The sequence below is a fragment of the Perca flavescens genome, chromosome 5, assembly GCF_004354835.1.
Source record: "Perca flavescens isolate YP-PL-M2 chromosome 5, PFLA_1.0, whole genome shotgun sequence".
NCBI lineage: Eukaryota > Metazoa > Chordata > Actinopteri > Perciformes > Percidae > Perca > Perca flavescens.
Genome location: NC_041335.1, coordinates 24136062 through 24388186, shown reverse-complemented (window position 1 = coordinate 24388186; position 252125 = coordinate 24136062). Strand labels below are relative to the sequence as shown.

Sequence of the window (252125 nt, the reverse complement as noted above, 5' to 3'; positions counted from 1 at the left end):
ATTGCTTTAAGTACATTGTGCTGACAATACTTACTTTTACAGAAGGACATTGAATACAGGACTTACTTGGTGTATTTTTACATTATTGTACTGGTATATTTAAAGTAGAGGATTGGAGTACTTCTTCCACCACTGCAGGTAGTTTCAAAAGAAAAATGAATACATGTACAGTGGTGGGATGCAACTAAGTATAGTTACTCAAGTTACTGTACTTAAGTACAAATTTGAGTACTTGAGTCCTTTCTTTTCATGTTGCTTTCTACCTCTACTACATTTCAGAAGGAATATTGTAATTTGTACTTTACTACAATTAAAAACTGACAGCTTTAGTTACTAGTTACTCTACAGTTAAACTACCCAACAGAATACACAGCTTTTAATTATCAATTATTATATTATTTAATTGATAGAAAATGAATTGCTAATAGGGGATGTTTTTCTGCATTAAGTACTCTTGCTTTGAGTACATTTTCCTTACATACTTTTACTAAACTAACATTTTCAATGCAGGACTCTTACTTGTATTTTTACAGTGTGGTATTAGTATTTTTAAAGTACTGTAAGTAAAGGATCTGAATACCACCTCCACCACTGCTATATTAACACCTAACCAGCTTCAAAGCACTGGATATTAGTCTGTAGTACAGTGCTGCTCTCTAGTGACAACGTTTGAAAAGACCAGAAAGGTAATTAAAAAATATCCAACAGATGGCGCCTGTAGACTGTTTATTAAATCTGGCAGCCTTTTTATTATGAAGATAACACAGAAATGCCACATATACACCTCTCTCTCTCTCTCTCTCTCTCTCTCTCTCTCTCTCTCTCTCTCTCTCTCTCTCACACACACACACACACACACACACACTTCCTATCTGTGCTGTTTCCTAATGCATTGTTGTCTATTAACACATTTAAATGACTTTTGGTATCATCTCACTTGGTCATTTATCTATCACAGGAAATAGACTGTTCCTCCTACTTTCATTTGAATGTCTTTCTCATCTCGTTTGCTGCATTCAGCTCCTTCTCTGTCAGTCAGTCAGGTTCCTTAATGAAAACAGACTCCAACCATTACTCACACTCTGCGTCCACATTGAACTAGTGTCAGGATCAAGCATATTACATTAGGCTGTGGCAGTAACTCCCTTTGGTGTGTGCAAATGTGTTTGTGTGTGTATGTGCCTGTACTGTATGTACAAAAAGAAAAGGTAAGGCATTTGCACAGAGATCACACACAACAATATTTGCTATTCACAGCTGAAGATTGTGTCACTCAATTTCAACAAGAAATCCCATTAAGAGAAAATTGCTAATAATATTTTTAGCACACACACACACACACACACACACACATGCAGCAGTTGTCATCATTACAAATGCAGTCAGGAAAATGACTTTGACCACCTGGGAGAGCTCCATGTAATTGCTTGCAGGTTACACACACTATCACACTGTACCACTGAGGGCACTCACTGATATCATGTATTCCAATGAGTCCAGTGGAAGAGTCACAACAATATGAACAGATAGGAAATTAAATGAAAACATATTCTACTATGTATATTTTTTCATACGTCTTTTTCCAATCTTGGTTTTTATTGTGAAATACTGAGTCATTTTACCTCTTCAGGCCTCCAAATCCCCAAAAAATTCTATTTGGTTGATATGTTTGCAACTCATAGTCAAATGCAACCTGTGACAAGTGCAAGTAGACTTTGATCAGACTTTACTTCAAAAGCCAAAAAAGGTTTGGAACAGCTTCCTTTGTCCCCAACGGTAACCTTTAACATCACAACTACATGCCTAACCCCAAACAGTATCTTCACATAAGCTCAACTTTATTCAAATTTTTAATAAAGTCATACCCACTTTGCTGGCCAAAATGTACCTTGTTTCCAAACTCGCAATTTAAAAAAAAAAAGCAAACTGGTCCTCACAAAGGTAGGTGTATGAGCATGCACGCACAAAAAACAGGAGGCAGAAGCAAGCCAGTAAGTCAAAAAAATTTTTTTAAAGTATCCAAAGGGCAGATACTATGCTATAATTGATTTGGACCTGAAACATAATGTGCAAAGACTCCCACCACAACACTGCTGACCTGCAGTTATTTGGCACTCATTTGGGAAACAGTCTTAAAGACAATTTTTCTTCACTTCTTCTTAGTTGTGTTACATCTTCTTGTACCAAGAGTCTTCAGGAGGTGTTTTGAATGGGAAAAGTTTGCTCAAAGAGTGGATGCCTTTTAACAGACTAGTTACAGTGTGGATTTCAAGCAAGAATTACTGATCAACTGTGCGTGATCCATGAAGGAAGAATTTCCTCCAGATTTGTTTACTGTGTGTGTGTGTGTGTGTGTGTGTGTGTGTGTGTGTGTGTGTGTGTGTGTCTTTGTGTGCGTGTATATGTCTGTATACCACATGCTCTTACACAACAACAATTCAGAAGCGATGTTCTGTGCACTGAACGCTGTGTGCTGCTCACTATAACCTTGGTATCAGTGACACACCTCTCTCCCCCAGAATGCATTTTCAGTGTGTTACTAAGCACAGTTCACCCATGAAAACAGAGACGCTTGATTGGAGTGCACTCTCCCGCTAAAAGCTTTATTCTCTTTCCCTTTATATTTAGAATGTGTAGCGTGGAGCGGAAAATGTACGAACCATTATTGGCTGCTGCTTCAGGTCACACAATCAGAGAGCAGGGCTCCCGAATGTAATTCCATTGGTGGCTAGCTGGGTTTCTCTCTCATTAGAGCAGCAATGCGTGGGGGACGCACTACAAAAACAAGTAAACAGGACCTCCTACCCACACACCATTCATAAGATTGTGTGTGTCCATGTGTAGGCTGGTGAATGTGTGTGTGTGTATGTATTGTTTGTTTGTGTGAGTGTATATCACAGAGGCCACAAACACCACGGGATAAACTCTGTTACTGTTTAATTTATGGCTCAGTAAAACAGCAGCATGACGTAGGTTTCACTCGATAATTGAACAATTGAGCACTTGATCTCAGGTAGGCAACAGATCATGAGGTGTGCTGTGGAATGGATGCCTGTGCTTCTTGGGGGAGGAATTGTTGCAGGGTGCAGAGGAATTTAAATGGAAGTCAAGTGACGTAAATGCATGAAAAGAAGAGCTGTACAGCCCTGCCCTGCAGCTCGTACAATGAGCAGAGGTGGAAGGTATACAGTGCATTTACCCAGTCGGTTTTGAGGGAGAGGTATGACTTTATAATTTTACTGGACCATATTTCAAAAGGAAATGATGATTCACTTTCACTGCAATGCTTATGTGATGGTTGTAATGACTGCTTCACACCTGGGAGTGAGTCCTTCTTTAAGGTGTTCTAGCATACTTTATTAAGGACACGGCTGACCATGATAAAACACAGCAGCAGCATGCACTGTACACAAATCTTACCCCTGCCTCAAAACTGCAGCTGTATTTCAGCCTGTACACCCTTAACCTAACCTAACAAAAAAAAATCAGAGAGCAGGCTTGTGACCAGGTTGAGAAGCTACAACGTGAGTATCAGTGCCCTTCAGTAACTTACTCGACCTCCAGCTGCTGCAGTGAAAACGTTTATTTGCCCTAAATGACTGCAGGTGTTGGAGGTTTCATCAAACAACTGGTGTAAAGAACAGTCTAAAAATGCAGAGATCACACAGGCTTTTTAATTGAAAAGCATTGATCAGCCAAATGTGCTGTTCCACATATTGAAGGGGATGATGATCATGATGCTATTCAGTGATCATCACTGAATAGCTTTGTTTAGTGCCCTGGAATGAAATGTTTACTGCAAAGCAGATGGCATCAGCTCAGCACTCTCAGCTGGACACCTCAGAGTCCTGTGGAGTTAATTAAACGAAGCAATGCCACCCAACAAGCCATTTCTAAAATAACTGAGTTGGTTGAGTCACTCTTGGGTATAGGCTATACTACAATTGGTTCCCAAAGTGAGGCTCGGGGAACCACAGGGGTCCTTCAGGTGGTTCCAGGGGGTCCCCGGCAAAAAGGGCAATCATTTATTTTCACTATAATTCCATCCGTAAGTAACACAATGACAGAATGTATGACTATTTTGGTCATGGGTTTCATACACTTTCTGTAATAAAACATCTAAAAGCAAAAATCCTATCAGATGGGGGACCCTGGGTCAAAATCTTATCTAATGGGGGTCCGTGGTTTAATTTGTGTCAGTTTAGGGGCCCTAAAAGTGAAAAAGTTTGGGAACCACTGAGCTATATTATGAGAGAGGGAAAGAGGGAGGGAGGGAGGGGCGGGGGGGGGCTACAGGGAGAGAGAAAGTAAGGAACCCATGACGCCCACAGCTCCACAATGACATCACCGGGTCTAAAAAGAAGAGCTAGAGGGAGATGGGAGGCACCTCACTCATTAGATTTCCTTCGTAACGTCCCGTTCACAAGTGAAGATGCTGCTGCGCCTCTGTGAGGAAGCCTGTGATGTGCGCCAGCGGAACAGCTGTATCTTCGTATCCCGGTGAACTTCTCACGAGACAGAAGCACCAAGGACCGAGAAACAGTTCCTGAGACTCAGACTGAAGCTGCTGTCCGGGGATCATTTCACTACTGAAGGAACAACGCGTTTTGACTTCATATGTTTCTTCATGCGTAAAGCTGGAGAGCTTGAGGTTAACTTTGAGCTTTCTGTTGTTCGATTTGAAACGCTGCCATCAGGCATTTATTAGTAAATCACTGTAAATATTGCATAGTAACTTTATTTCACTTTATTGAAACCATTCAGTGTTCGCTGTTCAGATGAGACTGTCAGTTATACGCGCGTCTCCAAACGAGGACCCACGGAGATCTCAGAGGGGTCGAGATTATTTACTCATTTTACTCATTCGATCTTGTACATTCAATGTCGCTTCGCTTTAAATGACCCTAAATGACATTATTATAAATGTAATCTTCTCATCGTTAGAAAAAAAAGAATCAAACTTCGTGCGCTAAAGAAGTTTTAGTTTTTCGGGCAGAGCAATCAGCGTCACAATTATTTTTTTGTTTGGGGTAGGAGGAAATCTGTTTTACAAAGTGGCATATCTTTTGAATTGAAAAACCGTGATCTGTGTCTTGCCGCATTGCCCAGGACTGTTTTGTATGCTTAAAATGGACTTGGAAGAGATCCCGTGGAGGATGCAAGGGAGCACTCGTTTGGAAACAACACAGGGACACAACGAGAGCAACTGAGGTAAATCCACAAATTATAATGTATTATAATCAAATATATTATTTAAATTGTAAACACAGTATTGTATTGTGTACAGACAATGTATGATAATCTTATGACACAATCATTAAAACAATTAACGGTTTTGGAAACACATTTTATTCAGTGACCAAACAAAAAAAGACTCCTGGAAAGCTTATCCCAGCATGGCCTCGGTTATGGAGAACGGCTGCTCCATGGAGCTGAGCGCCTGGAACAGCAGTGGGAGCAGCGCCGGAGCCTCCGTGCCCTGCAACCAGAGCATCCTGAAGCTCGCCCCTTACTCCCCTGAAGCCACGGTGGCCTTCGCCACCGCAATAACCCTGATGGTCGTCTTTACCATCGTGGGGAACATTATGGTCATCATCGCTGTCCTGACCAGCCGGTCTCTCCGAGGACCACAGAATCTGTTTTTAGTGTCACTGGCTGCTGCAGACATTTTAGTGGCCACACTCATCATCCCCTTTTCTCTGGCCAATGAACTGCTTGGCTACTGGTACTTCAAATCTCTATGGTGTGAGATCTACCTGGCGCTGGATGTGCTGTTTTGCACCTCCTCCATCGTGCACCTGTGCGCCATCTCACTGGACCGCTTCCTGTCAATTTCCAGGGTTACTTACGGGCGTCAGCGGACTCCCAAACGCATCAAAGCCGCTATTGTGGTAGTGTGGCTCATCTCTGCCGTCATCTCTTTCCCTCCCCTGCTCTCACTGAACAAAAGCGAAGGAGGGGATGAGGGGAGTGAGGGGGGACCTCAATGCAGGCTGAATGATGAACGCTGGTACATCCTTTACTCCACCATCGGCTCCTTCTTTGCTCCATGCCTCATCATGATTCTGGTCAACATAAGAATCTACCAAATTGCCAAGCAGAGAACACGTTGTCCACCAGGAGAGCCCAGGAAGGATGGGGTCGGCTCTGCTACACCAAGTCAGCCTCCACGACATGTGCAAGCCAACGGTAAGGATGATGAAGAAAGCACACCCCCGTCGTCGAACAAAACATCCAATGTCAGACCCCCAACCCTCGCCATCACCCCTTCTCCTTCCCCAGGAGAGACTCAAACCTCCCAAAATCCCACCTCCAATAATCTTCTGCAACCTCCATCCCCTTCTCTAGCCATGACCCCTGTTACAACCTCCCTTGATACTTCTCCTCATGACCCCTCAACTCCCTCCTCTGTGCCTCAGTCTGCCCCTGCCAAGACTAAAGAGAAGGGGAAGAAGGGCAAGCGGCAGAGAGGGAAAAAAGCTGACAATAACAATGGTGACAGCTCAAGCACAGACAGCGATATGGAGCACAGCCATGGAGGAGGCCGAGGCAGCACCAGCATGCCAGGATCGCCTGCGGGAGGGGGGGTCCACTCCCCGGCCTCAGTCAAGCGGTACCGGGACATGATCGCCACTTCAAAGGGGGCTCGGCTGGTGCCAGGGAGGAGGTCAAAAACAGAGAACAACCCTGGAGCAGCGAGGCGTAAAGCGATGGCTAACAGAGAGAAGCGTTTCACATTTGTTCTGGCGGTGGTAATCGGTGTCTTTGTGGTGTGCTGGTTCCCGTTCTTCTTCTCCTACTCTCTGCAGGCAGTGTGTCCGGAGACATGTGCCATCCCTGGTCCACTCTTTACGTTTTTCTTTTGGATCGGTTACTGCAACTCCTCACTCAACCCAGTCATCTACACCATTTTCAACAAAGACTTCAGAAATGCCTTCAAAAAGATACTGTGTAGTAGCACCAAGGGTACTTTCTTTTAGCATACATATCCCCTGTATAGGACATGGATTAAAAAAGCATATAAAAATCAATAATTTCCATTTCCGAACACTCAAAGGGCTGTCTTAAAAAAATGTTGAACTATGGAAATTCCAGCATGAAGTTCAGAACTGAGAAACACTCTTTTACAGCCACAGTGTGCCGAACAGGCAACTTGGACTGTTAAATTGCAGCGTTCATCAGACACACGCATACATTTTTACATAGTGTGGGATGAAAACAGGACATGGAATAGAGGCAGCACTCAATACTCAATACATTGAATTATGGATAATGCTGGGGTACAGGGGGTGCAGAATCATTGAAGAAATGTAGGCTATACACTCTTACAAGTGATAAGTCGTAAAACTGGGTTAGGGGGTTAGGGAGAAGCAGGAGAACAGTTGAGAATGAACTCCTAAATAAGAATACAGAATACAGTTTAATGTAAAATATATACTATTTTGTAATTATTAAATTCTACAGGACTAATGGGAAAAGAAAACAAGTATAAATAAGAAAAGTGACCTTAGGTTTCTGTGAGCCTATGGCCATTTATTTATCGATACAGAGCACAAGGAGCACACAAGCTTAGTGGTGATTTCTTACATCTGCAGTCCTAATTTGCCCAGCTCCAGGGCAAACATGTGTTCCCCGATTTTTATCTAAAACGCGCAGCAACAGCAACAACAACAAGAGAAGGTTTCTGACGATTTCAAGCGGGATGGCACAGACAAGGGCACCCTTTCAAACTGAACTTGAGGGCTTTCATAAGGAAAGCCTGCACATCAGACACCTTGCTTGTGGCTTGGTGTGGGTCATAATGGACAATCAGGTTGTTTGTAATGAAACTCGTGGCTTTCAACTTTGATGAAATACAGAATAAGCTTAAGTGTAGGGGAATTTGGACTTAAAAAAAAAACAACAAAATGTTATTGAGATGTAAAAATAAGACAATGTGATCATCCTCATCCTCTTAGCTTTGCTGTTTCATGCTATTTAACTTAACCTGGACGTTCACACCAATGGACTGGATTGAGCAATCCTTTTTAATGAACATGTGACAATGACATTTGAGGAACAATCAAAACTGTTTTTAGCCTCTTGAAAGTGTTTCAAATGTTATTCACAGTATCTAATGGGAGGTGCATCCGCTGAAGACTAAAAAAAAACTAGATTCTAATAATTCAACGTTATTTTCCAGAACCCTGTTTAAGTGGGCAGACATTTACATTGACTGTAAAGGACACATAAACAATGCAATTATGGATGTGTAATGTTATCCCTAATTACGCCTACATGGGTTATTCTGAGAACCATTTGGTTGAGTCACTCTTTACCAATGCCTCTGGCACATCGTCACCTGCAGTGGACCTCAACATGGCACATTTGGTTTATAGCTGAGAGGCAAGAGCATGAATGGTACATTTATTTTTCTCACCATGAGACTGAGGCTCTGTCAGCTTCCTCGATAAAAAAGAAAAGAAAATGTGTCTGTAAATGTGAACAGCACACAGGCTTATTGACTCAATGGGACAAGGGCTGTCAGCAGCAACACTTCAATTTACTAATTGTCTAATACTGCTGACCTGTGTGTGTGTGTGTGAGTGTGTGTGTGTGTGTGTGTGTGTGTGTGTGTGTGTGTGTGTGTGTGTGTGTGTGTGTGTGTGTGTGTGCGCGCGCGTGCGTGCGTGCATGTTGACTTTAATGCTTTTCTGTAAAGAGTGTCAGTGCCTCTTCTGGCTGCTATGTACTGCAGATCTATTGTAATATTGATAAGAATAGAGACCAGAATACCTGGTGCAGGCATCACTTTGTGAATGTTTCTACTTGATGGACAGATCAGTAGTATATCGCTACATTGAGTTAAGTCTTATTGAACTGAAAGTCAGTTTATCAGTACATGGCTATTTAGTGAACACCCTCTAGGGACCAAAGAGCCTTACAGGACACCAGCCTGACTCAGTGATATCTGGCTCTGTGTTGCTTTAATGAAGTATTACTTTATATTTGGTGTATGTGATGGGAGGAAAAGATTGAAAACACTGTATTATTTATTTCAAACTATTTTGTGTTTTCTGTCTATTACCTATTTATTGTTCAGTTAGGCTACTGTGCTTTTATTCTGAAAGTCAAGCAGGGTGGAACTGATATCAAAGCGCGAGATCACTGTACAGATTTTTAATATCTTTAAGAGCTGAATTGATTTGTGCCGTCGAGCTCTTGCTTTGTGGATATCGAGCTATATTTGAGTTTGGGATGTATTTGTGTTGAATTGAAGGAACACAAACTTTGAGTTATGTGCATAATGCAGAATCTACAAATGTAACATATGTCATTGTTTCATCAAGTTATAGTGCAGCAAAATGTTCAATCAGAAATACAAGCACATTCATGGATGTACATTTTTTTTAAGCATACAGCAGCAGGAAAATCTCTCTTCAGCACTGTTTTCCTGAAAAAGTAATCAAACATGAAAATGTCATTAGCACCCGTAGCCTGTTTCAGTTGGGTGATTTGCAGGCTTTTTGCAGACTACAATCCATATCACACAGAGATGTTTGGAGATTCAAATAACTGATACAACAAAATGGTTGAGAGTAAGAGCTCTGTGCACTTAAACATCTGTTCCCTTCACTCATCTGAAAGGGTTATTTTCTCTCCAGAAATACAAACAGCTATAGCAACGCAATTACAACAAAAATAGCCACAGAGGCCATGAATCCATGGCCGTTTCTAATAAATATGAGTGGCAATGCTGCTCAAATCCCCCAACCATGGGTTTATGTGGTGAGACTGCTGCTTTGTTTATTTCAAAAAGTATGAATTATGGCTAAAAGGTGATGCAGTAATCTGTCTCTTGATCACCATCCTCTCCCCTGAAACTCTTCTCCTACTGTGTTTGGACCAAACTGCATGGTCTGAGTTTTACAATCTCCTATCCACCCATCTGTCATCTTCCCTCTCCAGTTTGGAAATAAAGCTACTTGAAAAATCACGAGTTTGTTTATTTATTGTATTTTCACATGATACAACATCAGGGCTGAGGGAAAAGATAAAAAAATAAAAATAAAAGATAATTTTCCAGAAGAAAATGACCAATACGTTGTTTTACAAATAAGACAGTTTTAACAAAATGTTTTTGTGCATACATGTTAAACCGAAGTGCAATCTAAAGTAATTTCCTGCCATTATTAAACAGCTCTAACACGTCAGGAAATAGTCCATTTTATTGTGGGCTGATGGTAGTTCAAGATGTCATTGGAAAATCTCCTATCACAGTAGGACATGAGAAGTAAGCATCCTCAGGGACATCGCTCGCTGCCAACAGAGAAAGTCTATAAGGAATTGGAGCATGTTGCCAAATGTCACATGTGCACACACACACACACACACACACACACACACACACACACACACGTATTGAATATGTCATTCTGCACCAAGTGTCTGTATTTATGTCATGAAACAGGCTCAACCCACATAGATGTACACACACACACACACACACACACACTTGTAGTAACTGCTTGTTATATTTGAGGTCAGCAGGCCTACAGTGAATTGTAATTGATTTATGCTGATGAGCAGTTGGGATTTCTCAGCAGTGAATCAAGCCTCTCTGTCCTGCTTTTCCTCACGCACATATTTCCACTCGAAGAAGATACACCACCAAAGTGATGTACCACCTTTACGTCCTCCGTTTTATATCCATATTCATGGATGTGGTTTGAGGTGCAAGCGTAGGGAGCTCTGAGGTATGTTTACAGTGTTGTATATTCAAACAGACACAGTGTCCCTAAGCTGCTTATTCTCTAGCCTCAACTGGAATATAAAACAGGCCTGATTGGTTGAAGTGGAGTCTGACTCCACAATATACTGAAACACAATATACTCACTAGCCTCTTATTCACATTCAATAGAAGCCTTGAGTAAAATATAATGCACATGCAAGCTTGTATGCAAAGAGACTAGCAAAGATAGGTGTACATACAATAAATATAGGACTAGACAAAGACGATGGATGTAGAAAATACACAGTATGAATATGTAGGCCTATGTGTTTGGAGGGTGTTCCAGCGCAGAGCATTCCATTTCCAATCTCCTGCACGGTATAATGGCAGATAGATTTCTTCACTAGTAATTTGGCTGTTGAAAACATCCAAGAGGCAGGATGAAAAATGAGAGACAGAACACATGCAGGCTCTCTTCTTATTAAAGGTGGAGGCATTTAAATGCACTTTTGCTTCGTGAAATCTGTGATAAAATTTTTTAGGGGGCACAGGCAATTATGATTAGAATTACTTTAGGAGTCTGGCTGTTTAACATACACAGTGTGTGTGTGTGTGTGTGTGTGTGTGTGTGTGTGTGTGTGTGTGTGTGTGTGTGTGTGTGTGTGTGTGTGTGTGTGTGTGTGTGTGTCTGTGTGTGTGTTTAAACCTTGTGAGAAAATAAGGACATAACCAGACTTGGTTAAAGAGTTCTGAGTAAGGCAAGTAATTTTTAATTGTTAATTTGGCTCTCCTTTAGCTGTTACCTTGGCAACAACCGCTCTTACTGAGGGCCAGAAAAATACAAAAACACAGTTTTTACACATACTGCATTCAGGTTATCACTATACTCAACATTATCTGCCTGTGTAGATGTTATTAGATATAAATAGTTATATTATTAATTTCTATTATTACTACCAATCCACACATGAATCCATGTCGAAGTAATTTTTTTAAATACAGTAAAGCGTTAGCCCCTCCAGGGATAATACTGCATCTAAAGATGTTTTTTATTTTTATTTTTATTTTTTTTACCAAATTCCTTGTATTATAAAGTATGACAGACTATTCCAGTGAGATATGGCTGCATACATTGCTATTTTTATTGCATTGGTGTTTGGTTGAGCTAATTTAATGTGTTAGGTTTTGGGGATAGAGAAAGCATTGTGCCCTCACAAGTACAGAAGCACAGAGATATGTGGTTGTGTGAGTTTGATTAAACCAGATTTGAAAACATAAAAAAATGTTCACTAATTAACACACAAAAGATGTGTCAAAATAAAAGCCTTGCAGTTGCAGAAGTATATTCTTGTATGGCCTCACAATTTAGTGGGGAATGAGCCTCATTTATGCTATGCCTGTGGACACAATTACTTTCATGTTTTTCATGGATATAAACTCTGATGCATTATTGTGCCTCCTGGTGTTGGGAAAGAAAAGAATCGAGAGGCCAAATTGTCACAGTGTTATCCTAGGCAGCATCAGGCTCTGCTGTTATAACTCTATTAGTGCTATGTTTCTTAATCGAATCCTAGCCAGAACTCTGATGAGAATCCAAATCAGAACTGAATCATCTGATTGAAAAGTATGCACGCAGGCTGTGAAATGGCCATAAAAATCTGCAGCTGATGTGTTAGCGGATCAACACACAATAAAATAGATTACTTGTGCAGTTGTGTGTGACTTACAACCAAGGTTGCCCAATATGAAGAGGGGAGAAAGACGGCTGTGTCTTTATTTAGCTTGGCTATCATGGAAAGGTCACAAAGTTCATTTTGACACACAGACATGCACGTACATGTGCACACACGCTGAGGCAAACACAAAACACACACACACACACACACACACACACATACACACACTCCAAATCACAACACACACAAAGAGAAACAAACTCGAGCCTAAAATAGAGAAACAGATGACTAACACTCAACTGCACAAACAGATACACACTTATATATGTCAGCACACATACACATACTGTGTGTGGCCACACATGCTGTCACGTAGGCATACAAACACGCACACACACACACACACACACACACACACACACACATCACAGACAGCAACAAAAAAATAAAAATAAGATTAAAGATGATTTTCCTGATCCTCGTTGATTTTCTGACAGCCTACTGTATAATAAATTTATTGATCCACAGTAATCAGTGCAACATCAATCTTGTCTTGAACTGAGCTGTGTGTGTGTCTGTGTTTGTGAGTGTGTGGCTAATTAAAAGAGCAAGAGAAGAGAAATGTTTATTATAAATTGTAATAGGAAGAATGTTTGTTGACATACAGTATGAGTTTGTGTGTGTGTGTGTGTGTGTGTGTGTGTGTGTGTGTGTGTGTGTGTGTGTGTGTGTGTGTGTGTGTGTGTGTGTGTGTGTGTGTGTGTCTGTGTCACTTTGGCACAGGAAGGAGAACAGGATGTCCTGGGTTGATGTGAAAGTGTCATGTCCTTTCTGAGCAATACAGTAGTACAGCAAGCCAAGTAATCCATCCATCCATCCATCCATCTTCGTCCGCTTATCCGGTGTCGGGTCGCGGGGGGAGCAGCTCCAGCAGGGGACCCCAAACTTCCCTTTCCCGAGCAACATTAACCAGCTCCGACTGGGGGATCCCGAGGCGTTCCCAGGCCAGGTTGGAGATATAATCCCTCCACCTAGTCCTGGGTCTTCCCGAGGCCTCCTCCCAGCTGGACGTGCCTGGAACACCTCCCCTAGGGAGGCGCCCAGGGGCATCTTACCAGATGCCCGAACCACCTCAACTGGCTCCTTCGACGCAAAGAGCAGCGGCTCTACTCCGAATGACTGAGCTTCTCACCCTATCTCTAAGGGAGACGCCAGCCACCCTCCTGAGGAAACCCATTTCGGCCGCTTGCCCTGGATCTCGTTCTTTCGGTCATGACCCAGCCTTCATGACCATAGGTGAGGGTAGGAACGAAAACTGACCCGGTACAGAGCTTTGCCTTCTGGCTCAGCTCTCTTTTCAATAGATTGAATGCAATACCGCACCCGCTTATTCTCCGACCAATCTCCCGCTCCATTGTCCCTCACTCGCGAACAAAACCCCAAGGTACTGAACTCCTTCACTTGGGGTAAGGACTCATTCCCTACCTGGAGAAGGCATTCCATGGTTTCCTGCTGAGAACCATGGCCTCCGATTTAGAGGTGCTGATCCTCATCCCAACCGCTTGACACTCGGTTGCGAACCGATCCAGTGAGTGCTGAAGGTCGCAGGCCGATGATGCCATCAGGACCACATCATCTGCAAAGAGCAGCGATGAGATCCCCAGCCCACCAAACTGCAACCCCTCCCCACCCCGACTACGCCTCGATATCCTGTCCATAAATATTACAAACAGGATTGGTGACAAAGCGCAGCCCTGGCGGAGGCCAACCCTCACCTGAAACGAGTCCGACTTACTACGAGAACCCGGACACAGCTCTCACTTTGGTCATACAGAGATTGGATGGCCCTGGTAGAACCCCCACCCCATACTCCCGCAGCACCTCCCACAGTATCTCCCGGGGGACCGGTCATACGCCTTCTCAAATCCACAAAACACATGTAGACCGGTTGGGCATACTCCCAGGCTCCCTCCAGGATCCTTGCGAGAGTGAAGAGCTGGTCCGTTGTTCCACGACCAGGACGGAATCCGCATTGTTCCTCCTCAACCCGAGGTTCGACTATCGGCCGAACCCTCCTTTCCAGCACCTTGGAGTAGACTTTACCAGGGAGGCTGAGAAGTGTGATACCCCTATAATTGGCACACACCCTCTGGTCCCCCTTTTTAAAAAGAGGAACCACCACCCCAGTCTGCCACTCCTTTGGCACCGTCCCAGACTTCCACGCAATGTTGAAGAGGCGTGTCAACCAGGACAACCCCTCCACACCCAGAGCCTTGAGCATTTCTGGACGGATCTCATCAATCCCGGGGCTTTGCCACTGTGTAGTTGTTTGACTACATCAGTGACTTCCGCCTGGGAAATCGTGACAATCCCCGTTATCCTCCAGCTCTGCCTCTAACATAGAGGCGTATTAGTCGGATTCAGGAGTTCCTCAAAGTGCTCCCTCCACCGCCCTATTACCTCCTCAGTGGAGGTCAACAGTGTCCCATCCTTACTGTACACAGCTTGGATGGTTCCCCGCTTCCCCCTCCTGAGGTGGCGAACAGTTTTCCAGAAACACTTTGGTGCCGACCGAAAGTCCTTCTCCATGTCTTCTCCAAACTTCTCCCACACCCGCTGCTTTGCCTCTTTCACGGCAGAGGCTGCAGCCCTTGGGCCCTTCGGTACCCTGCAACTGCCCTCCGGAGTCCTCCGAGATAACATATCCCGGAAGGACTCCTTCTTCAATCGGACGGCTTCCCTGACCACTGGTGTCCACCACGGTGTTCGTGGGTTACCGCCCCTTGAGGCACCTAAGATCCTAAGACCACAGCTCCTCGCCGCAGCTTCAGCAATGGAAACTTTGAACATTGTCCACTCGGGTTCAATGCCCCAGCCTCCACAGGGATGCACGAAAAGCTCCGCCCGGAGGTGTGAGTTGAAAGTCTGTCGGACAGGGCCTCCTCCAGGCGTTCCCCAATTTACCCGCAACACGTTTGGGCTTACCAGGTCTGTCCAGAGTCTTCCCCACCCCTGACCCAACTCACCACCAGATGGTGATCGGTTGACAGCTCTGCCCCTCTCTTCACCCGAGTGTCCAAAACATACGGCCTCAGATCAGATGAAACAATTATGAAATCGATCATTGACCTTGACCTAGGGTGCTCTGGTACCAGGTACACTTATGAGCATCCCTATGTTCGAACATGGTGTTCGTTATAGACAATCCATGACTAGCACAGAAGTCCAACAACAAACAACCACTCTGGTTTAGATCAGGGAGGCCGTTCCTCCCAATCACGCCTCTCAGGTGTCTCCATCATTGCCCACGTGCGTTGAAGTCCCCCAGCATAACAATGGAGTCCCCACTGGAGCCCCATGCAGGACTCCAGTCAAGGTCTCAAGAAGGCCGAATACTCCGAACTCCTGTTTGGTGCATATGCACAAACAACAGTCAGAGTTTTCCCCCACAACCCGCAGGGGCGTGGGAGGCGACCCTCTCGTCCACGGGGTAAACTCAACACACAGCGCTCAGCCGGGGCTTGTGAGTATCCCCACACCCGCCCGGCGCCTCACACCCTGGGCAACTCCGGAGAAGAAAAGAGTCCAACCCCTATCCAGGAGTATGGTTCCAGAACCGAGACTGTGCGTTAAGCCCCACCAGATCTAACCGGTTTCCGGCTCCTTCCCCCACAGAGGTGGCGTTCCACGTCCCCAGAGCCAGCGTCTGCCGCCCGGGTCTGGTCCGTCGAGGCCCCTGACCTTCACTGCCACCCATGTGGCATCGCACCCGACCCCAACGGTTCCTCCCACAGGTGGTGGGCCCATGGGCTGGAGAGATGGGAGCCACGTAGCTTGTTCGGGCTGTGCCCGGCCGGGTTCCGTGGCAAACCCGGCCACCAGGCGCTCGCCCGACGAGCCCGCCGTCTGGGCCTGGCTCCAGGCAGGGGCCCCGGGCTTCCTCCGGGCAGGGTCACTCCATCTCTACCTTGCTTCTTCATTGGGGTTTTTGAACCATTCTTTGTCTGGCCCCTCACCTGAGACCACTTTGCCTTGGGAGACCCTACCAGGAGCACAAAGCTCCAGACAACACAGCCCTCAGGTTCACAGAGACACACAAACCTCTCCACCACGATAAGGTGATGGTTCACGGAGAAGTAATGGAAACAACAATTTCCAGTTTCCATTACAAATAATCACAAGACAAATTTCATTTAATATAGTGGGCAGTTTAGGGCTCCCAAATATTTGACATTACATTGCATCAATTTTTGTTCAATTTTTGCTGATGTCTGCAGCCTGGGACTCCTTCCAGGTACCATTTTGGTTCAACAAATTGCTTTAAGTGTAATTCGATTTAAACTCAAACTAAATTAGTTTAGTTTGTAGTTTCAGAATCACTTTCCATGGATGCATACGCTTTATTCACATGAAGCACTTTGCTGCATATGCTTCAATATTTCAACTTCATGTGAACTCCATCCAACAAAGTTTGTTTGCATGTACAGAATGGAGATTACGTTCCTACTTTACAATCTTTGTGTCCATAGGGTCAGTATGTGCTAATTTTGTGCTGATTAATGCATGGATATTTGTGATTATATTCATCTACTTTATTTGTGATCTTCCAACTTGCAACCCCAACCTCTATATGATCATAAATCAATGAATAAAAACAAATTGATCACAAAAAAGAATGTAGATTACTTTAACAGACATGGTTTAGACATAGTTTATGGCATTCTGTTAAAAGTTCAACATTTTGTGAAACATGCTTATTCACTTTTTTGCTATTGGATGAGAAGATTGATACTTTGAAGCATGTATCTTTAAACAAAAACCATACAACAAAAAAATTAATTAATTTGTCCCAGCTTTAACAAAGGTATGCCAATAACGATAGCATTAATGATTTCCCCCGTTGCAGAAGCCCAACATATAACTAAGAAGAAATGTATTCAAGCCTATAGTTGATTTGATTGTTTTTTTCTTCTTAGAAATACAGAAAAGATTGAAAAAACAAGTTGTTATAAATACTGTAACTGCTGATTGTGGGTTTCTGCTCATATCATTACAGAAAAAGAAATTTAACCATAACTCCATTTTATGAATGAGGCAGCTGACCTTAGTTTCCTGGCATCATCCCACAGTTACTCCCCTCTGCTTTGAAGCTCTAACAGTGACTGATTTCAGTGGTTGGCCTCTCATCATCAATGTGGATGAAAGGCTCCATGTGACTAACAGGAGGAGAGCATCCAGCATAGCAAAGAGAAAGAGGCATTTATTTCTTATCACAGTCTCAACATTTAATCCTTATTTAGGTTTTGGTACCAAAGATTCTTTTTTAGGATTTCAAAGCTTTTCATAGTTTTTTTTAAGGTCCGATATGTAATACTGACAGCTGAGCGTTAATATTTACTGTAGTCCAGGACTCTGATGAAGATGTAACATTACATCAAAACATTAGTCACTGTTATGCACCTTAAGAAATAAAACCATCAAGTAAGAAGACATGTGTTGCACATTAAATTTTATACTGCAGTCAAATTCAAAATACTGGACTGAGTCGTCTCCCCCGCACCCTCCTCCCCACACTTGACGTTCACGGGGGTTGCCAGGTTGAGAACACAGCATCAACGTTGCTAGATGCTTGTCTTACATAGCCAGACATTACTCTACAGCACAACGGAGTAGCTAACGTTAGATGCTGTATCTGACAGACAATCACCCTATCTTGGCTTTAAATTGGGGCAACAGCCGCTAAAAACACCACTACCTCGCCGTCCCCTCTACCTCACAGACACACTTCCTCAGCTTAAAATTACAGAAACAACCGCTAAAAACAGCACAAACTCACGGTCCTCTTTACCTATTTACAGCCACCCTTTCTTGGCTTAAAATTACTCACCGCTTGTCGGCTACGGCCGCTGAACAGGCTACATGTTGTTAACAGTGAGTACATCAATGTTGAAATGACTGAAAATGCTCATCTCTAGAAAAATTAGCCCGAAGCTAATGCTTCAGGAGGAATCTAACCAACTCGGTGTCCTTTTGGCCTCTAAGCTGCCTCCATCTTTCAAATACATCTCCAATATTTACCCGGGGTTTGTAACGTCTCTGGTCATGTAACTGTTAGAAACATGCCAAGGTTTTTTTATAGGTCGGGTAAAATTTATCTCCATTGATCCCGTTGTTTGTTTGCTGCCTTCATTTCAGCTTAGCATCTTAGCTTAATATCTGATGACATATTGTGGCCATTTTTGGATTTAATACAGTAAATATATTAGATATTGCACCTTTAATCATATATAACTGTAATATGTTTTGAAAACCAGGAACAAGACCAGCAGACAAAGGACTCTGGATAAGACATATATTATCTTTTTCTACCTCTTTTAGAGACTTAAAGGTCTCCAGTGTTGTCTTTTCTAATCTTAAAGCACTCAACCAGCACATTTGGATATGTTTTTGTGTGGTTTCTTTTGTGCATATAGCACTGAATAATATTATTACATTTTCAATTATTTTACATTACCTGAAAAAGGTTATGACATGAAGGGAAGATGAAGAAGGTCCACCCTGCAGGGATTTATAGCATGATTCTGTGGTCATGCTTGTATATTTTTGATATCTATCACGCCGTAATATTTAGGTGTGAGTGCAACTACAAAGAGAGGAAACCCTTGTTTGATATTTGTCATATGCTGGCAGACATTTGAGACAAGTCATCTGAAATGTTTAAGAGAAATATTTCCTGTAAGCCTCCCTGTGCCAAGTAGATAACACTCTGTGAACCATATTTCAGAAAAGGGTACAACTTATTCCAGGATGTTGAACTGCACATACAGTGTTCCCATGCCAGTCATGAATGTCAAATGTCAAAGCCATTTTGCAAGATGTTGATAAGATTTTTCCTGAAATATGCTGCAGAATAGAGACATAAACCCACCACTAACTAAAAGCTTAAAGACAAGATTTATGTAGTTATGTATTTTTAAGCAAAGTAATAGCATAAAACTGGTACCCCAATTAGTGATATTTAGTATTTACTTCCTCCCCTTTAGGGTTTAAATGACATTTGTAAACGACCAGACACGGTCTTGCTTCTAAATCTAGCAGTTACTGTATCTTTTATGGGAGGGGGGCAAGGCCATCAACACCACCACCCATTCATAGTTCATTAATTATGCTATAATTAGATATAGATTACCAAACAGCCTGTTTATCACAGTTTTTTCAATTGCTAAACGACAGTGAGCACAACTAAAGCCACATGTGCAAAACTCTAACTACAGTCTGCATCACCAACAGTCTAACAGTTCACATCACCTGCAAAACTCATTCCAAGCAACACAACTCTTCACACGTGTCTAAACAGGCTCAGTGCAGCGAAACACGTTGAACAATCCTCATCTAGATAACACACACTGTCACTCACAACACACTGAGAGTAAAAAACACTATCATCAAACACCAACACTGTTAATTTTAACAAGTTGACTTTATTTAAAAAGTGTATGGAAACTCATTGCCTTGAAAAAAGTAAGTTCAATGAACTTAGTAATAGTAAATTAGTGTAACTTTATTGTTCTGAGTAAACAATACTTAATAAACTTATATTTTCTAAGTGAACACAGCTTGTTTATTCTGAGTAAGTAACACTCAATAAGCTTAAACTTATTAAGTGAAGACAACTTGTTTATTTTAAGTAAATGACACTTAATTAGCTCATGGTTTTTAAGTTAATCAAGCTTGCTTTTTTAAGTAAATACTTAATTAGCTCACATTTTTAATATAATTGTATAACTGAGTATAACTCTGAGTATAACTGAGTAACTGTTAATTTTAACAAGTTGACTTTACTTAAAAAATTTATGAAAACTCATTGCCTTGAAAAAAGTAAGTTCAATGAACTTAGTAATGGTAAATTAGTATAGCTTAATTGTTCTGAGTAAACAATACTTAATAAATTTAATTTTTTTTAAGTGAACACAGCTTGTTTATTCTGAGTAAGTAACACTCAATAAGCTTATACTTGTTAAGTGAAGACAACTTGTTTATTTTAAGTAAATGACACTTAATTAGCTCATGGTTTTTAAGTTAATCAAGCTTGCTTTTTCTGAGTAAGTAACACTCAATAAGCTTATACTTGTTAAGTGAAGACAACTTGTTTATTTTAAGTAAATTACACTTAATTAGCTCATAGTTTTTAAGTTAATGCAGCTTGCTTTTTCTGAGTAAATAATTAATTAGCTCACATTTTTTAAGTGAGCACTACTTAATACTACTGACTTGTTTTCTGGTAAACCTGAACCAGAAAACAAGTCAGTAACATTAAGTAGTGCTCACTTAAAAAATGTGAGCTAATTAAGTATTTACTTAAAAAAAGCAAGCTTGATTAACTTAAAAACCATGAGCTAATTAAGTGTCATTTACTTAAAATAAACAAGTTGTCTTCACTTAATAAGTTTAAGCTTATTGAGTGTTACTTACTCAGAATAAACAAGCTGTGTTCACTTAGAAAATATAAGTTTATTAAGTATTGTTTACTCAGAAAAATAAAGTTGCACTAATTTACTATTACTAAGTTCATTGAACTTACTTTTTTCAAGGCAGTGAGTTTCCATAAATTTTTTAAGTAAAGTCAACTTGTTAAAATTAACAGTGCAGGACTTTATCATTATTAGTACACTCAAAAAAATAATTCATTGGATCAACATGATTTTATCATGCCACCTATATTCCATCTAAACAAACCAAGTTAAATCAACTAACCGTCATCATGTGTTTTGAACACAGCATACATGTGTTGGTTAAACATAATATTAGTATTTACATTCAACAAATTTACATCTTGTTGAATGTATACGTTTGTTCTTAGTTAATTTAGTTAAATCAATTTGAGTGTATTCTACACTGGTCAAATACTTCAGTAGAACAAAATTCCACCTTGACAAATCAACTCATATAAGCTTTGTCAGTTATAGTAATGTCAGTGTTGTTGAATGAACTGATGTCAATCTTGCAATTAGTGTTGTTTTCATTCTTAAGACAAGACTGTATTGTATATGACCAAACATGCATACAAAATGACAACATGCTAATCCATTTTACATTTTTATTTATACAACATTGAGCTTTAAAAACATTTTGCCTGCATTACACACATAGCAAATTTTAGCAATTAGCCACTTAACAATTTACCAGATAACATAACAAGATCTTCTGATATAAGTATCGGAATAGTGCCTTAAATGCTGGTATAGGCAAATACTGGAGTTGATGCACCGATCCATACGTAATTTAACCAAGAAAGAAAATCTACTTTAAAATAGTTTTATTTTTCTTCTTCTGTTACACTCACTGTCAAACTAGATAAAAAAAAAAAGTTCTATGGCATTGTTTGTGTATGATCACAAAATGTTTAACCTGAGCCTCATGCAACAATGATAGCAATACTATCACATCCAGTACAAGGATAGTACAGCTGTTAAAACATAATAAAATGTAACACACACTGGTAACAACATACTGGTATGGGATCAGTACTTGGTATTGGCTGATACACAAGTTTGGGTATCTGAATCGGCAAGGAAACATTTTTTATCAGAACATTTCTAAACTTAACAGCTTCTTCTGGAAAGTACAAACACATTTTTTGCATCAGTAGAAATATCTTAAACCTGTTAAAAGATTTTTTTAACTTGTTAACTAAAAGTCCTTGTGAAAACTAAGAAGAAAAAACAAAAAAACAATCCGCATAGTAGTAGAGGTCTGCCGGGTAACTCAGGTTCAGACAGGATAAAAAGGTCCAAATAAGAAAGCACAGGTGTCCCCAATTTTTCCTTCCTCCCCAAGGACCTTCACACCTTCGATCAGGACACCGATGCTGGGTTATCTTCAGGCTCCGCGCCCTCCTTCAGTATGACATGCACCCATCATTTTGCTCCATGAAAGCACTGGCCTCGAGGTCTGTATTCTGTGGGATGTAATAGGTAAAATGTTTTATGTGTGCTTGAAGCTATGACGTCATTTCAGCTCATAGATTAAAATGGTCAGTCCAAACTTACATACAAACTAATAAAACACTTACGAATATTATAATTAATTTATACCAAGTCTGTTCTGACCCCCCTCACAAATTCCTTTTACACACTGCACCTTAAATACCTCAACTTTATCACCATTAATTTCTCCTCTGAATTTATCATACCAGGTAGGGATGTAACAATACACTCAACTCACGAATTGACGATTTAAAGTTCACGATATTATTTCCTCACTATTCTTTTAACAGAATGAAATGACTGAAAAACATTACTTTTATATAAATTGTGAAAAACAAAGAGATGTGTCCTCTTACCAAAAGTGCAACTGAAATAGTATTATATCTTAAAAAAAATATATATATATTAAAGAAAGGCCTGTTTTTTTAGCTGAGGCCATATGATTACATTTACATGATTTAAAATTAACTTGTAACAATTTCTCACCACTCATTTGCTTTTTTAACGACAAAAAGAAGAAACAGAAGTATATTTCATAATAATATTGAACGCAACACAAGTTTACGGAGCAGGACCCAAATGCAACACTAAGTCCCTTATCCAACTATGGCTATGGTGTCTCAAAGCGCAGCAATCTCTTCTGTCTCTTTAGGCCCAGACTTTTAAACATCCCGGTGTTGGAATCCTTTCCAGTGAAATACAGCCACAGGAAAGACCATTTAGCTGCCAGCATTTAACTGTGTTTAAGCAAGCTAAGGTTACTTGCTGTATGTTAAGTAATGTTAAGAGTCAAGCCCTAGGCGGTTGCATCGCGTGTGAGATAGATTGATTCTTTTTTTTTTTTTTCTTCTATCTCAACAGGTTGTAATCTTAACACATTTAAATAGATTTTTAACTGATTCATGATGAATCGTCCTTACAAGCAAGTAAATATGTGCTCTTTCCAACTGGTTAACAGCTTCTTTGCTAAACATACGTAACTCACCATATAATCCTTGACAAGTTTCTCGTGGTCTTCGTTCAAGTAGATTCACAAGGACTTGAGGACACGTGCTCGTCTCGTATGAACTGTGTCATCCTGAGGGGGGAAAAAGGAAACTCCTTTAGGCAATATCCTTCATCTTCACGCAGAATGAAAGTGATTTCAGTTTGCAAAAATAATTAAACACTGCAGTTCAGCTAAATCACTAATCCTCTAATGTTGGTGTGTGTACATATGGCACCAGATAAACAAACAATGTGATAAAAAATATTAACTTACCAATGTATTTTGTGTACATCTCAGAGCATGGGGACAGAACTTGTTCTAAATTACTTGCCTGTAGAAATAAAAGATGAATGAATTTTTGGTTACAAAATATAAACACTTAAATGTTGAAAACATAAGCAATATTTATGTTTCAAATAGGCATTTCAGTATCTGTAGTTACACATAACGGACGTTACTCAAGCGTAATCTTTGCTCTCAAAGTACAACACTCACTTAACATATAAAAACAGAAATGACGGTAAAAAAGAATACTGTTAAGTGTACAGTATAACAATACAATTTGACACAAAATAGAGGGAAGGAATAGTGCAATATCAGTCAGTATAGTCTGAGATTAAGAAAAAAGCTAATTATATTAACCCAAATAGAGATAATGAAATCAATAATTTTAAGAATGGCCAAATGAATTCCATGACTGACCAGTGAAAACGTAATACCAAGGAAACAATCTTACTTATGATCTAATCTTAGGTTAGAGGCAGACAAATCACATGTAATTAATTTTGAAGCTACAGATTTATCTTTAACTTGCTTCTGTTATTAGCTACCTTGCCAGAGTTGCTGCAACAGAGCTGTTGCCCTCCAGTTTAAATTGTACAGTATTTAGCCAGACCCCTAACCAAAAGTCTCAAGGAAGGCGCGCGCGCGCACACACACACACACACACCCACACACACACACACACACACACACACACACACACACACAGCTATAGTAGCACGGTAGTCGTCACACTGTTGTAAAAAAAAAAATACATAAAAAGTTACAATTAAAAACGAGTCCGCAAACGTATTAGCTACAGCCTTGCGCTATAGCTTGAGCTTATCCTGGCATTAAAAGTTATGGTCACTTAAGCCTAGCTAACGTTAACCGCTCAAAGCCATGTTCAAAATACATTTGACTGTGGCTACGACTAGTTGCTGGCACTCTTCCCTCTTCCTCCTCCTGCCCCGCACACAAACTTGGTTGTACGTTTTATTTTTTTATCGCCATTTCTTTTTACATGCAGCCAAAAAACTATTACGAGAAATAATGTACCCGGGGTGTAAATTATTGAAACCTAGTAAGGCGCAGTTGAGCTAACGTCAACTACCTAATGTTAGCTAGCTAGCTAACTGAGAAAGAGTGACACACATTATATTGTATCGTTAGGCCTAGAGAAAACAACTGCAGTGAGAAACGTCTCACAAGGGCCAATGACTATTATTACTCACCAAGTTAAATTAAATAAATTCATGTTTAAATATACTGTATGTATTACCAACACTTGGATGGAGGATGGGAAACAACGGAGCTGTAGCTGGTCATTCTGTGTCCGTTAAAGCTGTGTCCTGTCCAACGTCAGCGTCATGTCCCAGCTTCCCATTCATTTCATTCATGTAGCATCGCGGGAAGCAGGGCGTCGAGTCGCCCGCTCATTCTCATGTAGTTGAATCAGTTGAATCCAACCAACGTTGTGCAAATGAGTAGTGGCCGGCTCGGCTTGCCGCCTCTCAAAATCTGACAAAAATCTCTTAAACTGACCTTTGTCGATCTGAAATGAAGACAGATTCAGCAACTGTATGGCCTATTTCTCGCTTAAAATGTTTTCAGAAACACGTTTCGGTGAACTTTTTTCGTAAAATACGAGATTGTATACTCCGATCAAGCCGCCATTAAGGTTCTTTTCAAATTCGGGAGTAGCCAGATCCACGTGACGCGTTCGTCCAATCAGCTGCCGGTCAAGCTGACAGTATAAGCGGCCGTTGTTTTGATTAATCCACTTCTCATTGCATTGATCTGTATGATAAAAATTCATCTGAATTTTCTTTTAATCACGTTTTACAGACAAGAATGAATCATTTAATGAAGATAAACACCATTCATTCATGTAATTCAAGCAAACTCTTAATTTGTTAATCAAACACATGCCCAGGCTTGTTTTTTGAGTGTATGTTATTACTCAATTCTATTAAGTTGTACTTAAGTTATGTTTTTAAGTTAAGGAAGAACATGTTACACCAACTAGAAAAAATTAAGTTAGTAGAAATCTTTCTAAAACTTTGAGTATACACTACTTAATCTATTTAAGTACTTTGAACGGATTTACAGTGAATACAGATATTAGAAACTTTTCATCTTTACTGTTTAAATAATATAAGTGATTTCACACGAATCAAGATTTTCTTCAAAGAAAAGAGTTAAATTCTTTCACATGAATGAATTTTATAACAACCAGTTTTTTAGGTAAACAAGAAGGAATGAAAACGAAAATCAGTTGCCAAACGACAGTGGGCACAACTCATGCAAAACTCTAACTACAGTCTGCACAGCAGCAGTTCATGTGGACCAAATTCTAGTTCGTTTTTCATTACATGAACACAGTTTTCAAAACTTTACACACTTATCCAATGACTTTAACCAAAATGTGCACAACACTGTGGATTTAGCTCAGAAAGCATTTTTTTTGTATGCAAACAGCAAATAAGAATGAAACAATTATACACTGTACCGTTTGAGAGAAACAGGTAAAAGAGCAAAGATACCAATATGTATGAAAAAATGTGAAAAACACTTCCTTTACTATAGTAAAACTGCATTCTTACTGTTTTTCAGAAAGTAATGGAGGTGAAAGCGATGGAAACACCACATTATAGTTTTTCTTGATTACTTTGATGCAGCAGTCAACTCAAACTCCACATTTTCAAAGCAGTTAACACACAGGCCGAAACAGTGGCACTCATGGTCTAAATGACACATTTTGTTTGCAAAAGGCTCTAACCGTGCCAAAACATTTAAAATATGCAACAAAAGCTAATTTTGCCTTCAAATAACACAACTTGCAAACAAGTGTATGAGCTCTTCCAATTGACCATTACACAGTGGACAACAAAATACAAAATACAGCACTCAGTGCAAATCAGTGCACCATTGCTTGTCAATAGCCACTATTGATAGTCAGTCTCTTCTGTCTTGACGATGGGGCCATATGGCTATTTGAAGATTTGTGTGAAGGAGGGTCAAACAGGTGCTTCACTGATTTCATACTGAAGGTAGTTTCTAATAGTTAGGAACAGATGGTTTCTGTTTGGTTACCATAGCTAAAACAATGGAGTTTGGATTGCTTGAATGACATCCGTGTTACAGTTTTTCTTGATTGCTTTGACCTGCTTAAAGAAACTGGGAACCACTCGGTTTTCATCATCACTGTCTCAGCAGAGCAGAAGACACCTCTTGCAAATGTGTTAACCCTTTCTCATTGGATTGACACATTTTCCCCACCCTGCCGCAGAACAGTTAACACAGATGTCATTCAAGCAGTCCAAACTCCATTGTTTTAGCTATAGTAACCAAACCGAAACCATTTGTTCCTAACTATTAGAAACTACTTATATCAGTATGAAATCACCGAAGCACCTGTTTGACCCTCCTTCACACAAATCTTCAATTAGCAATCAGTGTGCAGGGTTAGGCCATGTGGCCTCATAGATCAGTGTGCAGCGTTAGGCCATGTGGCCCCATCATCAAGACAGAAGAGACTAAGTATCAATAGTGGCTATTTCTTATACCCTACAGTAATAGATGTTTATACTTTACTCTAATAGATTTTATTTTTATTTTCTTAATTTCTTAGACTCTAATATATTTTATTATTATATTTTTTATGTGTAATATTTACAGTATTTCAGTTTTCAGCCACAGTTTGAAAATAAGAATCAATGGAATCAATAAAATTTACATCAAAGCATTTCTGATTCTGGATCCAATTCTTTGCAAGAAGGGAAATTTGACAACAAATAGCACTGGCATGAAAGCTACATACAGTACTAGGCTACAGTGACAAGCAATGGTGCACTGATTCGCACTGAGTGCTGTATTTTGTGTTTTGTTGTCCACTGTGTAATGGTTGATTGGAAGAGGTCATACACTTGTTTGCAAGTTGTGTTGTCTGAAGACAAAATTAGCTTTTGTTACATATTTTAAATGTTTTGGCACGGTTAGAGCTTTTTGCAAACAAAATGTGTCATTTAGACCATGTGTGCCACTGTTTCGGCCTGTGTGTTAACTATTTTGAAAATGTGGAGTTTGAGTTGACTGCTGCATCAAAGCAATCAAGAAAAACTGTAACTGTTCTGCGGCAGGGTGGGGAAAATGTGTCAATCCAATGAGAAAGGGTTAACACATTTGTAAGAGGTGTCTTCTGCTCTGCTGAGACAGTGATGATGAAAACCGAGTGGATCCCAGTTTCCTTAAGCAGGTCAAAGCAATCAAGAAAAACTGTAATTTGTATTTAGAGATGATGCAGACATCCAGTGTGATAAAGAAAACTTGCAACATGATGCTGGAGAGAGGCAGGATTACTGTAACCACACTATTCTTTGTTACTGTTATGCACCTTTAGTTTTTTTTTCCAGTAATTCCTTAAATTACTATATTGAAGCTGATATTCATTCATTTCTTGTTTACCTTACATACAAATTGGTATATTACATAAAATCTATATATTTTCTTTAAAGAAACTATTGAGTAGTGGGAAGTCACTCAAATTGTTCAAACTGTAAAGATGAAAACTTTGTAATTTCTGTATTGGTATTTGACGCTATAGTGTTTTCTCAGTGTGTTCTGAGTGACAGTGTGTGTTATCTCAGTGAGGATTGTTCATAGTGTTTAGAGACGTGTGTGAAGAGTTGTGTTGCTTGAAATGAGCTTTGCAGGTGATGTGAACTGTTTAGTTCAGGTGACTGTTGGTAATGCTCCTGCTTAGGCTTTCAGCTGAACTTGCAATCAGCGGTGTTTGAAATGCACCAGGCTGAAATCCATTCTGTTTTGAATGTGTGGTCAAAGTAACAATAGTTTTGACAGCAGTGTGGTAGCATTTGAACAAAGTGCTGTAAATTCACAATGTTGTTAACGTTGTGGTTAAAGTCATGGGATAAGTGTGTAGACTTTTAAATACTGTGTTCAAGCAATGAAAAACAAACTAGAGTTTGGTCCACATGAATTGCTGCTGTGCAGACTGTAGTTAGAGTTTTGCACGTGTCTCCAGTTGTGCCCACTGTCGTTTAGCAATGGAAAAAAACTGTAATGGTGGTTGTTGGAAACCAAACCACTCTTTTACCGTTACCTTGATATAATTAACTTTTGGGTGCTGTGAGGACTTTCACACTGCAAACCAGCAAATAAATGTAAAATATACTGACATAAACATCTTTTTTTCTGCCTATGCATTTACATATACATTTTAACATATACTTAAATAAATGCAACTATGGGCCTGAGTTAAGTAACACACTTTTCTAGTTACACCTCCCTTCCACCTGATGACATAACTGTAACGCCAGACTGTGTATGTGTGCTCAGTTTTCACACTATTATTCCAGTATAACACATGGCAGGGGGACTGTTTCAGTCTATGATAGACTGTTGAAGGCAGAGCTCCTCCGGTGGCTGTCATTGTGTGCCAGATGACAAAAGTGGCTAACTGTGCGATCAGAGACAAGGGGAGCCAGGAGAGCAGAGGGTAATTTTCTGCTTATCGAGCAGCGTGGCCACTGAGTAATGGAATAGAGTAATGAAACATGACATAGATGAACAGTAATGAAACATGACATTGGGCTTGAATTGCCATTTATTGGTGCTTATGGCTGAGTGAATATGGCAATAACTATATATATACCTGTGAGCAGTGGTGTAGTCTACGTGATAGGCAGGTATACGCAGTATACTCACTAAGGAAGCTCCAGGATTTCCATATACCCACTTAACAATGTGCAATGACACACAACATACTTTCCATTATATTTTAAATAAAGGTATTTCAGCTGTGAATTGTTGCATAAAATTGCTCAATGCTCAAAATTTCCCTGGGGGAGGACAGCCAGACCCCACCCCTCCAAAGTCCCATTCTGGCCCATACATATATGTATACATTACAGTATACCCACTACAATACATTTGACTACACCACTGCCTGTGAGTGTGTGTTTCTCGCACTCATGCATGAACACACACAGAACACAGTCACATTAAGAATGGTACTTTTTTTAGCTGCTCAAGTAACTGTGCAATTTCCCATACAGCAGCAGCAAATCAGCCCTGGCTTGGTAAATACAAAACATGCAATTGAACAGTCATGCCTGACATACACAATAATGGCATCTCGGAAATAATCACACTGCTGCATTGCGGGAGCAAACTCCTGAGTCCGCTAACTATCAAAATAATTTTGTGCACAACTGCGGCATATTTGTGCCAAAGTATATTGTATTTGAGGCAATTATCTCTATGATGCATCCTTAAATGTCTGGGAAAGGCTCACATCACACCAGTCTGGCTTTAGTGAGTATGTGTGCCTTTTATTCGATTCATATGTGGGTGGATGCCTAATCAACTCATTATTCTGCCTAACTGAAAGTACACTAAATACTATATTGACATCATGTATAGCATGCAGATGAACACCCACATGCGATAGATACCAATTAAAGATATTCAAAGCATGCGTGGTGAGTCAGAGTCAGTCCGTGATGTCTGCAATGCGGAGATGGTTAAGAGACACAACACTTGGCTTAAAAAACTCGGGAAATTCCCAATCCTACAATAAATATGTTATTAAATACTATACATAATTGGTCTTGATTTATTTCTGTGGTAGAATGTTTTCCAATAGGATTGGGCAGTCATGTAGGGCTGAGAGTTTGCTGCAGCTTTTCACCGCTTTTCCCTGCCATCAGTGCCACTCCTTTCTTCCCACAAAGGTTTCGGTTCGGTAGCCAGATATCGTCTCCACATATAAGAGTAAGCTCAAAACTCTCCTCTTTGATAAAGCTTGTAGTTAGGGCTGGCTCAGGTTTGCCTTGGACCAGCCTTTAGTTATGCTGCTATAGGTTTAGACTGCCAGGGAACTTCCTATGACACACTCCTATCTCCTCTTCTCTCTCTCTCCATCTGTGTGCATTCATGTCTTATTAGTGCATGTTACTAACTTAGCTTCTTCCCCGGCATCCTTATGCTTTCTCACGTCACAGATTTCCTTGGACCAATAAGTATATTATAACAAAATAATTATTGATCCTTGGATCAATAAGGTTATGAATAATGTGAACACTAGCTGATTCAAAGTTAGCTGTGCTGAGTTTGGAAATAACGGCACAGAAGCTAAGCAAAGTAACGTTACTGCTGTGGACGCCACGTTAGGCGGTAAACCAGCAGCTCCCGTATTATGTGAGGTGAAATTTTTTGTCAATGGTGTCTGGTGGACTTGAAAATAGCAATATAAAGGCTTCAGTCCCCTGTTGGAAATGGCTGTCCAATGGCAAGGCAAAATGGTACATACAGTATCTCTATTAAAATAGCCCCACAGCACCACATACCCTTCACCATACCTAGAGATTGGCATGGTTTTATGTCGGTTAGCCTAATAGCTGGTTTGATTTGCATTGAGAGATGATTTTATGGAAAGTACCCCATGCCGATCTCTAGGTATGTTGAAGGGTATGTGGTGCTGTGGGGCTATTTTAATTCCAAAGGCCAAGGGAACTTTATCAGGATGCATAGTATCCTGGATCCATGAAATAACTGCCCTTTAAAAAAAAAATCTGCCTGCCTCTATGGATATTTAACATAGGGGTGTACTCACTTTTGTTGCCAGCGGTTTAGACATTAATGGCTGTGTGTTGAGTTATTTTGAGGGGACAGCACATTTACACTGTTATACAAGCTGCACACTTAATACTTTACATTGTAGCAAAGTGTAATTTCTTCAGTGTTATCCCATTAAAAGATATAATGAAATATTTACTAAAATGTGGAGGGGTATACACACTTTTGTGAGACACTGTATAGTCTAAATATAGTGCAAACTTAAACAGATTTTTTTAGCTGGTCCTTCTTTAGGTGGCTAAAATAAAAGTTTTGCTGGTATTCAAATCCTTTGTACTGTACTTTACTGTACTGTACTCTGAAGCATTGTATTCATACAGAAACCTACGTAAAGGCACATGGGAAAAAGCTTTTAGAAGGGCTTGGGAAGACAGTATTTGGATGCTAAAACATACTTTGACGAAAATGTAAATTTGTATGTAAGAATTATATAAAAACCTCAATAATAATAATAAATAATAATAATAGTAATGACTCTTTTACAATAGATCACATTGTTATCTAAAAGGGATCCCTGATAAACCCACATACAATTATCACCTGACTCAGCAGTTTACCTCAGCTCTATGGAGCTTGTTTGCTTTGTTTAGCTTTTTGGTTTTCTGGCCCACATACTGTCCTCATCAACCTTGTTTTTAGCAGCAGAAAGCAGATGTTTTCAAGAAAAAAGCTCTGAACCCACTGTATACTACTTGCCCAGCACCAATTAGCAAGCAAACAAAGTTAACGACTAGCTGAGGGGCCAGATATTTTCCTTGGGGCATGAAAGAGATCAAAACAGAGTTAAAAGGAAAGTGATTATTTGACTTAGATTTGTCAAGTTGCCAGAGACGTCAATCTTAATGAATGTTAATATGGCTCTGCATCTATTGGATGTGTAAATAGGATAATGATTGCATTGCACACAATACCTTTATACGGTGACACTTTGCCAATTTTTTTCATCTTGCTCCATTGCCGCAAAAATATAAAATTAACACAGCTTTAATACAGGAATCAAACAACTTAAAACAGGAAAAATTAGACAAATCAAACATTGTGATTTATTATGTTCTGATATTTACATTTTGTCAATGTTTTGTTAATTATATTTTGTCAATGGTGTGGTGGAATTTTCATAAACACCATGTTGTGGTATGATGAGATGAAGGGAAAGCTTAGACAACATTAGGTCATTCATAGGTCACTGGTCAGGGGATGAGAATATTTTGCCAGTCTCTGATAACAAAACCTATTCAATTATTTTTGTCTACCGATACAAGAATGTAGACAGCTGCATCATAAGGGAATGTTTTGTTTCAGGACTGTCTCCTTTTTGAGGTCGGTGGGCCTGCCACACTTTAGCATACTGACCAGAGAGAGAGATAGGCTGAACTAGGCTTTAGCAGCGTGTTTAGTCGCCTGCAATATCTTTGTTTACCTTAAAGGTTCAGCTAAACGTAATGCCTCCAGCATGAGTTTAAATACACCTTCAGGTTTTTTTCATGTCACAAAGGAAAAGGGGGTGATTTTTGCATCTTTTGGGCTTATCCTAAGTGAATTTACTGATTAACATACAATACCTTCACCCGGGGAGGGAGAACTAATCAGTAAAATGACCTTGGATTGAAATCAAATCCCTCAAGACATGGTCAATACTTGTATGTAACGTTTAAACTTCACGTTGTATAAATCAGCAAGATGAAATATCACTTCCGGTAACCATCTTTGTTTGGATTAAAGCATTGACAACGGGGAGAAGAAAGAAAAAAAGAAAAACGGTGTCAAGTGCAGCAGACGGAATATTTATCCTGCTGGGAAACATCTTCAAAACTGTGGTAAGTTTAGTTTGACGACCGTCTGGGTTTGACAATGAATTAACTAAAAATTATGCTTAACGCTGTTGTGTGACAAACGGCTAACGTTAGGTAACGTTAACGTTAACGTTAGCTAGCTAACTAGGTTATTTCAGCACAGGTGCAATGGAGGCAGCATGAGGCAGCTGGGAGCGCACCATGGGACAAGTGAACAGATGTTTTCTTAAATGACATATATTTGCCTAGAAGCTAGCTAGTTTAATTGGTTAGTAAACAATATCTTTGTTCAGTGGATAAAATGCTTCATGTACTTTTGTGTAATGGTAACGTTAGCATTTAATAGCTAACGTTAATTAGCATGCTAAGGCTAAACCATCAGTGTCAGTATTAGCTCTCTGCTTGTGGCTAACGTTACAGGACGTGCTATCACCACAGTCTCTTGGTATAATAATTACACCACATGGCTTGTGTGTCTTGAAAACTATGCCTTTGCTAAATTTCTAAAGTAAATAGTCACAGTTCGGGGCATGTCACGTTATGTATTGCTGGGTTCATTTTAGCCTCACAGATTTCGGTCAAAAAGGCTGGTTTAGAAAAAAAAAACCTCACATTAAGTTATTGGATTGCGCCATAGCGAAACCGCAGTTGGCATGGATGAGGTGCCGAGTCCAGCTGTCAGCCAGTCTCGGTCTGCTGTATGGGAGCATTAAATGCCTTTTCGTTAGAGCTGGGCAATATATCGATATTATATTAATATCGTGATATGAGACTAGATATCGTCCTAGATTTTGGATATCGTACTATGGCATAAGTGTTGTCTTTTTCTGGTTTTAAAGGCTGCATTACAGTAAAGTGATGTCATTTTCTGAACTTACCAGACCGTTGTAACTGTTCCATTATTTGCCTTTACCCACTTAGTCATTATATCCACATTACTGATGATTATTGATAAAAAATCTCATTGTGTAAATATTTTGTGAAAGCACCAATAGTCAACACTACAATATTGTTGCGGTATCGATGTAGAGGTATTTGGTCAAAAATATCATGATATTTGATTTTCTCCATATCGCCCAGCCCTACTTTTTTAAATTATTTTTCAATGAGAGGCGAGCAGTCAGGTAGAGCAAGAGTTGAATTGTCTTGAACTTTTCCCTACGCGAGCGACGCGCAGTGCAAATCAATGAACAAGAGACTGATTCTTGCTGTTTGTGAGTTCCCTACAAGACTTCACATAGCCCTATATTATGAACTTGAATGAGGTTATAGAATTACGACTAGCTAACTTTAGCTATCAACAATAACAGTCTGTGGTTAGCAAAGACTAGGATTGGCACTATTTGTTATAAAATCGACCTGTGATAAGAGATATATAATAGGCTACCACTGTCAACTAACCGTCTGAAAAGACCATTACTGTTACCTGACGATGACGGAAAAAGTAGGATAAAGGTAATTTCAGTCGGGAAGTGATTTTCGTGCCTCGTGTTAATTTTCAATGAGAGGCGAGTGGGCAGGTTGGGGGGCGTGGTCAGTCTGACAGTACATGTCCATATACGTGTTTTCACGGATGGGATTGCCCGGCTTCCCAGCATTGCACGCTAGTGGGCTGGCCACCAGTTTCTCTTCAAACTACACCCTCTTACAAACGCGATGGCTGCATCTGATTGGACGAATGTGTCACATGGGGCTGGCTGCTCCAGGATTTCGAAACCGACCATAATGGCGGCTCGTTTGGAATACAATCTCTTATTTAACGAAAATAGTTAACTGAAATCTATAGTAGTTCAGTAATAGTTCAGCTGAATCTGTCTTTATGTAAGATCGACAACGGTCAGTTTTAAAGCTTTTTTGTCAGCTTTTGAGAGGCGCAGAGCCGGCCGCTCCTCATTTGCATAAAGTTGGCTGGATTCAACATTATGCAAATGAGGAGCTGGCGACTCGACGCCCCGCTTTTCCAAAGTTCCCGCAAGGCTACCAGAATGCTTTGCACGGCTGCTGCCATTGATATGAATGGGAAGCGGGGAAATGACGCTGACAGTGGACACACACCTTGACCGGTGACACGACAAGCGGGCGCAATCCCGTGAAACTGTCGCGCTCGTCACATGCACACGCCGCAAGCCCCGAGGAACAGCGCCAGGCTTTAAAGCAACCATGGGCTTAGCGGTGGTGTTGCAATGTCTGGTAACCCTCGGGCCCAGAAAGACTTTTCCTGTACACTTTACATGGCAAAAGACACGTCTATATATTGTTTCTTTTGAGGTACATCAACTTTCCAGTTCGAACGCTCAAACTGTCTTAAAATCATTATGTTTTAAAAGTTGTAACATGCACCAATAGCGGAATCCAGAGTTATTTAACTAGGCATAATGAACGCACATATGAACGGGAGCAGACCCACAGGACGGAGCCAGGCTGAGCCGCCCTGTACTGCAGGCTCATATGACGGTTATCCTGAGTTCCTGTAGCTGCAATAATGGATATAATGGCTATAATTCATAATTTGAATTATCTTATAATACATCCAAGGGCTGTAAAGCCTATAAAGTGGATGTAACGTTATTAACGTCTCTGTTCCCAAACTGCCGCCGTCTATCGGCTAGCAGCTAATATTAGTGGTAGCTAGTAGCACAACATAATTACATCTCCTTGGTTCTCTCAAGGGGTAAGCTTCGCTTCAGGACGCGAACCTCCGATGGCGCCATTTTGTTGCTACGAAGCGATCACCTCTTGTTAGCATTACACTGACCGCCATTTTTTTTTTTACGTCACTTGACTGTGAATAACTTTACATCTGAAGCGTTTAAAGACTCTATTTGTCCATTGTTTATTTCTAAAGAAACACGACAATGTATAAAAGGCTCCATTACCTTGTACCTCACGTTACAGCTCCGTAGCAGACGTTTTTGTAAAAATAAGCTAACGATTGTGTCATAACCAAGTGACTTACTGTCGCACAGTAGAGGAATTACCGTATAGTACAGGAGAAGCTCGCAGTCAGTTTCAACTTAAATTAGCTGTTTAGGCTTAATTACTAATGTTAACTAGCATGTTAGTTAGCAATAATTAGCCTGTGCCCATGTTATCTCCTTACATATACCTACACTCTCCGTCTCTGTAAGATTGGGAATGATTGAGATTTCTCTTGTCACAGCTACCAGAAGACTTATAACTTTCAGACACGTTGCTCACGTCACATTTATGTTGTCTCTGTCAGTTGGAGGCTATGCAGTAAAGCAAGAGATCACCGGAAAAGTGCTTCTAATAGCCTTCACTGGTCTCCGTCCAGAGCAACGGGGTCTATTGGTCCATTATATACTGTCTATGGGTTCTCTTAATACATCCAGGGGTTTATTTTGATAAGCATTTACACAATGAGGAACAACGCAATGTTATATGTTAGCGAATATATAGCAATACATTCGCCTAATGCCTCCTAAACAGCTGCTGCGGCTATCGTGGATGTAATGTGGCTAGTAGGCTCCACCAAAATAACAAACTCAAGCAAACAAGCTCATGAACGTGCGGTGTTGCTACAACAACGCAAACTGTTGTTTTTTCAGCGGGCGTGGCTGGGAGGCGGGGGATCGCCAGTGCGCATTTCCATCATGATGTCATGGGCTGCTCAACAAAGAAGCAGAGCAGAAGATCCGGGTATTTTTATTTTTTTTAGCTCCATTAGTGCTTAATGCGCCACTGAACAACTCTCATTTGAATGAACGGGGCTTTGCGTCGAGTGCTGAATTTTGAGAGTCAAAGACTTTAATTTCCTGCATTTCGATACATTTTTAGGCACAAATTTTTATGCACAAATTTATGTTAAGAAAAACATTTTCCCAAGGAGCGCATTTTGCTACTAAGTTGGAGTGACTTACCATAAGTAACTGCTATTACTGTTGTAGCTAATTGTAAGTCGCTTTGGATAAAAGCGTTAGCTAAATGACATGTAATGTAGCTAATTTGTACAATAATACAATAGTGTTATGAATACAAAACGTTATGAAGTGTAATGTTTTCCATTTTTAAATGCGTTCTATTAATCAATAAATTGTTGTGATTGACATTTTTATATCGTTTTGACAATATATCTGCATAACGCCTAGGGGTGGGAAAAATAATTGATTCTTAGATGCATCACAATTCTCTCTAGAACGATTCAATGCTCGATTCTGATAAGTTAATCGATTTAAAACATTTTTTATTTAATGTGTTGATTTTTATTTAAAAGTTACTGTCTCCAGACAAGTACAAATCAGAAAACCGAGTGACTGAAAGAGGATGGGCCAAAATTAAATTTTGTATTTACACATGATCTAAAGAGACATACATAAAAGTAATTAGGCAAAACACATATAGGCTGTTCATCTACTTTATCACATGACATCTGACCACCTCATGTTTCATGTTCTAAGAAGCCAATTATCCACCTTAAACATGAGTGAGTCTCTGACATGGAAGATTACTGAGAGAAGGAGACTTTCACAAGCGTGTTTAAGGCTTAAGCATGGAATGACTACAAAACAAAAACCTCTGTAGACCAAACATTTCATTAAAACTTGTGTGTGACAAATACTGTATATGTCAAAATCCAAGCTTTGTCTAGCTGCTTTGTCTAGGAAGTGATTAGCAAACTCTGAGTAGCAAACTCAGATTTATATGTATATTTTTAAAAATCACGCATGGAAATGTACATTTAAAAAAAAAAAACTGTTGCATCGATAATCGGTTTAGAATCGAATCATTGGCATCGGAATTTAATTGTGAGGTGCCAAGAGCTTCCCACCCCTAATAACACCCAGCCCTAGTTGAAGTGATTTAATAATTCAGTATGTGGTAGAACTGACATGGAAATCAAAAACTCAAAAGTCTCATTTGGTAAAAGTGACTTAAGTAATTCAAGAATCAACACTGACATCAGTGTTTCCTCTACATAAGGCCATCTGTGTTGGTTTTATCGCGGCTGCCCCAGAATAAAAGATAAAGACATTATTATTATGATACCTTAAATTAAATCATAAAGCCGCACCAAATGGCACGATTGGAGAGAAAACACTGCAGATAGATAGATAGATAGATAGATAGATAGATAGATAATGAGAAGGCTATATAGATATTTACTTAAGTAGAGTCATACTCTTCGTACTCTATTCTACTCTCTGGACAGTATTTTAGCCAAATCACAGCAGGTGGCTTGCAATAGACAAACAGTTCCAGCCTAAAGCACATACAATCAGGCCTACAGCCTGGATAGAAAGCTTACTGGTAGCTGAAATTGCAACTGCTGCTGTTACACAGATGTAATGAAATTCAATAGCAGTAATGCACAAATACTCAAGAGGTCAGGCTTAAAGCATATGGTGTCTCTGTGGACTAGGCATTTAAACACACTGCACACTGGCAGGGAGAGGGATTTTCTAAACTGCACTTTCTTTCATTGAAGACTCATAAAAAACAGCTATACCTTAGGAACAGTATGACAGAAAATGTTAGTGGTTTTTAAACCGTGACAGTTTCAAACCTCGGTATACCTTGAAACTGGTAACCCGCCCATGCCTACTGTGGACATGACCTTAATTATTAAATTGTGACAAACCTTGACATCTGGATTCCCATATAAACCACGCTCCTGCGGGTCCTGCGAATTATCCAAGCAACAGTAGCTTGGGAAATAGCAACATGGGGCACTGAATTTGATGGATTTACTTTTTATCAGACCACAAATGAGACAAGAATTAGCTAGCTAGTACACCCGCGGCCCCTCTGCCTCAACCCCTGCTGTGAGGAGACTACTCTGCTGGGAGGAGATTGGCAGCAGCTCCAGAGACGGACCTTGAGTTAGCGGCTGTAGCAACTGGAAGCGCTGGGGGTCACAGTGGGGTGGTGGCCTGCGGCAGTGCTGTAACCTGTGTGACCACATCAACAAAAAGTTTGCTGAAATAGTGGCGGTCCTGGATCTGCAAACTTTCTGTTACCCCTAACTCTTTCCCCTTGCTGCTGAAAAAAATCCTATCATTTTTTAATAGAAACACACAGTTTCACTGGGGTGATTACAGAGAGTACCATGATTATGATGACAATTATTGTTGTCAATTATCCAATCCAATCCACTTTATTTCTATAGCACATTTTACAAACACATAGTTTCCAAAGTGCTTCACAGAAGACTCAAAACATAAAAATATATATATATAAAACATAGAAAGAATAAAAGAAAGAATAAACACCACAGTGGACCACATAACTCACAATTATATGGTAGCATACACTTATTTTTTTTTTTTCAGGACATAGAAATTAGTGAATTTTTGCATGGATTTAATTAATTTTGATTTTTGGAAGTGGAGGTACATTTGTGTAAGTGGAGTTACTTTCCTGCAGGGCTGTCTTGCCGCCATGTGTATGGGCTGTAATGCAATGATACTATAATTGTATTTCCCTCCTGTCCCCATAAATCTAAATCTGTGATATACATTTACTTCCTGTGTGCAGATATACTGGGAGTATAAATCCTTGAGATAAGCTTCCTCTTTGATCGGTCGTGTGCTGCTGCTATAAGGAGGTTTCTTCAAAAATATTGACATATGACAGCATCCAGATACACACATTATAAAAAAAAATGTAATGATCGGACTACACAAATTATTATACTCAAAGAAGGAAATAACAGGAAGGGTTTCTCAACTATGCATCTCCTATTTCTATATACATAGTTTTAAATCGGCTTGTGTGGCATATGGACAATAAAGCTGGGGTCTTTAGTTTTCCAGAACATTGAAACACCCAGCAGACCATGATAAAGACTCTTAATTTAACAATGCAACATCAACTTCTCAAAGTGTGAGAAACAGGATATGTAACTAAGTCCACAACATGCTTAGTTTAGTTTATCTACAATAGATATAATCAGAATATGAGCATTTTCATAACTTTCCTGACGACACAGCACACGCTTTTTGTCAGGAGCATGTGTTTCCATTGATCGATTTAACAAAACAGCATGGCTCATGCTAATTAACATGTTAATTATTTTCGTCCCCATAATGTCTTCACAACAATTTGTAATAGCAAAAGCAGACAGAGCTGAGTGATAATAACTGATGCTATGACAGTGGAGCCCACTGTTACTAGTTACTAGTGGATTACCACAGCAGACAGATTTTTATACAATTTACAAATACATTTTACATAAACAAATAAATTGGCAGGGCTGTTTGCGTTCAGCGGATGTCTCCTTATTCGTCGATAGTTGATATAATAGGCCCACTGCAGTATCCGCTCTATTTATAAAACCACATGATATTTAGCTGCTTGTTTTTTTTATTTTTTAAATGAGCATCTTGGCACAACTCTGTGTTTCCCCTATATTCATTGTGCAGCAGTGGTGCTCCACTGCAGAATGAGCGGTTAGAATTAGGGCAGTGACGATAACTGCTTCACAGCAATATTGCGATGATGTGATGCTCCTGCACTGGATTTTTTTCTTACTTTTTTGGATGAAATTATTTTGCTTGTGAAAGTTACAGGAGTGCATATGTCGTGTGATATGAGATATATAATAAACACAATAATCAGTGTTTAGTTATATTGACTGGCTTCTAACTTATGTTTAAGGGATTCTGGAGGAAGTAAGGGAAGGACATTTCTCCGTTCTTAGCTGAAATGGACCACATATCGCTGCAGTGTTTTACCATTCACCATAAATTAGCCTAGCATCTAGCGGTGTTTCCCTGGGATCATGGCTTAATCCCGACAAAACACCACGTTTGAATTTCAGCCTGAATGCACATTTTTGTAGCCTAACATTCAGGGTACAAAGTTAGCACCATCCACCATCCAAATGCTGGTCAAATTTGCAAGTGGCTGGTAGATGTGTTTCACTCCCAAAAAAAAATGGTAATCTGTTGAGTGGCTGGTCAGATTTGAACATTCACTAGCCATTTGGCTGATGGACAATAAAGGTAATTTTGCAATCTGCTAACATTGTTAAAACAGAGTAGCTTATATTGGAACATGTAGGCATTTATTCTGTTACTCTACAGCATTAAGATAAAAAACATAATGTAAACAGTTTAAGCGGGGCGTGCAGTGAACCGCTATACTGCGGTGATACGTTGCTTCTTCACCATGGTAAGAAAAAATGCATACTGTCACGGCACTAGTTAGAATGCAGTTAAAGCAACTTTAAAGAAAATAAGCTTTAAAGTGTTCAATTTAATAATGGAATTTGGTGTGTTTGCAGAATGGGTTTGCACCCCCCCTTCCCCACGGCCCACCCTGTGACCAGTGATCTAGTCAAGGCTAAGAGGTCATTTAGAAATCCGATCCCAGATTATTGGTATCCAAATGTAACAAGGCTGCATTTCTTAGCTGCTCTAAGGAATCAAAATGAATCAGTACAAGTTATATTCCACTTACGAGATCTCTTTTTTGATTTGAACATTTTTTTTAACACCCACCTGATGTGTGGTGAAAAAGAGAGAAATTGAAAGCACAGCTGAGCCTAATGTAAAAGCTCTGACAGGATCAGAGATATCATGTCATTTCACCCTCTGATGGAGAGGAGGGAAGCCTGTATGTGTGCCATGTTGATACATGAGCTAATCCACATTTCAAGTGCCTTAACGTGTGGGGGAGTGTGTAGCAACAGTTCGCAATAAAATGGATTTACTTCATTAAAGTTAAAAGCAATGTCCATCTGCGCTGATTAGCTGAAAGTGTCATCAGTGAGTGTAAACGTGTACGTCATAGAAGATAGAACATAGTTTGTTCGCTGCAATCAAATGAGTTCTGTGTCAGAGGTTTTTTCTTCCTCCCCTCTCATCTCATCCCTCCTCTCTCTCATTTGTCTTTGCACGCTGCACTGATGTCTTCCCTATTACCGTTGATTTGGCTTGTCTGGGTGTGAATACCTAATCATGCTGAATATGCCACACTTTTATTCCTTGAAGGCTTTATTATTATCCCTCTCCTCTAATCTCATGGTTGGGCTAACACTTATTCCCTGCTGAGAGGGGGGAGATTTGCCACATATAGTTTATACAGGCATAAATAAGGCTGTGCGTGTCATGACCTTCTTTACTTACCCAACCAGACACACATCTGTGCACGTTTTGTTGAAATGACATATGAAGGGATTTATTTATGCCCATAAGAGCAGATCTATAAAGTTCCCAAACACTCTTAATTTGATAATTGTTGATTGGTTTTGTTTTTTGGATATTTTTTTATTCATATTGACTTGTCTGGCTTCATTCATAGATTTTAGAACGCAGACAAAGCTGACTTCAGACTCCTAAAATGTCTTTTGTTTCTTTTAAGGGAGCGCTGAATGTCTACACCAGTCGTCCTCATCAGACAAAACCTGCTGCTGCTTCAGAATAAGGTAGGACAAACATCCCTCTTTCTGTTGGCAACAGACAGTGCACAACAAAATGCAGAATGAGCCCATTGTGTCTTTGCCTGCATACTTGTGTGTTTTAGCGCACGTGAGCCCATTCTTTGTAATCCCCCCCACTGGATGTACTTGGGGGCTCCACTGCCCTTGGGGTTGTTCTGAAGTCCTTGTTCGGGGGTCCTAAGGTTGGGTATCTTTCGCATCTGAACCAATATCAGTACCGGTATCTGAAATTCGGTTCCTGGTACCCAATGGTACTTTTTTCGGTACTTTCCCTCTGCAAACTCAGCCTGTCAGTCAGTCCCCAGGGCACACAAACCACTGTTGTGCCTGCTTGTCTCACAGGAAGTGCAATGTCAACAGCACAGTGACTGCTTTTGGCTCGCCATTAATATCCCATCACAGTGAATGGTGTCTGCGTGAAGTTTGAAAAAGTAGTTTGCTCTGTCCGCTTGTGTGCGTGCGTGTGTGTGTGTGCGTGTGTGAGGAAACTCCGCTCTCTGTCAACATGTAGAGAGGTCAGATAAGATTGCACTCATGCGCTCTCAGGTACCGAAATTTGGCACTGTTTTATTTTATGTGAACCAATACTCGGTAATACAGAGTAAAAGTACAGGGTTCGGTACCCAACCCTAGGGGGTCCACAGCTGTTTTATGGAAAATTTACAAATAAGTCACTTAGTTGCCATGTTACAAAGGACCATAACAACTGTATACCGTCATCACTGTCACAGGGAGCTCTTTTCTTTGGGGGGAAAACACCCTTTTTGAGTATAGCCTGCTGAGATTTTCCTTTTGTGAAATGATGGAATGATAGTTGAGATATTTTATTATGTATTAGTAATTACTAGGCCTGTCACGATAACAAATTTTGCTGGACAATAAATTGTCCCAGAAATTATTGCGATGAATGATAATATTGTCGTTGAGAGACCATTTGCATCTAATATAATGATAATGGCATAATAATGCAGGTACACCTTTTCAAAGATCAGTACACTTTTATTTCTAAAGAATATTTAACACTGGAACTGGAAGACATTTTAAATATCCACAATATGTCTTTGATCTCCTTTAGTATGTTGTCTTTCACGCTGATGTACAGTTGTGGAATTGCTGTTTGTGACACGTATGTTCTCAGACTACAGACTCTGTACTACATTTAACAATTATTTAACACTAAATATTAAATTTAAATAATATATAATTAATAAATTAAATCTATTTATCTGCCACATGGTGAGTAAATGTTTGTACCAAAATAGTTCTGTTTTTCAGCCTTCATTTTGGTGAAGTAGTTCTTCGTGGGGGCGGGCTGACACACACACACACACACACACACACACACACACACACACACACACACACACACACACACACACACACACACACTAGGGCTGTCAAAATTGCTCAAAAATGACGTTCGAATATTCCCTCTAAAATAACACAGAATATTCAAACTATTTGAACATCTGGTTGCGCATGCATCCAAGTTGGCGCGCGACATCGTGACGTCAAAATGATGCAATATCCGGCTGAGCCGAGGTCGCGCACGGCTCTTTTTTTTTTTTTTTTCAGAGGCGCGCGACAAAGCGTAAACGGGAGGCCTGAATGAGTTCGCCAACAACCGGATGCTAGGACTCTCAGAGTGACTGCAGGTCTCTCTGGTAAACTTACTGGCTTAAGATGAGCTCTGTTATGGTGAATGAAAGGCTCGATCCGACGAAGTAGGTCAGTGAATCACATCGAAGCATTGACGGCAATGCTGCTGCCAGTTCTGCTGTTGTTTACCTTTTTCTTCTTCTTCTAGTCCGTAGAAAGGGCAGCGTCGGTAGCCTTTGCTCATTAGCGCCACCGCTGTTCAGGCGAAGACTGCAGCTAGGGTCACGAGCACCAGCGCAGGTATAAATAGTCATGGCGATCTCATGATGTCACATTTGTATGCGCCAGCTGGGCGGCCTTCAGTATGTAACGGCTTTCAGGTGCGCTAGCAAAGCAGACAGCCTTTTTTTCCACTTTTTTTTTTTTTTTTTTTTTTTTTTTTAATTCGAATATTTTTCACCCTTTCACAAATTCGTTTTTTTAAAACTATTCAAATATATATTCGAATTTAGAATATTCGTTGACAGCCCTAACACACACACACACACACACACACACACACACACACAGGCGCAACTCTGACATACTTTCCACACTCTGCACTCTGTGTCCGTGGACAGCTGTAGGCTTGTACTGGTTAATGTTCTGTGCGTTGTTGGACACATGCAGCCACTTTCCTGAAACCGCTTACGAGACTGACAAGTCCACAGCGGCCTGTGTATGTCCGAGCCTGTCTCCGCTGCCTTCAGCTGCAGGTTGTCAGCTGTGTGGTTTGGAATGAAAGGGAGAAAACGGGATGCAGATTAACACGGTGGATATCGCTCATATACTTTTTTTGACGGCGCCTTAACTGCAAAGTGCTGCGGAAAACCCTGCTCTAACTCTCAACTAGAGTTTCTCTCTCTCTCTCTCTCTCTCTCTCTCTCTCTCTCTCTCTCTCTCTCTCTCTCTCTCTCTCTCTCTCTCTCTCTCCCTCTCCGACTGGAGTCCTGACAAGAGGGTTCACTCCTCGTTACGCTAAGGAACCAAGAGTGGTCCTCAAGTCTCTTTTTTTTATCGTGCGATTAATTGATTTGTTGACTATCGTGACAGGCCTAGTAATTACCATACATAACTTATATTGCTTTGTGAGAGGGAAGTTGTGCTACTTTATGACACTGATCATACATGCATTACTGTGAAAAGAAAATTGACCATTTAACTTTGTAGTAGGGGTGCACCGATCCGATATTAGGATCGGATATCGGCCCCGATATTGACAAAATAGCTGGATTGGAGATCGGAAAAATTAACAGATCTACAGGCCGATCCAGTTTTCTTTTTATTTTTTTTTCTCCTTCGCAGCACTGGGACCCCGGTTAACTGCGTACCCTTCTTACTCATGGTAGTAACTTTATAACACAACAATTAATAACCCACAACTAACTCTCTTTAAAAGAATACAACACCATAGCATATAACAATTTGTGACTTAAACAGTTTCTAACACTAATAATTTTACATTTACAAACGTACACCGCCCAACGGCATGCTGGGTAACATTATAGCTGCTAGCCTAGCTAGCCAGGTAGCATAACAGTCTGGAGAGAGGAGAGGCTCCGGTTGCTACTGCACATTCAAAAACCGAGAAGAAAGTTAGCTAGAGGATGAAAGACCGGAGATACACCAGAACAACGTGTACTCAAGAGAGGAGCCGTCTGTTGTTCCCAAGTTTTTGTTTCTAAAAAATCTGACATAATTTAGCCACTGTTGTTGCCCGTCGCTCTAACGTTACTCGGCCGTGCTAACGTTACTGTGCTAACGTTAAAGACATGTCACTTCAAGCATGCAGTGGAGCAACATTATGAACGCAATTCACCTCCGGCCCTTCTACAGACCGTTGAGAATGACGGGTTCAGAGCGATGATTAAAACACTGGATTTAAGATGTCTTGTCTCGCTGAAATACGTCCACCAATCTACTAACATTATTCAAACAGCGAAGGAGGCTGACAGCGGAGCTCCGTTCACTCGCCCACTACAACCACCCTACAACAACCTAACTTACCTGTGGCCAAGGTAGTGTTTAGACAACTAGCTTAAAACTATTTAGTTTTTAAAGGGAAACAATGTTAAAGTTGCTTGTATGTGTAGGCTATTCATTCGATTTGAGTTTATTTTACTCTGTGTTCGCTACTATTCTAAACACAACTGCACTACAAAGTGTGTACAGGGAATATGAATACAGCCCCAGGTTTTCAGATTTGTTTAAAAACCCGGCTATAGCCTATTTTATTTGCATGTGGTTCTTTGAAGTGCTGTGCCTTGTGAGTGTCTTGTGTCAAGGGAACTGAAGCAGTAATTCATGGGATCTGGTGGGCAATGATTGCATCTGTCTTCCTCTACATGATTGCTCTTGAGAGAATCGAGTTAGTTAGTCCATGCATGTTCATGTTGATTTGTGTTTGTTTGTAAATGTGCTATAGCTGCAAGTGTTCTCAAAACTCAGTTTGTAGTATTAGGCTGAATCTCATTTCTCTGTCTTACCCCTTCCCCTTTCTTCTTCCCCTTAGTTTTGCGCGTTCACATGAGAGTAAGGGCTATCCCAATTCTCGTTTGATCGAGGGATAGGGCTAAGGGGAAGGGGTAGATACCCTTTAAAACCAAGTAAAGTCGCGCGCTTACTTGAAACCTGCTCTACGCAGTCCTGTACATATATATTTGCAACCATGTTCTTAATTGAAACGTTTTTAAAAATCGCTAGTTTGCTATGCTAACACTAACGTTAGATTGCTGATTTGCACAACAGTCCCTCATTTCTCTGCCTTGAAAGGACTCCATGCATGCACTTTTAACTAAACTCCATTAGCAGCGAATTTCGTTTTGATATCAGTGCATAACACTACTTGCTTTGGAGGCATCGATGCGTGCTTTACATATACCGTCCAGTATCACACAGGGACGCCGGAGGAAACCCGGCAGCTGATCCACTTTCGGGCCGAAACAAAGTTTCTTAAATCAAAATATTAATAATATTTTATAATTGATAATGAAGGCATTTTACCTTTTTTTTTCGAAAGACGAGTGCCTTCAATTTTTTTCTTGATAATCAAAAAATTTGAACCGTGTGGCCCATTAGTCATGCTTTGGGGAATGTATGTATGATGTTTAGTTTATTTTAGCCTCACAGATTTTAGACAAAAAGGCTTCAAATAAAGTTATTAGGGGGGAAAAAGCCTTGTGCCCTCATTCCCTAAGTTTAGGGCTGTGCAATTAATTGAATTTTGCTTGTTATTTAGATTTTGGCTCCTAACAATCACAAAAACAACGTAATCAAGAAAAACTCTTATTTTGCAGATTAAGTTTTGAAATGAAACTCTTATTTTGTTTTGTACTGAATTAAGAAAAAAAAAACGGGAATAATTAATTAATTAATGGAAATTTCACAGTTCAAGGTGTTTTCACTGTTGATTTATTTAACTGTTTCACTGTTTTTTAAGTTCAATAAACGCAACATTTTTATTAAGTTGCATATAAGGAATCATGTTAAATTGATCAAATACATTAAAATAAATAATTGACCAGAATATTGGTGCTTATGATTTTTCTATAATCGAGCAGCCCTACCTAAGTCTAGTCTTAAAACTAAACTTGTTTTAGTTGCTGGGTGAGTGCAAACTCAAAGAGCTGATTGTACCTCTGTCTGTATTTGTGCACCACAGTCAACTGACACTCTGCCCCTCCCTTTCTCTCTCTTCTCTTCCTGAGGTGTTACTGACTGCAGAACCACAGGAACAGGCTTGAGGGAGACTGTCGGAATTTTTTTTCCCTCTTTTTTTCAGTCTTGCCCTCATTTTTTTTTATCTCCTCAAGCATATGCTTTCACACAAAGCTGGTATTCTCTCTCGTAGCTGCTCATCGTGTCACACTTTTGCTCGCCAGGAGACAGTGGGTGCGCATCTACGGTCTTGTGGGTGCATCTATTAGTAGGCTATCTCTTTATCTTTACCCCCCCAAACCACCACTTCCACCATGTGCTATGATCCACCCCTCTGTCTAGCAAAACAACTATTCATCTAATATTGTGCTAGTGGTACAAAGGACAGAAAGCATTTCCTCCTTATTTCATTGGGTCACGGGGTTAGTCTAGGAAAACAAAATAAATTAAAACGGTGGTAATATGTAGATGTAATCGTAGAGTGAGCATCCATGTCATTCTTTAAACTAGAAGTCGACAGATATGGGTTTTTCTCTGGCTGATGCCGATCTTTAGAAATCAGGGTCAGCTGATGGCCGATAAATGCTGCCGATTTATTTTGGCCGATAAGTGCTTATTTTTAAACTTCTATTTGAAAGATAAAATGTAACCCTAATAATTAAGATCACTTCACCAATCAGCACTTCTATACCTAAATAAAAATGTATAATGTAAAAACATATTGTAACATGTCATAGTTAACTAATTAAATATAAAGGACTTATATGAATTTAATCCTTACCGTTTTCTCCAAGGAACTTAGCTCCTCCAAAGGCACTGGATGAGGTCTGCTCACTCTGCTGGTAATTTACGCTGGGGCAGAGTGCGTCAAACACGTGTTCCACAACAACAACACTAGGCTGCCCGCAGATGCACCTGCCTATTAATCGGCTTGATATACTCGGATATCGGCCGATGACGATTGTTTAATTTTGAGATTCATTTTGAGATTTTAATTTTAGAGATTGATGTTAAATTGAATGAAAGATAAATTAGGTAGATCATGCGATAAATCCGCCAGGCTAATATATCGTCCGTTATTAGCTTATTGCAGATAAATCAGTATCTGTGTAGATGGTGGCCAATAAGGTATGTGGACTTGTAGCACAGAAATACCCAAGAAATGTTTGTGGTCGTTTAGAAATAGTGATGCAATTATAGTTTGTCCATCAGAGAGCACTGACAAGTTTTTTTTTTTTTTTTTTTTTTTCACTGTAAAATGTTAAATCAAGCTGTCAAGCTGCACCAACAAATGACTGTGAAATGACTTAGGTACATCAGTGTGGAAGTGAATTTACATCAGCTAGTCCTTGACCACAGTACTCATTTTTGTTTGTCATTTTACTGGTAAAATTGACGATCAGTGCCGGCTAGAAATGTGAAGCTGATACCTGAATGTTTTGTACATTGCTCTTAGCTAATAATAACTAGCATTGTAGCTTAGCGAATCTGTGTATTTTTCGAATCTTTGTGTCAGCACTCAGTCGCCTTCACTTGCATATGCAGCAGAACACTGCGCCAAAGGAGGAGTAAAGGAGTGCAGTGCTGCAACACCAGCATGCTCAGGTGGACAAATCGCCATAGAATACAGTAAAAAAAAGGATCCTTTTTTGATCTATTTTTATTTTAGACGTTAACGTTCCATCAAAGTATGCCCAAATCAGCCTGGATACCAATGCTTGGATTGGCTCAGGACATCTATATTTTGTTTTTCATCATTTAAGTCAAGAAGCAGGGCTGCCCTCTGAAAGACAAATTTTCTAATCATCAGTTGGTAGGGCTGCACGATATTGGGGAAAGAAATTAAATTGCAATATTTCTTTCTTCCTGCGACTTATATATTGCGATATGAAAAAATACTGCAATTTCTACAAGATGACATAAATGGTCTATTTAGAAATAATAAATCATTCACGATTACGGGAGTGCATCAACATAGAAAATAAAAATTAAAAGAACTATTATGTGAACCATCCTTTCTTGAACTTTTATGCTTTATAAACACATAAGCAAGAGAGCGCTGTGACTAGGGATGCAACGATTACAGACTTTGTTGGTACGATTATAGTTTGAAAATGATGCATTCATTTCACTGCTAATGTATAAATTTACATGAACCCTCTAGATTTGAATGTGTTATTTGTTGCTGCCTTTTTAAAACAAAAGAAAGAAATAACAAAGTAACAGTTTTGAATGTTTTGAAAATGATTATATGATCAATCATCAACCTATTCATCTGAAAATATTAGACTAGACTAGAGGTGATTCAGTCACCCAACAAACAAAGACAGTGTTGTCCTTCTTAGGAAGAAGTTGGCCCAATTCTGTTGTAGATTAGTGTTCCGTTTCCGTTCGTACCTCCAAACCATAATGTTAGTTTGGACAGACTACTTGATTTTTTTTTAGGCTAACTATATTAGCTTTAGCCTGGCTGGTAGCAGCTTTCTGGCAACTCTGCGGTGAAAAATGGCCGGGAGACGTTGAATTAATCAGGTGATTTATTTCGTCTTTGCAGCGACAACTGTAGTTTCACTACCCATGGAAAAGAATGTGCATCATGTGGCTTCGCCAACAACTGCTGCTGTTTACGGTAACGCTACTTTTCTACAGACACACAAGGGAGAGCCTCACTTCCCATAACAAACCCTGTCTGACTAATGTTAGGCTACCTGTCTTAAAGGGGAAGGGTCGGCCGGTAACAATAATGTGAAAGTGTGCAAGTTTTCAAAACAGCAGCAAAAAAGTTGTAGCGTTAACATCGCACGTCCTACTATGTGACTATGGCACATGCGCACATCGTGATATAGACGATATAACAAAATATTGTGCAGCCCTATCAGTAGTTTACTTGAGATTCATTAAAGGGGTGATGGAATGATTATATAGGGTATTTCACACTGTTCCTTAAGGTCTCCTAATACGGTATTTAACATTGGTTGGGCTGAAAATGGCCCACGTGCTATTTATTTTGGCCCTTATACATCCCTGTGTAATGGCTCTATTTGGGAAGACAGCTTTTCTTCCAAATATGGTATGCTCATGAATATTTAGATGAGCTGTGCGCTGACTGGTTGAGGAACCACTCACACAATACATTGGAGACGATACAGCAGATCTCATATTTCAGACACACACACACACACACACACTGCTGCACAGCGCGCACACACAAACACCGACACACTGTTAAATGCCCAGACATGCCCAGGCGCGAGCTGCAGCGGCTAGCCGAGACAAAATGAAAAAGTTTCGATACTTTCATTATAACTAGTGTTGTTCTAACGTTACTCTTGCGATATAAAAAAACCTCCACCAAAGAATCACGACTCACCTTGTAGCTAGTAAGCGCGGGGAGAGGAGAGTGAACCCCTGCAAGCCTGCCCTCTGCGGCGCTGCGTTAGATCAACAACTCCCTCTCCATTGTCCGATATACTCGTTTTAAACACTTTTCTCTGGGCCAGTAGGCTATTCCGTTCCGTTCCGTACACTCTGGAACCCTGCATTTACGACTGTGGTTCATTTTCAATATCCTTGCAAAACCTCCAAACTTTCTTCTTTCTAAAGTACACTGCGCAGCTCGTGTGTGAGATCCTGACAGAGCTCCAGCTCAGCGGGTCTGTGAAGGGGGAGAGGCCGACAGGGAAGGCAGCAAACCCGGCCAGCAGCTGCCACCTGTCCCGGCAGATTGTGGAGCTCGTAAAGTCTGACACTGTCTTACCAAATTTGCAATTAGCCATCAATTTTCATAAAACGGCCCATATTTGAGCATTTACACTATTTACATAAAAATAATAAAAATCTCACATAAAGTCTCAGAAGTGAATTTTGTAATGGAATAGCAGAGATCTGCACGACCTAGATTTAGAAGACTAACTGACCTCAGATCAGTTAGTGGCCTGTGTAAATGTTGGGGCGTTACAAAGATAGAAGGTAGAGCCAAATGAGGAGGAATTGAGAAGTTGACGTCAACTTTTAGCTTTGTTCAGATTCGCCCCTTTTTTTAACCTCAGGCAGTTCACCACTTACCTTTTGCACCATTTCAACCTATTCATTGACCTGCTAAAATTTCAATAAACTAGAAAAATTGGGATGTTCTAAAACTTTTGACCAGTAGTGTATGTCCTATTTACCCACCAAACATTTTTCAACTATGACAAGGTAAAATCGGTTTTGCTTTCTATCACCCCTTTAAGTCAAGCAGTTTTTTTTTTTTTTCAGAGTGATGTTGTCGTCAGCGTAGTGTAATCTATTTTATTGAGTTGTCAAGTTGAGTAAATTCAAGTTGGGATTTTTTTGTGAAGGTTAAAAACCGAAGAAGTGAAGATAGTGTTATGCGTTGCTGTTGTCAATATGGGAGTTAATGTGTGTTGGCCGTCTTGGTTCATGACTGGGTTCCGATTACAGATAAGTTATTTTTATTTCATTACCCTCGGCTACAGTAGTTAGCGCGCATTAGCTCTGAGGGCTAACTTGGCTTGTTTACTTTATGTGAACGTCTTTGACACACTGAATGTCCTGCCAAACCCCATTCAAAAATCTGGCAGTTAAATGAAGTGTTGCTTGATACTGAATAACGTTACGTAAAAAAAAACAACAGTTGAATGTTTGTATTGAACAGCCAAATATGATTTGCCTGATAAAATGCTGAGTCAGGTACAGCCCTATTAAGCAGTTTGATTTTTAAGTAAGCATATAGTAACATTAAGTTGTCCCTTTCTGTTGTCCAAAGTTAATGTGACTGTTAATTACTAATCCTGATCATATTACACATTCTGTATTAATAAAAGCAAAAGAGAATGAAATTATTTTTCAATTATGAAAACCTGAAAATCAGTTTATCCATAACTGCAGCCATACTTGTAATAGAGTTGGTTACATTAACATAGCATTCTTCTCAGCGTCCTCAACAACATGGGTGTATGTAGACCCCTCAGCTCTCATGAACTGAGAGTGCATTTCAGAGGAGCAAAATCTGTAGTGCGTCAAGGACTTGCTGACGTCAGTTTACTTCCACACTGGTGGCCTTTGTGTACCTCAGTCCTTTTGTGGTGCTTTGTTTTTTGCATTGTTTTGCCACTTCACATTGCAGTGCCTGCAGTACCATCACATCTGCGTGATGTGGAGAGGCTTGTGGAGTGCTAATTTGTTTCAATATCCCTGCAGGAGTCTGCTTTTTAATAGTGTATGAGCAACTTCATACCTCTACCAAATTAAAACTCTCTAGTGGTGTTTTTGTAATGTCTCAATGATTCAACGCCGCTGTTTGCATTTTCAATTTCACTATCCTCTTCTAACACCACTCTTTTCCATTTATCAATTTGTTGCCTTTTCTTCTCCCTCTCACTCAGTGTCTGTTTCTGTGGAAGTCATCTCAACCCTTCCCCTTTTGCTGGCCACTTGGGAGCTGGAGTGCATTTGCTAGGATGTTTACACGTGTCACTGATACATTGTTTGACTTGATTTGGAGAGCAGGCCTGCTATTAGAATGGTTTATCTGATTTGGTACTGGGGGAAGCAAATTTGCCATAAATTTCGATGTGATTAAAAAGGATTCCCATGGGTCAGCTTTTCATTTATACAGTGGTCCCAAAACTCTAAGGCTGTTGGGTTGTAATTTGCTATGTTCTTATTCTTGTTTGGATTAAACTTGCACCCATGCATTTTCATTTTTGTCAAATGTATGTGTCTTAATTGGGTTTCATTATAGAGTAGGCCTATACATGTTGGGTTTTCCTCACAAATTTAGCCAATTCAATTAAGCTTTGCATAAGTGTAGAGGTGCACTGATTTTTTTTCAGAAATTATCTGACTACCAAGGATCGGCTGATGATAAGCACCAAAAGATATGAATTTTAAATTAAATATGTACTGTTATGTCTTAAGTCTTCAATAGTGTCCCAATTTATTTTTAGTCATAGTTCTATTACCATGACAGTGTTTCCTCTATGTTGATAGCATAGTGGCGGTACGCCACGGTAAAATTTCCAGCGCCACGGTATCAGAAATAGGGCAGACGCACAACAGGGTTTCCGCTATGTACACCACGCACCACCGTTCCTTCGGCTGTTTATGAAAAGTGATAAAGTCGTAGAGCAGTCTGCTCTACTGAACTCAAGCGAACTGTCATTCACTCTCTCTCCCCCTAGGGTGAGCAGAGAAACTGGAACAGTGACAGGACGTCATCACTCGCAAAGTCATGGCAACCAAATAAACAACAGGGCGAGTACTACTTCACTCAATAAGTGATAAACGGCGACGAAAGCCGCGACATGAAATCCGCACTCACGCGGGTCCCGTGAAATTTGACCGCTACAGTTTGACTTTGATGAATTTACTGTTTATCAGACCCCAGATTAGACAAGAAGCTAATGTTAGTGAATGATGCGGTAATGGTCCCTCTGCCTTTGACTCCCGTTGCAGGAGAACACTGTATTCCTCCAACACGCTGTATTAACGTTACTGTTTTAAAACAGTTTTCCAGGTTAGTGGGGGTGAATACCGCTCAAAACCAACATGAAAAACGTAGCTAGTAATGTTCACTCAGCGTTTAGTTTTGTTCTGAAACTGTGTGTAAAATGAGCGCCGTGACACCCTACGGTACCGTCTATTTGCTGGATGGTTTCGAAGTAATGGTCGCAGCTAGCATATAAACTATCAGATAAGCCTCTACACTGACGTCCAATCCCCCATCCGCCGCCACCGTGGAAAAAAATTCAAGAGGAAACACTGCATTACTTGTATTCATCATGTCATTCCATTATACCCACTTCTATAATTATTAAGAGTCAGATTTTGGTAACAATTATAGACTGAGTCCCTGTGACGTTACCCTAACATAATCACTGGTCGTCGATTTAAATTGCGGAGATTTGTGAATTCGGCAAACTTGTTTATTTCTGTTTCACCTGTAACTGTAACGTTTAAAGATGTATAGATAAACACGGAGGTTTGACCTATCTGATGTTTCTGCTGTGTTCATTGTATGTGCTGTGTTGCTTTGCTAGCATCTTTGATAAACCAAATCTAGCTTTACAAATGTTAGGAACAGCGACATCTCACTGCCGGTCAGACTGACTGCTTGTTTTGGATGCTGTTATTTTCTTCAGTCTTAGGCCTAACCGGTAAATTAGGTCTCCACCTAACGTTAGTGATAGTGTTGTGATATGAATGCATCAAGATGCATTTTAGATTAATAAAATGTGAGTCGATCGTCGATGCAAGTCGAACTTTGATTAATAGAGAATTAATCAAATTTACAATTTCATAGATCAGTGTTTCCCGTTGAACCCCGTTTAAAGTAACGCCAACTATCCACTCCAGTGTTTCCCCTATTCACTCTCAGCAGCGCACTGCCGTGAGTCTATGAACTGAACTGAACTGAGGTTAGTTCATGTCTGTAATAATAGCAGGACAGTTCTGTACTCTCTGGTAAAGTCAGTTGAACAGATGAAGATCACGTTGTCGGAAGCCTACCGGTTACAAACCGGCTCTGTAGTGAGCGACACGGTAACATGCTGCAAATCCGGTGTTTTTAGCTGAGCTAGACAGAATATTCAGTTAAAATTGATCGGTGATGCTGTATTGCCCTCCTTGTTAGCTGGTTGTTAGCTGGAGTAGCCTTTTGTGTGTTTTATGTGGAGTGACTGCTTCCTTTTGTGCTCTGATTAATTTGGCATGCAGTTAACACACCAGTCATAATTTTGTTTTCATGAAAACTAAACTCCTGGCTATTTGGAAGAAGGAAGTAACGAGAGTAACCGGTGAACTAGCCTTTCCTGTAAGTGAGTTATGTAAACGAACAACGAAGGTAAGGCATGTGGGCTCCGTTGGGACTCTTTGGTGCCTTCAGGTACACGTTGTTAAACTAATGGTACATTCAATAGTGACACTAAAAAAAAAAAAATCTTTAAAAACTCAAACAAAATGTTTAAATCAAATCATTCACATTCGTAAAAATTGTGAGACTCCTAGTATGTAGTTATAGCTGTTGTATCCAGTTAATCAGAAACATGATTTAAAAAATTGCTTTTAAAATATAAGCACATAATCCAGCTCTTTTGTTTACATTCTTTCACAGACAATTATCCACCAAAGCATTATTTGCTGCCCTCACATTGCTATGTTATTCTTTTTGGAGACATTTTTGCTGCATTCCCATGACATTATATCTGCTGCTCCACAGGACTCTCAACTTTGTGTGTCATGCTTTAGTGGATACTTGTGAGTGCACTAATAGCAAGTGTCATGTCCAACCCCAAAGGCTGTTTTTCGTCTGTTAGGTTGACGGTTGCTTTTTTTCAGTCTAGTGTCCTGCTTTCCTCTAATCATGCTACTGTAGGGTGAAAGGTTAGTTTCCCAGCGCTAAAAAGGCAGACCTAAACAAATTACATAAAGCATGAGGATATAGTGCAGAAAAAGACTGTAGAAAACAGTATGTATTTCAAGTCAATGTCAGTATACAGTATTTAAATCTGAATTATTTGAAATTCAGATTAATTGTTGTGTTTTGGTTAATGATTTGATCTGGCATATTCTTTTGACTTGCCTGGTAGCGTATGAGTGAATAAGTGAATTAGTTTGGAAGAGATTTTGAATCATTATGTGCTCTGGGGGCTGTTTCACAAAAGCAGAATTTATAAATCCAGGATAAAGCGAGGCGTGACCTAGTCTAATCTGTGCATCCTGGCTTGGTACGTTTCGTGAAGGCCAAGCCAGGCTGAAGAGGAGCGACTAGGTTGAGCCAGGCTGAAGTAATTTGGATAGATGCGCGTCCATCCTTAACAAACCGCGAGGTTGATAACAGATTTACTGATGCTAAAATGGAGAATACACATTGCTCATACTTTACACAGAGTGAGCAGCAGCTTCTTGTGGAAGTACGATGACGTGAAACATTACATTATCTGTAAAAAAAGAAACCCGGCGTAAGAAAGCGTGGCAGACGATCGCAAACCGACTGAATGTGTAAGCAGCCTAAAAATATACATTTGCTGACCACTGCTCTGAATTGAAACCGTCATAATCATAACATTCAAGGATTAGGCTACTAATCATTTGCACAAATTAACCATTGTACTCTTTACCTTAAAAGTGAGCAGAAGATAATGTTACTCAGGAATCAATTTTCTACAACGCTAGAATATGATGTGTAAATATCTCTTTCACTCTGTTCCTTCCTCTCTCTCATGGGCTACATTATAAATTTCCTAAGTCCTATTAACTTCCACTGCTCGCTTTTAATGCAAAGTGTACAACTGTTTGTTTTTGCAAATGACAAGGGACTCATTGATTGGTTTCAGTTAAGAGCAGTAGTTTGTAAATGTATATTTTTAGACTATCATTCAGTCGGTCCACTATTATCTGACATGAATAACCTATTCGGAATATGGTGTTTTCATGAGCACAGCAACATCTGATTATTCATATTCCCTGTATACATGATAAATACTAGTAACCAGGTTACCGATTGATTTGTGCAGGCGATGTGTTGTTTGCAAAAACAAACCAGCAACAGGAAATATAAAACCGTACACCGTACATTTAGTCCCACTTCACAACGTTACTGCTAATTTCTTTTCTACTCCGATCATCAACTGCTGCCTGCTCTGAGCTCATCCACAGTCGCTTTCTCTCAACTGACACACACACACACACACACACACACACACACACACACACACACACACACACACACACACACACACACACACACACACACAAAGCTTTTCTTGAAAGGAGCTAGGCTACGCTGCTCTTGTAACACTGCCCTCCACAATGGTGTTAGCCTTTCACAACCACTGCGTCAGACAGGGGAGCAGTGGATGAAGATATGCAACCTCTTTCATTACCGAAAGACAAAACTTTGTTTATCTGTATCTCTATCTGTAAATGCACAGTAGGTCACAGAGAGATTTTTTTTTTTTATAGCATCTTAGTTTTGATAGACATTAGATTAAATTTGTTAAAACAAACTTAATATGGGTGTGGGAAAAACCAATCGGCGGTCTTCCCTTTAATCAATGCTATACGATCTGATTGCCAGTTGGCACAAGCCCAATACGTGCAACAGTATCCAGTTTTCTTTTAGAGTACTGCAGGAAGCATATTCCAGTTTCTCATAAACGGGATAAGGACTTATCTGGGTTACTGAAGATGGGATATGATGTTTATATGCTCAAACACGTAAACGGAATACTCCAAAAACACGGTCATAAACGAGTTATTTATGTCCATGTACACTCTGTCATATTTAGGTGAGGAAGCACAGCAGAAGCAAAAAAGACCAGAAAAAAACCAAGGCCAATAAATGGATTTTGCTTATCTTTTTGCTTTTCCGTACCTTTCTGCTTTCTAGCAATTCTTTACATTAGCTTTGCCTCCTGTTTACATCAACATAGGACATATCTAGAAGGATACTTCTATATAGGGCACTAAATAGTTTAATGATGTGAATCGTGTGCGATGGCCTTCACAGTCACAGAGTTATAAGTCGTAAGTAATTTGAATCAAAATAATTCACAAAACCCAGGAAAGCATGAGGAATGCAATGGGGGCCCTTCAAGGGGATAACAGACATATATTAAAACTATTGGACCGTGGTACTATTTTCGGCAGGGGTACTGAATTGGATTTCATTATATTGGAAGATGTTCTTGGAGTGTTGTCCACTCCCATATAGATCTGTCATTAAGAATTATTCCTTACAGTCTAATTCTGCTGTCTAAGGAGCATTGGAGTACTGTCACAAAATGAGTCTCCTGTCACACATTTATAGCAGGTACAATATTCATTTTACAAGCGATATGGGCTTGTGCTGGTTCATGGAGTACTAAAACATCAGAATCAAATAAAGTCGGTGACGTTGTTCTGAGTCATAGAGCATATTTGAATCCCATTAAATGACGGAAATAGTTCTCATCACATTAACACCAAAGTTCATAACAGATTAAATCATCAGCTATGTCTGAAAATCATTAACTGCCTAAAAGCTCACAAGTGGCACTTATTTAATTTGACACAATAAATTTGAAATTTGTCTTTTTGAGCCTCTCAGTCTCTAAAAATTACTATTCCAAACATTAGATAGATAAGATAAAGATGGATAAACCTTTATTGTCGTTGCACAGAGACCCACACAATGAAATTGTGAGTACCACGACTGAAGGTGCTTTAGAGATAAAAACAAGATGGACAATTAACTGCTAAAAACAAGAATAATTTAAAACACTTAGGATGGGACAGGGAAATAAAGTCATGTAAACAACAGGAACAGAGGAAATACAAGATTGCTGTAATGTCATTAATTTATCAGGGGGTCCTGAACCAACTTTGCTTTGCATGCATTGCAAGTCAAAAAGTTAAAAAGCAGTGGAGAAAAACTGTGTATGGTCTCACCGTCGTACTGTGTACATCATTGTCACATTACACACATGTAATGTAATGGAAATTGGGCTTTTGTTAAAATTTAGATATTTTTAATTCTAACCTTAAAGGAACACGCTGACTTATTGGGAATTAAGCTTATTCACCGTAACCCCCAGAGCAGGGGTCACCAACCTTTTTGAAACTGAGAGCTACTTTATGGGTATTGAGTCATACGAAGGGCTACCAGTTTGATACACTCTTCTGAAATAACAAATTTGCTCAGTTTGCCTTTAGTTATATATGATTATTAATGATTAATGATACTCATTTATGTGAAGACACTGGTCATGTTAATGATTTCTCACAATAATTATCAACAATGACTTAACAAGGTGGGTAACCGATAATATCAATATTCAATTTTCATTTTTAGAACAGGCGTGAGGGCTACTCATGTGGTCCTTGGGGGCTACCTGGTGCCCGCGGGCACCGCGTTGGTGACCCCTGCCCCAGAGTAAGACAAGTCCATACATACCCTTCTCATCTCCGTGCGTGCTGTAACGCTGTCTGACGGTTCCAGCATTAGCTTAGCCCAGCACAGATCCTGCAGGTAACTGGTTCCAACTAGCCTACTGCTCCAAATTGTGACAAAAGTGACAAAATAACGCCAACATGTTCCTATTTACATGTTGTGATTTGTATAGTCACAGCTAGGGCTGGGCGATATGGACCAAAAGTCATATCCCGATATATTTTGGCTGAATATCGATATACGATATATATCCCGATATTTTTTTCCGCAAACTGAGAGCAAATGTTCAGTCAAAGCCAAAATCAAATATGACATGTCACAAGTAGTTTCATAGAAACAGTTGCAAAATCAAATAAATAATAAACCGGTTTCTTCACCTGGTTCATGATTAAATGCTCAGCTGTTCAAATAACAATAAAATGTAAACCTAAATACTGTATAACAGGAGTACCTTTTTTGAAATCAAAGCTCCATATTTGTGTTTCGTTCCAAAGGTCAATTAAGCTTTTGATATTAATATAATCTACTTTGTTCAAAATGTAATGCCTCATGCCTGTAAGCCTAGGTTTATAGTCCCATTCTTCCACTTGATACTGCTTCCACTTAAGTAAACTAAAAGATGAACTATCGACTACAAAACAAAGAAACTAATTAATGTGTTAATACAAAGAATATTTATTATGATCGGTTCACAGATCTGAGTCCAAACGGAAACTTCACCCTTCTGAACTAAGAGTTTCTGCTTCAAGGTGAAGTTTAAAACAGACTGAAATGTCCAGGCTCATTCCTCCACTATTTATTTCTGTATGTATTTATGCGTTGAATATCATTTTAACGGGCACTGAGCTCCAGATCCTGCAGCCGCAGACGGTCTCTGTTGCCCCGCTGTAGCTTCTCTCCGTCCGCCTGCCGCCGGCAAACTTAGTGGAACTTCCCGCCGATATCGACATACAGGTCGTCCTGGACTACGTGTAAGATCCTCCCGATCACCACTCTGTCTTTGGCTGGTCCGATCTGGATCAGCGGGGACCGGCGCAGCAGCGAGGCGAAGCCGTGTTTTTGCCCGGGGGAAGAGACGCTGCGGCCGGCCACGGAGCTCTCCGCCTCCCGCTGCCGCCGGAGCTCAGATTGCTGGTCGAAGGCGGCATATATATATCATAAAACACATTGTCACCTGTTAAATGTTATCCATTGCTGTTTGTTCTTTTCATTTCCTCTATCGAACATAATTAAGCAGTACAAAAGTCCGGCATCTTTAGCGTTGATCTGAATGCTTCGGACCTCTGTTCCAAGATGGCGGCGGTTTTGACGTATGTTTAGAACCTCAAGGCGACATCTGTGTATATATCTATGGGAGCAAGGATCACATTTGAACTATATCGATATATGCGATATGGTCTAATTCCATATCTCATTTAAAAATATATTGATATATTTTTAATATCGATATATCGCCCAGCCCTAGTCACAGCGTGTACAAAAAACAACGTAACATGAGACACAGCCATCTTCTAACAGTAAACAAACCGGGAACTATATTCTCAGACAGGCTTGCTGCGAGCATATCGCTCCGCCCAAGTACTATATTCTTCCGCCTGAGAATATAGTTCCCGGTTTGTTTACAGTTAGAAGACGGCTGTGTCTCATGTTACGTTGTTTTTTGTACACGCTGTGAATCTACAAATCACAACATGTAAATAGGAACATGTTAGCGTTATTTTGTCACTTATTCGGAGCAGTAGGATTGCTGGAACCATTCACCTGCATGTTCTGTGCTGGGCTGATGCCGCTGGAGCCATCAGACAGCATTACAGCACGCACGGAGATGAGAAGGGTATGTATCGACTTGTCTAACTCTGGGGGTTACGGTGAATAAGCTAAATTCCCAATAAGTCTGCGTGTTCCTTTAACCTTAAAACCAAGTTAACATTCAAACATTTTGAAGTAATAAAGACCAGCCCAAATGTACTCACAATGCAAAAATGTCCTCACTAAGATGGTTTAAAACCGAAATTGGAATTGGAAGATTGCAGTGTGAGCACACACACATACCACTTTAGTTACAGGCTTTGGAAAAAGAAAGAAAATCTTTGAGCAGTGGCATCAGTGAGAGTGATGAACACAGCAGGCTTTAGACAGGATTCTGATGTTGTCCCTCACACATTGAGTGTGCTGAAGAGGCAGAAAAGCAGTGTGCTCGCTGTAGAAAATCCTTCAGTAAGATATAGTTTTTCCAATTACTTGCTGTTTTTTCTTTCTCGCTCTTTTCTCCCCTTGTACTGCGGTGATTAAATTGGCTGAGAAATGTAATATCAGAAGTTTTAGTTAATTCGATTCTTTTGAGACAGAGGCTGCGGGCTAAAACTACTTTCTTTCAAATAGTAAATTGATGATTGTTTTTGGCGTTTTTCATCCCAGTCATTTTTTTAACATCTAATGGAGGAAGGCATGGTGCAGTATCAGCAGCCCAAGGTAGCATCTAATGCAGCTATTATGAAGTCTTTTGAGGACAATATATTCATAATATGCACCGGATAACCTCTGTTGCTTAATTTCCTCTTTCTTATTAGATTTTTGTTCTATTGATATTTAAGGTGCTATTTAATATGCATGAGCAATTCTCAGATGGAGGTTAGTAGTAGTTGTAGTTTAATTTAACTATAATTTCAGGAGAATCATTACTTATTCTGCAGAGAAACAAGTGTGGAAGAGTGGTTGTTTGTGTTGGATGGGGGCTGGGAGAAGTAAAATGGAAGTGTTTCTCAGATTAACGTGCAGACAGAGTAGAGGAGGAGAGAAGCTGACACAGCACAGATTTAGTGAAGAGAGAAAAGTGGTGAGGAGAGAATAAGCCTGGACATAAAGTCAGGAAGGGAGTAAATCAGATCTCGAGAGGGCTGGGAAATTGCAAGGCCTCAGAGATGGGATGGTGGGATGTTGATTGATAGAGGAATGACTAGTCTGTTGTTTATCACTGGAGTTAAGATGGTGTTAAGTAGCCTTATGCTGTGGTGAGAAGGAAGTATGAGAGTCAGAGGAGGGATGGGGGAGGTTGGGTGAGAGGAAAATAATTATGGTGAGGTAGAGGTCAGCAGCTTAGGGGTTTAAAGTGAGAGGCATATACTTTAGAGAATATTGACAATAGGAAGTCATAAGGTGACAGAGATACGGTTAGAGGGAAATTACAATTTACTTGGTACAAAGAAAGAAATCTGGTTTGAGTTATTTTTATAGTATAACTTTGTCTTGTAGAATGTATTAAGCTACTGATTAAGTCCCACTATAATCCTGACATTCGCCCATTGTTTCCACTATATTCATTCAGGTATAGAAGCCATGCATCAATTGTCACTGCCGCACCAATGTTTGTCCACCTTATATTCTAATTTTATCATTTTGTCTCTCCATTGTGGTAACTGGGAGCAATATTTTTTTTATCCCTTGTTGGATAGCGGAAGAAGGGTGCTTGTTTTGTTTTGCCTGTGGGACCTGTGAGATTTATTATATAATGCACTGCACTTCCTTGTGTGGTTTAGAATAAAGACAATGTGAGAAATGGTTCTATATTTTTCAAATTGCTTCTAGCAGGCATGTTTGTCTAGCTCTGCAACCATGAATAAAGAAGCATACTGTGGTAGTTCACCTTTTTATCTAGGAAATCTCTGGTATGGATTACTTCCATGGCCGTCTTATGGAAAACTGCCAACCGGGAGCCTGACTGGAAATATATCCCTGTAGTTTTCAATAGGCTGTAGAGCTGTACTAGCATTGAAGTGTAAATATGTTGTAAACAATTCCCCCCAAGCTTAAATTGCACTCCAAAAAACCTTCAACTGTGTGTATGCAAAATGATCATCTTCATAAGCCGACAAGTGAGTCTAACAGAACGGTAAACTAAGTTATATCTTCCTTTCACTGGAAAATTGAGCATATTCCCCATGTTCACGACTATAATCCATTATAGGAAGAGAGACACTTCCTGGAAAGTCTTTTTACACAGATATGAGCTACAGTAAACCTAATAGCAATCCCTGGATCTGGGCTTCTGGGGTTTTTCAGCTATTGTGCAGTGTTTTTGCCTATTGCTCTTATCATGAGCATCAAGGAGTTGATAAACATGGGTATTATTAAAGCCTTTATCTACAGTGGTGCTCATAAGTTTATGAACCCATGCTAAAGTTGACTGAAAAGAGGAATAAAAAAAGAATCTTTTGGAAATTGATCTGAATGCCTTAATGGGGTACTTTCCATAAAATCATCTCTCAATGCAAATCAAACCAGCTATTAGGCTAACTGAAATAAAACCATGCCAGTTTCTAGGTATGGTGAAGGGTATGTGACGATGTGGGGCTATTTTAATTCCAAAGACCAAGGGAACTTTATCATTAGGGATCGACCGATATGGATTTTTTTAGTGCCGATTACTGATTTTATTTTCATCAGCCTTAGCCGATGACCGATACGGGCTGCCGATTTTCTTGAGCCGATATTATGTGTGCAATGTGCATCATATGGATGGGTGCACTGCATATGGTTAACTGTGCAAGGGTAAAAGGCTTTCATCAACATCTACAACACAGCCTTGATGATGCATCGCTTGCTGACATATTATAAGACATCACAAAATGTCCTTTGTCTACACATTTAAATAATTAAAGAAAACCATAACCTGAAAAGTAGCCATTGAAATAAAGTGCTTTTTTGTAATTTAAGACTGCCATGGTACATGGTCTGCACGTGAACTGCAGCGTCTCCAGCAACACAGAGCTGCCTTTGAACGCCTGTCTGTGAATAATGGCAGTAAAAAACTATCGGCGAACGCAGCAGCCGCGTATCGCCCGATGCCGATACACGTAAAAACGCAAATATCGGCCCGGTATATCAGCCGGCCGATAAAATCGGTCTATCACTATTTATTGGGATGCATAGTATCCCGGATCCATGAAATAACTGGCCTTTAAAAATAAAAATCTGCCTGCCTCTATGGGAATTTAAAATAGGGGTGTGTATACTTATGCCCCCTGTATTTAAAGGAGGAACATTTATTTATTTACGATACATTATTCATTCACAACGATAATTGGTGTCATTAAAGGTTGGATTTTTCCTAATTTTTTAAAATTAAGATAAAGATGAAGTTTTTTTATTCCTCTTTTTAGTCAACTTTACCATGGGTTCATAAACTTATGAGCACCTTGGGGCTTGTGTTGTATGATAGACTACAGACTCTGTACTATATTTAACAATTATTTATTAAACACTAAATATTAAATTTAAATAATGAATAAATTATATCTATGTGGCTATCTGCCACATGGCGAGTAAATGTTTTTACCAAAATAGTTCTGTTTTTCAGTCTTCATTTTGGCGAAGGTGCAGCTACTTTCTTCTGTCTGCTTGTCGGAGCTTTGCGGGGGGCGGGCCAACACGCGCACACACCAGATGCCACTTCTGTTTACTGATAGCTTTCGTTTACCTCAGGCTAATTAATTAGCTAGTAAGTGGCGATTTTTGGCAGCCAGCCTTCCAAAAGATAGAACAATGAAATGAAATGTTAACCGATCCTTAACCATTGACCGACAAGCAGGAAACGGAGTCTTAGTTCACCTGTCCAGGAGGCTCGGACGCATTTTCTGCACTCTGTGTCCGTGGACAGCTGTAGGCTTGTACTGGTTAATGCTCTGTGCATTGTCGGACACATGCAGCTGCTTTCCCGAAACCGCTTGCGAGACTGACAAGTCCACAGCAGTCCGTGGCTTTTATGTCCGAGCCTGTCTCCACCGCTACAGCCTGCAGTTGTCAACTGTGTGGTTTGGAATGAAAGGGAGAAAACAGGACAGAGTAACGCTGCAGATATTGCTCATATACACTTTTTTTTTTTTTTACACAACATAGTTAAGGTGGCAGGCGTGTGTTGCTTAGGCGCCGCCTTAGCAGCAAAGTGCTGCGGGAAACCCTGCAGTTTTGGGGTGTGTCAGTCAGTAACTGCAAATTAATCTCGTCTCCACAAATGACTGTCAGAAATGTAATGGAATTGGTAGTGTGATCCATTTCCAACCCTCTGAGAGGCTTTAGCCTTGTGATCGTAAAGATAATATCTCACTCTGTCTCCACAGAATACTAATGTTCTACTCACCCTCGTCTCTGACTGCAGAGACACGGATTCAATTGAGCCACAAAACTTTTTCTGTTACTGCTTGAGAGAAAATCACAAGTTGAGCTAGTAATATGACGCGTGTGAGAGAGAACATGGAAGGAAAGACAAAGTCCTGAAATGTGTCTGAAAATCCCAAAGGTTTTCCTCTTTGTACGTTTTCTAATGAAACAGGTGTTCCCCTTATCCTGCTGATATGAGAGCTGGGAAATGAGTTTACTCCTGGCTCATTTACATTCATATGAAACAAAGGATTGGAAAAGTAACAAGCCTTTTCATCACATTTCCAGTAATTTGACTTGGAACAATGTGGTTTCTTTGTCCACTGCTACAGATGTAATGTTCTTTGACCCGCTGACAGTGATAATTCAACAACTGACTATCATGATTAAGGGTCACAACAAGTTATGTCATTACAACATACAGCTTTAACTGGCATTAAAGGATCAGTCAAAAAGCCAATGCAATTTGGTGGGTACATGTCCATTATGCTCACAGTTGTAGGTATTATTTTTGTGCATGTGAGCTAGGGGTGTTCAGTCCAGTAATACTGGTTTGATATATGATATGTAAAAAATCATATTGTGATTAAAGCTATATTCCAACTTGTTGACGTAATTGCCTGTTAATTTGGCAACTGTTTAGATCTGCACTTTGTTGTACTTTTACTTACTTTAATTTTATACAGAATCTGAATCTCACTGAGTTAGTAGTTTACAAAATATTTTAGTTTTTACTGAATATTTAAAGGTGTTAATGCTTATGCTGACATATAAAACTATTATTACTTTTGTTGCAATTGTATGTTCTTAAAAAGAATAATAAAATATTGTTCAGAATATCATTATCACAGATATACCCTGAAATACTACTAATTAATCATGTCGGAATGTACTCATGAGGTTTTGCATGCCTGTAGGATTGTTTTGATCAAAAGTAGTGGTTCAGAGTAAGGTTGTCACGATACCAGAATTTTTAAACTGATAAAATTCTAGTATTAGTAGAGAGATCCAATAAATAAGAGTGTAGTATCCAGTCAACTTGGTGGTGGTAGTGCGCCTCTAAGCTGGTTTGCCAACTGCCTATAAACACTAAAGAAGAAGAAGAAGCGGAGAGTGAAGCAGCACCACAATCAGCAGGACTACGTCTGTTTTTTAGCTCACTCTTTTGTTGGCTTCAAATCCAACTTGTTGCCATATTGCCGCAGTTTTAGTTTTTGTAACATTGCCATGTCTTGTCTCGTCACCCCAAAAAACACATGAAAATTCTAGTAAAAAAAACCAACGTGCACTGTGCGCATCCCCCCCCCCCAATCCCATCTCATCCCATCTCATCTCTCCTGAAATCTGATATCCATGTTGCCAGCCTCATGTTATGTAAATCGCGTAATTTTACTTATTACTAATGTTATACAAGTTGGATAGTATTAAGTAGTAGTAATAACTGCTCAGGTTGCTGTTTGATGTAGGCAAAGTTTTTATTTGTCAGAACGTGTCAAAACGACAAATGCCGGTTCAGGCGAGTTGCATAAAATTAAACTCCTTTGAGGTCATACACCTGACCTAAGCGGCAAAACCAGAAATCAACCAAACTCTATTGTGTGGTTGCAGCATGACTGTATAATACAACATGGATATGGCGTTCCAAGATGGCGCTCGATTCAATCCCAAGTAAGTTGCTCACTGGTCTGGGGCGGCCTCTAGCTCACCCAGTAGGAGCGTTAGCCCCATGTTGGCTGAGTTGGCTGCTTGTCATTCCTCATCTCTCTCTCCCTTTCATGCCTAGCTACTGTATCCAGGTAATAAAGGGAAAGAAAAGTCCCAAACAATTATCTTTTTAATAAAAATAAAATAAAAATAAAGTTGCTCACTGGCCACACTAAAAAAGTTTTTCAGGTTTCACCAGCCCTCAAGTTTTTAGGTTCATTTGGGTTAAAAAAACAACAACAAATCTCTAAGGGTATCCATTATTTGAAAAAAATATAGAGAGCACTTCTGCATTACACAGCATTCAAAAACAAATATGACAATTGTCTGACCTCATGTGTATTAAAGTTTTTTACATTTTGAAATCCCTATGCAGAGACTCAGCCTTTATTTAAGTATCAGAAGCGTTTCCCCGGCACGTACAGTGGGGCCGTCATGCTATAGTTAGTGTGTTTATTTATGTGTGAGTTTGCAGTAGAACAATCAGGTGACATACTCTAACTGTGCCAGCCACTCTGTGCTGTGTGCAGCACCCGCTGTGTACTCCCATGCCCGAGGCTGTGCGCGGCTCTGCATATCTGCAACCCCTGTGACAGTGCCAGTCTCTGTATAGCTCTGTGCTAATGGTTTCCTTTGAATCATAAATTAGACTTGAAAGGAGGGAGAGAATGAGCACATGATTGAGGACTGAGGAATACAGAGTGAGCTTGATAGATTTTTCTATCATTATTACGGATTGTCTTGCCAGAGAGCCTCTATCGTGTAGGGTAATTATATTGATTTCATCTGTCATTCAAGTATTTTATCAGAGTGTAGCCTTTATTGAGTGTCCATGTGTGTGCCTGCTGTAGAGTATTAGCCAGGTCACACAAGGGCCTGTCAGAGGACTTTGCCTGTAATTAAAGACTGTGTGGCAGCAGCATGTTTCCTATTAGGCCATCAGTATCACACCCCATCCATGTGACTCTTGGCAGTCTGGCACTCTTGCCCTGTTCAATGAAGTTTAACAGAAACACAGGCAATTGACCGTTCGCAAAACTCCGCCCTCGAACGGTCCTTGTCCAATCCTAGCTCAGCAACTGTAACTAAGGAGAAGGACCCCCGTCAAACATTGCGATTTAAGCAAATGATGAAACGATGCGCCTATGGCACCTGCAAGTCTGACACCAGGTACCCCAAAAGTTTAGAGGGAGGGGTCGTTTTTTTCGCCTTTCCAAAGCGGAAAGATGCCGACAATGGATTAAGCAGCGTGGGAGACCTCACTCACAGCTAAATGCCTCGAAGATTAATAAGCATAGCTACATATGTCTGCTCCAAGGTAAGTAAAGCTAGCGAGCTAACTTATATCAATTATCAATAAGTAGTTTAAGTAGCTAAGTACATAACAGTTACAATCTGTAAAACTGGACTTAAGTTAACAGTTGTGGTTCGATATAGTATTATTATCGAAAGTAGTAAAGTTAGAACATTAGGTACTTTATTATTCCGTAGGAAATTCAGGCAGCCTGATAGCGGTTAGCCTGTCAAGCACATGTTGCTATCGACACAGATAATTTAACAAGAGGTTGAGGTCATTGAACATATCCCTCTACTGCATATTGCAGCCCTTTCTGTCGTGCCCTGGAGGATATGTCTGCTGCATTACTCCAAAACCAATCACTTATACCAATGGGTATGGAGCTCAACCCAGCCATGGCTATGTGTCTGGTTCTCAATTGTTTGACGGGCGTAGTAACAATAACTAGGGGGCGTGGCTTTTGCGAACGGTCAATTGTCAACATCACTGTTTGGATTTGCCTGTAGCAGTCATAGTCTACAGTGGCAACAGTGATCAACTAAATAGAATAGGTTAGAAGAGTTAAATATTCAGTAATCTCTAAGTTAATTTGCCTCCCTCCCCAGACTCCGCTTTGACTCTTCATCATTTTCTGTAATGCTACCAAAGGGTTGGGTACAGACACTGTGCTAATATGGCAATGGTGCGTAAACGATCGGTATCTACCGGACCAAATAGCAACGCGGATTTAGGTGCTTCAGTTCGGTGCCACTTAAGTGCCTGCACTTTTCTCTGATGCTACGAAACAGATGTTAGAGGCAACCGAAGCATAGCTGCATGTGACCCTAGTTAACACTAACGTTACACTTAGCAGCAGGTAACGTAAATGTTAGCCTACCGTTGGCTATTAGCTGGATAAAACACAGTTTAAATGCTTACAGTTAAAGGGTGTAAAAGTGTGACTTTATTTCACTGTAGAGGATTCCAACACCGAGACGTACAGTCTGCAGCTAAAGACACAAACTTATCGTTTTAACACCGGTATCGGAAATAAAAAAAACGTTACCCAACCCACCAAGGGAGCTTGAATGGCTGTTTTGAAGGGCATAATACTACAGAGGACATAACATGAATACTATCCACAGTACTCTGAGTACTGACACTGCATGTCATGGGTGACAATAGTTGAGAGGGATAAAGATGTTTTGGAGACATACACAGCCACTATCCCAAGACAACCTGGCCATTTGTTTTCTGTTTTGTGCGTTAATAACTGAACAGGCTGTGAATAATACTGTTTTTGTCTCTGTGCCGGAAAGCCCCTGTTAAAAAAAAAAAACACTTTGGTGGCTTTTTGGGTAATTTGCCACAGATACGTTTGGCCTCTTGCCACATAGTTTAGAACATTTCAGTGGGTGCTGCATGGTTAAGTGTGTGCATCCTCTTTTGCATTTGCAAGTACATTTCTTTAGTACGATTCCCTGGAGAACTGATAAACAACACTGTTAAATGGAAACCAAATGCTAAAATTATGTATTCTAAAATAATAAAATATTGGCACACTAAAATGCATGCTAGATTTTAGTACGTCATATTTATGGCCATGATTTATTTGTTTATAACCTTGCAAACACATCCTATACATCTTTTGTATAAATTAAATGTACAGAAGATGGATATATGGTGTATATTTCTCTGTTGTGTATTATACAGAGAGAGTACACAGATTTCCTTTGTTGAAGCTCTGCCTCTCTGTCTGCCAAATCAACTTACTGCATATTTTTCAGGTTATACTAGAGCTGATTTGTCAAAAGCTCTTATTTTGATTTATTCAATGGAGAGATAAGTAAGTAATCAATTATTTTGATAAGCAATTCATTGTTTAAGTTATTGTTCAAGCAAAAAGATCCTCTTCCAGAGAAATACAGCCACCCGTTGGACTGTGAAGCTGTCAGCATTTTAACTGTGATTATGCCAGCTACTATCTAAGGTTAGGCTAATGTTACCTTCTGCCAAGTGTATTGTTAACCAGCGCCACATGCAGCGATGCTTTGAAGTCCTCTAACATCCTTTTCGGGGCACCAGAGATCAGGGCAGGCATTGAGGTGGCACCGAAATTAGACATCGAAATTCGGTTCCTATTCTCTTCGGTAGATACATTTGCACTGGGTTTCGGTACTCAACCCTAAAGTTCACCATATCAACTTATAAGGTGATGATATCTCAATGCTGTTTTTAGAACTTGTTTCTGCAGCCCCCAAGTGGCCAAAACAATCTTTATTGCAGGTACAAGGTTTGACAACACATATCTTATCAGGACCCTTGGTTCATTGTCACTTGCAACTGACAACAATCAGTCAATCAATCTGCTAGTTAGCACCTGAAACCTGAACTCGCAACAATCGCATATTGAGTTTAGGTATTGCTAAATTTCCCAGAAACACTAAATGCCAGTATAGACACATCCTTTTTGTCCTGTTTAATCTGGTTATCAATTGACTGACCAGCACATCCTTCTATGGGAGATGCAGAGATGCTGGAGCCAGAGCACTTTTTCAAACGCACACACACACACAGATCCACATTAACATATACGGTACATAGTATTATAAAGCACAGGGCCTTTGCTCAGATGTTATTGATATGTGTAATCATGAAGTGTCTTCTAATGGAGGAAGAGTCAATGCCTCTCATGAAGTCTGGCCTTTTGAAATGTCACAGTCATTTCAGAGGACTATCCTTTTTCAATCTTTCGTCTTCCACTTGTCTTTTCACTCCTTTTTCATCTGATATTCTCTCTTTGCGCTCCAGTTTTCATTGTTCATCCTCTCTCCTTGAAGTCCATCAATGTGCCTTTTCATTTGGGCACAGGTAATAGGGAACAAAACTGCACTGTGGCAATTTTGTGAATTGTAACCATGCACTGCATTTAACCGCACACTCTCATGTCCTCACATGTACAGATCATTTGTCAGTATCCCATTAAGTAGGGATTTTAGGTTTAGTTTTTAATTAAAATTTAATTAAAATAATTGTCATTTTTTGATGATAGACTAAATGATTAATCAACTAATCTTTCTGTGTTTTGTACTCTACATAAGTTATTAGTTAAGGAGAAAAATCCTCATACTTTTTGGTAGAGCCATACCTCTCTCTTTTGGGACCCTTTTTTCTAAGAGTTTGCAGCACATAGTTCTCCCGTCCTGTGTATGGTCCTGTGCCAATGGGACCCAGCAGATATGAGTCTCATACACTTGACCTTAACATAAAACCTTTAAACACTCAGACAGGGAGTGAAGTGCTTTGCTTCAACAAAGGTCACTCCCACAGATTCCTCCCACTCTTGTGCAGTGCTTGGCAGCAAGAAGGAAAAGGGTGAACCCAGCAGGCTGCCACTTTATGACCTCGGGCCGAATACATTCCTGGATAAATATAGCCTTGATCCGTCTTTACACTACAGTTCTAAGCTTGTGAAAGCGCCTTTACAAAAAAATTAGATTGATGGCAAATGTTTATAGAGATTGGTTTTCACTTACAGTTCATCAACTTTGATTATAGATAGTCCTCCAAGGTGGGTGGTATGGAGCTAGATTTGTGTCTTTATTACATGCGAGAAAATAAATGATCTGAGAGAAAAAAAAAATGTTTGAGAGCAAAAGTTATCACACTGATAGCAAAAAAGTATTTTATGAGAGAAAAAAAATATTTGAGAGAAAAAGTTTTCATACCAACAGCAAAAAATATCTGAGACTAAAAGTTTGGAGAGAAAGTATTTTCTCAGAACATAAACAAATATAAATTTGAAATTTTTTAAATAATTTCTGAGCAAAGAAAATCTCTCAAAATACTTTTTTAAACTCTCAAATATATATTTTTTGCAACGTGGCATCATGACTTTGAGTAAATATACACGCCACTTTCATAAAGCAAAATTGTACGCATTTTCAGCTATCCAAAAGGTTGGGTTTAGGAAAAGAACACAGGGAAAGGCTTTAGTAACAAAACAGTGACAAAAACACGGAAAATAACGACAAAAACACGCTTAGAACACAATAAATGGTTGGGTTTAGGAAAGAAACATTGGGTAATGCTTATTTAAAAAGAAAAAAAAAAAACGGCTGAAAAATCACCACACGCGAACCCGGCTCTCCCGGGTGAAAGTCCTGTGTTTTACCCGTCCGCCACCCCAACCTACCTCCTTACTCAATCCCCCGTTCCTTTATACTACTGGCTACGGCGGAAATTGACTCGCAATGTAGGTCAATGGCGGCCGATTTGCGTTGATATACACGCAAAAATGCGATTATGCGTCTTGATAACACGGAATACAAATTGGCGTGACATACATACGCCAATTCATGTGATCATTTTGATTTTTTGCTATCAGTGTGAAAACATTTTCTCTCCATAAAGTGTTTCTCTCAAAACGTTTATCTTCTTGCTCTCAAAACCTAAGTCTTTGCTCTCGATGCAATTTTTTGCTCTCGTGTCAGGATTTTGCTCTCGCTGTGAAAATAATGTTATGGGCGGGGCCATGTTCCTATTGGCCAGTTGGGTGAGCATTGTCTTGTCTTGGGAGTCAAACTGAATCATTACACTGGCTGAGCAAGCACAGCATCACTGAAGATTAAACATTTGCCAGCCAGGGGTATCCAGATACATTGCGCAACAAGGAACAATGGCTGCCAGGTCAACCAGAGAGACTTTCGGCTTAAAGAATTGATTTAAAAATTAGGACAGTCTTGTTTTGTGCTTTACACAATCCTGTACATAGATATTTGCAACTATATTTGTAACTGAAACGTTTTTAAAAATCGCTAGCTTGCTATGCTAACGTTAACGTTACATTGCTGATTTACACAACAGTCCCGCATTTCTCTGCCTTGACTACATGCATGTCTATATTGTTAACTAAACTCCATTAGCAGCGAATTTCGTTTGATATCAGTACATAACACTACTTGCTTTGGAGACACTTGCTTTACGTATACAGCCCTGTATCACACAGGGACGCCGGAGGAAACCTAGCAGCTGATCCACTTTCTGGCTGAAAACGAGCAGTAATCATTTGAATTCATTCCTGTTCATGTACCTGTACATTGTTGTTTGTTAACCCTTGTGTTTTCCTCCCGTCGACCATGCACTAGTTGTCCTCCCGGGTCAAAATTGACCCGGTCTGTTTTGCCAGTTTATAAAACATGAAGTATAAGTTACCACCCAATTCTGTGTTACATCTTCTTAACAACTTCTTTCCAACATATTACCACTAACTTTACACTTATTTTTCTTATATATGGTCAAAAAAACGCATTTATATCAAATTATACCTAATTTCTGAGTTAAAAAAAGCTGAAATTATGAATTATTTTGACTAACAGTTGAGATCAATGGGAACATATGTTGATGGTTTATCACAGACTGGTATAAGTCAAATTTTAGTGAAAATACTGTTTTGAAACTATTTCAATTTTTTTTAAAGGCAGCCAATAATCCCACTTGTTGTCCTGCCGGGTCAAAATTGACCCGGTCTGTTTTGGCTATTAATAAAGCATAAAGTATGAATTATCACCCAATTCTATTTCACACCTTAACAACTTCATTCCAACTCATTACCACTAGTTTTACACTTATTTTTGGAATTGATGGTGAATGAACTTCATTTACATGAAATAATACCTAATTTTAGGGGTAAAATAAGCATAAATTATGAATTATTTTCATTATAGTTAAGATCAGATGAACCTATGATTGTGGATAATCACTGACTGGTATATGGTAGTGATTAGTCAGGATATGGTTTTGAAACAATTTTATTATTTTGAATGGCAGCCAATAATCACACCTGGTGTCTTCCTGGGCAAAAAGTGACCTGATCTGCTTTGCGTGTTTATAAAGCATAGGCGATTATAATTAATCACTCAAATCTGTGTTACCACTTTTATTCAACTTTATTCCAATTCATCCCAACTAGTTTTACACTTATTCTGTTCTATTTATGGTCAACAGACCTCATTTACATACAATTATACCTACCTTCTGAGTAAAATCAGTTGAGATCTGAGATATTGAGAAAGTTGTGTTTGGATTAATGGCTGGTATGTGACAATTATTATACAGCAGGTTAAAATTAACGAATGCAATTGTATTCACAAACAAAGCAGAGCTACCAAAAAGGAAAAAAATAATTTACGGAAAGTTTACTTGTCCCCTTTTAGGAAAAGACACATCAAAGGTGTTATAACAATAAGTTTACAAAACTGTAGTTTGAAGTTGTGTGTCTATATGTTTGTATTTGTGTGTGTGTGTGTGTGTGTGTTTGTGTGTGTGTACGTATGCGCACATGTCAGTGTGTGCATGTGTGTCTGTGTAAATTTTGATGTCAGGACTGCTCAATAGTGTGATATATTGCAGGTCTCAGCTGTTTCTGAGTGTGTGTGTGTGTCTGTGTGTGTGTGTGTGTGTATGCATGCTTGTGTGTTTGTGTGCGTGCGTTCATGTGCTGCAAAGCACAATAGTGTAATCTTTTGCAGGTCTCTGCTACTGTGTGTGTGTGTGCGTGTGCGTGTGTGCACGCAAGCATGTGCATGTGTGTGTGTGTGTTCATCTCCTGAAATCATAATGATCCATTGCCCAATTTCAGTATTGTGTGTGTGTGTGTGTGTGTGTGAATGCATGTGCGCGCGCACACGTGTACATGTGCGTGTTTGTTGTCCGTGTGTGTGTGTGTGTTTGGGTGCATTTCCATGTGCTAGAAAGCACAATGTAATCAATTACATGAGGTAGTTCTCAGCTGCTGTTTGTATGAATGTGTGCGTGTATGGGGGTGGGGGGTGTATGTGTGTGCATGTGTGTGGGGGTGTTTGTGTGTCTCCGCATGTGCATTCATGTACGTGTGTGTGTGTTCATCTGCTGTTGAGCGCAAAAGTGCCCCATTGCACCACCGGGTCAAAATTGACCTGGGAAGAACACAAATCCAATAAAATTGTTTTTCTACATTATCATTAGTTAAAATGATTCAAACTGATCTTTACCTTAAATAAAACATCATCCAAATTATTATATGATCAATCATTAACCTTTTTGATTTAAAAATTTCATTGCCAATTTCAACATTTTCATTTATTTATTTGGAAAACGTTTGCTGTTTACCTTAACAAAGGTCTGGCTAAGATCACAAGGAACATAAACACTTTTTCATTGTCTAATCTTTATTAAAATAATAGCTTTTCTAATTAGTACAAACAAAAACTGCAGATTTGTTATTTTTATATAAATTGGCCACATTATAGACTTAACAGCTCAGCTCAAGCTCAACCAGCACTTACAAAAACAGTAGCCTAAATCAGTTCAGTCAGTTCCTAAAGGAATTATTAGTTTTCCACATGTAATTCAAGTGCGGTATTTTACTATACAATGAAAGGAATGTGACTTCTCAAAAAGAAAAGTGCCCCTGTATGAAAAATACAGTTTGGGATTTACTCGGTTGCTGAATTGTAGAATTAAAGAGAAATTAGTACGGCTCAAGTAACGTTACTTTAATCCTATGCTGAAAACTCCCATCCTCCACGACTGCATAGCTTTCGCTGTAAACCCGCCTAATGCATTATGGATTGGATTGTCTGTCTGAATCTGCATGGAGAGGCTTTTTAAATGCTGTTGAAATGATTTGCTCTTTCCTACACGACTCTCTTCTCCTTGCGCTGTCAACGGACACACTGGTGTGGTGTCTCCATAAATGCGCCCTCATATTGGAAGTATTGCTGCCAGCATAACCCACACGTGTTGCACAGTGCTTGCACAAAGTCTGCGCTTTATCCACCACTTTTTATCCATCATTGGCAAGTAATACTAAACCTGTATGTTCCTATACAGTAGACAGAGACTTACTCAGATCATGTATTGCAGTAAAAGTAGAAGTTGTAGAGTTACAAATTACTTGTCAGTTACAAGTCTTGCATTCAACATATTCCTTAAGTAATAACAAACATATTATCTAAATATACTTTAAAGAACAAAAAGTAAAAGTGCTGTTTATACAGTGTAATGTATCTTATTTTATTGGATTATATTATAATCCAGTAAATTGTATTAAATATGACAATATAATATAATTAAATAATTAAATATAATTTAAATAAAATGTACGTAATTATTTTCTAGGTATTAAAATGTATACAGATTTGACATTTTCCCCTCATACTTCTGTCGGAATGGGTACGAAGTTGGCATTGAATTTCATTTGAAATGCTATTAAAAAGGTCTTAAAGCGCCCATATTATGCTCATTTTCAGGTTCATAACTGTATTTTAAGGTTGTACCAGAATAGGTTTACATGGTTTAATTTTCAAAAAACACCATATTTTTGTTGTACTGCACAGCTCTCTCTCACTGCTGCAGATCCTCTTTTCACCTGGTTTCTGTTTTAGCTACAGAGTGAGACCTCTTTTCATCTTCTTCTTCTGTACTATCTTTGATTGCACTCGCACATGCTCAGTAGCTCAGATGTAGATCATGTCAGCTAGCTAACTCTAGAGACAGTAAAAGAGAGCCTGTTTCTCCAACTTTGGTCAGTTACAAGGCAGGATTAGCTGGGAGACTTCTAAATGAGGACGCACATGTAAGTAGTTCTTTTGTAGATTATGGTGAACTTGTGTGTGTTGTAGCAGTGCTTTGCTATTGAGAACGACGTAGCATGCTAGCGTTAGCATGCTAACGCTAACGCTAACGCTACGAGCTAATGGTTGTGGTTAGCCAGCTCATTTCGGACCGTGACGTCACAGTCCGAGCCAATTTTGAACAGCTCACCAGGAGACTGAAAGCAGGACACATTCAGAAACCGTATCTCACTCAAAACAGCATGGATGGATTTTTTTCAAAGTTTGTATGTGTGTGGAAGCACCAGAGACACAAAAGAACACCACAAATCCCATACTTTAAAAAGCCTTGAATTGAAGTTGGAGGATCCTGGGGGTACCCTGATGTCAAACAGCAGAAGTGTTACTGATATTAACTATAAACCCAGTAGGAGTTAGATTTTCAAGTGGCATGTGGCAGCCGGAAATGGCATGTCCTGGCATGTGCCACCAGAAGTGGCATGTCCTTCACCGTAAGACGTCAAATATAACTTAACGTTAGATTTTATGTAAAATATAGACGTAAAATATATAAAATAACGTAAAAATATATAAAATAACGTAAAAGAAACGGTTGGGTTTAGGAAAAGAAGAACGGGCAAAGCAAACGTGACTCACGGGAAACGAGCCCCGGTCTCTGGGGTGAAAGCCTGTGTTTTTCCCTCAGACACACATTCTTCCTCTTACTGCTACGGCGTCAATTCACACACAATCGCAATTGGTATACGGAAGTAGCAGAAGTACATGCCACTGGCACATGCCACTTAAAAATCTAACCTCCTGTTCCATGCTTCTACCTCTACTCACATTTCTTCATCACACTCTCCTGTTTCGAGTAAATGTTGCAATCGCCTCAGATCTTGCCTTTTATCAGTTTGTTTGAACCGCTCTTTCTTCTTTGCTCATGTTTCCTCCTACCACACTATCACATTTATCTTCACCCCCCCACACTCGTCCCATCTTCCCTGTGTGCTTTCCTGTCTCTTCTTCTGCCTGTTTAATTTTATTCCATCTTCTCTGTGTCCATGTCGTTTGTCTTCATCCTTTTCTCCCTCTTTGGAAAACGTTCTCCCTTTTCTTACTTGAGATCGATGTATCTGTCCATCTGTCAGGATTAGTTAAAGGGGTGATAGAATGATTATATAGGGTATTTCACACTGTTCCTTATGGTCTCCTAATGGGGTATGTAACATTGGTTGGGCTGAAAATGGCCCTGTGTTTTGGCCCTATTTGTAACAAGAGCTTTTCTTCCAAATATGGTATGCTCATGAATATTTAGATGAGATGCTGATTGGTTGAGCGAATCGCCATACACGCACATTAGAGACGCGCGCTGATTGGTTGAGCGAATCCCCAATAAACACATTAGAGACTCAACAGAATCTCATATTCCAGAGACTGCAATGTTTCGTTACCAAATTCACTTCTAAGACTATAGCTCATACTATATAAAGCTCAAATATGGGCCGTTTTACGAAAATTGATGGCTAATTGCAAATGTGGTAAGACGTGTCGGACTTTAGGAGCTCCACACAGTCTGACGAGAAAGCGGCAGCCTGCTGGGCTCCATATCCAGCAAAAAGTCACCCTTTGTGGATTAGCACTACGGGCCTCCACGGCCGGCTTCCGGCGTAACTATATTTACGGTTTGAATTTCGTCACGCCACTTATATAACATCTACCCCAATGTCTTATAAAGCTAACTGTTGTGTCAGATTTGATTTAAAGGCATTTTTATGAATGCCAGGCGTCTTGTTAGGACGAGCAGCTAGCTAGCTATATGTCCCATTCAATACAATGGGAAACGATTGCAGCTAGCTAGCTTAACTTTCGGCATAACTATAGTATATTTACAGTTTGAATTTCATCACGGCATGTATATTACAGGTTCCCCAAGGTCTTACAAAGCTTAGCTAACACTTGTCCGATTTCGGATTTCAATTGAATGCATTTTTGTGAATGTCAGAGGTCTCGTTAGGAGGAGGCTAGCTAGCTCTCATTGATGGACTCCAGCCAACGTGAGCTCTATCAGTGAGACTCGCGGACAAGAGGCGTTTATTTCCCCGATTGTTTGTTTAAATAACTCAACACACATATCTATTATAAGATTAACTGGAACCTGCAGGCTGCGGTAAAAGATTACGGGCGTAACAAGCTTGCTGACCGCGCTCTCAGTCACTCACCGGCCGGCCATTTAGTAGGAAGAGGGGAGGGAGAACAGTGAGCTGCAGGCGCTGGAGCTCTGTCAGGGCAGCAGCGTTTGGTAGTCCAGTCACCCAGAAAGGGTGAGTTTGCGCGGGTATTGAGCACCGGGCCACCGGCCATGACGGCGCTCAATCGAGCTCCCAGCAGGCCGGGGTCTGTGACGGAGGACAGGCAGGGCAGCGATGTAGCAACCCAGGCAGCACCGTCAGTCGGACAACATTTGCAATTAGCCATCCATTTTCGTTAAACTGCCCATATTTGAGCTTTACATGGTTGATTTCTCGCATGAAAAAGTTTCAGAAGTGAATTTTGTAATGGAATAGCAGAGATCTGCGCGACCTAGATTCAGAAGACAGTTGTGTAGCCTATGTAAATGTTGGGGCGTGACTGTTCTCTTAATACACTCATGGGCTGACAAAGTTACAGGTCCTGAGATACTTACGTCAGCTTCCAGCTTTGTTGAGATTCGCCCGTTTTCAGCAGGAGTTTCAAAATATGAGATTTTCATAGTAAAGGGGTGTCAATGGGATTTTGAGCTTCTATGTATGTCCTATTTACCCACCGAACTGTTGTTATTCAACTATGAAAAATCGGTTTTGCATTCTATCACCCCTTTAAAAGATTTGTGTGTGTGTGTGTGTGTGTGTGTGTGTGTGTGTGTGTGTGTGTGTGTGTGTGTGTGTGTGTGTGTGTGTGTGTGTGTGTGTGTGTACTCCTTAAGAATTTTGAAAATCTGTCCTAAGCAATGGATTCTGGATCTGCGTTTGGTCGATTCTTCTTTCTAGGGATCAACCAATTCTGTTTTTTTCAAGACCGATAACGATACAGATTATTAGTGCCGATGACCGATATTTGGAACCGATATGTATTTATACTGTGAAAATTATAATTTGAATTAAAATTAAGATTTTGGAATGTTACAAACTCCAACACAAAACTTTGTTTAAATGCTTTAAGCAATTATTTAATACATTCGAAACTTTAAACATAATACAGTAAAAGTCAGATAGTGTTGTGGGCGGGACATTAAGTCGCGGAATAGAAGCTCAGCACCTTGTCACGCTGCTGGTGTTTTTAGCATTGTGTGAATTTGTGGCACTCCCATTGCAAAGCATTAAAAACATATAGTGGCCTCAGGAAAAACACTTTGATGTACAACGCTACCAGGTAGAGTACACTTTGGACGCTTTAGATAATATAAAGAGAAAGTGCAGATGTATTGTGTATTATTATTCAACCAAGATTTCCTTTGGTTGAATACAGCCCTAGACATTTGATGATCTCAGTGTACCAAACAATGTGATGCTGTCCATATGTGTTTTAGATTTGTTTTTGTGTAAAGCATTATAGATCGTCTCTGTGTGTTGCTCTCGAGAGTTGAAAGGCTGGGCCGAAGACCTAGAGTGGTAGAAAGGACCCCTTCTATGTTTTTTATTGACAGGAAACAAGCTGGTCTCACTAGCTCTCTTTTCCCTACTGGGTAGATGACGACCTTCATCCCTCTATTTATCTGTCTGTGACGCCAAAGGACTCTGTATTTTCCTGTTTTGCTCTTCATCCCCCACTGCCTAATGTTCCTCTTGTCTTCTCTATCCTTTATGCTGTATTCATTTTTTGCCCTGTGGAATTTTTTTTTTTACAATGTAACCCACTACATTGAGACATCCTGAGCTTGTTCACCCACACAATCCTTGCACTAGAACGCCCTGCTTTAAAAACACAGATGCTTGGATCATTCAAAATAGAATAAATTCATATCTATACAAAACGCCCTCAATGGAAAGAGAAGCAATTTCTTTCTGCTTTGGCTGCCTGTTACTCCCCAAACGTGATGCTTCCTCAGCTTGGTCAGGCAGAACCCAGTTAACACATAGGCATTTAACTTCTCATCATCAACGTCATTGTTTAAGTCTTAATTTGCTAGAACATGGCTTAGGCTAGATATAAAGACATAGTGTACAATAACGATTTGGAAGTCTTATATTATCCTTATCATCCATGCTATTGAGACAACTAAATATTGGCTCGGCACACACCCCCTCTTTTTATTTATTTATTTTTTTCCTGCATTGCATTTTCTGAATCTCTTCAACAGAGGTGGCAAGTGCAAAGTTGTTGTAACACACAGGCAAACTGGCCAACATTATGAGAATAAGACCCAGGTTGAAAAATACTGGAACATCCCTTTAACCAGGACAGTGAACCATTTTAGAGGAATAATATTTAAAAGAGTTGTAGCAAGAGAGATTTAGAGTTGATAGTCAGGTGCTACAAAAGTCACACATTAGGGCTGCAACTAACGATTATTTTCATAGTCTATTAATCTGTTGATTATTTTGTTGATTATTCGATTAGTTGTTTGGTCTATAAAATGTCAGAAAATGTGGATCAGTGTTTCCCAAAAGCCCAAGATGATATCCTCAAATGTCTTGTTTTGTCCACAACTCAAAGATATTCAGTTTACTGTCACAGAGGAGAGAAGAAACTAGAAAATATTCACATTTAAGAAGCTGGAATCAAAGAATTTTCACTTTGTTCTTAAAAAATTACTCAAACCGACTAATCGATTATCAAAATAGGCGATTAATTTAAAAGTTGACAACTAATCGATTAATCTTTGCAGCTCTATCACACATTGACCCATATGGCTCTGATACATATCATATGGGATCATGGTGGTCTTCCTCCTCTTCCACTCCTTCTCTCATTATCACATTACTCCAAAAGGCTTGGGCCCAGACTATTTTCTCTTACTCACCAAATGGTTGCTCCTTTGTCTCTTCTCTTTCCTCTATTCCTGCCCATCTTAAGTTTATAAAATGCTGCTTTGTCACACATCAGCTGAAATCCCTGTTTTAGCTTTTAAGCACTTTGCAGTGGCACAGGGAGCAGTGTCGTCACCAAGATTAACGGGAGGGAAATTAGGTCAGGGTGATTGTAGCATGAGTGGTGGGCTGTAGTGAAGTTTGGAAGAGGTGAGGTCATTAAGATACTTTGTATTCAGTGTTTTGAACAAATGTCTTTTTTCGTTAACGTTTTGTTGTGATCACCCTATGTCATCCTCTTATCTAAAAGCCGAAAGGCACTACTGTTAACCTGTGCTCTCATAACAATTAAACAACTCCCCCAACTCAGAATTCATAATTAAGCAAATCACTTCTCTGATTGAGTAATTAAAATGGGCTGTGTTGTTTCCATTCCCCAGAAGAGTCGAAAGAACAGGCGTGGGCCTCTGTGATAAAATAAACATATTCCCTGCATCAGACTATAATTTCTGTATTATGCAGTACAATGCAATATGCAAAATATCACCTCTGTTAAGTATTAATGGTGTTTGGAGCTGTTGAATCAACTGTGATAATGTTTGAGGATAAATAGATAGTAGGGCTGGGCGTTACATCAGTGTTTTAAGGTATATCGATATATCTCCAAATGAGATAGGGCATTAGACGATACCGTTTATATCAATATACTGTAGATTCTGTACAGCGCCACATTTGCCTACAGTGTAGGCTAATTGTTATTTGCACAGCTGTATATTTTGTTAAGCAGGAGAGGAAAACCTGTAATTGTATTAGTGTTTCCGCTGGTAACGTTCTGTTGTGGCGGATGCAAGGGTGTAAAACACGGCGAAAACCATGGAAGAACAGTAGTTACTGAATGTAACTTTAACCCTATGAGTAGGAGCGAGTGAGACCACGCCTGGACCCTGGCGATAGATGTGACTCCTAAACAGATTATCATAGTTCATAAAAAAGCAGCGCAGTGACGATACAGACGTTTCATACACTAGATGTACGTAACGCCACTAACCTGCCGAAGCGCATTAAACCCGCACTGGACCCGTTCATAATGAATCAGCTGTCACTCAGAGTAGAGAATCACTGATAAACCAGAGAATTGTACATTAATAATCGGCTTCATGGTCAAAAAGATTTTTGTATCATAAACCTCTGTCCATTGCTCCCTTGTCTATGAGTTCTCAGACCATCACACAACTAGGTTTGTCAAAATTAGGGATGAACCAATCCGACTTTTTCAGTCCCAATACCGATGCCTGGGCTTTGTGTATCTGTCAATACCCGATACCGATCCGATACCGTTGTTAAATTAATAATAAACTGTATACCTTGCACTTTATACCTTCCTTCCACCATGTGGAAGAGACTGAAGGCACCAGACCTTCCGAACTAAACATTACTTTCCTAACTAAGACAAAATAACATAGATGTAATGTATTGAATTCTTAATTTATTTAAAAAACTTTCAAATCGAAAATAGAATGTAATCAAACTTCTTAAAATAATTTAAATAAATAAAATGTAGCAGTAGAAACAGAATAGTGAATACTCTTCCAGCAAGTGACACACGTGCTGCTGACGAATGACGTAGTATGTGCTGTGATGGAGGAAAAAAAAAATTTGATCTGTTAATTTTTCCGATCCCTGATCCAGCTATTTTGTCAATATCGGGGCCAAGTTCCGATCTTAAAGGTCCCATGGCATGAAAATTTCACTTTGAGTTTTTTTAACATTAATATGCATTCCCCCAGCCTGCCTATGGTCCCCCAGTGGCTAGAAATGGTGATAGGTGTAAACCGAGCCCTGGGTATCCTGCTCTGCCTTTGAGAAAATGAAAGCTCAGATGGGCCGATCTGAAATCTTGCTCCTTATGAGGTCATAAGGAGGAAGGTTACCTCCCCTTTCTCTGCTTTGTCCGAGAGAGAAAGAGACATCATGGCTTTCAAACGAGCAAAGTGGCAGTTGGTCAAATTGCGACAGGCCTACCCGCAACGCTGCAAAGATACATAAAAACACATTTTTGTGCAAGCATACATAAATCAACTCAACCATCCAGCTTGAAACAAAATAACCTGATGGGTTTAAATTGACACCAGGCTATTACCATTTCCTCCTGTCCTAATTAATTGCATGGTGAAATGCTCCAATCTGACTCTTGTCTAAAGCTTGACAGTTTGTTTGATGTGTGTGACTTTCTCTTGTTCTCTGTTGGATCCTGTCTGTTGCTGTGCTTTGTGACTCCTAGGCAGGAGGGGAGCGCTACGCTCTCCTCTCTCTCTCTCACACACACACACACACACACACACACACACACACACACACACACACACACACACACACACACACACACACACACACACACACACACACACACACACACACACACACAAAGAGCTTCTGTTTAAGCTGGGAACTCGTGCCTGTCCTCCCGTCTACTGCTAATTGCTTTGTTTCCCATCTGGACTATCTGGCACTAGTAGCGCTCTTTCTCTTTACCCCTTTTACCATTTTCTCCTCTCTTCTGTTATTTGCATGACTTTTCAGTCTATAAATTAAACGGTCGTTAGAATATCAGCAGTCATCACTCTTCACTTGCCTGTAAAAGTATGAGATTTGACATTGAGATGACATTTGTAATAATAAATAAAATCTAGCCCTACAACATAACCCTGATCAAGAGTATGTTACGTGGTTTACATCCCGAGCCCATCCTAAGGATCGGTATCGTGGACGATCTAGGCATGTTTCAATTAAGGATTGATTATCAAAATTTAAGAGTAAAAGCTTGTTAATTGGTTGATTAGTTTATCACACAATGAAATGGAACAGTCATAATTAATGTAATTATTTTAAACCTATGACTTTCCTGCTATGACAAGTCAAATGTCTGCTGTTAGAATGCTCTTTTGAATGGCCATTTTACCTTTAAGATTTCTGTTGGAGTTTTCTACTAGGGCTTTAGAAATCAGCCCCTTCTTTTGGTTATCGTAGTCACTGTTTCCGATCAATCATATTAGCCGGCTCCTGCAGGGGAATTTTCCCACAAAAGACCAACCTATCATTGGTTGTTCATGACAGGAAATGTGAAAGGTTTTGTATGCCAGGTATAGGTTGATTTGAAAGAATGTCACGCAGCACAACTGGCATTTGTCAAGAATCCCAAACTAGACGCCCTCTGGGTTAAGGAGCTGAAAATGAACCGCAACGTCTCTCTGCATCAAGTTCATTTGGTTGCTGTATATCATTCTCATCTCTCTTCATTTATTCTCATCTCTCTACTGTTGCTGTCCAGTAAAGGCCTTAACAAATAGTTAATTCTTGATGGAAAACATGGGACAGCCGTCACTTCCTATCACAGACTTTAATCCATATATTCTGGTATATCGTTATCATTGAGCTCTTTTTCTATCAGTGTTGAGGTTACAAGGTGGCAGAGCAGTTTCTCAGTTGTCTACTTTTGGAAAAACACCTCAGCCATCACTTGGAGGCAGGCCTACTTACTAATAATGAGAAATCGGAAGAAAACATTTTGTGTCATCGATTTCCTGTTTTTTTTGTATTTGCTTGCCCTTGTAATATTGTTGTATTAATATTGTAGTCCGGTCCAATATCAGCATCTGAACTTATAATTTTTGATTGTAGTGAAAACTCCTCCACTTGAGGTGCCCCTCCACATTTTGGCAGTTTATACCAGGTCACTGAGTGTTCAGTAGAAGTTATGACATAGTAGTCATCATAATCTGAGCTTTCATTACTCAGCAGATTACTTTTTTCTGCTGGCCAAGTCGTCCTTCGTGTTAGAGTTCCTGGACACAGAATACAGAATGAGCCTGTCATTTAGTGGCTTATGTGTGACGGGCAGGAAATTAGATCATTAAAACCAAAGAGGAAAATGATTTCCATAACACGGTACTATATTAGGTGTTATTGACAACATATTTGTGTCAAGATTTAGACGCAAATATCTGCTCCAGTTCTCTATGGTTGTGACAGTCAAAATAAACATCTGAGTCAAATTAAAGCCATAAAGGCTTCAATCTTTTCATCAGGACACATAAGTCTTCATTTACATTGCGCTTTTTGATTTTGTTGTATGACGTTGGGGAGAGACCGTAATAATGGACGTAGCATTAGTGACGTCCACAATTGGTTTGTGGACTGCCATTTTGAAGCCCGCAGTTTGTATTTTGGCCGTTGCCATCTTGGTATTTTGGATTTTTGGGGCCGATCACTGATTGTTGCAAGCAGTATTGGCTGATAATACAGATAACAGGTTATATTTAAGTCCTTCTATTTATCGTGTAGCATTATTTATGTATTTATATAACTGTTCTCAACAACATTGTATATTGAGTATTAAAATTAAGAGGTGAAAAAGTATCATGAATTGACAACTGTTTATTTATTGGCAGGCAGTACATGTACAACATATTTCACTCTCTCTCTTAGGCCCGGGCCACACCGCCTACCTGTACCTGTGCGTGACTGCTACCTCGCTGAACTACTGCGGCTTGCACGCGTGCAGTGTCCTCAGACAGCGTTAACAAATGAAGGGATTCTTTCCACAGAAACAGAAAACCAGAGGGATTTTAATTTTAAACAGAAACAAAGTTTTGAGTTAAAGAAATGTTTATATATATATATTTTTTATGTCTGTGACATATTCTACAGATATAGACATTGAAACCGTAGTAAAAGATGTAATGTTCCTGCTATGATGTCAATATGACTATCAACAGATCATTTTCATGGCCTATTTTTTTCAGAACCTGAAGATGAGCCCCAGCCGAGCTGCGCTGATCACGCGGGCTGTTTGGCTGCTCTAACCTGTTAACGTGCGCAGAAATTAGTTTTATTCATATGTAGGTTAACAGAGGGTCAACTGAACAATGACACATATGTGATGAGAGAGTGGGTCTGCTCAGCAATAAAAGTACTAGTGGCTGCAATAAAAGCACTACAGTTTAAATTAGAAAACTCTTATCTTAAGCATGAAATAACCTTGATCAAATCAAAAGTAAAGTACAAAAATATTTTACCTATTTCCTTTTAGTCGTGTCTAGTTTGAATCTGAAAAAAAAAATCAGTTTTCATACAACTGCTTGTAACGACAAGCCAACATTGTATGTTACATTTTTAGGTTTCTGTAATACAGTGCAACACCTGCGTCCAGCCTTGATTGGTAGACCTGAAATGGGCTGTGAAAAGTGAATGACCGGTTGGTTTTGTTGCATATTAAAATTTCAGTACACTAGTGTTGACAACTGTCAAAATGCTTTAGGCTACAGAGGCACCCAGTCAGTAAGATGCAAGGCTTAAGGAGGTCTTAAAATAGTTGATGCTTGGTAGAATTTACTCAGCTGTTGAGCCAAATCACAAAATGACAGCTTAATAAAAGTCATAAGCTGACACAGCTAAAACAGTTGGCAGCTTCCACTTAATACACTAAATTATATGTCGAGTTTCCCTTAGTAAACAACCCAATGCATTCCACACATTTTGACTTATTTATCATGTATTTTCAGCTGTTGATGCAAATTAGGGATGCTGTACTCAAATCCCAGTTGTAAACCAGGCAACTTCATGAAGTATTTGAACAATAGATTTTTGATTTAAATATGCAACTACTTTGCATTAGTCCGTGTGTTGCTTTAATAATGCAGACAAGTGCTTGTTGTAATTTAACTTTTGTTTTTTTGTCACACCTGTTTTGGAAGATGAATTAAAAAAATCACAATTTGAAAGATAAATGCTACAAGACGGATATAACTCAGAATAGAGCTCTCAAGTCGTGAAATGGACAAAACAGTTTGACATAAATTCACTTGTTTATTATCCTCTCAGTTACAGTAGCAGAGTAAGAGTTTGAAGTGGATAAAACAAAATAAAGATACAAACCCGTCATCCTAAATTTCTGGGTGCCTTTGGAGCAAGACTGTTAGAGAACTGGATTATTCTACTTCCACCACCCACAAGAACATGATGTTCAGAGTTGAAGCAGGCTTTTAATATAATCAATCAAAAGAAAATTAATTCCCAACTTGTGACTAGATCATTTCATTTTTTTAGGACCGAGCACTTCACGATCCATTATTGTGAAACAAAATGCTTTGTGTATAGAAAAGGCAAACAACTGTTTATTCATTTGCTTTAATTTTTTCTCTTTCATCAGAGTGGGGAGGGTCAGAGGATGTCTCTGAACAAATGGGATGGAAGTTCAGAGACCCAGATGCTTGTTCAAACCGTTAATTGGGGTTGTGTGTAAAATCCACTTTATCCATATCGTTGTATTGGCTTCCGCTGCTCTGACAGCCCATGTTTTCCATCAAGAATAAATTGTATGCATTTGCCCTATAATGCATTAAATTGACTAAGATAAAACCGTGAACTGGGGTTAAGCTTTTGGGGGCACAAATGCATGGGAAATTCCATTTAGTAAAGAAAAAGTGCCAGGAGGGGTCTAAACAGGAGCAGAGGGTGCTTGGATGCCCACCCTTAGGGTTAAGTGACAGAATCCATCCACTGTGTTTTAATTCTCTGACTAATAACATTTTGTGATTCGTGACTTTTTGATAGAATGTATTTTGAAACACTGAACTGTCTTCTGTGAAATATAAAAGAGGTCTTTAATTTGTGAGTATTTGTCGCTATGCGAGTTTAATAATCGGGTACTGTCAAAACATGCTTGTCTGTGTGCCGTTTGAGTGAATCGGTGAGATCTACAGAGTTCCTCAGGCTGATTCTTAGGGCTGCACAATTAATTAAAATCGTGATTTTGATTTGTCGCCATGCAACATGTTAATGATTCTGTGGTATTTTCATTAGCAGGGAGATCATTGGACTCAAATGATTTTTTTCCAACAAATGACAATATTATATGACAAGCTGTGTGCAGGCAAAGAGAGCATAACAAAATACTTAAATGCAGAACCCTCATTTATTGGTATGGATCCGGTTTGATGCCGAGGGCTCTGGCAAAAAGTTTGAACCTGGCTCATAATTTCAGCACTTTGTGTGTACAGTATGTAATGCAGGTGTCTTCTTGCTTGCTTTATGTGCTTGTAAAGTAGGTATCTGTAATGTTTATTCAAGAATCAAGATTAATTTATTCATGCCAATTTTTGTCGTGAACTGTAAAATATACAGGCCAGCATATTTAAAGGGGTTTGAGATGCTGTCCAGTAGGGCTGGGCGATAAAACGATAACGATATGTCTCGCGATAGACACGTAATCAATATCAATAGAAAATGCGGTCGATAAAATGTTCGATAACTTGTTTTTCTTCATCAGAAGAAACCAGAGATTGTGAAGCAAGTTTGGTTGCATGAACAAAGGCACTCGCTCTCTGGTAACCTAGCAACATAGGGAGTGACACTCTAACAGCCAATCTTGTAACAGTATCAAGTTTGGTTGCGCCACATCACTGTCTCGTGTTCTTCAATAACAGAACCGGCGTGGAGTGATAAGTGGAAAGTGAGTGCCGCAGCGAGCGAGGAAATTGTTGATAAAACAAAAGTCAGTATGGCAGTTTTTGGGGATTTTATAAGTCTGACCTTAGACAGACCAATGTCGTCAGACCGTCGTCCCCACCAACACTGGTAATACCACAAACTTGTTTTACCACTTTAGCCGCGCTCACACTTTGGAGCACAGCCGTATTCGGCAGCAACGTCCAACAACATCTGCAGCTGCTACACCACACAAGCAGCAGACCGCCATGGAGAGGTACTCTGCATCAGCACCTTACTAAACGATACAAAGAAATAACGGAGGCAGACATGTCTGTTCAGAAGCCAGGTTACCAACCTAGCACTAAACCTGCAGAAAATAGTTTCTCAGGTTTCTTATATTTAACATTTTGCACTATTTTATTACACTTTATGAAGCATTTCTTACTTATTCTTTAAGTTTGCACCTTAATGTTAAGAGATAATTGTTAAGTGTTCATTGTGATTTTAGACCTATGTTTACATTTTAATTATTTGAGTGTTTTCCATGGTTGTGTTGACATTCCTGCTTTATAACTGAAGGGATTATAATCAGAGGAAGGTTAAGTTTAAAATAAAAATGTTTAAATTTAATATATTTTTCTCCTGGTCCTTATTTTAAATAGGTCATAAAAAATATCAATAATTATCGATATCGACCGATATGAAACACTTATATCGCAATACAGTTTTCAGCTATATCGCCCAGCCCTACTGTCCAGATTTGTTATAAGCTTGTCAGGTCACACTTGTTTGACAGTGATAGAGGCTGCTGAACACAGAGCCAGCACAGTTGTTACACAGATTTACACATGAAAATAAAGCATAAGCACTAAACTGTTGCACTTTGCTATCTGTTGCATTTAAAAAAAATAAAAAAGCAAACCGCTGAATAAACGACAGGCTTCACCACATGTGGAAAGTTACAGATTTCTACTTTCATATTGGTGTCTAGATTGATTTGCAAGTCATTGTATGTTAATGGTTTCAAAAGATTGGTTATTGGGACTGATCCCCTGCATGTGTTCCTGACTGATAAAGCCCTCAGGACCACTTGTTGCCAACGCAAGAAAACAGTCCCCGCAAGCTAGAACCTCGTCGGAGCCAATTCTCCATGCCCTGCCAGCTCTGCTGAGCGCTGTCTGACAGTGCAGAATGATAACTACCAGAAAGGGCATTAATATGCAATATCCACCAATCAGGACTGTGCAGCTGGTATACAAATCAGTATTTCTGAGCGGATGACTACACACTTATAACGTCACATGCCTTTCTTTCATCTTTCCCTGTAGTAAAAGCTTAATAGTGCTTCTCAACAGCATGTAAATCAGCTTCATTTATTTTTTTTAAAGTATTTTTAATGTGACATTGAATGGATGACTCCTCTAAATGTCATGGTTGTACGGTGCTCCATAATTACACCATTCTCCAGCACACAGCATGTGCTTTTAAGGGCCTCAATGTACGCCTGTTCGTCTCAGAGACAGTCTGTTTGTGCTATCTCTAAGGAAATGTGTATCAGAACTTTACCAGAGTGTTTTGGCTTCCTGGTGTCAGGCCTTTGTTAAAAGTGAGTCAGGTAGCTATCGATTCATGTAATATTTATGATGCTTACTCTTTCACTTCCTATTCTTTTTGGCGCTGTAGAACAAGATCCAGGGCTATGGAGCATCTCTGTCATGGAGCCTTTGTCCAGGATAGGGCTAGACTCAGTGTTTACTAAATATTAATGATGATGAGACATGAAATATTGATATAGGTGTGCAGGATAAGGCCCAGATATGGGCCCTTTGTTGTTGGAATGATTGCAAACCGCAGTGTGAATGTATTTAGAGTGGACAGGGTGGGTTTACCAAAAATGTAGACTGCTTAGCAGAGCTGCTGTGGTCCTCAGTAGAGAATAGCTCTCATATACTGTATCCTTTATTTAATCAGGATATCACATTTAGATTAATATCTCATTTACAAGTGAGACCTGAGAAAAAAATAAAAATTCAAACAAAAAAAACAAATGTGAAATTTGAAAATGAGTCAAATCAATTAAGGCTGTGATGGGAGAGTCTTTACTGCTGTCATTTATGGTCACGCTTCTTTATCTCCTCTTCTTTGATCTTTTTAACAGATGGTTCAGATAGCTCTACTGTCAATAAATATTTAAACAAAGCGGTCTTTCTAGCAGCTGAGCAGAGAGAGGGCGACTCGGCAGTCAGCTAACTTGTTGCTGTCTCTACCAATATAAGCTGCTCTGTTTTAACAATGTTAGGCTAAAAAACGTGCGTGCAGGCTGAAATTCAACTGTGGTGTTTTTCCGGATTAAGCTATGAACACAGGAAAACTCCGCTAGCTGCTAGGCTAATTTATGCAGTGTAAAGTACAACGGTAAAACACTGCAGCACTATGCCGTCCATCTCGGCTAAGCACTGAGAAATGTCTGTCTGCGAGTCCTTTCCTTCCCTTCTGTCTATTATATATTCAGTTGAAAAGTTATCTGTAGATACCACAAGTACTCAAGCTTAGAATAATTAATAATAATTGGACACACCTAAGAAATCCCCCGGAGGTTGAATGGACTTCCCCTCCATCTACTTTGTGCAAAGCTCCAGAATTTGTTGAACATTGGATAGCAGCCAGACAGTAGGCTAATGATAACTTAACAATGATTATTGTGTTTATTATATTTGAAATTACATGACATATGCACTCCTGTAACTTTCAGAGAGAGAGAGAGAGAGAGAGAGACTTGTGTATTGCAAAGGCCAATTGTTCAAAATTAAATGATTTATTAATAATGTTATCACAATAACTTATAACAATAAATTATTTCACCTGCTGTCAAGTGTAGGGTTAACTAGCGTCACGTGCAGCGATGCTTCTGTTGCCTGTAACGTCCGTAACGTTTTATTTCAATAACTCAATGAAGTTTGATAAAAAGTTGACCACGGGATGTTTTATACAAAGGAAGATGAAGATTCTTAGTCTTTCTTGATTGGAAATGTAAATTGTTAACAGAATAATATCTAAAACTATAAGACAAATCAGTTTTTTTATATTTTGTTTTAAATATAAATAATATGGATATTTAAGATGATGGTGATAAACGCTGCAGTCGTCAAACAACTGATGAGATATGTGAGATGTGTCGAGAATGTAATGTATGGAGATGGCGAGCCCAAAAGACCATCTTAAAAAAAATTAAAATAAAAACGGTAAAAGAAAAGCATACCGTGGTCATACCGTGGAGACTGTATACACTCAGTCATTGGTCCCCAAGTTCATGGTGGTGCCCTGTTTTGCCCCTCAGCATTTGTTCAATTTGGTAAAGTTATTAATATGTCAATAGTCATAACTTTATTAAGAAAATACCTTTGAAAATCGATTGCTAACAACTGAACCTGTATCACGATACTTATGTCACGATACAATATTATTGCGATTTAAGAAAAATTTTCACCTTTTTCCAACTTCAAATTATGCCCCCAAAGGAAAACTTTTTCAACATCTGTTTCATCTCACTTCAATTTTATTTCATGAATTCTCATGTGCCGTTGATATAATAAAAGATTGATACTAAGGGTCCCTGTATTGATACAGTATTACTACAGATAATTGCGATACTATGGCGTATTGCAACCCCCCACCCCACCCCTAGTATGCAAGTCGAGACAACAAGTCTGAGAATTTCATCTGGGGGTATTATGGGATCCAATTTAAATTTGTGAGGATTTAAAAGTTTTTTATTTTTTTATTTGTTTATTTAATCTAAGCCCAGCCAAAGACAGCCTTCCCCAAAGAAAAAAAAGAAAAGGTAAGATTATAAAATGCTATTTAGTTGATTATCATCATTATCCCTCCCTATACTGTTTGTACATTCAACCTAAAAAGCCATTCTTTCTCTTTTGCTTATTATAATAATTTCACTAGAATGAATTTGAAATACCGTTTGGCTGCCATACAGCACACCAGACGAATCGGTTCATATGTAGGCAGAAATAAACACTGCAATGTAGGGCTGGGCAATAGATCGATATTATATCTATCGTGATATGAGACTAGATATCGTCTTAGATTTTGGATATTGTAATATCGTAATATGACATAAGTGTTGTCTTTTATAGTTTTAAAGGCTGCATTACAGTAAAGTGATGTACTTTTCTGAATTTACCGGACTATTCTAGCTGTTCTATTATTTGCCTTTTCCCCTCTTAGACATTATGTCCACATAATACCAATGATTATTTATCTAAAATCTAAGTGTGAAGATATTTTGTTGAAGCACCAATTGTCAACCCTAGAATATCGCCTCGATATCAAAGGTATTTGGTCAAGAATATCGTGATATCTGATTTTCTCCATATCGCCCAGCCCTACTGCAGTGGCACCTCACTGGTAAATCATAGTTCATAGGTGTTCAAGGCCAGATACCAAAGTCTGTGTTAGCTTTACACTAGTTTTTTTGAGTTGTCAGCATCCCAAACTGGCCCTGTAGTGGGTTGTGTGCACATATGATTTCAGTTTCAGTTTGGATGACGTGCGTCCGCAGTCCAAGTCGAGGAGAGACAGAGACAGATCGATACCGACGTGCAGCGAGAGTGCACTAGGTGCATGATGCCTGACTATTTATTAATTCATATAATTTTTGTATTCTGACATGTTGTTCTGTTCAACTGCTGCTGTAATAGCAGTGGCTGCCCTTTAGAGTGCAGAGCATGAATCAACTGCTGGATTCGTCTTTAGACAAGTACACTGTATTGTCCTGAACTCTTACTATGGTTTATGCCTATGTCCATGTCCATTTAAATGCTGTGCTATAAACAATTGGCCCCCATAAAATTAACTTGTAGCCTAGTTGAACACACTTCAGTCTCCAGCCAGTGGATTGATTATGCGAAGTAAACAGCTAGCAGTTATTAATTCTAAAATACGTCACAGCACTACAATTAAAACAACGTCCACAGTCTATTATAGATAGCACAGAGCTGGAACCCTGATAGTACCAGTCAGCAGATGTCAAGAGACTGAAACACTGCTATTATTAAAGTAAACACCCTTTGCCTTTGAAAGAGCAGTTCATATGTTGAATGTATTCAATGTTGTGTTGGCCATACTATAGAATGATTTATTGCTTATGTATAGTAAATAATACAGAAGATAAGGAACTTTTAAAACAATCACTTATTTAATCGCAATATTGGTATAAAAGAAATTGAAATTAAATTATTTTCCCAAATTCTTCAGCCTTATTAATAATAGCACATGTCAACAATTTTGAAGTTTAATTTGGGAAAATCAAAAGAAGAACCTTAAATGTGATTCTCCCCCAAAAAAAAGGCTGTGTGAAAAAGAATTAAGATTAAGTTGGTGGATTTTGTGGAGGTTGTCAAAAGTTGTCAAGAAACCATTTTAAAGTGTCCTAGGACATGCCTTCAATGTCAAGTCTATCAGACCCAAGGTGAGTCTGTCAGAGAACTTCTCTACTTATCTTTTATCCCTCTTTATCTTTTACAGCAGTTGTTTCCTATCTTTCCTCTGACTTTCTTTGACTTTAAAGCCCAGTGGCTCCATGATCCCTGGAGGCTGCTTCTAGACAGTGACGGACTGGGAACAAAAAACAGCCCTGGCATTTACACCCACCAGCCGCCCAGCGTGGGGGGGGGTGCGCAACTCGCAGATAGAACTTTTGACGCACGCACGGAAGGAACACACACTTTGCATGAATGTAAACTCCCATGCTATAAACAACTGCACCAAAACATTGACATATCAATGCACAACCCGAATTCTTAAAAAATGAATAAATCATCAGAGCCGGCCGCTCCATAATAAAAACATGTCTTACCTTCATGCAGCTAACAAGGTACGAAGGAGATGGCTTTTCTCCGCAATCCTGTCTATTACGTCATCTGAATCCAAGTTCATTAGAACCTCTTTCTCTGTGGCCATCAACATTAGAGCCTCCAAATTATCCTATGACAATCGGGTCCTTAGGCGATTGTTGACAAATTTCAGAGTGGAAAAAATTTGTATGCCAACCATATATTGTTCTAAGCATGGTTGAAGAGGTTTAACTGCTGGTGGAGGAAATAGCAACATAGCACACAATTCTTGCAGGCAGCACATTTCTTGCTCACCAGGTTTATTTCTGTATCTTCCTCTTCCTTCTCTGAGGCATCATCAATCTCTGACACCCTGACTGTGTACTCGTTTAGAGGCGACTTTTTCAGGCTGTACCAGTGCATAGCAAGGTGTGTCAATTCCGACTGTAGATTTTCGACAGTAGCATCTTCATTAAATTTAAGCAGACATTCACTTATGTTTCGAAGTGCATTCGGAGGCAGTTCCTTATCTTTTATAAGGGGGAAATTCCGAGGATCAAGGCATGCTAAATCTACATAGAGCTCCCCGTGCTGCAAGAACCGGCGATGCATACAGGTTGTTGCCGTATCCAGAATGATGTTGTGCACATATAGTCCACCAGTGCGTCGGTAGAGGCCAGTGCTCCAGCAGACTCTCCCGGCATAGCCTTCTTTTTTTTTTTAGCCGATTTTCCGGCAATGCATCCATTACCTCCACCTCCGCGTCCTCACTTTCGAACCTTGAGTTTGCCCAGTTTACAAACTTGTCTGCGGCCTCTTTCACAGTGTCAAAATCCCGCACAAAGTTTTGGAGTTGCTGCTGGCTTTCTCTGACCATTCGGTGGGCGCTCAAGAGATCCATGCCGCTGGTTTGGAGATACTTTGACAAAGGGGCAGTCCGTGCAAAAATGCACAGGAACAGCTGTGCGGTCAAAACAGTCTCATACTTTAAAAGTGACTCCATGTAGGCACGCGCATTTGCGCAAGCTTGGGTTTTGAAGTGTGGGTTGTCGTGTATCTGGAACAACGTGTTAACAAGTGCCACATACAAACCACTGTCTGGTTTGCCGAACGATCCAAATATCTTGGTCAGCGCAGCATCCTTTGAAGACCAACGCGTCTCACCGATCAACGAAACCCGTCTCTGCTTGGGGTCCTGGCTGACACCTTCCCAGGTGTTCATCCGCCGATGTCATTAAGCTAAGTAAACAATGATGCTGCTGCTATAACGACACTTGTCGTTTCGGCCATAGATTAAGTACGTGGGCGTAGCACCAAACATGGACTTGGCCTGGGGATTCTTTGGACAGCCAAGCAGAGAACCCCTTGTATGTCCCTTGCATATTAGTGGCCCCATCCGTTGCATTCCCAATGCAGTTCTTCATGTCTATGCCACAAGACTCCAACGTGTGTTTGAGCAGGTTCAGAAAGTCCTCTCCTGTTGCGGATTCACACTGAACAATTGCGATGAGCCTCTCATGGATAGTGTCAGTGACATAGCGGACAATAACACTGCACTGATCTTTAGCTGTCTAGTCCTGTGTTGTGTCGATTTGCACTGAATACATTTTGGCTCGGATGACGTCCGAAGAAAGCCTCTCTTTAGTAAGCTGCCGGATAGCCTCAATGACAGAATTGACTGTGGTTTTGGACATTAATGTCACAAAAGAACCTCTTCCCTGTCTTTCCCTGCTTTTCTCAATACACTCCTGAACGTGTTGCTGTAAACAGCTGTCATATTTAGTGCGCAGCAAAAGTATCTCCAGAAAGTTCCCGTGGTCAACCGACATGTCAGATAACGACCGTGTAGATTCAGTCTTATTACCGCGATAGCTGAGCCCGCGCTTCCCGATCAGTTTTACTATGTCCACTACCCGCTCTAAAACTTGACGCCTTTTGCGCACTTGTTTTTCAAAAGGCTGTCATTTGGTTAGTATCAATCAGAGATCTTAGGTCTGTGTTTTATCCATGAGAAGTATGCCTTAACACAGTCCATATGGGTAGCAATTTTTCATGCTCGTTTAGCCTCTGATGTATATGTCTCCAGTCGTTACATCCGTTCATGAAAGGATTTGTCTGTCTTTTTCGAGAAAGCTAGACAGACAGCACAAAAGAGAGAATGCTTCTCAGCGCTATAGCTGACCCATCTGCGTTGTGATCCATCTTTACGGCTAATTGCCTTCATGATATTTGCATTATCAGCTAACTGATTTGGATGAAACTTGAAAAACAAGTTCAATGTAGTGGAGTTTGGCCGACTGAAATAGTTGATCTGATCCTCTGAAGTAGCCACTGTACCTGTTGCTACACTCCCGCCTCCTGCAGTATTGGTTACCTCTGTTGCTGGTAATCCATATGTGTTGTCTGTCTGTTCATCCTCCTCTTCCTTGTTTTTTTCTTCCTCATATTCCTCAGTGTCATTTTCTCCCTGGTGTGCTGGCTCAGATGTGTCGTTAACGCTAACATTGCTAGCAGTATTAGCACTTGTGCTAGCTGAAGCTGCACTTGATTTTAAAAATAAATCCGTTAGTTTGCAGCATTTTTCACCGTCAGCCAACAGTGCTCTCTTGTATTTCTCTCTTTTTTTCTCCACTCCCCCCTTGTGTCGTTTGATGCCTCGATTCATTTTTTCATTCAATATCTTCCGACTTCAAGTTCCAATCTTCAACTTCCGACAACAACCACGCTGACGCAGTCTAGGTGATTCCGTCTTGACATTCCCATAAGGCATTGCTTCATTTTAACTTTTGCAAACAAATAGTAAAATAAAGAAAATGCAGGTAGATGTGTTTTATTTCAAACCATGCACGTTTTTGAACATCTGATCTGAGTAAGTAATTTCGCTACAAAACAATACAGACTGATGTAAAAGTTTGCGACTGTAGAGGGCAACCATGAGTGATATCAAGAGCATCATATGTGGTATAAATACTGATCAGATTACAGCAACAATAAGTGTGAGGGATTTGAGGAATTATGGTTCCTAGATGACCAGAGAACTTTATTATTGATGCTTGAAGGGGGGCCGAGAGAAATTATATGGGCCGCCATACAATTAAGGGGCCGCATCATGGGCCGCGTGGCTGTGACAATCATGCAGCTCTCTGATTGGCCAGCTGGCCCAAACGGCCCACGAGGGCCCGCAGCCCCTCTGGCATCAGCCCAAATGCCAGATTACCAGTCCGTCACTGCTTCTAGATGAGTGGTGTCTGCATTACAGAACAAAGGCCATTTGAGTACTTTTGAAGAGAAACCAGATTCAGGTAGTGAAAATACAGTATCAGTGACATGATTAGTCATCCATCCAAAACACATCCACAACTTGCTAGATAAACTCTGGGCACTGAAACACGTAATAATCAGATACCAAAATTCGCTCCCTACAGCTACCAAAGAATTGCCAGAAAACCGTGTATTTGTGTTGATTCTCTTAGGGACTAGGCCACCATGAATAACTTATTTGAAGCATTAGTCCATTAATATTATGTGGCTACTGTGCAATAAAGGGAGTTTACTTGCTAAAATCATTCACCCCGTGATTTTGTCACCCATCCCTTCAAAGCCACGGTCTTTATTTTAAACCCGGAGTACATATCACTGTACAGAGAGGCAATGCATATGTAAGACGTTGTCAATCCATGAAGCACCTGGCGGAGAAAAACACTGGTACAAGCTATAGACTGCACTATTACAAAGCCCAAAAGTCATTTTTGGGGATTTCTTCACAAAGGAACATGCTTTAATTTAGATTGGCTGTCACTACATTCAACCTTTGCTTCGCTAGCCAAAACGTAGTCACAACAGTAAGACCTTTTCACCTTGATTACCAGTTTCAATGGCGTAACACACCAAAATGACAAATTGATTGTTTTATTGATATTTACCAATCCAATTAAAGGCAAATAAGTCAAACAATGCTGTCTAATTTATACTCATTGATTATTGCTTGCACATTGCTTTAATAAATGAAAGAAAGGTGATTGCTCTTAATGTACATTCTATACTGTGTATCACTGTGTTAGTGTGGGGTAAGGTCAATCTACCTAGGTTAAATAACGCTTTAAAACTCTTGTTGATGGTCTATGAGACAAAAGCTATTTTCGTCTGACAATTTATAAGTGAGCTAGAGAAGATGTGGACCTTGGACATTTACCTACAGCTAACATTTTGCCAAAGGACTGATATAATACTAAAAGACAACTACCCTACCAGGGTGTTGATTGTTCTTATCCATATTGCATTGAGTAAATTAATGTGTATCCTGATTAATGCAAGATTGTAGTGTCTTCAGCTACAGCAACATATGATGACCAGGGGCCTGTTTAACAAAAGCAGAATATACAAATCCAGGATAACCGATAAAGCGAGGCGTGACCTAGTCTAATCTGTTTCATGAAGGCCAAACCAGGCGGAAGTAATTCAGATAGATGCACGTCCACGGCTTTCCTCAAAAGACCGCAAGGTCGATTACAGATTTACTGATGCCAAAATGGAGAATAGGCATTGTACATACTTTATACAGAGTGAGCAGCAGCTTCTTGTGGAAGTATGATGATGTGAAACACATCATTCGTATGAAAAGAAAAGAAACATGGCCGCTGTAATGAAACAGCGAGAGAAAGCGTGGCAGACGATCGCAAACCGACTGAATGCGTAAGCAGCCTAAAAATATACATTTACTGACCACTGCTCTGAATTGAAACAGTCAAAATCATACCATTCAAGGATTAGGCTACTAATCATTTGCACAAATTAACAGTTGTACTCTTTTGCCATAAAAGTAAGTAGAAGATAATGTTACTCAGGAAATTTACCATGAAGATCAATTTTCTACAACGCTAGAATATGATGTGTAAATATCTCTTTCACTCTGTTCCTTCCTCTCTCTCATGGGCTACAATATAAATTTCCTAAGTCCTATTAACTTCCACTGTTCGCTTTTAATGCAAAGTGTACAATTGTTTGTTTTTGCAAATGACAAGGGACTCATTGAATGGTTTCAGTTAAGAGCAGTAGTTCATAAATGTATATTATTTATATATATATATATATATATATATATATATATATATATATATATATATATATATATATATATATATGACTTATCATTCAGTCTGTCCGCTATTATCTGCGTTATCACGTTTTTTTATTTTTTATAGAGGACGATAGTTTCCTTCTCTACATATTATGTGCCTTGCTCCCTCGTATGGACATAGAAAATAAAGACACTCTAAAATCTAGAAACTATAAAGATAATTAAGTGATAAATTCCATGCACACTGTCAACATGAATGGAACAGAGTATATTCATCAATTATTTCCCCCTAGCAAAATATAAGGTCAAAAACCATTGGGGTGTACTTTCCCTATTGTCCTCTCCCTGTTGTCCTCTACCCTGTTGTTAGCAGCAGCAGAGACGAAAAGCCTATCAGGCAAGTGTTATTTACATACACTTCTGGTGTACTTACAAACTTTACAATCCATTGTTTTATGAGTGCATAACCTATTTGTACTAGTGTAGAAGTTTGGTATCATTTTGGGCATTATTAGTGGGTTCATATACGAGATACATCACTGGATCCATTAGCCCCTGCGCTAAGCTATTCAGCTGATAACGCTACTCTACGCTAATTCTCCCAATGTTCGACCCAGGTGAAAAAAGCTTCTGGGGGGTGTTTGGCTCGAGGTCATGGTGCAAAGGACCCTAGGGTGAAATTACTCCGAACCATCACTTTAAAACACATTTGAAATTTTCAGCCTTTAATTATCTCAACAACTGCCATAATATATTCATCAAACTTCTAACAACAATATGAACAGCAGTTTTCATACAGCAATATAACGGTAACAATGACACAATGTCACATGAGTAATTATAAAAAAATAATGGTCACAACTTTATATAATAGTGCTTAACTGAACAGCAATATGCACCTTTTTATATTTTAATCCAGGCTGATAACGATAGGGTAAAACCACTGCTGGGTGATCAGAAAAGGCTCCAGGATTAAATAAATCCTGGCTGTTAGCCTGGTCAGGAGCAGGCTAGCTGCACAGAATAAATCTCCATGGTGATTTATGTGCCTCTGCTTTTGTGAAACCGAGTCGAGGCTAAATTCATCCAGGATAACGGGGAAATCCCGGCTTAATCCCTTATCTTGGTATTGTGAAACAGGCCCCAGGAAACCTCTGTTTGTGTGCGTTTTTGTTTGACTAATACTTGTGTATATATTACTGGTGCTTCAAACTAAATGTCACAGTGACTTTTAATTAGTTTAAGATACTTCTTAAAGTCCTGCATATACTTTTTTTTTCTTCTTAGTTATTTCCCCATGCATTATGGTCCTTATAGGAGTTGCTACTGCAGTGACAATAATTGTGCTTCCCACGCCTGTAAACACCATTGTTTGATTTGACAATCTGCCAAGTCAGAGGCTGCTACTGGAGACTGAATCTGGCTTTCTGCAGTGGTGGGTGTGTGCAATTTCCTCTGTGCCACCCAGTGACTCCCATATCTTGCTCAAAATTGAACTCCTGGGGCTCCTGTTCGTGTTGAATCCAACTTGGTAAACTTTGACAAGTAGATATTATATACTTTTTATTATAATACCTATGGCAAACCCGTCTAGACAGCACTGACCTTTGAGGGAATGGAGAGCTGGAGAGTGACACTGCTCTGCTGCAGTATAAACAACACTAAAAAACAATTATGAGTTGATGGTTAAAAAATAAACATCTATTGAATTAACTATGTTAACTTACTGTCTTGTCACTGATTGGTTTAGAACGGCAGTGTGTATTGGTTAACTAATCATAGCAATTAAATACAAGCATGTACAAACACTGTTGCAATATTTACAATGAAGGTGTTTGTGTGACCAATAAAACATTTGGACAGTGACACATTTTTATTTAAAAATCATATGGCATTTCCCTCCACCTGTTTTAATGCACATTTCGAATTTAAGTTTTAAAAAGTTAAAACGACCGTAACATTGCATAAAATATTACGTTGACGTGGAAAAGTTGGTGTATCATTAAAAGCAAATGCGCAAAAGTGCAATGGAAACAGACTTACATGACATACATGATGTATGTGACTTGAACATCCACGGCTTTCTAAAATGATAACAGGAACCGGGGCATTTGTAGCGCTTTCACCTAGTTGGGCGCCACCGCTCTCCACATAGGAAAACAATGGCTCAGCCAGGAAAGAACGTTTTACTGCTGATCATATGCGGCCACAGCAGCTTAACACTTCTTTCCTGCTTTCAGCCCTCTTCTTCTCAGCCACACTCAGCACTTTGCTTTATCAAGACAAAGGGCCCTTACTAACCTGCAGCCGATCAGGACAGGTGGCTTGACAAGATGGCGAGGTTAACCTCTTCCACATGGGAGATTTAAGGCAGAAAAACACTCTCAAAGCTACAAACTGCAATTCCAATGAAGTTCGAACGTTGTGTAAAACGTAAATTAAAACAGAATACAATGATTTGCAAATACTTTTCAACCTATATGCAATTGAATACACTACGAAGACAATATATATGTTCAAACTAATGAATTGCAAAAAACTGTTTGGAAATATTCACTTATTTTGAAATACATGCCTGCAACATGTTCCAAAAATGCTGGGACAGGGGCATGTTTACCACTGTGTTATACATCCCCTTTTCTTTTAACAACACTCAATGAGCATTTGGGAACTGAGGACACTAATTGTAGAAGTTTTGTACAGTGGGTGGAATTCTTCCCATTCTTGCTTAATGTACGATCTCCGTTGCTCAACAGTCCGGGGTCTCTGTCTGCTTCATACTGGCCACACATTTTCAATGGGAGACAAGTCTGGACTGCAGGCAGGCCAGTCTAGTACCCGCACTCTCTTACTACGAAGCCACGCTGTTGTAAAACGTGCAGAATGTGGCTAAGCATTGTCTTGCTGAAATAAGCAAGGACGTTCCTGAAAAAGACATTGCTTGGATGGCAGCATGTTGCTCCAAAACCTTTGTGTACCTTTTAGCATTAATGGTGCCTTCAAGTTACCCATGCCATGGGCACTAACACACCCCCATACCATCACAGAAGCTGGCTTTTGAACTTTTTGCTGTAAACAATCTGGATGGTCTTTTTCCTTTTTAGCACTGACATGGACAGGACATGATGTCCATGATTTCCAAAAACAATTTGAAATGTGTACTCGTCAGACCACTGCACACTTTCGCACTTTGTGTCAGTCCATCTCAGATGAGCTCAGGCCCAGAGAAGCCGGCGGCGTTTCTGGGTGTTGTTGATATATGGCTTTCGCTTTGCATGGTAGAGTTTTAACTTGCACTTGTAGATGTAGCGACAAACTGCGTTGACTGACAATGTTTTTCTGAAGTGTTCCTGAGCCCACGTGGTAATATCCTTTACATAATGATGATTGTTTTTAATGCAGTGCCGCCTAAGGGATTGAAGGTCACGGGCATTCAATGTTGGTTTTCTGCCTTGCTGCTTACGTGCAGAGATTTCTTCAGATTCTCTGAATCTTTCGATGATATTATAGACTAGGGCTGGGCGATAAATCGATTTTATCGATTAACTCGAATGTGTAGTTGACGTCGATTTGTTTAAATGAAAATCGATTTTCTCCTTAACATCCGCTGACGCTCCCCGCTGGGCTCCTGTAGCTCCGAACGGGCTCAGCCCTCCCCCTGCGCGTTTGCCATAGAGATACACAAACAACATGGCAGCGACAGGGACTAACATTAATTATTTTCTTAACCAGTCATTTCATTACTTACTTAACCGTAATCTCCGCCAAAATGACAAGCAGCTCGCAGAGCTGTGTCCCCGGCTGACAGTCACCTATTCTCGGATAACTGAACCACCAGCTACCGCTGACCTGAAGGAGCACCATACAGGGCACCAGAGGCGGTGTTGAGGAACTTTGTTGCGGCTCAATACATCTACTAAATGCTGCTGATACGACCGAGCTGTGACGGAGGTCTGTAGCGGCTTAAACAACTAACAATCGCCGCTATGTAGCACAGAGCTCGACTTCGACGTTTGTTTTTATCGCTACGGAGGAACTTGCTACAGGTATGCTACATTTAAGAGACCATCATGGGATGTTAACGTACGCTACTCAGCAACAGGTGAAAACAGGGGCAAGGTTGCGCAATAATGTTAAAATGATTTGAACTTTTAGCGAGGAACGAGAAGTAAATTACCTGTATGTGTGAAAACGGCTTTATCTCACGCATCCGTTTTGTTGTTGTTGAATATATCCCCCCCAAAAAAAAAAAAAAAATGACTGAATAATCATAATGGTATACATGCCCCATGTGTGTGCGTGTGTATGAGTCAAAACTAAATAAAACCAGCCCTATTATAGACTGTAGATGATGAAATCCCTAAATTCCTTGCAATTGTACGTTGAGAAACGCTTTTCTTAAACTGTTGGACTATTTGCTTATGTTGTTCACAAAGTGAACACACAAAGAAACATGAACAACTACATCAACTTGTTTACTCAAATTCTTTATTGTACCACTTTGATCTCTTAGTGTGCAGTATTACTTGCGACCTGTGGTCTTGAATGTATATGTGCTTGTATCCAGGTCAATGTGGCCTTTTGGGGAAACTGGAGCTGTGCTGAAATAAACATATTCATAATTAATAAATCTTAGGCAGACAGCAGTACAGACCTTTTTCAATGGATCACATGCTGCTGTTGATGTTATACTCCCTGTCACCGTTTTCACTCTGAGGAGAATACCATCTCCTGATTCTTGTGGCCTAGAACCACAAGTGCTCAAATTAGGAACACTGTATTAAAAGCTGTGGTTTGTGATATTGTGCTTTTTTGGGCAATCACCATAGTAACCATTGTCACTGCTGTCATTTTATTCCAGTTTTCTTTCAGTGTAGTTTAATGGGTAATGGACCTCACAAAGCCAGTCTATGGTCAAATACATACCCAACCAATTGGCGAACTATGGCGAGTGTGTAGATGATGGTGTAGTCTCGCTTTGCCAGACCATCCACAGTCTGCCTCTCTGGCCTCTTTCTAGTATCAAATTTAGCCAGAAACTGACTCTTAGCTAGGGCTGAACGATATGGGAAAATAATATAATTGCGACTTTTTTTTTCTTTTTCTTTTTTTTTTTAGAGCAACATTGCAATCACGATTTAGCATGCAATTTTGTTTAAGTTCCTTATGGATGGTATTTAAAAATAAAGGAGTCTTACTGATCTCCAGTCAGTTACAGTATTCTAACAAATCACTGAAGTGCACATTGACTCTACCACTCTAAAATATTTAGATAATGCAAAAGCCTTGTTACCCTTACCCATTCTACCACTCTAACTATTTAAAGGAACATTAGAATATTAATTACTTCAAAATCCACATGAACTACTCTTCACATCGGTATAAATTAGATCCACCGCACAGCACTTCTTTAAAATACTGAATCCACAAGGCTGGTTACTGGTACCGACAACATTATCTACACTTCACCGGTCTGTCATCTGCAGCGCGATGCTTCTGTGGTCTTTTAATTGTGACTGCTTTCCAGAGTTATGTGTGTGTGTGTGTGTGTATATATATATATATATATATATATACAGTGGGGGAAATAAGTATTTGACCCCTTGCTGATTTTGCAGGTTTGCCCACTTACAAAGAATGCAAAAATCTACAATTTTAATCATATGTACATTCTAACAGTGAAAGACAGAATCCCAAAGAAAATTCCAGAAAATCACATCATATGAATTTATTAAAATTGATAACCATCTGATGAGGAAAAACAAGTATTTGACCCCCTGGACAAACAGCATGTTAATATTTTGTAGAAAAGCCATTATTGGCCAGCACAGATGTCAAACGGTTTTTATAGTTGGTGACAAGGTTTGTGCACATTTCGGCAGGGATGTTGGCCCACTCCTCCCTGCAGACAGCCTCCAAATCATTCAGGTTCCGAGGTTGTCGCCTGGCAACTCGAATTTTAAGCTCCCTCCAAAGATTTTCAATCGGTTCAGGTCTGGAGACTGGCTAGGCCACTCCAGAACCTTGATGTGCTTCTTCTTCAGCCACTCTTTTGTTGCTTTGGCGGTGTGCTTAGGGTCGTTGTCGTGCTGAAACACCCATCCTCGACCCATCTTCAGCTCTCTCACTGAGGGAAGGAGATGTCGGTCCAGAATTCCACGATACATGGCCCCGTCCATCCTCCCCTCAATACGATGGAGTTGTCCCGCCCCTTGGCTGAAAAGCACCCCCAAAGCATGATGTTGCCACCACCATGCTTGACGGTGGGGATGGTGTTCTTTGGGTTGTACTCGGTGTTCTTTGCCCTCCAAACACGACGAGTTGAGTTGAGGCCAAAAAGTTCTATTTTGGTCTCATCTGACCACATCACCTTCTTCCAGGCCTCTTCTGAGTCGTCCAGGTGGTGAATGGCGAACTTCATGCGGGCCTGTACATGTTTCTTCTTGAGCAGGGGGACCTTGCGTGCGCTGCAGGATTTCAATCCATGACGGCGTAGTGTGTTACCAACCGTTTCTTTTGTAACTGTGGTCCCAGCTGCCTTCAGTTGATTCATCAGTTCCCCCCTTGTGGTTTTGGGATGATTCCTCACCGTTCGCATGATCAGGGACACCCCACGAGGCAAGATCTTGTGTGGAGGCCCAGACCGAGGGAGGTTGGCGGTTGTGTGGTGCTTCTTCCATTTCCTGATAACTGCACCGACAGTTGATCTTTTCTCTCAAGTTGCTTTCCGATTCTCTTGTAGCCCATCCCAGCCTTGTGCAGATCAACAATCTTGTCCCTGATGTCCGTAGAAAGCTCTTTGGTCTTGCCCATGGTAGTGATGTTGGATGCTGGTTGTTTGGGTGTTGACAGGTGTCTTTTATACAGGTAACGAGGTGAGGCAGGTATATTTGATGTAGATAATTGGTTCGGATTGGGGCTGTGTCTTAAAGAAAGACTAACTGGCTTGTAGGAGCCAGAATACTTGCTGTTTGTCCAGGGGGTCAAATACTTGTTTTTCCTCATCAGATGGTTATCAATTTTAATAAATTCATATGATGTGATTTTCTGGAATTTTCTTTGGGATTCTGTCTTTCACTGTTAGAATGTACATATGATTAAAATTGTAGATTTTTGCATTCTTTGTAAGTGGGCAAACCTGCAAAATCAGCAAGGGGTCAAATACTTATTTCCCCCACTGTATATATATATATATATATATATATATATATATATATATATATATATAAAATAAATAAAGGTGGATGGAAACTGAGGTAGAGAGACTAAAGGTGAGGGAGTGGGCGACAGATGGGAAGCAAAGACTCTGGTCTTACCTAAATGAGCTGTTGCTAGAATTATTGGTCAAATCAATCTAGCGGCGCTAGGGCTGTCTATCTGCAGGGCAGGAGTAGGAGTTTTATGATATCGTTCTCCTAGAATGACAAACACACACACACACACACACACACACACACACACACACACACACACACACACAGGATGAAACTGTATTTTACCTCGTAAGGACTCTGGTCCAAGGGCGCCGCATTCGCTTAAGAAGTGGGAGGGCCTAATTACGTTAATCCGTTGAAAAATGCACTATGGACCTTTTGAGCTAAATTATTCAGTTCCTTTTTTCTTTTTAGCATCAACCTCGTGTTAATGAACATATAGTAGAAAAAATATACTTGAAGCGTAAACAAACGCTTTAGTTTAGGTTGCGGTTACGCCCATGAGACAGCTGAGTTGGAGCCGTGCAGACAGCTGCACAGATTACAATAAAAGCTTATCTGTAGACGCGCGAGTAAAAAAAAATTCTGTCACTTGTCTACACACGCACGTAGTGGACGGGAATTATTGAAACATCTATTCGCCGTGTTGCAATAAAGGGGAATGAATCCGTTGAAAAATGCACTATGGACCTTTTGAGCTAAATTATTCACAACCTTTGTCAAAATTGACACTGGGTAAAATAGGTGTTGTCGGTTGATTCAGCTTCATGGTAATTTTTAAGCTTGTATTGGATTACTGCATGTTACATTGTATGGGCACGGTTTGTAAATAAAAATGTACATGAAGCCTGTAAATGAAATAGAAAAAACAGCCTTCAGTAGAATCAGTCTTCTTCTTCAGTCTTATACAAAACTACTACAGCCTCAAAAATTACCATAGGACTGAGTCAGCACACAAACAAGTAGTAGTCTAAAAAAAAACGGAATATTTTAAGGTGGTAGGAGGGCGAGGGTGTGTGTGTAGCATAACATTGTGATTTCAGTCTTGTGTTTATTGTGCCCCATTGCACACTCTGGAATCCCTGGAACACTAACTGAAAAAGTTTATTATAGTTATTGATAGTTTAATAGTAGTTATAGTAGGGCTGGGCGATATAGCTGAAAACTGTATCGCGATATAAGTGTTTTATATCGGTTGATATCGATAATTATTGATATTTTTTATGACCTATTTAAAATAAGGACCAGGAGAAAAATATATTAAATTTAAACATCCTCTGATTATAATCCCTTCAGTTATAAAGCAGGAATGTCAACACAACCATGGAAAACACTCAAATAATTAAAATGTAAACATAGGTCTAAAATCACAATGAACACTTAACAATTATCTCTTAACATTAAGGTGCAAACTTGAAGAATAAGTAAGAAATGCTTCATAAAGTGTAATAAAATAGTGCAAAATGTTAAATATAATAAACCTGAGAAACTATTTTCTGCAGGTTTAGTGCTAGGTTGGTAACCTGGCTTCTGAACAGACATGTCTGCCTCCGTTATTTCTTTGTAGCGTTTAGTAAGGTGCTGATGCAGAGTACCTCTCCATGGCGGTCTGCTGCTTGTGCGGTGTAGCAGCTGCAGATGTTGTTGGACGTTGCTGGCAAATACGGCTGTGCTCCAAAGTGTGAGCGCAGCTAAGGTGGTAAAACTAGTTTTTGGTAGTACCAGTGTTGGTGGGGACGACGGTCACACTTATAAAATCCCCAAAAACTGCCATACTGACTTTTTGTTTTATCAACAATTTCCTCGCTCGCTGCGGCACTCACTTTCCACTTATCACTCCACGCCGGTTCTGTTATTGAAGAACACGAGACAGTGATGTGGCGCAACCAAACTTGATACTGTTACAAGATTGGCTGTTAGAGTGTCACTCCCTACGTCGCTAGGTTACCAGAGAGCGAGTGCCTTTGTTCATGCAACCAAACTTGCTTCACAATCTCTGGTTTCTTCTGATGAAGAAAAACAAATTATCGAACATTTTATCGACCGCATTTTCTATTGATATTGATTACGTGTCTATCGCGAGATATATCGTTATCGTTTTATCGCCCAGCCCTAAGTTATAGTAATATAGTATTATAAAGTAGTATAATATTTTAAAGATCTATAGTTAATAAGCATGTGAACATAATGGATTGTGTCTTTTCAGTCAAAAATAATGCATTTATTAGGGTAAATTACATAAATCTAACTTTATTATTAAATTATTTTTTTCTCGATTAATGGAACAATCCTTTTGTTGATAAAGAAAGTGGTGTTTTGGTGTGGTGTTTTCAAATGTCTTGTTTTGTCAGACCAACAGTCCAAAACTAAAAGATAATTCATTTTCTATAATAGAAAACCAGGGCTCCAGACTGAACAAGACCAAATGGTCAGAGACATTTTCCCACTCTGATGAAAGAAAAAATTAAAGCAAAAATTTGTTTGCCCCCAAAGCATTTTTTTCACAATAATGGATTAAACGTTGAAATTTGGGTACCTGAGATTATATTAAAAGCGTGTTCAACTCTGAACATCATGCTTGTGGGTGGTGGAAGCTTATCTGTCCTCTCTGAAAATTGACAGCGAGCAGAGCTCTGACACAAACACGCAGACACGCAGAGCTGCAGACGGTGCAAACTACGTCTGCTCTGCAGTTTTGTTGAAGTCCCAGTGAGTCACGGAAATGCAGATAAAGTGGTTTCAAGTGTGGTTACAGTTTTTCATAACTTCACGCAGACAGCGTTTGCTGTGATATGATGTTAATGACGAGCCGAAAGCGGTCGCGGTGCTGTTGACGTTACACTTGCCCGGAGACGAGCAGGCACAACAGTGGTTTCTATGCCCTGGTGACTGACTGACAGGCTGAGGTTGTAAGGCAAGGCAACTTTATTCCTACAGCATCTTTCAGCAACAAGGCAATTCAAAGTGCTTTACATGAAACGTTAAAGAGCAATTAAAAACGGTCATGATGAAAATAAAACCGGCTAAAAAATAATATACAAATACAAGAATAAAAGAATATGGGGGCCACTGTGCTCCTAGTGAAAAAAGTTTGTCTGGAGCCCTGAAAACAGAGAAAAGCAGCAAATATTCACATTTGAGAATCTGGAACCAGACAATTTGTATTTATGCTTAAAAAATGACCTGAAAATCGATTTTCAAAATAATTAGATTATTTAACTAATCGATTCAGCTCTAAACATTGTTATAATATATAGTGTGTGTGTGTGTGTGTGTGTGTGTGTATATGTATGTATGTATATATGTATGTATATATATATATATATATATATATATATATATATATATATATATATATATATGTATATGTATATATATATATATATATATATATATATATATATATATATATATATATATATATATATATATATATGTATGTATATATATATATATATATATATATATGTATATATATATATATATGTATATATATATATATATATATATATATATATATATATATATATATATATATATATATATAGCACAAAGTAGACATTTTATACTTTAACATGTGTACTGATGGAATTGCAAACTGGACATCTTTCTGATTGCATAAGGTGTTCCTTAGAAACATTCCCACTCACCTACCATATACAGTTATTGTTCCAAGGCCTTAGTTGTTACTGCCAATAGTTAAGGGATTAATTTGTCATTGAGACAAATTGATGGGGCTAATCCTGACCATGACCCGGACCTTATTGATTGTGACCCGATGAGTTAAATGTGCTGAGACAAGATGATTGGATCCCATTTCAATAACACTTGTTCTATCCAACTGTTTTCCTGCCTGTCAGCTCTTTGCAGGCAGCAGGGGATCCTGGGAATCTTGCTGATGCTGGAGAGCCACAAAGTTTCAGGCTTATTTGATTGGTAACCTCTAGAAAGAAACCTCATTAATTAAAAGGTTTTGGCCCGCTTATCACATAAATTGCCTTGTTAAATAGATTTAACTTTCTCTGCAGTGTGTATGCGTGCGTTATTTGTATTTGTGTGAGGGAGGGATAGATTCAGAAAGTGAGAACCATCAGAGATAACTTGCTCTCCGTTACTTATATCAATAGTGCAGATAATGCAAGTGTGGTTCTTTATTACCTCCATCTGTTTTATTGGTGTTGTTAATACTACGGTTTTGTTCCTCAGGCACTCTAATGCAGAAGAGATGAGTGGATCAATCACAGCTAGATTGGCTCATGAAGGAGAAATAACCTGCATGAGGCAGGGAGAGACAGGCAGAGTGAGCGGCAGAAATATAAAAAGATGATATGAAAGCATGAACAAAATAATTGAACAAAGAAACGGGCAGAGATGAGTTAAAAGAGAGGAAATGAGTGAAAAGGAAGAAAGAAAATGGGTTGCCTCGGATTGTGTGTGCTCTCTGGGCATGAAAGTAATGTAAATTTTCTAAAAAATAACAAACTCCAGGTGAAGGAAAGAAGTCTTTTTTTCTTGAATGTGAAATTGTGAGCTTTTGCTAGAAGTTGGGAGCAAATCAATTATTTCTTAATTATTATTTTAGAGCTACAGACAACAGTACTACCAGGAGCAGAGATTCTGTAATACTAAAACAAACTATTGTATGTGACCTGCTGTACCTTATTTATTTCACCGATGGTAACCTAGACAGAGGACAAGATGTGTTGAATTCTGATTTATTTTTAGCTATGCACTGCATTAACAAGTCTGTCTTTGGTTTAGCTCCCAGGTCTATCTATGGGACATAATTAGGCTAGGATGAGTAATACCACAAGTAGTAGGGGAACAAAACAAGACCACTTACAGGTTAAACATAACTTTGTGTTATATGTAGAATAAGACAAATGCCGTTTAGATGCAAACATAGTCCCACAAATGTGTCCATCATGAGTCCCAATTCACTAAAACACATGACTAAACACTATTTTTGTACATTGTGTTTTTGAATTTTAGTAGGAGGCATTGTTTTGGTGTGAGATCATTATTTCATAATAACTACATTATTTCAGTGGAACTACCCTTAGTATTTCTCACAATATTTCTTAGTTTCCTCACATGAATTGGTAAAGCACAATTTGGTAAATGTGTATAAATAGTCTCAGCATTATAGGTGAATTATTGCAGTGTAGGTGGTTTTAAAGTTATATACTGATAATGGCATTTTTAAGGTAAAAAGTAAGTACGCTCCAATAGACAGCAATCTGTACCAACTGATAAAATAAAAATGCCAAACAAAAATACAAAATACACTTACATTTGGCAAAGTAGTGGCTTTTGCGGGAACTTTTGTGTGTTATCTTTCTGAAAAATTATTCAAAACAGGAATCAAACAATCGAATATTGGATTGGTTGATCCTAATGACATGAAAATGGTCATATAGTAGGTATCGACAAAAAAAGCCTGATTAGAGCCTCCTGTTTTAGAAAAATGCTAGAAACTCGAGATGATAGAAAAGGGGAGAGGAGAACATTGTTATTACCAGAAAGTAGTTGATGGGGCAGATCAGGGAACGAAGGATGGCAAAGAGGAAAAAGTTTGTAATGAAAGGAAAGACAGCAGATTATTGAAAAAGAGAAGACAGGTGGTGATGTGACGAGCCGATGTGGAGGGTTGTGAGTATGTATTTCAAAATCCCAAAAGTAGATGAGAAAAATAATTCTGCAGTTTGACATGTGGTTAAAAAATCCAGCGAGAGGCTAGAAGTGGTGCAGAGACTGGGGAGCCAAAGGCAGAGGTTTGGAGTAGCAGGAGAGAGAGGCATGGCAGTAAGACAGAAAAAGCCAAGGCTGTGTTTTGTAGTGTGATTATAGGAGCTCTTACCCTGGGCCGCCATTGGGGATATTTCTGTTCTCCACTTGAGCTCGTTGTTGTTTATCAGCACAGCTGTTTGAGAGACGGAAGGGAGCAGGGGAGAAACTAGACTAAGTGTGCAAGTTAGAGACAAAGGAGTAAAGGCTTCGGGGTGTTGAGAAAATATGCACACACCTGTGGAGTTGCTTGTTTCTGTGTTCTGCAATTACTTGTCGTCATTCTCAGTTCCACTGTATGTGCATGTGTACTGTATGCGTCCCTGTTTAGCTACGTTATGTGTGTCTGCTTAGCTGCATTTAGAGCCCTTTATGCCTTACTGCAACCATCACATTAGCCTTGCAGATATTTTTGATTGTGTTTAATTACAGCTGACCAAGTTACCGGATAAGTTTTATTCACATCTGCATTATGCAATTGCGTTAACATTAGTTGCACAAGCAGGCTTACATAAGTATTACTGTATTTCTTACCATCCAATTTTCCACAATGTACAGCACTATTTTATAGAGGTCGACCGATAGTGGATTTTACCGATAGTTAGGTTGGGCCGTATTTGCCGATAACCGATTAATCGACCGATAGTATTTAGAATTGATACTGGATAAAACAGTTGAAAAAATATACACTTTTTCAAAAAAAAAGTCCAGACGCTTTTGCCAATAATCAAAATAATGTCATATTTATTGATATTACATCCACAGCAATGCTACACAAGCATGTGTGTTGTCTAAAACAGTTCTCCTACATATTTGGAGTCATCCAGTGCAAAAATAAACATAATGAGCATTATAATTCATATAAAGGACAAACTATTTACATTTCTTCAAAAAAGGCCCAAATGTATGCCAAATCTCCAAACAGTGACACCATTCTTCTCTGTAGAACGGTTTAGACCTAGCCTGACGTGGTCCTACTCAGAGTCTAGTCAGAATGTGAGTCTGAAACCGCTCCATTGGGCTGTGATTATGGGGCTGTTCCAACTGAACCAGGAAAAAAAATGCCTCTGCAGTCATTGGATAGTGTCATTGGACAGTCAGTGTATCGTCTCCATTGCAACCACTCTTTGCACAATGCATTCATTCTAACTTCCGACTTTTAGACATTTTTTAAGCTGGATATATCATTTGTTGCGTGTAAATATAAATGTGGATAACGTTACTGATAGTGACATGCTCGCTACAGTCGCATTTCTAGAGATGAATCAGCGAAAACACGTTTTATTTCAATGAGTCACGGCTTTGGGATCTCTTCAGTCTCTCTATGTCTCTCCACCATATAACGCTCTCTCTCCAGTCTCTCTCTATCTCACTCCACCACATAATAATTACGTGCTTTCGGGCAGTTGTTGATGCTGCTCCGCTGAGGATTTTAAAATGAATGCGCTGTCGATTCTACAATTCTCAATTCTCCAGCGGCAACCTCTAGACGGATCGTGGACAATTTGGGTTGGACTTGCGTTAATTTTTGTCAGTGTTTTAACCGCTTGAGGTTAGTTAGCCTACTGCTAATGTTTAGCGTCATCTCAGCCTCGAAAGCAAACAAACAAACTGTTGTGCTGTTCTTTCTCTACTAATGCAGCATCTATTCAACAAATGAATAACTTTATAATGATATAACAAACCTTTTTGCTGTCGATGCTTTAAACGCGCATCTGATGTCAGCCTTCTCCGCACAGCATGTGCTCTCCGTGCAGCGCGCAGTAACACGTGTCGAAAATAAACAACACGAGGCATCAGTGATAGTTTTTATTTCGCCTCTAGAGGCCGCTATTGTAATGCATGATGCCAGCAGACCCTTCTCAGCTCTCGTGTACTGTGTAATGAATGACAGCGTGCGCTTCTCAGCCGCTCCAGCAACGGACGCAACCAGGAAAAACTATCGGCATGGATTTTTGCCGATAACGATAGTTCCACCAATCAACTATCGGTGCCGATTAATCGGCAAAACCGATGAATCGGTCGACCTCTACTATCTTAATTACTACAACTAATTAACAGAAAAGCATGTATTAAAATGTGTTTACTGTCGATGCAATAAGGGTCTGTGGTGCTGGGCTAAAACTGTTCATCACTGTAAAAAAAAGGATTACTATTATAATGTAATTTTCTAATTATAATCTCAATCATGTTGTACCTTGTGTGTATACAGAAGTTCTGGGTCACTTGGGAGTGTGGTGAATTACAGGTGATGGCGTGCTAATGGTTTCCTGTGTGCTTGCCCATGCATGGAATTGCTTGTGCAAGCCATTTAAGTGATGTAGACCTTCTGCAACAGAGTATTCTGTTGCCTGTGCAGTATGACTTCAGAATCTGTATAGGACACTTGTGATTTGTATTTATTATATATCATTTTATTCAGAGTAAAATCACTTTACTCTACAAGTCTGTATATAGTCTGTTTTAACCCTTTCTTCTTGGTGTGAAACTTTTAATGTGTATAGCTAAAAGTTGGGGCAAGTTGTTTGTAGCATTGGCTGTCGTCATTACAAGTGACTTGACATAAGAAAAAAAAAAAGATGGTGTTTTCAAAGCCCAGTCCATCATGGCTGGCAGATCTGCAGTGCACATTTTCAGTGAGAGTGAACCAAAAAATGATCTTTATTCGTAGTGAGCTGGAAAGACTAGCAGAAGAGTGTGATAAAGTAAGTGTCAAGTTGTTCAGATGTGGAGTATACTGCACAGGGAAACTGATGCCACAGAATCGCATCGCTTTCTTTCTCCTTTTTAAATTTTTTTTCTCATCATCCTTTTCCCTCTTTCTTTCTGTTGCAACTGGAGATATATTAAACAGAAACCGAACAGCATGTTATACATGGTTAATTCAGTAAAGAAGTAAAGGTACTGATTGTAGTTTACAGTGCCATCACAAGACATTTTATTCAAAATACCACTTTTCTTAATTTATTGAGTTAAAAACATACTAATACTGTACTAATACTGGAGGCCATGGCTTGGGGTTTAAAGCCTAACAATGTGAAGCTCAGATAAGCCTACATTAAATGCATACAAAAAAGAAAAATACAAAACACTTCAGATGTATTACTGGCATTTATCTCTACTAAATTGTACTTATTGATAACCAGTAGGGGTGTAACGATATATCGTGGTACGATTTATCGCGATGCAAAAATTTTACGATATGTATCGTAGAGGTATGGCGATATTATTATAATTTCTTTTTTTTACTACCACCATATAGGTGCTGACACACATACCAGACGGCCGACCATTGGCAGAAAAGCCAGTCGAGATGATCAGTCGCGTCCCCGAGGTCCAAAAAACAATAGATATAGAACAATATGCAAAAAACTGCCTTGGGACAAATCAAAAAGACGAGAGGAGACGAGACGTAATACGCCTCCATAACAGCATGCGGCGCTAATCTGTATTGTTGCCCAAGAAATGACAACCTGCAGCAGCTGATTGGACGAACCCGTCACATGGGTTTGTTTTCTCCGGAAATTCAAAGCCAGACTGTCATGGTACATATCAAATTGTGAGCTGAGTGTATCGTTACACCCCTAATAACCAGTTTAAAATCTACAAAAAGTAGATCATGGTTAGCACGCCACCAATTTGGAGAAGTGTCAGGAGTCCCCACACGGAACCTGCTGTGGACAGGGTCAGCAGCACAATGTATTTTAGCCACCTTAAAAAAAAGATTATCCGTCAGAGGACTAATTTGCCTAATCTTGAGACCGCAGTTGAAACGCAGACAACAATGGGCTGAAGGTACGTTCTAGTTCCTTCAAAATAAGTCTGGGGACCCCAGAACCTTGTGTTGAAATGCGGCTTTACAAGGAACTGATTTCTAAAAAGATGTCCTCTGCTGCAGTTTTCCCATTGGTCTGATTGATTTAACTGACTGAAAACACACAAACCCCCATCAACAACACCTCGAATCAACTAAAGACTAAGCTTTTTTCAAAACAAATTAAGCAATTTGTTCAGCTGACTGCAAGGTCTGTTTTAAAATATGAAGAGCCATTTATATGCAAGGCTACTGCCTCCATCTCAGAGCCCCATAATGCACTATACTTAAGTTCTCTGCAGTGTATTACGAGAGGTTGTTCCTATATCGAGAATTATGACCTCTACAAAAACAAAATCTGTAAGAATGATATTTATTGCCTTTGGTTTTACTAAGCCCTCCTGTACTGGTTGCTTTTACCTTACATCAGCTGTGTATATACCTGACAAGATCACAAATATGGCTAGTGCCAGAGGTTGGATTGGAGTAAGAAAAATCAGCTTTTAGGTCCCGTGAGAAATTAAAGGAACGGTTCTGAAACTGAGCGTCCTCAGCCCCTGAAGACTTTAACCATCACTAGGACACACAGAAAGTAGGCAAAAATATGTTTACACCATTTAGAAAATACTGAGGTGAAGCTTGGTCATATGAGTTTGAATGCCGAACAGCAGCCTTAGCCCGAGATTAATAAGGTCTTGCAATAACTGTGATGTTTTCAGAGCAAGATGAAACAACTAACAGAGCTCAGACGAGGCAAGAACAAGAAACACATGCAGTAATGTGGGGTTGACAAATTCTGCAGATTGATTACGTTACATGTCACAGCTTTGCCTCAGTGTTTTCAATGGTTATTTACGTACTCTGTCTCTTTTCAGTCAGTCCTTGCATTATTTTTCTACATAATATAAAGAGAGTCCAACACACTCACTCCACATAAAACACACAAGGGCTACATTCACTCAGCTAACTTCACAGAGAACAACAGGGCAAAACAGCATCACCGATCAATTATAACCGAATATTCTCTGTCTAGCTCAGCTAAAAACACTGGATCTACAGCACGTTACTGTGTCGTTCACACAGACCTAGCCGGTAGGCTACCGACAATGTGATCTTCACCTGTTCAATTGACTCTACCAGATAATACCTCTCTTCTGCTATTATTACAGACGTGAACTAACCACAGACAGATTTGCCTTGTGCATGGACTCAAGGCAGTGCGCTGCTGAGAGTGAATAGGGGAAACACTAGAATGGATATTTGGAGTTATTTTAAACGAACCGGAAACACTGATGAAACTGCTAATTAGATTTTGGCCCACTTTCTAATTTTTTATTTTTATTTAACCAGGTAACCCGATTGAGAACATATTCTAATTTGCAACGACGACCTGGCCAAGAGAAGGTGTAAAACGTGTGAGACAACATAGTTACACATTAAATACACAAAAATAAAGACAGACATACAAAATACAACAGAGTCTATGAAAAATACGGATCAAACATAAATACTTAATGTAGTACAGAATCTATATACAGTTTGTGCAAGTTAAATGTGTGCAAAAAGCATTCATCTGCGGTTAAACAAATATGACAGCAGTGCAGGTAAGATTGTGCCACTATACAATGGAGCATAAGAGACAAAGTGAACGTGTGCAATACTGCATGAATGATGGAAAAGAGTTAACACATGCAGTGGTCGGACAAGGCCCCAGACAGCAGTACTTTAAAATCAGCGAATGGAATAAGTGTTTCAAGTTTTAGGGTTTTTTGTAATTCATTCCAGCCGTTGGCAGCTGAAAACTTGATAGAATGGCGGCCAAAGGAGGAATGGGCTTTTGGGGTGACTAAAGAGATGTATCTGCTTGAGCGCAGGCTACGGGTAGGTAAAGCTATGGTAATGAGTGAGCTTCGGTACAGAGGGGCTTTGCCTTGCAAGGCCTTGTATATAAGTTGGAACCAGTGAGTTAAGCGCCGGATATGTCACAAGTCCCAGCCAACTAATGCGTAGAGTAATGGTGAGTATCATATGGGGCTTTGGTGACAAAACGTATGGCACTATGGTACACCATATCCATTTTTTTCAGGAGAAAGTTTGAAGCATTTTTATAAATTTATAAAATCACTGAAGTCTAGAATTGGTACGGCAGTCATTTTCAGCATTACAAGTTTGGCGGCATGAGAGAAAGAGGCCCTGTTCCGAAAAAGAAAGCCTATTCTAGACCTAATTTTAGATTGGAGGTGGTTTATGTGGGTCTGAAAGGAAAGGGAACTGTCTAACCAGACACCTAAATATTTATAAGTGGCTATGTATTCTAATTCCGACCCGTCTAGCGTAGTGATGCTGGTCAGACAGGCTGGTATTGGCAGCGATCGTTTGAAAAGCATGCACTTAGTTTTACCGGAGTTTAAAAGTAGCTGAAGGTTCCGGAAAGAGTGCTGAATAGCATCAAAGCTCTCCTGGAGTTTAGAGAGTAACCCCCTTTAACCCATGCTTACTGCTGTATTGCTTCCTGATTTCCCAAACTATTGAGCAACTCGAGGCCCAAATCACAGTATCTGCGTGCATTAAGTGTCAAAGGGTTAAAAGGAATTTGCATTATCTCGTTATCGGGTTATTTTGGCAGCCCTAATATAAACTAACGGTCTCACAATGAAAATGTTTTTTTCCTTATTTCTCAAAAATGTAACATAAACCTAGTCCTTTTTAAAACTCCCAGGACTATCAACATTCCATACCAACCTCATCAAGCTTCCTTAAAAGCTGTTTAAAATAAATTTTTCATCTGCATTAACACAAAAAAAATATTCTTTTCCTTCCGTCTCACGTCTTCTCACTTGGTCTATTTGTTCCCTTGCCTCTGGAATGAAAATATGTTTGCTGGGTGGGTGTGTGGTCTTGTTTTCATAAGACTCAAATAAATTGTACATTGTTTTGAGAATTAGCCTTGGAGGAAGTTTTGTTATTTTTCACTTCACAGAGAAGTGATAGAGCTTGGCAAAAGGTAAACAGTGACACCACTGTATTCCTTTGAGAGAGAGAAAGAGAGGGCGGGGGAGATTTCACATAGAATATATTTAATTATTACATGGCTTGGTTGAATTCTAATGTAGAATGTGGTCTGTTATTTCTTGATAACAGACCGCTGCTAAGGATAACAAACCGTTGCCATGCAAAAGCAGAGCGTTGCCATGGACGCAGTTCTGTTAACTCTGGATGACAGCTATCAATCAATCAGCTGTGGCAAAAAGTGGGGAAACGTGGAGCAACTTCTGTCCTCCAATTCAAGCAATGACAGCAGATCTGATGAGCGTCTATCGCTAGTATCTTTCTATACCGTCTATGATCGCTAGCTACGCAGTAACAGCCGTAGGGACAACAACGCTAATTAGTTAGCTTACATTGCAACTTGTTTAACGTTAACTTACAGGTGTGTCAACATGCAGCGGCTCTGCAAAAAGGAAACGAGATGAATGAGGACATAAACGTCCACATAAATATTCCCAAAGAAGCCATTCACCGTGTCTCACTTCACCGTCAACAGAAATGTTCAGTTTAATGTAAATTAGAGCAGCCGTTAGCCCGCTAGCTCACTACAACGCTTCAGCTAATGTTGTGTCAATTCCTGCAGTGATCAAAACAGCAGCTGGGTCATTTGTGCACCACGGCAGCACCCCATAAAATATACGGCTACTACCACAGCCCGTAAGGTGGTGTTGAGTAGCTAATAGACGAAGGATTGCATTAAAGCGTTTTTACGTCGCTATGGACGCAGGATTCCAACCGTAGACGGACGGAACGGACTATTTTCTCTAGTGGAAGCAATACAATTGTATTTAAATCAATAAACTCCCATTTAAATTAATATTTTGTCAAGTTATTAGTCGAATTATTGATTTATTTGGTAAGTAGCCATGTAATAAGCGGGATAATGTAGAGCAAGGCGGTTGTTATAGCGAATACTGATCACCCTGTCGGGGTTATATTCGCTATAACAACCGCCTCGCTCTACATTATCCCTTACTTATTGAGCCCACCTAATGACCCTCACATGTCTCTCTCTCTCTCACTCTGACATATAACCACAGAGCCCTCAGCCTTGATTGTGTTAGATTTGAAGTTATGATCATGAGACCTCAATAAATCGCCTTCTTTCTCCTTTTCTCCGAAGGCTTGGAAACCATGTGGCAGAATAGCACATTCACATAACTCTTTTAGTGGCTATACACTTACGAAAGGAGCATGGTTTAATTTAGTTGCAAACAGAAATAATCGGTATCAGTTAGGGATGATAATTTAGATATTGTAATCGTCGCTGTGAGCACAGTCCAGCAGAGAGCCACGAATTTTAAAGCCCCTGAACACCCACACAGGTGTTTTCAGTTGTTCTGGCTGATTAAACTCTTTTTAAGTTGAAGGTGGGCCGGAGCTTTGATGGGAACTTATTAGGTCACAAATTCTTTCTACCAATAAGGATGACAAAGGTGTCACCTGTCCCGCCCTAACAGGTGCAACAACACTAACAGTGGACTCAGGAAGATGTCAATCACTCAGTCTAACCACACCCACACAGTCCTGGAAAAGGTCCAATCAGCCACATTAACCACATAAACACCTGTGTGGGTGTTCAGGGCCTTTAGAAGCTTAAAACGCAATGTGTTAGTGCAAAGTTAGGGCCAACAAGTTAACTAGCAGTTAAAGGGGTGATAGAATGATTATATAGGGTATTTCAAACTGTTCCTTATGGTCTCCTAATGGGGTATGTAACATTGGTTGGGCTGAAAATGGCCTGGTTGATATTTTATTGGCCCTTATGCATCCCTGTGTTTTGGCCCTATTTGTAACAAGAGCTTTTCTTCCAAATATGGTATGCTCATGAATATTTAGATGAGCATTAGACACCAGGAGTCATTTATATAGTTCTGTTTTATAGTGATCCATTATCTATTAAAAAAAAATTCTATTAAAGAAAAGATAGAAAATAAATATTTGTGTGTGCTGGAAAGTGGTTAGAAATCGGCTAAAATCGGTATCGGCAGTTCAAACTCAATGAAAAATCGGAATCGGCCTAGAAAGTTGAAATCGGTGCATCTCTAACTAAAACATTCATATGCTTCCCAATGATTTGAACCTACATTATCTGTCTCATCACTTACTACATCACCATTCAACTCATATATCTTTCTACTTTATTCTGTAGTCTTAAGCAGCTACAAAACCACTCTGCGCTGGCCATTGTTCCATTGTTTTCCTATGGGGAGAGCGGTGCCGCCCAACTAGACATATTGTTGCCGGAATTGTCGCCGAGCACTGCGCTCAAAGTTAAAATTATTTCAACTTTGATCCTGTAGCCACTAGGGATGGATTATATGGACAAAAAATAATTTCTCTATTTTTGGCGATTTTGACGATAACGATAATTAGACAATATCCTTTAAAAATGTGTTTTTAAAAGTCAGATTTACTTAATCACTGATGATAATAATGGGCACAATGTTGAATGAAAACAGTTATTTATTTTCTTTAAAATAAATATTCAAGTGAAAACAATTCAAAGACATACAATACTAATACTAATTGAACTAGTGTAGGAACGTTGAACTCTGAGTACACTCAGTTGTACACCTCTGCTGTAATGTAAATTGTGCAGCATACAAGCAAGATGAAATCATAATAATAAGATGATATAGGGCAGCGTCAGGTCAGGTTTTGATAGTCCTTCTACTTGGCAGTATAGTCCTTCTGACCGACCGGGATTTATGCTGGGATCAGTAGTTGGATGTGACCTGACTGTCCCAGGTGAGGGAGAGACGTAGTTCTGTATGCTTTCTTGATGTTAGAGTATAGGCTACATGATCTAGTGTGTTCTTCCCTCTAGTAACACAATCTACATGCTGGAAAAAAGCTGGGGAGAACAGACTTTAAGGAAGCCTTGTTTAAGTCCCCTGCTACAATATTTATCCCCCCTCGCGCTGCAGTTTGTTCTCTTTGGTTAGCAGTGAGCCAAACTTGTGCTAACGTTAGCATCGGGGGCTATGTGGACGGCAGTGTGCTGTTTTCGTGGTAAATAAACTGGCCTGTATATTACCGACAGGGCTTCCAGGTCAGGTGAGCAGTGCTGGGCAACGATCCTGCTATAGGTACGCCATTAATTATGCACAAAAATGCAGTCCTCTGCCTCTGGTCTTGCTGGAGTTCTTTTTATCGATCCTGGTAACTCCTCCGGTAGCTACCTCGGAGTGCTAGCTGCTGACAACAATCCAGGAGCGCCCGGTCTGGCCATCTCCTCCGGAATGTTATGACGCGCATGGAAGGCTCTCGTAACGGCTGTGTTGTATCATAGTCCTATATTGATTAGTTCAGTGTGGCTGCACTTGTATAAATATACACCGACAGGAGAGCTAGTAGCCACTGCACAATAGCGCGCCGCCATCTTTGTTGACATTAGTGAATGTGTAGCGTTCCAATACGTGTTTTGAAGTGTATTTTTCTAAGTATATACTTACTCTAAAATGTCAATTTGCACATTGTTAACACAACAATGACGATATTATCGTATACGATATATATCGCCCACCCCTAGTTGCCACTGACCTTTCAATGCGCAACTAATTCCAGAAACAATGATGACGTGAATCAAATATGAACATATCTGTCACTGTCAGTGGCTTGTTGATCTTTACATTGTTAGTTAATGTCCTATCCTGGCCACGCACACGCATTCATACGGTTTGATAAAGTACTTATTGGACTTTAACTTATCATTGCACTTACAATAACGAGCATAGCTGTCCTCAATTTAGGTCATCTGCGTTTTTTCCTGCATCCACCGTGTGTGTGTGTGTGTGTGTGTGTGTGTGTGTGTGTGTGTGTGTGTGTGTGTGTGTGTGTGTGTGTGTGTGTGTGTGTGTGTGTGTGTGTGTGTGTGTGTGTGTGTGTGTGTGTGTGTGTGTGTGTGTGTGTGTGTGTGTGTGTGTGCGCGCGCGTCAGTCGCGGGGGAAATGGAGCAGCAGCCCCGCCCGCTGCAGACAGTACTGAAACAGCAGCCGCTTCAGTGATTATATAATGAAAAAACGTTTTGTTGGTAAATGTGAGATGTTAGAGTCACACACACGATCGTCTTCATAACAGAAACAAGGAAATTAATTTGACCTGTTGACCAGTGATTAAGTCTGCAAGGCTGGGGAACATGTCGCAGTTCCCTCGACTGATGCGGCCATGCCAAGTTTTTGTGTGAAGGGGTCCACTCTGTCTGCAAGGAGAAACATATGAGTTTATATGAGGAGTGGAGTGGAAGTGCAGGCTGGAACTGATGCGCGACGCTACTGAGAGACTGACGACCTTTTGGATGGGGGAGGGGCTCATGGCAGCAGCCGCTGCTCGTTGAGCACAGTAGCCTTAACTGCAGAGTGATACGTGCTTTCGAGTCTCCAAACACCACAAAAGTCTCCAATAACACCAGTAAAAGTCGCGAGACTAGTTTTTGACAAAAAAGTCGCCAGGAGGATGATTTGTTTGTGTGTTAGGCTAAAGTCCAACCACTTGCATTTCAACATGGGGGAAATTTTTTTTCTGAATTATTATTAGTTTTTTTTTCCTCCCATCCTGTAGCCTACTTGCGCCGCCCTGGGAGAGTGTCCGCGCCCCCCCAGGGGGGCGGGCCCCACCAGTTGAGAACCACTGGATTAAGCAAAGAATACAGAAATTCACAAGTTCCAGCTTTTGAATATTTTCTGATTTTCTTTGTCTTCTGTGATTGTAAGCTAAACATCTTTGGGTTTTTGACTGTTTTGACTGTGTAATGAAACAAGACATTTCAGGATGTTACGATGGGTACTTTTCTGATTTTGATTAATCGAGCAATTGGCAGTGGATTAAAAAGGTAATAGTTTAGTTTTACTATTAAGAGTTTTGAGTACTTCTTCTGCACTGCAGATCACAACGTTCCCAGTTAGAGAAAAGGTGAAAAGTGCCTGGGGCCACCAAATCATTATATTATATTTAATATAGTATAGTAAAGTTACCAGTGACCACTTACCTCATGTTTACATTTAATGTATTAGTTTTGGTTTTTGCACTGTAATGACGGTAATAATACTTTGTTTACATTTCTGATTAAACATTTGTTAAACACCATTCAATTAATGTTACTGTGAACTAAAATAAAACAGCACCTTGTATTTTGTTTATTACCAAAGCTTTCATGAGTAATACAGTAAAAATTGGGAAAATTTGAAAAGGTTTTTCAATTTAAATCGTGCGCGCCTACATTTTCTGCCTGTACCCCTAACATTTTCAGATAGGGGCTACAGTGCTCCTAGTAAAAGAGTTGGTCTGGAGCCCTGCACCCCTTTACTCTGAATCTGTTTGATGAAAGTGGGAGATAATTCCATATGCCTAGTATAGAATAAAGAGTTCCTCGCTGTGCTATTCACCCTTGGTGGAACTTTTAATAACATGACACTTGCTGTGGTCGAGGTACTAGAGGTGAGATTCAAGACTGACAAGATTTCTCCTTGAGGTAAAATGTGTCTCCTGATATCGGGACACAAGTGCAGAGCAGCAGTCCGCATGACGGATGAGTCTGACTTTGACCTCGAAATTAGCATAGAACGCCGCTCCTTGCGACTGAGCATTTGCGCGGCACTCAGACGCCACAAACCGTCACCAATGAAAAGGGAACTCCCCGCTGAGTACAACGATACCTCACACAAGATTCTACGTCATGCTGTTCATTAGCTGTGAAAGGGGGCGTGGCCAAAACATAGGGGGCGGGCCAAACCATCACCAATGAAGAAGGAACTCTCTGCTGAGTTCAATGATACCTCACACAAGGGTATACCTTAAACGGTTCAAATGTTGCGTGGCCTGAGTAAGTGGGCGTGGCCATATTATAGGGGGCAGATACGACAACGTACACTCAAGTTACAACAACTTCTTTGTTCATCGCTAAACACTCAAAATGGCCGCAATGCCACGCCCACACCGTCTGACGAAAAGTTTTTCTTTTAATAACTTTTCATCGTTAAGGTGTTGGGATGGTACAGACCAAGTTTGAAGTCCATCGGATGAAATCTCTAGGAGGAGTTCGTTAAAGTATAGCACCTTGATTTTTAGGCCTACTTCCTGTTGCCACTAGGGGGTGCTATGACTTTAAGTAAATATCGGCCTATATTTGTCCTCAGGGTTGGACTCTTATGAATCCTGAAAAGTTTCGAGGTAATCGGACAACGTACACTCGAGTTACACCCACTTCCTGTTTCGGCGGCGAAACGCACAAAATGGCCGCCCTGCCACGGCCACGACCTATGACAAAAAGTTTTTCTTTTAACAACTTTTTATCTTTAACTTATTATGATGGCACAGACCGAGTTTGAAGTTGATCGGATGAAATCTCTAGGAGGAGTTCGTTAAAGTACGACATGTGGAAATGGCCAAAATCGCACTAATTTCGAACATTTAATTCAAAATGGCAGACTTCCTGTTGGGTTTAGGGTATGGCTCTAATGAAGTTTTTTGTACATCTTGACATGTTACATATGTGTACCAAGTTTCTTGAGTCTACGTTAAACGCACTGCAGGGGCTCAATTTTCTTAACTTTCTAGGGGGCGCTAGCGAGCCATTTTTGTGCGCCTATTCCCGAAACCCTTAAAATATGTAAATTTTCACCAGACTTGATGCGACCGCCAAATTTGGTGAGTTTTTGAATATGCTAAGGCCCTCAAAAAGCCAATTCATTTGACGGGAAAATAATAATAATTCCTTCAGTTTCAATAGGGCCTTCGCGGCTGTCGGCGCTCGGGCCCTAATAAGCTTTATTTCGATCGGTCTACTGTACAATGACAAATTCAAGTGCAAAACAACTGGTCTCAACTACTGCCAAAAAACACTTGGTTAGGTTGTAACCTTGGTTCTCTGAGTGAAGGTACTATCTTTCTACCGTACATATGGAATAAGTAACAGTGGAGCTGTCAGTTATACAGGAGAGAAGCCAGCCATTTGAGTTTGTGGCAAAACCTTTCAGTGCTCATTTTCCTTTTTGTGACTCTCGACTGAATAAAGGACTATTTTTCCAGTCTTATTTCTTCATTGCAGTTTTCTTTAAAATAGTGTTAAAATCTCGTGTCTCGTCTCGTGAGCTGAGTGTCTCGTGTTACTTGATGTACCATCTATACCATCTTCCATCTTTATGGCACATCAAGTAACCTGGGGCCATTCCTTTGATGATATCATACATATGATTGAGTTTCAACTGATTTACTCTCAGCACAACTGGTAGTAGATTTACCTGCTTACACTACAGGGGTTCCCACATGGATTCTTGGACGGACATTCAAAGTGTACTGAACAAAATTATTTTGCATGACCGGATTTTGCAATAAACCACTAAACCAAGCTGGACATACAACCCGTGGTTTCCTTATCCTGTTCCTCATAGTCAGCTCACAAGAGAGAGCCTGATCTATAGTCCCCAAGATATTAATAGTATTGTACGGTTAGTCCGTTATAAACCATGCCATGTGTTGATATTCTAGATTAAAAAAATAAATAACATGAATTAGCTAGTAGTAGATAATAAAATTTGTCATAGTTCTGTAACAGTGTGAACATCTTTGAATTTTAATGTTGGCTGTCAGTGTTGCATACAGATTTTCTACAAGCACTGTACCACTGACAGTAAGGTAAAAAACAGTGGGAAGCTAAAGAGCAGAAGAAAGCAGAGAGTAAATGTAAAAAAATCCTTTTGTTCAGGGAAATCAATGATACTCTGTGGCTCCATGACGCACAGCTACTGAGTCACAAATTGATTTTGTGTGTGTGAGATGAAACTGGGACAGTTGATGCTTCCATGTGCATACCATATTAACATTCTTTTTGAATAGCCTGGTTTACTTGGAGAATAAAAGCCCTTCACATTGATGTCCCTGTGGCATTATCCATCTGCCTGCCGTGCAGGATCCTCGCTCCCTATTGGTTTAAAAAAAGGCTCATAAGCATGTCAGAGATGTGCTGTTAACAATGCTCAAACGATGGTCATATTGAAAATGTATTTTAAGCGTGAGGAGAATTTTTCTGCCTACAGCAAACATTTGTCAGTTATTGTCGTCACAGGTTGGATATAGGCCTAGATATTTTTACACCACATAATGTAACTAAGTGAATGGTTGTTGTAAAAAAAAATAAAATAAAAAAAAGGTCAACCACTTGTAGATTTGATTTGTGGGGATATTCAGGATTAATGATTAAGTCAAACAACCCCTTTTTTGTTCTTGTCTAGGGCTGCGAAATATTGATGTTTTTACCGGTTTTCTGGTAATTTATCATTTTCATGATGATTTGCCCCACATTGTTAATCTCTTTTATTGCAATATCTCTCGTCTAGTTTCCACCAATTAGTCTGTACTGTAGCTGCTGATGCAGACATCTTAACAACACTGCTTTATTAGTCCCTGTCCTGTTTTTAAACACTCAAGGACATGGAGATGAACGTAATCTAGCTAATTAACTAGTTGCAGCTGAGAAAGGGCGACTTGCTGACTTTTGCTCAACATTGCGAGGACTATTTCAAGAGAGATTTGGCTGATTTTTTTCCACAAAATTGCACACAGAACAAACTGGATCGGTAAACAAGTTATTTTTCAGGAAGTGTGGCTCCGTTGTGGGAATTTGGTGGAGCTCAGCAGCAGGTGTGTTTTTCCAATAAATGGTGAATTAGCTGCCATTCTATATTTTTATCTTAGATATTTTACTTTAAAGCTGTAGCTAGGTAACGTGTAGCTAACATGTCCTTGTTGACACAGAGTGAAATACAGACCTTGATTTGCAATTCATGTGGCTGTTGAAGTTGCTTCGTCCAGCCTGGAACTACAGTGTCTTTGTACAATAAATCCATAAATCATGTTACGTAATGTTCAATATCTCCGCATTGCATCAAGCTAGCGTTGTTAACATCAGGGCCTTTCCAAAGAGGGCTTCTGTGTGATCATAGCCCTTCCAAAAGCTTTGTAATCCGGCCTGGAACTTCAGTGTCTTTTCTGAGACTTTTGCACAATAATTTCAGAATGATAAATCCACAACTATTATTTAGTCATTTTTATATATGAAAAGTTATCGTTTTACTGTTAGCACCGCCCATCTTGATTTCCTGAATTCAGTGAGCTGAGTGTCAACCAATCAGATGGTGTCTTACTGACTCTTCTTCTCTGGTGTTTTTAAGGCAGTGACAACCACAATGGAGTAGATGCTGCCACTTTCTTGACTGTGTTACTTTGCTGCTACATATTGCAAACATCAAACATATTAGCCAAAATAATCCTATAACAGCGTATATGTAATAAATAATGCGCAGATTCTCATTTACACATTTGGACAGTATTGTATGGTGTGCGCCCAGGCGCATTGAGCATGGTTGAATAGTTTTTATTGTTTTGTTTTTTGTAGATTCTCACTGAAGGCATCAAAACTATGAATGAACACGTGGAATTATGTACTTAACAAAACAGTGTGAAATAACTGAAAACCTGTCTTATATTTTAGATTCCTCAAAGTAGCCACCCTTTGCTCTGATTACTGCTTTGCACACTCTTGGCATTCTCTTGATCAGCTTCAAGAGGTAGTCACCTGAAATGGTTTTCCAGCAGTCTTGAAGGAGTTCCCAGAGATGCTTAGCACTTGTTGGCCCTTTTGCCTTCACTCTGTGACTGTGGAGGCCAGGTGACTGTGGAGGCCAGGTCACCTGGTGCAGCACTCCATCACTCTCCTTCTTGGTCAAATAGCCCTTACACAGCCTGGAGGTGTGTTTGGGTTCATTGTCATGTTGAAAAATAAATGATGGTCCAACTAAATGCAAACCGGATGGGATGGCATGTCGCTGCAGGATGCTGTGGTAGCCATGCTGGTTCAGTATGCCTTCAATTTTGAATAAATCCCCAAAGGTGTCACCAGCAAAGCCCCCCCACACCATCACACCTCCTCCTCCATGCTTCACGGTGGGAACCAGGCATGTAGAATCCATCCGTTCACCTTTTCTGCGTCGCACAAAGACACGGCGGTTGGAACCAAAGATCTCAAATTTGGACTCATGAGAACAAAGCACAGATTTCCGCTGGTCTAATGTCCATTCCTTGTGTTTCTTGGCCCAAACAAATCTCTTCTGCTTGTTGCCTCTCCTTGTTTTTATGTTACATATTGTCTGTGTTGTGAAGCAACGGATGTGGCACTGTGTCCAAGACAAATTTCCCCCCGGGGACAATAAAGTGTATTCTATTCTATTCTATTAGTGGTTTCCTAGCAGTTACTTGACCATGAAGTCCTGATTCGCACAGTCTCCTCTTAACAGTTGTCCCTAGAGATGTGTCTGATGCTAGAACTCTGTGTGGCATTCATCTGGTCTCTAATCTGAGCTGCTGTTAACTTCTTCTTTTAAAGGCCGGTGACTCGGATGAACTTATCGTCAACAGCAGAGGTGACTCTTGGTCTTCCTTTCCTGGGATGGTCCTCATGTGAGCCAGTTTCTTTGTAGCGCTTGATGGTTTTTGCAACTGCACTTGGGGACACATTCAAAGTTTTTGCAATTTTCCGGACTGACTGACCTTCATTTGTTAAAGTAATGATGGCCACTCATTTCTCTTTACTTAGCTGATTGGTTCTTGCCATAATATGAATTCTAACAGTTGTCCAATAGGGCTGTCGGCTGTGTATCAACCTGACTTCTGCACAACACAACTGATGGTCCCAACCCCATTAATAAGGGAAAAAATTCCACTAATTACCCTGACAAGGCACACCTGTGAAGTGAAAACCATTTCAGGTGACTACCTCATGAAGCTCATTGAGAGAACACCAAGGGTTTGCAGCGCTATCAAAAAAGCAAAGGGTGGCTACTTTGAGGAATCTAAAATATAAGACATGTTTTCAGTTATTTCACACTTTTTTGTTGAGTACATAATTCCATATGTGTTCATTCATAGTTTGATGCCTTCAGTGAGAATCTACAATGTAAATAGTCATAAAAATAAAGAAAACGCATTGAATGAGAAGGTGTGTCCAAACTTTTGGCCTGTACTGTATATAATATACTACTGGTCAAAAGTTTTAGAACATCCCAATTTTTCCAGGTTTTTATTGAAGTTCATGCAGTTCAATGTCTTATTGTACTCTGAAATCAAAGAATAGAACAAATAAATAATTGAAGTTAAAAAAGAAATCATGGAATCAATTTATAAACCAAAATGTATTCTAAATTTTTGACTCATCAAAGTAGCCCCCTTTGGCAATTCAATTCAATTCAATTTTATTTATAGTATCAAATCATAACAAAAGTTATCTTGAGACACTTTACAGATAGAGTAGGTCTAGAACACACTCTATAAATTCCAAAACCCCAACAATTACAGTAATTCCCTCAAGAGCAAGCATTAGCAGTGGCTATTGCGACAGTGGCAAGAAAAAACTCCCTTTTAGGAAGAAACCTCGGCAGATATAACAGCTGAACACACTCGTGGCATTCTTTCTACAATGGAAATCAAATATTCTTCAGAAAGTTCCTCCGAACTCTGTTGAAGTAGTTCCCATAAATGTGTGGCACTTGTAGGTTGCTTTGCTTTCACTTTTCTGTCCAGTTCATCCCAAACCAGCTCAACGGGGTTTAAGTCTGGTGACTGTGCTGGCCACTCCATGTTTTAAGCTTACCGTCTTGTTCTTTTTTGCTAAGGTAGTTCTGGCATAGCTTGGCCTTATGTTTTGGGTCATTATCTTGCTGTAGGATGAACCCCTGACCAACTAGGTGCATACCAGAGGGTACTGCATTGCGCTGCAAAATGCTGTGGTAGCCGTTTTGGTTCAGGGTGCCTTTCACTGACCCTGGATCCAGCAAAACAGCCCCAGACCATCATGCTTCCTCCTCCATGTTTGACAGTTGATGTCACACACCATGGACCATCCTTACGCCTACTCGACGGCGTACAAAAATCCTGTGTGATGAACCGAAGATTTCCAATTTGAATTCATCAGTCCATAACACCTTCTTCCAGTCTTCAGTAGTCCAGTGACAATGTTTCTTGGCCCAGGCAAGCCTCTTTTTCTTATTCTGACGTCTTAGCAATGGTTTTCTTGCTGCACCCCGACCTATCAAACCTGCAGCTCGAAGTCTTCTCTTTACAGTTGAAACTGAGACTTGCTTATTACAATCACTATTAAGCTGTGCTTGAAGCTGTTGTCCTGTGAGCCGCCTATCACGCAAGCTGTTGACTCTCAGAAACTTGTCTTCTGATTCTGTTGTGGCTTTGGGTCTGCCAGACCTCCTCCTGTCAAGAGTTTCCCCCAGTTTCTAAGTGCCTTTTGATGGTGAAGAACACTGTAATCACTGACACATTGACTTTCTTCACAATTTCTCTGTAGGAAAGACCAACATTCTTAAGTGTTATGATGGTCTGTCTCTCTTCCATTGTTAATTGCCTTTTTCCCGCCATTTTTATAGCAACACACTACTTTCTGCAGTACAATACTGTTCATATAATGCTCAGGATGGTACGGTACCACAGTGTGTTCCAACAATACTTTTATACAAACAGAGGGGGGTGTAAGTAATCCAGACAAGTTGGAACACCTGTGGGAATTGGTAGCACCCACTTTCAAAGATTGATCAACCTCCATTGCTGCAGAACAGATTTGAATGCAGATTTACATTGTTAACCCATTTCTTGTTCCCTGAAAAAAGGCCTTTTTGTAAAATTCTGAAATGTACATTATTTTTCAGTTTAGGGTAACCTTACTTTTTTTTTTTAAGCTCAGGCAGTTCACCACTTACCTTTGTACCATTTCAAGCTATTCATTGGACTTGAACTGCTAAAATTTCAATGAAAAACTAGAAAAATTGGGGTGTTCTAAAACCTTTGACCAGTAGTGTAGATAAACTGATGTCAGGAGAAAAGCAGCATGCTCAGTGCGATTTCAATACATTTCTGTAAAATACAATTTCCATTTAGTTTTTTCTTTTGTCTTTATAAGTCATATAACAGTTTTACATACATGTGACATCCCTGCAGCATACATGTCATGATAGCCCAGGTAGTCCTGGGAAAAAATGTCTAACTTGATTGTGCATCACAGGATTGAGGTTAAGTATTATTACACAATGAGATCAGGTGAACCAAAGATTGGAAAAAAATGGCTTAGACCCCAGAGGGTTAATTGAATTTGCTGTATGTGACGTATAAGCCAGTCTTAAGTGTATAATACTCACTCTGTCAGTATACAACAACAACTTTTTACATGGTTTCTTGTCAGGTTAACCATGGCAGTACTGCTCTTTAGTATTCTAAGTTGTTTAAAAGTTATTCCTCCATTGACATGTGTGTCATGTTTACAGACTGCAATAGTAACTTCAGCCGCGCTGCTTTTGTTGTTGTGTGTGACCTTAAGGTCTCTACATTCTTCATGTTCTTTGCATTTAATAGAAACCTACCCACCATCTGGCATTTGGGCTTGAATCAGAAAAGTCAGATTCAGGTTTTTTTTAGCAGTATATCACAGATTTGGGGGGAAAACAGTGCTGCGTGTCTGTGTGTGTAGGCTGAGATGCCTAGATATATATTGAAAAAGATCTCTGGTTTGTAGAGATGCAACAATTGACCGGCCGGTGACCGGAATTGGCCGATTTTCATGTGACCGGCCATGACCGGAAACCGGCAAATCAGTCTGACATATGCAGATTTTATGCCGGTCAAATGCACTGGGGCGCTGCATGATTAACATCTCGCAACATCAGCGCACCACCACTCAATCAGCTGTTTATGAAATGTTATAAAGTCATTATTATACAAGGCTCTGCAGAGCAGTCTGCTCTACTGATCTCAGGCGAACGGTCAGCCGCTCTCTAGTAGTGTAGTAATGTAGTAATCTTCCCTCAGCGTCTAGTTTTGTTGCTAAACTGTGTGTAAAATGAGCGGTGACGTTTTTTTTTTTTTTTTTTTTTTTTTTTGGGATATTGGATGTGAAAAGAAGGAAATGGTTCTTCCATAACGTTGCAATTTAGATGTGTGTGAATTTCCCACACCAGGAGTAATTTATGTAGTTCTATTAAAAACATGTTCTATGTTCTGTGCAAAATGTTCTATTAAAGAAAAGATAGAAAATAAATATTTGTGTGTGCTGTAAAGTGATTATAGAATATGAAATCGGAATCGGCTAAAATCGGTATCGGCAGTTCAAACTCAATGAGAAATCGGAATCGGCCTAGAAAGTTGTAATCGGTGCATCTCTACTGGTTTGATTGAGATTCTAGGCCCTCCATGTCTGTCTCCTTTTTTAAATAGACCCTAAGTGCATGTAAAGCCTCCTCTAATCACTGGGCAGTTTTGGGAATAGACTTGAATGCACCAACCACCATCACTTCTACTGCTGCTCTCAAATTAATTCCAATCTAATCTGACCTGGCAACTCATAATGGCTTTCTCATCATGTGCCCACTTAGTCTTGGGCTATCACATTAGCAAACTACAGCATATTAATTAAAGAATATAATTGATCAATTAACTTCTGAGGAGAGGATGAACTAAAGCAAGCATGAATGTGAGGAGGAACGTGTTGCTCAGATTTGAATACGTGTCATGTTTCTATGCATCAGTGTGTGAAATCATATGTTTTAATGGTAACAGGTAAGACTGTGTAAGGAAAATAAAACTATTTGTTTTTTGTGTCTTGGCATACTGCTGTCTCTAGCGGTTTCCATGTGGTCTTGTATTTCCTTATACTGTGTAACCCAATTTACAGTTTTACTCCCTTTACTACCCATTTTGCGTCCTTGTCTTCTCCGTCATCCTCTGCACCTGCAAAGCATCCCAGCAGCCCTGGGAATCTCTTATCGATGTCTTTGTTCCTACCAGAGTAGGTAATGAATGTGGGAACTTGATCCAGTTGAAATGGATCTCCCAATGGGGAAGGCTTAAGTTTTAATTAGCAAAGTTAATGGGGCAGAGTGGGATCAGCAGAGTGGGACACAGAGATGCAGAATAAATTGAACCTAATAAGACTTGTGGGTGTAACCACAGAAAGATTTATTAGAAGAGAGTTTGTGCCACCAGATCCTTTTGTAGTAGAAATAAAGCCTTAAATAAAACTAAAGGGAGGCTCTCTCAGAATGGTGGCTTTTATACTGCTGTAGCTTTCTCTAGTGCACACTGCCTCTTGATCTGTATTAAATTCACGTTAATCTCAGATGATTACTAATTTGAGCTCAGACACCGCCAACGCTATCAAATTACATTGTGACTTATGTTGCCAACTCTCATTACTGTGTTTAAGAGTGGGCAAGAAACCAGCATCAGTTACGTAAGAGCTGTTTTTCAGCTGATGGCTATGTACCCAGCTTTTAAAGATTTATAACCCACTAGTTGGTTTTTGCCCCGCTCCACCTGTACTTTGCTGAGCAAAGACGGCCTCGAGTTCCTCTCGATCTGTAATCTCTTAATGGCAGTTCTGTCCTTGTTTTATTCCTTCCTGCATACAGAAGTAAGCACAACACTTTTAAAGTAAAGTTTTCAACAAGTCCAATAAGAGGAAACAATGGGGAAACCAACACAAGGAAACACATACACTACTACCTACTTTGCCTTAACTGAAAAGAATGAAGGGAGGCTTAAGAATTTAAGAGAATTTGTGATGGTGGGGGGAAGAAGTGCTGGTTAGATGGGTGAAATTGTAGCTGTGGGCACAGGGTGATAGATCGGTGAGTGCTGCCTACTCTCCCCTGCCAAGGACCAGAGGACAAAATACATTTTATGTCACACAGATTGTCTGTGTGCGAGTGGATGTGTGTTTGTTTTCTCAGTTCGGAGAGATGGACTGCCATCTGAAAGATCACAAAATTGGTCTTGTATTGTGAAGCTCCTAAAAATGACACTCATTTCACATGTGCTGACAAACAATCCTTATTACTCAACACAATGTAACAATGAACTGTTTTAACGTGGCACTGTATAATATACTCTTTCCCCCCAATCTTTTCTTTGGTAGGTCTCTGAGTAGAAGTCTGCAGGGGTCTCACCATGGTGCAGGAGAAGAATGACGGGATAAACCGCAACATGGTCCTTCCACCAATTCAACAAAATGGACTTGCTGTAAGAACACTGCCTGCATGACTCTGTCCCGCTGTCATCTCCCACTTTACTCCATGTGCACCAATCTCAAACTCTTTGTTCTTAACAATCACAAGAGAACATGCATGACCACGTGAGCTTCGTTCGGTTTGATGTTTACCAAATCACAGGATGAAATGTATTAGTGAGTCATACTGATCCAGCAGAGAATGAAGAACATTTTTAAGGGAATACTTGGACATTTTGGGAAATATGTATACACTGTAAAAACTCCAACTTAATATTGTTGACATGAAAAATTATTTTAAGTGTTTAAGAATTGAAAATGTAAATTATTAATATTTGACTAAAAAATGTAAGTCGCTCCAGGAAAAGTTCAAATTTGTATGATTCAACAGCATTTAATAAGTCATTACAAAATACATAACTGAGTTGGGATGCACAACTTATATTTAAATGTCCACAACAAGTGGAGAAAGTTCTGATAACTCATATGTCTTTGTTGTGAAATGCGGGAAAGCCAACTTTCCGAGTTGAAGATAGTCACTTGAAGTCATCAGATCCCCGCACTGGCTGTTGCAGCGGAGCTGCATGAAACCTGGAGCCCACACTACAATTGGTCCGCACAGGCAAGTTTGAACCTTTTTTTCACTTAAAATATAAATTGTGTAATTGTATAATTGTGTGATACATTAGTGGATAAGGTAGGCAGTGTTACTTTATTGACAACAGTTTGGCCCAAAGCTAACGTTAGCCGTTAGCTTCTGCTTAGCTAGCAGCAAGGTTACCGTTAGCTAAGACTAACGTTAGCTGATAAATGCGGTACTTTTCTAAGCAGGTAGCTAGCTAACTTGGCTAAGGTTACCGTTTAAACTTCGTAAAAGCTTTTCAGACCAGTAGCGTTAGCTAAGTTAAAATACTTGTGTGAGTCTACTATTTCGTAATTGCGGGAACGTTAGCTAGCTAGTAACGTTATACATTTCTAACAGGGTCGGCTTTCGGTTGCTTAAACCTAAACAACCTAGCTAGCTTGCTAGTACCAACAGTTAAGCTATTAGTTGGGTTCAATTCAAGTCAGTGTTGTGAATAGTGTTTTAAAGTAACTTTAGTATTAACGTGAGTTAGCGTTAGTATAAGTCTAAGTATAATGTCTAAATAACAGGTAAGAAGAATAGATTGCGCTAGCTAAATCATGCTGCCTCAAGACAGACTTCCACCTGCATCTCTCTGTCTTCTGATTCAGGAGAGAAGCAAGGAGGTTTTATAAGACAGATAGCAAAGTTAGGCTGGTTACACACTACCTGCTTGGCGTGAGCGTGGTGTTTCTGTTGCGTGTCAGCTGCGTGGATCTTTACACACCAGAAATGCTGCTGCTAGCCTTGTCTGTACACATGTACTGTATGTTTCTCATTGATAAAATTAAATACTGTGTTAAACATAAATATCTACAGATCTGATTACAGAAAAGACAACGTCGGCAGTATTGACGGCAAAATAGGCTCCAGAATATTTCCTTCTGCAATATTAGAAAATCTCGAGGCTTTCAAGCATCAACACGTCATTTATTAATATGTATTCGTGTCTGAACGACATATAAACATATTTTTATATTCTATTTTGCCTTGAAATCCTTCCAACACGCTTGCGTGTCGCTGAAAAATAGTCGTCGGTTCTATTTCTAGCAGGCATGCGTTTTTCGGTGTGGCTCGAGCCGCACCTGAGACGTGCTTGTCACGCAGGCGGTGTGTAAGCTCTAACCTGGTAACATGGGAGCCGAAATAAAAACGGACACGCCACGCAGCTGACACACTTGCCGGCCTTCGAGATTGAGCGGGGTCTAATAATAAATGTTATTGCGCTTGACTGACGCGGGGCTCAACTCCTAAAATATACGTGTATGTGTATGGATCAACTGATCTGTTGCACCACAATTAATCAATGTTTTAAACTGATTAAGAACCTGACTAAGAATTGTTTCTCCTATGTTTTGCTTATTACCAATATATTGTAAACTTTGTCTTTCAGATTGAGTTGAATGCAATGCAAATCCAGCAAATTCACCAATCTCAAAGAAGCTGTTCTCCTGAAGCACTAGGAAACTTAAATTAATATTTTTTGTTAATTAGACTCTTTATATAGCCGATATATAATAAAGCTTCTAATATAACGTATTCATACTAGGGCTGGGCGATATATCGATATAAAAAATATATCGATATATTTTTAAATGAGATATGGAATTAGACCATATCGCATATATCGATATAGTTCAAATGTGATCCTTGCTCCCATAGATATATACACAGATGTCGCCTTGAGGTTCTAAACATACGTCAAAACCGCCGCCATCTTGGAACAGAGGTCCGAAGCATTCAGATCAACGCTAAAGATGCCAGACTTTTGTACTGCTTAATTATGTTCGATAGAGGAAATGAAAAGAACAAACAGCAATGAATAACATTTAACAGGTGACAATGTGTTTTATGATTATGTATGCCGCCTTCGACCAGCAATCTGAGCTCCGGCGGCAGCGGGAGGCGGAGAGCTCCGTGGCCGGCCGCAGCGTCTCTTCCCCCGGGAAAAACACAGCTTTGCCTCGCTGCTGCGCCGGTCCCCGCTGATCCAGATCGGACCAGCCAAAGACAGAGTGGTGATCGGTAGGATCTTACACGTAGTCCAGGACGACCTGTATGTCGATATCGGGCGGAAAGTTCCACTAAGTTTGCCGGCGGCAGGCGGACGGAGAGAAGCTACAGCGGGCAGCAGAGACCGCCTGCAGCTGCAGGATCTGGAGCTCAGTGCCCGTTAAAATGACACGTAACGCATAAATACATACAGAAATAAATAGTGGAGGAATGAGCCTGGACATTTCAGTCTGTTTTAAACTTCACCTTGAAGCAGAAACTCTTAGTTCAGAAGGGTGAAGTTTCCGTTTGGACTCAGATCTGTGAACCGATCATAATAAATATTCTTTGTATTAACACATTAATTAGTTTCTTTGTTTTGTAGTCGATAGTTCATCTTTTAGTTTACTTAAGTGGAAGCAGTATCAAGTGGAAGAATGGGACTATAAACCTAGGCTTACAGGCATGAGGCATTACATTTTGAACAAAGTAGATTATATTAATATCAAAAGCTTAATTGACCTTTGGAACGAATCACAAATATGGAGCTTTGATTTCAAAAAAGGTACTCCTGTTATACAGTATTTAGGTTTACATTTTATTGTTATTTGAACAGCTGAGCATTTAATCATGAACCAGGTGAAGAAACCGGTTTATTATTTATTTGATTTTGCAACTGTTTCTATGAAACTACATGTGACATGTCATATTTGATTTTGGCTTTGACTGAACATTTGCTCTCACTTTGCGGAAAAAATATCGGGATATATATCGTATATCGATATTCAGCCAAAATATATCGGGATATGACTTTTGGTCCATATCGCCCAGCCCTAATTCATACTAAACTTATACTCTTTTGAAGGTATTAACGCAGCTCTCTCCTGTCCGATACACAGCACAGGGTGGTCTTATTTTCTGTCAATTCTAAAGGGACCGTTTTATTACTTATTATAATTTGGTGATTAACAACCAAGTCTCTTCCTATTCCATGAATTGTATGACAATTTTTTCTCGTTGTCTCTGCAATTTAAGATTTACATTAGCGTCTTTGTACTGTCTTCTTTTTCTTTGCCCTCTTTGTATGTTTATTTCCGGTAACGGCAGCCGCTTGATAGGTCATCAGCATGACCAATTGCTGAACCCAGATTGTCTCTGTCAGAAAGCTGAACGTGTAGTAAGCAGCAAACGATCCCGTGAGGCAGATAGCCGCAGTAGTGCAGTTTTTTAACTCTCTTACAATATATAATTAAACTGTACATTTTCATTTTCAAATCTCAGTTGTTTTTTTAACAATTTGAATATATATTCAAATTTAAAATATTCTTTGACAGCCATACTAGATACACGCTTATAATCAGGGGAAGAAGTAAAAGTACTAATACAACATGTACAAATACTCTAAAGATTGTAAAATGTCTGTCAGTTTGAATTACTAATCATATATTTGTCTTTCCTGTCTGACATCACAAGGATACTGACCCAGAAGAGAAGCAGACAAATCCCTCATTGTGGGGATACTTACTATGGAGGATGATCATAGTACGGCTCCGGCAAGTTGAAAATGTAGCTGTGGTTCTAGAAGAAGACAAGACCTCTTACAAGACCTCCCTGACCTGCTAACGGCCTTTGTTTTGCTCTTTGGGCTGATATGCCTCAAACATTCAGTTTCCCAAGGAACTGAGGTACACCTTCGAAACATTTCAGAAGTTGTTAACTAATCTAACCTTGCTGTCCTTACTAAGTATTTAAGTAAAAAAATTTGAATATGTTAACTGACATCCACAACTACTACTGTTCAGTAGGGGTGCACAATTCAGAAAATGTCACGATTCAATATCAGTTTTCGTAGGGCTGTGTTCGATTGAAGAAATTCTTAGTCGACTAACACTCATTCAACTGTATCGACTAATCGATTAGTTGATTTAATCGACAGATCTGTAAATCTGAGTTTCTCCGCAAAGAGTCATGCAAAAGGATGCATATATTGAATAAGATAATGCCTCCTTTGCATATTTAAACACATTTCAGAAAACGTGTAATACAACAAATAACTGCCTTAATGAAAGTTATTAATGTAGATTTCACGGTGATATCTATTAGGTAAAATGTCAACCCTTAATTCGTGTGTTTACCAGAGATGTGCTCGTACGTTTCTTGGAAATAAGTCAATCAGCATGAAAAAAGCATCAAATATGACTAATCGACTAAAGAAATCTAAGTTGACTAAGACCAAAACGACCGATTAGTCGACTAAGAGGGAGCAGCCCTAGATTTTCGATTTAAAAAAACGGTAGAGCTTGAATCGCGATTCAAATGTTAATCGATTTTTTTTGCACACCTACTGTCCAGGCAACACTGTTTATTAAAGGAATAGTTTAGCATTTTTTTAAGTGGGGTTCTATGAGGTACCTATGCATAGTTATGGAGATGGCGATGAGTGCAGTCACTATAAGGAGATGGGGGAGATGTCACTGTAGCGGAAGTCATCCTTGTACTGTGGGGGTGAGTAGAAAAAATGCCTTTTTACCACATAGGAAATGCTTACCTAAAATAATAAATAAATGTCTGTTCAAATGTACACTAAATGTTGTCTCTGCTTTAGTTTGCCGCCAGACAGACATTTATTTTTGCACTTTTTTTTTTTAGTGTAGTTTGGGCCATGTATTTCTGCACCAACTCCCCTGCTCTGATTTGGCGTGTTGAGTCATTCGCTGCACTCCACCAGCACGAGTTGGCATAGTAATACAGGGCTAAGGGACATCTCCCCCAAAGTCCTTATAGTGAATGCACTAATCACCATCTCCATAAGGGAAAAGACTAACTATGCATAGGTAGCTCATACAACCGCACTTCAAATATGCTGAGCTATCCTTTTAACTGTATAACTGTTTAACTTACTAACAAACATTGCTCTATCTGTATACTTTTTAAGTTTTTGTCTCCTTTTCTACCCATTTCTTATATTCAGTTGTTCTTTAAGTAACCTGCACGTTATTAGTTATATATAATACTATACTGTTATTTACTTGTGTAAGGATTTCATTGTGTGAAATTGTTGATACACCGACAGTATTTTAATACATATAGCATTTGCTGCAACATTTTACAAGTTAGAAAAGTACAACTGTTTGGCCTGATTGGGTCAGTTATGGGTCTCCGCTGCTCTCAGTTGCTTGTATGAAGCATTTGATACATGTTAAACATGTTGAATAAAAAAGCTTTGAATCAAGACATTGTATATGATTATTTGTATGTGCAAATTATTTGTATAAGTGGGTATTATGGTTATATTGAAATTGCCCTAACTTGGTTTTTAAAGTTGTTACAAAGCACAATCATGAGTTACTGAAACTTGGAAGTTGAGTTGAGATAAGGAAGGTTTTAGAGTCATCACAATGTATTGTTATGAGTCACTGCAACTTTGAGTTTAGTTAAGATAAGTAAGCCTTTGAAGTTTTCCCAATTCGGAATTATAAGCTACTGCAATTTTGAGTTAGGTTGAGATAAGTAAGGATTTAAAGTTCCCTTAATTCATTGTTGTGAGTTACCGCAACTTGGAGTTAAGTTATGCAAATTTAAAATTGAAAGTTGGACCAACTCAAAAGCAAAACTTAAAACGTTAAGTTTTTTTCCCCAACTTAAAATTTTGCTGAAGTTTGTTGCCTTAAAATTGTAAGTTGTGTCAACTTTTTATTTTTTACGGTGTACAGTGCTGCTCATGAGTATAGGAACCCATGTTAAATTTGACTAAAAAGAAGAATAAAAAAATCATCTTTTGGAAATTGATCTAATGCCTTAATTGAAAAAAAAAAATGAAGAAAAATCCAACCTTTAAGAACACCAATTTTCTTTGTGAATTAATAATGTATCGTAAATAAATAATGTTCTGCCTTAAAATACAGGGGGCATAAGTATAGACACCCCTATGTTAAATTCCCATAGAGGCAGGCCGATTTTTATTTTTAAAGGCCAGTTATTTCATGGATCCAGGATACTATGCATCCTGATAAAGTTCCCTTGGCCTTTGGCCTATATATTCCAATACCGCAAATTAACCTCGAGGGGTTTTACATCTATAAATCATACAACACCCTCTATCCTTTTTCTTTATATCTTTCCTCTGAACTAGTATGGCCATTTAAATTATTGATAGTTTGATCCAAGCTTTGTCATTACTGTAATGTTTTGTCTTTAATTTGACCTTCTCTTGGCAAGGCGCTGACTCAGTCAGCTGCTCTGTATTCTGAAATCCATCATCATCATTCAAACAGGATAAAGTGTCATTGATTTTAGGAGATTCATTAGCTCATTTCACCTAAACATTGTAATCAGTCTGAACCCTAACTACAGTAACACTTAATTCCAGGCACAGTAACAGCCCACACACACTGCATGATAATTAATGGGTATTGTTGCCTAACACAAATATTTGTACAACTGACCAGCTTAAGGAGACCTCAAGTCTGATTAGTATACAGTTCACAGTTTGGCCTGTGCTTCAGTGCATGAGCTGTTTATGCCTGACGTGCACTAATTGCCTGATAGTGGGTCTCATATGGGCCCTGTATTAATATTTACAGCACTGCAAGTTACATGCTCCGATGGATTCAAAGTCAACCCAATCACAGTAACACAGAAATCATAACAAACTCAAAATCTTGAATTAAACTTGAAATCTAGAGCAAAGAATGAAACCATTTAAACTGGCTATTTCTTCCTCTCTTTTTAAATTAACCAGTGCTGATATTTCTGAAGAACTGGTAAAATCAAATGTAGCTCGTTCCGTACCGTAATGTGCCATTTGTTTGTCAGCTTCAGTATGTGCGTGTGTGCACACAAGAAACCAGGTTACATAGGTTAGATATCGGGTTACACAGGTAGACAATGGAGAACACTGTAGTAACCTGGCTACTGTGCATCTGTGTGTAAATGCAGCAGGCCAGTAATCAGAGTTTACCCCTGACCTTATTTAGCATGGCTTATTTTTGTATGAGCTCAAGGACTAATGGTGCAGTGAAAGAATAAACAAATTTGTCTTAATTTTACAAATGGTCAACTATTTGCTTGGAGTTATGGAAAAACAGTTGACTTAATTAGACTTTTACAGGTACTTGTTTACATGTAAAAACAAAAATAAAAACTGCTTCAATTCAACTGGAAATAAGATTAAACAATCTACATCACCCAGACCGGAAGAGCCTATGTTTACATTTTCCCTGACAAAGTTTTACAGTGAGTAGTGCCCCAGAATCAGCCATAACCCCAAAATATAATGTAAAAAATAAAAATTTACAGGTAAAAGGAAGCAGGAGTAGATTTTTCTTTAGAGAATTTTATTTTTGACATTATATTTTGGGGTTATGGCTGATTCTGGGGCAGGATCAGCAAAGAGAAAAAAATAAAGAATTGACCAAAGAACACAAAAAAAAGCTAAAAGGGACAGTGATAAAGCACGGGCGAAAACACAAGTCAACCTTGGTCAGTCGGTAGGGCTGGGTACCGAACGTCGATACTTTTATGGTATCGAAAAAAATACTCCAATCCTATTAGTATCAAAAAATTCTTTATCTTTCGGTGCCAAATTTTGGTTCCAAAAGCGTCTGAGCGCGTAAGCGCAAGCTTATCTGTCCTCTGCATATTGACACAGAGAGGAGCTCCGACCGACAGACACACACACACACACGCACACACACGGAGAGGTCTGTGTCTGCAGTTTTGTTGAAGTCACAGAGAGTCACGGTTGATTTCAAGTGTGGTTACAGTTTTTTAAAACTTCACGCAGACAGCGTTTGCTGCGATATGATATTAATGGCGAGCCGAAAGCGGTCGCGGTGCTGTTGCCGTTACACTTCCTCTTACAAGCAGCCACAACGATGGTTTCTCTGCCCTGATGACTGACTGACAGGCTGAGCTTGCAAGGCAAGGCACTATTATTAATGTTACTCTGAGTGAGCAGTTTTACCAGAATTTTTTAATTTTGATAACTGTTTTGATTCACAATTAAGGTGGAAAATAAAAGCTTTGTGTTTAATGTATTTTTGTTGATGTTGAAATGGATTTTAAAACATGGTATCGAAAAAAGTATCGTTAGGAATCGGTATCGAAACTGAGGTATCGAAATTGGCACCGGATCGAAAGATTCTGAACGATACCCAGCCCTATCAGTCGGTCAAAGAAGTGCGGGATTTGAAAGAATTCAAAACTAATCGAGAATATGTCTATTTTATTTATGAAGTACATTGCAAGATGTGGTATTACATCAATATATGAATTTACGTTGGTGGCTAAAACTCGCTTTTGAAGTAACAGTTTATGTTGACCTTGCTACCGAGCTATATCATGCTTTTGGCTTAATGTTATAAAGATATAACGTTGCTATGGAATGTTGATAACTTTAGCTTCATCAATTATACCAAAATGTACTATTACTGAACAACCACATCTATTAGTTGTAGGCTTACATGTAACCTAGGTGTATGGACGGTACTAAAACAAATCAAACAAATCACCATTGTCAAGTTGCAGTTATTAATCCTACACAGCCACAAAACATCCACCAAACAGCTGTGTTATAAAAATTTAAACTTTCTTTTACTCACTTCCAAAACAAATGCACGTGCTAACCATCTCAAGATCAAGAAACCCACAGGAGATGCCAAAATCAACCCAAAATAAAAGTTCCTTGTAGTTGCTTTAAACTGGTTAAGTGCATGTGTGCACGCTATATGGACACACGCCCTAATACAACAGTCCCATAATAAATTCTACCTTCATTAAGGTTAAAATGTTCAGTTGAAACCATTTTAGAGTGTGAGGGTGTTGATTTGACTCTATGGCTAGATGAGGGACTTTACAGAGAGGTGTTTGTTGTTAAGCCTACCTTCACTGATATTATTGGGGTGGACAAAATAATACACAAACACTTTAATCCCTGTGAATGTGACACTTTGTTTTTGTAATTCACTTGTGTTTTTTACCTTCTCCGTTGTCATGGGAATTGAAGATCAAGAAAAAGCTAAAGACTGTGCCTCCGTGTCTAGGCAAGTTCAGACCGATTGTAGGCCAGTGCTGCCACCAGTGCACCCCAGACAGTCTGGTGAGTAGTTGCCCCCATTAAAATGGCATTTTTCAGCTTTGTATACGATGAATTGGATCTGGGTTGATCTTTACCGGTGTTTTTCTGTCATGGTGTAGCGCAAGAAGCTTGGACAAAACTCTTCACTTGGCTTTCACAACCTGCTGAGTGTCAATGAGACACACACCAGGTATTGATAATATCTACAGCATTCATGCAAACAACATACAAAATGTTCCAGTCCCAACGCACTCACCCATGCACATTTTCTGCCTCTGCATTGTGTGTTTTGTTCCGTAGGTATCGAGGCTGGCTGGTGCGTAGGGTGTGCTGCGCGCTGTTTGTGAGTGGGTGCAAGGTTTACTCGAGTCCTGTTAGCAACAGACTGGAGAGAGTCTGTGAGAGCAACAGGTACCTGACAGGAGTGAGAAGGAGGTGGAGGAGAGGAGTAGAGATGCCAGAGGAGAGTAAATAAATGATAGGCAGAGATACAGAAAATGAAACGGGCCTTGCAGTTCTGGAGAGAGGGAAAGACAAAGGAGAGACGATAAGACACAAACAAAGATACAGAAAATGAAGTCCATTGTGGGGTCTGAGCAGAGTGAAAGAAAATGGGATAACTTGGGACTGTTGTCACTTTCCTTATCTCTGTCGCAGAGTCTTTAGTTTGTATCTGTTGTTTTCTCTCCTTCGGTGTAATTGAGTTTAACCTTTATGTAACCTCTTTACTGTTGTTGTCTTACTAGAAGACGGGTGTTTGTCTGCATGTAGCACAGAAGAGGCTTTGTGATGTGTTAACCCTGCTGTCCTGTGACCATGTGTTTCAGGGTGAAGGAGGTGCTCAAAGCAGAGCATAAAGCACCTGAGGGGGGAGACAGCCAAGGGCAGCTCAACAACCTCTCACCATTCCTCCCCCTCATTAACACCTGCATATCGCCTGGCCTCTTACGGTGTGTGTGTGTGTGTGTGTGTGTGTGTGTGTGTGTGTGTGTGTGTGTGTGTGTGTGTGTGTGTGTGTGTGTGTGTGTGTGTGTGTGTGTGTGTGTGTGTGTGTGTGTGTGTGTGTGTGTGTGTGTGTGTGTGTGTGTGTGTGTGTGTGTGTGTGTGTGTGCAAAGGGTGCGGTTCACTCTGTCAAGTCTTAAGAGCCTATAGTCTAGTCTTTTTTTTTTCTTTTTTAAAGAAACTTCTTAGGCTTTTTTTTAGTCTTAATAATCTCTCACAAAATCTACCCTGTACTGTCACATTTCTCCCCTCTCCTTCCTCATTTACAGCCTCTGTCATCATCTCTATCTACAGTTGTCACCCTCACACACCCTCTTAATTGCTTTCCACTTTGCTTCTTCCCCATGTCATCAATTTCTTTCTTGTCCTTATCCCTTTTCTCCCCATGTTGTCTCATTCCCATCTATCTCATTTACATGTTGTCACACTTTAGTCCATCCTCACTTTCTTTGCTAAAGCTCCCTTTTGCTCGACATCATGTTATTGGCAGGCATTTCTTCTTGCCTCACCACTATCTGTCTATTATTACCATGTGCACATTGTCCCTCTCTCCTCCGCATCTCCAGTCATTAACTTTTTCTCCTCTTTTTTTTTTTTTTTTTTTTTTTTTTTTTCTGTGCATCTCTGTGTACTATCCTCTCCTGGCTAGATTCCTGAGCTGGGTGATGCTGAAGATGCTTTCTTCCATGTTTGGCAGTATTCAAGTTAACCTCAACCATCTGCCGGCTTTGCACAGAGCCTCACAAGAGGTGCGAGTATCTATAAACACACACATGCAGATGAAGTCTAACTTTTTAATTCACAGATGATTAAATGTGCTACCCTAAAGTGCTACCCCAAAGGGTGTCAACTCTTCCTGCAAAACATGGAAAGCACACTTTATTTACAAAACATACAACAACCAATATTATGAGGTTTGACTCCAAAACATCCAATCTTAGGATGTGCTCAGCCATCAAATGAGATGGTAAACAGCTACAGCCCTCTGTTAACACATCCACTACCAAACATTTCAAGGTAAAAACAAGAATATTTTTCACATCTAAATATGTAATTGCTTTTGAAAGTCTTTAAAAAAAATACCTAAAACTTTAAAGTTGCTCTTACTTGCCTTGTTGTACTTAATTATTGTCAGTTTTTACTGAAGACTTAACAATTCTAATTACATGGTTGACTAAATAAATATAAGTGAATAAGTCAGGCTGCTGTTGCAGAGGTTCAAAATGGGCATTAATGAATCCAATGAACTATGTATTTAGTTTAGATCTCACTTAAAAGCAGTCTATTACTAAAATGATGGTGAAACCACCAGGGATCTATTCCAGCAATGCTAATGGTTTTCAGTGGTTGTCAGCTGGTTTTCACATATTCAGGGTTTCTTACACCATGTGAGTAGTGTCCTGCCTGCCTGGATTATTTTTAATTCATCCAAATGCATTTTTTAAACCTGTAGATAGTGGGATCTTGTAAAAAATGGGTTTAGTTCTTGATTTATCCAGTTTGTCTCAATTTCCCCTCAAATGTATAATCCGATATATATTTTCACCTTGTAATCTCACATTTATTTCACACATAAATTAGTATAACAAAGGACTTTTCTATGTGACAGTCTCACCATGATTTACGTCTTCATCTATCTGTTTTATTTACTGTGTACGGATTACAAAAATGTATGGTAAAAAAAAATCATATGATGTCATTCTAAACTGATAAACCAGTAACCAAGTCTTTTGAGATTTTTAGGATTGGTTTGCCAGAAAGACAAAAGATGATGAACAAAAAAACTAAACATGTTTTTATCACGTAATCATAGATGTGGAACCTTATTACTTTTTTACTGTTGTGACACGATCAAATCCACAAAAGTACAATCATGTTTTATTTGTCTGCTTTGACTTCACTGGCTTTATAATTTAGTTTGCAATTGTAGCTCTTTGTTTTCACGTTTGCACAGTAATGAAACAAATAAACAAATGCTACTCAAAAGATAAAGGGCCACACCCGGTACAGAATAATAGAGCTGTTGTGGACCTTGGTATGCTCTCACTTAAACATACTCCCCACGTATATAACCTTAATCTCTGCCTGCATCTTAACTATTTAAATCTGATGATTTGAATCTGAAGCTTGTGGAACTTGATTATAATATTGATTAAATATGAAGCCACAGAAACACTCCCGTAATCCGTGTGCCACCTCTGCACAGTCCACCATTGTTTGCCTTAATGAATGACCATGTGAAGGATCTTTAGTTTATCTAAAGCTGCTTCTGTTCTGTAATTCAGGGATCTCTGCTGGTGTATGTGCATCTGCGTCAGAGCATCGTGGACTGTGCTCTCATCCCCCTGGTGCTTTTCTCTCACAACTTGAGGGTCCCATACATTGTTTGTCCCTTCCACATTACCAGCTCCTCCATAAGGTATAGTTATACACACACAAACCAACATAAAAGCCTAGAAGTAAACCTACGGAGTATTCCCCCATAAATAATGCCTGCAGACACCCTTTTTGCCCGACATCAAATGCTGAATTTATCACTTTAATTCACAGCACCATATTTAGGTCAATCAATTTAATCTAAACACAGTGTGAAGACGCGTCATCACTTCAAGCTCCTTAAACTAACCTAGTTATGTCTGAGATACAGTATCCTTTATTTATCCTATAGATCAATCTTGAAGAAAGTAGGTGTGGTCCTCCTGCCAACTTCTGCAGTGACCGAGCAGGATGCTGAGATGGACAGTCGATACACTCCTGTGATGACCTCCGTAAGTCTGATGTGTGTTGTGGGTTTTAAGATGAGGTAGGATGTGGCAATCATTGTGGTTATTGTAGTTCTATTATGTTTGAAGGAGGAATTCACTTTTAGTTAGCAATGAACACCCACACATAAAGTTTTGTTCTTCACTGGGGTCTGGTCATCATTGTTTTAACAAGATTAAGAGTCTACAGCCATGCTAGCAGCTCTGCAAGGCTGGTTCTTAGGCACAGCAGCGCTATGAGCTGAATGCTTAAAGGAGACCTATTATGCTAATTTTCTGTATTATTCTAAAACCGAATGTCTCACCACACTTTATTTTCCTCATACTGCCCTTGCCTGCTGTACCTGTATTCACCCTCTGTGTGAGATGTTCGGTTTTAGTGCCTGTCTCTTTAAAGCTTCAGTTAAACTCATGCGTGACTACTATTACGTGACTGTCTTTTTATCTCCAAATCAAAATTACTGTCTGTGTCTCTAACACTGTTAAGATCTTTCCATGAGGACTTATTTTAGCTTTGACAAAATTATCTTTCATGTTTCCCAGTGTGGTGTCTCTCTAACCACATATGACGTGTGACTCCCTGTGGTCTGTACATGAAGAATCATACAGATGTTTGTAGAGGCAAACCTGCTCGGCCAGACTTCCCAGCCGACCATGTTCAATGAAAGTACAGCAAGAGCTGAGTTACAAAAACACTCAGAGGTGTGGAGCTTTCGCACTGGAAACGATACACGTGGGGACGTCATTTTATGGCTCACGCACCTCGAGCTGGGAACACCATGGCAACCATACACCAAAAAAGCCCAGTCTGCTCTGATTGGTCAGCTTTTCCGCATCTGTGTTCTGCTCTCGCTGTCTCTGTACCATCCGTTGCAGCCGGGGACTGACTGTAATGGAGTATAGCAGCACTTTCTACTGTGAAAAATCAAACGTCAACCTCATGGTGGCACTATATTAATGTTCAGAGGATCACCAAAGTCAGTACAGTAGTATTCATCCTCTGGGGACCATTAATAGTTGTACCAAATTCCATGGCCAACTATCCAATAGTTGCTGAGATATTTCAGTCTGGACCAAAGTGGTGGACCAACCAACCGACCGACACAAACGTTTTCAGCCCTATACACGCCAAAAAAACTGAGATTTATTTTTAGGTATCATTGTTTATTAAAGAAGAAGAAGACAACATACTTTATTAATCACACAAGGGGAAATACATTTTTTACACTGTTGTTTCAGTTACACACACACAGGCCTTGGACCTATACATGCATTAAATGGAGAAATGTCAGAGTGAGAGGGCTGCCCATAGAAAGAGTTGTTGGGGGCTTGGTGCCTTGCTCACAAGGTGTACCTATCCAGTTACCAGTACTGGCACCTCTCCAGCTACCAGTCCACTACTGTAATTGGTACGTACAAGGACTTGAACCGGCAACCCTCCTGTTCCCAAGCCAAGTCCCTACGGACTAAGCTGCTGCCTCCCAAAGACTCATTCGGAGAAGCTACATGAAGGTAATTTAGCCATTAGCCACGATTGAAGCTTGTGGTCAGTGATTCCTACTTCCTCCCACCGACAACTACCCAAAGATGGACTTTCTGTTTCAAAATAAAATGTGCTTAAGTGGCACTGCTTAAGTACAGTAACTACCACACTTTTAAGCCACATAAGACTTTTAACAACCATTTACACATATGCAAATGCCCCCTTCAACAGTCAAAAGCGAATTCAGGTTTCATGTACCCTTTTCCCAGAGGCACCAACCATAAAAACACCCTCTTGGTGCAAACCTTTGCAGCCTGACATTTGGAGCAGTTCTCATTAGCTGTGAATGTGAACCCAAATACAGTCTGTTTACTAGTAGATGGGAACAAAGCACTGTGCCACGTATCAGAAAACATGTTGCTAATGCATTTTGTTGAAAAAACCTTCACAGACAGCAGGTAATTATATAAAATTGCAGGGTAAGCAAAAGATACCTGTCCTTGTAATTTGGCTGTTTAGTGTTTGTGCATTTGGTACAATTCATACTCACTCACTTACACACTTTTCATTGCACTCCACAGTGGAGTGTTATCACAGTCCACTCCTCAATCAGAATCCTACCTGTCTTTCCTCCCCTCTCCCTTGTTCCCCAGCTTCATCCCACTCTATTCATTTTCAAAATTACCCTGGGGCTTGAGTTTTGCTACAGAGATTGCAGATTTGGAGTTGGCTGGAGTGACAAAGCAATGAGAAGAGGGTGTAAAAAGGAGAAGAATGTTGGTTAGTTTGATTGTGGGTAGATTGTCAGTTCTTAGCAGGTTATTTCTATTTTAATGGGAAGGTAATTTGTTTTTTGTGTGTTAATTTTTTATTTTGGAGATTTATGTGGTCTGTATTAATGGCTCCCTCCTATACTGTCCTATCCCTCCTCTCTTGCTTCTCACACTTTCCTCTAATACCTTCTTTGTACTCTTCCCCTACTGTCGGTACCTATTCACTTGACTTTTGTCAATGATCACACCTCATCATAAATATCTTCCTGTCTTTGTATCTACCAAGGGAGCTCTTTTGTGCTTTGCATCAGTTTGCCTAAATATGTATTTCATTTGGAGGAGTTACTGGCTTTATCAATATTGTGCTATACAGCTCATTAAAACGGCTCAGTCTGGTATTAATCTAAGACTATAGCCACAGTGGAACATAAACAGGTTGTTTATGAGTGATGCAGTAAGAAGTTTTTTTTTTTTTTTTTTTTTTTTCATTCACCGTTTATGTGAGTAAGCATATTGGCTGTTCGTGTAAAAGCAGGCTTGTTTATTGGTTGTATTTCAATGCTAATAGGCCTTTATTGTTTATTGAGTGTAGGCCTGCTTAGCTGCTGTTCAATGGTAATTGAATTTTCCTTGTCTGTATGTTAAAAACAGTACTCTGTGCAAGGGAAGTATCTCTGAATGTCATGAAGTGTCACCCACCGTCCCATTTTATTTCTGCTCTTTAGCCTGCCTGCTTTCTGCATTTTGACTTCTCCTTCCTCTACCGTTTATTTTAAAAATCCATGACAGGCATTTTATTTTAATTGCTCCTGTACTGCCAAGAATTTTCAGACCTTTGTCTCTGCCATCTTTCTCTTTCTTCCCTCCTTAGCTGGTACGTGAGCTGCTACATGAGGGTCAGGCGATAAGTGTTGGTGTGTCAGCGGAGTCTGGCCGAGGTGGCCAGTGGCTGGCTCGCATCAGACAACTCATCAAAGAGGGATCTGTCCCCGATGTCAGTCTGGTCCCTGTGGGCATCTCCTACGACTGTGTGCCCAAGATCATCACACAGGTGGATAATGTAAACACACACTTACTGTACAAGGACACACAAATAGGAGCCTTCTGTAATGTCCTGAGCACGTGAACAGGTTTTGTTTAGAGTAGTGGTTTTCAAGCGGTGCGCCTCTCCAGGGGGTGGGGGGTGAAAAGCACAGATGCATGCCAGTTCTAAAAACAACCGTATGTTAAAGTTAGTGTCACTTACACTTCCCAAGGATAGTAAGTACCGTATCTCTAATGTACATTTCTAATAAACCTCTATAAATCTACTAAGAAATCACAGAAAAAAGATGCTCCTTATAAATCCAGAAACTACAAGGTTTTTAGGTTTTCTTCAGTATCAATCATATCATGGTGGAGGGTGCAGTTGTCTCGATTTTGTCTGGGGGGGCACAGTGTCATACAACTGGTTCAGAGGGAAAATAAAATTGCCAGTAATGATTCACAGTACAGCTTTGAAAGTCTTGTTTCACAACTTTGCTCTGTAGTTTCTCACTGGCCAGCGCTGGTTGACTAGTTCAGGTTTGCATTTCATTTTTTTTCAAAGCAACTGTGATTATTAGTCTCCATTAGTCTTGCCCTCTGTTATCTGCACTTTGAGACAATACTGGAGCGTGGGTGTTACTTTCGGTTAATTGCCATAATAAGGTCCTCGCTTCATCATTTAGTTCTGTCATTCACAAACCGTACACATGCAGTACTGAACAAACAGTTCTTGTACCAACACTCAGACTGGCTATTTACCTTAGTGTTCATCATAGATCCTGCTCATTAGTGGAATTGCAGCTGTAATGTCCCTCCTAAAGGCAAGGCCTTAGTATGATGCAGTTACCAACTCTCTGTATGCATCACTCTTTGTGTGTGTGTGTGTGTGTGTGTGTGTGTGTGTGTGTGTGTGTGTGTGTGTGTGTGTGTGTGTGTGTGTGTGTGTGTGTGTGTGTGTGTGTGTGTGTGTGTGTGTGTGTGTGTGTGTGTGTGTGTGTGTGTGTGTGTGCGCGCAGGTTGGCTTAAGCTCTGTGTTGCAGTGGTTTTGGTCTCTTCTCTGGATGAGAACAGGAGGAAGTGTGAGGATCCACTTTGCTCAGCCCTTTTCTCTCAAGGTGCACAGCAGAAAGAGCATATCATCAAAGACCTGCTTATCGTTTAAAGTGGTTTAAAATGAAGCTCTGTCTACATTTGACACATCATCACTGATAATATATTTAAAGTGAGCATGAGTTGTGAGCAGTTCAACCAAAAAATTGTGTTTTCTTCCCTGACTGAATACTTACTGGGAGCAACTGATTAGGGCTGAAACGATTCCTCTAATAACTCGAATAATTCGAATACTAAAAAACCTTGATGCAAAATGATTTGCCTCAAAGCTTTGTTTAATCAACGTTACCAACGCTGTATCACTCACGGTGTTTCCGCACGGATGATTATTATTGTCGTACACCGGGCTGACGCTGCTGGTGACACATGCCATGAATACTGACGCCGCAGACTACAAAATGAAGAAATAGTGTAAATAGTGAGGGGCTAAGAGAAGAGACAGGCTGGATATAACGACAAAGTGTCCAAAGTTTGTAATCAGTTCAAACATAATTAAAACGAAAACTCTGTACAGTGTATCTACTGCAAAATTGAACTAGCTTACCACAATAATAGCACAACGTCAATGTTTCAGCATCTCAACAGAAAACACTGAGTCTAACTAATCATCCATTCCATGAAGTGGACCCTACAAAAGTAAATCACAGAGTTGTATGGACGGTGAAACTACACCAAACACAACAACTACCAAAAACAAAGACAAGCGTAATACCTAGTGGTGACCACAATTATATCTAAAGAGCCGACTTGTTGACTATCCCTTCGGAAAAACAGCTGATTGTTGTTCACCATTTTCTCTCACTTTCTCTCTTCACGGAGAAACAGCTGATCAACGATCTACTAGCATAAGTGTAACAGAGCTGTGTGACATTGTAATCAAATATATACAATAAATGAAAATAGGTTGAGTATAACCAATATTTACATATAGGCCTATTTACAGATCAGTCTCAGGTTGAAACTTGTAGTTCTGAAAGTTAAGTTGCACAATTTAAGGTAATGTTTATGTATGTTCAATGTATGCCTTAGTTTGAGGTTGTTATTGCATTTCTGAAAATGTTTTCTTTAAAAACAATGTAATATGGTACTTAACTGCACTTAATGTTTAGTTTTTTTGAGATGATATTGTAAGCAATGTAGCAATAACAATGTAGCTTTTTCCGAAAATTAAACAACTATTGTATATTATTGCTCTTCAATTAAACAAAAGTATTTCTTATCAGATTACTCGATTAATCGATGGAATAATCGGTAGAATACTCGATTACTAAAATAATCGATAGCTGCAGCCCTACAACTGATGGTACACGGTTTGTTGTTTGCTTAACAGCAGCATGTTCAAATTTAGCCCAACTTCCCAAAGAATCACAGTGTTGTATTTCCGGACCTGAATATTTACTGCCATAAGAGTTTTGACTGGAATGATTACGGCTATGTGTATTTAAGTGATTTATCCTGTTGGCAGAGGCATGATAGTTTGCATCGGGTTCTGGTCACTTGTAGGCTTCTGTAGTTACATTTGGCCAACAGGATTATTTCCATTTAGTTTGTCCTAAGGTTTCAGGCATGGTTTTGGAGCTTTGTTGTTGGTCAGTTTGTTTAACCATAGCTACCATTTGCTCCAAGCTGTGAAACATAGTTACAAGTACAGGATCAGAAATATCAATCAATCCTTCTGAGCATTATAGCCTTCATGAAGGTAGCATTTATTGCAGGACTGTACCCAAAATCTAGCAACTGAGTGGATCTGAATGTTATCACATGACCGTTTTTAACAAAGGCATGGGCTGCAGCAAAAATAGTTGGAATTAAATGTTTTAATGCAAACTTGGTCTAATTTTCCTCACTTGGTTTACCAGTGCACCAATATTGAATGATTTAGAGATTTTACTTTGTAGCTATTTGAGAGTACATGTGTGCATCCATATTTTTGTGTGTGCAGGAGATGTGTGAGTCAGGGAGGTGCAGAGTAGATGAATGGCTCCCTCTACAGGACCTGTTGCTGCCGGTTATCCTCAACAATAGGTAATCAAAGCACCCCTGTAATGTACATACCTATAGCCCAAGTGAGTGTTATACTGTTTGTGAACAAACCACAATGGAATACAGATTTGCATTGTGGTTTGGCTAACATCTGTGAAATTGAAAAGTTACTTTCTCTTAAACTTTGAAGATAAACTTTTCCTCTAAACCTTGAATCTGGCACAGACAAGATGCAAAAGCTCTGATGAGAGTTTTCATCCTCTTAGACTCGGTCCAATTACCATCAACATTACACTGTCTGCCAGTGAAAAAGATAACAGAAAGAAAATAACATCCTTGCTCAATCTCTACTTGGCTTCTGACGAGCAAAGTGGCTTTCCCCTTCATGTGTTTAATTCTTCTGAGAGAGTGGGATGCTGAAAAAATAAACCCCATGAGTGAAATACATGGCAAACGATAGATGGGAAGCGCTAGAGAGTGATAGTTAGATAGGCTTGTTATCAGCGTGTGAGCAGTTTTGGTTCTTTGTGCATGTCTACATCATTAACATTCTCCTGTATGTAACACTGTGTCTCTGCCATGCTTACCCATTCTGTTCGGCTGCTGAAGTCTCTTTTTTTGTTCTTGTGTATAAAAAAATGCAGCGAATGTGAGGGATGCTGTTATGAGACTTAAAATCAGTATCCACTTTAATGGCCAAGTAGGTGTGAACACATAAAAGGAATTTTTATCTGGCTTATTGTTGCTCTCTATGTACATACACAGAAATAGACATATGACTAAAACAAGGACAACAAAGCTGAACAAGGTAAACATAAACATTTTACTAATATCTACAGATATAAGGATGTCACATACATATGCATTCACATGTAGACTAAAAGCTCTATGAGGATTGTAACCAGTAGTACAATACTGCAATGCAAAAGTGCAAATGGTGCTGCAATAAAAAAAGAATTATTAATATAACTGGTTGCATATACAGTATATCTGAGGTAGGTGGATATGAAAGTATATACAGTGTATATTTGACAGATGGAAATTCCTCAAATACATACATTTTACAGAGGAGCACACACTCAGTTTATTATTTGTTTGAGATGAACAATAGACAGATATGACACACTCTCTGATACACTGACTACTGTATATCTCGCTAACACATACACAGCTAAGATGCGCGCATAATAACACACCCATATCACTCCAGTGACGCCTCAGATAAGCAGCTCATAAAATGAATTGCACACGATTCCATTTTTGAGTGATGTAGCTGCTGTTTTACGCACTTGTGTGCACCTAAAGTGCCTGAGTGTACAGTGCTATTTTACCCAAACGCATGTGTTCCTTTTATCTCTCTGAAAAATGGTGTTAAGGTTATATAATATAATGAAATGAAGCCTTTCCATTTTATTAGCTGACGCCAATAGTATATACTTGGTTACTACTTGATTTGTTACTACTTGATTTGTTACCGCTATAGATCAGTATTGACTAAATATCTTGTAAACAATCTTAGGAATAGTGATTCATGTCAGTTCATAACTGATTTCTTTTAGGTTTAGAGGGTATGATTCAAATTTTCTTTCATATTTTCATTATCTAACCACGATCTTCCTCGTTGTCAGTGTTTTGGTTTATTTTGTAAAAAGAAAAACATAAGTTTAATAAAGAGGTAAAAATGAAACACCAAAGTATGGTTTACATTTTGTACTACCTTGTCATTTGGAAGTGCCTTCATCATTTCAGGTCTTGTAAAAATAAATTTTATTTCGGTTTTATTTTCGGATATATTATAAACATCCTTATAATGTGCTTTAATTTGCTTATAGCACTGTATAAATATAGTTATAAGCACTCATTAATATTCTTAATGTTTTATAACAATAATTATAACAAGGGATGCACCGAACCCAGATTTTTGGGGTTCTGCCGAATACCGAACCTACTGGTTAAGATTCTGCCGAACCGAACCCTACTCCCATTCTTAACACAGTAAACACATTAAGGAAGTAAACAACGTCCACAGCAGTGCATTTTTCATTGTATTTTAACTGTAAAAAAGAATAGGCAACATTATGCCTGGCACACAAGTGGGAAAAACTATTTTTGATAAGGCCTATGTTTACCCTATCTCAAGATCCAACCAATATTCAAAATATTAGCCTTTTAGATTTATAATCCCATAAAGTAGGCTACCCCCACGCTCTATTCACATCGTAGGAAAGTACATCGCTATTGCCAGATTAGTGACCATTTTGTTTTGCAAACTCTAACCACTAACCAGTGTATGATGAAGACATGTTGGGTGGGTGCCGTTGCTAGGTTGCGACTGCATTCAGTCTAGCTCCAACCATGTCATTACGTCGACCACGTAACTCTACAAAGAGTAGTGAAGTAACAAGATAGTTCAGTCCAAGATGGCGGAGCTGCAGCTCTGTCATGGGTGCGTGTCAGTTTTGTTTGCAATGGAACGTTCTATTGAGTTTTGCCTCTTGTTACTTCTATACTCTTTGGCAAGAGCAGAAACTCAACACAACGTTTGTCTCTCTTTCTCGAGTTTCGCCTCTCGTTACTTCTCTTTGGTACTGTTCGGTTCGGTCGAAAAAAATTCTAACGTTCGGCAGTACCTGAACTCCGTCAAAAAGCCCAAAGTTCGGCCGAATTCCAAACTGAACTCTGGGTTCGGTGCATCCCTAATTATAACACATTATAGAGCATTTTATCAGGTCATCAAGGTCAAGTATACTCAATCAATACTTAATAATTGCTGGTCACCAACTGACATTATTTTGTCATAGTGTATTATAATTCTCATAGCAGTAATACATTATAATTGTTTTATAATGTATTATAATGTGATTATAAGTTAGTCTAAATATAATGTAATATTTTCCCCCCAAAACTCACTCTAAAGACTCAATTGATTTAAATTATAGATAATATCTGAAACAATTTCAACTTTACCTATAGCTGTATATTTTATTTTTATGTAAAAAAAATTGACAAAAGGCAAAAACCATGCACTGGTGTAAACACTTGGTTTCTTATCCTCTTTTTGCAACTCCCTTGACAATTAATCTAATTTGATGCAACACAATCTGATGGTACAAGTCCAACAGTGGATCTTTTCTTCAAGTTTACCGACTGTGTTACCCTTATTTAAAGTTGTAATAGTGTAGTGCAGTCCTGTTTGATTTTGCAACAGCTGTGATTACTGTGGTGTCAGCAAGTGTGGTTTAATTTAGCGAACACTCCATGTGCAGCTGCTTTTTCAGAAAGAAGAGCAACTTGTGTACAGCATCCAAACAAACTTTTGTTTAGTAAAAAGTTGGTTACTTTGCTGAGGAGTTGGAGGTGTGCAACGTGTCACCTGCAACTCTTCATCCTCCATCTCTTGTTCCTTTACTCCCAGAAATATTTAAAACTGATACGTTGTCAAAAAACGCACGAAACAAATGCATTTAGTTTCCTGTGGCTTCTTTACAGTAAAAGCCCATGTTTCACCATTGTAACATGTTTAATGTGAAGCAGGATGTTTGGTTTGCATCAGCAGTAACTTACTCAGCTCTGACTGTAAAGACAGGGAACAGTAAGCAATGAGGTAGGCCTGTAACAATTACTACATAATTGTCAATATTTTTACATAATCATGGCTTCTTTGCTTAACCATAATTAATTGCTAACATTAGCTAAGGTCCTAAGGTATGACTGTTGATGGTAATTGTTGATTTTGTTTGGATATGCCAAATTGTAATTATATAAGTGATTATTGGTCGGACTGTTGAGCTAAAGCTATGCTAGTTGTTGGCACTTGACCCTATGCATGTTACATTACAAACTAACCCTAACAAAAATGACATGAGTTAGATTTCTTTTTATTTTATTTTTTTATGGTAATAAAGAGGCATTTACTTCATAGGCTGTGTACTTGTGTTACTACCTTATCTCGGTCACATAACAGTGATATAACCAAAATATGTATCCTGGAATTCATTTAAAACTTTAATTTGTTTAAAAAAGTAATTTTGAACTTGACTGAAAGAGACAATTATATTGTTAATCGCAATTATTTCTGAGACAATTAATTGTGCAGCAAAATTTGGAATTGTTACAGCTCTACAATGAGGCTGATATCATTAAGATAAAATTGCGCTTAATCCCAGTGTGGGATTGGCAGACTCTACCACTAACAAATAAAACAGCTATATAGAGAGGTAATCCATACATGCATCCATCTATTAGCAATACCCAATTATTATTGAGGTTCGTGGGGGTAACTCAAGCTAATAGAGAGGTAATATCTTAATGTAAATACGTTAAATGAGTATTGCAGATAAGCAACATAACTTTAAGTATAAGTCAGTTGAGACGACCTAAAGTCATATTTCTGTAAATTTTCTGACACTCTTCTTTCCTCATCTCACTTTTATTCACTCAAGAACTGACAGTGTATTTGGGGGGAGGAGGATGTCGTGGCTTCTGCCTTCTTCTCATTATGCAGCTGAACTCAAAGAGCCAACTCATCCTGAGAGAGACCTCAGCATCGCCATCATCCTCCACCTCATCTTCTGTAGGTTCAGGATTATTTTCCCCTGCTGAATCGAACACATCTTTATAAGCTTTTGTTTTAATGGTATGCAAATTGCTCGTGTGTGTGTGTGTGTGTGTGTGTGTGTGTGTGTGTGTGTGTGTGTGTGTGTGTGTGTGTGTGTGTGTGTGTGTGTGTGTGTGTGTGTGCGTGCACTCTCTTTCTAGCTGCAGCCTCCTGCACGGCTGTAATGTCCACCAGTCTGGTGTCCAGTCTTTTGCTTTACAGACACCGCAAGGTACATGTATCATCTCTGTGTTGGCGTGTTTTCTGAGCAATTTACCCCTGGGTGCTGTCAGAATTAAAATCTTCGCCTCTAAGGATCCATCAATACTCCAAGAGGCTCATAAACAGAATTGTTTTTTGTGCTAGTTTATTAGAGTGTGACAGTGATTTTCTGAGTCATACCCACCAGTCGCTAACTAACACCACCAGATGGTTAATGCTCATGTCTCATTTTGGAACAAAACTCTGTCCTTTACCTCCACAGGGTGTGTGTGCTTCTGTCCTGTGTCGTGATGTGGCCTGGCTCACGGAGGAACTGTTGTTCAGGAACAAAGACGTTGGTTTTGGGGGAAGTTTGGAGGAGGTTGTCCACTATTCCCTCTCCCTGCTAGCCCCTCACCTCATCATAGCTGCAGTGCCGTCTAGGTTGGTTTTCTGAAAAACAAAGAACATTGATAAGCGCTGAACAGCAAACTTGTGTTGCTTATCAAAAATCCAATTTCCCATTCAGTGAAGCCTGTTTCTCCATTATTTGTCCATGTCTCCCTCCTCCTAGGAAAGACCCTTTTATTGTGCCCTGTCGTTCTCTTGCTGCCACTCTTCACCTCACCCTACAGGCACAGATTGTCACACACACCTTTATTTCAGAAGCTGTTGGTGGTGAGTGACTTTGCATGCAAGTATTTGTGTAGCTGACAAAACTTTTCCTTGAACACTTCAACCTAAATATCATCTTGAGACCCTATGTTCTACAGACGCCTTATTTTTTGTGGTACTAACTGTTGGCATGTTGCTATGGAAAATCTGTTTGAAACATGACATTTTTAAAAATACTTAGTATTCTGACTGTTTAAGGCATGCTAAGCATTGAACAGTGTCAGGGCACTGTACATGCAGCAGCTAATTTTGTATCCACTAAACATAAAAAGAAGGCTATGCTCTTCAGCTGGTTTCAACTGTTTCTTCTGTCAGTTCTTGTATGGTATTGTCCCCTGATCTCCAGTTGTGTCAATATGTGTGATGTGTAGATAGAGATGATAAATTAAATGCTCACCCTGTAATAAGTGAGTTAGGCAGGAAATTAGACAGCAGAATGATTTGAGACCATATTTGAACTGAAAGACTCAAGATTTACCCTAAACCAGGCCTTTAAATACTTTAACTATTCCAAAAAGACAGCAGGAATGTTAATTAGACTGTTTTAGTTTTAGCTAGGTGTACCTTAACTAAACCGGACACTGAGTGTAATTTGCCCTTAAGTCTCATTTTTAAAAGGCATCTTGATCTCAATTAGACATCCCTGTAAAAATAAAAAGCTTAACTAACTAAAATAAAGTCTCCTACTGGACAATTAACAGCTGCCCTGCTGAAGTGTCACTGAGCAAGACAAGACTTTATTAACCCTAACCTCAACCAAGGGTTTTTGTTGCTTAAACTTAATTATACCCTAACCAAAGTTTATTTACCATAGCCACAATCTTTCACTAGCCTTAACTACACTGTAGCTGCCAAGCGCAGATATTGCAGATAGCGAGAATTTTAAACATTAGTATCAAAAAGTAATCCAGGGTTTTTGCATGGCTCACGCGCCAGATGTCAGGCTTTGCTCTCACCTTCGACTCTATGTGCTGCAGTTGTCAAAATCCCTTTCAACAGGGAAACAACAAAATTTGAGCTAGCAAACTACATGTTGAAAATTTGGATCGTGCCTCAAAGCAGGCCTGCTTGGTTCTTTCGGTGAATGATTGTAAAGATTTAAGAAGAATATGTTTACGGCATTTACTATGTAACTGGGACGTTTTGGGGTCGATTGGCGGGATTGCTGTAGACAAAGTACACACAGTGAAACACAAGTAAGAGCAAATTACGTTTAACCATTTATCCAGCTAATTTATTATAGCTCCTGTTACTGTATTGTGTTAACAGTTAATTTAATATTAATACCGCAGCTTGTTCAGAACATACTGCGCCCAAGACAATTGTGATTGGTTTAAACTCAAAAACGTTTTTTTTTTTTTTTTTTTTTTTTTCTTTCTCATATCCTGGAATGAATGTGTGGAGGAGCTAGACCTTACTCGACAGCACTGTGGAGATATGTCTGCCGGCAATGCGAGACTACTGTAAAAACAGCAAGATGTGTATAAGTAATATATGGCAATCATCTAATGGCAGAAAGCCTACAAATAATGTGGTGTTTTGAATTACAGGAAGCTACTTTGCCTGCATGAGTCATTATTTCTGCATGACTTGTTTTGGTTGAATAGGAAGTAGAGCTGGTGGGCAGGGGGCTTTGAACTGCTGAAAGCCTGTTTTTTATAGATTACAACATGGATGCTAACCTTAGTCAGTAAAAATAGGTTAAATCCGCTATATTGAGGTCATATATTTTGTTGTGTAATATCCTGTAGTGGATAAGGTACTTAGATCTTTTATTTAAGTAAAAGTAGCAATACCACTGTGTAGAAATACTCTATTACAAGTAAAAGTTCTGCATTCAGAATTTTACATTTAAACATATTATATAATTGGACTATATTATATAATTAGTGATGCATTAATATGTTCAACTATTTAATGTTGCAGCTAGTAAAGGTGTCTAACTTTAATTACCTTATATTCTGCTTGTGATTTTTCCCTGGGGATCAATAAAGTCTTACCTTAACTTATAATACATCATTATTTATTGGTTGATTATATTTTGTATTGTTAATCTGAATCTGCAAACCAGTAACTACTTTATATATAAATGTACTGGATTAAAAAATACAATATTTCCCTCCAAGATGTAGTGACGGAGCAGTAAATGAAAAAAGTAAATTAGTACAGTAGTAGTACAGTGATTGAATAAATGTAGTTTAGTTACTTTCCACCATTCGTAATATTGTAGCAAATCTATGGACTAATCTAAGGACACTTAATCTCAAATCTCCTAAAGCATCCATAATGGTTTGTATTCAGTGTTTGTCGAGGTTTGATTTTGTGACAAAATCTGTGACTCGGTTTAGGGGCACAAACAATCTGGATGTCAAGACTTTCCCACCATCACATGAAAGCAGGATAATAAGGATAAAAAATATAAATAAAGAGATAGCCCTTATATAAATGGCGAAAATTCTCAACCCTGCTTATTTGCAAAATCTCAACTGATCCTTTAGCTAAAGACTTTGTCCGGTGTCCAACATATTTCAGCCAAACAACATTTCTTTGGGGCATTTTAGGCCTTTTATTACACAGAGGACAGCTGAATACATGAAAGGGGAGAGAGAGGGTGAATGACATGCAGCAAACGGCCGCAGGTCGGAGTCAAACCTGCGGCTGCTGCGTTGAGGAGTGAACCTCTATATATGGGCGCTCGCTCTACAACGTGAGCTACCCAGGCGCCCCAAATAATAACATTATAAAATATTTTGCTAAGATACAGACCAAAACCTGCTTATTGTTGGTAATACCAAACACTAGATTACTCCCAGTTTGTATAAGGAATTAGAGCCAATGATCAAATGTTTATGTGTGCGTTTGTTCTTAGCGTGTGCAGTGTCTGCCATGCTGTGCGAGGTGGTCGGCAGTGGTGTCAGCAACAGGGTGAGGAGTGACGGCGTGGATGGAGAGCAGGTCAACAGTGACATGGAGTTTGATGTGGTGCTCTGCCAGTCCGAGCTGACAGAGAGAGCCCTGCAGCTCTGCCATCTCCTGCCGCCGGGCTTCATGCCAGTGAGTATGGATTGATATTGTGCACACACACACAAACACACGTAGTGTGTCTCATTCAATGGAAGTTTAATGGAGCTGAACAGCCATTCATCCTCTGCTGCCTCTGTCTAAGGCAGAGAGGTGTGTGTGTGTGTGTGTGTGTGTGTGTGTGTGTGTGTGTGTGTGTGTGTGTGTGTTTTTCCATCAGACTGACTTAAAGGGCTCTGAGCCAGATATACTGTTCCTTTCTCTGTTTGCTCAGCTTTCATTTTGGCAGCTGCTCTTTCTTGTCTCTTCTGCTTGCAGCTCTGTTTCTCACCCCATTTCTCTCCAAAAGATATCGCTCCTGGTCTCATCTTCCTGCCGGCCATCTTTCATTCTCTTCCTCTGATCTCTGCTACATCTCTACTACACATCTCATGCTCTCTGTCAGCTGTCTCCCCCTCTAACCTTTTTTTCACATTATTTTCTCTCTCTGTCTTTCTTGCTCTCTTTCATGTTCTCTCTCTCTCTCTCTCTCTCTCTCTCTCTCTCTCTCTCTCTCTCTCTCTCCCTCTCCCCAGCCCTGTCAGTCGTCCCAGAGTTTCGCTCTGGATGCAGTTGACAGTCTGGTACGCTGTGGCATCCTGATCATGGAAGAAGTAAGATAAAGTTACACATTTCTAAAAGTTTTTATCTAAAACGTACGTAATTTAATGCTTTGCTGTTTTGTAAAATACAGTACCTCCAGTTAATTTCTTTATTAAAAAAACCTAAAAGGATCTTTGTGCCATTTTCTCTGCAAATCCCTTTTTTCAAGTTAGGAGAATAACGGAAACACAATAAAAAGAACAAACAGGATTAATAAAACAGAAACCCACCATCAACTGACAATAATGCAAGCTTAGTGAAATCAATCACAGGCAGGCAGAACAGTTTATTGTGTAATGTCAGGTGTCAGACTTGATATTTTATTTTGTAACGAAACTTGTTACATTAAACACAATGTGCATATATGACTCGAACACTCAGGGCTCTATCTTGCACTCGGCGCAATTGACTTTGTACACCGACGCATGTATCCTTCCTATTTTGCACCCGATGCACAGTGGGCTTTTCCCTCCACAGACGCACGTCGGTAAAATAGGGAATGTATTTGCGCTCCCGGGGGCGGTTCAGCGAAAAGAGGAGGCGTGTTCAGGCGCAAACATTCCCATTCCCCGTGCTATTTTGCAGTTTCAGAAAACAATTCCGCCACAGACCAGGAAAAACCTGGTCTAAAGTCAGTGGCGCGTTATTCAGATGCTATTTTAGGGGCGCATGCTTGGCCATAATGTAGTGTGTGCACTAACGCGTATACACTTTGCTTTTCTCATCTACACGGACACAGCAGTCCACATTTTTGCAAACCATACATAAATACAAGGAAAAATATTACTGAAAATGCGCTTCAGGTGTTTGGATAGATCAGCAGGCACTTTACAGTACAGTCCTCAAAAAGTCACAGCATTCTTTGTGGCTTTTGTTTTACACATTTCCATCATGGATGTGTTGATGACATAAACGAGGAAATATTAGAGGACTTAAGGAGACGTGATGTTGAACTACGGCGGGATTGGACACTCCAGCGGGATCTTGTCCAGGAGTAATGCGCGATGCGCTCCTGGTGGAGTGGGTGGACGGAGATAGAGTGGGGGGAGGAGGAAGGGGCACAACCGGAGCAGGTGGTTTGTTTGGAGGCCCACGCTCCATGGCTGCAGCAACCTCTCCAGATTTGAGGAGATGCGCCCAAGAGGCCGCAGCAACATCGCCACCCGGTCAAGACGGACATTTATTACTTTGCCGCATCCCAGACAGCTCCCGCTGGTGTGCGCCAGGCAAATCCGCCGTCATAATAGCAATCCGCCATGGAACAAGCGCGCCTGCCCTTAAAGGGAATGTGAGATGATGCTCTGATTGGTTTATTGCACATTACGCCCAAACCACACCTAGCTACTTCAGACCAACCCATTTTAGATTTGCGTCGGGCGCAAGACTCATTCATCCCGCCGGTAGAATAGCAACAGCGCCCGAGATCCGCCCACAAAAGCTACTTGCGTTTCACGTTTGATACTTGCGTTTCAGATCATTAAAATAGGGCCCTCAGTATTTGAAGTTGGTCACAGACAGAAAAAGTTGAAATCTGACATGCTGCTGTCTGTTTTACCCTCCGTTCTTTGTAGATTCCCAGAGACGTTCCCATCTGTGATTTCTGGAAGAAAGAGGGTGCTCTGTCCTGGACCACCACTGATGACCCTTATCACAGCGACTCTGACTGTGACATGGAGGAGCAGGACCTGCGTTCCTACAAGGTACAGAATAGCACTGCCGGGCCCTTTTGTGTCTTCACATGCCTTAGAGACGCACCCAAGGTTATATGAAAGGAAAAAAAATCCCATGATGCCCAACCTACAAAAGATGACTTGCCTACAGGGCAAGTACAAAAAACAATGCCACATGAAATAGAACTTTGAATAAATCTCCATTACAAAAGCACCTACACAGTTGAGTCACATAACTTGAATGCCAATTAATAGTATGTGTCATCTTTAAAAGAAGCGTGACTGTCATGACTGTTAATGTGACCAAACCGCAAAAGTTCAAAGTGCAAGTGCGTCGGTCTTAAACACTGCAAAATGACTTTGAAGAGCCTCGAGTCTGTATATGTGAAACTGAAACTGCATGAAGGGAGCGAAAACAATCAAAGCACAGTGACATGGGAAGACATACACAGCTTTCTTTTTTCAAACAAACCATTTTTATTTATTTTTAAACAAAATGCAAAACATACAGTTTACAAAATAAACACCTCTCCTCTCCCATCATGACCCCACTCATTCGTCATCACCACACATGCAGTAGGCCTCGGTTGTCAACTTAGGTACACTTACTTAGACTTAGAGTTTTGTATGCTGCTTTTGTACTTCACCTTTACCCAACTGTGGTTGGAAATGCACGCCATCATCTTCCTTGCTTTCTTGGGATACACAATGTTTTTATCAGAAAATGTAAGGAACACTGTAACTGGCTACAACCAGCTATACAGAATACATCCAAATAAGTTCTTATGCCTACCTGTGCCGCAAGGAAGTTGACTTACTAGCCCAGTAAAACCACTACCACCTCCACAATGGTATAAAATCCTCTCTCTGACTCTAATCTTTTAACTTTCCATCCAATGGTGCCTCTGCTCCGCTGCTCTCACCTCAGGTGCTAAACGAGGACAGAAAACACCTCCATACCTCCCTGACCACCTCCTCTCCTGCCTGTTATCAGTTAGCTTCGGGTCTCACAAAGCTCGCTGCTAGTAATCCAAGTTAAATTGCTATAATAACTCATTCTCAAGGAGAAGCCTGATCTCATGTGGGCTCAAAGTTTAGAGATGCCCCCAAAAAAAAAAAAAAGCTTTATTTTGTTCACTGTAAATATAGAACTTTGTTTTTCCAAAGGCAATTACATTTTATATTAGTTGTTGTATGTAAGCTGAGGCGCAATATATTCCCTCAGGTGGCAAGGATGTATATGGTTGTATACATAATCTAAAATTTTAATGTATGACCTGCTTTGTATTTACTTATGGGTCAACATATACACTGATATAAATCTATCTGATGAGCTAATATCGGCCTATATATTAGTGTCTATCTTTAATTGCTACCATATTCTTTTGGGGCCACACATAAATATTATGCTGCGTGTCCACTTGTAGTAATTGAGTAATTTTTTGCCCAGCAGCCTCTCTGGCCTAATGTGTTTTTACTCCTCAGAACAGCAGTTATTAGTTAAGTATTGTATGACTGCTCTCTTTTTTCCTCACTGCCATGCTAATTTTAAAGTTATACTGTGTATTGAAGCTTTTAAGTGCTGCACATTAACATCATGATTGTTTAAACACTGAGTGAATTAGCCTAATTGACTAAATGGCAACTGCTTGTTGAAAAATTTGACGAGCTCCATTCAAAATGTTGCGCTGAATAAAATATATCATTTTGGTATGATATCTGGATTTATTGTAATTTTAAGGACAAAATGAGGAACAAATACAAAACAGTCTGATAAGTTAAGAAACCCAAAATACTGTAGCTGTGGCCGCCTGACCAGTATGCTGTACTGGTCAGAGCATCAATCTTTTGAGAGACTTAACATTTCATAATGGTTTTGTATGGCTCTGTAATGACCAAGGAATACCAGGCAATTTTACAGAATCAGCTACACTCTACAATATAAATTCCACCCCCATATATTTCCATATTACATGATTATAATGGCCCTGTACACTGGTTTTAAAGGGAAATAATGAACCACCAATTTTATGGCCTCCCAAATTACCAGATGAAACCATGAATAAAATGTTTTTTTCTGAGTTTGGTGCTTGAAGAATATGACTGGCCTGCACAGAGCCCTGACCTTAACCCTATCGAACACCTTTGGAAAGACTTTAAACCTCAAATCTGAGCCAGTCTTATTACCCACCATCATTGCCCGACCTCACAAATGCTCTTGTGGGCTGAATGGTCACAAATCCCTGCAGCCAGGTTTCAAAATCTTGGTGAAAGCCTCCCTAGAAGAGTGGAGGCTGTTATAGCAGAATATTAAAGTCCATGGTTTTGGAATGACATGTTCAACAATCACATATGGGTATAATGTTGAGGTGTCCACATACTTTTGGCCATGTGGTGTACATAGATTTTACTTTTCGTACTTGACAGCTTTCTGATGAGAACTGGTGCCAAATTCAATTTATTCATCCATAAAATCCTGGAAATTACAGTTCTCCCAGCCTAATAAACCAACACAGATTACAGGACATTGGAAACAAATACCCATGAAATAAATTCATGGATAAAAACAACACAAAACTGTATTCTAACAATAAAAACTTGTTGAGGTGGGGGTTGTTAAAGGACCATTCCAAACAACAGCATACATGCGTAATTATGTCCTCATACATTTCTGGTTGTACTATTGTATCCCTGTGGTATAAAAAAGGTAAATTAAGGAAATAAAACAAGGAAAAATGCTCTGAAGGGCTTCTGAAAATGTGAGGTGAGTCTATTGGGACTCTCCTTCTACTAATAAAAACTTGAATGTTTTACTGCATGAAAAACAAACCGACTTTACAGCGCCAAGATTTGAACCAAGGACACCCACAGGCGACAGACCAACTGACAGCGACTTCTCACTATATGCTCATTGTAGCGGAAAATACTCTTTCATTCCTGCTCTCCCCCTCCATCCTCATTTTGCTATTTCTGACCACTCCTGCTTCCGTCTCTGTCTACTTTTCTAGATAAGCCAGCCGAGACAGTGTCCAGACATGCTCTTCTTCCTCTGCAGTATGCTAGCTGGTCATTTGAGGGCTCTGTGCTGGACGACTACCGGACTGGAACTTCTACACACACCTCTGCCAGGTATGTCCATTGTATGTTTAAGGCACAGTGTTCATCTCTGACTGGTGTCAGGGGGAGTAACCGGTTAAAACATGTTTTTGTTGCAACTTGGTGAGACTTTTATATTGTCCCTTAAAAAGTATTTCACCACATTTTTGTAAAGCAAAGGACCAAATTAGCTCATACATTAATTCCAGATTTAAGTAAAAATGATTGTCAATGGTGTTCTTCATGTCACTGATATTTATGTTTCACCCTAAGCCATTTGCACTGAGCCACCAGTCATAAATATACATTATGATACCATGCCACTAAACCATGAAAAATGTGTGTGTGTGTGTGTGTGTGTGTGTGTATATGTATGTATATGCATATGTATATGTGTGTATATATATATATATATATATATATATATATATATATATATATATATATATATATATATATATATATATATATATATATATATATCTTAGCAGACTGTCCCAACTTTGCTCTGAGTAGACTAATTGCCTCTATTTCCATGTGTTCTGCTGCAGAGGCAGATTTCGTGGCTCAGATACACTCCCATCTGTGTGACACAGCAAATAAGAAGAAACGGCACTATGGTAAGGTTAACCTGATATCCTCTCCCAAACACACACAAAGATCTTCCATTTCTTTGAGTCTTAACTTAAAACACTAAAAGCTTGTTACCTTGCCTCCTTGCCTTTATCAAAAGATTCAGGGTGTGCTGTACCAAGTCACCCCCCATCAGAAAAAAAACGTGTATAAGACAATCACAAACTACCCAAATGACACCCTTCAATAATGCACTGTATATTAGGGCTGGGACAGTATGGATTTTTTCTTACCGCGCTTGAAAAGCAAGAAATTCCCACAGTATCGCAGTATACCGCAACCCCCTTACGAGAGTAGCCTAAGTTGGTGAGAATGGCAGGGTGCCTTAAGTCAGTGCCCGTGTGGTCGCGCAAGGAGAGCGAGCGGTAACGGAGAGTAGTGATGTGTGATACCACTTACTTCCTATTCGATCCAATACCAAGTAATACCCAGGCTGGTATTGCCGATACCAATACCAATACTTTTTACGTGTTTTATTTGTAGTGTGATGTGACAACTAGTTTAAAGTTAAAAAGTAGGCTGTAGGCTTACCAATTCCAAATTATAGCTACATAATGACAAGACAATAAACTACTCTCATATTATTTAATTATAAAGAAAATCTCAGAGAGAGCACTGATCTCGGGAAAGCTACTCATTGTTTCATTAGGATAGCTTACTTCATGTTTCACTAGTATTTTCTATTTGAACAAACTGCTTTCTGTTAGCTTGTTGTAAGAATGCTGGGATTCCGGGGGAACTCTTGAACATTAAAAAACTAAAGCCTTAACAGACGTGAATAACTTTCCCACAGTCAGTGATAACGCGACTATCACGCTATCTCCCTGTACCTGGATAACTTCTGCCGCTGCTGCCAAATGACTCGCTGTCTTGCCCTAGCACCTTGCGTCTTCTCGCCCTGGACCTCCTCATCAGACCACCGCTTCATTATATCATCATATTCACTCTTATGACTTAACCTCAGATGTTTAGCGAGGTTTGTAGTGTTACCACTGTATTTCACTGTCTTTCCACACACATCACACACAGCGTCACTGCTGTCTTTACAGCTAAAATACAGCCAGACATGACTTTTGCTGCAGCGACCGGCTCCGTCACAGAGCCGCAGTGCACACACAACTGACCGGCGGAAGGAGAAGTAGTTCCTTTCCCTAACCGGATATAATTAGACTTTTCTGTTTACTTATAATAATAATAATTTACTTAAGTTACTTATGATAACATAAACACTCACTCCAAATTACTGAGTTTAACTAATCGATCTTTTTATATGAGAATCGATACTAGAGCAGGAGACGTTGGGATCGTAAATATCGATACTTTAGTATCAAGCCGCACATCACTAACGGAGAGTAGCGTATGAGTGCCGCTGTGAAGAAAAGAGAGAGGGAAAAGAGCTAGCAAAGATTATGTAAAGTACGTTAAAAGTGAACAATAAAACAACAAGCTAGAACTTCTCAAGACACTGTGGCTTTTTCTACCCCCGAAAAACATCGGCTTAAACCTTACAACATGTGGCAGCCCGAGTGCAGCCCGTCTAGCCACTGAGCCGACAGAGAGCAGAGAGGGCAACTCGGCAGTCTCGGCAACTTGTTGCTCTCTCTACCAATATGAGCCGTTCTGTGTTAAGGTACGAAACGTGCATGCAGTCTGAAATTCAACCGTGCCGTTTTATCGGGATAAAGCTATAAACAAAAGGAAACTCCGTTAGCTGCTAGGCTAATGTGCAATGGTAAACACTGCAGCTGTAACGTTAATGCGTCTACCTCAGCTGAGAACCGAGAAATGTCTCCGATACAAGACATTACACAGGTACTCTGGCATATAGGCCTGATAGTCAACACGAATGGAATGTTATTATGTGTCATGGAACATTGCGCTCCCCAACTCTCGAAAGGTCGGATTTGCTCCATCTTTTTATGAGGTTTTGTTTAAAAAACCTTGAATCCGTGTAAGACACAATGTCATCAGACACAGTCCATGTCATTAGAATCAATGAATACATGTCATTAGACACAACGTGCACACATGTGCAGGCCACAATTTTTTGTGATGACGAGCTAAGACCCGCGGTAACCGTCCCAGCCCTACTGTATATACAATCCCAACAGTCCCACTGGTAATGGCGTTGTTCTGTTATCCAGACCGGGTTTTTCTATATTGGATATCTGTCTGTTCTTTTGATTCATGTGTGCCTTTGTGCCGTATCTAACAGAGAGCTGCTCAGAGGAGGCTGCACGCACAGCGGTTAGATCTCTAATAGACCTGGGGGTGAGTGACAGCCTCAACAGTACGTGTGTGTGTGTGTGTGTGTGTGTGTGTGTGTGTGTGTGTGTGTGTGTGTGTGTGTGTGTGTGTGTGTGTGTGTGTGTGTGTGTGTGTGTGTGTGTGTGTGTGTGTGTGTGTGTGTGTGTGTGTGTGTGTGTGTGTGTGTGTGTGTGTGTGTGTGTGTGTGTGTGTTTCTAAATCTGTCTGTGTGCGGAAAATTACAACTCGACTCAAGATTGAAAGTTTAGGCCCCGTCCAACTCCCTAATAGTAGGTGAAAATAAGAAAAAAGTGTTGCACTCTCTGGCTTCATATCTCTATTTATTCTGACGACGTTTCGGCCGTCATCAATGATTTTTGATTTGAAAAAGGCCTGAAGGCCGAAACGTCGTCAGAATAAATAGAGATGTACATATGAAGGAAAAGTGTGCAATTTTCAAGTTTACCTCCAGTGATCAGCACCTCACGACAACCCTTGGTGTGCGTGTTATATGTTCCCAGGTGAGCCTTAATCCAACCCAAATGCCAAAATCGACAATAATCAATCAATTGCTGGCAGAGTTTTTCAACAATATTCTTGAGCTTCAAGCTCAGCATAAACTTTTTTTGATGCAACAAGAGAGAAAGTGAGCCTGACTCGAGCCAGCCATATCCATATCATCCATGTCATGTTTGAGGCAGAAAAGTTGATCTTTAAAAAGACACTAGTGATTTTTTAATTAGAAATTGGAAAAGGGTAGCACTTCGTTTTAGTCTGTTGTTGCCAAAGTGATACACATTTCACATTTTGGTCTTTAAAAAGAAAAATACTTATACCTATAATCCTACTATTGTCGTCTATATCTATATAAAGTACATTTACCACTATTATGTTTCAAACTATGATGGATGTAAATGTAAACATGTATAAATCATCACTGCTATCAGTGGTGTACATAAGTAAAATTTTGACATACATGTACTTAACTTTAGTGCTTTCATTTCATGCTACGTTTTACTCCGTGTCTATATAGCCGCAGAGCAGCATGTTAGCAGAGCAACAGCTTCAGTTCTCCGTCTGTCTCTACACAGGATGAGTTCAGGCACAGCATTGAGTGTAGGTCACCTGTGTGTTGGCAGCGCTTCAGAGCCTAACACATAATCACTGTCGTTAGCCATTGGACTTTTTATTTTACTACATTTATACGATAGCTGTAGTTAATTGGCAGAAAATTATTTTACACATATAAGATATAACCTGACTCCGCCAAATGGATTGCTTCACATTTGCTCGGCATATCCATCTGGGAACTTTCCGTTGAAGAACTTTTGGGAAGGGGCGAAAATACTGGCTAGCTGATTGGATAAACCATCTGTCTATCACCATGTTGGTGATAGACGGGCCAAATCAACCAATCAGATCAAACTCTACGCTCATCGCATCCGTGGAAGCTGCCATGTTGTTTAGACTGAACAGTTGCTTCTCCTTGCGTCACACCTAAACCCGCCTCAAAACCAACGCTATATAATATATAATACGTATTCATATATGCTCAGCTTGTAAAATAAGATGTGTTATAAATTAAATGACCCAGCAGATAAAATATGCTAATAAGGTGCTGGTAGGTGTATTTTTAACTTTTGGTCAGAGCTAGGCTAGCTGTTTCCCCCTTGTTCCAGTCTTTATGCTAAGCTAATGGCATGCTGGCTGCACATGAGCATGGTATTGATCTTTTAACTCTCGGCAAGAAAGCAAATAAATTCTCCCCAAATACTGAACTATTCCTCTAGTATATAAGTACATTATGCTGATAATATTTCAGTGCTGATTAAGATTTTGATTGCAGGGAAACTGTGAAGTGACATATTTCCCTTTTTCTTCCTACACTCCACTCAGTCACAAAGCCCAGATAAAGGCATTATGTTTGTTGATGGATTATCAAGCTGCACAATTTTCAAGTCTGGGGTTATTGTTTTTCATGCAGTGCAAGAAGGAAAGCGAATGGTTTATATGAGCGTCTGTTATCTCCATCTGCACTGACTCTGCAAACGACAGCGATGAATAATAAAAAGGAGCCGGCATTCTATCTGATTAACACCAACTTCAATCTATGAACTGAATAGAAATGCCAGTTCTAGTCTTAAAAATGGAGAAAAACAGCAGCTCACTCATAACTCCGATGCAGCCTTTTTATCCATAGATATATTATATGTTTCTGCACAAATCTCCACTCTCATAATTTACCACTCAGTAAAGTAGATAGTGTCTGTATCAATCAGTCTTCTCTATCAGTCGGTGGGTTGGGAATCACTGCCTTTTAAAAATAGAGCATCATTGACCTATATATCTGCAAAGATCTCATGAGGGCATATTCATTTTCTTATCAAGGTTATCAGTCGTTATCACACTAACGGCTAACTCTGCTCTGATGTCAAGACAGCTCGATTTCTAAGATCTACAGGTCAAATCAAAGGGGAAATGTGCGCCTAGTGTTTATACAACTGTAAAACGAAAAAGAAAGGACAGTGCTATCTGAAGTTTGACTCTCCCATTTCGCTTCATTATTTTTTCATTTTATTAGTGAATAAGGTGGTTCTTTTATTTATGTAACATATGTTTTTTTTCTTTTTTGAAGGTCTTGTTTTTATCTCTGTTATTACTTTTTTATGTCGGCCTTGTGCAAAAAGCAGACTACTAAAGATAAGAAAAGCTCCGTGCTCGCAGTGTTCAAATAAAGGGTACTAAATAAAAAGCATTGTGGTTGAGAATGCCCTGACAGCGCTGTGTTTATGTTGGCTTCAGGTCCTTTCGGAGGAGTGTCAGAAAGGAGGCGTCTTCCTGGGTGTCAGCCCTTTGTTCCAGTTGTCGGAAAACAGGCAGAAACTGCATCGCTTCATCTCCCAGTACCTCTACAATTAATGTGTTTAACTGTGCAGCGTGACTCAAGGCCCTGGCACGGCTTTGTTGTATTGCAGATTCTGACCTCATCCTCGGTTAGTGTTAGAGAAGCTTTTGTACGGTGTTAAAAAAGATGCATGCTGAGCCGGGATGTTCAAGCCTTTAGGTTAATTGCATTTAGATTTTTCAGTGATGAGACATTGATTTCAAGTTTGTCTTCAGTAATAGCATTAGCATAAAACCACAGGAGACGAGGATTATGGAGTCCCAGCAATCAGCTGTGAGGACTCTGCTCGGTGCAGCTCGGGTTTCGACCATGTTTATGTTGTAATGAAGGCCGTGCAAGTTTTGTTTGTAAAGTGAACATTAAGTCGAGCTATTTATTTTCACAAGTTGATCAGTTAACTAATGTTCAGATTGACAATAAACAAATGTGCTTCTTTCATCAACTTCGACACACTCTGTTGGTACAGTCAGGAGTCAGCGCGGCTGTTTTTGTCCTTTTAACTGGATCATAAACCAAAGCTGCAGATCAGCTCTCGTCGACCGTGAAACCATACTGCCACCCGGTGGGTGGCCGAGGGTTAAAGCCCCAATACTTTTCACACATGCATCACAATAGCTGGATCTTAAATTCAGCATAGTCAAAATAGTCAATGTATGAATAAAAAAAAAAAATCCTTGATTTTTGAGTGTGCTGTTGTCACACAAACACACTGCACAAAGGAAACTGAGGAGCTGCTCACAGCTTGAAAAAACTCAAAACTAATTTTGGATGAGGGTGAAACGGTTTTGAATCCATTAGTTTCACACTTTTAATTTTAAGTGACTCAATGGTCAAAAATAATTACCAGGTACAAAAAGTCACGTCATCACACTACTGCCAAATGCAAAATGGGTCCATCCAGTCCGGGTTTCTCTAAAGCGGTTTCTGTCAGTGAAAAAAGAATTTTCTCCCAGGCATTGTAACGGACACATTTTGAAGACCGCAGCATTTTTATTTGATTAATTTCCTCCCTTTTACGAAAAATCTGCAGACTTTTAATGAGAAAGTGGTTGTTTAAATCCTCTGTTTTATAAAAATGTATTTTTTTAACCTAAAAAAAAAAAAGATTCATGAGGTTCAGTTTCTGCTCTATAGCAAGAGTGGATGGCTGCTGATCGAGGGATATTTTCACTTTGATTGATGACTCAATAAGTGAGGTCAAGCTGCAAACGGCACGTTGAGTCACGTAATGATATGGTTTCATGTAGTAAAAATACCATGTTCTCCTCCCTCACAATTACTGTAGTATCATAACTAAAACATTCATCAGGAAACATGTTTGTTTTATACATTTCCAGCAGATTTTCACACATTCTAGTAGAAGAAACAAAAAACATTGAAACTCGTTGAAAATAGTAATTTATTGTGCGAAGCAGCCGATCAGAAGTGCAGTTTATTTAACAGCAGATTGTCTCGGGGTTTAGACCACTTTGTTGATAATGGAGCCTAGTTGGTCTATCTGGCACTCCACCACATCTCCTTTCTGAAAGGAGAAACAATTAAACACAGAGTTAAAATACACCTTTTACTTTTAAATTGAACCACTCCCTTACTATCTATTAAAACACTGTGTTATGGACTATACAGAGTCCCTTTAACAGAGTACTTTAAATGTAGCCATCAATTTCTTTTGGATACAATTACAGTAAAACTAGAGTTGATGTGCTGCTACAGACACAGGAACTTGTGCAAACTACTCATACTACATATCCTAATTGTTTTGTCAGTTTCCCACATTAAATCACCTTGAGAAAGACAGGTGGCTTTCTGAACACACCCACGCCTGGAGGAGTGCCTGTCAGGAAAACGTCTCCTGGCATCAATGTCACAAACCTGACAGGAGAGAAAGAAGCACACCGTGGCATGACTTGCTATTTTAATTTAACCTTTAGTTATCCAGGGAAGTCGATGGAGAACAAATTCTCATTTGCAACGACGACCTGTCACATTCACACAGTTACAGTCATACCTGGAAGCTGCCCAATACAAGTCTGATCTGCTGGCCACTGCTGAGTGGTTAGGGTTTAGGGCCTTGCTCAAGGGCACTTTAGTGGTGGTAATGAGGGAGGGTCACTTTCCCCACCCAGATTTTATCCTGTTGGTCTGGGGATTGAATAGACAACCTCCCGGTCACAAGCTCGCTTCTTTAACCTTTAGGCCATCACTGCCCCTACTGACTGTGGGAAGTGTGCCTTGTACAGTAGAGTTGGTCAACAAATTTAAATGAGGTAATGCAAAACAATAACTTCCCCAGAGTATCCTTGTGTATAACCAGATCCTGTGAAAGGTGCCGTGGACTGCCATTTTTACAAAACAACACCAGCATTGTCACCAGTAACCATCTCAGATCCGATCAGAGAACGCTCCAGTTGGTCAGGGTGCTTCAGGGTAAAAGGGTGCCAGCCGTGCGTGGTGGAGGAGTCTTAGTTGAAGCGTGTAATTTTAGCTTTGTGCTCACACAGTGCTCCTTTTTTTTTTTTTTTTTTTTTTTCTGACATGATTTGATTTGCATAATTTCTGAAATGGAAACTGAACTCTCAGCTCAAGTTACTAAAGCATAAAAATGTAAGAGTTCTGAATACATTATGTAAATCTGTGAAGTTTGATCACGCAAAAAGCCCACCATCATGAGCAGAAATAGTGCACAGTGTGGACTTACTTTGAGACCCAGGCGACCAGGGCCTCCGTCTTGAAGATCATCTGGTCAGTGTTGCTGCTCTGGACTGTGTCTCCATTAACCAGGCAGCGGACGCCCAGGTTGTGAGGATCTGGAGGGGGAAATTATTAAAACAAAGGCTTTAGAAGGGTATTAAAAGGCTTCAATTTACAAAGCTCCTGAATATTTGCCTGCCGTAGGTAAGACGGTGTTTGCGGGCTGGGAGACGTTAATCATCTACAAACTACAAGTGAGACGGCGCGACAGGGATTGTTTTGTTGTGGCGTTTCAAAGCAAACACTGTCACCACTGCTCGCTGCAGGAGATAGGAAGCTCATCTCATAATAGGCAAAAACCTAAATTATCTTTTCAGTGGTTAGTTGGTCCATCCATCAATTTTCTGCCTCTTATCTTGGTCCAGGCCACGTTAATTCATTAATAATATTAAAAATGATTGTTATGTGGCCCCGGGTTGGCTCAGTGGGTAGAGCAGGCGCATGTATACTGGGAGGTTTATGCCTTGACGCAGAGGTCCAGGGTTCGAATCCGACCTGTGATGATTTCCGGCATGTCTTCCCCCTCTCTCTCCCCCCCTTTCTCATCTAGCTGTCCTGTCAAATTAAAGGCGGAAAAGCCCAAAAACATAATCTTAAAAAAAAGATTATGTACAGCTGGGAATTACCGACCGATATCTGACAAAAATGTCAAATTCTTGTGCTTAATAAATATTACACTTCTATTCCCTAATCCCTACTGGTTTTCTGTCATTCTTTGACTGACAATGGTGTTAAATTGCATTCTTTAAAGTACGTATATATAATATTTGGTTATCACAAGTCTAAATATTTAATAGTAACCTAAAAGTAGCCATTATTATTTTAACAAACTTGGCGTGATTAATGAACTCTATGTTAACAGTGTTGAATAATTTGAAAAATTTCAAATTTACCGGGGCAAGGATCAATCCCAAGTATCGAGTTACTTCTTAACAAAGTTACTTAAATATTTCCTCTTTGAAAGTGTCAAATTGTGAGAACCACACCTCAATTTAGACAGTTCTGTACACAGCGCTCAGCAAAAAGATCATTCAAAACCAAAATCTGATAACACGAGTCGTTTATTGTAGCTATTATACTGAGGGTTATCGTGCACCTCATGCTGAGCCTGAAGATTCATATCCTTGACTCTGAGATTAATTGGAATGGTTTTATGAATTCTAGATTGATATCGCCACGATCGTGACATAAATATGATAATGCACATTCATCCGGAATGTTTTCAACCGCAGAAATCCATTGAGACTTTTATTTATCATAATCACGTGATTCACCAGATTGTCTTTAATTCTCTCCCTGCTGATTTCACGTTCCCTCTCACCTTTCACAGCGTCAGTGGTCACTAAAGCAGGGCCCAGCGGACAGAAGCTGTCAAACGTTTTTCCCAGAAGCCACTGCTTTCCGTTGCGCTTCATCTGCCAGTCGCGTGCGCTGACATCATTGGCCACAGTAAACCCGGCCACGTAGGAAAGAGCGTCTTCCTCCTGAACAACAAGGGGAGAGGAAATGGGAGTCCGAACGAGACCAGAGCGTCAAAGTGTCGTGGCCATCGGAGGCGGTGATGCGACGCTCACCTTGATGTGTTTTCCTCTTCGTCCAATCACAAAGGCCAGCTCCACCTCCCAGTCCACCTCCTGACAGAAGCAAATACAACAGTGTCCCAATAACAAGCTACACATGAATTCCAAGCAGGTTTTTATTCGGTAGTGACTTCACAAAACGACAAAGTAAAGAATACTTCAAATATAGTAAGGACTTGGGAGACAGGGCAGGATTCTGTCTCTTTAACAAAACGTCCTGTGTTCCCATCTCTTGGGAAAAAAAAAACATCTTGGACAGAAAGAGTGAAGTACATTTGTCTTAACTCTTATTTCTAGACAAAGTGCTCAAGAGATACAAAATGACACTCGTCTCCTGCTGGGGATAAAGTTTACCCTTTTTACAACTCAACTATTAAAAAAAGTTTATTTCCATTTGCCCAGATACTGATGGGCACAATACTCCAATTTAACTGCTTGATAAAATGTTAAAACCAGTGTAAATTCTTGGGGATTACTTTGGATCCTAACCAAAACATTCAGCTCAGTGTGAAATCTCTGGTTCAGTCCTGCGGAAAGGAACTTTCCAAATTTAGACACCAACTTGGACACAAAGATTTAGAGAAAAAAAAAAAAAAAAAAAAGTCATCCAATCTTTTATTACATTACGCCTCAACTACTACAACGCCTTGTTTAACTGCCTCAACAAATCTATCTTGACTGCAACTGGTCTAAAGCTTTGCAGCAACATAGATCACACATATATCTTCTCTTCATTGGCTCCCTGTTATTTATAGGATTGATTTTAAAGGTCCCATGACATGAAAATTTCACTTTATGAGGTTTTTTAACATTAATATGTGTTCACCCAGCCTGCCTATGGTCCCCCAGTGGCTAGAAATGGTGATAGGTGTAAACCGAGCCCTGGGTATCCTGCTCTGCCTTTGAGAAAAAGAAAGCTCATATGGGCCGATCTGGAATCTTGCTCCTTATGAGGTCATAATCAATGTATTTTAATGCGCATTTTGCAGTATTGCATTAGAAAATGGAAATGGCTAAATTAGGAAAAAAACTTTGCAAGTTGCAAATTTGCTAAACAAAAGTTTTTATTATTTTCCATGCTTTTGTGACTGATGGGAACAATAGTCTTTAAAATTGGTCCAGCATTAAGCATAAAGAGTTTCAGAGAAAACCAAAGTGAAAGTTACATCCCATGAACCAGTTGGTTCAGTGTTGATTTGTTCCTCTCATCTTATCATATCTTCTCAGACTCCGGCTGCTGCCACTCAGCGGTTAGGTGACTTTTCTAAGCATTTGATCTCAGTCCAATGGGAGCGAGAGAAGCTGCAAAGTCACATTCAGTTCTCCACCTGCTTTGTCTAACAGAAGGGTGTAACTTTAGGTTCAACATTGAGATCTCCAACTATGTAGGGCGGTCCCAGAACATGTCTGCCCAAATACACATTCATCTGCTGATGGGTCTGAAATTCCGTTTCCTTATACTTCTGGCTCTGTGCCTGCTTCTTCTTACAGACACTTAAGTGTTGTTTTGTGTTTTGGGGAATGAGGAAACATTAAAAACAGTTGACTTAAAAAAACGACAACAACATTGTCTTTACACAATGTCATGACAACCTTCAGTATGAAATGTATGTGGGGCAGGAATATGTCTTTGCGCTGCTCCGTGTGTGAGAATATAAACAAAGTCTCATGACTGGGGGCAGTGGGCATCGCTGAGGGCAAGATTGGATGATATAGCAATTTAATTTGATTTAACTTTGGTAATGATGGTCGTATTATCGTATTGATGCAGCCACAACAGCAAAAAAAAAGAAAGAAAGAAAAGCTAAGTCAATCAGGGCAAATGGGCAGTTGCCCGGCAACAATAGCCCGTAACTGTGCATGTCCTTGGTAAAATGCACAGAGCATATGCTGTCAATATACAGAATTTTCCGTTTTTGGATTAACAGAAACATCTGTAAACTCAACGGAAAATGTACTGGTGATTTTCTGCCAGGACATTATCCGTTTTTCTACGGATTTGTTTCTTACAGTGCACTTTTGGACTATTGTCTTCTCTGTCTCTTTTATCTCCCCCTTCCCTTTTTCTTCTTGTTTAACAGTTTTTCACCTCTTTTTTTGAAAAAGGGACATATAAATAAAGTTTCTCACCAGGCTCTCTGAGGGCAGTATGATGTCATCATAAGGCCCCGTGATGGCGCTTGGGAATTTGCTGAAGATGATCGGTTCTTTGGGGATCGGGGCGTTCTGTTCCAGGCAGTGGTCCCGGTAGTTCATACCCACACACACCACCTTCTCCGGGGCCAACACAGGAGACAGCAGCTGGATGTCCGATCGCTCCACCACACACTGACCGGACGACAAGGCTCTGAGGAGGAGGAGGAGTTAGCAAGATGATGATTTGGTAGGTTAATGAAATACTGTGATTGGGTAAGATTTGACGCAGTCTATGCTCTCATTGTATAAAACCAAGGAATGCGGAGAGGGCCTTCAGTTGCTCTGCAGTCTAACTCAGGCCTTTTGCTTGAATGAAGATCTTATGCACCATCCCGGTCTCCCTGAAAATTCCTTGATTCGTAAAATCGGCACCTAGGAAACCCACGACAGTTGATTGAAGAGGAAGACGCAGATGTTGAGGCAGATGAAGTTTTAGGAAGAAAGAGGGTGTAGGAGGAAGATGCTAATTTAACAATGCTGTTTCCCCACAAAGAAGATGGTTTTAATAATTTAGGAAGAAGAGGAAGATGTTAATTCAGGAAAGGATGTTGATGTAGGAACAAGATGATTTAAGAATTGACAATTTACTTGATTGAGGAAGATTGTGATTTATCATCTGTTTTATACGATGAGCGTGATTTATGAAGACTATTAAACAAGAATAGGTTTCTGATTTAGAAACGTGAGGATTTAAGAAGAGAAGATTAGGATGAAAATGATTAAGCAAATTAAATCTTTGGAGAGGACATTTATTCAGAAAAAAACGTGCCGATTTAAGTAGATTACAGTAAATGTGAAGATGATTTATTAAGAAGATGTTGAGTATGACGAGGAAGACGATGATTTGGTAAGAAGAAAAGCATAATCAAAGAAGATGATGATGACTGACGACCAATTAGGACAAAAGGTATTTAGTAATAATAAGACTGAATGTGTCAGATACCTCTGGGCACACTCCAGACCCTGATCTCCCAGCTCCAGCAGCTCTCTCATGGTTGAGGGCATGGACGGGTCAAACGCCTTCAGGTCAACCACACCGAGCCCTTCGTCACCTTGCTCCACTCCCACTCTGATGCCTCCTCCGTCACCATGGCGATGAAACTGCACCAGACGCATCGCTGGACCACTCAGGCCTCGCCTCTGTGGGTCTGTCCTTTGTTGCCTTTGAGAGAATAAACTCCTGAAGATGCAAAAGCAGCGAAGAGGAAGTCTCATCTGTTGAGGACACAAGAAGTGAAAGTGATGTGAAGAGGAGAAGAGGAATTTCTTCCGTTTGTCACTGAATTTAAAGAATTTTAAAAAAGAATTTTAAAAAAGAGCAAAAGCAGCAAATCCTCCCATTTAAAGCAACACTATGTAACTTTTCCCACTTTTGTCCCCCTACTGGTTGTCTCATTGGAACTACAGCCATGCGAGCTGTTGTTCCAGGAACCAATATGAAGTTTGGCATTTTTCAAGTAATCTTTTATCCCCCCCAAAAAAATCTGTATTTACAGTTCAGTCAACTAATTGATTTCTTGACTTATCATTTCAGCACTGGTCCTGCTCTAAAAGGACATCACCTTTCCATGTCTATGGCCCTTCCCGTATCGGTATCTGCTCCGATACTCCCTAAAACGCTGGTATCAGTATCGGGAAGTACTGGAGTTTATGCACCGGTCCAATACCACGTAATAAAGCCCTAAAGAAAATCTACGTTAAAGTAGTTTATTTGTTTTTTTTCCGTTATAACTGCATAATAAAATAAAGTTCTGTGGCATTCATGTGTTTGTTCATGTTTCACAAAGAGTTTAACCTGAGCCAGACCGACAACAAAGATAGAAATAATATCACATCCATACAGGGATAGTAGTATACAGTTGTTAAAACATAATAAAATATATGACACACTTGTATCGGATCGGTAGGCTACTCGGTATCGGCCGATACGCAAGTTCAGTGTATCAGTATTGGTATCGGGCCATCTCTAACCACAGGGCTTTCTTCGGACAGAGGCAGCTGGGAAACACAATTCTGGCATGTTCCTATAACAAAAAGAACACCCGTTTGTTAAACTTTCTGAAATTTCTTCAAGCTTTTACTTTTCTGACTAACTGTCTGAAGGAAAGGTTTTAAACGGCCAATACTACACCCGCGCTATAGGCCTACTCGCTACCCAACCTAGTTTGTCGAGAGAAGGCTGTCCAAATGGATACAAGTCCAAATCATGTCAGCATCCGAAACGGCTTAGGTGCAGTTTAGTGTCCCAAATTATTTTCCAAAAACTGTATCACAAGTGATGAGGGTCTTATTTGAGACAGGTGGTTTAGCAGGTTCATAATTAATTAGGACATTGTATGGGGAATTTGGGACCCTAAACTGTAAATAGCCTACCATCTGCAACAATGTAGCTACACTTATCCGTGTCTGCGATCACTTGATAATAGAGCTGTAAATCATAACCACGACAATAAAAGCATGACCTGCCTACCTGCAGCTCGAACTGAAGCTGTGCAGTATGATTTTTATCTGAGATAAAATGCCAATTCAAAAGGAGAGTGACGCTTTAAACTGCTACTGACAGACAATGATTACTTCTGCCTTGCCCTTTGTACTGTCACTAGTTACTCACCTCTTCCTTTCTGCACAGAAAACACTACATTGAACTACTTCCGGTTAGTGTTTGTAGTTCTGTCAGTCCTGTCAGAAGCGAGGTAAAGTCTGGGTAAAGTGCCCAACGAAAGCTAATGACAGTGTAGCCATGTTGCTAAATAAAAGTGCTATGTTGGTCATGTGATCATCTTAATGCTGCGTATCGCTTAACTACATAGACAGTAAAAGAGAAACTACAATTCCCTACCATATCCTTAAACGGGCCTTCACGAGCAGTGGGAATTTACTTACTTTCGCGCACTTGATAGCCTACAACTAACTAGCTTCCGTAAATAACGATATAATTAACAATTTCACCACATTCCGAGTACACACTAACTACTTAATGTGGAACCACAAGGTACTTTATATTTCTATAACACCCAAAGCTTTTCAATCAGATAAAATTAGTATTTTATGACTTAGATTTCGTAATTACGAGCTACGAGAATCCCGCGAAGGCAGCACGAGTGCATATTGACGGAGCATGTGATCAACCGGAGAGGACTGGAGGAAGAAACCGAAGAAACTGTCGTCAGCGCCTCTTTCATCCTTAAGCCACCGGAGCGAGAGGACCAACATGTGCACCAGGTGAGATTTACGGCTGCTTTTATTTTAACCGGCTGATTGTCCTTTGTGTTCAACGGTTTTCTAACGTGCAGCTCTCCGCCGCGTGCGCTTTGTGCAGGAGACGCGGAGAGCTTTTGTTTATATTTCACAGCTGCTGTGTAATTCAATTCTTCAACTGGTTCAATTGAGACATTTGACATTTGATTTTAATTTAGTAATTTGAGCTATATGTGATGCTTAATTTGTTGATTTATTCACAGCTCAAAAGTAGAAAATCTGATCCTCTCATGTTGCAAAAAAGGTTTGCTCATTTCTGGATTTAGTTTCCACTAAAAGGCCCCACACAGGCTTGTTTTTTTGCTGAGATTTCACTTTCTGTCTTACTATACTTCCCTTGTGTGTTAGCAAGTGTCATATGATACCAGAAATGTCTGACGAGTCAAGATATTTCTAACATTATCATGCACAAACTCTGGTGAGTGCTCCCTATAAAAGTGAACACTGGGTGCTACGTGTTGATGTTGCTGAGAGTGGAACCGGTCACACTCTTTTAACAGCTGAAACTGAAGCAGATCTCAAAGGTCTTACAGGTTTGCACACTTTGACCCTCTTTGTTATCATTACCATGGATTATAAAAACTGATGATTGGATCACCGTGTCTGAGATATCGTAACCAGGGGCGTAGCACAACATTCTGGGCCCTGTACAAAGGCATTCTCTGTGGGCCCCTCCCCGCATCCACAGCTATTCATTCTAGCATCTTTCTGTGTACTCAGCCCCGTAAGTCTGACACGCCTGATCCTAACTAATGCTGACGTTGCTTATACAAGAAGAAATAACTTTTCTTTGTGTGCTTCTCTGTGCAGCGTCCAGCCTGTTGAATGGTCCACCGACATCAAGAACCAGAAGTGAGTATTAATTAAAATAAAAAAAGCACCTCCTCTTTAGCTGCCAGGGTGCTAGAAAGTTATTTGGTGCTTCTTAAAAGAGACATTTTTGCTAGATGACTGTGTGTGTGTGTTTTTTTTATAGTTTTGATGGCATCGTACTGGTGACCCAGAGCCATGACACGCTGCCCTCCCAGCTCGAGTGTCTGAAAGCACCGCTGCAGGACTACAGCTCTGTAAGTCTCTTCTACCACCTGCAACCAATCAAATTTGCTTACTATTAAATATGTATTTTCTCACCTGATCGTCCTTTGTCTCTATCATAACCAGACTGAATTGACATGCCCCATGACAATACCTTATTACAGGGTTTTTCTCCCTATCCAAGATTAGATAGGCTGTGTAGCCAGACCTTAGTCCAGTGCTGACACAGCGCTATGGAGAAATGGGAAACTACAGGATAGGAAAGTGGCGGAAAAAACAAACATATATTCTGCTTTCTTGTGAATTGCTTTATAATTTCACCTCTTCAGGCCTGTCTTGGCCATATACTGTACAACCAGTGACTGTAGATAACAAGTAGACACTGTTCATTTTAAAGGGTCAACTCCAGTTGTTAAGCCAGTACCTACATCAATGGAAATGGCAGGAGTAGCCTAGCATGCATGTCTTTATGGTTTGAGGAAAACCCAAGCAAGCACAGGGAGAACATGCAAACTCCACACAGAAAGGCCCAGACCGGGGGTCTAACCCAGCACTCAGCAGTGCCTACTTGCTATGAGGTGGCAACCGTGCCACCATGTTCTATAGTGGCTCTGTTTTCCTGTGTGGTGTTACTTTCCTTATCTGCTCTCCCTCAGGTGGACAGCGGTCTGGGGGAGGAGGTGGTGGTCCTGAAGGTCCCTGGTCTCCCTGGTAACCGCCTGGTGTTTGCCTCCACTGGCCCGGTAAACCGCGACTATGATGACGTCAGGCGCTTCAGTGATGCAGCGGTCAACGGCATCAAAAGGTCAGTTGACATGATGGAAGTTTTTTTTATTTTTTTCCTTCAGTGTCTCATGTTGCTGGTTTAACTCCAGGTTTCTTTGTCTGTCTCGCTACCCTGTGTGTCCTTTCAGGGCTTTGAAAGCAGGCATGCAGCGCCCCCTGCTGGTCTGCCCTCCACACCAGGACTATAAGAACAGCACCGTGGTGGCTGCACTCGGGGCCCTTCACGCTCTCTACATGGTGAGATAATAACTCCTTCTCATCCAGGGCCTACATAAAGGCTCTGTTCACACTTTGCATTTAATCCGTCATGAATGATCCTTCTGAAAGAGGAAAAGTAGTCCTGTGAAGTACTACTTTGCTAATATACTACAAAAATGGTTATATAATATGTTTTGTAGTGTGGAGTTTCAATGTCTCAGTTGTATCTGCATGTAACTAGATATAAAATACTAGCTCAGAACATTAAAAACAAAGTGTATGCCTGGCAAAAATAGACTCACTTGTTCTAATCTTTTTCCTCAAAAGCCCCTTGAAGTGCGGGAGGGGAACGTAAAGCCCACCGACTACAAGGTGTGTGTTCTGGGTCTGTGGGCAGCAGAGGAGGCTGAGGGAAAGAGACTGGTGGAGATAACCGAAGCTCTGGAGAGTGGGAGGTGGGTTAAAAAACACTTCACCTCATTCCCTGCTAAGATTTCTCACGTTGTGGTGTTCACTCATTCACCACCAGCTGTCCTGTTTCTCCTCCTTAGACTGGCATGTCGTGACATTGGTGGCTCAGACCCTGAACGTATGGCTGCTCCTCGTGTGGCCGAGTACGTCCAGGAACTCTTCAAAGACAGCCCTGTGCAGGTAGCAAGAAACACAATCCTCTTATTTTGTTATTGTTAGGTGAAAGCCAACAGTCAATTTCAGTCACAGTCCAGGTCAATTGAGTGGATGTTTGGTTCTTCAATGGCACTAAAACATACAAATGTGTCTCTTTATTAACCTCCAGGTCGAAGTGATCAGCGACGTGAAGGTTCTGGAGAGAGAGTATCCCTGTCTCGCTGCAGTCAACCGCTGCGCTGACAGTAGGAGAACATATTTAGTTTTAATCAGTTATTAACATGGCCCAAGACCTGTTTTAAATATAGATATTTTTTGCATACTTATACACAGTTTGCTCCTCGTACAGGTGTACCTCGTCACCAGGGCAGAGTTATCAAGCTGCAGTACTGCGGAGAGGGACCTGTCCAAAAGACTCTCATGTTGGTGGGAAAGGTAAGAGGAGACTCTGACTTCTGTCCTTGAACCGCTAAAACATTAAAGGATCAAAATATGGAGTCATATACTCACCGAAATGTCCCTTAAAACATAAAGGTCAAAACCTCAATCTAACTGCTCACTATTTTCTGACATTCTGTAGACCTAACAATCAATCGATCAATAATTCAAAAAATAAAAAAATCGTTAGTTGCTGCCTTTGTTTCAAGCTAAACAGGGAAAAGTTCGTGGAAGGATGGTCTGATTGGTGTGGTAGTAGTAAAAAAAAAAAAAGAGCATGTATTGTCTCCGTACGTGACAATGTCTTTATTACTGACTACTTGATAAATAGAGGTTGGTTCTTATGTGGCGTTTCCAGGGCATCACCTACGACACTGGTGGAGCCGACATCAAGGCTGGTGGTTACATGGCCGGGATGCACAGGGACAAGTGTGGAGCTGCTGCTGTGGCTGGCTTCTTCCTGGTGAATGCCCCCCTCCTCCCCTCATACACACACACATACGAAAAATTTGTATATATGAATTTTCCTGCATGTAAGTAAGTAAATATTAGTCTTTAGAGGACGTAGAAGGCACATACTGTATGCTCTGATTCAAAAGTTAGAAATTTTAATTTTGGATAGTGAAAATGTATGCATTTGTTTTAAGTTTGCAGCACTGCTCCCTTCCTAACCCCCGCTCCTGCTCTCTCTAGACTCTAGCCAAGCTGAAGCCAAAACATCTGAAGGTTATCGGCTCCATGGCCATGGTGAGGAACAGCGTCGGTTCAGGTCAGTGTAATCCACTTTTCTTCTATCATACACATTCCTGTTTACATTTCTGTCATTGGGATCTTTGGTAGAGCACTTCTGTGTGTTTTCTCAGATTGCTATGTGGCCGATGAACTGGTGGTTTCCCGTGCGGGTCGCAGAGTGAGAGTGGGAAACACCGATGCTGAGGGACGCATGGTGATGGTCGACCTGCTCTGTGAGATGAAGGAGAAGGTAACAACCTCCCGTTGTTAATTAACTAATTTGTACATCCTAACCTCTGTTCTGCACTTCTATCCCTTCTCACTCTGATCCTCTGTGTCTGCAGGCTGTACGTGAGATTTCTCCTCAGCTGTTTACTATTGCTACTCTGACTGGTCACGCCATCAGAGCCATGGGACCCAACTACTCTGTGAGTACTGCTGAAATGCTGCAACTTACTGAGTGATGTTGATATGTAAACAATACAAATTCATAATAAAATAAAAATAATTGGCTGCAGTAGAACTCATTGTTTGTTTCTGTGTAGATCATCATGGATAATGGACCGGCCCATCGCAACAAAAATGCTGCTCAGTGGCAGAAAGGTAAGAAACTGTAAAAGTTCATTTTTTAACTTGGGAAGTATCGAATTTCGAGGGGGAGGGGGGCAACTGAGCAAACTGCTGAGAAAGAATGTAAGATGTAGTTAAAAGCTTCGGGGGAAAAAAGCTGGTAAAGATAATTTTGTCAAACTATAAGGATAAAGGCTACAAAGCACTATGTTAATTACACACAAACTCCTGTTTGCCTTTTAACATATCAGAGTTCAGCATTAGTTTGAACTAGAGCTAATTAATCATTTAATCCATGAATTGATTTGTGATTGTCAGCAAATGTATTTAGATTTAGCATTTGGATTAAATGATTATCAAATATTGTGTTACTACTTCCCAAATGCAAATATTTTTAATATAATTATAAACTGAATGTGTTTTGGGTCAAACCATTATATAATTTGACTTGACTTTTTAGAGAGTAATTAATTATAAATTATTAGCTGATTTTGTAAAAAAAAAAAAAAAAAAAAAAAAAAAAACTACATGTTTACCGTCCTATTTCCAGCACAACGGCTTCATAGTGGTTTGATGCTTCAGACATCTTTATTTCCTCCATCATTAACTAACACGTGGTCTTCGTCCTCTCTCGTGCAGCTGGAGAGGCGTTGGGCGATGTGTTCGAGGTGTCCAGTATCAGACGAGAGGACTATGACTTCCACAAGGGAAAGTCTGAGTACGAGGATATTCTCCAGTGCAACAACCTGCCGTCCTCCGCTACACCTCGAGGACATCAGACCCCTGCAGCTTTCCTCATCATGGCCTCCGGGCTTGACAAGGTGCTTACACATTATCGGAATAAGTTATTTATCTGTAAGTATGAAAAATATATGATATGGAAGAAGTGCAGCGATGAACTTGTATTATTACTTTCATTCCTGAATTTCCAACACAGCATGGCGTGGATTCTAACGCACCTCTGCCGTACTCCCACATTGACATTGCTGGGTCCAGTGGTCCTTTCCCCGGTGTCCCAACAGGAGCCCCCATCCTCGCCATGGCAACCAACTACATCTTGTATGATAGTCTCTAAACAGATAGCCCCGGTATAAAACAGACCACACTATCTGCACTCAATACCAACTCAAATTTGGAACCGTCCAAGTATAAAGGATATCCCTGCCACAACACGTAATGCAAAGCGTGTAATTTTTCATGTCTGACATTCCTTAATACCTCAGATTGCTTTTCTCCAAAAATGTTCTTTGCTGTCTTTTCTAAGGTGTGACATTTGTCCTGCCTGCACCAATGACCCTGTTCTTAAGTGGCCTGAATCTATATCTATATATATATATATATATATATATATATACACACACACACACACACACACACACACACACACACACACACACACACACACACACACACACACACAGTACAGGCCAAAAGTTTGGACACACCTTCTCATTCAATGTGTTTCTTTATTTTCATGACTATTTACATTGAAGATTCTCACTGAAGGCATCAACACTATGAATGAACACATATGGAATTATGTACTTAACAAAAAAGTGTGAAATAACTGAAAACATGTCTTATATTTTAGATTCTTCAAAGTAGTCACCCTTTGCTTTTTTTGATAACTCTGCTAACCCTTAGTGTTCTCTCAATGAGCTTCATGAGGTAGTCACCTGAAATGGTTTTCACTTCACAGGTGTGCCTTGTCAGGGTTAATTAGTGGAATTTTGTCCCATATTAATAAAAAAGCAAAGGGTGGCTACTTTGAAGAATCTAAAATATAAGACATGTTTTCAGTCATTTCACACTTTTTTGTTAAGTACATAATTCCATGTGTTCATTCATAGTTTTGATGTCTTCAGTGAGAATCTACAATGTAAATATTCATGAAAATAAAAAGGAAACTCATTGAATGAGAGTGTGTCCAAACTTTTGGCCTGTACTGTACATACATACATACATACATACATACATACATACATACATACATACATACTCAGGGGTTAAATAACAGTCTAAAAATACCATTCTTTTTATATGTGTCTGTATGTGTGCAACAAACCGGGGACAAGGTTGTGTGATAAGTGATGCTGTGTGCCAGTCAAACCAAGCAATATTCATTGATTAATAAAACTAAATTTGAAATTTAAAACTGTCACTGTCTTCTTTCCATGTAATTATTTTTGCACAGGTTTGCATATTACACAAGTTATCCGAGGGGAAAGAATTTTAGGAGGAAATATGGTTTCATATACACATGTACATTCATGCCTACACATGTATCTCCACAAATACACAGTACTTGCTACGTGAACACACCACACACATACAGTACATATGTGTATATGTAGCATTCAGCAACGTATTGTTGCTATGGCAGGAAAGTTGGAACTCTAGTTGTACATTGCAAGTTTGTAAATTAATTGGTTGTAACAGAATATTCTTACATTCATTTGGAAGAAAAGGCCTTTAACAGTGTTTGCATAAAAATGTGTTTGTTGCAATATGGTGCATTTGTTGTGGGGTGGGGGGGGGTTTACAAGGTATTAGAAATAATTGAATTTTCAGTAAGCACATTTGTTGTTAAATGAAAGGGCAGGTGTTCCTCAATCCCTCTTCTCTTACGTGAATTTTACTCACTTCTTTCCCTATGTGTTGGTTATATATTGTTTTCCCTATTGATTCTTGTGTTCATTGTCTATGGACTACAGAATTGTCCTCTCCAATATGGCCGAAATCGGTGCCCACTCGACAGGGAGGTTACGACAACGGATACGGAAATGACGCAAAAATGCCGAGTCATTAAAACCTGACGTTAGCGCGCGCTTACAGCTCAAACCTTCCCTCAAGTGTTCGAGAGGTGGCTACGTGCTGCACTTCTGCTGGCTAGCAACAAAGAAACTACACGTTTAGAGCAGCCTCTTTTCTTATAATCTGTGATAACTCAAACTGCAGCCTCCATTTTGACGGAGAAACGCTAAAGGCGACACAAAAAAGCTCTTCGTTTCACTCTACGCACAGCTACTTAGAACTTCACAGCAACCATGTTTGAGGCTCGCCTGGTCCAGGGATCCATCCTGAAGAAGGTGCTGGAGGCTCTGAAGGATCTGATCACAGAAGCCTGCTGGGACGTCAGCTCGTCCGGCATCTCCCTGCAGAGCATGGACTCTTCCCACGTCTCCCTGGTCCAGCTCACCCTGCGGCATGACGGCTTCGATTCGTACCGCTGCGACAGAAACCTCGCCATGGGAGTCAACCTCAGCAGGTGAAGCAGACATTATCTAGTTATACATGCATAGCTAGATCATTCATGTTATTTGTAAATCTGCTGCGGCATTAAGGTTGTTAGCTCTCAGATGAATTAAGCATCTGCTGAGTACCTAGCTAGCTATCTATCAAGCTAGCTAGGTATTTTGACAGGTCGAGTGTTTGGCAGCCCCTAAAATCGATGTAGAAACCGCTGAGGTTTGGTTTGTCTGCGCGGTTTATGCCCATCGCGAACTCCTAACGTTGCACACGGTCACTTCAGTAACTTTTCTTAGCATAAATTGATGGTTCGTTTGAAGCTTACAAAGACGGAGGCCATCTTGGCAGAATTGCCCGGGCATGTCTCTCCACTATACTTTACTCTTCACTCTCGGCACTCAAATAGAGCCGCTTGCCCGGTATTATTTACTCTTAGGTCGATTGGTTCACCGCAAGTTACAACTTTTGTTTTGCGTATGAATTACATTTGTCGCAGTTTGAGAGACAGCAGATGCGCATTACGTTACAACGTCATTTGAGCGCCAAATTCTGCAGGCGGGAATTGTTGTTGAACCCGGGAACTTCTACTTCCGTTTCACTGCCGACTCTCTTTGTAACCTAACACCGGTGCTCTGGATGATTTTACAGCTTTTGATAATGTGGCAACATTTCCATATGTGAAAACTCACATGCTTTACTTTAATGCAGTAAATCTATTTTAAACGTAATGGTGTAAGGTATATGTAATTGGGGACAATGAATTAGGCCTGAAACAATGAGAAGTCAGTCCATGGACAGAAAACGACTTGTTTTAGAAGATTGATCGTTTTGTCTTTTTTTTTTTTTTTTTCTAAATTCCAAAAATAATCTGAAACGTCAGCTTGTTAATTGGGGTAATAATTGGTAGATTGGTTGATAATGAAAATGTATTTGGTTGATAATGAAAATGTATTTAGATGAACACTGTATGCAACTGGATGCATTTTGCATGAGTTTGTGTATTTTCAATGCTTTTTAAAAATGTAACTTGGATGTTTTATTCTTTGACTTTTGACCAGGGCATGGTCTTGTTTTCACTCCTTTTTTGGTTTATAACTTGTTCCCCCTCACTCTCACACAGTATGTCAAAAATCCTGAAGTGTGCAGGAAATGAAGACATCATCACCCTCAGAGCAGAAGACAATGCAGACACACTCGCGCTTGTGTTTGAGACTCTTAGTAAGTTTTTGAGTTATTGGCATTCAAGCAGAATAAAATGAACCAGATGCTGCTTAGCTCGGTTTCTTCAGCGTATGTCTTATTTACCTCATTTTCTTTTTTCCTCACTCTAACAGACCAGGAGAAAGTTTCAGATTATGAGATGAAGTTGATGGACCTTGATGTGGAGCAGCTTGGTATTCCAGTAAGTCATTTTCCCAGTCCTGGTCTTTTTGGGTCCAACATACGTTTTATCCAAACTGTTCTGACTTATATCTGCCTGTCTCCCTCTAGGAGCAGGAGTACAGCTGTGTGGTGAAGATGCCCTCTGGGGAGTTTGCTCGCATCTGCCGGGACCTGTCCCAGATCGGTGATGCCGTCATGATCTCCTGTGCCAAGGACGGAGTCAAGTTTTCTGCCTCAGGAGAACTGGGCACAGGGAATGTCAAGCTGTCCCAGACCAGCAACGTAGACAAAGAGGATGAGGCAGTGAGTAGGAGTGTTTAATCAAGTTAAAGTGTGCTTACATCATCAGCAATTCAATTTCTTTGGTTTTTTAGCAATGACTTTGACCAGTTCTAACATACAGTTCATCTTTTCATAGATGATTCATTTAAATGTTATACTGATTTAATGTTTTTGCCCACAGAAGTATTCAATACACTGTAAATCTGCAGTCATTTTTGTTCAAGCTAAATGCTAATCATACATTAGTTATGGCTTCTCAGTTGTGACGTTTGCTCATGTGCTAGTCATCTGAATGTTTGACTTTCAACGACCGGCAGTCTGACAAGCTATGATGTCTCCTTTTGGCTGCTCAAAAACAAGATTAGAATAATGGACAATGAAAAAGTTTTGCATCTGGCCTTATTTTAATTTTTGTGATGGCATATGTAACATTTCACAATTCCCCTAACTTTCTGTTTTTAGGTTACTATTGAGATGAATGAACCCGTCCAGCTGATCTTTGCCCTCAACTACCTGAATTTCTTCACCAAGGCAACGCCGCTGTCTAAGACAGTCACCCTCAGCATGTCTGCAGATATCCCTCTCGGTAAGTGCCTTAGTCTTTATTTGGATTCTTAACATGTTTACGGAAACTGTTGTGGCCCTAACTGGATTTTTATTTTTTAATTTTGTCTTCCTACAGTGGTGGAGTACAAGATTGCTGACATGGGTCACGTCAAATACTACTTGGCACCCAAGATCGACGAAGAAGCTTCCTAAGTTATAATAACGGATCAAAAAGGAAGAATAGAGAAACAGGCGACTGGGACTTGTCCTGAGTGATTAAAGGGCTGAAGTGATCTTGTGGTGGTGGATGATCACTCTGTCTGGGGTTTCTGATCTCCTGTTCTGAGATTCACAGCAGGTGTAGTGTCAACTCTTATAAACTGTCATCTGTCCGCTGCATTAATGATGCCATCTGTGTGATGTGATAAACCTTCTGTGCTTTGACTCTTTATGTTCAAAGCGACGGGCAGTGGTTCAGATGGCAACGGTGTAAATTCCAGCACTTGTTTGCACCACTTTTGTGTCTCTCGTTCTCTATTTTTGCCCGTTATGGGAAAGCAAATTTCAATTATCCCATTCCTTGTAGATAATGCATTTGTAAATACTTCCTGTGGTTTCGCTCTGTCAGACAACCCCAAATGTTTTTGTATTCATTTATTCAGTCCAAAATAAATGATAAAATTTTCAATTATGTTTTTTGTGCTTCTGACATTTGTGGATGGAAACATACTTGTTCTGTGCCTACAAGTCTTCAAAGTGATTGATTAAATTTGGACTTGTTTTGGAAAAATTGGCCTTTCAGTCAAATGTTAAGTTCAAACAATCTTACTGCACTCAATTAGACTCCTTTTTTGATTATAAGTAAAACCCAGAGCTAAGCTAATTATTTTCCTAAAACTGAACCTGATAATACTTGCTACATTTAAGCCTGTCAAGGGAAGGCCTCATTTTAGATAAAGCTCCATTTCCTTTTGTACTTTCGATTATAGGGCAATCTAAAACTATCCCAGGATGTGTATGGAAGGTATTTCCGTTAAGGTAGGTATTGCCACTAGGATGTCGTTTGTGGAGCTGAATGTACTGAAATGTACAGCAATAAATCCTACATTTGGGCCTACTTCTAGTTGTCTTACTTGTGGCTGATGGTATAAACCTGTCCTGTCACTCAACCAGCAGCTGTTGTGTTTTTTTAATTTTATTTTAAATTTTTTTATGCAAAATATTGGATGTTTTTAACTCTTTGGACCACAAGCAAGGCATTTAGAGGGTAAATTGTCTCTGGAGGAGCTGCTAACATTCCTAGACCTGTGAAAAGGTTTTTTTTTTTTTTTTTTTTATAATACTTGTAAGCATGTTTCTTTTAATGTATTAATCTGAAAAATAACTAGTAGCTGTAAATAAATGGAGCAAAAAGTACCATACCTCCCTAAGTAATAGTGAAGTAGAAAGTAAGTTAACCATAAACTCAACATTGCACTTAACTACAGTACAGGAGTTTAATGTACTTATTTTCCACTTCTGCTGCAGTAACCAGGTTTAGCCACTAGGCGGTGCTCTTCTGCTACTATTGCTTTTTTTTTGTGGAAGGGAGAAAATTATCACTTGTCAGGTCATATTTGTGAAATCATATATTCTGAAGAAATTTACTCTTAATTGCCCTTTGGCATTTTTCCCCAAAAGGGTGAAAAGTTGAACAAATCACAATGGGTGTGGATTTATTTTGTTCTCCATGATGGAAAGCACCCGTCAGTTAAATTAGATTGATAATCTCGTTCTACCTACATGACTGTTAGTCAGTGTCAAGGACATGCCATTTGTATTAGATCCCTTCTGCTGCTGTTAGTTGGAGTCTAGCAACTTCAGAGCTTCAGGCCTGTTTCCATGCAGGTCAGTGGGCAAACTCAATAAAACTGTTGAATATTCTGAGAATTCACTTAACATGCAGCTGGAAATAGCTAAGAGACACAAGCCTGCCGGCAGCCGGTTGATGTGTTTTAGTGCAGTAGGTAGTGTAGAGTCACAGACACTTTTAATCCTCACAAAGCTTTAATCTGACTGGCAGCCACATCTGGCACCAGTCTGAAGTTCCCTACTGTATACAGAGCAGAGTGTCTATGATGAGGTAACGTGACAGAAATAGAAAGAAACCAGCTGGTATCTACTGCTACTCTTCAAATTTAAGGCTGTTTTTTTTTGTTTGTCTGCTTAAGAGAATAGTTTCAAAAAATGTTTTTTGGGGGGTGGAGTGAATATATGAGAAGATTGATACCACTCTGCTGTCTATGATAGTCTCTCATTGCCAGACCTATATCTCCACAGCGCTGTGGAGTAAGGTTTGGCTCCTCCACATGTACATTCCAGGTTAGGAGAAAAAGAAAACGCTCTGGGTTGTTTGCATTTTGTTTTAAACCAATCACAATCGTCTTGGGTGGCGCTAAGCTCTGGACGCAGCAATGGTTGCTCTACAAAAGGGTCTTGGGAAGGAAAACTATAACCACACCCTTATCCGTTGTTTTTATCTATCTGTTATTCCCTTAAAGAGGGATTTTCTCATTTTCCAGGCCATTGCTGTAAAATGTGATCTTGACTGTCCTGATTGAATAAAGCTGCCTGAGGAAAAAACAGCAGACCATAGACAGAGCAGATTATAACCTCACAGTAGATTGCCTGCCATTGTAATCCCAGACTTCTCTGGAATATTAAAATTCATCTGCTATTTTTTTGTGGATTCAGTTATGCCAAATACATTTGATTCATGTATTTTATAATACCTGTATGTCTGTTGGCATTGTCCTAATCCATACCAGCTATCACCAGCTTTCTACTGGTATTGAAATGTTCTTGAAAACGTATTAGAGAAGCTGCCGTAGTAACTTCCTTTCTAAAACACAATGTACTGCAGCCATGGATTTACCTGATTAGAGCCACTGTTCCAGATTAGAGAAGTGTGTGTCTTCAGATGCAGAGCAGAGAAAAGAGATAGGACTGTCATTTAAGGAAGTGAGCGATGAAGTAAAGTGATGGTGCAGACATTTAAACTGCCTCAATATTTAATTAACTACTGCCATCCAGGTTAAGATTAATTAATTCCTGGAACATAGCAAAGAGGGTTTAACCTGACTAGGGTTTCCGCTTCTGAATTGGCCTCAATTTCAGACTGCAATTTTATACATGCTTCATCATGATGAATAATTTCAGAGCTGTGATTATGGGTTATATTTCATTTCATGGAGTATATCAGGCCAGTCAGACAATACGTCTTTATGTCAGAGCTACATACAAAAGGTTCTGTCAAGTTTGATAACTTTTCTATCATGCTGACTTGATATTACTGTAAATCCTTGTTTGTTTTTGCTTTGTTTTACTTTAATTTGTTTTCAATTTCTTTATATATTTCAGATAAATATCTCATTCAAAAGTTGGTAATTATCATCCAATCTTCAACAGTGAACATTATCAAGCACAATGAACTGTTTATTATCTGTGGCATTACATTTTTTTCATCTGCCTATTCAACCAGCTGAACCCAACACAGACTGGTATTACATAAGCAAAGGGTAAATCAAGTTAATTTGTATTGCACCCTTTCAGACAAAAGTCACGACAAAATATGCCAAACAGAGATGCAGTCTAAATGCAGTTAAATTAAAACTAACTATTTAGATTTCTTACAAATGGCCCTCGAGTATTAAATCTAACTGCTGAAGATAGAGCATTTTCAGCATTTTGTCATATTGAAGTATCACAGAATACTAGTGTTGTGTAGTAAAATCAGAAGACCTCAAACAATTGTAAGTATCCCTTCTAAAGTTGTTTAGATCTAGCTGGTTTAGGAGTTTAAATTAGGCTTTGTATTAGTAACGCAAAGCATGTGGCCAAAAGAATTAAAAGGAAAAAAAACTCATGGAGAAGGACTCAAACACTGTTTAGTACCCCCTGGCCCTTTGGTTCTGTGTCCAGTAGGCCATTTAAATAATCAAATAATCAAACTAAAAAACAAAAACAGAAGTGTACCAAAGTCCTCACAAAGTTAAGAAACAATGCCAATCCACCCACAAGTTACTTTAAACATCAATTTCATCAAACATTTACATTATCTTGTGTTATTGTGGGATCCTGATCAGTTGCATGAAAACAACAGTTTCACCAGGCTCTCAGCAGTGTTTCAGACTTTCTTTGATAAACTAAGAATCACAGTCTCAAGATAAAATTCAAGCAATTATTATTAATATAATACATTCCTTCATATTTTAATGTTTTTTTATGAGCTTACACTTGATGTAGCCTGTTGCATTCAAGTGAACCTGATCTCTACAGTGTTATCATGAGGCTGCATTCCTGTCTCTCTTTCTTCTCTCTCCTCTGTCTCGGTCTGGCCTTTAAATTGCTTTCTGGAGGCAGGGGATTTGAGCCAGGGAGATAAGGGGAGCGGTATGAAAGACTCTCGCTAGCAGTCTTTCTCTACAAGGCAGGGTGAGTGTACTGAGCGTGGTACATTTGCTGAGACAGAGGAGAGAGCAGGTCGTACTTATCATCCCTCGGGTTAGTGAGGAAACGCCTGGCGACATCTTTCAAACCCATTTCAAAAACTGCCGTCAGCCTTATCAGCAACAAAACACAGTGCTCGTGAATAGAGATGTCAACGCATACAGTAGATTCTCACTGAAAGTACATATAGATGCTACAGAATGGATGTCTCTTTGTTTCTCCACCGTCAACAGATTTATGTGCACAGTCTTGTGTGTGTGTGTGTGTGTTTTTTTTTTTCTTCTTGTCAGTCAAGTCCTGGATGATCCCAACCCAACCCTCAGACCTGACACGCTCTTACATAAGCCCTCAGTGCTCTGCTGTCTCTCCACAAAAGCGACATGCATAGATTATTGATGCCAGCACAGAGCGAAACAAGTCCTCACATGGCATGGATAATAGCAGTCACACATGTGCTTCGTGATCCACCTGCTTTAAACCACCATGTTGCATATTTCATTCTTTCTATTGCAAAACAAATTCTATTCTTTGTGGTGTGAGGATGAGGGGATTCCTTCTCCACAAACACACCACTTTACGTTTTATTCATACAACCACAGAACATTAATATGACCCTCCTCCACCCTTTTCCCTGAGCTTTGATTTTACACAGCATGCCTCACTAGTTGACACACACCTTTATCTGACTATGCTGCGCTTGTTGAAGTCATTCCCGCAGGGATTAGCATATTAATGGCATGTCCTCATTGTCCCTGTTTTCTCCCAGTCAGATTTCACAGCAGCGAGGGAGATGGACAAGGCGGTGCTGACAGGGGGGAAGGGAAGAGCAGAGATGGAGGAGGGTGTTGTAGCTTTGGAGTCACACCTGAGTAAAATTGGTACAGGTGGGACTAATAATCAATATGGGAGTCGATCTTGACATGATCTCAGTGACAATTGAAAGTTGTACTTGCACGTCACTTCATTTGGTGAGTGGTGATCCAAATGAAAACATACAACAGACAAACTGCAGCATATGTTGTACTGCTTTGGTGAAAGATATTCATAATGTTTTGATGCAAAAAATTATGTATAATTGACTCTTAATTTTCTTTTTTTAATTTGCACAGATATCACAATTCATTGCATATGTTCATTGTTATGTTGTTAAGACAACTGTCATCAAAACCTCTGTATTTTCCAGATAACCAACAGGGGTTTTAAATGGTTTATTTAGCAAAATAAGTTTTTCGATGTTTTCAAACCATAAAGGTGCACCTTACACCTTTACCTTCAGTGGAAAATTTAAAATCGAGCTAAAACGATTAATTTCCTAGTCGATCATCAGAAAAATAACTATTAAAGTAATTCCCTAATTGCAGTTTCTCAAATGACACGATTTGCTGCTTTTCTTCATCCTTTTCAATAGCAAACCTAGTCTTTTCAGTTTGAGGCTGTTGATTAGACAAAACAAGCAGTTTTTCAACCTTGGGCTTTAAGACATTGTGATGGTTAATACATTTTGTAATAGACTAAAGAAAAATAATGCAAAGATTAATGGATGATGAAATGATTGTTAGTTCCAGCTCTGTTGGAGATTCATGGTTTACACTGGGCAGTGATGTTGCAGAGTATTACTATTGTGATTGAAGATTAGATTATATATATTATATTATATTCAAAAACAACCAACTCACCGATTTTCACTCATATACATGGTCTTGTTTATAAGCTGCATGTGAAATTCTAAACATCTTTTTAAAATAATTCCTCTTTTCCTGCCTCCCGTCACAATCACATCTCTGTCCCTCTCAGTCCAGGGATGGCTCGGTTCGCTACTTAGCAACTGTTTCCACGGCTACGAAGTTGCTCCCTGTCTCACCCTCACCCAACCTCCACACTAAGTCGCTGGTGTCCCTCTTCTCCTTTGTGTCCACTTCCTAAAGCCACTGTTGCTGTTTGTATCCTAATACCAAACATCAACAACAGCTTCATTATGGTTTGTCTCATGCTCAGGAGAGGACGTTATCCAGCTCCATGACACAGTCTTCCTCTCTGTGGAGAGATGGTCGTTGATCTTGATGCTTTTTGTGCTTTTATTGGTCCAAAGAGGACAATAGAAAGTCTATTGATGAATATGACAACCAATTACCAATGACACTCAGGCAGTTTAGCTTTTCCCTCTGTGAGTGCCAGAGTGCTCTGAGACCATACACCTCAGCAATAATGTCACTGAGACAAATTGCCGCTCATCGTCCACATGTTTCTGACATTCATTCACACACTCAGGAGGATAGCAGATGAATCTTTGAATGTGTGGTTTTGAGAAACAAGTCCACAGAGGCACACGCAGATAAGAAAACAATATACAGTAAAGGCTGCTGGGTACATTCAGACATGAATGCAAGCGTTGGAGCTACAGAAAGATCTATTTATATCGCTCCTAAAAATAGACATTCTTCTCCATAGAAACATGAAATCCTTCTGAGGGGCGCACAAGCTGCTGCTACTGTGTGTGTGTGTGTGTGTGTGTGTGTGTGTGTGTGTGTGTGTGCGTGCGTGCGTGCGTGTTTTTTCCAAGGTGAAAGCAAATTACCAAATGTATCATCCCAGCTGTGAGGCTCTTTCTTGGGGAACTCCGTTCTCTCTCTCAGCCTGCAGCAGACAGGATTTGTAGAGTGCTTTGATGATCAACCCCACCTCCTCCACCTCTTCCTTCTTTCATGGTGACGGGCTTTAAGCTGACAGGCGTGGCGTAGATTCATGCACTTTACTTTAATGTATAATTATTATTATATGTAATGTAATTACTTTACAATAGCAAAAAAAGGAGAAGTGAATCCTTGGCTAATCTGCTGTTGTTTAGTTGATGTGAAAAAGACTAAATGACATGAAACTCCAGCCTCTAATTTTACCTTGTCTAAACTAAAAAAATCAAATGTGCAAAAGCTAAATGACCCTTGCCTAAAAGATTAACATTGTCATTGTTGATTGTGTTTCCCAGTACTTTCAGAAAAGTTTGGGTTTTGTGGGTAATGTTGATTTCAATAGCATTAATTTGCCTGGCTGATTTCAAACTTTGATTTTGAATCATCAGCCACATCAGCTACACTTTCTGCAGATGCTGTACTCAGATACAGTAGATACTGTAGAGTACTTTATTAATCCAAGTACTAAATTGAAGTGGTACACCAGTTAAGACATATGAATCACATACAAAGGAGACACTCAAGGACATAGGTAAGACACAATGAAATAACAAGCCATATGTTCTGGCTTTCTGTTGTATTTTGTTTCAAATCAATGAGGACTCATCTCATTAGTACTAGAGAAGTACGTGGTTCCCAAACTAGGGGTCAGAACCTTCAAATGGGGGCACAAGTTAAATCTAGCGGGGTCATGAGATGATTAATTGGATTATGCTGCACAAAATCATGTCCATGTCTTTTTCTATAATATGCTATGCTATTTTCTTGAAGTGCAGAGCAGCGCAGGTCTGCTGAGCCTTTTGGTCATCCGGCGGTTCTTGGCAGACCTCTTCTCCTCCATGCACTGGCGCCACGGAAGGAAGCCAAACACTGTTCATCTACACTGCCCACACAAAGATGACACAGAGCTGGATTTAAAGTATCCCTTTAAATCTATGAGAATGGGTCCCAAGTTGATATGCTTTGTGTTAAGGAGACAAACGCCAAGGTTGGGAACCACTGAAGTTGATCCTTCAGTAACTCATGTCAAATATTGAATACAAAAATGAGAGGTTAGTTGAATGTCTTCACAAGCTTTCTTAGAAACACCGTGTACATGCGCTCTCTCTCACACACCTGCACATTTTAAATGGTAGTTTTATTATAGCCCTGTGAGAACAACAAAGCCAGCCTCAACATCTGTCCCTCCTCTCTTAGTTTTCTATCCTGTTTGCCTAATCTTATCGCTCCTCTTCTGCACAGACTAAGGATGTCCTTGGGGGGAACCAGTGGCTCGATTCAAGCATCTGATATCTCACCAAGATCGGAGAGCTGCTGCCGATCTTCAACCGGAGCTGTTTCCATCATGTTTATTCTGTGTGAGTTCAGATGGAGCTGACCCTTATTTCTGATAACTGTTATCCTTCCTCGCCCTCTATGTGTGTGTGTGTGTGTGTGTGTGTGTGTGTGTGTGTGTGTGTGTGTGTGTGTGTGTGTGTTACGCAAAGCAGGCAAGTCAGGGATAACGTGGAAAACAAGAAGAGAGAGGGGAGATGGAGATAATGCGCGAGACAAGGACGAGGATGCTGGCAGATTTGAGATTACAAAGAAGTCCACTTTGTTAAAAGTCACTCTAGAGATAAGAAGTTATAGAAAGAGAGTTAAAATCTTCTCTTGACCTTTCCTAAGAGAACTGACTCTCTCATGCATCGCCTCAAAATATTTATAATCAGCTTGTTAATTTCCTCACAAACCTATGTCAAAATGTGCAGATGTTTCCATTAACATGTTGTACTCAAAGCTCTGGTTGTCTCTTATGGTATGTCTAAAGTATTCATATTTGGTTTAACCGTGTGATACAACTTGTAATCAACAGTATTATTAAAAAGTTACTGTATTATCCAAACGTGGAAATCGTACTACAAGGATGTCCACAAATATCAATCGTTAAAATTTAACATAATCTAGTAGAAGTTCTGAATTTCAAAGCTGCAGACAGTGACGAAGTATTCAGATCATTTACTTAAAGTGCTCATATTATGCTTTTTATTTTTTTCCTTTCATTTATTGTATTATATATCTTTTTGTGCACATTATAGCTTTACAAAGTGAAAAAGCCCAAAATCCACCCCAAAGGGACTTAGCATCTTCCAGAGAAAACACTGTTCACCAACTGCTCCAAACTGCTCTATGTCCAGCCTTTACTTCCGTGATAAACGCTCGTCACTTTTTAACACGTTATAATGGATTTGTCAGTCGTCAAGACTGATAATGGTTTTGATGGACTCTGGGACTTAATGACTGCATTAGGGCCCATGACCCCAAAACCCTAGGTCTACTGTGTGTCAACTAGTCTTTGGTCAACATGGGTCCCCCTAAATGTGTATTGTTCATATGCTTAATTAATGGATTTGTGTTGAATTGATGAGTCCTTATAATAGACTGCTGCCCCCGTTTGTTGTTTTTGTATATTTGCAGCATTGTATGACTTTATGTTTGATTTAGTGTAACAGTGTTTAATTGTGTTGTAATGTTTTGTATTCTTTTTTGGGCTCATTAAACAATAGAATATATTTAAATCATATGGTATTATATATAATTCCTAATAAGGGATGTACAACTGAACTGAAGTGAGGATGAAAGGCATGAATCTGCAGTTATTTTTGTACATGCAGTGTGTCAGCAGCCCCAGGTGATCATTTCCCACTTTTTTGTTTACCACAACTACTTCTGGCATAATTTCCTATAACAGTGGGTTAAATTATCTTTCTGCTAGTGGACATACTGTAGGCTAGCTTTAAAATGAAACTCCATGTGAATGTATATTTGCTCAGAATTACCTCTGGTAACATTGAAATGTGTCTCAAGCTTTGGTGGCTAATAGGAAGCAGTTTTATTAGACAGATGGCCTTTCCCCATTTATCCTCTAGGCTGTTCATTATAGAATCAACGTGATGTGTGAGGGTGCTTGACCTGGCTTGATTGCTGTTCAGCATCTTGCTACAATCTCTATCTCTGCCTCTCTCTCTCTCTCTCTCTCTCTCTCTGTCTGTCTGTCTGTGTGTCTCTCTCTGTGTCTGTCTGTCTCTCTATCTCTCTCTCTCTGTCTGTCTGTCTCTCTCTCTCTGGTTCTCTCTGGCTCTGCTCCGGGCAGCTTCACAGAGAGCCAAGGTCGCCTAAATTGATTCAGTTTCTCATCGCGCTCACACACTGATTTTCCAGAAGGGCTTTAATTGCATTTCTGTACCAATCACTCTAATGACAATCACACACTGTACTCTAATGCAACACACGCACACACACGCGCACACACACACACACACACACACACACACACACACACACACACACACACACACACACACACACACACACACACACAGGACCTCCGTCTCTTTCCTTGACATGCTGAAATTGACCGCAGTGATCATGGAAGAGATTAATGAAAAAGGTCAAAACAGTGAAGAATTTGTCTCTTTTGTTGAGATGCTGCCTTCATGCACTATTGTAAATCTCAGTACCATAAATTACATTACAATATACTCCAAAAATAACCTCATAAATTATAGTGTAAAAAATGACATATTGTTGAATATGAACCTCTCTGACAAATCAAACATTGGAAGCTTAACAAAGTTAGTGTTTATTGCAACTAAATCTAATTAGGCACTCTAGGGGGTTTAGAACTTGTAACTAATGCATTTGTTTATATTTATACTTTTGCTCAATAGAGAAATTATAAGCATTAATAAGAACAAATTTTGGGTATCATTAAGGAAAATGTACTTAAGAATTCAAAATAAAAGTACTCAATGCAGAAAAATCCTCACAATTTAGAAACTGGAAACGATCTAAGCAGTTCTGTGTTTAATCTGCTTATCATTTCAACTGTAATTGTAGGCCGTTATATTGTTGGGTAGTTTAATTTATAATAAAACAGCATATTTTATAAACTACTATGTGTTTTGTGTGCTTAAATCTTAATTTGTAAAGTAACTGGTAACTAAAACTGTCAGATTAATGTAGTGGAGTAAAAAGTACTATATTTCTATCTGAAATGTAGTGGAGTAGAAGTAGAAAGTGGCATGAAAAGAAAAGACTCAAGTAAAGTACAAGTAGCCTACCTCAAATTTGTATTTAAGTACAGTACTTGAGTAAATGCACTTAGTTACATTCCACCACTGATGGTAACACAGTCTATATCCTGCATTAATTCATCAGTCGTGCATTAGTTAAGCATTGCTTAAGTAGCCTATGATTTGTAGCACACTTAATAATAAGGGTAGCCTGCTGTACCCTTATTATAAAGTGTTACCGAACATTAATCCAGGCGTTCACCTCCATGATTTAGGTTGATACATTAGCAGATTAAATCCTCCACCAGCCTATGACTAGGTTTGCCTTTACATCATTAGACTGGAAAAGATGAAAGTCCGCTTGTCTCCTCTCTGCACCCCTCACTCCACCCCCACCCTCTCTTTGTGAATGTGTGTGTGTGTGTGTGTGTGTGTGTGTGTGTGTGTGTGTGTGTGTGTGTGTGTGTGTGTGCGCGCGCGCGCGCGCGCACGCGCATTCCTTCGCATCCAGTGGAGCGGCAGTCGGAGATTGAGGGTCCGCGCAGAGAGGACACACACCTTCGGGCAGTAAACACCCGTTAGCCTACAACACAAGAAAACATGCAGGTAAGAGACACATATGATCTTTTTTTAATATTATCCGGCGTACGACAAGACGACAGGTTGAAATGATGATTGTTTGGTTTTTTTTACATGTGGCAAAAGCAAAAACGCGTCTTAAGTTAAATGCATCAGTTCAACAAGCTAGTTGTTGGCGAAATTGATATTTAGCCTATATCTTCTTTTTTAAATTCCTCCACGACCCTCAGCGGCTCATTTGCTCCCACTTTTGCCGAAAGCTGAGTTTCGGAGTGAAGTTATGTAATTGCATCCTGCTGCTGGAAGCTGTGGAGGAGAGACGCATAGCCTAGACGGCTTCCAGCAAGTGTCACTCGGCTTCACGTCTTCTTTTTCCACCGGGACTTCTCCTCCCTCTCACTCCGTCAGTTTTTAGCATGTGTGGTTTATCCGTGACATTTTTTAGTGTGTGTGATTAAGATAGGCTAGACCTCGTGTGGCTCTAAGTGATTTACGTGTGACTTCAAATCAGGGGTGGAACCAGACGTTGTAAACATTCGGGGCTCAGCCCAAACCTAGGGGGGTCTGGTCACTCTGGGAGATTTTTTTTTCCTATTTACGGCAGCTATATGCTTTACTTTTTCAAGCCAATTGATAATAGAATGCCTACAATCTGTACATCATTTAGGAAAAACAGGATAGTTGCCAAAAAAAATCATCCTGCCTACATTCTATTTTGTATTTTATTGTTCAACAACTGTCTTCATCAACACAACCAATGTTGAGGATGACTGAGGCAAGAATTGTCTGATGTTACTGTTTTTATGTCAGGCCTACATAACAAGGCTAGGGTAGGAATTTGGCGTGAACAGCATTACAATCTTCAAACCCATTTTTGTTAAGACTGTTCTCCCCCGAAAAACACTCCCATAAGTCATTTGTTCAAGCTGCAATCACCACTCATATTTATGTTTATAGTGGTGGTGCCCTAGTGGCCTCCCGTAATGATTACAGGAGCAAAGCAGGAAGTAAGGCGACAAAGTATAAGAGCCCCAAATTCTGCATAAGGAGCCAGGTTGAGGTGGTGGATGGGTCAAACAAACACAGGACTTTCACCCAGGAGACCGGCATTTGATTCCCATTTGAAAATAAAAGTAAACGGACAGTTTTATTCTTAACTTGACAGAACAAACAGAATTACGTCACTTTCTGCATCAAATGCATAACCAGAAGTTAAGTAACATAACAGATGATTTTAAGCCAGTCCACGATTGTTTTCTAAACATAACCACGTAGTTTTTGTGCCTAAACATTACCAAACTGCGATCGTTTCACAACGTTAAAGACTTTAAAATCATGAAGCGTTACGTTCTCTGGTTTAGATATTAGGACTCCTGTTAGCCGGAATTTATGAAACGCTCCTGTGGGTCATATGCTCCTGAGGGTAAAAATAAACAACTTTTATGGTCGTATGGGACTTTTTTGGGACTTGTTTTTGTTATACTATGCTGGAGTAGAGTTCACACAATAAATGTTTAGCTGACAAATCTGCTACATTTGAATCCATCCCTTAACAATCTGGGATGCTCTAATTGCAAATTCCCAAGAATGCAAAGTAAATTTGGTCTTCAATACTATGTATTCAATTTTAGGCAAACAAAAGAACATTTACTCAATTATATGAGATTTCTTTAGGTTGTAATAGTAGTGTGGGAGTATTATTATTAGTAGTAGTAGCATAGAACAGTTGAAGGTATTTTAAAAACCTAAAAGATTCGGGGCTTTAAAAAAACATTTGAGGCTGAAGCCCCACTAGACACCCCCCACACACACACACACACACTTTAAATCTGGTTTACAATCTGCACAGTCTGCCTTAGATCCTCAATTCTACGAATATGGTGGAGATTGTGTCATTCTGCCTCTGCTAATCTTCCCCCTGGCTAAAGATACAATTTAGCAGATGAGTCCTCAGCAACAAGCAGCTGGGGTAATGCACTGTAAAGTAAAGTGAAAGCTCAGTTTCCCTGAAGTGACTTCTAACACCTTGCAATGCTCATTAATGCTCCCTGGATGATCTGTTTGAGTTTTCTCCTCTATCAATGTTTGTCACGAGGGCTGGAAAACAGTGAAAACCTGTTACTGCAAATAAAGCCCCCTTTTTTAGGAAGGATGGCTCTTCTCTGTCTGCACACTGGAAGCTGCAACCTGTCTGTGCTTTGTTTAATCTCATTTGTTTGTTCGTGCACAGATGCAAAACATAAGAAAACTATCAGAAGAAACATCAAAACTGTATGATCTCACACACACACACACACACACACACACACACACACACACACACACACAGAGAGCTCTCAGTAGTGAGATTGTGGTGGGATGAAGAGCTTCTCTGTGAGGCTCATCATCAATCACACAATGAGTCAATCTGTCAGTCAGTAAATCGATCCATCAGTCAATATAATCAGGTAGAGAGCTGAGGTCCGCAGGCTTCAGTGTGTGGAAGCTTTTTTTTGCATGCAGGTGCACGTATTTTTCTATTTGTTTTTTACATCTTTCATTCATCATGTTACGTGTGCTTGCTGGTCATGGCTTATTCATTTTTAATCAAACAATTGTTTTCATTATCGATTAATCTACAGACTGTTTTCTCGATTAATCAATCAATTGTTTGTGACAAAGAGGAGACACACCATGATAAAGTTTAACCAAAAATGCACTTTATTAACTCAAATCAAACCGAGTTAGAAGGAATTAAGGAAATAAAAGGAGTGGAGTGTGTTTGTCAGTATTGTCAGTGGTGTAAGTGTGCATGAGGGATTATGTGTGTGTGTGCGTGAGTGAACAGTGCAAGCAAAGCATAAAGATAAACTAAACTACACAAACAAAGCAAAAAGGAAACCAACAAAACTAGGGAGAACAGGCTTAAATAGCCTGGGGACACTCAGGTGTTCCAGGTTACTCTGACGTGCTCCTGCAGAGACAGAGACAGGTGAACAGCCAGACACAGCAGGGATCATCACAGTCAGCAAATTGTGAAAAATGTTCATCACATGTGCATAGAGCAGGTGGTGACATTTTAATGTCTTATTTTGATATTTAGATATTTAGTTTGCCTGTACAGAAGAACAAGACAATCAGAAAACATTCACTTTTGACAGAAAATGGTGAAAAATACTCAATATAATATCCTAAAATCCAAGATGATGTCTTTAAATTGCTTGTTTTAAATTTAATATCACAAAAGACTAGGACAAGCAGCAAAACCTCACATTTGAGAAGCAAGAACTAAGCAATGGTTGTCATTTTTGCTTTAAAAAAATTACTTCAATAGTTATAGATTAATTTTATGCTGCTTGTTTCAGCTCTATCATTTATTTTGGATTTTAAAACCACCTTTCTCGCCCAGTCAATGTATATAAATGCTAAACATAAGTAAAATTCAACATGAACAGTTTCAGTTGGAAGAATGTTACACATAAGTATTAAACAGCCATTATTAACAGCAGTTTCACACCTGCTGCAGGCCAACTGCAGTTTAGTTTTTTCTCTTTCTCTTTCTCTTTCTCTTTCTCGCTCTCTCTCTCTCTCTCTAAAACTGTTTTAAAAATGTACATTTCCTGTAGGAACAAATGGGCTTGAGGCTGAGAGCCACAAACTGGTGGACTTCGAAATAATTGTGAGACGGAGGAGTGACTCAGTGAATGAATGAACATAAACATTGTATTGAGAATTGCACAGGTGTAATCTCCAATTCCGTAATGAGATTATGCAAAATACTGTAAAAGTTACGTGGATCAAACTCCAGTTATATAAGTACATCGTAGTCAAAGCAAAGCAGCCAGTTATATATAATTTAAAGCAGGATAGGGTCTGATCACATACGATACAACTGTGTTACCTACTCTTGTTACCCCGTTGCGTCAGGCATATATTTGGATTAACACTTTTTTTTGTGTGTGTGTGTATGTGTGTGTTAGAAAGAGGAGGAGGAGCTGATAACTGAAACATTGCTCCTCTATTGCTCCCTAGAGTATTAATTATTTCTCCACATGAAAGCTCACACATCAATATAATAATATTGTTCTTTCTCTCTCTCTCTCTCTCTCTCTCACACACACACACACACACACACACACACACACACACACACACACACACACACACACACTAACAGCATACGGGCCATATGGCTATGTCATCCTCCCACAGTCAAATTGATTCACACTGACAGCCATACTGAGAGGCTCAAGCAGTCAGGACACAAATAGCAACTCTAGACCATCAGCCTGCTCACATATTTTCTTGCTGCAAGCTTCATGTAAAGAGTCGCACAACCACATCTTTAGAACATATGCAGTGATGTTGATGTTTTTCTATCAATTCTGAGTGAAATTTACAGTTCTGCTGATTATTGTATGTAACAAACTGAAAACAGAAGGCCCAAAAGTTCATCAGTCTGGTGCTCTGACTACCATTCAAACTACCATCTGTGAAGCTGTTTTTCTGTTGTTGAGTGACTCAACTTTTCAGGACTCAAACGTTTTTTGCTTCAGCTTTACTCTGTTTTCTGTTTTTTCTTGTTGAGTTTTTTTTCTTTTTTCTTAATACAAATGACATTACAAGGAAAATTATTTGTATAAAAAAAGGCCAGGAACAGATTGTACTTCCTTATGTAACAGTTGTTTAGTTAAAAAGAGACAGAAAATTTAAGAAAAAGAGATTTACCACTGCTTGAGTTAAGGGTTGTTCAGGTTTGTCACAGCTGAGAGAAACATTACTGTCATGGTTTAAAGAAAACAACATTGACATTGATTGTCGGTAGAAAATGAAATGAGAGAAAAAAGCGGTATCTTGCGTTCAAGTCTCACATTTTTAACCATTTAAACCACTTTAGCTTTCCCACCTATGAGGTTATGTGGCTCTAAAACAACAATACACTACATCCGCCTTTATTCCGAACAGACACGAGTCATTATTATTATATAACCAATACTGTTCCCTGACCTTAAGTAAGTGCTGCGAGTGCTGAAACATAACAATAAAAACATTAATTATGTTGTAGCTGCTACAAGTGGATGTTAGTCTAGTGTCTGCAAAAAATGCCTTTAGCATTGTAAGCTATTTTATTAAGTTTCCTCCATAGACTGTATATAACTAAGTTTCCTCTTAGGGAAATGCTAAGTTGAATTTTAGTTGGGCTTTTATTATGAAGGGTAGAAACGGAAGAAGTGAAGCTGGCGTTATGCGCTACTGTTGTCACTATGGAAGGTAATAAAAGTGTGTGCGCCATCTTGGTTTATGCTGGTTGAGATTACCGAGCCTCCATGTTTTTTATGAATTACCCTCAGCTACAGTAGTTTGCACACATTAGCTCAAACGGCTAAGTTGGCTTGTTAACTTTATTATAATCCGTCCTTATAGATAGATAGATAGATAGATAGATAGATAGATAGATAGATAGATAGATAGATAGATAGATTGATGGATCTGTTTACATCCCTACAACAGCGGGCTTCGTGTGATAACCGATAACCAATAACTGGTTACTCACTTACTCACAGAGATTCCTGCCTTTATTAGTGAGATAAAAACAGCACTAATTCTTTCAATTCATATCTGATAGTTGCAAATTAGTGGCACATAAATGTAACTTCTGGGACTCACAAGACAAAAAGAAATGGACATAATTGAAGCAGCAGAGGCAGATATATCCTAACTTTTAATTCTCAGTATGGGTCAAGCTCCAAAACGTTTACCATTTTTATGTCAGTCCTTCGCTGCCTGGTAAATGCACATACCCACTTTTTTGTACTGCCTATCATTTCATAGTTCACAGTATCACTTTATTTCAATTTACTTGGGAACAAATCTCCATGTTAAATGTCAACACACAATGCCAATAAAATGAGCTAACTCCCAGTGAATGTGGGTGTTGCTCTCATGCTGCGAAATTTGAGACGATCTAGATCTGGGCTCTTCTGCAGGAAATCCCGGGTGGTGGGATTTTATGTGCAAGGGTTTTTTATAAAGTATTTACTGTATCTCCCTTTGTGCTGTCAGCCCTTGTCAGTGCGCTCCTCCACTGAGTCTACCTCCCTTATGTTTAAATCCCAGTTGGTATTTCTGCTTCACCTTGAGAGTAGCCTTGTGACAGGTGACATGGAGAGAGAGGAGGGTGACTAAATTGGAAGCAATGAAGGGGTGAGGAGATGGAGGGATGGAGGACAAATTTGTGCTGACATCCACGGTGAAGAGAAACAATAAATGTTAATATGAACGGCTGATTAAATGTTGTTTTCCATTGTGTGTGCGTGTGCGCATGCACGTGTGCGTGTGTGCACGTGTGTGTATGTGACATTGTAAATTGTAATTCCACGGCATACCTAGAACGCCACAACCAAGTGGCTGGCAAAGTGTACAGGAACATCTGTGCCAAGCATGAAGTCCCAAGGTCAAAGTGGGAGGCACCTAGCCTAGAAATCTAGGGGCCGTCCACACGGAAACGTTTTTTCACATGTTTTGCATCGTTTGGGCCGACCGTCCAGACGAATCCTGCAAACGCACTGCCTGAAAACGCACTTTTTTGAAACCAGGTCTCAGGGTGAAAAAATCCAAAACGGCTCTCGTTTGGCTTCGTATGGATGGTGAATACGGATCCGTATTGATGATGTCATCGCCACACCCCTCTTTTACACCCTCTCCCACGGCCGCTGACGCACACACAACTGCGGTGAAGCTAAGCGAGCATGTCCCATCTCCATGGTCAAACCAGCTCACTTCATCTAAATACTGTGTCTCTGCTCCCTGACCCTTCCCTCTGGACTCTCTACACAAGATATATTGCTAACGTTGTGTGTGTTTCTGTGTGTGCATTTGGATCTCAGTGTATTTGTAGTCTGTGCGCTTGTGTCTGTCTGCTCTTAATTCTGATCTGTAGATGTGTTGGATGTGTCTGTGGTCTCACAAGTTCACGTTAGTTTGGTATTTCTGCACTTACAAGGATAGAATATAAATATCCTAGACAATAGCTCGTTAGGACAAAACAAATTAAAGAGTGTGATATTCCCTTCTCTGAATTCATAGGCTAGACAGTAAACAACCAATTATCTTGGCAAAGCTTGGCTGTTGTGTCTAAATTAGCTAGTCTAATATTAGCAATGCTGGGTTTCAATAGATAACTTCATTATGGATCCGGTTCCAATAAATGCCCCGATCCATTAAGCTAAAATTCGAACAAATTTGTGAATTTGTATCTCCTTTCTCTTTATGTATTCACCGAGAACAATGTACAAAACATTCAGGTAGTCTTTTAATTAAAAAGCAAAAATGTAATATCTGGCAAAACCTGAGTTAATAGTTTTTTGAATGTCAATCTTTCAATTTTTTGTTAAATATTAATTTTCTTAAAATTGTTGTAATATAACACTGAAAATATTAGATTAGATTAAAGGGATTGGGATTTTGATAATCAGATTAAATATTTGATTGATATTCGATAAAATGCTATCAAACCCTTAACAATAAACATAAGTTTGTCTACAACCTAAGTCCATTTTTTTGATACCAGTGCAAATACAATACTTGAGTTTCAGTACCAATACTAAAACCTTATTTTTTCCCCAATATCTTGCTTTGATAAATATAAATATGTTAACAACATGTTGTCTAAAAATGGCAAAATGTTAATTTAATAAATTCTGAACTATCTGGTCAAGGACTAAAGTAGACTACAATCTGACCAAACATTCAATATCAGCCTTTGGTACAATGGTTTATCTATACTCAATACTACTTATACATTTCTGTCAGCATATAAAAAAAAGAGACTGTCCACCCAAGAAAAACAACAGTGTCAGTTGTTTAATCAAATGCCCAATAACCTCATATGTTTACATTCATACAGCCCTCCAGCAGACTTTGGTTGTTGAGAGATCCCTCTTTATTTTTAACGTTGGTTTCTTTCAACTGTGACCACAATAACCATAACCATGATGACGAAAGTCCCCTCACCTTACCAAAGTTGTGATTTTAACCCAAACCACATGGTTTTCCTATCCTACCCAAGTCTTTTTTTGTTCCAAAACCTAACCAGAAGACTTGTTGTAAAAATCCATGGATGTGGTTAATAGGTCTAGATACCTATTAACAATTTTGTTAATAGGTCTAGATACCTATTAACCACACATACAAGTTTAAAATGTTATGAGAAACCATAACCATAACTGGTTCAGTTTTTTTTTACATTCTCTTTGACTCCAGGATTTTCCCTGGAGGGGCGTTTTTTAAAGCCTATTTGACCTTGAAGAAGCAGTCAGGCAGAACAAAGTTCTGCTGGCTGAGTTTGAGTCATGCTGAAAAAAACTCAACTGTGAGCTAAGACATTATAGCAAAACATGCTGGATCTCTGCTGTGGCCAAGTAGGAAGTTAATCACTTATAATTTATTAATGGAAACATCCGCTAATATGACATTAAAGACTCCATCTCTCGCTCTCGGCATCTATTCCCTTTCCATCACTCTACCTCATCCTTATCTAACTCCATCGATGTTCCCATCTCCTCAATCCCACTTTGTTGAGGATGTAAGAAAAACAAAGTGTTTACACATTACTATAAAGCATTCTGTAATGAAAGAAAAATCAAATTGTTTCAAACATTCAGTATATTTAAAGATGCATTCATTATTCATATTTGTTTTATATGTAGTGTAGATTTTTAGCATCTTTTAGGTCATTGCTTTTGATATCACATTTCCCACTCTAATACTGTAGAGTTGTTTTCAGGTACAGGAGCAGGAAGACTAAAAAACCCATGTACCGGTATACTACATATTCAGTCCTCTAACGGCAGACAAGCTGGTGAATGTTGTGGAGCATTTAACAGCTAAAGAGCCAGATATTTCCCTCAGAAGTTGGTGGAGACTACAAACAGAACTAAAAGAGAGTGAACATTGAACTTACATCCGCCAGGTGGCCAGAAACAAGTCTCCAAATTAAGGATAATGTAGATTTGTGTTTCTTAGATGTGTAAATTGTCAACTTTTACATGGTGATAATATGTCAGTGTTGTGTGTTGTGCTGTTGAACACAAGTGGCCAAAAATCAGTTAATACTGCTTTAAAAAAAAAAAAGAACATGTATGATGAGGTGTAAAATAGTTTAACAATTGAACGTAATGAGGCCAGAGTTTACGCTTTATGTAAACCAACATTCCTTAAACCAACAACACAGCGACTGATCTTTAATAATTTATGACGGAGCATAGAAATGTGTACTTTTTGTGTGTGTGTGTGTGTGTGTGCGTGCGTGCGTGCGTGTGTGTGCGTGCGTGCGTGCGTGCATGTGTGTTGTGCAGATGTTAAAAGAGGGTAGTGCTGCCCCAGGACAAAGCTAGCTGAAGCGTTAAGGGAAACATAAGATAAAACATACTAGTTAAAACTGTGAGTCCCTTCAGATTGTGAGTATGCCTTCGTGTCCAGCGGTCCATGAATAAACAACTAAAGTAGCGTTGAATTTTCTTGTTTTTACCCTGCGTCTGTCTGCATGTATTTGTCTCACAGCCTCCTCTTTCCAATTTGTGACCTACTAAAAAGCCACATTTGAAAACAATTCTTTTTTTCTAATTTACTTCTCTGTAGAAGCGAATCACAGCTGAGCCTTTTTTCATAATACTCTCTGATGTGCCACCGTTGATCTGTGAATAAATGATGTCGAGATGAATGGAAATGATTTCTGTCAACTTCTTTCCATTTCAGTTAGTTGTCATTAGGATATGAGCCAGTTTGACTCTGTGTTTGTGTGTATCTATGCAGATGCTCACTCCTCGTAGTCTCCCTCCTTCTTCCCTGCCTTTTCCTCTCTCATCTTTAGCTCCTTTAATCCATCGCTTCATGTGGAAGATGCACAGAAGTAGCCTTGTGAATGTATTCCCCAGCAAAGTGCTTTTGTATCGTCTTCTCCTCCATCTTTCCTTCCTCCATCCCCCCGTCCTTTGCTCTTCTTCTCAGATAGGCCAGTATTCATTATGCTAATTTACTGCAGTTCTTCCAGGAACACAAGCAGACCATCTTTCCTTTACTCTCTCTCTCTCTCTCTCTCTCTCTCTCTCTCTCTCTTTCTTTGTATTTTCCCTTCCTCATTCTCTCTCATTACCTTAAAGTAAGGGATTTGCATGGTCAGACTCTCATAGGATCAAATAGCCATTTAAAATCCTCAGTGTGTGTGTGTGTGTGTGTGTGGGCTCCCTCCTCTCTTTTCCCACTGTCATCCTTTTGCTTTCCGTCTCTTCCCCACAGAGTAAACACAGCTACTGTTTGTTTTGTCTTTCATCTTCCTCCCCACACTTGCTCCAGTGTACACATGTATGACTGTGTGTGTTTTCCAAGAGCAGCTTAATAAAGCCTCTTGAAAATTTAGGAATAGACGTTAAATCAGAACACATCAGATCAAATCAGTGTTTGCTGTAGTAGAAACTGAAAGGATGCCAAGATATGAAGGAAAAGAAATTGAAAAATATATTACAGCAAAAATGTTGATGTCAAGTTTATCTTCACTGATGAAAGAGGATAAATTATGCATATGAATGAGCTTGGTCCTGCATAGTAAGAATCACATTGATAAATTGGAGCCGAATATGAAATTGAACAGAAACAGGTTTTTATTTAACTGAAACCTAAAGGAAAGATATTTCAAGATGTGTTAGTGCTTAAATCAGAAATATTGAAGTTACCTCACCTCCACCTTGATTTATTAGAAAGCTAATGTCAATGTTTAATGATAATGTTTTTAGGCTGTCCATGAAAAACTATTTTCTGTCCATCACAGATTTGAACATTTAATCTCTTAAAAACGAAACGAAAGATGGCTCAGTCTCATCCTTTTACCTGTATCCGCTCAGTGTCAGTGAATTGTTGTGAGCTGCTGTATTTGCGGCCAAACTGTTGTAAGCCATCCTTATTAAAACATTTTCAAGACCATATGGTGAGTGACAGTGACTCACAGCTGAGAGCAGGGAGGACTAGCTGGAAGCTGGGATGACGGAGGAGGGAGGTCAGGCTGAGATGTTGGGGGGCAAGACTGAAAGAGAGATTCCACTGTAATTATTCTAGCTCTCGACAAACCCACAGATAATTTTCTCCCAACTCTGCAGGTCCCCTCACTATTTTCAGCTACCGGTGTTTGGAGTGTTTTAACGTCTTTCAGCTCATTGTTCTGGTTTTCCAGCCCAAAACTTTACTATTTTGGTTTACTCTCACTGCTCTTATCAGCAGGCAACTTTTTCAGTGAAAACGTCTCTGATAAATTGTCCATTTAGAAAGTGAAGCTACCAGACAGTAGATTTGGACACAAACTTAAAAAACTCAAAGTCTCATAATAATTGCTGAACTGAACTTGTGTTGAACCTCTTTAAAGTGTTCCTGAAACACTTCCAGATCAGAGGCTAATCATATTTTCCAGGCACACGCATACTCATGATTAAATTAAAGATCTCAGCCTGGTTTGTTTCATTTCCATATCGACCTGAACTCTCTTTCTCACTCCCTCCTCCCCCGTTCTTCCCCTCCCAACAGGCGGATGGCAAGGTGGTCGATGGCAGCCTGCTGGGAGATGCCAACGGCGTCGAACCTGCGCCAGGCAGAATGAAGGATTCTGAGAAGTGGCAGAAGCCACGGTTCTCTCGGAAAGCTCTGATGAAGTGTTGCCTGGTTAAATGGATTATCGCCAGTACACAGCCACAGGACAAAGGTGAGAGAGAGAGAGAGTGAGAGGGGAGATTGACATGTTGGTAAGATGCACAATGTGGTGAATGCACAACAAGTGTGACTGTTTGAATTGATCGCTGAATTGACTGGATAGACCTCTGCTGGCCTCCTGAGGGCACGACTCATGACTCATTGTGCCTGGCAGGTGACCTCAGGGTCAGCTTGACTTAGTTGCATACGCTCATTTATCAAATGTCTCTACAGCCTTGGTTCACCTTTAAAGCTTTAGTGCGTAACTCTTTTTAAATAATGAAAGTCAGTTACATTCAAGCCATTGCCAAATTAGTTTATACAAAGCTAATTAAGACTTTCAGCTCCACAAAACTCTCTCTGTATTTCTCAGTATGGCTATGTTTAGAAAATGGTGTAGTCCGGCGACTTTCATGCGCAGAAGCTCAGTGAAGATAATTACTTCTTCTGAAAAGTCCATCATGTTCTTTTTAATCCTCCGTGTCCTCCTTGGCTACAAGGAACTGTGTGGAGGAGGGGTGGGGGGTTGTGCGCGATCATGGAAGACTTGTGTCATGTGGGTGCGCTGACAGTGTTGTTGTCATTACTTAAAATACCTCATGGGGGAGACAGAAACTATGCACTATAGCTTTAATATTCTCTCGACATAGACCTGACATACTCTGATACACCTTCTACGTTCCTCTGGGTCTCTTTTCAACTGCCTGATCATTTCTGCCTCTCATAAGCACTAAAAGACTAATCAGGACTTCCTGAATGTTTTCCCTTCTCTTCTTGGATCCAGTACGTTGTTTGGACTGGGCTCCAGTCCTGCTTTGTTGATCTACTTAGTCTCAGTGCTCCACCCAGTGGTCCATTTGTATTCGTGCACATTTAATCTCTTGTCTGCAGGGAGATGTATGAAGTTTTTTTGAATGAAATTGTACATATATCTTCAAAGCTCTCAGCGTTGTTCCATGCTGATATAAAGTCATAGTTCAGTCCACAGAGGCCGCAGTTATCACCAACTTTTATTACAGCCTCTTCTCATATTTTGACTGATGAGTTATCACTTATGACACAAAACAGCTTTAATAGTTTTATATAAAACACATCAGTAAATGTCAAATGTCCTCCACCTTTTTAACTGATTTCATCACTTCAGAAGTCCCATCTTCCTACTGCACTTCATAACCTCCTTGTGTCCTTTCCTACTTTTTCTTGTCCTTCCCTGCCCCCTCTTTTCCTTTACTAACTTCTTGATTCCCTCCCTAGTACTCCCTGTCCTTCCCTGTCTCTTTCCTTTCCTCACTACCTACTTGTCTTCACTTGCTCCTCTGCTTTTCCTTCCCTATAACTCCTTGTTTCCTTCCCTACTTCTTCTTATCCTTCCCTGCCACTGCCTTTTCCTAACTACCTACCTGTCTCCATTTACTCCATTTCATTACTTATGAGTTGGTGTCCCTTCTTGGCCTTCCTTTTTCCTTTTAAACCTCCTTATGTAAGCTGATTTTGTTAAGAACAAAAAACAGACACATTATTTTGGATCTAAAAACAGTTTGAGGTTTAAATAAATGCCACATCATTAAAAAGCAAACATTACCTCAGGCTCCAGAGAGTTTTAATTAAACCAAATAAGGCGGATGTGTGTGATTGTGACCCATCTTCAAAGGCCTGCTCAGCCTCAATGTACCATGTAATGGTACTCTAGTAGGTCACTGAAATGTGAGAGCTAGATCCAGTCGTATTAGACCTGCCCTTGTGGTTTATCACGCAATCCTGCCATCATGTTTTTCCTACCAGCGTCACCAAGAAACTTGGCACTTTGGCATTCCCAAGTGGCAGCAAGAGACAGCTGCTTACATTTTTGAAAGTTTAAACGTTTTTTTTACTCTCTGGAAACACTACTGTAAGCTGCTCAGATCAAGTTTCTTTAGGCTGAAAATGATGGTGATGCTGAGAGAAATGTTTTGGCTGCAGGTTCAGTCGTTGTTGGTCTGGGTTTGTTTTTTTGACAAATGGGATCACTTTTACACTTAGACAATTTTACTTCCTGAAGATTCCCAATCTGGTTTACATCTCATTAGTGTTAGCAGTGGTGGAAGAAGTAAGTAAAAGTACTATACCACACTCTGAAAATACTCCACTGCAAGTAAAAGTCCTGAATTTAAAATCTTACTTAAGTAAAAGTATGTAAGTATTATCAGAGAAAGTATAAGTAGTCATTTTGCAGAAAAATGGCCCCTGTCAGTGTTTTACTAATATATATGATTTTTTAGGATTAATATTACTGCTGCATTAATGTGCATGTTGCATTTTACTGCTATAGATGTTTAACTCCTTATATACTTTTCATCTAAAGCAACATATTCTGTGAGATCATTATATGTAGCGTCGCTGTCCTGTGATGTATCTCTAAAAACTACTACTTTTCATGGCTTCAAATAAACAGCCCTGCTTTGTAATCTGTAAAGTAACTAAAGCTGTCAAACAAATGTAGTGGGATAAAAAGTATATTATTTGCTTCTGAAATGTAGAAGTATAAAGTTGCATTAAATGGAAATACTCAAGAAAACAAGTACCTTGAATTTGTACTTGATTACAGTAGTTGAGTAAATGTACTTAGTTACATTCCACTGTGTTAGTGTTAGTCCAATTACAAGGCTGCAAGTGTATACTGACACATTAAAGGGGAACTATGCAGTTTTTTTTAGCTTAATTTACTTTAACTGAACAGCTTCGGAGTAATTGGAATGGTTGTATGACTTTTTTTCGGGTTGAATGCTGGTCGTCTCACTTCCCCCTAGCGCCTGTGAGCGGAAAAACCACCCTTGCAACTTTTGGCCGGCGAGCCGCCGACCTCAGCATCAGGAAGTATCGCGTGATATCAGGTCTCGCGATGTAACGAATTGCTTCATGGAGGAACAGAGAAAGAGGAATCGGCAGACTGACCGAGTGAGGACTCAGACACAAGTAAACATAGGAGCTGCCAAATATCTATTCCGAAGCTGTAGGGGGAACTCTATAGAGAAACGAGCGAGCAAAAAGCAAAAAGAAATGGCCAAGACTGCATAGCACCCCTTTAACACATATAATCAGTCTTTATCAAATTCAGATTATCATTTAGGTGCTTTTTTTGCTATTGGTTGCAAGATTGTTGAAAGAGCTCTTTCTGTGAAACAAGAGCACAGTGAGTAAAAAAAAAAACTGACAGACAGAGAAAGAAAATCTGAGCTGTGATGGGATCTATTTCATCCCAGCGGTGTCGAGGGAAGAGAGATTCAGTATTATCGGTGGGCAAGCCCTCACCTCGGTAATGGCCAGCAGCTAAAAATAGCAGCACAGAAGTGGAGATGTGGTGGAAGCTGTTACTGTGGTTTAGTTTAGATGTGGAGAGCTGGCGACAGTGAGCCCAGTTTGATAGACACCTTGACATGAAGCACTACAGCTAAGGGTTTGTGGAGAATGAAATGGACAGAGAGGAAAGAAAGAGAAGTGTGCAGGTCAGGCCATACATGGGTGTTATTTGTACCTATAGGCAACTAATAATTATTTTTATTATCAAAATTTAATTATGTGCAAAGCTGAGAACACAGAAGTCCTGGCTGTTGTTTTGAGGGTTTAATGACTAGAGGATTTTACATTCCTTAACTATATACAAATGACCCTATATGTATTTTTTTATATTTTAAGGATAATTTTGATCATATTTAGAGTCACTATCTTTAAATGTGACTTTTTTTTAATTTGGTGGCATGTAATGCTTTTATTGGAAAGTGGTGCTAGAGAGATTAGAGAGAGAAAGAGGGAGAATGACGTGCAAGAAAATGAAGTCCACGGTCAAACTACTGGGAACGTAGCGGTTTATCATAGGCGCCGTAACCCCGGGCCATCAGAACGCTTTCAATATGGTTTTAGGGAAAAGAAGAAAGGATTATTGAATTCCTCCACCAGACTTCTAATCCTTGCAGTGAAATACCATCATTTAGAGATATAAATTAATATAAATTGACAAAAGAAGTATAATTTAACAGTTATTAAAATAATAATGTATTCAGAAATCTTTCCTGGGGGGCTAATCTTTAAGGAGATGCGGATGCATTGGGGCAATGTGGACTCATGAGCTCAGAATTTTTTAATTCCTGGCTACAGCCCTGATGTCATTTTTTATTTTTCCATAGGTTTAGTTAAGTTTGCATTAGTACTACTAGTACTTTGATCTATTTTGACTTCTTTTCTGGCTTGCAAACTAGTTTATACCGCTCTCAGTTGCAGCATGTAGTGTTGAGGGGTTACAACTGACTCATACTGGTGTAAAGCGTTTTCTTTGTATTCAGCATACAGCTAATTTGGTTACTGTAATATTGAATATATTAAAAATCAACATCACACCAATTTGTAATGCTTTTTGTGAGCTTTTACCAAATCATAATTTCAATTTTTTTAATTTGATCAGAGCTCCTCCACAATCTTTTCGCAGAGGCTACCCCCGGGCAACTGCAGAAGTACCACTGATTGAGAATCACTGTTCCTTCTATAAAATTGTGCAAAATGCTTACATTTTTTTAAGCCCAAGGTGACATCTTCAAAGCCCAAATATATTCAATATTATAATAGTGATATTAAACATAAAAAACACTCTTTATATTTTAGAAGCTGGAAACAATTGATGTTTGTTATTTTTGCTTCACAAATGACTTAAACAATGATTGATTATCAAAATAGTTGTTATAATAAATTGACGTTTCAGAACTAATTATTGAGTTCCCTTCTAACCCAGGAGCTGTCTAACACTCAGCTCCACTCGTGTACTATCTGTTCTATAAAGAGAAGTGAAGTTTTTCATTTGATAGTAAGAAATTTCACTCAGCACAAAGTTTAATCTCTGAATTAAAAGTAGCTCCCACACCATAGAAGGAGAGTCAGATAATGAGGCCATATGGGGGGGAAACTGAGAGATGAAGAGGAGCGATATTAATGATGTAATATGAAAGTGTTATATGAGTTGGATTAGATATGGAGGCGAGACAAAGGAACGAGGGAGGGAAGTGAGATTAAGTTTCTTCACTGAACTGTCAAATATTTCTTTGCAGCTTCTTTCTCTCTCTGTATGATTTCTGCCTGTCTGAGAAAGTAAGATTAACTTGTCTCGGTGACCATGCAGCACTAACGAAGGCTGAAACAAGAGGAGCGTTAACGGGTGTCAGTGTTGTGTGTTGTGGTTTGTCAGAGTGGGTCAAATGAAACGACAGTGACCGGAGCTTCAGGACGGGCGGGCCCAACATCATGCGATGCAGTTCACCTCCTCCTCCTTCCTGAGGCGACAAGGGTAGAGGAGAGAAACAAGTGAAAGAGAAGAGGAGGAGGGAGTGAGTGAACATCACCTGTAAGCAAACTGGGACACCAGTTTAAAAAGGAGCTTTCAAGTTATCTAAAGGGAAACAGGCAACATCAGACCAAGTAGACATCCTCTGGGAGAGTACTTACTTAAGTTTTTTAGTGGGCACTTAAACATTTGTCCAATTTAGTGACTGAACATAGAGGGTCTTTCTTCTTTTGGGGTGTTTTGGCAGGTTTTTATCTTCATATTATCATATTTTTCCTGTTTATTTGTTTTTTACACCCTTTGGTGCTGGTGGTCAAAGGTTAGAGGATGAATTCATGCAAGGCAGAGTGTGAAAAGGAGATCACCAAGCTGCTGCGCTGCTTCTTTGGCTTCATCACTGGGACGCTAGTTCAAGGTATTTTTGCCCTCTATTCTGTTGCTGCTTCTTAAAACTAAAGGTAAATAGTTGTCATTGATAGAACTGTGTTAAAATAACAAGAACAGGGTTCATTTACTGGAATAGGTTGTATGCAGTTTCAAGAAAATGAAATAGTTTTCATTACTACTATCTGTGACTAAGTGTTCAGTCAATGAATGTTGAATCAGTGGTGGAAAGTATATTTACTCAAGTACTGTACTTAAGTCCAGTTTTTAGGTAATGAACTTTACTTAGTATTATGCTACTTTATACTTCTACTCCACTACATTTCAGAGGGACATGTTTTTTTTTTACTCCACTACATTTATCTGACAGCTAGAGTTACTTGTTACTTTTCAAATTAAGATTATACATTATAAAACACATGTTAACCTTGTAAAATACAGAACTAAACTCCGTACAAAAAAAGTAGTGTTTTGTTGGGGCTCTTTGTCATGTTTTACATGTATATGAGTTGTTTGCAGTTACACCAAAGAAACAGAAATTAGATTTTTTTTCTACCTTGTTAATCGTCTCACAAACCCTCAGATTTATGTTGTGCACCTTTGGAGGGGCCCCGACCCCTAGTTTGGGAACCACTGGACTAAACTACCAAACTGTACAAAGTGGTTAGTAGTTAGTTGCACCTCAACCAGCTACAGCAGTAAAATGCTGCTCACATTGATGCATTAATAAACACAATTATGTCCTATATGATAATGTATCAGTTGCAGGGGCAAAATACTTTTACTTTTGATACTTTAAAGGTTCTGTACTTGACATTCAGAACATTAATCTACCAGCAAACAAATATTTGCTACTATATGTAAAGACATAGTGGAGTAATGACGTCCTGAGCAGAGAATGAAGTCTGTGTGTGTTGTAATCCGAGCTTCCGGCCGCACATGCATGTTGGTGCCACAATGCGTTGGTATTTTAGGAATTGGGGAACAGTCTGTGAGAGCAATGTGGATGCAATCTCAGACCATTTTTAAGTATCCCAGACCACCTACGCGTCTCCACTTCCACCCAGTGTGCAAAAGTGAAGCCAAAATATCCCTGATATGGGCGCCGGCATCTTGTAATTTCGAAACCAGAGTCTGCGCAGTAGTGATCGGGAGGCGGAGCAGCAGTGTCGAAGTCCCAGCCATACACCCGCTAGACCAATCGCGGGTCAACCACAGCTGTGAATCATGACGTTTTACCCTTTTTTTTATAGCAGCAGATAGACCCCCCAACCTTATTAGAAATGTTAACATTTGAACAAACATCAGCGTGATAAGAACTACCTAAACTGACTGAAACCATCTTAGGGGAACATTTATTTGACGTGTACTTTGATTTTTGAGTTTGGCTCATGTGCCATCACCTAACTAACCTGACTCCGCCAGATGGATTGCTTCGCATTTGCTCGGCATATCCATCTGGGAACTTTCCATTTGAGAACTTTTGGGAAGGGGTGGAAATACTGGTTAGCTGATTGGATGAACCATCTGTCTATCAAATCAACCAATCAGATCCACGAAGCGTATGAAAGTACAATCACAAGCCCCTGCTACTGCAGGCAAAGCATAGCTCGTTAGCTCAGCATGCAAGCAACATGTCGGTAAAGGATATTTGCCGTTTGTGTAACAAGAATTTAGGAATAAAAGGCACCATTTCAGGTTCCCGGACCATATTCCAAAAGAAGGATCCAAGAGAAAAAAAACATTAGCGAGCGGCTAACAGAATTAGGGCTACCGCTGTCTGAAAATACTGGTTAGCTGATTGGATAAACCATCTGTCTATCACCACCTAACCCACCTCAAAACCAACGCTGATTGGCCCGGTCGTTTGGCTAACTGCTCCAAATTTTCTCTGCCTCAAGATGCCAGACTGATCTGCGAGTGGAAAACTGGAGCTCGCAAGATCAGGACGGTCTCACGAGGCTAGTACCTAACATGAAGGGGGTGGGATTTATGACCTATACCGCAGCCAGCCACCAGGGAGCGATCAAGATGTTTTGGCTTCACTTGTACATTCGGCTGAGTCTTATGTACTTTTTACTTGAGTACACTATTAAGTGGAGGACATATATGTTTTACTTACCTATAAAGACTTTTTAATTATTGTATCTTAAGGAAACGGTGTACCTTGACTTTCTTGGGATTCATATTCAAAGGTGCTTTCTCTTCTTTTTTTTTTCAAATCCAATTCATTTTTTCTTTCCATTTTATTGTCTGACACCTTTTCCAAAATAAGATTTGCATTTTTACTACTGTTCTGTTCATCTTTTTCGCTAGTCTGTCCTTTTCGAGTTAGTCTACACGTCCTTCCGTTCATCATTGATTAGATGTAAGTCTATCCTCTGTCCTCCTGCGTCCTTCCATCCAAACAAACACATCCCGTCATCAAGCCACCGCCGGCTGAATCAGCACTTGGCATCTTGCCTCTCATCCCCTGCTGTTTCCTCTTCATCCACACTCATTCCTCTCTTCACTTTCTTTTTTTCAATGATCAACAGTCCCATTCTGTCTGTTATCCCCTAATATCTCTTCTGTCCTAGATTCTCCTAAAGTTTGTGCAGACAGGTGAGGACACCTTGGGGTGCAGTGTTACAAGGGTATCGGGTACAAGTCCTCTCTGAAGACTTAAAATAAAGATTTATGTTCTCTGCTGAGGAAAAACTCTCCTCTCTTCTCGATATTTTCCAGTTTGAATCTCCACAAAGGAGTCCTGCTCAGGTTGGGGTTCAGGTCTCCAATGATCCATTAAACCTAATTCTACCTTTGGCGTAGGGTTGATGGAGAAAAAGAGAGATATTTGGGTGTTGGATAAAGAGAAATGAGAGGAATAAAGCAACAGGGCAAAGGAAGAGAGAGGAGAAAAAAATAAGCTTTGAACAAGAGGCCCCTGTTTTAATTACACAGCTATGGTTGGCTTTGAACCTACGAGGATGAGGTGGTTTTATGAAAAGGAGATTATCTCATATGAAACTGGGTTTGGTTTTAATTGGAACATATCAAGCAGTTGAAGGGCAGAGATAGCAGGAGTGGGAAAAGCCTGAAAGCCATCTTTTCCCCCTGATGATCAATGTTAGATTAATGCAGCTCTTGTACTGTAGAAAGTTTATCGAAGAGGCCATACAGCAAATTTAAATGTCTATGGTGTTGTTAACTGAGTTTGGCGAGTGCGAAGAAAAGTTTTCATCTTCAGTCCCTGGAGCAGGTTGTTAGAGAAGATCTGAGCATTAACAAGTCATGGAGGGTATAATCAGCTATCTAGTGTATTTAGACTCCGGCGGGCTCACTGTTTGATCAGCTGGCTCTGTATGTGCATTACATTAAGAAATACATGCACTCACCATGCAGATATTCACTTGTGTGCATGATTACATGACATGGATTTACAGACAATAACAGGCAAGATTATGCTGCAATATTTTCATATTATATTTCTTTGTGGCTTCTTGTTATATCCATGTATTGGTTGTTCCTGATTAATAATTTCCCTGTGAAGCGAAGAAACTGATGATGTGACAAACACACTGCTGAGTTAGCTCATATACAATCTTGGAATAGTCCAAATAATTTGATCCATTCTATCATGTTTCATTTTCTTCTTTTTCCTCTCTGATTGTGTTACTTGATGGATGTGAGGTACTGTTCCGCTTTGCTGTGTGTTGTATGGTGTCCAGCATCCTCTAGTGGACAGAGGGGATATTACACTGCTGCTGGGGAACAGGAGTATTGAGCATTGGAGGGCTGCAAATAACAATTATTTTAAGAATTTCAGTAACTTGTAAAAAGTGTTGTTTACAAGTGCTTTGAGTCCAATATGGTTTCTTGTGAAGTCTTATTTTGTCCAACCATTATTCCAAAGATATTCCATTATCATAGAAGACATTTGACTATCTATCTGTTGCCAATTTTCTCTCAAACGACTAATCGTTGCAGCTCTAGTGCACTTCATGCAGGGCTTCATCATGGATTTACATTTTTATCTCATCAGGAAAGTAGTCAAAAACACATCAAAGTTAAAACATCTAATATTGGTCTATGTTGTTGAGACAATTGTTGTGTGTGAATTAAACATTTTTGTGTTGATATGATGGAAAAGTGCACAGTGACAATGAGTTTAAGTCTGTACATGTCAAGTGTGGGAATCCATATAAATAACTGAACCTGACATGCCTCAAGTGACTCGTCAAAATACTTGTTTCAATGCTGTGAGTAATATCTTGACTCACTTCCAGATATAAATGAAGCAGATTGCCTATAATACACCAGCCAGTCTCTGGGTAATGCTGATCTAAGTTGTAACTGCTAAAAGCCTTCTTGCAACAAAACTAGATTTACAATAAGTCTAGCTGGCAAATTAGTACATTATCTCTCATACCAGGAAACAAAAAAGTGCCATCAGTGAAAGGTCAACATTAAGTCCCCATAGTAAGTACAACACAGTTATTAATCTAATAAACATAAATAGCCTACAAGAGTAAAAGTAAAAAGAGTAAAACACATAACAGTTAGCCTGCCCAACAATTGTCTGGGGCAGCGCTAAATTCCGGTGGCTCTGCCAATTTTGGTGGAACATGTGAACAACTATGTGCCAGTTGCAACAGAATGTTTACATGTAACTGAAATCACCTGCTGGTGGTAGAATATTCCCTTATTTCTTTGTAGTTTTTGCCCTTTTTTCAGTTTTCAAGTGTATATAATGATATATACATGAGACAATACAGTTTTGAAAACTGTCAGATTTTGCTGTACATTTGTATACAGTGGCATCTATCCCTAATAACTATGTCTCAAAGTGTATTAGGTAATCATGGGCAATTTTACAAATCAGTGAGTAGGCCTAGAACTGATTTTTATTATATTTTTGCACCAGTATGATGGTGTACCTTTGTCAGGTAGGCTACTTGATGAATTTGAATAACCCCAAAACACACTCCTATTTTATCCATCAACTCTTTCTTACAGAAGCAGTTTTACTTTTTTTTTTTTAGTGCCGAGAGCTAGATAAGAAGATTGATATCACTCTCACTAAAAAAAGACTAAATGTAAGACTACAGCCAGGGGAAATAGCTAGCCTGGCTCTGTCTGAAGCTAACTAAACATGTGATGATATCTTGTTTGTTTAATCCCTACAAGAAACATAAAAACGACACATGGTATAATGTGCCAGGCTATTTCTTGGCCGGAGGTAGTAACTTACTGAAGAATGTAAACATAACTTGCTTTGTTTAAAAGAAAACTCACACGATTCCTTTAATAGATTTTAATACTGTAACATAACATTATAAATAATGTAATAGAGGATTTTATCGCCCACCCATACTGCACTTGTCATTGTCTGCAGTGAGATAATGGAGGCTTGCTTGTAATAAATTGTATAATTTATAGGCTACATAATTTGTATAGAGAGAGTGTGGCAGGAGTTATAAAGTCACGCTTCTATGTGGAGCACAATGAGACAAGAGGAAGAGAGTGAGACAGACGGGGTTAAAAAAAGAAAAAAAGTGGAGGTGTGTGATGTGAAAGGTTAGAAGCTCTGCAGTGATGTTTGATCCCAACCTCTTTCATCTCTCTCTTCTCACTGTGAAGTGGTGTCACAAACTCAAAAAGATTCTCAAATCTGGCCTTTGACAAAGGCACCCCAACACACACATGCACGCACGCACGCACACACACACACACACACGCACACACCCACACACACACACACACACACACACACACACACACACACACACACACACACACACATATACCTCTTACCTGTCACCTCTTCTACAGTGCCAGGCAGTTGCCTTTGTCGGCACATGAGAGACAGACTTACAAGCTTTGCTCTGAGAGGAGATTCCTAGAGCCAGAGTTCAAACTTAGCTGCTCAGAAATTTGATTAGCATTGATCTCACGACTGAGCATTCACGACTATTAAAGCCTTTTAAAGTCTGGATCTTGTCTTGTTAAACTTTGGTCCAATCCAGGTAATAACTCCGGTATTCAAAGTATTTTAGAGCAGCCTGTTAGCCAGTGTTAGCCTCGTTGTTGAGGTAGTTCAGTTGCATTATGGGAGCTATGATGGCCGCTCTTTCTGTGGAGGCCAGGAGGCGACTCTCTCGTCCCAGCTGCCTCTCTCACTGCGGCCACAGTGCAGCCAGGTACCATCGCTCAGGTAGGCACTCGTATAGTTTCACTTTCTGCATTATAATCTTTTTCTTCATTCACTCTTTTCTCTACTCATTCACTCCATCAATCTCTCACTTTCTCGCTTATTTTTTTCACTCTTACACAGGAGTCTTGTTTTCTTGGTGTTCGGTAGTGTCTTTGGTGATAAGTGAGCAGTGTTGTGGTGTGTTTGCACTTAACGTCTCACAAATCACTTTATAGTCAAACTGTGTGTTCAGGTATATAAAATCCTTGAAATGCATGATGGAGAAAGACAGCAGTAACACAATTCTGAATGGCGCTTTTTATTTTCCAAAACTCCCGGATGGGTCGAAAGCCATATGCACATTGTGTAAAGCCGAATTAAAATATCACCGAAGCACGTCAAGCTTGAGCTACCACCTACGAGCTAGCTAAGCATAGTAGTACAGTTAACGTGACTCAGGTTGATGCTAGCAGGCTGAGGCAAAGCACTATTTTGGAGATTGCTATTTGCCGACCTGCAGATGAAACCAAATCCCCAAAAATGACTATCGCTCTTGCAAAATGGGTGACAACTAACTGCAGACCTGTCAGCATCGTAGGAGACTCGGTCTTAAAGACTACGGTTGGCATGTTCTGACCCGTCTTATACATTGCCGTGGAGGGGGACAGTAGTTTCACGCACACATGTACACAGCCTGTATGACACGGAGAAACCAAACTGGAACTGCTGCAAAGTGATGCAAGGTGATCACTGGACGTCAGTGAGTAATCAAAATTATTTAAGAGTTACTGCACACTATATTGACTCTAGATTCAAATGTGTGACTAGATTCACACATGTGCCTTTTGTTTACAGTAAATAAATAAATAATAAACAAATACAAATCTTAAAATCAAGTTCATAAAGTCACTTTCTTTGCATTCATTTGATTCCCAATCAAGATACACTGATAATAATTACTTTCCATTGTTAATGTACTTAAAAAACAGTTCTGAAATGCAAAATAATAGAATTTCAATCATGTGATAAAACATGCGATTAATCGTGATTACATTTTTTTTATCGTTTGACAGCCCTACTTTTTATATTGGATTTTTACCGTAAGAGTAGTACACCATAACTAACTACATTTGCTGTAGTTAAGTGCAATGTTGAGGTACTTTTGTAGTTGGTTGAGATTAAGACCATGAACTCATTATAAAAATGTTTACTGAGGTAATAAATTAAGTGAGAAGTAGGGTAATTTTTTTATAAACTTCTATACAATCAATTTCTTTATGGAGCCAGTGGAGTAGTCCCTTTGCAGGTAAATAGAAAGAATTCAGGTTTAAGGCACTTGTGCATTGGCTTCACTTTTCAGCCCTGAAAGTTGTAGAACATAACAAATAGATGAATAAATAGATCTCCCAATCTTTCACATTTCCATGGTGAAATTGCTGCTGCAAGGAGTAATTTCTCATGATTTTTTTAATGCCTCTACACTCTTTTAAGTGTCATTTCTGCATCTCTTTTTCTCTGACTGTGATGCAGAGGTGATCTTGCTGATGTGTCTGACTGAGAGGAAACAGTCTGGATACTCTCTCCCTCTTTACTGACTGTTGTGTCAGCAGGCCGTGCCAAGCCTACCTTTTAAAAACCTGTTAGTGTCCCAGTGGCCTGTTCTGAGGAATGATCCCGCACACATACACAGGAGTCCATAAACTTACTACGCTAGCATCGGTATACAAGAGAACAAACTTAAATGCACATAAATAGACCCAAAATCTCCATCAAAGCATTCCATAATGCCAAGATACCTACATGCAGTGTGTTGTGTTGTGTTGTGTTGTGTTGTGTGTTTTTAGTGTGTGGATGCCCGTCACCTGATCCACTCTCCTTTATAAAGTGGTGACAGAAATGTAAATTTGACCTTTATCCACTGTAAAGATAGACACCACTGACTCTCACCTATTGTTAGAGACTGAAAATAGATTTTATTATTGATGGTTGATTTAGATTTTTCTGGTAAAGTGTAAGAAGCAGAGAAAGAAGAGGAGGGGAGCTCCACCACCACGGCCTCACCACAAAGATATCGATCTCTCTTACTCCGGCCTCCCATTTGTGTCTCCTATCTCCAACCAAGTCAATGCATTAACACACACACACACACACACACACACACACACACACACACACACACACACACACACACACACACACACACACACACACACACACCTCCTTTCCCATCTTATCTCGAGATGCATTAGCAAGTGCAGAGTCATAAATTATCCTCTTCTGACCTGCTAAACACACAGTCACACAACCACATGTACACACTCATCCTCACACACTCTGATCATAGTTTCCATGTTATTTACAATATGACAAACTGTTGCCCATATGCCAGGAATCATTAAGATTTTGAGACATTAATATTTTAATAATACATTTATAATATTTGGGGCTCTTCTTCACAGAGAAAAAGTAAGTAAGTGTTGAGGAGGAGTTCAAGTGTAGAGAAGTGTCCCTGCTATTTCAACTGATCAGTGTGTATGTGCGCTTGCCCACACTACGCTTGATGGTGTTTTAAGCCCCCAACGTCTCCTTCCACGCAGCGCTGTGACCGTTGACTTCAAGGCACCTAACCCTAACCATAACCATAACCCTAACCCTAACCAGCGCTGCCTGGAAGGAGAAGTTGGGGGCTTAAAACACTAATAAACCCACACTACCCATATTTGGGTAATTTAAATTCAGCTGGAATCTGAGTGCATAGTCAGAATAAGATAGGTAATTGACTTGTAAGTATCATAGAGGGATTACAAGGACAGAACATCTGTATGAAGCGACTGCTAACATTCCTTGTTGGGAAGTAAATGGACTGTATTTATATAGCGCTTTTCTAGTCTTAATGACTACTCAAAGCGCTTTTACATAGTACAGGAACCATTCACCATTCACACACATTCATACACTGTGGCCGAGGCTTTTGTACAAGGTGCCATTCACACACATTTACACTCCAATGCACAGCATCGGGGGCAACTCAGGGTTCAGTGTCTTGGCCAAGGACAAAATGCAAGGGATCGAACCACCAGCCTTCCGATTGGCAGGCGACCGCTCTACCACTGAGCCACAGCCGCCCTAATGACTACAAAGAGATGAGAAAAACAACTACAAAGATGCACATCAATAGCAAGATGAGATGAATAGCAAACTAACTAAACCGAAAGGGCAAAGGACAAAAAAACGGTCACAGAGATGCAAAAATAACCACCAAGAGATGCAAAGCGACCACAAAGGGACACAAAACAACCACAGAGAGATGCTAAAGGACCACAAAGAGATGCAAAATGACACACACACGAAGAAATGCAAAACTGTTTCTTCAGGGAGCCTTGCTCCTGTGGGATTGGGGCCTTAAACCTGTCTGTTCAGGTTGTCTCATAATCCCAATGGCTGTAGGATTTGGAGATACAAAGCAGCTGTTGATTGATTATTTCATATTAGAATATTTAAAGGTGGGTTTTTTGTCATTAATTTCAGTTCCTTTTTTGCTAAGAACCAGTGCTTTAAATGTGAGTCTTAACAAATTTGGACTTATTTTACAAATATGTCGCCTGTCTTTAAAGCTGTGCTGCAGTCTAGCCCCCCATTCAAACATTTCTTAACCCGCCTCTGAAAGCGGTGGATGTGGTGGAGAAAGGAGGGACACTTTGGAGCAGGAAAGAGGGAGTCGAGCAGAGGGGGAGAGAAAGTCTGCGGTTGGCCAAAGTTATGGAATGACAGAGGGGATAGAGGGAGGAGGAGGAGGCGGCAAGCTCCGTGGCGCAAAGGCGAATCAGATGGACAGACTGAGAAAAAGGAGGAGTGTGGTGGAATAAGGAGAGACCACAAGAAGGACAGGATGGGTGGAGGATTTAGGGTGGACAGGGCCTTTTAGTTTTAAACCTCAGCTGGTGTGAGCGCTGACTAAGTGAGTCGAGGGAGGAAAAGTGGCAACCAGAAGCAGCAACAGATAAATTCAGATCGCTGCAGAGAGATGGGAGTGATGGAAAAGTATGTGTGGAGGAGGTAGACACCAGGGGAGGAGGTTTCATTCCCCACAGCTCCTCTCAGTTCCCTCTCTGGACACTGCTACTGCTGCTTGAAGTGCCTTCTCTCAAGGGCCATACTCTTCCATATCTGGACCTGGATTTGGACAAACAGTGAAGTGGACCGAATCAGACGGGATAGCAACGCAAACCTAAATTTAACTATTTACGGTTAAATTAAGTCAGTACTGAAAGGTGTTTGGTGGACCAAAGGATTACTGACAGAAAAAGTGGATATTTGGCTACATAAGTAATGCCTTATCAATTTTTTTTTTATTATTTGGGCAGTGCAGCCTTGTTCTACTCAGTTTTTACTTTGCATAAAATTCTATTGTATCTTGACTGACAGGTCGGTTTTGAAAACAATATCTCATCCTATATTGTGAGCGGAAGCTGCAAAGGTTAGAATGATAAGATGATCAGATTGTCTTCGGCTTGCAGATAAAGAGTATTTACAGTATGTCCTTGTATTTTTGTTGATCGTGTGGTCGGTGCATAAATGGGGTAATTACAGTTACTAATGTTTTGCTGTTTTAGGGCATGCAAGATGAGAACACTTTGGTATTTTCTGTACTGTATTTCAATAAGTCGTTTGTGTTTACCTGGACTTTCTCCCACCTAATGGGAGCAAAATCATGTAAATGGACATTGAATTCTTTGTTTTTCCCAAAAGACATTTTCATCTAAAACCAAGATGTGATTCATGAGTGTAAACTATGACGTGAGGACTGATAATAGCAGTTTGGATGAAGAGGGTGCGCAGTAACTGGTGTCTTTGCCATTCTGAGCTCCTGAGAGTGTGTGCTGGAGGAAAGTCTGGAAAGTGACTCTAAACGTCTCCTTTAATGCGTCGTAATAAATGGCTAGTGACACAACCCCCATTTTCCCTCATGAGTCTAGAGAGAGAGGTTTTCCATATATGTCGGCTTCCACATATTTTCCACTTCAGCATCAGTGTTGACATTATAGAGCAGCCTTCGTCCAGCCCGCTGGCCTGGTTCTCATGCTGCCTCCTGTGCTTGGAAACAAACCCATGCAGTCGCCCAACAACAAGACTTGATTCCTGTCACTTCTTGGCTCGCCTCTGTTGAAAACACTTGTTGTTGACTTGCCCAGCCCAGCGTTACTCGTATCGGCCCAGGTTTCCTTTCATCTCTCCCCAGGGCCAGGCCTTCTCGTGCAGGCTTGGCCCTGAGTGGACTCCCCCTGGCCTGACGTCATGGGGATCCAGGGCATGGAGCTGTTTGCCATCGGCGTGGTCATCATCCTTTTCATGGCAGTTCTCAAGCAGTTTGGCATCTTGGAGCCCATGTCCTCATTTGAAGGTAAGGGCCCACCTGAGGCCCCTCTACTGGCTGTACTTATAATGACTCAACACTTTAACCCCCTACATTTACTGTATAACCACTATACACATTTGAAAAATGCTTTATAACACACTATAATGTACGCAGATATAAGAACATTTTTAAATGTTTTTTTAGTATTGTTAATAATTAAGTCTGCAATGAAGACACATTTTATATTATGACAACTGAGTTTTACTATGTTATCACTCATTATCTTTTTATACACCAGCCTCCAGAGTATGAACTATAGTTATTAACAAATACATTAATAAACACTTGTATCTGCTTACAACTTCATTATAGTATGTTATAAAGTAGAGGTAAAGTGATGACCTTCAAGTTTTATAATAAACTATATGTTATAGAAACATTTTGGTTAAAAAAAAGGTGATAAACTAAATGATGAAGTGTCCCTTCTTCTACTCTTTAAGATAAATAAATGCTTAAAAACACAATTGATTATCTTAAAAAAACATTGTCACAAAACTTAAAAAACAAAATTGCAAGCCCTGTCCCTTGTCAGCTCTCTACTATGTAATTAAGTAAAAATAAAAATTACTAAAATTAAACATTATACTATGGCTATAGTATAATGTGTTATTATTTTTTTCGATGCATTTTGTATGTGTTAATAAATCTATGTATAGCATCAGAGTGGGAACAGGTTAATTGGTTCATGTTTTATTTTGCCTACTGAGAAATATACCATGAAACCTTAAGTCCAATAGATTGTGTACATTTGGGACAGTAAAAAACATCAGATGTTGCACTTTGAACAATGCCGTTCACTTTGATTAGAGTTTTTGACTGAAGGCCAGCCAGTCAGAGTGCCCTACAGTCAGTGTGCCAAGACATATACAGCAGGAAGGCTCCAGTCGGCACATTAGTGCTTCTCATATGGCTCTGCATCATAAGTAATAAATTCAACAAAAAAGAAACACCAGTAATATCCTTTCATAATTTAGCACTACTCTCAATAAACCCCCCCCCCCTTCCTCCTCCTGTGGCCGGGCCTACACCCTGGTTTAGCATTACTTCACATCAATTATACATGCAGTATCGAACAGGCTTTCTCTGAGGCCGCCTAAATATGGAGCCAGGACCCTGAAGGACACTGGCCATCCCTCAGTAGCCTCCGAAATTCTCATAATGCATCTTCAATCCTGATTCTTGCCTCTTCATTACTTCATCATCCCCCAGTGGGACTAATTTACCGGCTGCAGTGTCATTATCTCATCTACATCTTCTCATCAACATTTTAACAACCTTTTAACTATTTGCAGCAGATATTTCAAATCTTTTGTGTCTCTCCAAATGTTCACCTGCCTTCATGTAGGAAAATAAGTGAAAAGTAACTCATGGGGCTGTCGTACTTTTCAGAATTCACTGGTCCAGATGTTGATGTCTACTAATGTAATTAGTGTAATTATTTCAGTTCTATCTACAATTATATATATATATATATATATATATATATATATATATATATATATATATATATATATATATATATATATATACTGTGATAGATTCTTTAGACTAAGTGTCTTAAAATGTTTGTACATTCTTAGGAAAGATTCAATGGAAGGGATTTAGAATTACCTTGCACCTTTGTTGAGTGAAACATTTTATACTTTACTAATGTAGAGAGTTAAAACTGACCTGGGTTAGAAATACTGAGAAGATTCGACAGTTTTTAGAGTTTGATTTGATTAAATTTGACTCTTTTTGAGATCTTGGCTAGCACCATTATATCCCCTTTAATCTACAAATTAAATTAGGGGTCTAATATTGCTTTAAAATGCCATGTGTTGAAGAAGTGAATGTCAGACTTGTTCTTTCTTATTCTTCTGAATCAGTTAAAAAACTTTGATACTGCGTACCCAGATTTTCCACATTTAGCATCCGCAGCACATTAGCGGTCCTTAATCAATCAGCATCGTCATCGTAGCTTATTTGATGCATTATTTATATCATCAGCACTCAAGAAAAGATGCCTTGATGTTGAAAATACACACATTGACAGTCCTTGTGTCGTTCTACTCCAGCACAAGTAATCAAGTAAACCCTCCTCACATGAGGGCCTTGGGTACTTAGTCCTCTTTTTCCCCCCAGTCCGACGCCCCGGTGTGTGTCCACATGTGTGTACATGTTTAAAATCCAGTTCAATGATCTGATTGAAAACAAACCCGCCGGCCTTTTATTGTTGTTTCAGTCCAGTCTGCTCTGATGACGATTTTGGATTCAGTCCAACTTGGTCCTATTTTGGGAAGACATCTGATGCCCGAGGTAGCCTTGTCTTTAGAAATGTACTTTGAGGTTCTCTGATACCAATATCTGGTATTTTTACTCCACATTTCACTCTGGTGCAGTGCAGGATATTTTAGTGGCGAGTAAAATCAATATACTGTAAAGAGATGAAGAGGAAATTAATAGTTTCATTAGTTTTTTTGTGACCTGTTTGCTTATTTCCATGTTTGTCGGAAAGATCTTTTAATCAATGCTGGAATGTACTTTACTTGAGTACTTTGTACAATTTTGATGTACTTTACTTGAGTATTTAAATTTTATGCTACTTTATACTTCTAATCTGCTATATTTTGGAGGCAAATATTAATACCCTTAACTTTACATTTGTTTTAAAGCTTTAGTTACAAGTTCCTTTGCACATTCAGATTGTGAATGTAGTAAGTCAACTAATAAAACATGATCTATTATTAAAGGTTAACCCCGCAGTATAAAAAGTAATTCAAATGATGTCCACTCTTAGCTGCAACATTGAAGTGATGTACATATTAATGCATCAATAACTATAATCCACAATCACAGCAATGTGCTGAAGAAGCCCTGGGTTTTGGCTCCCGGGCCACTTAGAGTTGACTACAAGTCAATATTCTTCTAAAATACGCTGAGTCAGTGAAAGAACAGTGCTTTGCAAATATAACATCATCCTCGGGTGGTCTCTATAAATGAAAATGAACATGATTGTAGTTAAATATGTTTGTCTGTGTGTCTGTCTGTCTATAATTTATCAACATTGAATATGAAGGTAATTCTGTCTCCCATAGGACACCATATGCACGGAGCAGAATACCTAAATTGTGATTAGAGAGAAAGAAACATTTCTCTACGATCAGGATGAAGTCACCTGTTCAAACTCCTGTAGCTGCACACTGTCTCTGTTCCTGTTTCATCAGTCTCCACTAGAGGGAGCCTTTATTACATGAGTTTGAGTGTGTGACACACTATTAAATCTGTGTTACGGACCCCAGGAGAGACAGGGGAACAATTAGAAAGTGGATCATAGAGCTGACTGGGAAAATGGGATTCAGGACACCTGTTGACTTTTCTCACCACCCTCTCGGTTCTTTAAAAGCAAATGTGTGTCACATTTAGAAAAAAATTAATTAAAATCTTTATTAGTTTTATCCATTTACAGCTTTGGTATTCAGCATCTTGCTGTCTTTTTTTAATTATTTTGATGAAAACATTTTTTTTTTAATGCAGCTATTCCTCGGGGGTTCACAGGTTCATTAGCAGAAAATAAGATGTGAGATGGAGGGAGGGAAGAGAGGAAGAAGCTGCAGAGCATCAGTCATTCTGTCAGTGGAGGATGTTGGATATGGTTTTGTCACCAACTAGAGGAATAATATTAATTGGAGGATCCAACTGTACGCTTGTGCCAAAACAACCTACATGTTTGATGGGAGAGTATCTGAGCTTCTTCCCTATTTCATTGGATTTCCCACGGATTAACGATGTAGTCCAGATTTTTGTGAGGGAATTTTTTAAATCTATCTTTCTCTTTAGAGGTACTTTTATAGCAATAATCTGATTCACTTGACCTTAATAAAGGAGTTGGACCATCAGACCCTTCGCTTATTTGTGGAGAATATTTTAAAAGATCCATTAGAACAGGAGAGGGTGGGGGAGTCAATTAAAAAGGCAGAAGGGGAGAGCTAAATGGAGTAACAGAAACTGCAGGGAAAAAAAAAATGTGACAGAAAAAGAGATGATGAGTGAGTGACACTGTTTCAGAGACAGGAGGGGAACGAGAAGAAAAGCTGAGAGTAAGACCGAAAGAGACCGATGGACTGAAAGAAAAGGTGTAGAGAAAGTCCAATTATGTAAACAAGGAAAGGAAAGAGAGGGACCGTGGAGGGGAAGATAGAAGAAGAGGGGAAGATGAGTGTGAGGTGGGAGACGGAGGGACTCCAGACTGTTGGCATCGTCTGCCTGGTGATCATGTTCCTCAAACTGATGCACCTGCTGGGCCTCATCGACATCACTGAGACCGGTGAGACAACCTGGGAGAGAAGGAGGAGGGCATGGAGCGAGGTGGCTGGAGTTACATTTGTTTTACTTTTATCCACTTGTAGATATTTGTGAATTTTGTTTGATGCCATTCTGGATAGTTGTAAATCAGTAGAATTTGTGAGAAGTTGTGAGAAACTACGGGTGTAAATTTTTTTTGGTTAAAACTGATTTGACTCTAAAGAATACTTCTGTTAATATGATACAATTTGTAGTCTGGCTCACTGGATGTACATTGCTGGGATAATGCCTGACATCCGGTGCATCCCCCCCCCTTTCACTACCTCCGCTTTCTATTTTGCTAGGGCACTGTCGCTCCATACGGGGCTTAACACCGCCCAGGAAGATTTTGATTGGTTTAAAGAAATACAAACTAGCCAGAATGTTTTTTCACCTGTCCCAGAATAGATAAGCCAGACCATACTGGAGACAATTCGTCATTGTCAGCATGCAATCCCATGAAAAGATAATCCTCTCACTTTCTTGACTTTAGATCTCAGCCCAAGAACATACATCTTCTATGTAAATCTTTAAAAAATGGTTCACAAATATATTGTTGCATAAAAAAGGCTCAGTATTCTCCTAAAACAGCTGGGCACTGTAGTTTTTTGTAAATGTTAGTCAAACAGGAGTAAAGTGCATTTGTTGGGGACTATTTTCATCTGGGCATTAATACACGTTTGGTGCTCTAGTGACTCCTAACATCACCCGGAGCCGGTTGTTTGTGACTACAAAGCCTAGTTCTAACGTACCTGTTTACTAAGTGGTGTTTTATGGAGTTTCCACCTAACTGCCAGGTCTAACTTTTGTGTTACTAACTAACTGACAATGCTAATGTTAGCCTGCGAATATATGAGCATTTAGAACGAAGAGTAAAAGAGATAATATGGAATAAGATTTGATAAATGCTGTGTAATAATGATAAACGTACCTTAAATTACAAAATAGTATGCAAATAACATTTGACTAAATGGCTAAATAACAACGGTGGGGTTAGCATATTTCCCTCTCATTCTAAACTGAATGAATACTATTAACTCTGAAACACATATTTCTTCATGTATGCAGACAAAGAAAAGAAACAGCGTTTACAAACAATGTATCTTTTGCGCCTCTAAAACTGTACTTTTTGGAAGTTATGCTAGCTTGTGATGCTACAGTGACTTCCTGTTTACCTCGTTCATTGTTCTTGATTGGACAGCACTGCAGATGTATCCCACACTGTAGATAATAACTGGCAGCAGGGTTGCCATTATGTTACTGTAAAATTAATATTGTCTTACTGTCGCTTTTCGGTTTTGTACTGTTAATGCAAAATACAGTATGTTTTTTTGATTACTTTCACAGTATTCTACTGTAAAAAAAAATTGTTAAAAGTGTACGAATCCACTTTTGCTAGTTTGACGGCGGAAAAAAGGGTCTGTGCGCTGGGCGCATTGTTTAAAAGGGTTGTACTTAGTGTCTTAATTAATCATAGGTGTGTTTTGGGCGTAACATGCAATACACCAATCAGAGTATAAATCTCCCATTCCCTTTAAAAGCCAGGCGCGTTTGTACCTTGGCACATTGCTATTATGATGGCGGATTACACTGTAATATTTTTATTTGTAATCTTTTGCATGTTTGTGTTCTGCTGCGCTTCCCTGTGTGTATGTAACAAGCATAGTGTGCGCGCACTGTACACAAGCCTAAGGCCATTTATTTAGATATGTGGAGATTAAAATTAGCTCCTTGTGTTGTCTGATTAGACAATCATCTCCAAAATGTTCAGCAAGCAGCTGAATCCTTCTATCATGACACGCACGTATATATTCAGTAATGCACATATATTGAAAAATCATTTTGAACCAGAGACAAATCATCAATCTTAACTCATGGTCCACTTATGACCTTGAGATCAAATTTGTGTTTGTAGAAAAGCAACATGGGACACCTACTTTTGATTTTCCACATTTTGTCAATGGGAGTGTTCATCTGCGGAGGTCAGAGGTTGTCTCCAGCTGTGTCCGTTTCACTGAACTTTACTGTCTTATTGTTTTAAATGAACACTACAGAAACAATCAAATTTTACACAAGACTTTAAGCACCCTCCCTTATGTTTTATTTTTCACAGAGTATTATATTTCACTGCTCTGCTGGATGTTTCATCAGAATTTAACTTGAGTCTTTGTCCTCTGCACCGCTCAGCATATAAACCTCTCAGTGTCTGATCTGACTTGTTTTCTCTGTTTTTTCTTCCTCTTTCTATCGCTCTCTCACTGTTCTCCATTTACATTCTTTCACTCCATCTTGGTTTCAACACCCCTCCTCATCCTCCTCCTCCTTGTCCTCCTCCTCCTCTGTTCTCTCTGTCTAAAGATGGTGAGTATAGTAACAGTAGATATCCAACCAACTTTGAGAAAAAGTCCCTCCCTCCCCTCCCCCTTTTTTTTTTTTTTCCAGTCGTACAATGCTTTCTCTTAGTGTGTGTGAACTGCTAACAAATAATGTGTATTACTCTGTGACTAAAACTTTAATGGAATTTCTCAAATTCAGATTTTCTGCAGGGGCTTTTTTTTAAGCGAACAAATCAAAACGTGACTTGTTTGGTGACATTTCCACCACAAAGAAAGTATCTCCTCTTCTTTATTACTCCCTCGTTCGTCAGCCTTTTCTACGCAACAGTTTTTTGATAAATCTCTCTCTTAAACTTGCACATTTCCCCCACCTGCTCTATAACAAATGCCGCCCTGTTAATTGTGTGATTCCACCCCTTCCCCAAATGTTGACTTGCATCCACACACTCAATGTTTTCCCCATCCTCCTGCTTTTTCTCTTCATCTTTCCTCCTCTACATCTCTTCTTGTATGTCTCTTTCTCTCACAGAGAGCAGCGACAGTGACTTGGAGCTGTCAACGGTGCGTCACCAGCCGGAGGGTCTGGATCAGCTGCAGGCTCAGACCAAGTTCACCAGGAAGGAACTTCAGTCCCTCTATCGAGGCTTCAAGAACGTACGTCCGACTGCCGGCTGCAGAGACTTCATTGCTTTACCAACATACTGTAACTATGCTTTATATAGACTTGAATTATTCTCTCTATATCTTATTTTTTACTTCCTCTCTTGAGCAGGAGTGTCCCAGTGGGCTGGTTGATGAGGAGACATTCAAGACCATCTATTCTCAGTTCTTTCCCCAAGGAGGTTAGACGTTAAAACAATCTCATTTCTCTTGTCCTTTCTTGATAGGGACTGTGTGAAAATTATTAGGGAGCAGGAGGTCATGAAAGAGGGAGGATTATGTATTTTTTACTGGTCTGAAATAATTGAGAGATCCACAGAGGGTCTTTAATTTTTCCTTGTTCCAAATTTAGATTTTATTTCATAATTTTGTTGCGAGATTTACAATAAAAAAAAACAATTGAATTGACGAGTCAAAAATATGTTAGATCATGACGTTACGGAAGAAGTATACCGATTCCTTACGTTAAAGTAATGATGCCACAATGTAAAAAATACTCTGTTACAAGTAAAAGTCCTGCATTTAAAATCTTACTTAAGTATTTTCAGCGAAATTGAAAAAAATACTACTAGATTTGGTTACTTGTTTTAAGAAAATATGTTTTTTGGGTCCATTCATGGCCAGAATTGTATTTTAGCACTGGGGCTTTAGCTCAAATGTTAACCTAAAACTAAAACTGTCTTTTAACTACAGCTGTCGAATATATGTACTGGACTGAAAAATACAATATTTCCACTGAACTTTAGTGGAGAAGAAGTATAAAGTAACATGAAATGGAAATACTAGTAAAGTACAAGTACCTCAAAATTAGACTTAAGTACAGTACTTGAGTAAATGTACTTTTAGTTATATCCTATATATAGGACCAATATTTCAATATTGAGAAACAGTAGATACAGTACACTAAATCTATGACCTCGACTTCTCTTGTTTACAGATGCAACCACCTATGCTCATTTCCTGTTCAACGCATTTGACATCGACAGGAACGGTTCAATCCGCTTTGAGGACTTTGTCATCGGCCTGTCGGTGTTGCTCAGAGGTTCGGTCACCGAGAAGCTCAACTGGGCCTTCAACCTCTATGACATTAATAAGGACGGCTACATCACCAAAGAGGTATGTGACATCTCAGACATTTTGATAAAACCTGGAAGATTATGCATCTTACCATTACATTCTAGGTTCTCTGAATTACATTCTGGGTAATGTAATTGTTTGGTCCATCCACAAACTGCAATTTCTGGTAAAACCAACGTACTTTAAGGTCTTTCAGATTATACTGCATCTTTTATGAGAGATTGCGTGTTTAATCTGGTCTTGTGCATGTTTGCGAAGTGAATTCCGTTCACATATAGTATAGCTTAGAGCTTTGTCAATTTAAAAACAATAAAAAAGTTGTTTTAACTCTTTCACTTTTAACTAACTCTTGCTTCTGTCTTCCTCTCTTCAGGAGATGCTGGCGATTATGAAGTCAATCTACGACATGATGGGGAGGTACACCTACCCCTGTGTGAGAGATGAAGCGCCCTCTGAACACGTGGACAAGTTCTTCCAGGTTCTGAATGCACACAAATCAAAAACACACAGAAAGTACACAGTGGTGGAATGTAATTAAGTACATGTATTCAAGTACTGTACTTCAGTACAATTTTGAGGTACTTGTTCTTTACACTTTCTTTTTCTTGAGTATTTCTATTTTATGATACATTTCTACTCAACTATGTTTCAGAGGCAAATATTGTACTTTTTACGTCACTACATTTATTTGGAAGCTTTAGTTACAAGTTACTTTGCATATTTGGATTAGTAATACAAAATATAAATCAACTAACAAAGTATGATTTATTATTATAGATGAAGCTACCCAGTAGTATTGAAGTAGATGAAATTAGCCCCTTAGCACATTAATACATCACTAATTATAATCCAATAATATATTCTGAAATGGGCCATTCTGCACAATGAGTACTTTTACTACTATTTCTACATTGTAGTATTGCTACTTATACTCCTGAATACGTCTTCCATCGCTGCAAGTACACAGTGCTACAAGGCCCCTTTTGTGAACTAAAATGCTCTAATCTGTCCTTTCTCTCAGTTTTGTTTCTTCTGTATTTTTCCTACAGAAAATGGATAAAAACCGAGACGGTGTAGTGACCATTGAAGAGTTCATTGAGACCTGTCAGAAGGTGACTTTTCCACATGCATGCAGACAGACAATAAAAACTAAATCAAAGTTACTCATCAACAAACACTGTACAACAGGTCAGAGATCAGTGACAGTGATAACATGATGTCACAGATTAATCAGGCACTGGCTAAGATTATTATTAAGCATATCTCATGTTTTTAGTAATAAGGGTCTAATACTTTTAGCTCTTATTGTGAGTTGCTCGTAATTTTTAGATTTATTTTGTTTTATTAATCTGTCTTTTGAACCTGTTGTTGCTCAAATTGCAACACAATTATGTTGCACAAACCAGCATTCACAGAAGAACAAGAAGTGGAAGAAAAGGAGAAACAACACAAACGTTTTTACTTGTTAGTAGTTTTGGTGGTTAAGGAATAATAGGACATCATACTGTTATTATACGCTATTGGTATATGTATAGGAGGGACAGTAAATGCCTAAATTACAAATGTAAAAGTACTTTAAAGACAGAGCCACCTCTAGTACAGGGATAGACCGGTGTTAAGTATTTACATCATCCCAAGAACAGGATCATTATATGTGTCTGGGTCCTTAGTATCTGGCAGACATGGACTGGTCTCCATTTTGAAACCAGTGGTAAAACCTACTATCTCAGGGATATCACTGCAACCATGAGTCCACTAGGCGGCAGCCGAACCACGAGAGACTAGAGGTGGTTAATAACAGTACAGTACTCATTTGTCTGAAACATGCTGACAAACTGATAAAACCACTTCTTTTGAGATTAAACTATGAGGGATGATCTACAGTATGAGTGTGTTTAATTGACCCCAAACTCGGACATTGGCCAATAAATCTGCAACTTTGCAGCTGTTCTAGCTGTCTAGTCTCATTCAGAAAGTACCAAAAGAATGAAAAAAAAATAGTTTAGCTTTAGGAATTGAACCAGTATATTTTTGAATAATGTTAAGAAATAGCTTGTTCCTTCAAAATGTAGTTGTGTGTGATGTTTAGATTTTTTGTAATATGCCATACACTGTTAATTTTAACAAGTTGACTTTACTTAAAAAATGTATGGAAACTCATTGCCTTGAAAAAAGTAAGTTCAATGAACTTAGTAATAGTAAATTAGTGCAACTTTATTGTTCTGAGTAAACAATACTTAATAAACTTATATTTTCTAAGTGAACACAGCTTGTTTATTCTGAGTAAGTAACACTCAATAAGCTTAAACTTATTAAGTGAAGACAACTTGTTTATTTTAAGTAAATGACACTTAATTAGCTCATGGTTTTTAAGTTAATCAAGCTTGCTTTTTTAAGTAAATACTTAATTAGCTCACATTTTTAATATAATTGTATAACTGAGTATAACTCTGAGTATAACTGAGTAACTGTTAATTTTAACAAGTTGACTTTACTTAAAAAATTTATGAAAACTCATTGCCTTGAAAAAAGTAAGTTCAATGAACTTAGTAATGGTAAATTAGTGTAGCTTAATTGTTCTGAGTAAACAATACTTAATACATTTTTTTTTTTTAAGTGAACACAGCTTGTTTATTCTGAGTAAGTAACACTCAATAAGCTTATACTTGTTAAGTGAAGACAACTTGTTTATTTTAAGTAAATGACACTTAATTAGCTCATGGTTTTTAAGTTAATCAAGCTTGCTTTTTTTAAGTAAATACTTAATTAGCTCACATTTTTTAAGTGAGCACTACTTAATGCAACTGACTTGTTTTCTGGTTCAGTTTACACACTGTAAATCCGAACGTTCAAAGTACTTAAATATATTAAGTAGTGTATACTCAAAGTTTTAGAAAAATTTCTACTAACTTAATTTTTTCTAGTTGGTGTAACATGTTCTTCATTAACTTAAAAACATAACTTAGGACAACTTCATAGAATTGAGTAATAACATACTAATAATGATAAAGTCCTGCACTGTTAATTTTAACAAGTTGACTTTACTTAAAACATTTATGGAAACTCATTGCCTTGAAAAAAGTAAGTTCAATGAACTTAGTAATAGTAAATTAGTGCAACTTTATTGTTCTGAGTAAACAATACTTAATAAACTTATATTTTCTAAGTGAACAGAGCTTGTTTATTCTGAGTAAGTAACAATCAATAAGCTTAAACTTATTAAGTGAAGACAACTTGTTTATTTTAAGTAAATGACACTTAATTAGCTCATGGTTTTTAAGTTAATCAAGCTTGCTTTTTCTGAGTAAGTAACACTCAATAAGCTTATACTTGTTAAGTGAAGACAACTTGTTTATTTTAAGTAAATTACACTTAATTAGCTCCTAGTTTTTAAGTTAATGCAGCTTGCTTTTTCTGAGTAAATAATTAATTAGCTCACATTTTTTAAGTGAGCACTACTTAATACTACTGACTTGTTTTCTGGTAAACCTGAACCAGAAAACAAGTCAGTAACATTAAGTAGTGTTCACTTAAAAAATGTGAGCTAATTAAGTATTTACTTAAAAAAAGCAAGCTTGATTAACTTAAAAACCATAAGCTAATTAAGTGTCATTTACTTAAAATAAACAAGTTGTCTTCACTTAATAAGTTTAAGCTTATTGAGTGTTACTTACTCAGAATAAACAAGCTGTGTTCACTTAGAAAATATAAGTTTATTAAGTATTGTTTACTCAGAACAATAAAGTTGCACTAATTTACTATTACTAAGTTCATTGAACTTACTTTTTTCAAGGCAGTGAGTTTCCATAAATGTTTTAAGTAAAGTCAACTTGTTAAAATTAACAGTGCAGGACTTTATCATTATTAGTATGTTATTACTCAATTATATTAATAACACTCAATAAGCTTATACTTGTTAAGTGAAGACAACTTGTTTATTTTAAGTAAATTACACTTAATTAGCTCCTAGTTTTTAAGTTAATGCAGCTTGCTTTTTCTGAGTAAATAATTAATTAGCTCACATTTTTTAAGTGAGCACTACTTAATACTACTGACTTGTTTTCTGGTAAACCTGAACCAGAAAACAAGTCAGTAACATTAAGTAGTGTTCACTTAAAAAATGTGAGCTAATTAAGTATTTACTTAAAAAAAGCAAGCTTGATTAACTTAAAAACCATAAGCTAATTAAGTGTCATTTACTTAAAATAAACAAGTTGTCTTCACTTAATAAGTTTAAGCTTATTGAGTGTTACTTACTCAGAATAAACAAGCTGTGTTCACTTAGAAAATATAAGTTTATTAAGTATTGTTTACTCAGAACAATAAAGTTGCACTAATTTACTATTACTAAGTTCATTGAACTTACTTTTTTCAAGGCAGTGAGTTTCCATAAATGTTTTAAGTAAAGTCAACTTGTTAAAATTAACAGTGCAGGACTTTATCATTATTAGTATGTTATTACTCAATTATATTAAGTTGTACTTAAGTTATGTTTTTAAGTTAAGGAAGAACATGTTACACCAACTAGAAAAAATTAAGTTAGTAGAAATCTTTCTAAAACTTTGAGTATACACTACTTAATCTATTTAAGTACTTTGAACGTTCAGATTTACAGTGTAAAGACAAATATATTGATCGTGCTAAAGTAGTTGCTAAACAAAGGACTCAAACTTTAGAGTTTCTTCTGCTGCTCTCTATTGTTTTCAATCCAAACTATCTACTGAAATTTAAGTTAAGTTTATATGTATGTTTGGCCTGGCTGATTCTCCTCCTCGACCGTTAATTGTTTACCTACTAGGCATGAGTAAACAATTAATGGTTCATACTTTAGTGGAGGATTTATATTCATAATTACAAATATTGAATTCTTATTTTTGTCTTTCAAGACTTGACTGGAAACTACGCTGTCACTGTTGCCACTTGATTGAAAAACAAGTATTATGTCTAAAATTTGTAACCTGAACTTTTGTTTACCTCAGACTCCTGGTGCCAAATTTTTTTCTTTGTCTTTTTTTTCCAGGACGAGAACATCATGAACTCCATGCAGCTGTTTGAGAATGTGATATAAGAAAGCCCACCTGCACAGCTCACACAAACATAATAACCCCAACCCTAACCCAGGAACTAGACGTTTTTTATTTCTCGCCACACTCCTGTAGCTGTATCTTGCAAACTGCTTCTGGATTAAAAAGGACTGCTACAGACAGAAGAAGAGAAGAAAATTCTCCGTCTGTCCGGTGTGTTTTTTGTGTCCTAATTGAAGAAACAGAAAAAGCTCCTTGTGTTTCTATCGTCGGACAAAAATAATCAACAACAACCAACAAGGAATGGAGAAGCTTACAATATTCCTCTGACCTGAGCACACAAGGATACAAGCTTTAACACTACACCTCACCTCTCACACACACTGTTTCTCTTTCCCACAGACACACACACACACACACACACACACACACAAACACACACATTTATACACACACACACACACACACACACAGCTGCTGTTTCCTCAAGAGTTGTTAGAGCACTGGATGAGGTGAACTAAGAGAATAAATATTGCAAAAGAAAAAGAGAAATGAACTAAAGCATGTTTGTCATCAAATATGTGATGTGGAATAAGCTTGCACTACACTTTTATGACTGTATTGTATGCGCCTGAAGTAAAGGCACTGTAGATACCTGCACCTGATACACCACTGGTGTGTATGTATATATGTATAGTTAATAGTTATATATCCCACCTTGTATTGGCCTCATCTGTGCTGCACTGGGTGAAGGAATATGACCAGAACTGAATTTTTGTTTTAGAAATCTCTGTTTAGCATTATGTTTAGTAGCAGTTCTTCACAGATTATTAAAAAAAAATCTCCTTTTTTTGTATTTTGGAAGATTATGCTTTGCTGGTCAGATTGGAAAATGGAGTCTGTACAGTACTGTGAAGAAGCAAAAGGACTGTCAAAAGTGTGTTCTTATGCTGAATTATGCTTTATCTTGGTTCTTCAGTATCTTCGAGCATGCTGACTTTAAGTCCCACAGTATTATGTACAGTACAGTAAGACCTTTGTGATGTTGGTTAATTAAAGATGCTGTCGACAGCTGCGATTTCTCCTTTTTAATGCGTCCTTTCACCTCATTTCTTTAATGCAGATGACGAAGCAGCAAACATTGTGGATGAACAAACATTAAGTGAATTGACAAGAGTTCAAAAACCCTTTCAGTCCCACGCCAAAAACTTTCAATATATCAGCCTCTCAAAGTCTTTTATACAGCTTTATGAATGTATTACACTTTTTTTTTTTTCAGAATAACCAGTACTGTTTGAAACTGAAATGAAGATTTATTTGATGGGAGTATATTGCATTCAAGATTCATGATGGATTCAAGATGCATGTAGGATTTAGGTACGCCTTGAAGACAGGTTTGCATTTTATTAGAACTGTGAAGTTGTCAGATATGACAGCTCATTACAGAACAGTAACACAACTAACCAGTGTAATCTGTGACAGCAAATATGTGCATACAACAGCTTCATAACCAATCAATAAAATAGGCGAAAATTTAAAAAGTAAAACCAAATATTTACTCAAATTAACTTTTACTTGAATCAAACCATGTCACTAATCTTGACTCTCTGACTTAATGTGGTCAAAGCTCAACACCTTAAATGTGAATAGTTCACCAAACCAAACTATAACCATTAAATAACACTAAACTATTTAGTGAACTCTTAACGGCCTCATTTGCCATCAGAGGGAATGGGAGACAACCAAACTTTGATGCTCACATGTCAAATGGATCGCCATAATAACATACAAGGAGGGGTTACAAGCAAGCAATGATAGCAAATTTTGCTCGTAAGGACTCGATTGATATGTTGATCGACAGCAAGCTAGACCAATCGCTCATGCAAGGATGCTGCCGTTCCCTGCTTTATAAAAACTGTGACACAAAAAACTAACATGAGGATGTTTCATCGGCAAATGTAAGGTGT

General features: G+C 39.5%; 6 protein-coding genes across 19 annotated transcripts; 5 read left to right on the top strand and 1 right to left on the bottom strand.

Moving 5' to 3' along the window:
- Positions 1 to 5436: 5436 nt before the first annotated feature.
- Positions 5437 to 8566, top strand: adra2b (adrenoceptor alpha 2B). Its single transcript, XM_028577781.1, has one exon. It carries the CDS (start codon positions 5556 to 5558, stop codon positions 6978 to 6980), a length of 1425 nt encoding a protein of 474 aa, XP_028433582.1. The 5' UTR covers positions 5437 to 5555; the 3' UTR covers positions 6981 to 8566.
- Positions 8567 to 32858: 24292 nt separating this feature from the next.
- Positions 32859 to 176748, top strand: gpat2 (glycerol-3-phosphate acyltransferase 2, mitochondrial). Of its 9 annotated transcripts, none has more exons than XM_028578455.1 (25): positions 32862 to 33102; positions 42407 to 42466; positions 50331 to 50405; positions 136695 to 136798; positions 146408 to 146500; positions 146599 to 146669; positions 146780 to 146890; positions 147307 to 147429; positions 148132 to 148231; positions 149768 to 149901; positions 150151 to 150250; positions 153372 to 153551; positions 154543 to 154641; positions 156579 to 156661; positions 161062 to 161192; positions 161378 to 161448; positions 161701 to 161861; positions 161992 to 162095; positions 164962 to 165146; positions 165689 to 165766; positions 167327 to 167455; positions 170434 to 170554; positions 171073 to 171141; positions 173370 to 173425; positions 176204 to 176748. In XM_028578455.1, the coding sequence occupies exons 4-25, from the start codon at positions 136727 to 136729 to the stop codon at positions 176318 to 176320; spliced, it is 2388 nt and encodes a 795-aa protein (XP_028434256.1). In that variant the 5' UTR covers positions 32862 to 33102; positions 42407 to 42466; positions 50331 to 50405; positions 136695 to 136726; the 3' UTR covers positions 176321 to 176748. The 9 variants fall into 9 exon arrangements, with proteins under 9 accessions (XP_028434259.1, XP_028434256.1, XP_028434251.1 ...); XM_028578450.1 differs by having other exon boundaries at positions 42403 to 42466; XM_028578457.1 differs by lacking the exon at positions 32862 to 33102 and adding an exon at positions 33219 to 33346.
- A 939-nt stretch (positions 176749 to 177687) lies between these two features.
- Positions 177688 to 186031, bottom strand: fahd2a (fumarylacetoacetate hydrolase domain containing 2A). 3 transcript variants are annotated; one of them, XM_028577562.1, is made up of 8 exons: positions 185904 to 186031; positions 183777 to 184048; positions 182768 to 182984; positions 180632 to 180691; positions 180379 to 180541; positions 179005 to 179113; positions 178091 to 178178; positions 177688 to 177828 (listed from the first exon to the last, which is right to left on the bottom strand). In XM_028577562.1, the coding sequence occupies exons 2-8, from the start codon at positions 184046 to 184048 to the stop codon at positions 177766 to 177768; spliced, it is 972 nt and encodes a 323-aa protein (XP_028433363.1). In that variant the 5' UTR covers positions 185904 to 186031; the 3' UTR covers positions 177688 to 177765. The 3 variants fall into 3 exon arrangements, with proteins under 3 accessions (XP_028433363.1, XP_028433361.1, XP_028433362.1); XM_028577560.1 differs by lacking the exon at positions 185904 to 186031 and adding an exon at positions 185445 to 185625; XM_028577561.1 differs by lacking the exon at positions 185904 to 186031 and adding an exon at positions 185304 to 185437.
- zgc:152830 (putative aminopeptidase W07G4.4) lies at positions 185900 to 191593 on the top strand. The gene is made up of 16 exons (XM_028577559.1): positions 185900 to 186055; positions 186902 to 186943; positions 187068 to 187158; positions 187783 to 187931; positions 188041 to 188149; positions 188438 to 188565; positions 188662 to 188761; positions 188907 to 188982; positions 189087 to 189172; positions 189534 to 189638; positions 189869 to 189944; positions 190039 to 190157; positions 190252 to 190335; positions 190453 to 190510; positions 191117 to 191298; positions 191415 to 191593. Exons 1-16 carry the CDS (start codon positions 186045 to 186047, stop codon positions 191550 to 191552), a joined length of 1554 nt encoding a protein of 517 aa, XP_028433360.1. The 5' UTR covers positions 185900 to 186044; the 3' UTR covers positions 191553 to 191593.
- Positions 191594 to 193285: 1692 nt separating this feature from the next.
- pcna (proliferating cell nuclear antigen) lies at positions 193286 to 196628 on the top strand. Its single transcript, XM_028578849.1, has 6 exons — positions 193286 to 193745; positions 194847 to 194944; positions 195061 to 195128; positions 195218 to 195412; positions 195854 to 195977; positions 196074 to 196628. The coding sequence occupies exons 1-6, from the start codon at positions 193525 to 193527 to the stop codon at positions 196148 to 196150; spliced, it is 783 nt and encodes a 260-aa protein (XP_028434650.1). The 5' UTR covers positions 193286 to 193524; the 3' UTR covers positions 196151 to 196628.
- An 11061-nt stretch (positions 196629 to 207689) lies between these two features.
- On the top strand, positions 207690 to 251246 carry kcnip3b (Kv channel interacting protein 3b, calsenilin). 4 transcript variants are annotated; one of them, XM_028579066.1, is made up of 8 exons: positions 207690 to 207773; positions 219297 to 219471; positions 243927 to 244051; positions 244170 to 244239; positions 244995 to 245173; positions 245508 to 245612; positions 246184 to 246246; positions 250155 to 251246. In XM_028579066.1, the coding sequence occupies exons 1-8, from the start codon at positions 207768 to 207770 to the stop codon at positions 250200 to 250202; spliced, it is 771 nt and encodes a 256-aa protein (XP_028434867.1). In that variant the 5' UTR covers positions 207690 to 207767; the 3' UTR covers positions 250203 to 251246. The 4 variants fall into 4 exon arrangements, with proteins under 4 accessions (XP_028434867.1, XP_028434868.1, XP_028434869.1 ...); XM_028579067.1 differs by lacking the exons at positions 207690 to 207773; positions 219297 to 219471 and adding exons at positions 235097 to 236723; positions 243420 to 243422; XM_028579068.1 differs by lacking the exons at positions 207690 to 207773; positions 219297 to 219471 and adding an exon at positions 235098 to 236723.
- Positions 251247 to 252125: the final 879 nt, after the last annotated feature.

Bases quoted from the DNA above. Each gene is read 5' to 3' on its own strand.
- adra2b (XM_028577781.1), top strand. From the start codon at position 5,556: ATGGTCGTCTTTACCATCGTGGGGAACATTATGGTCATCATCGCTGTC.
- gpat2 (XM_028578451.1), top strand. From the start codon at position 136,727: ATGGTGCAGGAGAAGAATGACGGGATAAACCGCAACATGGTCCTTCCA. The intron at 150,251-153,371 runs GTAAGTCTGATG...TTCCCTCCTTAG, and splicing joins ACACTCCTGTGATGACCTCC to CTGGTACGTGAGCTGCTACA. The intron at 162,096-164,961 runs GTGAGTGACTTT...GTTTGTTCTTAG, and splicing joins TATTTCAGAAGCTGTTGGTG to CGTGTGCAGTGTCTGCCATG.
- fahd2a (XM_028577562.1), bottom strand. From the start codon at position 184,048: ATGAGACTTCCTCTTCGCTGCTTTTGCATCTTCAGGAGTTTATTCTCT. The intron at 178,179-179,004 runs GTAAGTCCACAC...CTCTCCTGTCAG, and splicing joins CTGGTCGCCTGGGTCTCAAA to GTTTGTGACATTGATGCCAG. The intron at 177,829-178,090 runs GTGATTTAATGT...TTCTCCTTTCAG, and splicing joins AGCCACCTGTCTTTCTCAAG to AAAGGAGATGTGGTGGAGTG.
- zgc:152830 (XM_028577559.1), top strand. The intron at 190,336-190,452 runs GTGAGTACTGCT...GTTTCTGTGTAG, and splicing joins CCATGGGACCCAACTACTCT to ATCATCATGGATAATGGACC. The intron at 191,299-191,414 runs GTGCTTACACAT...TTTCCAACACAG, and splicing joins TGGCCTCCGGGCTTGACAAG to CATGGCGTGGATTCTAACGC.
- pcna (XM_028578849.1), top strand. From the start codon at position 193,525: ATGTTTGAGGCTCGCCTGGTCCAGGGATCCATCCTGAAGAAGGTGCTG. The intron at 193,746-194,846 runs GTGAAGCAGACA...ACTCTCACACAG, and splicing joins ATGGGAGTCAACCTCAGCAG to TATGTCAAAAATCCTGAAGT. The intron at 195,129-195,217 runs GTAAGTCATTTT...GTCTCCCTCTAG, and splicing joins TGGAGCAGCTTGGTATTCCA to GAGCAGGAGTACAGCTGTGT.
- kcnip3b (XM_028579066.1), top strand. The intron at 244,240-244,994 runs GTTAGACGTTAA...TCTTGTTTACAG, and splicing joins TCAGTTCTTTCCCCAAGGAG to ATGCAACCACCTATGCTCAT. The intron at 245,613-246,183 runs GTTCTGAATGCA...TTTTTCCTACAG, and splicing joins ACGTGGACAAGTTCTTCCAG to AAAATGGATAAAAACCGAGA.